Below are 288,358 nucleotides of genomic sequence, written 5' to 3' on the forward strand. Positions count from 1 at the left end.
TTCAGACCCAACATCAATCACCCTAATTGGAAAAAGGAATAATCATTTTCTAATTATCTCTGGAAGAAATATTCATTCTAGGATACAGCACCACTATTTCTTATTACTGAAGATGTGTATGCTAAATTATTAAAGAGCTTCAACAACAGTGTTAAAAATCTCTGAATCTGCTTTGTGTGTCACAGTCTTTCTGAATGGAACAATATCAAAATGTGTTCAATGGTATAAATACAATTCCAAGCTTTCCAACAAACTCACTATGTACACCTTGGAAGAAGTGCTTACATCATCCAGGCATGAAAGTAGTGAATAATACACCTTATCAGCTTTTGACAGTGACACTAACAAATTGTCAGCACTATGTAATCACTAAAGTGACTACGGCATATAATCACATATATATATATATATATAAAAAATCAGAATCTGTGAGAATATACTTGTTGGTTTACAGAGAACAAACGACAATCTTGTTACTAATGTTTTAAAACGGATTAAAAGCAGACAATAGGGAAGAAAATAGAAATCATGAGTAGAAAATGTAAATACAACTACGGAATGCACAAATAAAATTGTCACGACATTTGATGACTTACGCAACTTGGAAAAAAACTATGACCTTCCAATGTTGAATTTGGTCTCTGCTACACATAAGTCTTATCCTTTTTTTTAAAAACTTATTTATTTATTTTTTAAGTGTCAACAGTGGGATCACTGATCAAAGCAGAGCAGCAGTACCACAAGCTTCACTACAGTGTGTTAACTGTAAGTTGATCAATTGCCAGGGTGGGTGGGTGGGGGGGGGTGGGGGGGGGGGTAGCAGAGGAATCAACTCCACAGGATCGGTTCGAGAACATTTTACCTAACAAGTGACTTATCTTTCAGTTCCCTGACCCTCTTTCCCCTCATACACTTTCACCCATTTCAGTTTTCACTACAATCTGTGACGCACAATGTATACATATACTGCACTTTGGGGTCGACCGAAGCGTCCTATCCCACCCGTCGGCTTTGACCCGTGACGACGGCGCGGAATTTAGTTTGTGAGAGTGGCGTGTTTGTAGGTGTCATTTTGATGGGACCGGCAGTGCTCTCTGGTGGTGTGTTAGGTGATGTTTTTGGTTTAGTTTGAGAGTGTGGTGCCATGTGTGAATTTTGGTAAATTGCTTTTTTTATGTCTTTGGTAGGTATGGATATGACTGAGAGGGTCAACAGTTTTCGTTTGTCGGCTATGATAGGGGACAGTGCGTGTGTCTAATAAAATTTCTTCAACTATTCGGATTTTTGGATGAAGACGCTAAGCGTTCAGTATGTCGTGAAGAAATGAGGCTAACTTAAAGTTCCGGCGTCTCAGACCATGGACGGCTGTATGTGGAGATGTCGTAAGGATAACAGGTCACGGGAAACGTTCGATCCCAATGTGTGGCTGTGAATGTTGGTATTGGGAGATGTTTTTGAGCTATGTAGGTCAAGGGAAGTGTCCGATTCCAGATTATGTTGTGTTTAGTGGTATTTGGGGAGTTTTGTGATAGTCTGCTACAGATTGTGAGAGGAACGAGCCTCATTTGCTTGCCTCAATAGTGCAAACACATTAACCCGTGCTTCAGGATTCCTCAAAAGCAGAAATCATGCACGGAGGTAAAATTCCTTAAATGTTGTTTATAGTCTAAAACAAAATCTTCCTACTTAATAACATGTTTAATACAGGTCCTCACTGCAACAATTATGTACACTTATCACAAGGAAGCAGACAAGAATGGCTACCTCACATACTCTTGACAATTGCTACAATTAAAAGCAAATGACCACCTGCCACGCCTTCTGACTTGTACTGATCCAGGTCTAGGGAAATGACGTTCTTTGCAAGCTAGGTATAGTGTCATCTGCTGAAAAAGCAGATAGGACATGTACTGGCAGAAGATGGTACAGCAGCAGAATGAATTCCAACTTGTCTCTAGAGCTACTACTGGGCATTGCTTAAACATTTTTTATTCCTAATATGCTACATTCCACTTTGGATAGTGTGCACTGTAGCACATCAAGGTTAACCGAAACATTTTCTATTGAATGCACTTTCCTGGAGGAGGATATCAGTGTTTAACATGCAGTCAACAATGAGGTCTTTAGCAACAGAGCACTAGCTCAGTTTATGGAAGGATGAAGAAGGAAAATGGCCATGCCCTTCCGCAGGAAATCCTCTCGGCATCTGCCTTAATCAATTTGAGGAAATCACAGAAAACCTAAATCAGCATGGCTCCTCAGGTTTGAACCATCGTCAGCCTGAATGTGAGTCCAGTATGCTAACCACTGTACTAACCTGCCCAGTAATGCACTTTCCTCACTTATCTAGAAATTAAACTAAAATTATCACTTGCTTTGCACTGAAACTTACATGTTATGTTCAATTCATAACTTAAGCTACTATCTTACTATGCATCTGAATATATTATTATAAATGTAGCCCACTTGAAATAATATTAATAACAATTTCTGCTGTACACTCCACTTGCAGTAGGAAGGTTGTGGTTAAAAATGACTACGTACTAGAAACGCAGTAACCTTGTATTCATCAGGAACTATTATTGGATGAAAAACCTATTGCTTTGTTTACCACAGCTAAGATTGAATTTTCCTCCTCATGCTCTGCTTTGTCCCTACAAATGTAATTACCGAGAGGCAAAAACCAATAGTAATTTCAAAAAATATCATAACCCCAGAAGTTACAATAATTCTCCTTTTCAGCCAAATTCACAGTTCACTCCACTTTTGGTAACAGCTCTGCCAGTATTATTTAATTTGGATCATTCAATTCTGACTACTACACATTCCTCCTTGCAGAGACAACACTGGTGATTCACTTGGAAAAACACATGATTATTTACATCCAACATGGAACTATACGTATCCCCAAGCACAAATGACGTTTTGGGAAGATCAGGTTGTTATTAACACGAAATATACATAGGAGATGTCCGTCAACATTCCGTCCATAAAACTGTATGTACCACTTTAACTTCTCGCAGTTCGACAAGTTCTGAGAACGAAAAATCTCAAGGAGTTGAAAAAAATAATGACAGGATAACAAAATCTTCGTTATACAGAACAAATGGTGCACCATAAACCACTGAACAGCACTTTATTTCTACCACAATTATAACTGTCGACTAACCTGTCGCCAACCACTAATCCACACTCCGAACAAATCTGATCTCCAGCTCTGTAATCCTCTATAAGTGGAGCATCTGGATGCGCGTAGCAACAAATCTTGTTTGTGTCGAATCTGGAAGCAAAACACGAACATCATTACGATCTATACTGAATACTGTACATCTTCAACAAAGCCTTCGTTATGATCTGGTAATTACCTAGATGAACTCGCCATTCTGTTCGTCCTACTGTGTTTCAACAATAAAACTCTTACATTACGACACACATAACACTTCCTCTAGCAAACTTTGGCAGCAAAACAGAGATAATACATTAAGGCTATCAGAGACTATTAGTTGATCTGTCAAGTGTCAAGTACGTTTCCCGCTAAAGACGATGCCCTAATTGCACTCATTACTAGCGTCAAACCTATTATCGCCAAATAGAGGTATATTCGCGCAAATGTCTGACAAACAATAAATCGCTGCAAATGTGGTATGTTCACACAAAACAAGTTTCAATTTACTGCTCGCACGCCATCTGACGGTCAAGAAAACAGTTTCAGCGACAAGCGGCTGGGCTGCTACACTGTCAAAGTTGGTTTCATTTATTCCGGAATTCGAAAAAATTCTGTTGCGGAAAACAAGCAAGAAACAGTACGACCGATCAAATTGGTCTCGATAGTGGCAGCTTAAGTGGAGGTAGTTTCCCAGCTAGCACTCAAGCTTATTCCAAGGTGGATATTGAGTTTAGGTTCAGTTGAAAATTCAAGATTGAAAAATCAGCCTGTTACACAGTTTACATCAAGCTGTAAAAATTTAGCTTGAATTAAAATAATTTTCCCAAGCTTGAAATAAACTGTAATTTCTCTGGGAGGCTGTACAGCAGATGCGCGCGCAGCATAGCTTCCATAGACGTCCACGGGAAGCGCCACAAGCGTTTATAAGCCTTGCAGTTGCACTGACTCTGCTAGGTTTACGGCCATTTTATTTTTGTGACGTGCATTAATGATTGTTGACTGTTGTGAAGTTTGTTTTATACTGGAAAATAGTTCGGAAAGTGTGTGGCGTCCCCTGTCTTACTACTACACCGGGTATGAAGAAGATATATAGTGTATTACAGGGACGCTGGTACATTTTTTCTCATATTACAAATGTTAAATATTATTACGTAACGTAAAGAAATATCGGAAATACGGAAGCGTCCGATCCCGCCCGTCTGCTTTGACCCATGACGTCACAAATATGGCGGAAACAAAAACACACACACACACTTTCCACAAGAAGCCTAATGACACTAACGGGACATGGGGTGTTTTGGGTGGGGGCAAACGAAATATAAACAAATTTAGACGCCTTGCGTAGCTACAACGTGTAAGTGAAGACAGCCATGCATGAATACCCACCCACCATCCCAGGGGTCGTAACCCCTGCAACCCATAGAAGATAAAGATGCTTCAGTAGCTGATTAGTGTTTTTTGTCTTTAAAAAAAAAAAAATCTCACGGGATAGAACGAACAGATCAGAAAAGTAAATAAAATAAAACAGAACTGGAGACAGCCACACTCAAACCAAACTCCGCGCCGTCATGACGTCACACACGACAACACCCTTACGTCACGGTTCAAAGCCGACGCGTGGGATCGGACGCTTCTGTCGACCCGAAATATCATATTCTTTTAAGTAGAAAAATTGAACCTGGATGAAAGTGAAATGGATTACCAGCTAAGAAAACATATTACAAATTGTTCAGCAAAAAGAGGTCATTTTAAACTAGCTCTCTAGTACGTGGTACTAATAAATTAAAACTTAATGTTATTTTACCTTTTTAAAATCTCGCCTTTTTATATATATCGCCCTATTACATTTGTTTACTTGTAAATACTCCCGTGTGTCACACCATGAATGAATAATCGTGAAGTGTGAAAAGTTTCTTTGCTATTACAAATAGTAATGACATGATGAACGGGAAAAGTGCATCAAGAACCAGTCACTACATAGGTGTCAGTATTTTTTATTTACGTAGCTTTGACTGGTCTTCAATTGCTCTTAATTTTGTTGTTCCCTAGGTGAAATAATACTGCAAGGCCTACTGGTACTTCTTACTTTTATTGTTATTTGTAATGTGGCTGAAATCTAATAAAAGGCAATATTAAAATATGACAAGGAGAACATTTTTTGTTCTTTTACATTTCAGTTCCACTGAACTGGTAATTTCTTAAATTCATTTCGATTTCATTTTTCATTTCATTTTGATTCAGTTTTACTCACCAAAATATAATTGTGGATAGAATAAACCGTCTACATTTTTCTGAACGGTAGTTTCCTTATAAGCTTACAGTATGAGGTGTATATGATTTCAAGTAATTGTTTCTTTATAATTCAGATTAAATGGCCCTGAAACTGTTAGAAATAGTGATGTGTGGCTTCTTCATGAAGTCATCTTAAAATTACCCAAATGTCATCTTTACTTTCAAAATTTCAAACAAAAAGTTATTTCAAATTACTTTAAAAACCCTTTGGAATGAAGTCACCAGAAGCAGCTGCTTACTCAGTGACGTTTATACTAGTTAATGATTCTTACTACATCAGTGAGTTTGAAGTTATTTTGCTAATCTGGGGCATAAATTATATTTAGGTTGATCAGTTTCAACTTTTTACATTTTTTATGTTTAGGTATGGCTAACATTTTCTTTTACCTGTTACAGGATCATTATACCAGCAGAAGTCAGCGATATTTGATCCTGCTCTGGTCTGTGTGCTGGGGCCGGAGGGGCTTCAGAATAATTAAATTTTAAAATAAAACAATTTTAAACACTTTGAAAATAAAATTTTTTAAACATACATGTCTTGATAATTTTTTTCACACCATTTCCATTCTGATATTTATTTAATTAATTAGGTTCAATAAATTCAGATTAATAATTATATAGCTTAAAACAAGCTGTAAATACCAAGCTGTATTCCACGTGTGTAGATACAGCTGGAGCCAAACTTGATAAGTCAATCTTGAAATATAGCTTGAACTCTGCCAATTTTGATGTTTGTTTCAAGCTTGAATCCAACTAACAGGCTTGAATATTCCAGCTTTGATCAAGCTTATATACTTGAACTTTACATCTGGAAACAAGTTTGAAACCAGCTTACTGTGCTATCTGGGTTACGCACTGAAATATACAGTGTCCTAGAAACGTTGCGACAAATTTCGAGCAGTTATGGGGTGTGTCTTGAGGAACAAATCTAGGATAGAAACCTGTGTCTGGAAATGTCATTCAACGTCGCTACAGAGCCGCGAAGCTATAGTCAGTCGGTGGCTTCTACCACTAGGCCACCCCTTCGGCAGCAAACGTGACTTTGTGTGGTGACGGAACGCAGGCGGAACGTCTCGTAATGCTGTTTGTTATTCAGTGGTCGCGACTGATTCCCGCGATAGCCAATGGAGAAGATAGCGCTAGCTGATCGCATAGAAAGGCTTTGTCTCCTACAGACGAGATGCTCTGTTGCCTCGGTGGATGACGGTTTTGGACACAGGTATCCATCTGCAGTTTATTTTTCTCCTGGAACCATCCAAAATCTCCAATGTTTTCCGGTATACAGGAGAAAAATGAACTGCAAATGGAAACCCGTGTCCAAAGCCCTTATCCACTCATCTAGCAATCATGGCAATCACTCACAACCACTGAAAACAAACAGCAGTGCAAGACGTTCCGTTTAGGTCCGTCAGCGGACAAGTCACAATTAGTTCCAAAGGGATGGTGTAGCAGCAGGGCCGGCCACGGTGGCTGTGCTGTTGTAGGTGTTGCAGTCCGGAACTGCGGGACTGCTACGGTCGCAGGTTCGAGTCCTGCCTCGGGCATGGATGTGTGTGATGTCCTTAGGTTAGTTAGGTTTAAGTAGTTCTAAGTTCTAGGGGACTGATGACCTAAGATGTTAAGTCCCATTGCCGGCCGGAGTGGCCGTGCGGTTCTAGGCGCTACAGTGTGGAGCCGAGTGACCGCTACGGTCGCAGGTTCGAATCCTGCCTCGGGCATGGATGTGTGTGATCTCCTTAGGTTAGTTAGGTTTAATTAGTTCTAAGTTCTAGGCGACTGATGACCTCAGAAGTTAAGTCGCATAGTGCTCACACCCATTTTTAAGTCCCATAGTGCTCAGAGCCATTTTTTTCTAGCAGCAGGCATCGGGACCTATTACTTCGACGTCATGTAGCGTCGTTTTATAGTGTTTCCAGGCAGATGTTCCTATTCTCGATTTGTTCCTCAAGACACCTTCCACAAGTCTTCAAAGTTTGTCACAACATTTCTGAGACACTCTATATTTTGCAATTTACAAGGCAAACCTGATGACTGCCATAATTTTTTGCTGACAGATTTGGAAACATACAATTATCTCTTGACACTCAGAATTCCTCATATAATATGGAAAAATATTTGATGATAAGAGCAGTTATTCCAGATTCCTGGCAAGAGGAGGAAGCTACAAGGGGCTAGAATTCTCCATTGCAATTTCGAAACAAGCATTTAGTGAAATCGCACTCACCGCATGTGAAGCTACTTAGGCTTTCCCGGAGGAAAATTTTATGAAGGCACAGAAAGAACCTCAGTTCTGCAATATATCAATCCCGACAAGTTACAGATAACAGTTTAACAGCTTTAGACCTGTCTGAAATTTAGAATATTCTTAGAAATTGTAGGTTTGGTCAATAAGCTATAGCTTAGTTTATTTTTGCATCAGGATTTTCATTTCGCTACTGAAAGTCTACTGAGAACTTGTTACAGGCTTTTGCACCGGAATATAAAACTCCTTCTGAACTTTAAACAGGAATTCATAGTCTACCTCGAAAGTTTGTCTTCTACTAGTGTGGTAGTGAATTCTACAGTTCGCCTCTAATTCACTCGTGTTAGGAATCACATATTATTTTAGGAAGTAAAACAAGCATAAAAATCCCTACGTCCCAGAAGGCACTGCTGAAAGATCCTCCATTATCTTCTTAACACAATGTTATGATTGCACTTTTGTTTGGAATAAATAGGGCCTACACTTTTTGCTACATTGTCACATAAGATCATGGCATAGGACAGTACTGGGTGAAAGTATGCTAGCAATTCCTTTTGCAGGTGAACATAATGAGAGAGACTTCTAAGTGCAAAACAGTAAGAACTGAAAATGTTGGCTAAGTTATCCATATGCCAGTTCCACCTCAATTTCACGAAATTATTTCTATTGATAGCATCTAAAAAAGGTATTGGGCAAACCTCCTTGTTAATAAGTGCAATTATTTCCCACAGTTGCTACTTGTATGCTTTTTGTCTTGTATGTCAGTGAACAGATCTGCAAAAGACTAGTAATAATTACTGTTATCTACAAGACATATTTCAAACTGTGTTCAAATGACCTGTCTTCATTGGAATGACTTAGAAGGCAGAGGATGTCAAAATATCACAGACTTGTCTTGTATGCACTGACAGAAAAAAAGCAACACTAAAAAATAATTAATGTAGAGTAACGAAATTCTGGCAATACTTTTGTCCAGTTAACATTTTTAACTGATGAACACTGGAAGTTAATGTAAGTGCGAGATAAGCCATTACAAATGTGAAACAGTGGTAAATTAATGGGTGACATGTCTCTGGTCCAGTTCTTCAACCAAGTTAACCTGAGTGGTAAACACTACACCGTTAAGGTGACCTACAACACAGAAATCTATGTGGCTCAGACCAGGGGATCTTGGAGACCACAGTACAGATCCTTTTCACCTAGTACATCTTTGGTCATATTGGAGGGTTAAATGTCGTTACACTATAGCAACGAAATGTGCCCTGCTCCATCATGCACGTACTACATCCTCTGGCATTGTCGTATGGGAACATCGTCAAGCTATCCTGCAAGATCATGCTGCAGAAACCAAAGATAATTCCGTCCATGGAGTTCGTTTGGTAACCTATACAACCCAATAAGATGATCTACTAGTACCCCTAACCACACATTCAATGAGAAATGTCACTGATGTGTAGACACATGCACAGAATGTGGATTGAAGCCTAGATGGCCCCTAATGTGGGCATTGTGATCCTTAAACAAAACATTGCGGTTAAATCCTGTTTCATATGTAAATAAAATGTTATTGCCAAACGTAGGATTGCCTACGGCTTGTTGTTGCATCCTCTGACAGACCATAGTCTAGGACCAAAGTCCATCTCTCTAAGACATTAAACTCGCTAGAAGAGGTATGTGTACATTTCAGTGTGATACATTATTCTCCAAACATTGTGGAAAGGTGTGTTAGGTAATCAGCACTATGTTGTTCTACAGAGAGAAACAACTCATTGATACTAATATGGACCCAGTTTTATAGGTTGTACTCACGAAAACAATGACGTTGCTTTAATTTTTAAAAAAGACATCATTTATCTGGGAAGACATTGGTCCTACTTTGTTTTGAGACCATTTACGAGTAGGAGTCCATATTTACTGGAGATTGCAATATCAATTGGCCAGAGATAAATCTTTTGTTATTATTAGTATTTTACAAACACTTTGCATCACATCTCAATAAAGAAAAAAAAACATAATTTTTTGAGAAAGAAGACGGCATTTATTTTGTTTTTACTTAGACAAAAAAAATTACTTACAATTTCCAAATGTAGTTTTCCTTTCGACAGTTTGGGAAACAAATCCTTTTATAACATCCATAACATTAATTTTTCCAGCCCTGTATTGATGACCATGGAAGAGAGGTAGATGTGTGAGTCTGGACTGAGTAATTGTTGAACTAAAGCAAGTTTTAAGTCGTGTCAAGGCGTTGAATGATGTATCAGCGAATGCCGACGATACTGGAACTGTCGGAATCAGAATGATGAGGCGAATATCTTCCTGAAAGTGTTCTTTAACCCTACCATGTTAAGTAATAAGTTTTCTTCCAGTACAGAATACATGGTGGTATACCAGTCGTAATGCTTCGCAGTATTTCGAGCTGTGCATGAAGCTTTTCATGGTTAAAATCTATTTTATGTACTTCAAGCAATTCTTCAAAATGCCATGTAGATGTGTTTGGGAGGACGTAATAAGTATCTCTTCAAGATGGGATAGTCGCTTTAGATCCTCTTGGTTCAACCTTCGATCAATCTCATTCAGGAGGAGATCAAGAATTTCAAACGAACTTTTCATAAATTCTCGTTCTTCAGACAATTCTTTGGGAACAGACGGAGTTCCTGTGTGTTGCAATTTCGCTGCTATTTTTCTTGGCTGTGAAATATTTTGATCGTTCATATATAGGTTTTTAGAACAATCTTTAGATTTCTCTAACAGCGTATCAAATTCCTCCATAATCTTAAGATTTTAGAACCCCTACAGAATGTTTCATTCCGATTGCATTAAAATTTGTATTCTGTAGGGATCTGGTCTGTTCCTCACACAGTCCAAACACTTCATTTGCTACGGTTATATAAAAAATAGTTTCAAACTTTTTGAGTCACTTCACATAGCCCTGCACTACTGACCTTCTTTCATCTCTAACTGAGCTGAGTACATTCAATATTCCTGTCAGCAACTACTGGAACTGCTCGTAGTTTTCCTTGGAACATGTCAAAGATTTTTCTCTTACGGCTCATTGGGTGGGACACATTGGAATCAGTCGTTGAGCTTTTGGATTTGGATTCGTCCCATGGACACCAGATGGTAGCACAACATCTGCAGACACATTTTTTTTCCTTTTTGGTGATTCTAGAATTATATCTGAGAAGTATTTCACAGTTACCAGTATGTCACACAATGGGTCATGGCTTCTTGAAATTTCCCGTAGTGCCTGATCCAAACAAAGATTGTTGCAGTGGATGTAACAACTCCTTGACAGGACTTGAAGAAGGATTTCTTTCACACCTTTGTTCTGCCCAGACAGTCTTAGAAGGATGTCTTTAATGCTAGTTGTCACCGTTTGCACCTTGGAGCTTAGCGGACTATATAAACCCAGAAAAAGTTCTCTAGCCTTTTTCCAGTTACAGAAAACTTCTTTAAGGAACGCCGTCACTTTTGTGGTCTTCTACTGTTCACTAAGTGAATGGACCGAATGCTGTCATAACAGAAATCACTGCCATTCCTTTCTTCATATTGTAGCCACGGATACACAACAAATCATTCCAATTTATAATTTTGTGAAATTTTGTTTCAGAAACATGTATACTTGAAGTAGAGATCATTGTGTTTTCAAGTGAGAATGAAGTGTCTGTATGCTTTGACTGTCCAATGACACAACTTTTACATCCATCGCCTCTACCTGAAATCGTTAAGGATAAAAACGTGTAACATGACATATCTAACACACATCACACTAACATAAAAATAGCTTTCAACAAGTAACGTATGTTAATGGTGAGGATAAGCATAGAAAGAAACATTCATAGTTGACCATAAAATATTTATCATATCAGCATCAATGCTTCAACTTCCTTGAGAGTATTATTACTATCAGACTATGAGTGGCCACTGTCATAGACAACACTAATACAAATGAACTGAGATTTTTTTTTTTTTTGCTACTACCACCTCCAAAAAATTCATTGATAGATTTTTGTGACTCTGTGCAGTACCACACCCAAAATAACAAAATAATAATAATCGTACATAATTACCAGCTATGACTCATGGATTGATGTACACATAAAAATTGAACAGAAAGTTAGGTACTGAAATCTAGAAATGATGCTGTAACTCACTAACTGTACATGTCGCAAGTAAGAGGAATCACTGTAAACATTATTGAACATCTATATAGCGAGTTACAATAGAGGGTGCAAATCAGACATTAAAGCACTTTGGTGGTTTTCTGTTGGTTAAAATACAACCATGTCTCACTCCCTTCTCAACCACTGCTTCCCTCTCATGCCCTTCCATTCTTATTACTACAGTTGCATATTAGAACTGAAATATTATTGTGATACTACTTCATAAACTGCATCGCAACAAATCGAATGCTGGCCGCGGTGGCCGAGCAGTTCTCGGCGCTTCAGTACAGAACCGCGCAACTGCTACAGTCGTAGGTTCGAATCCTGCCTCTGGCATGGATGTGTGTGACTTCCTTAGGTTAGTTAGGTTTAAGTAGTTCTAAGTTCTAGAGGACTGATGACAAATGGAATGCAGAGTAATGTTACTTATGGTTTCATATGTTGCGAAATTGTCATTAACTAATTTTGAGGAGTAGTATTAGTCGTCTGTGGTGTACAGGCAATAGTAGGTGCTCTAGTTCCAACGCCTGAATATTCTTAAAGAAAATACAGCAACAGCATATCAGCCGGGAGCTCCGGAGGGGCAGTTGCCCAGTCCCCCAGAGCTTTATGTTGGGGAGGGCGTGGAGTGGGGGGGACGAGATACTGTTTCTGCTCCCCCCCCCCCCCTCAAATTTACTTCGAGTTTTATTCGATCTATAGGCAGAGCCAGCGAATAAACTATGCTGCACTCTAGAAATAGGGGATCAGTGTTTTTTTTGGCAGCGATATTTGCTTTTGACTGAAGCATCTTGTAACGCGTACTACATTCTATCCTCTCCCTTTGTCCTATTTTTTCAGTCTGCGACCCATGATGGGGGACAGCCTCTGTATGCATATGTAACAAATTCTGCATTGTGCTTTCGAACATTAGTTGAGACTGACCGGGCCCTCAGGGCCGGGTATGTCGTAAAGGCGAACTGCAGAGTGGCTGGGGAGATGAACTTGTGGAGGAGCACCAGACTTAAGGCAGAGACCCTGACTTTAAAAAATTGGTCTTGCTGCTCCTTTACGTTGTTAACAGTTATCCTTAGCACCTGCGTAATAATATTATACTGTTCAAAACAAGTATTGCCACCACCCTCATTAATTACTGGTTGGTTACCTTGAATTTAAGTCCACATACATTCGCAGATCTGCAGATAGAGTTAAACTTTTTTTGGCCAGTTTAGTTTCGCGGTCATGCAGGCTCAAGCCACGTCGGTCCTATCGAAAATGACAAATACTGGCCAACAATGCCCAAACAGCAGTCGGTACGCCTGCCCTGGGTCGCCGTACGACTCAACGAACAATCAAACATTTCAGAAAATGAAACCAACGTGATATCCTAAATGTGAGGAGAGATAGTATTCTAACACTCCTCCCCTCTTCCATCCCTTCAAAACCATCGTGCCTTCACGCCGTAGCTACATCGCTATGCGTTGTTGCTCTGGTATCGAACCTAAAACGTGTACAGTGTAGCCAGTAATTTTTCACCCCAGTTTTCTATACAGAGATAAAGACACACACATTTGATCTGAAGTTTTGAGATGATATGAGTGAACATTTGTGGTGAAAAGAATGTAATTATTTTACATCATTTACTTGTCATAAACCTCCTAGCTCAATATTGATTGTTCATTCAAGAACGTAAATGTAATTATATTCCCACACTTCTCAGGGAGACTTTTATGGGAAAGGGGAGGTGGGCGCTATGTTGCACCCAAAAGTATTTGCAAAAAGATATCAGTTACTTCCGATACAGTGGAAATGCTTTTGAGTTAAAGGAGGCACCAAATCTCAATGCAAAACCGACAAAACAGTGCCTGTATCCACATTGGAATACTCAGAACTCTCTTGACTATCCGTATCAGTGGCAAACAGGTCAGCCCCAAGGATTCAAACAGGAAAAAGCGAAGAAATTTTCCAGAAATAATTAACAGCGGTTGGTGAATAAGCATTCCCTACCACTACAACAAAGCAAGCAGAGTTTCAATCAACAAAAGTGTCAATAATCACTATGAAACAATATAAGTTAAACTCGTACAGAAACGTGCAAACTATTGAGAACTAAGATGGAATAATTCTTGTAAGTTGCAAGAAAAGTAGTATTCGGACACATGTGTTTGAGCTACATGGAGTATTGCAGGAAAATCCCTCCATAACCCATTAGATTAGATTAGATTAGATTAGTTTTCGTTCCATAGATCCGTGCTGAGGAGATCCTCGTGGATGTGGAACATGTCAATTTTTATTTTTATTTTTTATTATTTTTTTAAGCTGAAATAACAATACTAATAGTATGAATATATACAATACATCATTTGTTTCTATTAAAAAATTCGTCAATGGAGTAGAAGGAGTTGGCCACTAGTAAGTCTTTCAGGCTCCTTTTAAACTGATCTTTATTTGTAACTAAATTTTTTATGTTTACTGGCAAATTATTGAAGATGAGTGTGCCTGAGTAGTGGACCCCTTTTTGAACTAAAGTGCTTTTAAGTTCTTGTGCAGATCATTTTTGTTCCTGGTATTGTATGTATGAACTGAGCTGTTTGTTGGAAAAAGAGATATATTATTTAGGACAAATTTCATTAATGAGTAAATATACTGAGAGGCTGTAGTTAGTATACCCAGTTCTTTGAAGAGGTTTCTACAGGACGTCCATGAATTTACTCCACAAATAATACGTGTTACACGCTTTTGGACTCTGAAAACTTTTGTTTGACTTGAAGAGTTACCCCAAAATATTATACCATATGACATTATGGAATGAAAGTAGGCAAAGTATGCAAGCTTTTTCATTTTTATGTCGCCTTTGTCTGCTAACACTCGAATTGCAAATACAGATTTGTTAAGGCGTTTCTGCAGTTCTGTGGTGTGCTCTTCCCAACTGAATTTATTATCAAGTTGTAATCCCAGGAATTTAAGACTGTCAACCTCTTCTATCTGCTCTTCTTCGTATTTTATGCATATGTTGGGTGGAAACCTCTTACAGGTTCTGAATTGCATGTAGTGAGTCTTTTCAAAGTTTAATGTTAGTGAGTTGGCTTTAAACCATTTATTAATATCCATGAAAATATCATTAGCAGATCTTTCTAGAACTACACTTGACATACTATTTATTGCAATACTTGTGTCATCTGCAAACGAAACGAACTCTGCTTCTGGCAGTGTAACTGATGAGAGATCATTAATGTACACAAGAAAAAGCAATGGCCTTAAGATGGATCCCTGTGGGACACCACATGTAATTTCTTCCCACTCTGATGATGACTGATGACTTAATTCACTAGTCCCTTGCACTGACACCCTTTGTTTCCTGTTAGTGAGGTATGACTTGAACCATTTTGCAGCACTGCCTGTGACACCATAGAATTCTAATTTACTTAAAAGGATGTTGTGGTTCACACAATCAAATGCCTTTGACAAATCACAGAAAATACCTGCTGCTTGTAATTTGTTATTTAATGAATTAAGCACATTTTCACCGTAGGTGTAAATAGCCTTCTCGATATGAGAACCCTTCAGAAATCCAAACTGTGTTCTTGATAATATGTTATTTGTTGTCAGATGGTTGAGCAGCTGCCTGTACATTACTTTTTCTAAAATTTTTGAGAATGCTGGCAAAAGTTAAATCGGTCTGTAGTTTGATGGTATCTCTTTATCCCCTTTCTTGAATAGAGGCTTAACATCTGCATATTTTAGCCAGTCAGGAAATGTCCCAGTTGTAATTGACTGGTTACACAAGTAACTTAGAATTGTACTAAACTCACAAGAACATGCCTTAATTATCTTTGTTGATATTTCATTGTACCCACTAGAATGCTTTGTTTTTAAGGATTTTACTATGGACGTTATTTCTTTTGGTGAAGTGAGTGATATATTCATGTACTTGAAACTATTTGTGAAGGCTAGTTTCAGATATTCAAGGGCATTATTTACTGATTCTGAAAGTCCCATTCTATCAGGAACAGATATAAAGTACTTGTTAAATAGATTTGCCACACTATGCCCATCAGTTACTAATGTGTCATCTACCCTTAGTGCTATTTACTCCTGTTCCTTTCTGATTCCACCAGTCTGCTCTTTCACTATATCCCATATTGTTTTTATTTTGTTCCCTGACATTGCTATCTTCTTCTTGTAGTGCATTTGTTTAGACGTCTGAATTAATTTTTTTAATGTTTTGCAGTATTCCTTGTATTTAGCTAAATCATCAGCATTGGAGCTATTCTTGGTCGACAGATACATTTTCGTTTTTGTCTTACAGGAAATCTTTATTCCTTGTGTAATCCATGGTTTTATTATAGACTTCCGTTTAATTTGAGTAACTTTTAGAGGAAAACAGTTTTCAAACATGGTACTGACATTGTTCATGAATGTGTTATATTTTTCATTCATGTCATGAGCACTATAAACATCTTTCCAGTTCATATCTTTGAGCAGTTTTCTAAAACACTCAATTTTTGGTTGATTGACTACTCGCCTGTACTCAGATTTAGCAGTCTTGATAATCTGCTTAGAATTTACATCTAAAACAAGGAGCTGCATGTCATGATCTGATAGTCCAATTATAACAGGTTTGATGATATGATTTTGTTCCTCTGATTTGTCTATAAAAATGTTATCAATGGCTGTCCTTGAGGATTTAGTGATCCTAGTTGGAAAGTTTACAGTGTGAGTTAGATTGAAAGACAACATTACTAACTGCAGTGAATGTTTACTGGAAGATTGCATTAGAAAATCTATATTAAAGTCACCAGCAATCAAAATTTCTTTGTTTCTTCCTGTTAAATAACCCAAAAGAGCTTCTAGATGATCTAAGAATATATTATAATTTCCTGCTGGTGCTTGGTAAATAGTTATTATTGTATAGGATCTGTTATGGAACTCTACTTCTGTTGCACATGCTTCTAGATGCTGCTCTAAACAGAATTTATTAATGTCAATGTTTTTGAATTTATGACAATTTTTGATAAATGTGGCAACTCCTCCTCCATCCATATCTACTCTGCAGTAGTAGGAAGCTAGCTTAAATCCTGAAATGTCTAACATATCTATATCAGTGGTCACTTGATGTTCCTGAGGCAGATTATGTCAATTTGGTTAGATGAATTCATTTCATCGATACAAATGAGTAGTTCATCAACTTTATTTCTAAGTCCCGGAATGTTCTGGTGTAATAAAGATAACTGATACTGCATACTAATGGGATTGTAACTGCTTTGGCGAGGATGAACTGGCAGTTTCTGATTACTTTCTGTTCAACACTGTTTAAATGGAGGCTGTATGATAAAATCTGACTCCTGTTTATCTGTTTTCTCAAATTGAGTGTGGTTGCCAATCTCTCTTAAAACTCGTTTTCTTTCCCCCTTCCCTATCCTAGAAAAGGCATCCCTCTGACACCTGTGACCACTGGTATTTTACCACTTGTGCCAGTGTCCCCCCTTAAGTTTTCTACAATCAACCCAGACAGTTTTCCCTTCCCTTTCCTATTGATGTGAAGGCCATGCCTAGTGTAGTCCCACCTATCGATAGCATCCACAAGAATCAAACCAATACGGGACCCTATATCCGTCCTAAGCAGCCACTCCAACTTCAAGTTCACCCTCCTTACGGAAGAGTTCAAATGAGGCCGATCATGGCGTCTCAACACAGACACAAATCCCACAGTCGTATGCTTTGTTGCTGATGCTATCTTCACCAGGTCACTCTCTATGGAGTGCCCTGAAATTAGGGACATGAGAGTGTGCTCAGATCGCCTTTTTATTCCACAGCAAGAGAAAGTCCACTGCCATTGCAGAATCAGAAAAGTGAGATGTATGTTTCGAAATATTACTATATAACAAGTTGTTACGAAGTTCATAGTTCATGACATCCACTACATTAACATTTCAGTACGAAAGTTTTAATTAATTTGACTAGTTACAAATATCCCACATTTATGTCTCATATGAATACAATATGCATTCATGATTTGACTCACGCTGCTTTGTTTATGGACCACATTTCGCGTAGTCAACCATGCGATAGTAATTAAACAGCGCACTCAATCAGTTGTGGCAGTTATTGCTTAGATAGCGCGTTTCATGCTAAAATAGTCATCAGTTTACTAATGCATTATAGATAATTTTATCCTGAAGTCTAGTACGCACTGATTTATCATCGAGCTTCACTATCGCAATTAGTTATCCCTGGCTCATAGACGCAGTATTATTGTTGCGGACTGTTTGTGGAAAACTGTTTCTCTACCTGCAACACAAAAGAACCGAAGCAGAAGCGAAAGTTTCAGTCGTATGGATCATTGTTTTCTATAAATGAGGCAAAGCTACAGCCTTCTTTAGTTGTTGGAAAACGTTTTACTGTTTATACAAAAAATTAAGAAAACACTGTTTTTGATTTCACGTGGGGTTTTTCTTTTCGCTAAGCAACATTTCTCATGTGATTTCATAAACAATTCGATATATTACAGCCGAACATTCGTGCTTGGCGATGAAGTGGCTACCTGTTCGTTATTAGTCATAGTTTTTACGATGTTTATAAATGAAGTACCATAACTCATTGACCTTAATTTAAAGAATTTGCAGTGAAGAATGACCTCACTAGGTATTTCACATTTTGTGCACTTTAGGTCATGTACTGCAGAGTACCAACTTAAGCTAACGCACTGAAGCAATTTTTTACTGAGGTAGGAAAGCTGTATCTTTCCAGTGACGATTAAATGGTTTGCCTGTGTTGGTGATATGTCGCACGTGATAAGTTTCTGCACGCCATGCAGAGTGTAGCGTGACATGTCACTAGACATAAACAGTTCAAGATACCGAAATAAGGTTTTCCACACATAATACTATGCAAAGAGATGAGTAGTCCTCTGTACAGTAAATACTGAGATGACTTTACCTATCATAATGTTGAAGAACAGTAATGCCTTTCATTATCTTATGAAAGGAAAAGTAGAGCACTCTCATGCAAGTCAATGTTTACCATAAAACTTGTGGCGAAAAAGCTGCAAGTAAAAATATACAGTTGCTTCTGGCAAGAATTTTTAATATACTGCGCTTGCGGTTCATTCTTGCCTGCCATACAACCACTGCAGAAAGCATTTGTACACAGAAAACGAGATTTGAGTTCTTTGTACTTCATATCAGTTTGAGTATGATCACAAATGTTTCACGTAACAGTCCAAACACTGTTTAATTTAGTTAAATTGATTTAACAACCAACAGTTGGATGTCAAATGAACACAAAAACGCAGCACTTTACATGCCAGTTCATCATTGAACAAATATGGTAGTACACATTACAGCTGAAAATATTTTATTTACCATGTGAGATTTCATCTAATAAATCATCAGACGCAATCGATTTGGTATGAATTGTGCAAGTTTGCTTGGTCTGTCTGATGTTAACGTTCTTCCAAATTTCAGTATCTATATTTTCGTTCCCTTTTTATGTGTACATCAATCCATGTGTCCTAGCTGCTAATTACTTACAATTATTACTATTTTATTATTTTAGGTGTGGTACTGCACAATGTCACAAAAATCTATCAAGGAATTTTTGGAGATGGTAATAGCACTAAAAAAATCTCAGATCATTTGTATTAGCGCAACCCATGATAGTAGCCAGTCTTAGTCTGATAGTAGTAATGCTCGTTTGCAGATATATGTTTAGCGACACGTTTTTGCTTCTAGTATCATATATTTTCAGTTGAGTGTATTTACGCCCTTAATTATGATACATAATGTGCATTCTCCCGAGCATATAAATGTCGATGTTTTGAAATGAATTTTCTCTTTAAAGCACTTTACCACACAAAACTGATCAAGAGCATACGTTATGTGATTTACCTTGTCCATTAATAAACTTTGACTTTCTTAATCTCTCATCTCTGATACTATACTCCATATTTTTGTATCACACATGGTATCTCATATCCACACTCAGTAGGAACTCGCCTTAGTATTTATGACTAGTTCACACTGGCTGTCTCGTCACATCACATCAAAACATTCCATAATGCATTTCAAGTGGTGACATTCACACAGGCCATCAACGGACCATCACCTCATGCAGCATCATGCCGCGTCACGTCAAGGTTTCTCCCAAAGAAAGTGAGTAGGGGACGTGGTCTGCTAACATCAGAAGTTAACCTATTTTCGCTACACTGCGTGCTACAGTAGTTAATTTTATGCTTTTTTGTCTTTTAATCTTTATTTTATTATTCTGCCTTGTTTTCACGGCAAACTGCAAATGTTCCATGACAATTTGGATATTTTTTCCATTCAGTGTTCTTCCATAAACGAGGTTAGACATCTGAAAGCGAAAAATAATTTAGCATTTACAATAACAGAACAAAGATGTATACAGGGTGTATACAAGGTGTGCACTTTAACTGAAGACATTGAAATACCTCGAAAACTATACATCGGATAAAAAAGAGGTATATTCCAATTCTTTATCTTGGAGGGGAACATCAAACGATACCACACTCGATCCGCCACCCCAACCCATGCGTGGGTGGCCTGAGGCAACTTTGAAATCTTCAATGGGAAGCCCCATTTTGTATTGCAGATTACGACTCTACACAATAATCTACATACGTTTTACCTGAAGCGGTTTCTTCATTTCGTCACAGATGGCGCTGTAATCAGAGGAACAGAAATGGGTACACAATCGTAATTTACGACGTGCTACTCAATGGCCCTTGAATATCTAATGGCATGTGAGACCCCACCTCCATGCTGCGAGAGTAGGACAGGCCAGTATCTCATAACTAATAATCGGAAAACCCATTTGTAGCCCTGTATTTATCTCACATTTCGAATAGGGGACTGCTCGACGGACCAGTGTGGCCGAGTAGTGAACGACGACGAATCATAACAGGCAGTACACTGTGACTGGAGTTCATGTATCGTACTGAGAACAGATAGAGGCTTGATAGGTAACAATACTTGCACAGTGTTTATTGCCTGCACAAGTATCTATCATTTAGAGAGCAAACACGTAAGTGGACGATGAAATGTTGCAATCGCAGAAGAAAAAAAATGAAGTGGTCATGATTTACAGAGAATGTAGTCGAAATTTTGAGGTTGATGATGCCTTGTCTGGCGGGCGTTTTCCAGTGAAAGCTCGCTGTCGTTCGTTCTTTTAGTATGCTGTGAACACCTTTAGGACTGATGGCAGCGTACAGACTGGGAAAAGGAAATGTAGTAAACATGTTTCAGGAGAGCTAATGAAATGATGTATTAGCGGTGGTGCACCACAGCTCACGTACAAGCTCCCGGCAATGACATCGCGATTCTGGTATGTCCATGGTATTGTTATAATACTGCATCGTCATAAGTATCATCCATACCACGTGTCACTGCATCAAGAACTTCATGACGCCGTTTTCCATAACCAGCTAGTGTTTTGTGCATGGACGCATCAAAAAATGCAAACGACCCCCATGTTCTTTGCCAAGGTACTATTTTCTGATCAGTCTACATTCACAAACCCTAGTAGCGTCAACCGGCATAACATGCATTACTGGAATGTAGGCAGTCTCCACTGATAATGGCAAGTTGACCATCAACGCCCTTGGTTGGTTAACATATACTGTGGCATCATGGGGAACAAACTCATTGGTCCATGCCTTATCGACAGCACGTTGAATGGACGCAAATATCGAACGCTTTTGGAACAGGAACTACCGGTACTACTGCAGGATGTTGACCTGGACGTTCGACAACTTATGTACAGCATGATGGTTGCCCAGTGTATTAAGCAATTGAAGCACAGAGGTATTAGACTGCGTTTACACTTGCTGGCTGATCGGAAGAGGTGACCCTGTTAATTGGCATGCTAGGTCGCGGGATTTAACGTCGCCGGATTTGACGTTGCCGGATTTCTTTCTGTGGGTATATTTAAAAAAGGTGTACCAGCAAATGCCAACAGGCCATGAAGACATGGTCGAGCACATCAGAAACGCCTGTGTCGACATTTACACATATCTGCTTCTGTCCCGTGTACGATAATTTGAAAAGCAGATCACTAAGTGTATTGAAGTTAGTAGTAATGCGTTTGAACACTTACTGTAATTTGAAAAGTAGCAATAGCCTCGAGCCATGGCAACAATGGCGCATTGAGTAGTCCCCTGTTTGATATGTCACAGGGATACAACGCTGATAATGGGGTTTCCTATTAGAAGTTATGAAATCCTGGCCTGTCTTGTCCTTGCACCATGAGGTGGGATTCTACATGACATTGGATATTCAAGGGCCATTGAGCAGCATGTCATAAATTACGACTGTTTATCCATTTCTATTCCTTTGACTGCAGCGCCATCTGTGGTGAAACAGAGAAAAATATTCAGACAAAATGTATACAGATTTTGCCATGGAATCGTTATCTGCAATAAAAAACTGAGTTCACATCGAAGACTTCAAAGCCGCCCCCCCCCCCTGCCCTCCCCCCCCCCCCCGCCCCCCCTCCCTATGTCACCCACGCACAGTTTGAGATGGGGTTCGAGTGTGGTATCGTTGGATGTACGCCTATGAGACATACAAACCGGAATTATAGCTTTTTTTGATCGGATGTGTAGTTTTCGATATATTTCAATGTCTTTAGTATAAATGAACACCCTGTATAATTAAGAACAAAAGTTGATGAAGCAGTTTTCATCAAATGTACAGGGCTAAGTGGATTGATATGTGAATACACCTTCACATGATGGTGTAGTGATGTGGCGTGTCATGATGGCTATATATATTGCTGACGCATTAATCACAGTCATTTAATGATACCAGTGACGTGTTTGTGAATAAGTTTGCAGTGTACTATTGCCCCGAAACTGCATACCGAAAGCTATAACACAGAACAGCTAAATATACGAAAATGAACTTTGACTCTGGGACATTGAGTCAAGGATAGTATGGGTATGGTGCAATCGCCTCTGGCGCTAAGTGGAAGTGGTATAACTGCCATTAACGTATAGTGTTAAGCAGCCAATAGACTATCAGTAATATTGCGCATCATTCAAGAGTAGTTTGATAAGTGTGGTGAAACAGCAAGAAAAAAAATGTTTCATAAACAATTCACATTACTTCTTGAAATAGTCTCATTTAGGGAATATCCGCTTTGGCCAGTGATCCTCCAACTTTTTCATTTCATCGGAAAAATAGGCTCTGTCAAACTCTTTCATAGTTTTCTTGTTGACCACCTGTCACTTCATCATTTGAAGAAAATTTCTTCCCAGAAAGCCAGTTTGAAGTTAGGGAATAGGAAGAAGTCACTTGGGACTAAACCTGGTGAATAGGGTGGATGAGGAACAAATTCAAAGCCCAGATCATGCACTTTCCCCACTGTTAACGCTCATATGTGGGGTGGAGCATTATCCTGGTGAAAGAGCATTCTTATGCATGTTACCATTGTTCTTTTTTCAGTCAATGCAGGTTCCAAACTATCCAACACTGGAGAAGTTAGAGTTCTGCGCTTTTCCTTGTAATCCTTGATGATTATTCCTTAGAAATCCCCCAGAAAATGATCATCACCTTACCAGCTGACAAAATGGTCCTTGGCTTTTTCAGTGCACTTTCACCAGCCTTCATCCATTGCTTTGACTGACGTTTTGACTCTGGTGTGTAAAGATGGATCCAGGTTTCATGGGAAGTCAGAAATCGGCGCAAAAAGTCGTTTATTGCGATTAAATTGTTCTGAAATGTTTTGCTGGATGAGTTTTCGGTCGACTGTGAGCAATTGTGGCAGCCATCTCACACACAGCTTCTTCATTGCCAATTCTCCAAGCAGGATATTATATACTCGCTTAGTTGAGATGTTTACAGTCTCAGCAACCTCGCGAATTTTTATTCGGCGGTCTTGCATTACCATTTGATGGATCTTGTCAGTTTTTCCTTCGTGGTGACCTCAATTGGGCAGCCAGAGCGCGCTTCGTCTTTGGTGCTTATCCAACCACGTTTAAATTCATCAATCCAAACCTAAATGTTCTTCAGTGATGGTGCAGTGTCTACATGAACTTCATCAGTTCAAACTTTCAAATGAAAACGCTCTATAACAGCGTGAATGGCAGTTTTCTCTATTTCCAACCGCAATCGACACACTGACCAATTCATAGGGCTGCCAACTATGCACTGTACACTGTGCATTGTTGAAATTCTTTTTGCAATCCTTAGACTAATCGAGCTTACCAACCATGAAGGCACAACGAAAATGTTCCATTCTTTCACGGAAATTTACCAGACTTAGGTGAATTGATATTGCACACTATTAGTGCCAAATTTCGACGTGCAAGCATGGCAGATACAGACCCAAGCTATACATTCTTTATAATAAAATTTTTATATTTTATGATTTTTATGTGAAAGAAAGTGAGCCAGAAATGCAAATTGGGATAGTAGGATAAAATTGTAGTTTTGGGATAAATTTTTTAAAAGTATGTTTAGATCTTATAAGAAAGTGAGCATACTTTTAAAAAATTGAATTTGAATCTACAATTTTATTTTCCTGATAGGTTAAGTACACTCATTCTCACATAGATAAGTTTTGTGGACTTCACCACAACTTTCACTGTGTCCACAACAGTAAAGTTCTCATTGAATATTGTGACCTTTTTAAAATTTGGCCAGGTGATACATTTTCTTACTGCCTGACCCCGATACTACACAGTTAGAATCACACTTTCACGATGTACCCTCAAATTGTCCATAACTTTACCAAAAATTGAGATATCCATTAATTAAAAAAAAATCTTTCTCAAAGCCACATGTCGCAGAAGCCCTCATTTCGTATTCAAATCAGTACACTTCTTCAACCATGGTAATTGCTCGAAGGAGGCAGCCCACGTGATTCTAATCAGCCTCATCTCCAATCTGAGACACTGTTGGAGATTATGACAGTGAATAATGTACCTCTGCTTATCCCCCAGCGTTATCATTAGTTTTGAGGTGGAACTTCCTTGCGGAACTATTTGCTCTGTACACAGTGGCAAATCGGCATACTCATCATGCAAACTAATAGGCTATGTAAGTTCTGCCTCCACCACATATCCAACATCAGAATTAGCCGCCATACCCTCGATTTTTTCACCTAATCCTTTGCATTCTTCTTTGGACATCCATCGAAACTTGCCAGTTGGCAGCGATTGTTACACAGGATGCCTATATAGACTATGGACATCCAAATACGTGATTGTACTCGAATCAAGGGAAGTACCTCACCCATACGTGGGTTACTTGCGTTGACGTGCCTATGGACACACTGACAAAGTGCCACATGGATTCTTCACTCAGAGAAAAGAAGCATGTTCAGCATTGGTCAATAGTTCCATGCTGCACTTCCTTTCGTTGAGCATAGCATCCCAGGCCAATCAAGGTGCTGTGTAATAAAACGTGGGTTCTGGAGAATATGTGGTCATGTACAGACTCGGTAATTTCTCGAAAACGTCCCCAGCGAGCACAGGTTTGTGACTGTGTGAAGCTGTGTGTGCTCTCTTAAAGTGGAGATGTTGAATTACCGTCAGACATTCACAGCATGTTCATATACTGCATCTATTATGGCATCGGCTGTAAGGTTGGTGGAGAATGTAGTTGTGTTGGGTGGCCTGGTTTCTTTGAGTTTTGCTGAGCTATCCAGACACTTGTATGGGAAAACGCCCTTCCTAGTCATGAGTTGAAACTTTTGGTCGTCGAGGAATGCAGCTCGAGTGATGTGTATGTCTCTCAGAGGCTGCCGCATATGGTATATTTCTTTCTGCAAGGGCAGTATGTGCGGCTGTAGGGGCATCTTCATAGTAGGCCACAGGGGTGAGAAGGTATTCCTCCCAATCCTTTTAGTGAAGGTCATCAGATTGGTAACACCATACCACAATTAGAATACGTGGTGACTCTAGACGCCTTTGAGGAGCGAATCTCGTTCACTAGGATCGAGTATCCAGCAGGAGGGTACCATGAGCCTGTAGGGTTTCTGAAAGTATGCCTTCCTCTTCTGGAAACGGAGTTCCTCGAGGTTGTTAATGATCCAAAGTATCCCACCATTAAATGCAGCGCTGTGCGTTGTATCGAACTGTTGCACCCCCCAAATAGGCCTCTGGCACTGAGGAGAGGAGCCTGCACTATCTTTTGGAGGAAAATAGCGTGGTAACGCAGAGCACATCAATCGCCTAGTAGTTTCATTAGACCAATTTGAGTGCTGTTCTGGACTGGTTTTCCGAAATGGAAGTTAGACATTTACCTGAAGCACTTGGCTGAATACTACATCCCGACATCCATACGCATGCCTATGATACAGTAAGTGGAGGGTCCACCTATATGAAGTTTCCTATAAAAAGGCATGTATCAGTGTCAAAAATAATACCGACCAGGCTTGTTTTGCACGGTCAGTCCTGACATGCGAAAGAAATTCACAAAAAATCCGCGGTGAACATTTTGATATTGGCGATTGTAAGTGTTATAACTTTGATGTTACGAGTTCCACGTCAAAATCCAGGACATACCTACATCTGGGAGGCTGAGTACTGTAATATTGGTTCAAGTTTATGGCTTGGAGAGACGCAAGTCTGATGATCAGAACAAGCAGGATAAAGATATAGTCGTCAGACCTCTCCATTTCTCAACATTTGCCAGTGAGCGTAGCATGCATGTGAACATGCAGCTATTGTTCAATGAGGAGAATAAGAAGAAAGACAATTATCATTACTGCTGGATCATGGACATACCCCGACTCCATTCATAGCAAACTGAGTATATACAATGGTAAACAGCATATTTGCATAAGGTGTCTCAATGCCTTTTCCTCAGGCAAAGGCAAAGCATCTAGAAGATTGAGCTTCCAGGGGCTCAGTACACGTTATTATGTTTACCAATGAGAAAAAATTCCTAAAGTTTAAAATGCTCACCATCAGGAGCGATGTTTGTGGTGTATGCTGTCGTTGAACGCCTTCTCACTCCTGTGACCCACTATGAAGGTGACCCTACAGCCGCACATACTACCCTTACAGAAAGAATTATACCGGATAATCCTGCGATTTGGCTTCTCGCTGAGCTTGAAAAACTCTCATGGGAAGTAGATAAGCTTGACAGAGACAAAATCGAAGGCTAATCAAGATTTGTACAATGACGTGATTGACTACATACCTGAGGGCTGACACTAGGCAGAAAAGCGGAAACTCCTTGTCATCTTATGGGGATGTCCCATTGTGCAACTCACAATACACGCAATCTGAAGTATCAATTATCGCGACACATACCCATTGTCTTTCATAATTTTAGCGGGTGACACTCACTTTCTTGTTGAGCATTCGGGTAATTTTGGCTGGTAGAAAAATCAGGTTAGTCTCCTGCCTGAGATTTCTGAGAAATACACTTCATTCTACAAACAAATGACGCTAAGAATTGCGCTGTTTCCTTGACTCGCTCCGTTTATGCAGGCAGCAGTCCAGAAACTTGTATGCACTGATGCATGATTACAAAAGCACGTTCCTCCACCACCACAATCCATATCCAGTGAAGAAACCTTCTACTCACATCTTCACACCAAGAACAGGGTATTTATGCTGGCCACCTCACACATTCTGCCGCACACAGGTCAGGAGAGAGGCTCACATACAGGGCTGGGTAATGGCACACAAACTGTAAGTCACACTAATCCCTGAACTAAGTGTCAGGTGACAGCAACCCTTTGTGTGGTTGTGCTGACAGGTAAGAGGTGGTAGGTAGAACCAGCTTCCTGCTGCCACAAACATCAGACGTGATGTCCTGCTCTGATTACAGTGCTGCAGACTGATGGTTGGAATGACATATCACAATATTCAACAAAGATCATGAAAAAACCCAACGTAACATGTGTACCACAAACAGACTCTATAGAACAGCCACCCACTAACAGCTCTGAGCAGATGCATAGCGCTAGAAAAATAACTCCACTACTGCATTTTTCTGGGACCGTCATGACAGCATGTCTGCGTCTGCTTCCCACAGTATCCAGAAGCCTTGTGCTGAGACCCACAGAAAACTAGCAAATGATCCTAGAGCCCCAAGTGACATTTGTGGGAACTACTGACTGGTGATCAGATCACAAAGAGCGTTGTGGTCCATCCCCACATCTGTACCATAGACAGACAAAAGCAAATCAAGTAATTAAATTTCAAAAACGTTCGCCATTATCGAGCTTCTTGTATGCAGAGATGTTGGAGAGCACAAGTACCCCTCTCCTTGCGTTGACCCTAATCTATGCGATTGATATTTGGCACCTGGGAAATTACTTCCGCTCTCTCTCAAGTGGCTGATTCTTTGTGCGTGCGTGAACCGACGTGTCCAAACACGGAGACAGATGTTTTCTCATCCCTCCCTAGGTAGCCAGTAGCCAGTAGCCACAGGATTATTACTACTATTACTATAATTACAGCTAGTTGACGACGATTCTGCTGCTGAAGACTGCTGCATGGTGCAGCGGGGAATTGCAAGTATATTGAATTGGTGGTTCCGGGGAAAACGTGGGGGAGAAGGAGATGGTGCGTTGTCCGGTGTGAGCAGCTGGACTGTGGCTGTGGTTGCAGAGATGGTTGCTGTTGCCACAACTGTGAGCCAGTTGCCACAGGGAAGCATGCACATGGACGCCAGAGTGGAGGGGTTGAGGGGCGGGGGCAGTAGTGGCTGCGGCTGCTGTGGCTTCCATGCAGTGACGAGTAGTGTCTTACATGGTGGAGTGTGCTGCACAGGACCTTATCTAAACTGCTGTTTCTTCACCGCCTCCGTTACCTGCCCCACTGCATACTGCATGGATGGTGGTGCTGTAAGACAAGAATAGCGAGAAAAAAATATAATTCCAGACATCGTCTGCTGCTGCAGTGAGAGAAAGAACGATGGTTATTTGTAAGCAGACTGAGTACGTATTACGTTTCTCGCTCTGGCTCCATGCAAAACCCCTCAGGTCATCTGGCATCTCCTCATGGCGATGCAGCTCACTCTCCATCTCCTCCACTCACCCACGCATCTCCTCACATAAACCACCATGGTTCCATCAATACAGCTCCTCTACGTCGCCTTCGACAGCAACATACTGATTTAATAAAAAAAAGTGTACAAACACAAAACTAAGAAAATTTTTGTTGAGTATACACTTACACAATAACGCCGATGGAATCTCCGTCTCTCCCTGCTCCTACTCCACGAAATCAGCTACAACAACAACGAAGAGTATGAGATTTTCACTCTGCAGCGGAGTGTGCGCTGATGTGAAACTTCCTGGCAGATTAAAACTGTGTGCCGGACCGAGACGGAAGGTAGGAGACGAGGTACTGGCGGAAGTAAAGCTGTGAGGACGGGGCGTGAGTCGTGCTTGGGTAGCTCAGTTGGTGCCTTCACAGTACCTCAGCGTGTTCGGTCAGCGGTCAGGGAGCTGGTTGGCCTCTGTAATAAAAAAAAAAAAAAACTGAGTGGAAGGATCGACAAACGAACTTTAACGGATGTCATGTGACGTCCGCAACGACCAAACCCAACGAAAAAAAAAAAAAAAAAGTTGATAGAGTGGTAGAGCACTTGCCCGCGAAAGGCAAAGGTCCCGAGTTCGAGTCTCAGTCCGGCATACAGTTTTAATCTGCCAGGAAGATTAACGAAGAATATGACCCAGACAACATCATGTTATGTATACAATGAAAAAAAATTTTTTACGAAAATAATATGACTAGCAGCAACATGTTATGTGTACACAGTACTGTGAAGAAGAAAACATACATACTTATGATGTTGATGCTGCTGCTGCTGTTCCCTCTAAATTTCCAACTGATCCAAAATTGGGTGGATGTATGCTGAAACAACAAGAGAAAAAAATAAGCACGAGATCTGAACAAATGCTATGGAATATGAGCAAACACTGCGACACTTTCTTAACTTGGAAATATGAACACACAGTGATTTGACACTTTGAAACTCTTTTACGAGAATATACTTCAAAATCTGAATACCCAATGATTTGATTCTACAAAACTTTTTTACGAAAATATTCTTCGAAATCTGAACACACGGTGATCTCATACTATGAAACTTTTTTTAATCAAAATATACATCAAAATATGAACGCAGTGTGATTTGATACTATGAAACTTTTTTACGAAAACATACACTGCGAAATCCGATCTCATGCTACGAAATATCCGATCTCATGCTACGAAATAAAATATGTGCTTACCTGGTAATTCTCCTTGCCTCCAACGTTTGGCACTGCCACTGGTGCTACTGCTGGTGCTGCTTGAAAGGTGCTTCATCTTGCAAGGAAACTTACATGGATACCGGCAAACTGGCGACGAAAGTAACACAACCATGGACGATACCAGAATCAGGACGAGTGTGGAGAGGGTTAGCTTAATATAAATCCACTGATTCAGCATTAGCCTGTAGGCATGGGGTATCCTAAGGAGGGATGAAAACCTCTGTCTCCGCGTTTGGACACGTCGGTTCACGCACAAACATAGAGCCAGCCACTTGAGAGAGAGTGGAAGTGATTTCCCAGGTACCAAATATCAATCGCATAGATTAGGGTCAACGCATGGAGAAGGGTACTTGTGGTCTCCAACATCTCTGCATACAAGAAGCTCGACATATGGCGAGCGTTTTTTAAATTTAATTACTTGATTTGCTTTCGTCTGTCTATACATGTGGGGATGGACCACAACGCTCTTTGTGATCTGATCACCAGTCAGTAGATCCCACAAATGTCACTTGGGGCTCTAGGATCATTTGCTAGTTTTCTGTGGGTCTCAGCACAAGGCTTCTGGATACTGTGGGAAGCAGACGCAGACATGCTGTCATGACGGTCCCAGCAAAGTGCAGTAGTGGAGTTATTTTTCTAGCGCTATGCATCTGCTCAGAGCTGTTAGTTGGTGGCTGTTCTATAGAGTCTGTTTGTGGTACACATGTTACGTTGGGTTTTTTCATGATCTTTGTTGAATATTGTGACATGTTATTCCCACCATCAGTCTGCAGCACTGTAATCAGAGCAGGACATCACGTCTGATGTTTGTGGCAGCAGGAAGCTGGTTCTACCTACCACCTCTTACCTGTCAGCACAAGCACATAAAGGGTTGCTGTCACCTGACACTTAGTTCAGGGAATTAGTGTGACTTACAGTTTGTGTGCCATTACCCAGCCATGTATGTGGGCCTCTCTCCTGACCTGTGTGGGGCAGAATATATGAGGTGGCCAGCATAAATACTCTGTTCTTGATGTGAAGATGCGATCAGAAGGTTTCTGCACTGGATATGGATTGTGGTGGTGGAGGAAGGTGCTTTTGTAATCAAACATTGGTGCATACAAGACCTCAGTTATAAGATCAGTGTTTTTCTCACAAATTGGAATATCCCACTCAATCACTCAGTTTAATGAGATAGTCAGTCAAAAGTGCCTCAATATTTCCTGGAAATGGATGGGTGGTCGGAATGATGCGGTAAGGATTTTGACCTATCTGCACAGATATCCACCGGTAGGATGAGAGGTGATGTCATAAGAGTGAAGGTACTGCAATTGAGTTATTTCCCACCAGGGAGGAGCCTTGTCTCCAGTAAAGTAATTAAATAAAGAATTGACACTGATTTGAATTTGTTGTTATGAGATCCTTTCTATCCAACACAGACTGGGTCTTTTTCCCACCAATTACAAGGTTTGTGGCAGCGAGGGGGGGAAGTGGGGGAGGGGAGGGGAGAAGAGCGCTGAGGGATTTCTCAGGAGGGGTAAAGGTGATTCAGAACTGAACAAGTTTGCCTTTCCCCAGAGGGATGGGAGAGGAGAGGGAGGTGGGTGGGTGGAGGGTTTCTCAGAAGGACTAATTATCCTCAGGGGTCCTAAATCTACCTTTAGGAGTCGTAAACTACTTAGCAGAGCAGTAGGTTAAGAGGAGGAGGTGGTTTAATTGATCAATTTAATTAATTATCATATCAATTTGATATCAAAAGTGCACCAGAATTCTCTTTGCCCTACTATGTTGTAAGCTTTGTGCATCAATCCTTTTGGAGACGCATGAATTTCTATTAATTTTTGGTTTTTGTCATTTGTGCATTTTGTTTTTAACTAAGAGTCCAACAACCTTTGCCTCCTCAGCATTTTTTGAATTTCATTGTTAAAGCATGGCGGGTCTTTTCCAACCGTAATTCACTTACTCGGCACATATTGCTTCAGAGTACGATTTACAATCCATTTAAACTTTGCCCGTAAATCCTCTACAGCCATCGAACTGGAAGTAAATGGTGTCCATACATTGCCTGAATGTGATGCTAAAAACTGTCTATCTGCGATATCTAGCATACTCTTCTAACCTTCTAGATTGATTTATTAACTTTAGTAACCAAATTATTAATTCCAGAATGAGATTTTCACTCTGCAGTGGAGTGTGCGCTGATATGAAACTTCCTGGCAGATTAAAACTGTGTGCCCGACCGAGACTCGAACTCGGGACCTTCGCCTTTCGCGGGCAAGTGCTCTACCATCTGAGCTACCGAAGCACGACTCACGTCCGGTACTCACAGCTTTACTTCTGCCAGTATGTGGCAGTATCTACCGAAGCACGACTCACGCCCGGTACTCACAGCTTTACTTCTGCCAGTATCTGGCAGTATCTGGCAGAAGTAAAGCTGTGAGTACCGAGCGTGAGTCGTGCTTCGGTAGCTCAGATGGTAGAGCACTTGTGCGCGAAAGGCAAAGGTCCCGAGTTCGAGTCTCGGTCGGGCACCCAGTTTTAATCTGCCAGGAAGTTTCAAATTATTAATTAATTTTTAACTAACTTTTAAATATGGGCGTTCTACAGCCTTGAGACATCGCCCCTAAGAAGGATAGTTTGTTCTGGTTGTGTGGTGAGTATTAGAAACTCAACACCAGTACCATAATGGACAATTATCACATCCCTCACATTCAGAACTCTGCCTAACTGTTTAATAGAGTGTGAGTTTCGGTGCTATTAGCTGCCGTAAGGCATACCATCAGATCCATATGTGCAAAGATGACATTCCTAAAACAGCAATAATTACGAAGCCCGGCTTATTCGAGTGCTGCTTTATGTCTTATGGTCTCAAGAAAGTGGCTTCAACTTCGCAAAGGTTCATGGACTCCTTTCTGTTTCACCAAACCTTATTGCTACGCCTATCTCGATAATATCCTAATCTACTTCCCCTCTGCTGACAAGCATGAAAAATACCTAGCTCAAGATCTGTCTTCTCTTAGCAATAAAGGCGTGGAAGACAACCATGATAAATCACTATTGGGCCGCAAGAGTGTTACCTTTCTGTCACAGTGTCACTGGTGAGGGTATCCGTCCAACGTCTGGTTGTGTCGTGCTTATCCATAACCTCCCATTACCCACGACCTACCGCGAACTGCGCCGTTTTCTGGGAATCTTCTTCTTGTTCCATTGGTATTACATCCCAGGGTGGGACTTGGTAGACCTCCTCAAGTTTTCTGGTAATGGTGAACTTTTTTTGAAGATATTTGTCACATGCCGCCTCTCTCCAGGCCCCTTTGTCAGATGCTTTGGCAGGAAAGAACAAGTCTGGGACACGTAAGATACTGCGGTCGACAAAATGATCCAAGCATTTAACCCAGTAAAGAATGTGCTTTCGAATGCCGTCAGAACTTGTGCACTTGCTGCTTGATGCACTTATCTCCATCACAGCTGACGCGAGTGACACATCAGTCCGCATAAAACTATAGAAACACATCGGCAACACAAGGAATCTCATTGCTCCTCAATGCAAATCGTCAGCATTCGATCATGAACATTTTGCAGTTTACAAAGCCGTGAGATACTTCAGAGTGGACATTAAGGATGTGAGATCACGGTTTTTACTGAACATAAGCATCTCACAGAGGCTGTTCGTAAGTACGTGGAGAATCTGACATATGGACCTTATTACCTACTATACCACTGATACTGGGCACATCCTGGGGGGGGGGGGGGGGGCATAAAATATGGTAGTCTACCTCATTGGATGAATGAACTCGATTACAAGAGGACGATCCTAATATTTAAAACCTGCAACAGGACTGTAATTTGGTGCTGACCTTTGGTGTCATGTCCCATTCGCAATTCTTCTCATGCGATACTGTGTGATATCTGGACTGGTAACATCAGCCCCCTTGTTCCAGCTCCTGTGTGATGATTGTTTTCTCGGCTGTCCATGATCTCGCGCACCCAGGCATTAAGGCTACAACACGCCTTGTCACGGAGTGTTTTGTTTGGTCTGGCATCAGAATGACTGCCGCTCGACATGCACATGCATACCATGCCGACGGAATAATTTCGGATGCCATACTAAACCTCAGCTGTGTCACTTCAACATACCGAATGGACCCTTCCGTCATGTGCACACTAATTCCATGGGCCCGAAACTCCTTCTGAGAGATTCAGATATATCCTTCCGGCCAGATGGGTCGAGGTCACACCTCTTTCAGACACCATGGCTGATTTTGTCGTGCTGTCTTTCGCCTGGATTTCGCGTTTCAGATGCCCCATGCCCATCAGCATAGACCAGGAACGCCAGTTTGAGTCCCTATTGTTTGTTAAATTATGCGTTCTGTGTGTGTTGACAGGTTCCATACGATTGTGTACCACACGCAGAGCAATGGACTGGTCAAACATTGGCTCCATACCGCTAAAGTGGCTCTTATGTGCCGCAGCAATTCACAGTCTGAGGCCCTACATTGTGTCTTACTTGATATTCACTAGACTCACAAAGATGACCTGGACACTGGAGTCTTCCTGTCAATAATTAAGGACATTTGGATGCCTCTCTTGCCTCAGCAGTAAAGAATTACTTTTTCTTTTCATGTATCATATGTTTATGTTGTTGTTGCGGTCTTCAGTCCTGAGACTGGTTTGATGCAGCTCTCCATGCTACTCTAATCCTGTGCAAGCTTCTTCATCTCCCAGTACGTATGGCAGCCTACATCCTTCTGAATCTGCTTAGTGTATTCATCTCTTGGTCTCCCTCTACGATTTTTACCCTCCACGCTGCCCTCCAATGCTAAATTTGTGATCCCTTGATGCCTCAGAACATGTTCTCCCAACCGGTCCCTTCTTCTTGTCAAGTTGTGCCACAAACTCCTGTTCTCCCCAACTCTATTCAATACCTCCTCATTAGTTATGTGATCTACCCATCTAATCTTCAGCATTCTTCTGTAGCACCACATTTCAAAAGCTTATATTCTCTTCTTGTCCAAACTATTTATCGTCCATGTTTCACTTCCATATATGGCTACACTCCATGCAAACACTTTCAGAAACGACTTCCTGACACTTAACTCTATACTCGATGTTAACAAATTTATCTTCTTCAGAAACGATTTCCTTGCCATTGCCAGTTTACATTTTATATCCTCTCTACTTCGACCATCATCAGTTATTTTGCTCCCCAAATAGCAAAACTCCTTTACTACTTTAAGTGTCTCATTTCCTAATCTAATTCCCTCACCATCACCCTACTTAATTCGACTACATTCCATTATTCTCGTTTTGATTTTGCTGTTGTTCATCTTATATCCTTCCTTTCAAGACACTATCCATTCCGTTCAACTGCTCTTCCAAGTCCTTTGCTGTCTCTGACAGAATTACAATGTCATCGGCGAACCTTAAAGTTTTTATTTCTTCTCCATGGATTTTAATTCCTACTCCGAATTTTTCTTTTGTTTCCTTTACTGCTCGCTCAATATACAGATCGAATAACACCGGGGAGAGGCTACAACCCTGTCTCACTCCCTTCCCAACCACTGCTTCCATTTCATGCCTCTCGACTCTTATAACTGCCATCTGGTTTCTGTACAAATTGTAAATAGCCTTTTGCTCCCTGTATTTTACCCCTGCCACCTTCAGAATTTGAAAGAGACTATACAGTCAACATTGTCAAAAGCTTTCTCTAAGTCTACAAATGCTAGAAATGTAGGTTTGCCTTTCCTTAATCTAGCTTCTAAGATAAGTCGTAGGGTCAGTATTGCTTCACGTGTTCCCATATGTTTATATATTTGTTTTAATTAAATCTGGTGTTAATATCATTATTTGTAGCCTAAAACTGTTGTGAAATATTTACGTAGTTTGTTCCATGAGCACATTGCACACATTTAACCTTTTTATATTTAACCTGCTGTATCTTGCACTTTTGCTTAAATGCTCTAGGACTTTGACATTTTATTAATCAAATAACTGAAGAAAAGTGTGAAAATTAAATGTGACATTTGAAATGCAGATACGTAGTAGTTGCAACAATCTGTAGGGAGGAGTACAGTGATATGCAGATTTGACACTCAAAACATCAAACTGTGGTGAACTAGCTGAGACAGAAGAACTGTGAATGTAGTGATAACTCTCTCCCTTCACACTTGGCATTCCATTTTAACTATTTGTGTTAGATAAGATCAATCGTTTGAATACGTTTGTATGGTTTTTTTGCGGTGTTTCTGATACCAGTGGTACTTGCTTTGTGTTTGCTTCCAGACTGATTACTTCTCACAAACTTCTGGTGATATGTCGGAACGTAACCCATGGCACCTTTATGTTCAAGCAGCAGCATAACATTTCTGACTTAATTATAGGTGGATAATAAAAATTATGATACGTCCACAGACGCGCCAGCTGGGTGTCGTTTACACCCTCCAAAAAAGCCTCCCGCCATCACATACTTGTTGATTAATAAAAATGTAATTACAGTTTTAAAAAGCCCTAGAGTCTTTTCGATTTATAGATTTTACCACTTCTAACGTACTCTCCCAGACCTTATGACCCGTCCTTACCACTCGCCACGCACGAAGGTATCTGATAGAACTAAAGTGTCTGTGAACTCAGATCCTGCAATGTAAGGAGATCATGTATGAAGTCACGATTAGACGTCAGAATAACGGCCGTCATACATGCCCTAAAATACTTCAGTGAGGAAGGGGTAGCCACTAGTCTACAACACACAAACAACTGTTACCTGTACTAAATCTTTTTATTACAGAATAACCACACACACTGGATTCAAGTGTGTAGTTGGTGACGTTGGAAAGTCCTTTATAATTAGGGGGATCCTGACTATGAATTCCAAACTAAATGAAATTAGTAGTGATGAACATGAACACATGACAACATTTCAAAAGCGTTCCTACATGAGAAAAGAACCCCTAGTGTAACTTACAATACAATGATCACAAAACGATTTTCCCTCCCAAATATTATACTCAAATCCTGCAATGTGCCCTATTGCTTATGCTATTTTATGTGGACGATAACGTATATTTACCGATAGCTTTCTCGATTTTTAAGCCCCATGAACGCATACGCGATACGTGGCTAGCATGGACACGATGGAATGAGAAGAAAATATGTAACACAACTCCAATCTCCGATAGAAATGAAGTGCACACACAAGCTAGTGACTCCCTGACTGAGCGCCTGAGCAAACGCGATATTTACTGTGCTTTATTGGCGGCTGCTGTCGTCGGCAGTGGCGTATGATGACGTTGTTCGGATCTGTAAACCTCAGAACTATTCTGGCCTTGGCTGTATCGGCAGTCGGAAAGTACCCTGAGTTTTCGTGAGGCGAACAACTACGAGTATGTTTTTCCCTAGCGAGACTATTGGCAATGTCCACTCGCTCTAGCTTAGCGACGTGTACACCTCTGTCCTCTTTAATTGTTTCGCAGAACGTAACTAACTCGGGTAGAAATCCATAATCTCCAGTCCGGAGATGTTGCGAGATTTTTGAACTCTTTGAACGCAAGAGTTCACTGAAAAGCTCTTCTAGGCCGACAGAACAGGAAGTGTTCTGTCTACATACGGCCCTGGTCTGAAGAGACCTGTCTCGCTTCAACCCACGGCCCTGTCTGAAGAGACCTCCACTCTTCTCTCTGACGAGACCGTCCTGTATATCTTTTCGGTTCACAACACCGTACCTTCTGTTCATCCCCTACCACAAGCCGTACCGGCCACATCCAAGTTAGTGTTCGAGTGTGGAACTGCCGCGTACTATACAGGATGGTCCATTGACAGTGACCGGACCAAATATCTCACGAAAAAAGTATCAAACGAAAGAACTACAAAGAACGAAACTCGTCTAGCTTTAAGGGGGAAACTAGATGGCGCTATGGTTCGCCCGTTAGATGGCGCTGCCATAGGTCAAACGGATATCAAGTGAGTTTTTTTAAATAGGAACCCCCATTTTTTTATTACATATTCGTGTAGTACGTAAAGAAATATGAATGTTTTAGTTGGACCACTTTTTTCGCTTTGTGATAGATGGCGCTGTAATAGTCACAGACGTATAAGTACGTGGTATCACGTAACATTCCGCCAGTGCGGACGGTATTTGCTTCGTGATACATTACCCGTGTTAAAATGGACCGTTTACAAATTTCGGAAAAGGTCGATATCGTGTTGATGTATGGCTATTGTGATCAAAATGCCCAACTGGCGTGTGCTATGTATGCTGCTCGGTATCCTGGACGACATCATCCAAGTGTCCGGACCGTTCGCCGGATAGTTACATTATTTAAGGAAACAGTAAGTGTTCAGACACATATGAAACGTCAACCACGACCTGTAACAAATGATGATGCTCAAGTAGGTGTTTTAGCTGCTGTCGCAGCTAATCCGCACATCAGTATCAGACAAATTGCGCGAGAATCGGGAATCTCAAAAACGTCGGTGTTGAGAATGCTACATCAACATCGGTTGCGCCCTTACCATACTTCTATGCACCACGAATTGCATGGCTACGACTTTGAACGTCGTGTGCAGTTCTGCCACTGGACACAAGAGAAATTACGGGACGATGACAGATTTTTTTGCACGCGTTCTATTTAGCGACGAAGCGTCATTCACCAACAGCGGTAACGTAAACCGGCATAATATGCACTATTGGGCAACGGAAAATCCACGATGGCTGCGACAAGTGGAACATCAGCGACCTTGGCGGGTTAATGTATGGTGCGGCATTATGGGAGGAAGGATAATTGGCCCCCATTTTATCGATGGCAAGCTAAATGGTGCAATGTATACTGATTTCCTACATAATGTTCTACCGATGTAAATATAAGATGTTTCACTGCATGACAGAATGGCGATGTACTTCCAACATGATGGATGTCCGGCACATAGCTCGCGTGCGGTTGAAGCGGATTGAATAGCACATTTTATGACAGATGGATTGGTCGTCGAAGCTCCATCCCATGGCCCGCACGTTCACCGGATCTGACGTTCCCGGATTTCTTTCTGTGGGGAAAGTTGAAGGATATTTGCTATCGTCATCCACCGACAACGCCTGACAACATGCGTCAGCGCATTGTCAATGCGAACATTACGGAAGGCGAACTACTCGCACTGAGGTTGACGGACATCATTTTGAGCATTTATTGCAGTAATGTGGTATTTACAGATAATCACGCTGTACCAGCATGCGTTCTCAGAAATGATAAGTTCACAAAGGTACATGTATCACATTGGAACAACCGAAATAAAATGTTCAAACGTACCTACGTTCTGTATTTTAATTTAAAAAACCTACCTGTTAGCAAATGTTCGTCTAAAATTGTGAGCCATATGTTTGTGACTATTACAGCGCCATCTATCACAAAGCGAAAAAAGTGGTCCAACTGAAACATTCATATTTCTTTACGTACTATACGAATATGTAGTAAAAATGGGGGTTCCTATTTTAAAAAACGCCGTTGATATCCGTTTGATCTATGGTAGCGCCATCTAACGGGCCAACCATAGCGCCATCTAGTTTCCCCCTTCAAGCTAGGCAAGTTTCTTTCTTTATAGTTTTTTGGTTTGACGCTTATTTCGTGAGATATTTGGCCCGGTCACCATCAATGGACCACCCTGTATACCCAAACTGATGTTTAGCGGCGGATCCACGACGCGTCATATCTGGGATGAGGCTCGCAGGTTGATCAACCACGCGTTACGTCCGAAGATATATTCTGTGTTCGAAGTTGGGTCCACCAGCAGGAGAACCGGGTCCTGGGAGCCATCCGTGATACATGCATATACACAGATATACAGAAAACATAGCAAACGTACTCCAAATATGGAAGATGTGGGATGGAGGCGACTGGCTGCAATCGAGTACAGTGCTATACTACTACTCCCAATCAGAAAAATAGCGCATTTGCGCAAGGTGTTGGCAGCTATGCTACATTTACAAGCAATTTTAGAACACGGAACGAGAGGTTACGTCAGGATCTCATGGGTAGAACTGACATAAAATCGATAGAATTGCGAAAAATGACGGAAAATACGTATGAATTGAGGAAATATAAACGGAAATGAGTGGGAAATTGAGGAAGTACTTGCATGTGTTGTGATTGACGCAGAACAATTTGTACGTGGGAACAAGTATGCGACAGCACGAGGAATCCAAGAAAACGTCGACATGGAAGCGAAGGGAACCAGGAAAGCAGTCACTCTTTTTTCCGTCGAGGCAGTATTCTACTGTATGTCTATTGAGGGAACAGTGATACACACAAGTTGATTACTGTATTTGACGCTTTACAGGAAAACAGAGAACCATCTGCCTATAAACTCACATGCGTTAAAGGATAACAGAGAGTGGGCGGAGTGACCGATTGAGATGGAGCTGTAACGAGGTACGATTTCATGGCAGACTGATGATGCATTCTAGAGGGGGAAGCAGATGTTGCTGCAGGTCATTTGACCATTTTTTCGCTATTCTGTCAGGATGCACCAGTCGCGTGACATAGCCTACGTTCGACTTGTATACAACCACGTGTCCTGTATGTGACTTAGAGCACTGTCTACTTGCGATCGTTAACAGCAAATATCTCGGTCATCAGAGGACTTCCATCTAACGTGTGATGAAACATGACCATCCTGTTTCGACACATTCCTCAAAACGAAAGAAGATTTGTGCGATGTACTCCAGTCCCTTGTCTCATCTTGGGTATAAAATCGAGACTTCAGCTTCATAACTAAGATGATTCTAAGTTAGCGATAGGTGTCTGTGAGACACTGCAATCCCCATGTATACATCTGCTTGACGGATGTGCTGTTTACAGAGTTAGTGGCGGCATGATGTATAATTTCACATGTCGGATGCCGCTGCTACGAGTTTATCTGTTTCCTTGTAAGAGGTATTCTCCGTTACCAACGATATTTTATATAGGATTGATGCGGGCATAGTATAATCTCTGAACCGTGATCGGATGTGAAAAGTGGACGCTCTACATCTCTGGAAAACTACGTACATTGTGCACGTATCACACACAATCGATATTTTAAGGAAGTAGCTTTTTCAGAATGAAATTTTCACTCTGCAGCGGAGTGTGCGCTGATATGAAACTTCCTGGCAGATTAAAACTGTGTGCCGGACCGAGACTCGAACTCGGGACCTTTGCCTTTCTTGGGCAAGTACTCTACCATCTGAGCTACCCAGGCACGACTCACGCTCCCTCCTCACAGCTTTACTTCCGCCAGTATCTCGCCTCCTACGGTCCAAAATTCACAGAAGCTCTCCAGAGAAACTTGCAGTACTAGCACTCCTGGAAGAAAGGATATTGTGGAGACATGGATTTGCCACAGCCTGGGGGATGTTTCCAAAATGAAATTTTCGCTCTGCAGTGGAGTGTGCGCTGATAAGAAACTTTCGGCAAAGCAAAGGTCCCGAGTTCGAGTCTCGGTCCTGCACACAGTTTTAATCTGCCAGGAAGTTTCAAGTATTTTTTTTTCATTTTACAGTTTGTTACAATAGGTTATCGTAGAGAAACCTGCAAGAAGGATGTATGTCATGCGCTGGAAACATATTTCTTACATTGGAATATTAACAGCGCTGCATTCCACATGAGTGATAGGTTGGAAACTGAAGCGATCCAACTTTATAGTCTGTTTTAAGTGCAGGTCCATGTAACCTTAGGAGTGCGTGTATTTATGTTCTCTCTTACCAATACCCTCGTGGTACTGATCCCAGACACCAGAAAAATACTTTAAAATTGATTGCGCAGTTGATTTACGTAAAATGCGAACTCCATCTGCCTGGAGCTCCATCATGCATAAAAACCACCCATTTCTTGTTCTTCTTAACCGTGTGCTATAACATCACAAGACTTTCGAATCTACTACTACACACCGACAAGGTGAGCTAACCTCCTCGACATGGGCGCATCTGGAGAAATCTTGTGCACTTGGATTTTTATTTTATTTTATTTAGTGTATGGCATCTACAGAGTAAAATTGCACACATATTATTAATTAATATAATAAACGAATTACAAATATATACTTGGATGAGCGAGGACTTGGAAAGCTCCATTCATTCACGAGATGCCGAATGTAGCGGTCTACTCCTGTTAAAAAATGGTTCAAATGGCTCTGAGCACTATGGGACTCAACTGCTGAGGTCATTAGTCCCCTAGAACTTAGAACTAGTTAAACCTAACTAACCTAAGGACATCACAAACATCCATGCCCGAGGCAGGATTCGAACCTGCGACCGTAGCGGTCTTGCGGTTCCAGACTGCAGCGCCTTTAACCGCACGGCCACTTCGGCCGGCACTCCTGTTCAACAGCAGATTACATTGGTAACGGTGTTGCAGGGCGGGTTGGTCAAAGACAGTGCGAGGGGGTCTTTCAGTCTCTAATTTTATCCCAAGATTGCAAGAATTCTCTGTGACTCCTATCCGCATAGAGATAGATCGTAAATTATGCACAATGCTCGAAGTGCTAGAAATATGTAGAGCACTGTCTGGTATACTTTGATGATGTATATGTTCGAGAATTAACAATGAATGGACAGATTGCACAGCCATCTATCTACATTCGCAATGATACTCGCAAAGTAGAGAAGAGGCAATTTAGTGAAGATACAGAAATTGGGAAACATACTGTTGCGTCATTGGTCGATGTTGAAATTACTGTAAAATTGCTGAAATTGTTCGCACTATCAACTGTGATGCTTATTATTACAGTACATCGACAGTGTCTTTTCCATCCCATTCGTACACTGGTATGCTGTTGGTTACCACATAATGATTCACTGACATCGCTTGTTTGAGATGGAAAAAAGAGTTTTGATGGATGGGCAATGCCCTCTGGGGGTGGCTAGCACCGAAACAGTGAACGCGTGCACGACTGCGATATGAGGAATGAGTCGAAACGGAATGCAGAGCTATCAGCTATTCCATCACTGTGACAGATGAGTTTAAATGTAGAGGTCGTCAATCACCTTCGGACATCAGTTTGGAAACGCTCCACAACACCGCCAAACTTTTCCAGTTTCCTTACTTTGTAACTGTCTTTTATTTAAAATCCTTCAGTGTGTGTGGTGTGTTATGGTAGCAAAAGTAACATGATTTGCACTGTACGACATCTAGTTTTCTGCAGGAGGCAATGGATAAGAATATGTTAATGTAAATTTAAAACCTGACACAGACCTCGAAGTCATGGTGGAAAAACAAAATGTATGGTATGTACAAAGCATGTTTCATACAACGACACACGGTCACAGGGAGTGTCTCTTGTGACTTACAGTTTAGTCTGTGGGATATGGTCATCCTCCTACAGTACAGGCGATGCAACTTTACACTGGTCTGTGCAATGGATCATACTTGTATATTTAATAGAATCGTCACATGTGCTCGATGCCGGCATGCATACGGTATTTGATTTCAATATTTGGGAGGAGAGAGATGCAGTAAAAATTTTATCGAGTCCTCTATCGGATGAAGTTAGTGGAGCTTTTATAGTTCGCAATTTTTCTCTGTTGGATGGTACAGAATAACGATGATAGCATGTTGGGGTGATAGACGTGAATGGGCTCTGAGGGACGCGGATTTGCTTCAGACACCAGTACCTGTATGTTGTTTGGGGACGCACCACAATGCAGTAGCAAAACTCTCGTCCTTCTCCCACTTCCTGTCCTGTCTTTTCTACTATCCTGTGCTGCAGAAGCAGGCTTTGTTTGGCTCTGACCTTACACATAGTACACTGTTGGCGGAGCTACGATAAGTTGTCACCGCTTCCATTGAATGGTCAAAACATGGTCCTGTCGCAGTAACTCAGGACACTCTGTTTTTACTTGGGCTGCAGGAGGTGGTAGGTACAGCTCTCTCCAACTTCTGCTCAGTTCCAACTTAAACTGGAATGATCCCACGCGCAAAGCTGCAGAAATGGCAGCAGTTGCAAGAGGCATAGGCGCTATCTGGCATTTTACTGTAGCAGATAGTTTCGAAAAAGGTGACTCGTTTCGAGATTTGAGAGTGCCAGAAATATGATTCACTAGTGGCTGTAATCGTTAAAGGACATCTCCATTGGATACAGTGCAGATATGTGGTTGAATGGAATGACTTTATTCCAAATCATAGACATCATTTCTACCTGAAAGCGTAGTACTAGAGATCTGAAAAGCTAGTGTACATTTCTTACGATCTCAATCAGCACACCATCTACTGTTTGTGATCCTTGTCAGTCAACCATTGCCTATAACCCAGTCGATGTATTACCGAGACAGAATGCGTTAAAATACCGGAGAAATATCTAGCGGAGGCATGAGGGAGTTGCAAATACCGGTTTCATACCACATTCCTTAGCCGAATCACTTTTTAAATTCGGTAAATTTATTATGAGGTTGCACCGTCGGCGACGTGTAACTGCACTGTTGGTCTGATAATACACACTCCAGCGGTCACCATCTACAGGGTGTTACAAAAAGGTACGGCCAAACTTTCAGGAAACATTCCTCACACACAAAGAAAGAAAATATGTTATGTGTACATGTGTCCGGAAACGCTTACTTTCCATGTTAGAGCTCATTTTATTACTTTTCTTCAAATCACATTAATCATGGAATGGAAACACACAGCAACAAAACGTACCAGCGTGACTTCAAACACTTTGTTACAGGAAATGTTCAAAATGTCCTCCGTTAGCGAGGACACATGCATCCACCCTCCGTCGCATGGAATCCCTGATAAGCTGATGCAGCCCTGGAGAATGGCGTATTGTAACACAGCCGTTCACAATACGAGCACGAAGAGTCTCTACATTTGGTACCGGGGTTGCGTAGACAAGAGCTTTCAAATGCCCCCATAAATGAAAGTCAAGAGGGTTGAGGCCAGGAGAGCGTGGAGACCATGGAATTGGTCCGCCTCTACCAATCCATCGGTCACCGAATCTGTTGTTGAGAAGCGTACGAACACTTCGACTGAAATGTGCAGGAGCTCCATCGTGCATGAACCACATGTTGTGTCGTACTTGTAAAGGCACATGTTCTAGCAGCACAGGTAGAGTATCCCATATGAAATCATGATAACGTGCTCCATTGAGTGTAGATGGAAGAACATGGGGCCCAATCAAGACATCACCAACAATGCCTGCCCAAACGTTCACAGAAAATCTGTGTTGATGACGTGATTGCACAATTTCGTGCGGATTCTCGTCAGCCCACACATGCTGACTGTGAAAATTTACAATTTGGTCACGTTGGAATGAAACTATAATGAGCTCTAACATGGAAATTAAGCGTTTCCGGACACAAGTCCACATAACATCTTTTCTTTATTTGTGTGTGAGGAATGTTTCCTGAAAGTTTGGCCGTACCTTTTTGTAACACCCTGTATATTCAGTGTCGCGGTATTTGAAAAAAAAAAACCACTTCATTTGGAGGTAATGCCACACCTCGATTTATAAAGTCAGTATAGCTTTTAATATGGATAATTATGTGCACCTGTAGAACCAAGGCCGCTTGTGACAGTAACGTACAGTAGTTGTTGCGATCGTGTTTTTTAACATCTGGCGGTTTGTAAGGCGATTACACCTCTTTTTCTAAGACACAGTGGTACCACCCGCAAGAAAAACTTATGAGATATGTATTCCCATCGCTGATTTTCGGTCAGTATTATTTCGTATCGCCAGCAGTCATTTATTGGCGAAGTATTATACTTAGTAGCAGGGGATGCGTGATAGATTCGCCTTGAGCATCAGGCTTATAAAGTATGTGTGTGTGTTCTAACATGTACAAAGGAAATGATTATGTCCATTCATAAGGAAGTTACGGATATGACGTGGAATACTGTGATAGCAAAGGGAGGAGTACCGGTATGTCAAGTCGTAAGAATGGTACAGATATTTCTATTTCCAGAGCCACAGCCGTCAGCAGGGTGTATTTCCAATACTTTGCTCGTTGTCGAATGTCGTCCAATTGAGACCGCGATCGTAATATTTAATTGCAAATACAGTGATAGAATATATATGTGGCCGGTTACCTGGGGTGATCCTGTTTAGGATAGCACGGCGAGAATGATTCACGTTTCCCACTAATGGAAGGAGCTGTCCAAATCGAAAAGCCTGTTGAGATGCAGGAATGTAGCTGACATAACCGTATCATCCTCTAGACGCCCGAATAGCGAAATAATACTAGTACGTGTTGGCCTGCTTTCGTGATAGCGTGGAAATTTGAGAGGATCAATATGGATGTGTGTTTGATCTGGACCATTATTTCCTCCCATGTAAATTGACTGGTTGACTGCTTCTGCACATTTCGTGCCTTTATTTAGTTGAGACAACATTGGTTGTGATGTGTGCATCTAGCAGGTGAAAGATGGGTGCGAGACATGATTGCTGTTTGTCTAGACATGAGAAACGCCTTAGTTGACTTTGTATATTATAGGGATGATTTGGAATCTATTACATCACCGACATCGGTACTCACGAGTGGAAATATCAATTTCCACTATTTTTTTCGAGTTTTCACGTAAGGGTCTTCGCAGAGGGTAGTGGTTTACAGCACGCTCCACCTCGCTAAACTTTCGGGTTTCTAGAGAACTAATTTCCAGTCCATATCTTCGGAATTATGCTACGCGAGCGATTGGTATCATACTGCTAAGTGCTTGATATTGAGAAGTATCGCGTAAGTGGTTTAATATTGTGGCAAACCATGTGAAAATACATGTGTACTTGTAATCCCAGAGTCTGGAGATGGGTATAAAAAGCAAGCAAGCAAGCAAATACGCCAGGACCAGAAACAGTGAGGAGGGGAACCGACTCAGCCTATGTATAACAGTCTTCAAAAATATTCAAATGTGTGTGAAATCTTATGGGACTTAACTGCTAAGGTCATCAGTCCCTTAGCTTACACTCTACTTAACCTAAATTATCCTAAGGACAAACACACACACTCATGCCCGAGGGAGGACTCGAACCTCCGCCGGGACCAGCCGCACAGTCCATGACTGCAGCACCTGAGACCGCTCGGCTAATCCCGCCGGCTAACAGTCTTCGCTGTATATGTACGGGTGTCTGGTGGTCGCTACAGCATGTCCTATCGTGAGGAAGGTTTAGATTTAGCAGATCGATAGCTGTAAGAGGAATGAAAGATTTCTTTTTATATGTGGAAAATTATGTACGCTATAAATACTGAAATTTGTTCCAGAACCATGGTTGTAGAGAGGAGACATATCAAGTACATTGTGCGGTGTCAGACTGCGGCAGCAATCCTAATATTTAATTGTACTTACATTGATAAATATGTGCCTGGCTCCCGATGTTATTGTGTCTGGAGATGACCATAGGAAGCACAGCAGCAAAAAAGCTGGTGGGGTCTGGAAACAGCATCTCAGCAGATGCCTTTGTCCTGATCTGGGGCTTCCTCATCCTTTGTACACTGGTTCAGAGAGTCCGAGAAAGCTACTGGCTTTTGGTGATTCGGCTCGCAGCTCCCCAGGACGGGTGAATAGTGAATACCCAGTTTGCATTTACTTACATTTGGGGCCGCATGTGTCACGTGTACACCCTGCAGAAATTTGAGAAGATTCAGTATGACAAGTGTTTGTGCTGGGAGTATTGATAGCATTCGAACTCCTACCAGTCAGGTCCTCCTGGGATGTTGGGTCGCCCATGGCTGGCTGGCCTCTCTCTGGCTGACATGCTCTTCCACAGCTGTGCTCATGGGGTGCAATTTCCTCCATCGGTACTGCACAGGGACACGGTGAGTACTTGGTTTGTATTTGATGATCTGTAGGCCACTTTTGCAGGGTTTAACTGTCAGTGCAATAGGGTGATCTGTGCAAAATAGTTTTGTCGCTGAAAGCCTCGCCTGCAGGAAAAAGGCAGACAGTTTCCACACCAGCAGCGTCAGTAATTTGGTGGGTAAATTCAGTAAGAGCCAATCAGAATACTCCATTCATTCACAAGACATCCTTTGTGCTGGGACATAGGAGCCTCTACAGACTGGTTTGAACAGGATGGTGGGGGGGGGGGGGGGGGGCAAGTCATCTGAGTAAAGTTCTGAGTGTAAGGTGATGTATTCTTTGTTCAGGTGTTCAAAGACAAGTTGAAGCAGACCACCCATCTCTGGTGTGATGCTGTCCCTCATCTGACATTGTGGTATTAGGACATCTGCAGATCAGTAGCTGTAGGACACCGAAAAATTCCAGCCACACTACACACACTTCTCATGGCGATGCATCATCAGCCTTGCTGGGCAGGTAAACACGTGCACATGGTCGACATGTCTCACGTGTCCCGTTAGGATTGCTAGGAACAATGTGGCCTGTGCTATTCTGGGGAGCATTGCAGCAACCTTCTATAGCGCATTCAGAGAGAGAGAGAGACTTGGCTGTTATTAACATAGATATATGACATCAGTACAACATTGAGAATCTTTTAGCGATCTCGCTGAACCACAGGTACAAAGGTATCCGTCATCGTGCAGGCAACGGGGCCTTGGTGAACACATGTTTAAACAGGTATTTCTCAGGTGTCAAGCATGAAAGGGATGCCACCACCTATTACTTGCAGGACCCAAACTGACACCTGCGCCCAGTGTGGCAGCATGTGTGGTGGCATTTCATGCTGTCCAGTGGACAGTGGGTGGCGGGTGGTACGTGCTTCACGATCGAAAGATTTTTAACTGTGTTATTTCCTAGGCATCAGGTGTGGTCTTTCCATGTGTTTTCTCTCCAGTCGTCTCTGACCCACTGTTAAGTTTATTTTGTGCGACTCAACATTTTTCATAAATGCGAATTCCTTATAGTGGTCCTCTAAGAGTGGCTATGTGGACCCGTGCTATGCTATGTTCAAATGGTTCAAATGGCTCTGAGCACTATGGGACTTAACATCTGAGGTCATCAGTCCCCTAGAAGTTAGAACTACTTAAACCTAACTAACCTAAGGACGTCACACACATCCATGCCCAAGGCAAGATTCGAACCTGCTACCATAACAGTCGCGTGGTTCCGGACTGACGTGTCTAGAACTGCTCGGCTACCGCAGCCGCCCTAGTATGCTATGTTTCTTTCCATTCCACGCAGGTGTGAGTCAGAAAAGCTCGCTTAATGGCCTATTGTTATCTATGTGCTGCTATAAACGACCAGCTTCAGACTGTATTATTGGTGCCTACTTCCTCGCTGCAAAGATCGCCTTTTCATGGCCCTTCTCAAATGCATTCCATGTTCCTCTTGTCTCTATGGCTGGGAAATCTCTGTGTGCACTTCAGTTCAAAGTGCCTGTGATACTACATGACTATTAACAAGCAAATTATGGAATGCTTGTTAATATTGAGTTCATGTCAGCCACGTATGAACCATTATTCTCTGTACTATGCAAATTGGTATCACTTTATTTGAAGTAGGGCATGCATGGTATCAAACTCCTCAGCTTGATGAGTAGATTATGTTTCCATATTTAAAATAGTATGTTAAGGGGCAAAATTATACCACCACCTTACATATCCTTCCCCTTCTGAGTTAATTTTGTGTAGGGTGAATCAATGGTTGAGGCATTGATTAACACTGCAAAAAATTATGCAAAATTTTGTTTGTGTAAAGATTCAATCCCCCCAAGGTACATCAACTGTATTGTCCAGATTTTCAAACTATTCTTATGATTAAAGGATATCACTATTAATGGATATACATATGTATGGATACATATTCTGTAAATGCTTCAGTTCTAAAATTTGTTTATAGATGGCACATATTCTATTATTCCATTCTGAAAATTACTATTCATTAATTCAACAGTTATCTATTGACGGCCTTTATGTATCAGTCTGAAAAATTAATGTTGATAAATGCCAAAAATTATGTATAGTTTGAGGTACACCTTATACTTCACCCTGAGTGTAATGATGAAAATGATTAAAGATGAGGAAAGTTTCTTCAAATAATTACTTGAACAACAATTTCTCAATCAGTCTGTTTAATTTAAATTATCATCAATGCTCAAATACTTTAACATTATCATTTGAATGCTATCTGACAGCATGTGAAAATTCTTGTCTCTTAAAAATTATCATCAATGAATATCTTGAATATGGATGCTTTATCTTGAATATAAACACACGAACATGCACTACTCCACTTAACCTGTGGAAAAATAGCTTTGAAACAGTATTCATACTTCTCTAACAATGGAAAAACATTAGTCACACATATATACCTGTAGGAATACTGCTTCAACAAAAACGTAAAATATTAATACACACACATATAAGTAAAACAACATAATCTACACACATCTACATCCATTCAAAATATTCAGTTTGTTCAAAAGAGGGACACCCACCTTTATTCTTATACCCTCATAAATTCACTTGTTTTCATCATATCATTCATTTAAAAATATTTAACTGAAAATATCCCTTAGATATTTTTTGTTAACATAGCATGAAAAATGTTTTGTACAAAGTTTGAATATAACTGTCGATTTTTTTTCTGTTGATATTGGAGTCTTCCTTAGCAGAGGTGCAGTGCCATGTAGATGAAGAAATAGGGAGATGGCACAGACTGAGCCATATGAGAGAGTGTGGCGTTTGAGTTACAGTCTCCTGACTGTTAAGTCCACAAACTAGATAACATTGTTGAGTAGTCATGTACATGATACACGACCTGTCGATGTGTAGTAGAGTCGACCCAAAGTATCCTTGGCTGCTCCATGTAGTGGTATCATGGATCTTCAGATGCTAATAAAGGCAAAGGCAAATAAAGTAGATTTGACTTTCAGCTAATCATTTATAGGTGGTATATTACCTGGTTTGATATTAATGATTATCTAAGAATGGGATGTGGGATGGTATATTCTTCCATCTTCTAGCCCATCTTCTTTCTTCCATGTATTCTATGATGACTCTTCTGTATTTGCTGCTTTTTCTGCTCTTCTTGCTTGTGTCTTGTTTTTTTTTTGGGCTGGTATTATTAGGTAAATAGGAAATTTAGGAATTATGACTTGTTTTCCAGAAATATTTCACGTGAATCATTGAATTATGTAGTTTGTGGTTATTATGTTTGCCTTGCCTTGTACCTTCCAGCAGTCCTTTTTACTTATGCATCAGATATGCATTATAGGCTTGAACTACCTTGGTGTTTCTGGAGATGCTAATTTTGCAGTAGCACTCCCATTGTAAACTATATCTCTTACTGTGGCGATGAATTTCTTAGTACACTGTGCAGCTTTAGGATGCCTTGTTGAACAGGTATTGTGCTGATATGCACTTCTCCATTGCATTTGCCACACCAGCATCTGACTGTTGCCTCGTCCCATCTTCGTTGATGAACATTCCAGGTAAGTTGTTCTGGAGTTTTCTTTACTGCTATCTGGTGTCTAAGCAGTAGGAACTCTGTTGCCTAAGCCTCGCCTCTCAGTCTGACTGCCTTCCCCTCTTGCTGCTAGACTGCAAATTTAAATTCGAATATATCATTGTTTCTTAATTCTACCTAAGTTCCCTGATCTTTTGAGAGAAGTAGCTAGTGTAAAAGAAAATGGTGATGTACTTTGCGTAGCATTTGTATGTACATACAGTTAGTATGTTTTTAATCCTAATCCGTGTTAGTCTCATGCTAATGAAATGAAAAATGTCCTTGTCCGGTGTTCTCTCCCCTGTTTGCCATTCGCACTCCTCTTTAATATCGACTCCTGCAATATAAATTCTCGATCTCTCGATGCTCTCATTTGATTAACTTACATATATGTAAATCTCAAGTATTTCAATCATGTCTACCAAATTATTACAATATCTGTACATTTATTGTACCTTTAATACCTGCATTTATTGGCTCTCCTGTATTTTTCGTTAGATACTTCTTTGCTCTCCATCATCAGCTCTTTGTATCGGACCTCTTGTAATGTTTACATGATCATCTCAAATCCTCTTCATATTAATTCAATGTCCTTCATCGATCAGTACAACTATAATTTAGTCTTTTAGTTGTCCTGTCGATAAAAAGAGTGTTAATCTCATATAAAATAGGAAATTATCAAGATACTTGATCTCGGTCAAACATGTGAACTTTGATTCTTATAATTCTAACCCTCATATGCCTTTAGATGACTTATGTGGTGCATCCCTAAAGACATTCCTGTTAACAGGTTGACTCATTCCACATCATTTGTACGTATAATTCCGCTACCAGACCCCTATATGCAGAGAGGAACTTACAGCATTGCTGTTTTTGTTTGTTTGATAAATAATATATTTTTACTGAAACTTTTTGTCCTACCATAAACACTCGATAGGTGGCAGTTTTGTCGGCCCTGGACTTCCTCTCCAGGGCTGCACAATGGATGTTGTTGAGTGCCATAGCCACAAGATTTTGGTGTTGTGTTCTTGAGATTGGTGGAAATTTTATTACCTCCCTAATTCTATCTGGGGCTGGTTTATTTGTTAAGACAGTAATTGGTGGAAGTAAAGTGGTGCTATGTGGCATTTCATTGATCACTGCCTGAAATTCTGCAAATACACTCCTGGAAATTGAAATAAGAACACCGTGAATTCATTGTCCCAGGAAGGGGAAACCTTATTGACATATTCCTGGGGTCAGATACATCACATGATCACACTGACAGAACCACAGGCACATAGACACAGGCAACAGAGCATGCACAATGTCGGCACTAGTACAGTGTATATCCACCTTTCGCAGCAATGCAGGCTGCTATTCTCCCATGGAGACGATCGTAGAGATGCTGGATGTAGTCCTGTGGAACGGCTTGCCATGCCATTTCCACCTGGCGCCTCAGTTGGACCAGCGTTCGTGCTGGACGTGCAGACCGCGTGAGACGACGCTTCATCCAGTCCCAAACATGCTCAATGGGGGACAGATCCGGAGATCTTGCTGGCCAGGGTAGTTGACTTACACCTTCTAGAGCACGTTGGGTGGCACGGGATACATGCGGACGTGCATTGTCCTGTTGGAACAGCAAGTTCCCTTGCCGGTCTAGGAATGGTAGACCGATGGGTTCGATGACGGTTTGGATGTACCGTGCACTATTCAGTGTCCCCTCGACGATCACCAGTGGTGTACGGCCAGTGTAGGAGATCGCTCCCCACACCATGATGCCGGGTGTTGGCCTTGTGTGCCTCGGTCGTATGCAGTCCTGATTGTGGCGCTCACCTGCACGGCGCCAAACACGCATACGACCATCATTGGCACCAAGGCAGAAGCGACTCTCATCGCTGAAGACGACACGTCTCCATTCGTCCCTCCATTCACGCCTGTCGCGACACCACTGGAGGCGGGCTGCACGATGTTGGGGCGTGAGCGGAAGACGGCCTAACGGTGTGCGGGACCGTAGCCCAGCTTCATGGAGACGGTTGCGAATGGTCTTCGCCGATACCCCAGGAGCAACAGTGTCCCTAATTTGCTGGGAAGTGGCGGTGCGGTCCCCTACAGCACTGCGTAGGATCCTACGGTCTTGGCGTGCATCCGTGCGTCGCTGCGGTCCGGTCCCAGGTCGACGGGCACGTGCACCTTCCGCCGACCACTGGCGACAACATCGATGTACTGTGGGGACCTCACGCCCCACGTGTTGAGCAATTCAGCGGTACGTCCACCCGGCCTCCCGCATGCCCACTATACGCCCTCGCTCAAAGTCCGTCAACTGCACATACGGTTCACGTCCACGCTGTCGCGGCATGCTACCAGTGTTAAAGACTGCGATGGAGCTCCGTATGCCACGGCAAACTGGCTGACACTGACGACGGCGGTGCACAAATGCTGCGCAGCTAGCGCCATTCGACGGCCAACACCGCGGTTCCTGGTGTGTCCGCTGTGCCGTGCGTGTGATCATTGCTTGTACAGCCCTCTCTCAGTGTCCGGAGCAAGTATGGTGGGTCTGACACACCGGTGTCAATGTGTTCTTTTTTCCATTTCCAGGAGTGTACATATCCCAGGTATTATGCATCTTACTGCAATATAATAAACACAATGTTCATAATGCTTTCATTGCCCACTTAGCTGGATTTGTATTTTGTTTGTATTTTGAAATGTATATGGGCTTGATTTGATGCTTCTTGAGTGTAGTCTGCCACTGTTTTGACTTGTATTGTGGTCCATTGTCAGACAATGTTTTGTCAACTCTGCCCATTTACTTTAGGAAATAGTGCACCCAGTTACCTTTTTCAAGGGGGTAAGGGCAACATACTTAGATGTTAATTCTACCACAAAAAAAAATAAATGTATTTCCCTCATTTGTATGTGGGAACAGTCCCATTAAATAGGTTCTGCGATGTGGTTTAATTTTTCAGGTATTATTGGATACACAGTTGGTCTGTTTTGAAATGTTATGTGCTTAGCCCTCTGCCTTTCTAATTCTTTTTTCCGTATTGGAAAAATGACATGACAGTTTTAATTTCAAGCAACATTTTCGTGGGCCATAATTCCCATTGCTAAGATATGTATACTAAATGTATTTATTAGTTAACTCTTCTGGAATACACGCTACCCATGAACTTGCAGATATAGTCCTTCTATATAACAAGATGTCGCCCTTCACGAGATAATGGAGGCGAATGCCGACAGCATTCTTATCTTTCCATTTATGTTTGATTTCCAAAATCTCAGGGTCTTCGGTTTGTTCAGTGGCAATTTGTTTGAATGTGTTAGTTACATAGTTTTCAAATGGTACATTTTTAATATAATAAATTACAAAATGATTTTCCTGATTATCACTTCCTGTGCCATTACCGTAATGTCGAAGAGATCTTGATAATGCGTCTGCTAAAAAGTTGACTGGTCCTGGTACATAAATAACTGATAAATTATGCTCTTGTAGTTTTGCTATCCAGCTAGCAAGTCTACCTCATTATTAATTCATGTGCCACGTCGAGGAGATCTTGATAGTGCGTTTGCTAAAATGTTAATTGGTCCTGGTACATAAGTAATTAAGAAATCATACTCTTGTAATTTTGCTGTCCAACGAGCAAGTCTACCATGAGTCAGCTTTGCTGTTAACAAAAATTCCAACGCCTTATGGTAAGTAAAAACTTTTGTTTTTCATCCAAATAGAAAGTATTGAAAACTTCGGAATCCCCGCACAATTTCTAACATTTGCAATTCTGTAATGGAGTAATTATGTTGACATTTAGTCAACACTCTACTTGCCAAAGCAATAGTTTTATTAAGTTGTCCATCTTGTTCGCATTCCTGAAATAGTACTACTCCCAATTCTTTTTTTGCGCTATCTGTGGCCATGCAAAAATTCAAGATTAGATTGGGATGGGCTAATATGGGTGGTTTTATTAGAGGAATCTTTAATTTCCGAAATTCCTCCTCTGCTTGCTGGCTCCACACCCACAGTGTATCTTTGGCAGTAAGTTTACATAAGATTGGTGCTGCTAATGTGTCAATCCAAATGAATTTTTTGTAAATCCACGTACTTTCTTTCGATTGTAGGGCCTTTTGAACTTCCTAACCGCTTGCAATTTATTTGGATCTGGTTCTATCCATTCTGCTGATATTATATGACCCAAGAATGTGGATTCTGCGACATTTACTGTAGCCCCTCAGTCTTTTAATGTTTGGAGGAGTTTTCCCAGAACTTCACTGTGTTGTTCCCATGATGGTTCTGTAGTTAATACCTCATCTACATAACATGTCAGTTACTCCTGTACTTCTTTATTTAAAATTGTTCCTAATCCCCTTATAAAAGCTACAGATGATAAGTTAAGCGCAAATGGTAATCTTTTGAACTGGTAACACAGCCCAAATGCTGTAAAGGTAGTATACTTCCTACATTCTGGTGCTAACTCAATTTGCCAAAAACTCAATCTTAGAACAAGAGATGAAAAGATCTTTGCCCCATGAAATTTCTGAAGTAATTCCTCTAACTTTTCCCGTCGATCTGTCTCAGTCACTATTATTGTACTGATCTGCCTTGAATCTAGTACAAGACAAATACTACCATCTTTCTTATCTACAATCCTTACAGGACTATTGTAGGTTGATGATGTGGGTTCAATTATCCCATCTTCCATCATTGTGTGTAGTTCAAGAAGCTCTTTATGCCTATAAGTCAACGGTATGGTGTAAGGTGGAACACCAAATGGTTTCTGTTCTTTTACCTCAAATTGGTATTGAAAATGCTTAATTGCACCTGTCTTTGGTAAAAATATCTCTGCATTGCTACACAGTATCCTCTCTAACTCTTTCTTATCACATTGAGAGATATTAGTTACTTCCTGTGATATTGTATCTATTTCCTGATGAATCTCACATAGTAACCCTGGATCTACCATCTTTGATTCATCTCTCTGCTCACACTGTGAATGTTCATCATCTGACACATCTCCTCTAATTTGCATACCTAACTGCATGTTCTCGCTGGGGAAAGAGTAACATCACCTAATGTCACGTTCCCTTTCCCCATGTCCAAAATTGCTCATTATTGATTCAAGAAATCGGCCCCAAGCATCATCTCTATTGATAATTTTGGCACAATTGCAAAATTAGTCTCTATTGTGCGTCCTTGACATGTAAATGCTATCCTAGTGGAATGACCCATAATCGGTCCTTGGACTCTCACTTTTTGTGTTTTGAATACCGGCATTTCATTTTCACTGTTACATTGATTAAACAGCTGTTTTGAAATGGCTGTCATTTCACTTTCACTGTCAATGACTGCATTGATCATTGTATCTCCCACTTGAACCCTAATTATTGGGTGTATCTCGAGTGGCACACTTCGATCACTGTCTTTCATTAGTGCATCCTCAATCGAATCAAATTCGAGCCTATTGATCTGCATACTCTCAGACACCAAACTTCGTGGTGGAAGTATGTCAGTCACTTCCTCTCCTATTTTATGGATGGCTTTCTCAGTCTTTGCTGGTCTAATTTCGCCAACCTCTTCTCCATATGATTGCACAATCGCGTCATAGTTATCCGAACTATAAACATTAACTTTGCTATCCAGCAGTAGCCCAACAGGGATTTCGCTCAATGGCACGTTATCCTCCTTAACTGTCTCCGTTCTACTCTCTGTGTCAAACATTTGATATAAGTAATGTAAGGCTTCATCATCCTTTGTAGGTGTTACTTCGATTTGTGGGACATCTGCCTCATCGTCAGTTGAGTCCTAGTCAGTCATGTCCCAACCTGTAACTTGTATTTCCGATCCTATTTGTTCGGCTCCTATTACTGATTTCTCTTCCTCTGAATCACAAACAAGTCTGTTAGCCTGTTCGTTGTTAATTATTCAATTGTCTGTGGGTCGAGTGTTGTCCTCCTTGTCCCCCTCTTCTACAACTAGCCAATTCTTACATTTCCATAGATTAGGTGGCCTAATCTCAACTTCATCATGTTCGTTTTTCGTCTGATCATCAGATGTGCTCGGATTCTGCTTATCCTTAACTGGTTCTTGAAGGTTGTTCGAATTCGACTGATTCTGATTTTCTTGCTGAAACCAGTTTGGTCTATTTTCACCATTTCGCCAATTCCTATTTCTGTTCTTATTGTTATTTCGGAAAAAGGATCTGTTGTTGCCATTATTATTCCGTCCTGAATTCCCAAGTCCTTGATTACGTCCTGAGTTCTGTCTATACCTATTACCATTGCCATTGCTTCCGTTTCCTGACCTCTGGCTGTCACTGTTGTTGTCCTTCTGATTTCGACGTTTTCATGCGTCATCTTCGCTGAATATAAAGTCTAATTCACGAAGAATTCCTTTAAAGACTTGCACATTATCTCCTGCTCTACCCACTAATGACTGTTGATACCTTAATGGGAGTTTCATCATGTAGAATTGTATTAATTCTCCGTCACTCTGCGGACTGTCTAAGCATTGGTTCTTCTTGACCATGTTCTCAAAGAACTTAACTGGATTCTTCTCTTTCGAATTTTCACACATTGTCTTCTGAAGCAACTCATATTTAATTCTGTTGTGTGATTCAGGCGACCAGTGTCGTAACAGAATGATAACTTGAACTCCTCATACGACTTACCAGTTTGAGCTATTCTCTACATGGTTTCTGCAATTGCTCCGTCCATATGCCAAGAAATAAAATCTAGTCTGTGAGATGCGGTAGTGGCGAATGTTCAGGTAAATTGATCTGAAATTGATTAGTAAATGTTCATGGATGTAAGTAATTGCCATCTTCTTTGTAATGCTGAAACTTCCTTACTGTGTGGAAGTGGTCATTGTAAAATTTTGTATATGCACCATACGGTGTTTGTTCTATGCCACTCCTCCCTCCACTAATACCTCTGTCAAATTCGTTTGTGCTCTGTTCCGCCATGGGGTACGGCACATTTCCGCTGTCATGTAAATGAGTATAAAATCTTCGAAATGGTACGCAATTATTTGTCTCAAGTTGAGCCCTATGACATACATTTTCCGTCATTGTAATAGGTATTCTACTTTGGCACATACTTTCGATTACATGATCTGTGTCCATTCGTGTCATTTCCGTCGGATTTCGGTATGGCCTGTACTGTTCTGCATAAGAAATTGCTGGTACCTGAGTGACATGCTGCGGTATGGCATAGTGTTCTCTTAAATGTTGATCAGTGTACGTCACACTCTGCACCTGACATATTGAATTTTGATGTGCTGCACGTAATTCCTCTGGACATTAGGTATGCTCTGTTTCTGTGCACTTGGTACGTTCATTTGGAATCTATTTGTACGTTTTTTCGGCCTTTTTCTTACGTTGCACATTTGTGCACTCAGATATGCCGCTACATGCGCGTCTTTCTACGTTGTCGCGATCTTTTTGTGTCTCGTTAGCTGCTTCGGATGACCTTCCTGCAACCTTGATAGGGTCCCTATTCGAATTTACCGTGGTCTCTGAACACACGCTGTCGTGACCACGACCTTCGATACTTTGCAATAATTCAGCTTTCAGTCGTTGGAACTGCTCCTTAGCTTCGATACGATCCTTCGACCATAGATACTAATAGACAGGGTAAGCAGTGCAGCGGCTATACATCTGGCGTGGCTGCAACATAGAATCACGTGACTGTTGGCAGAACGTCGGCGGGAGTTCAAGGCAGCATTCTGATTTCTGATTTCACTCCCAGTATTTCTCAGTGGATTTCCTGCTAACTTCACCACATTAAATGTAGCTTATGTAAACACAGCTAGAAGTGATAAATTATTGCGTAACCACTGTACAAATTTAGTTTTACAGCCATTACTTCACAATGAACTTTGTGAACTGCTGAAACACTTTCGATGTTCGGCAATATATTCGCCGCGAATATTTCAGTGTTACCAATTATGAGATGCATTCTCCACTAACAATACACATTATGCACTGCATAAAATGTAAATATTGCATGTGTGTGTTTTAGTGCCTTGGTTGTAGAAAGTGTTATAGACTTCATAAATCGGCATAAACAACGAAACCTGTAACGTAAACACACGTGTTCACATCGAATGTAACGAACTCAATTGTGTCGTTCACCCACAAAACGTAAAGCAGTTTCATTTGAAAGCTCTTTTTTGGTTTAAACAGTTTGTTTCGTAGATGTATCAGATAAGATGTCTACAAAATCAGTACCTACTTACATGAATACTTGTTCCACAGAGTCATTCATAGATTCTTTTAGTTTGATTTTAAATGCTGGTTGGCTAGCTGTCAGGCTTTTAATGCTTTTTGGTAAATGACCAAAGATTTTTGTAGCAGCATATTATTTATCCCATACATTACAGCTTATTATCTGGAAACTAACATAGGCCATACAACTACCTTTTTGCAAATGGTATTCAGTATTTGTTTCTGATATTCGTATGTTTTGTAACTGCGAAATATAAAATAAAACTAAACCCTGATGAGAAATCAAACCCCTAACTTGTTTTTGCAAATTGTTCTTTAAAATAATACCAGCATAATTCACCCCTTTTTACACCAAAGTCAGATTTAATCCAGGATAGTAAAAATCATCCTTTCTTCTTGTGTAGTAGCAATGCACATTGCCATTGCTTTTGGAGTGGGAAGGGTTATTGGTAATAAATATCTCTCTCTCTCTCTCTCTCTCTCTCTCTCACACACACACACACACACACACTATATATATATATATATATATATATATATATATATATATATATATATATATTCTTCAAAGTGCTTCGAACAGATGCGTGTGTGCGCAGTAGGCTTGAAATCTTTTCGTTTCACTGCCTGTATCCACATCTGCCTGCGCCCTTCATCCTTTGGAAACCTATACGAAAGAGAAAAAGCAGCTTTGTAGCTTACCATTTCAAGAAATATATACGATTGCAATGTGCGCCTGGAAACACACAGCACTTCAAACCGACAATTTACGTAACTGTGGCGTTCTGGGTAAGGATATGATACACACAACAGTTTATCAGTATTCAAGAAATGCCGCTAAATTATACTAAGAATACTTACACGTGAAATTTAATGTTACTTCCCTTCACAAAACGCTCGGTACAACCATAAGCACAACAGGATACCACCATTGTTTTGCCAATAGTCACGTGGTATAGCAGTAGAGATGTTGGTGCTACGAAATATACGTCATGACCAGTCTACCAATATCTATGGTCGAAGATTCGATCTCCAAATACGATTATCGAATCTCTTTCATGCTGCTTGGTAACCCTTCTTTGGACTCTTGTCTCTTCAATGACCTGCTGTGCTTTTCGAGATGTATTTGTCGTAAAGAGATCGACCAATTGCTTGACTTCTTTGACACACTGGTGGGTTTCGTCACGTAACTTTGTCAATATCTGTGTGCGTCTGTTTGTGTGGCCTACCAGAGAGTTTCAATCAGTTCTCGTGATGCTTGTGCCTCCTTTCGAATCTGATATTGTACTAACTTTCGTATGCCTTTGTTTGTCTGTTCACCTAGCTTCTGTATGTTGGAACAGGTTTCTGCACTTAGGTTCTGCATATTTGAACGCGTTTCTGCACTTGGATTTTGCATGCAGGCATTTTTTTGTCTACCTTGTTGAATCACATATTGCAACGTTTCGCAAATACTATTAGATACATTTGGATCTTTACCGGTTGCCATTTGATTCAGCTTTTCACTTTCCTGTCTCCCCTGTACCGATTCTTTAATCTGTGAATGAGAAGCAGGTGCACTGACACTCATTCTTTCTGTGCTATCACGTGACAATTGGTCTCTTACGACTACACTCGGTTCGAGATAGTCCAGCCTAGCATCATTTGGAATTGCGTCTCTGCCGTGATCTACCTTTGCACCGTTTTCGTCATCAATTCCTTGATGTCAGGGCCTTGAACTTGTCTCACTTTCGTGAAGTTGATGACGTGACATTGCGACTGTTTCGTCGTACTGTTCATGCAACTGTTCTGCCTGTGACACACGTTCAATCCCTTCCACCTCGTCTACAACCCGGCTTTGATCTGTCCTATGTCCTTCTGTCATTTCCGATCTTTCTAACGCTCTCTTAACTTGGCGCCTGACTTAGCGTTAACATGAGATCGTACGACCTTACACGCCTCCAAAATAACATACATAGTCCCGTACAAATTCTAGGTTACAGTGCACACTTTCTCTCAGTCTAACAAAAGAATTTTTTCAACGATGTTTGGAACAGAACCCAACACACCTACAACGATGTGAAAAAACCTGTGCGACAGCCAAACACAAAATAAAATCATTAGCTGTACCTAACTACTGACTTAAATTGAATTCAAAACTTTTTTGTTCAAATTTAATCCAATAACAAAAGAAGCCACACAATTAACTCTAAATTGCACTTACAGCTCTAACAACATTTAGCATTACTGAGCCTCTATCTTCCAACAAGATAATGCCACGCCTACTAAGTGCTGCTACATTACTTACTCTCTGACACTTATTAACATAAACTTACTATTAGTAACACCAAAATGTGCTAACAAACTTTTACAAGTCTAAACTTCAACAAGATGACACACCCTATGCACAAATAATTAAGTATATCACTTTCAGTCCTCAAATTGACCTCTAACAGCCACATGTCATTGCCACACGTGTATTCTAACAGTGTCCAATACTAAATTAACATGATTCTAAGAATTTCACTCTGCTGAAACATATCTGGGCATTCCGAAAAAGTATACCACCAACCACAAACGTCTGTCAATTTTCCACTGTGTTCAAAAGTATCTGTACAGTCTGATTTTTCAACTGAACGTCTCTATCAAGCACAAATGTACCCTGACAGTCTAATCTCTCAAACAAAAACCCATCCTGGCAGGGATGCCATTATCTAAAGTAGTCTTCCGGTCGTTATGACCCGTTCTTACCACTTGCCATGCATGGAGATATATGACAGAATAAAAGTGTCTGTGAACTCAGGTCCTGCAATGTTAGAAGATCCTGGATGAAGTCACGATTAGGTATCAGAATAACAGCCATCATACATGCCCTAAAATATTTAAGTGAGGAAGGGGCAGCCTCTAGTCTAGAACACACAAGCAACTGTTACCTGTACTAAATCTTTTATTACAGAACCACCATACACATTGGGTTCAAGTGTGTAGTTGATGATGTTGGAAAATCTCTACAATTATGAAGATCCTGATAATGAATTTACAAACTAAATGAAATGAATCGTGATAAACACGAACACATGACAACCTTTCAAAAGCGTTCCTACATGAGAAAAGAATCCCCAATCTAACTTACAACACAATGAACACAACACAATGAACCCTCCAAAATATGACACTCACAACACTGCAATATGCCCTATTGTCTATGCTATTTTAGCTGGAGAATAACGTATATTTACTGATACCTTTCTCGACTTTTAAGCCCTTTGATCACACACATGATACGTGGCTAGCATGGACACGAGGGAATGAGGAGAAAATATGTAACACAACTCCAATCTCCAATAGAACTGAAGTGCCACACAAGCTAGTGACTCCATTATTGAGCGCTTGAGCAAACGCGCCAAAAACATAATATTCTTGTTTATGCATGCAAACTACTGTACAACGTTTTTTTTTTAATTTCGAGTAGTTTTAACTGCGTGAAGCAAATTGTTAAACACCATATTAACGATTTCATTAATATTTCCCATTTCTTCTGAGCACCATTTGTGACATCTTCAAGATTTCGCTCCAGATTTAATAACTCCTGAAGCAGATCGTGAAGTGTACCTCAAGAAAAGTGCACCAGAAGGAAGTGTGGCAGTTTAGAGACCATGGTGGAATGAAATGCCTCATCGTAGTTCCTATTTCATCGACAAAGCAAACTACAGCTTTCTCTCTCTCTCTCTCTCTCTCTCTCTCTCTCTCTGTATGCAACGACCTTTTTTAAAAAGTTTATTTGAAGTCAGCCAGCTACTATTTTTGTGACATCGTCAATTTGTGTGTGTGTGTGTGTGTGTGTGTGACAGCAACCGCGTCCGCCTTATATCCAATACATCACGATCATGTGACCAGAAATTAATTATTTATTAACTTCAGCAGTATTTCAGGATCGATTCACCTTGGAAGTAATTCTCACATGTGACAGTATTCTGCAAGCGTTTACCGGTAAATGCTGTTTTGTTTGCCCTTCAGCCCGACCGCGACAGGCGGTGCGTGCAAGCCCAGCAGGGCATGAGGAGAAACAGAGAAAGAGCACGTGTTTGGACAGAATTTCTCGGTTGCTTTTGTTCGAGGATTAGTGTGACATCCGGTCTGTTAGATGTGGGGGCTGGGCAGACACCTGCATGTGGTGGCCGCTTCTCAGGCTCTCGCCAGTACACCCTGACTCTGAGAGGGCCGCGCGGTGATTTTCTGTGCTGTCCAGTGAATGGTGCATGCTTCGCGATCGAATGATTTTTAACAGCGTGATTACGTGCGACGACTGTTTCATGACGGTATTCCTTGTGCGATCAGAATAACAAGAAGGGATCGGTTTAAGTAATTCTTAAAGGCATGCATCTTCCCAAGCAGCAGAGAATAATGAGAAAGAGAAATCCAACCCTTTAAAACTGAATTTTTTATAAATAGACAATATACCCTCACCTATGTAATTGAATTTCCTGTCACAAGATCCTTCCTCTCCACTACAGAGCCGCCGATTTGCACGCCTTGGAAGGGGAGAGGGTAGGGGAGGGTTGAGAGGGTTTACCAGAGGGGGGTTAATTAATTGACCAGTTTAATTAATTACTCAATTAGATTGATAAGAGTAAGAGGGGGCTACTTGAACAGCTCACACCTGAAAGTGTACCTGTATCACTGAGGGGGGGGGGGGTTGGAGATTTCCTGTAGGGAGAGGGAGGAATGAGGGAACAATAGGTTAAGGACATGTCGAACTAAGGGGAGTATTATCCCCAGGGGGTTATAATACACTTAGCAGAACAATTAGGTAGGGATCTGTATATCAAATAAGAACAATAGATTTTCCCCTGAATGTATACTTGGTCCTGATACAGGTAACCTGCAATGTGGGCTGATGGTGCTGTTGCCCTACTACTTACTTACTTTGCTTAAAATAAAATTATTTTTTATGTTTATTAATTTTTGTTTTCCTTCAACATCTTACCCACCTACTTACATCATCTTACCTAGAAACGAGGGTAGGATGAAGAATTTGACATCATTTTTAAAAAGTTAAAAAATCGACATAAAGTGTAGATTTAGAAAAAGTATAAAATCAGTAGTTGAACAAAAAACTGTAAACGTTGCTTTAAATTATTATTGTAGGCAATCGGTTCAAAAACATGAGGGTAAAAAAATTCGAAATCTTACTATCGTCATCTTACCATCTTTTATTCTAAGTATGTTTTTATAACGTTAGTACATGTGCTCCGATCCTTCTTTGCTGAAGGAACCATCCTGGAGTTGCCTAAAATGATTTAGGAAAACCATGGGAAACTTAAGTCAGGATGCATGGATGGAGCAAAGTCGACCATCCCGTATATAAAGTCTATTTCTTAACAACTACACTTCCTCATTCAGTGGGTCCCTATTGTTTAGTGTCATTTTGAGTATACATAATTTATCCACCACAACTGCCTTCAGGAGTTATTGATAGAGCACAGATCCAGTTTGTTGTGAATTCAAACTGGTGTCTAATATTACCATTGGTACTATATGTATAAAATCCTAATTCTCATGCCGTCTGCATTATCTGCCATACCCATAGATCAGACTACCTTCTCTCTCTGCGGGACTGAACAAGTACACCAACATCTATAAGAATCTTTACAGAAGACTAGAGAAACTGGTAAAAACAGACCTTGGGAAAGACCAGTTTGGATTCCACAGACTGGAGCTTGAATATTAGAGTGTGAAACCGATCTCCAACCTAGCAATATATCACTGTATAGTATCGATATAGTAAACATACATTTCCTATCCTGTGCCATACAAAATCAGCCCTTTTACATCATTCGTACATATACTGCGAAGGCAGACAGCACCATATACACTCCTCGCAGCACTAGATATTTCCATGCGAGGTCGGCGGTCTTCCACGCCATGTAGGTGACCAGAGTGACCTCAGGAGACCGAAGTCACTCTCAGAACCATTCTACAAATTCGAGCTCATTTCCCCTAGGTACAAACACGTTACTGTTTCTGTCCGAACCTGCTTGCTTGCTCGTTTTTCTACACCCACCTCCAGACTCGGGGATTGCAAGAACACATGTATTGTCACATAGTTTGCCATAATGTATTACCATTTTCGTGGTACTTCTCGATATCCAGCAGATGCCAGCATCCTATCGATCGATCGCGCAACATAACTCTGAAGATATAGACTGGAAATTATTTCTCTACAAACCCGAAATTTTAGCGAGGTGGAGCGCGCTCTAGACCACTGAGTAACTAGAAACTTGTTCCGTCTGTGAAGACTGTTACGTGAAAACTCGAAACAAATAGAGGAAAGTGATATTTCCACTCACGAATGCCAATGTTGGTGATATAACAGATTCCAAATCATCCTTTTAATTTACAAAGCCAACTAAGGTGTTTCTCATGTCTAGAGAACCGGCAAACATGTCTTTCACATGTTAGATGCAGACACCACAATCGATGTTCCTCCAACTAAATAAAGGCGCGAAATGTGCAGAAGCAGTCAACTGAACAATCTACATGGGAGGGAATAATGGTCCAGTGCAAACACACGTCCCTATTCAACCTTCTCAAACTTCCACGCTATCACAAAAGCTGCCCAACACATACTAAGTATTAGTTCACTGTTCTTCCATCTAGAGCACAACACAGTTAATTCAGCTACATTCCTGCATTCCAACAGACCTTTGCACTCGGACCTCCTTTCATTAGCTGGAAAATTGAATCAGGCCCACCACAGGCTATGTGTAGACGGAATCATCCTACAAAATCTGCCACGTATATATTTGATTGCTATACTTACAATTAAATATTATGATGGCGGTTTCAGTTGAATGACATTTTCCAATGAGCGAAGTATCGGAAATACATCCAACTGACGGCTGTGGCTCTGGAAATAAAAATTTCGGTGCCATTCTTACGACTTGACATACTCTTCCCTTTGCTATCACAGTACTCCACATCAATTCCACACCTTCCTTACGACTGGGCATAGTCATTTCCTTTGCACATGTTGGAACACGAACACATATTTATAAGCCTGATGCTCAAGGTGAACCTATTACGCCTCCCCTACTACTACTAAGTGTAATACTTCGTCAATAACTGATTGCCTGCGATACAAAATAATACTGAGAGAAAATAAACGATGGATGGACATGTCTAATAAGTTTTTCTTGTGAGTGATACCACAGTGTCTGAGAAAGATAGGCGTAGTCGTCTTACAAACCGCCAGATGTTAAAAAAAAAAAACCGATCTCAACAACTGCTGTATGTTCCTGTCAGAGGTGATCTTGGTTCTTCAGGTGCACACAACTTTCCATGTTAAAAGCTATACTTCCTTTATAAATCAAGGTACGACTTTACCTACGAATCACGTGGTTTTACCAGACGAATACCGAGACGGTGATCGTAAGAGTGTATGTTATCAGACTAGCAGTCTGATTACAAGTAACCCACAATGGAACCTAGTCATAAAACCGCTCCATTTTGAAAGTGATTCGACTAGGGAAAGTGGTATGAAACCGCTATTTGCAACCCCCTCTCGCCGCCCCAGCTAGATATTTCTCCAGTATTTGTAACATATTCTGTCTCGATTTCATCTCAGAGGTTCTGCAATATATCCACCGAGTTATAATCGATGACTGATTGAGAAGGATCACAAACAGTAGTAGTAGATGGTGTGCTGATTGAGGTCCTAAGAAAATGTACAATAGCTTTTCAAATCTCTAGTGTTACACTATCCACTAGAAATGATGTCTATGATTTGGAATCAGTTCTTACCATTCAAGCACATACATGCATTGGATCCTGTTGACAAGTCCTTTAATGATTACAACCGCTACACAATCAAATTTCTGGCACTCTCATATCCCAAAACGAGTCACCTCTCTCGAACCCATCTGCTAGAGTAAAATTGCAATGTGGATTTAGTCAGCCCCTAAGCATCTTGCAACTGCTCCCATTTCTACAGCTTTGCACATGTGATAGTTCCAATTTAAGACAGAACTGAGCAGAAGTCAGAGAAAGCCAACCCACCACCTTCAGCAACCCATGTAGAAACAGAATGACCTGAGTTAGTGCAACAGGACTGTATTCTGACCATTCGGTGGAAATGCGCTCATTGTGATGCGTCTACAAATCAGATACAGTCCAAAGCAGATCTGCATCCATTCACATCTATCAGCCCAACATGCTATCATCGTTATTCTGTACCACCCAACAGAGAAAAATTACGAACTATAAAAGCTCCACTAACTTCATCCGATATAGAACTCTCCTAGGCACCGATGCTGGCATAATGATGCATAGTTGCAGTGGAGGTCTAGTCTGGAGAGAGAGATGTCGCAATGCTTCCCAGAATAACATAGGGTGCATTCCTCCTAGCAATTCTAAAGGGACAGCCCGTCTGTCACTGAATTCACCAGTCAAACTTCTGCTCCTATTAAATATACAGGTTTTGATCCACTGCAGAGCCCAGTTTAAAGTTTCATCACCTGTACTGTAGTAGGATGTCGTATCCCATGGACTATACTGCAAATCGCAACAGACGCTCCCTGTGACCCTGTCTCGACGTTTGAAACATTTTTTTCTGCTGTAGCATGCTTTGTACACTGCTGTACACTTTGTTTTTTTGCCACAACTTCAAGGTTTGTGTCAGGTTCTAAACTGACATTAAGACATTCTGATCCACGGCCTCTCACAGAAAACTAGATGACACACAGTGAAAATCATATTGCTACTGCAGTTACCATAACACGCTACACACAGTGGATAATTAAATAAAAAACAGTTATAACATAAGGAAACGAGAAGAGTTTGGTCACGTTGTGGAGAGTTTCCAAACTACAGTCTGCAGGTGATCCAAGAGCTCTACATTTAAACTCATCTGTCATAGTGACGGAATAGCTGATCACTCTATGTTCCATTTCGACCGATTCATCATATTGCAGTCATGTACATGATCATTGTTTTGGTGTTATCCACCGCAGATGCTGTTATCCCTCTACCAAAACTCTTTCTCCAACTCAAACAAGCGATGTCAGTCAATCATTATCTGCTAACCAACAGTGTGCCAGTGGACGAATGGGATGGAAAAGACATCATTGATGTACTCTAATAATCAGCATCACAGTTGATAGTGTGAACAATTTTACCAATTTTAGAGTAATTTCAACACGGACCAATGATGTGAGAATGTGTTTCCCAGTTTCAGTATCATAGCTAAACCACCCCTTCTCCACTTTGCAGGTATATTTGTGAATGTGGATAGATGACATACAGTACATCCATTCATTGTTAATTCTCGAACACATACACCATAAAAGTATATCAAACAGAGCTCTACAAATTTCTAACACCTCGAGCATGGTTAATTCTCGAACACATACACCATAAAAGTATATCAGACAGAGCTCTACAAATTTCTAACACCTCGAGAATAGTGCTTAATTTATGATCCATCTCTCTGCGTATGGGAGTCACAGAGCATTCTCGCTGTGCTAGGGTAAACTTAGAGAGTGAAAGACACCCTCACACTGTCGTTGACCAACCCGCCCTGCACCTCCATTACCGATTTAATTTACAACCGACCAGACGTAGACCACTACTTTCCATGTCCCGTGAATAAATGGAGCTTGCCGAGTCCTCATCTATCCAAGTGCACAAGATTTCTCGAGATGCGCCCATGTCGAGGAGGTTAGAACTCCTTATCAATGTATAGTAACAGATTTGGAAGTGCCATGATGTAATAGCAGACAGTTAAGAAGAACAAGGAATGAATGATTTTTATGTGTGATGGATCTCTAGACAGATGGAGTTTGAAGCATTTTTACGTAAATCAACCAAGCTATCAATTTTATAGTATTATTCCAGAGTCTAGGATCAGTACCTGGAAGGCATTGGTAAGAGTGAACATAAACACATGCACTCCTAAGTCTACAATGTTCTGCACTTAAAACGGGCTATAATATTAGACCGCTTGCATTTCCAACCTATCAGTCGTATGGAATGTAGCGCTATTAATATTCCAATGTAAGAAATATATTTCAAGTGCATGACATACATCCTTCTTCCCAGTTTCTCTACCATAAACTATGTTATCGAACTTAAAACGAAAAACTACTTCCATAAAACATTTGCTCTGCATGATACGAGCACAATATAGCATTCTGGAGATGTATAGCGTCCACTGTTCACATCTGATCACGGTTCAGAAATTATACCCTGCCTGCATCAGCGCTATATAAAATGATCGTTAGTAATGGGGGATACCTCTTACAAGGAAACAGAGAAACGCATAGCAGCAATGTCAGACATGTGAAAATTACAAGTCATTCCGCCACTAATTCTGTAAACACCACATCTGTCAGGCAAAAGTATACATGAGGATTGCAGTGCCTCACAAGCACCTACCGCTAACTTAGTTATGAAGCTGAAGTCTCGATTTTATATCCAAGATGCGACAGAGGGGTGGAGTGCATCGCATAAATCAAAGTTCGTTTAGAGGAATCTGTCACATTTAATCACAATTGAGAGGGAAGTCCCCTGCTGACCGTCAGGTTTACCATTAACGATCGCAAGTAGACTGTGCTTTTTAAATCACATACAGAACATGTGGCTATACATGAGTCGAACACAGGATATGTTATGTGACTGATGCATCCTGACAGAACAGTGGAGAAATTGACTTGCAACAACTTCTCCCTCTCTACATTGCATCATCAGTCTACCATTAAATCGTACCTCATTACAGCTCCATCTCAATCGATCTCCCCCTGCAATCTCTGTTATCCTTTAATGCAGATGCAAGGAAGTTTAGAGGCAGATGATTCTCTGTCTTCCAAAAAAGCGTCAAATACAGTAGTCGAACTCGCGTGTATCACTGTTAACTCAGTAGACGTGTAGTTGAATGCCACCTCAACAGAAGAAAAATTGACTGCTTCCCTGCTTTAGTTCGCTTCCATGTCGACGTTTTCTCGGATTCCTCCTGCTGCCGCATACTTGTTTGAATGTACAAATTGTTCTGCACGAACCAGAAGATATGCAAGTACTTCCTCAGTTTCTCCACGTTTCGGTGGATATTCGGTCAATTTATACCTATTCCCTGTCATTTTTCGCAATTCTATCGATTTTTTAATGTCAGTTCTATCCATGCGATCATGAGACAACCTCTCGTTCTGTGTTCTAAAACTGCTTGTAAATGTAGCACAGCTGTCAACACCTAGCCCAAATGCAATGATCGGGAGGTGTAGTATAGCACTGTACTCGATTGTATCCAGTCACCTCCACATTTGGAGAGCGGTTGCTCTGTTTTCTGTTTGCCTGTGCACATGCATGTGTTGCAGAAGACTCCCAGGATCCACAGTAGGCCTGAGTTAGCATCCGAGTGTGGATCTGCCACGCGTTGTATCCGGAGTAATGTTGGGATGTGGATCCACAATATGCCGCGCACGGGATAGTTTGAAGGTGAATCTGCCACACACTATGTATAAAGTGATGTTGGGATGCAGATCCACAATATACCAGATCTGAGTTAGCATTCAAGTGTGGATCTGCCGCAGACTATATATCCGGAGCAATGTTCGGAGGCAGATCCAACACACATCACATCTGGGATAGGGTTCGCAGGTGGACCAACCACGCGTTATGTCTGAACACATATTCTGTAATTTAAGTTTGGTCCACCAGTGTGGGGACTGAGTTCTGGGAGCCTTCCACAACACATGCGTGTACACAGACATACAGAAAACCGAGAAGACGCTCTCCAAATGTGGAGGTAAAAATGTAAATGTCGTGTGATTAGGGCCTCCCATCAGGTAGACTGTACACTGGGAGCAGGTCATCCGATTTGTCTCCACTTCGGCGATTTGTGCGTCGATGGAGATGAATTGATGATGATTAGGACAACACAACACCCAATCCCTGAGCGGAGAAAATATCTGACCCAGTCAGGAATCAAACCCGGGCCCTTAGGATTGACTGTTACGTTTGTGAAAATTTGTGAGCAGTGACCAAGAAAGCCAAGTGAGCCACGGAAATGGAAACACCTCAGCACATCACAACGAGTCTGCCGCGCCAGAAGAACAAAGATAACCACAGCATTTATGAAAAACTATGTAACATCGGTATGACCTTATTGTAAAATTGTTTTTGTAATGCCATTTGGCCTGAAGATGAGGCATTCCCTCGAAACATGTCGCTAAATAAATAAATAATACAATAGTCAACAAAGCTTGTGACTGGTAGCGGTAATTTAAAAAATCTTTACTTTGATATTTCATCTTAAATGATTTATCCCAAATAATTTTACACCTGGAGGCTGATGAGTGAAAAATGCCAAAAAGACATCCTGTTGAAAGACTTACATGAGACTATGAACTACAAGGTAAATACTACAAGTAGTTAGCAAACAGTTTCAGCATCTTTAATCTGTTCTGTTAGTCTAACTTACAGACCCTACTGGTAAGTGTTCGGTTGGTATGTAGGACATCCACAGCTGAGGGGCATGATAATTTAGAGAGATCGACTTCAGTTGTACTAATTATTTATTGAGACCATGACTGGTTTGGAGATTTTAAAATCCCATCTTCAGGTGTATGAAATTATTGTATTTGGTAATGCGTAACATGCAGTAGGGCAAGTCAGTGCAAGATTTCCAAATCACTGCATCTTGTTGGGAACTGTCCGCTGTCGGGCAGCCGCAGATTATGAACGCCAACCACGACTGAAATGGTTGGCGTTCATACTGTGCAGATGTCTAATGGCGGGCAGTTTCCTCCAAGATCCAGTGATTCTGAGCTCTTGCACTAACTTGCCTTACTGCATGTTATGCACTACCAAATACAATAAATTCGTACACCTAAAGATGGGATTTTAAAACCGTGAAACCGGTCATGATCTGAATAAATAATTAGTACAACTGAAGTGACTCTCACTAAATTAATTTTTAAGCTGGTGCATAAGTTGATAGTGTTTATGTTTCGCGTTAATTTTTAAGCTGGTGCATAAATTCGTAGCGTTTACGTTTTGCATCTTGGATTTATTTATTGATTGTCATCTTTTCTTTGTAATTCACTGTTGTTATTAGCATTTACATATTGTTATTTTGTCATCTGGTGATAGAAAGTGAAGCTGGGGACGCTGGAAAATGGGGAAGGATCACAGCAGGAGCAATAAGAAACATTTGCGCCATGTATGGGGATGATGCCATTGGACAAAGCACGGCAAAAAAGAAAATGATTTTCTCGTTTTTAGAGGGATCGTTTTGACATTGGTGGTTCTTCATGCTCAGGAAGACCTTTGGGGTTTGATGAACATCGTTTAAACGCAGCAAGTCACAATGATCCCCATCAGTGTACTCAAGAACTGGCAAATGTGATGAACTGTGATCATTTCACCATCATGCACCAATTGCATGCAGTGTGAAAGGTTAAAAAATCTGGTGTATGGGTACCACAAAAGCCAGAACCACAAAAGTCAGCGGGTGGCCATATTTGCATCTCTGCTTACCTGTCATGAATTGGCTGGTGAACAACACCGAACATTCCTATCCTGTATTGTTACTGGTGACGAGAAATGGTGCCTTTGTGCTAACATAAGGTAAAGAAAGGATTAGTTGAGCCCAAACAAAGCAGCAACTCCCCCACGTAAAGACCTGTATGCATCCATAAAAAATAATGTCATACATCTGACGGAACAGCGACGATGTGGGGTACTACAAATTGCTTCCCTGAGGTTAACAATCACTCCCGATATTTATTATTAACAACTGAGGCATCTTCAGACGCAATCTAAGAACAACGACCAGGAAGACAGTGCGAAGTGAAGCTACTCCACGATAACGCCTACCCACATTCTGCTAGACTAGCAAAAAACACTATACAGGAGTTCGGTTGGGAAGTCATTCTGCACCCTCATTATTCACCTGGTTTTTTGGCCTCAGATTGTCGCTCTCTAACGAACAAACTTCAAGGATGAAAATGCGCTCCGAACGTGGCTTGACGAGTTCTTCGCCCCAAAACCACGTAATTTCTACAGTAGTGGACTCCATAAATTAGTACCAGTACCCTAGCCGTGGCAGACTGTTGTAAATACTGGAGGAGAATATATCATTGACGACTAAAGTCTCTGCTATGTGTATCCGTTGTTTTTATTAAGCTTACGGAAAAACGCCAAGAACTTATGCATCAACCAAACAGTTTAAATGAAGTATGTCTATATTGTTATTATGGGCACTTTCTTTGCATTGATGACAAGTTAAGTTTGTGCTATTTACTGAGCGGCGATTAACATGTCTTAGAAGCACTATAGACGATTCAGTTTGGTCAGGCGGTCGAGAGTATTTGGTCGGGTTGGATTCAATGACAGGTGATATGTAGTCTTGTCGCCCTAGAGAACGCCGCGGTATCCGAACGCTCGACCGCTGACCGAGTCTAGCAGTCCAGGCCTGTCATATCGGACGGCTGTGAGCTTTCGAGCGTAAGCATAGTCAGTGATCACTTAAAAATGAGGTAATTGCATAGGGTGACGTGGTTGTGGCGTTCTGGGAATACTCTGATGATCTCCCATATTTGTAGGACCATTCAGGTAAATAGTATTGCTGTAAGGATGCATGGAATCAACTGCTCTACACACTAGGAGGGAACATGAAGGCGATAGAATATGATGCTAATTCAGCTACAGTAAAAATAAATTTGAGAGTACGGGGACTGCATACATGAAATATTGATGCTTATTATCCTAAAAAAAAATGTTTACATGTACCAGGGATTATTGCTGAAAGTAGTTGCAGGGAAACTGCGGTGCTGTATTTCAGATCAGCATGGTCTTTCACCCTTTAGCCCAGGGTGAGTTCGAAAGTCATCGGTCGTGCGACATTGCCTGAAATACTGAGAGTAATCTGTTGAAGGTTTTGAAACGTTTTGAGTTTTGAAATACCGGTATGCATTTGTTGCAAGATCGATTGACGAGTATCCGTTATGTTTTGTCCCGGGCTATCATGGTAAAAAGTTAACTAAGACACCGGTTATGTTCTCACATATTTTGTTGATTGCTTGCAGAGGCTGGATTTATTAATGTACGTAATTCCACATTATTGCCTACGTTCATAGTAAGATGTGTACGTACACATCGTCTAGGTTCATTACGTATGCCTTTGCACTTGGCGTCATTGTTACCACATGTCAATGTTGCCGAGTACTACCGAAGTGTTTACACTGAGATACTTTCTGATGTTATTTTGTAACTGATAATGTTATTTCCCAGTTCCCCTTGTGGAATCAGTGCAGTATAGTTTCAGTAAATTCAGTTCAGTATCTGTATATTTCCAGCAAAGTCGTTACAAAATTTTCTTATCAATTCAGTCGAATTGGCCTGTTGGACAGTGATAATTGTGCGCGCTGTTTCGGCATTTTGTATTCTTGCCCAGATGTTATGGTTGAAGGAAACAGTGTTGAAGTGGTACCATGAAATTTGTGCTTATTTCTGTCTTTATCTGTTTCACCTCTTGGCTTTCACAAGTTGTCCTCTGTTAGTAATTTTATTTGTCGAAAGATGAATGTTGGAGTAATTATACCCATTTCAAAATTAATGACTGTATCTGCATTATATGTGTATTCTGGTAGTAGTATTTGTAAAGACACTTGGCTATTGAACACAAATCGTTTGTTAGTACATCCATCATTAATATTATAACAATGTGACTTCTTTGTAAAATGTGTGAATTGTTTCAAATTAGAAATAACGTGTTTTAGGGACGTCATGATCCATGTTAACGCTACTTAGAAAAAAATAATTCTTGTTAATTCATTTGAGAGGAGTGCAGTCAGAAGTGCACATAGCTTCGCTCGTGAAAGACGCGGTTAATCTGGGCACTGCTCAGTTATACAGGGTGAAAAGTCGCGAAGAATCTTTGTTTGGCATTCCACTGTTCCTAATGTAAAAGAGCTAGACTCTTCCTTCTGGGTATAGTGGTACAACTTTTTGTGCTCTACACACAAATGATGGAAGTAGAGTTCAGAAAGCAATGCATTTGGCATAATTTCAATTCACAATGGGCAACAAATCACGTCGCGAGAAATTTCTCCCATACTTTAACAAAGCATAAGTGGGCGAGAAAGTGCAATACGGACCTGGTCTTTTGCCAAACTACGGGTCAACAGAAACTACAGATACCGAATCATGAAACCCGAAACTACAACCACGTCCACAATCATCACTACCTCAGAAAACACAACAAACCAACAAAATTGGAATCGAACACTTCCCTTGCCCTATATAGGTCAACAGAAAATATCGATACCACACTGTAAATCTCAGAACTTTCACCACCACCACACTTAATCCTTACGATACCACACTATAAATCTCAAAACTTTCACCACCACCACACTTAAACCCTTATGTAAACCCAGTTCTAAGCAAAGAAGGGAAAGCAGAAAGGTGGAAGGAGTATATAGAGGGTCTATACAAGGGCGATGTACCTGAGGACAATATTAAGGAAATGGAAGAGGATGTAGATGAAGATGAAATGGGAGATACGATACTGCGTGAAGAGTTTGACAGAGCACTGAAAGACCTGCGTCGAAACAAGGCCCCGGGAATAGACAACATTCCATTGGAACTACTGACGGCCTTGGGGGAGCCAGTCCTGATAAAACTCTACCATCTGGTGAGCAAGATGTATGAGACAGGTGAAATACCCTCAGACTTCAAGAAGAAAATAATAATTCCAATCCCAAAGAAAGCAGGTGTTGACAGATGTGAAAATTACCGAACTATCAGTTTAATAAGTCACAGCTGCAAAATACTAACGCGAATTTTTTACAGACGAATGGAAAAACTGGTAGAAGCCGACCTTGGGGAAGACCAGTTTGGATTCTGCAGAAATGTTGGAACATGTGAGGCAATACTGACCCTACGACTTATCTTAGAAAATAGATTAAGGAAAGGCAAACCTACATTTCTAGTATTTGTAGACTTAGAGAAAGCTTTTGACAATGTTGACTGGAATACTCGCTTTCAAATTCTAAAGGTGGCAGGGGTAAAATGCAGGGAGCGAAATGCTATTTACAATTTGTACAGAAACCAGATGGCAGTTATAAGAGTCGAGGGACATGAAAGGGAAGCAGTGGTTGGGAAGGGAGTGAGACAGGGTTGTAGCCTATCCCCAATGTTATTCAATCTGTATATTGAGCCGGCAATAAAGGAAACAAAAGAAAAATTCGTAGTAGGTATTAAAATCCATGGAGAAGAAATAAAAACTTTGAGGTTCGCCGATGACATTGTAATTCTGTCAGAGACAGCAAGGGACTTGGAAGAGCAGTTGAACGGAATGGATAGTGTCTTGAAAGGAAGATATAAGATAAACATCAACAAAAACAAAACGAGGGTAATGGAATGTGGTTGAATTAAGCCGGGTGATGCTGAGGGAATTAGATTGGGAAATGAGACACTTAAAGTAGTAAAGGAGTTTTGCTATTTGGGGAGCAAAATAACTGATGATGGTCAAAGTAACTAATGAGGAAGTATTGAATAGAACTGGGGAGAAGAAGACTTTGTGGCACAATTTGACAAGAAGAAGGGACCGGTTGGTAGGACATATTCTGAGGCATCAAGGGATCACGAATTTAGCGTTGGAAGGCAGCGTGGAGGGTAAAAATCGTAGAGGGAGACCAAGAGATGAATACACTAAGCAGATTCAAAAGGATGTAGGTTGCAGTAGGTACTGGGAGATGAAGAAGCTTGCACAGGATAGAGTAGCATGGAGAGCTGCATCAAACCAGTCTCAGGACTGAAGACAACAACAACAACTACTAGAAAATCAAAATTGGAATTGAACACTTCCCTTGACCTATTTATCCTTATGACATCTCCACATATAGCCGTCCCTGGTCCGAGACGCCGGAGCTTTAGTAAGCCTCATTTCTTCATGACACACTGAACACTTTGCGACTTCATCCAAAATCCGATTAGTTGAAGAAATTTTATTAGAGACAACGCACTGTCCCCCATCATCGCCGTCAACTGTAAACTGTTGACCTTGTCAGTCATATCCGTACCTATTAAAGACATAAACAAAGCAATTTACCAAAATTCACACACGACGAACAGAAAAAAACTACAGTAGTGTCGACATAAAAAACTAAAATCGTTAACGCACTGAAAAATATTCCGCTGAAAGCACAGTCACTACCGACACCACACATGTGCCATGCTACAATGCAAATGAACCCCATACACCATGTAACACGCTACTCATAAACACACCACCAGAGAGCACCACAGATTACATGAAAATGACACCTACAAACACACCACTCTCACAAACTAAATTCTGCGCCGTCGTAACATCACACACCACAACAGCCTTACGTCACGGGTCAAAACCGAGGGGTGGAATCGGACGCTTCTGTTGACCCCAAACTACTATCTGTCTAGGTGTTTAGTATATCACAAATTTGGGTCCGGGTTGTGTGTTTAATTACTGTGCTGTCATCCTATAAATGTCCTAAAAGAACATGAATATATCAAAATATACTCGTGTTCAGTCGTGTCTCAAAATGGACACCAACCACATTACATTCATTAACACCATTCAACAGAGCACATTTCATTCTATTAGAAAAATGTATTTCCATTTTGCTGTCTCCTCGGGTAAGGTGCAAAAATTGTGCCTAAAGTATTGAATTTTGTTTGTAATTCGAGAAGAATCCTTGTGTTGGTCCATGGTGGCTATGCCACTACCAATCTCAGTGACTGGTAGACCCATTGCCAAGTGGCCATGCCTGATAGCAATGCAAGACGTCAGCCACGGGCGGGTTTTTTTACTGCAGGTTCCCAAGTCTGCATGTGGGAGTCTGGCAGATTCCCAAGCTGGAATGGGAGTATCTAACAGGTTCCCAAGCCTTGTTTGGGTCTCTTTGTGGTTCCCAAGCAGTAATGCAGAATTCTTCAGTTGTTAAATGCTTTAAATTTGTTACTGGTGTCCAAAACCATTGCTTTGGGCAAACTGTATTGCCGCCTCATCATTGAAGCAGCTGGAATCCTGCATTTGTCTCTTCTAGCTGGCCAGTGCAATGCTTAAGCAGCTCCATGAGGATGCACAAAATTAATCAAGGCATCTTTATCTTCGGGTGAAAGTTCACAGATATTTCCTATCCGCCATTTTCCATCATAAACGAAAGTGACATACTGGCCAGGCTGTAGTTCAGTAATGGCAACATGTTTAGTAGCAACTTTAGCATATTGGTTAACATTTGCTATAAAGGACAATTTATCATTTAATACTTTATGAACCTGAAGTCGCTTTTCATCAATTGGCACAAAATGGTGGTGGTCTCGTGTACCAGACACTGTAGATCCATCCTCAAAACATTTTTCTTGATCAATTTTTGCATCTTCAATCATTTCTTTTTTAATATAAATAAATTCAATGTCATGCACATTTTTTGTCAATATTCAAACAGATCAGTTGGTGTCAAGATTTTGTTGTCAATTGGGTGCTGAAGGCAAGCTGTTGCTGCTAAACGCTTAACTGTGCCCCAATTCCGTCACATGGAAAAGATTTAGGAAACTCTTAAAATTTTTGTACCGTGCAGCAGAACCATAACTAAAATAATCAATATGCTTAATTTCTTTAAAAATGCACTTCAGGGAGTTGATCAAGGACGTTAAAAACACATGCACTGCAACTGTGTCATGTCGGAGGCAGTCACTGATTATGCAGTAGCTGAGGCTTTTTAGGCTTTCATTATCTTTGTAGTAAATGGCAAATGGATGGATTGAAGCTTGACTATTTTCCCAATTGAATCCTTGAGCTGCGTCTTGAACAATAAAGGAGTAATTTTCAGCAAAATCCATCAATATAATCAATTCTCCTGGTTTGAGACCCTCTTTAGTGAACTTCAAATGCTTGCTCTGATGCTTTGCAATGTAATGGTGAGTAGAAAGGGCCAAAAGTTCTGTAACTAATAGTTCAGTGAATTCTTCAACTGTCATTTCTCTAGTTTCAAGTGTATCTCTGTCAGTGTGAGTCCTCTGTTTGAACTGAATTGTATCTCAGGATCAATAGCTGCAAAAGCTCTTTCCAAATATTCCTTTGGAGTTTTTGTTCCTGGGCATACTCCACAGTGATGAAGCTTGCAATCCTTTGTTTCCAAATTACAGACAATTTTGCTCAGTAATATTTTGTAATCTTTTTTTATTGGGCTATGTGCCAACATCAGTATCACATTTTGATGTATTGTGCAGACACAGACTGAATGTGAACCAGCTGTGCCTACAGTCACACACCACTTTGGTCTTAATTCACAAAATTTGGAAAATCCAATTTCCAGTCCATTTTTATTGCGGTACATAAGAAACATTTCCTTTAAGTTGCTCAGTAATAAGTACAAGTATTTTTGTTTTTGAACCTCAATCCGAATAGTAATACAGTCCTTTATTCCTGGACAAATCTGACTAAACTCTTCATCATAAAAATGTTCTATGACTCTTGCCTTCCGAGCCTCAGAAAGATTTTTCCCATATTTACCTTTGGGCTGTGCCAATATTCCCTATTCAGCTTTTAACTTTCTAGCCTTCCTTACCATTCTTTCCGAAACACAAAATTCTTTCATAGTCTTTTTGATAGATCAGATTTGGGGAACTAAGGTCAAAATTGGAATTTTCTCATTCTGATTATTTGCCTTTCAGTTCTTGGATCAGCTGACTGCATTGCTTGCTTGTGGATTGTTCCTCCAGTTCACGGGGATCAAGTTCTTCCATTTCTGCAATTTTCTTAATAATTGCACCTTCAACTTGATGTATTTTGCACTTTGCACATCCTTTTGTATCTGAGATGTAACTTCCATTTGTGAATATTTCAGTGTATCAAATTCTTTTCTACAGTAAGGGCACATTTTTGTGCCTGGTTTAATATCAGACACGGTTATCCTTTTTAGTAGGTCAGCTGTTTCTTTGTTGATTGAGTGAAAACTTCTTCGTGCAGTGTGGTATTTCTTACCAAATGGGTTGCAGCATGATCTTTGCAAAAATTCAAATCTTTGTGGGCATAAAGCTTCATGGTGGAAGCATAGGTGAGCATTTTCAGTGGAGTGTAAACCACTCCATCTAGTAAGTAATTCTTGTTCTTCTAAGGAAAGATCGTTTACAGCTTTTAGTCCTTCTAAGGCACTGTATGTCATTAAATGGCATGCTGAGTCAGTATTTCCAAAACTGCATACATTAATTTGATCTTGCTTTTTCATTTCAGCAACAGCTTGATATGTTTCAGGCACTAAAATCAAATTGTCGAGTCCTAAATAAAGAAAAAATATAAAATTGATAAGCATTCAACTTCACAAAAATTATGTAGCAGTCTCTAGTACAGTTAAATGGTTAAATTTAGCAATGAACCTGTCACAAACAGGTTTAAAATCACCAAATAAACAGCAAAATGAATATTTAAACACTGCAGACATCATCAACAAAATTTCAAATTTAAGGTGCAATTTTTGCACCTTACCCAAAGAGACACCAAAATGAAAGTAAGTTTTTCTAATAGAATGAAATGTGCCCTGTTAAATGGTGTTAATGAATGTAATGTGGTTGGTGTCCATTTTGAGACACATGACTTTGAACAGGGGTATATTTTGATACATTCATGTTTTTAGCAAATTTACAGGATGGTAGTGCAGTAATTAAACACATAAGCCAGGCCCAAATTTGTGATATACTAAATACCCAGACAGACAGTAGTTTGGCCAAAGACCAGATCCATATCACCCTTTCTCCCCTACTTATGCCTTGTTAAAGTATGGGACAAATTTCTCGTGACATGATTTGTTGCCCACTGTGAACTGAGATTATGCCAAATGCATTGCTTTCTGACCTCTACTTCTATCATTTGTTTGTAGGGCACAAAGAGTTGTACCAATACACCGAGAAGTAAGAGTCTAGCTCTTTTACATTAGAAACAGTGGAATGCCGAACTTGAGGATTCTTCATGACATCCTGGTCTCGGTAAAAGTGGTCTTCACAAAAGTGGCAGTAGCACCTCAACCAAGTTACAGGTGAGCATAAGTTTGTGTAGGGCCCTAAGGTACATACTGTACAAACTTCATCAAAATTGAAGATGGTCGAGCTGGGAGCACCTTCTAAACTGGGGCACTTGATATGGAATGACCCTAATACATACCAAACCTGAAATAGAACTGTGCTTAACATAGACACAAAGCTGCAGTCTATGATAGTGATGTGTATACTGGTGCTTAGGGTACTACTTAGTGCATGGATAGTGGGTATCAGTTCAGACTGTTGGAGCATGGGAGAATATATGGTACATGAAATCTCTGTCTGAGATTGGTCGTTATTATAGACAAATGTTCTTTTTTCAGTATATTGATGATGGTCCTGACAAGATCTTCACAAATACAACATTTGAATCGTAATCCTTTGATAGCATTTCATGCACTGCTCGGTATACATTCAGATATTTTCCTGTTACTCCATAAGTGGTTTTCTGGCAATCACTTAACATACACCATTCAGTGATTCTGCCTAAGAGGGGGGAGCAGGAGGAGAAGGCGGCCAAAATCACATCTTGGTAAAGACTGAGAGAACTTACCAGGGTAGAATCCAATGTCCATTTTAGATGTTAACACAGTGCAGCTTCAGTACAGTACCTATAAATCACCCATGTTGATAGTTTGCTTTATAGGGAACATGGACTGCAGGCAGTAGGTTGAGTCAAAGTTTGTAACGTTCTAGACAGACTATAGAGATCCTTTGGTGGCTGAATAAAGTTTTCAGGATGAAGACGCTGATTTGTCTGAAATGGAAGCTTTACAATAACTGTGCAGTACCAGTTTTTATTTATGGCTATACGGCATGGACTAATCATTAACAAACTATGACTAGCTCAGTGAATAATGGAGAGCAGCCTCTTGGGTTCACTTGGACTTAACCTTAGCAGTGCAACTGAGACCCCTGATGCTCTGAAAACAACTTTCATGGGTTCCTAGTCTTGTCTTTTTTATGAAAAGTACTGAAACTAAAACTATGTCCGCAGCAAGCAGTGACTGTATGAGGGCTGGCAGGCCTCCTCTTGACTTGTGTGAGAGTTCTAGTATGATGTTAGTAGCACATGAGTGGTCTTATGCTTTCAGTTGTTGACTCATATTGTGTGCTATGTTTTTCTGCAATAGAAGAGATGGTTTGATTACTCCTTTAGCTGTCTTCCCCTGTGCCACTCTGCCAGTGAGATCTTTCTTGTTTCAATCATCTTGAGTAATCGTACTTCTCAGCTGGAGAATTCCTTCATTTCTTCCACTATAGTGTTATAGTGAATTTTGATATTAAGCCTGTTGTTATTCTCATTTATACTGCTCTTCATCACCTTTGTATTTGCTTTGCTTATCCTTAAGACACAGTATGCTGTCCATTCATTTAAAGAGGTCTTCTGAGCCTTCTGTATTTCCAACCAGAAGGGCTATGTCATCTGCAAACCTTACCATTGGTATCTGTTCTCCCTGAGCTGTTATTCTTCTGTTAAAATTTTCTTTAAGTCCCTTTGCTCTTTGTTTGAGGTAAAAGTTGAAAAACAGGGGTGATAAACAGCAATCTTGCCTCTACATGAACTTGTCTCTTTTGGCCTTCCAGTTTTATTACACACACTTGGGTGGTGTAGATTAGTTATGTGCCTGTGTACTTTAGTGGCAATCTTCTAACAATTGTACACATCTTGTTCCATCTTACATTGTTGAAGACTTTATGTTGGTCTAAGATTGTATCCTGACTCTTGTTGCCAGATTTCCATTATTAAGAACTGAATTAATTATCTAGCACATTTTTCCTAGAAACAAAACTGTACTTGAACGAGTAGATCTTAAATATTTTCATTATATTCATCAGCATAGTGTCCACCAGTTTGCAAGTGTAAATTCACAGAATAATTGTCTCGTAGTTTATAAATTTATTTTTTTTATTTGTACATGTGTTTTTTATTTTTATTTTTTTTATAATGTGAAAATAATGTTTTTGTGGAAATCTGATCGTCCATTTTATAGCTTTTTGATCAATAACGTGGTTCCTCCAGTTCCCATTGTTTTCAGGAACCCTGAAGACATATCATCAACTTCTGCTTACTTGTGATTCAGTTCATCCAGGGCCCTGTCAGACTATGACTGCATTACTGGATAACTCATTCCTTCCTCATCAACCTTCAATCTCTTTGTTATATTTTATTCTTCCACCTGTACATGATGATGATGATGATGATGAAACTGAAGTGTGGATTGACTATTATCAGATTTCATTTAGCATGAAGTTCATGGACACAGGTCTGCAGACTAGAGCTATGCAAGCAGGTAAGTAGGAGCAATGCTGTTTGTTTTGACCATCTCTGCCAGTGTTTGCCACAGTCACTCTATCTAATGTTTTTTTCTTAGTGGAAATTTTTTGTCTTTCTGTTGTGCCTTACTAGTGTTCCTTGGACTCAAAAACGTACCAGACTTGTCACTGGCAGCAGGTGCGATGAGTCTGTGAATGGGCAACTCTAGCAGGTGGGAACATCTTCTTGCAGCTAGTCAGCTCAAAAGCCTATACCCTGGGACTAACCCCAGGCAAGTAACTAAAAAGTAGAATTCCAATTCTTTACCCTTATATAGACCATAGTTTTCATGCTACACTATTCTCCATAAGTTGACAAAAACGTTTGAGAACTGATAAAAGTAAAAATATGAATGGCGGTAAATTGTTATTTGAATGGGTCCAGGAACGCCCTCTCGCATCCATGTGTAGTCATTGTCTGCAATCAACTCATTCCTGCTCTCGATTTGTTACATGTACTCAGTTGTGCTGACCTCAGCCCCAACTGTCTCCAGTAAAATTATACTCAGCTTTCCTACTTTATGTAGGAAACACACCTCAGTGATTGTGTGTGCACATATTCCGAATTTTGTATCAATGGTTGTGTGTATATATGTGTATTTCTGCGGTATTAAATCTAAGATTAAATGTAATTTATTTCAACCATAGGATAAATGTATTGAAGTACAATATGTAGGTTGTCGGCATGTAGATGTGGGAGCACTTCGAAGCTGTATTACACTCATAGATTTTATTACATATTGGGTAGTCCCATGGTATAACAAATTGAGTACCAAGCTAGCAGCTCCAAATAAGATGTTAGCTATCACTGTTATAACTCTTACGAATCTAAAGAGTATGGATTGTTTACACTGTGGCAGTGTGTCAGCCAACAAGCTTTTCTTTCTTTTCTTGTATTTTTTGTCTTTCTTATACATCTCCGCCTGTGTATGTTTCTCTGTTTAACTGCAATGTATTGTATTTTTATGCCTTGGCTGAGGCATTCTAGTTTTCGGACATACTTTCTTTTGGAATTATTTCCTAGAACTCGTTACTTTCTCTGTTCAGTCTTTACGATATGAGATGATGTAACAAAATAATAATCCATAGACCTTTAGCGTTTTGAATCCTCACTATCACTAAAATGAATGATTCAGTTTTGTAAACAAGGTTAAGGAATATTTTGGTAATAATTTCAATATGGAAAGGATAAATTGCTACTCACCCCATAGATGAAATGTTGAGTCTCAGACAGGCATAATGAAAAAGACTGCTAAAATAGCTAAGCTTTTGAACAAAGGCCTTGTGCCAACACACACACACACACACACACACACACACACACACACACACACACACAGAGCAACGGGCCTTGAGGTCCAATTGCGACTGCATCTGATGTGAGCAGCAATCTGCTGGGGTGTGTGGTGAGGGTAAGGATGAAGCATGAGGTAGAGAAGGAGAGGAATAGCTAGGAAGGAGTGGAGAGAAGGGTGTTGTGCTGTCTGTGAGAGTGTGCAGGAATGTGGTGGTGTCAGGATAGGGCTGCTAGGTGCAGCATCAGCTGTGTTGGTGGGGCAGGGCAGAGGGGAGGGGAAAAATGAGAGAGAAATAGAGAAGGGGGAAAGGAGTTCCAGATGCATTGATGAGACGGAAGGTGTGTGAAGTGCTGGAGTGGGAGGAGGGAAGGGAAAGGTAGTTGGACAAGGATGGGTAAAGAGTGAGCTCTGGGGTTTATGAGAATGAGGATATGTTTTAAGGAGAATTCCAACCTGTGCAGTTCAGAAAAGCTGGTGTTATTATGAAGAATCAAGATGGCACAGATTGTGAAGCAGTCATTAACATTGTGTTGGACAAATGGGTGTACAGCTGTCTCTTGGACATAGTTTGGTGGTGGCTGTTTGTGCAGACAGACAGCTTGTTAGTTGTCATGGCTACACAGAAAGTGGCAGAGTGGTTGCAACTTGACTGGTAGATCACCGGGTGCTTTCCGTACCCTTTGATGGGGTAGGAGATGCCTGTGATGGGACTGGAGCAGATGGTAGTGGGTGGATGTGTTGGACAGGCCTTGCATCCGGTCTGTTGCAGACTTTTGAACCTTGAGGCAAGAGGTTGGGAGGCTGGGTGGAGTAGGGACCAAGAAGAATATTGCAGAGGCTTGGTGGGGTGGCGAAATACCACTATGTTAGTATGGAGGGGTGGAGTGAATATTTTTCATTTCAGGGTATAATGAGAGGTAGTTGAAACCCTGGCAGAGAATATAATTCAGTTGCTCTAGTCCTGGGTGGTACTTAGTCACGAGAGGAGTGTTCCTTTGTGGCTGGACAATGAGTATATGAAGGGTGGTAGGTGACTGGAGAGACAAGGCATGGGATATCAGCTTGTGGGACACTCTGTGCCATCTGCATTCCTCTTACCAACACCAGATTTTCTGAATCGTGCAGATGAGAACTCTCTCTACAATATATCTGTCGTACCTGTAACCCTAGCCTCCAGCCACCTATCCCCCTCCCTGTTCCCACTCCAGTACTTAGCACACCTTCTATTGTACCAGCACACCTACAAATCCTTTTCCCTTCTCTCCTCTCTCTTTCTCCCTAACCCTCGTGCCCTGTCTCCCCAAGCACAGCCACCCAATGCTGCACCAAGCAGCCCTGTCCTGTCCGCATGAAGTCCCTGCATGCTCCCACAGGCAGCATAGCATTTCCCCTGTCCCTGCCCTATGCCCTATGTTTCGACCTTACCCTCACCAGTTACCCCAGCAGATTGCTGCTTACAACAGATGCAGTCGCAGATGGATCTCAGTGCCAGCTGACAGTTGCCTTGTGTGTGCGAGTTGTGCTTGTGGGAATGTGTTTTCTTCTTTATAAGAAGGACTTTGCACAAATGCTTAACAACTTTAGCAGTGTTTTCATTGTGCCTGTCTGCAACTGAGTGCCTCCTCCATGTGGGAGCAGCAATCTATCCTTTCCATATTGTTGACAATATATTGGAAAGGATAGATTGCTACTCACCATATAGTGGAGATAGAAGACAGTATTCTGTTCTTTCGAGAACAGTTACTGTCTTCATATATGTAGTTAAAGGCTACCCAGCCATTGACCTTCGTCTGCGAATGCGTACAGGTCTGCGAATGCGTACAGGTTGCCCAAACTCTTACGGGAATCGCCAAAGCGTGCACGAGTAATGAGTGAATGGGCAAATGTCTATAAGGTACATTGCATATGTAGAATTGTGGACAGTTGGGAATGTGAGTCTCACGGGAAGCGTGCAAGGGATAAGTCCCTGCAGTCACGCTATTCATCTGTGTCCTTGGTGGCTCAGATGGATAGAGTGTCTGCCATGTAAGCAGGAGATCCCGGGTTCGAGTCCCGGTCGGGGCACACATTTTCAGCTGTCCACATCGAGGTATATCAACAACACCTGTCAGCAGCTGAGGGTTTCAGTCAGTCATCATTTATATAGTGGAGATGTTGAGTCACAGACAGACGCAACAAAAAGACTGCTAGACAAGTAAGCTTTCAGCTAAAAGGCCTTCTTCTGAATTAGACAACTTATAAGGACACACACTCATGCAAGTACAATTAACACACACATGATCACAGTCTGTGGTTGCCAATGCCAGTCTGTGAGCAACAGCACATGACAGGAGAAGGAATTTGGGTTGTGGGAGTAAAGAGGTAGCTGGAGTAGGAAGGGGGAGGGATAGGAAGGTAGGGGCTGGGGACCATAAAATGCTCCTCATGGGAGCATACAGGGACAAGTTGCGGGGAGGGTAGGGTAGCTAGGTGCAGTCAGAAGGTTAGACGGATTGTAGGGGGTTGGGGGTGCAGGGAAAAGGGAAGTAAAAGGACTGTGGGTGCATTGGTGGAACAGAAGGCTATGTAGTGCTGGAGAGGGAACAGGGAAGGGGTAGTGCTAGAGTGAGAACAGGGAAGGGGAATGGTGGGTGAAGGACAGTGTGCTTTTCTTCTTGAGTTTGCTTATAGGGTTTAGCTTTAATGGCTGTTAACAAAGCAATCATAATTTTTATTCTGCCGCAGACTGTTGACCACTGCTTTCTTGGATATATTATGCATCATGAGGTTGTGGTTAACTTTGGACCTGTGTTTAAATTCAGGGCTGCAAAACACATCTCCTTCTGCAGTTCAGGCGTTGGTCACTTCAAAATCAGTTGTCGACAAAAGTTCTCACATTTCTGACATTTTGCTGTGCCCACTTCCAACATTGCTCTGTGTTACACATTAACAGCATTTGTGAAGTGACTTGATATATTTGTTTGTTACCTATGACTGAGTGATAGCAGGTGACTGATGTGCCAACACCGTAGTGGCAAATGACAGATGTCAGATATCAAGTAATCTTAAATGTAGTGTAGTAGTGTGTAGCAGCTCTTCTCATGCTGTGCCTGTGGCCATATGGTATTACTTGACCCATAACTCTGTGGTGGAGGAGGCAAAGGTGAAGGTGGGAGCTCTCTCGTAGGTGAGACAGAATGGTATAGGAGGTGTAGTTATACAACTGAGACCTTCATACAAACACATACCATGTGGAACTTGTAAGCTATGGCTAGCAAGTGTTCGAACAATCACATTAACAGATTATGCCAGAATGACCAATAGAAGTCAGCCATTTATTATTAAAAACACAATGGGTACAGGATTACACTGAAATTTCAGCACAGACAGTGATTTATTTTCACTTTATTTTCTTTCTCTTGTTGCCATATTAAAACTAAATTCTTTTCCAAAAACATAGTGGTGTGTACACAGTTTCATCTCATCAAGATGCTAATGTAATTGCAACAGAATCCTGAAACAGTATACTATTAATTAAACAATTGAGGGCATGTGAGGTCAGTAGCTTATGAAAAGCTCACACTATATGTATAAAATAAAAGTATGATTCAGTCACTTATGTCATTGCAAACACGTACAACGCATTTCACCAGCTATTGGTCCCTTTTAAAGTAATTGCATTATTTCATTTAAAAAAATCTGTAGTCATTCATATGTTGCAGCAGAAAGTGTCTCAGGTTAGGCATATGTCAAAATATTCTTTGCTATGCATGTATTATGTGTCAAAAATCATTTATGAAATATGAGAGTTGTTATGATTATTTCGCTTCCACTCTCTCATTTGCGCACTCATGATTGACAGTAGATCTAGATTGCATCTCAAGCTTAAAGAAAAGTTCAGTATGTTAACTCGATTTTGTACTCCGCAGTATATGATCTAAAATGTATCAAATGCAAACTCAAAGTGACCACCATTTTTCATTGAAAATTATTTGAATTTCACACACTACCTTACTCAGTATAGAAAATGGCACAATAACCATGACCGTTAATGAAATTACAGGCACTTCATCATGAAGCTGATGAATGAGGCTATGAGATGCATGATAATAATATTTTTTTATTTATTTTATTTACTTTTTTACCGAATAATTTCTTGAAAATAATTTGAGAAGGGTTACAGTGCAGCCAGTGTGTACATGCCTCTGTTCCCACAGTTTAGCTGAGGTGGGCAGAGAATTGTTCATTCATAACAGACAAATTTGTAGCTCACTAGGCAACAGAAAACTCAGGCAGCCCCCTCTCCCTTTGGGAAAGAAGGGTGGATCCGCCCAGTGCAGAGAACGGCAATGCAATACTGCACATGGGCCAATTAATCATGTGTGAACTCTACTCTATGAGATACATAAATTATAAGGAAGCCATCCTGATCCATGTCAACTCAATTGAAGCTCACAACTCCCAGAGAGTGGTTGGAGCTGTAATTAAGGTGCACACTTGTTTCTTCAGGTTACCTAAGGAGCACACAAGCTTCCTCATTTCTAGGCATTGTCAATCAAACCATTCTGACACACGTCAGGAGTGATCGGTTGTGTACTGACTTTGCTGAAAGTACAGTTCAGCTTTGGAATGCTGTAGGCAAACAAACAAATGCTAATTGTCAGGTAGTAGGTTACTGTGTTACATGTAATGACATATCATGATACATGTACCACCTACCCCATTTCAGCTAATGTTAACATCTCTCGGACAAGAATACCCTCTGCTACGTAAGTAAATAGTTGTCCACTTTTGCAATTTCCAATAGTTGACTGTCACCCCTGTCATGTACACATTGATGCGCTAGCAGTTGACTCTGGCAGTATTGCTTTCTTTCCAATCATGGGTGTCTTCAGTAATTTATTCAAGAGGAAGCAAGAGTCTGTTATTGCCATTTTTACGTAACTGATTTGGTAGGTTTCAATACATGTTGTATCTCAAGATCAAAATTTGACAGAAAGTAAACAGAACTTACTGTATCTCAAACAATATATATGTTGCCAGCATTGTGTGAACTCTAGGATTCTTTAGAATGCCTAGGTAATGTATAGAATGCCTACAGTTGAACATCCAAGTATGAGAAGATTGATAGTTTACACATTGCCTAGGTGTTGTAAACTTTGCTAAATTGTCTCCTGCTAAAGAATATAATATGCCTAACCCCGCCATTTTTTCCCCCTCACCAATGTTTATGGTGGTATTCAGGCCTTTAATGGTTGCAAAGACAGTGTATTGTTGTAAGGGATTCAACTATCATGTCACAGATATTGTCATAATACGGTAGTTCTCCTATGTGCAGTGGCCAGCTGAAGTTCCACAGACGCTCTCCCTTCATCCTTTCCAATTGTTCTCGATTCACCATATTGGAAGGGAGTGTAGTGCCAAGACAGGAATCACACCATGCTAACATGCATGTTGTGCGATGAATTATCCCAAAAAAGAGCCACTGCTACTAAAAAATGTGTTTTCCTATCTGAAACCATTTACTAAAAGTTAGTCTTTGATATGAAAACGGCTAAGACGACCATGAAGAAGGAGCCACGGAACTATTGGCTGTTGAAACGCTATGACATAATGATGGTCGAGAATAAGACTAAGGTGTTCTATCCTGTTAAAGAAGGTAAGAGTGCCATTCAGTTTTATGTTCTGGACTCAAAGGTATTTGACATACTCCATAAGATGCATCTGGCTATTGGTTATGGAGGGCATGGCAGGATGTTGAAAGAACTTTCACCCAAGTATAAGAACATTACCATAATGATACTGAGCTGTACATTCACTGTTGTGAGGCTTGCCAGAAGAAGCAAGAAGGTGTTAAAAAACATGTTGTGGTCAAGCCAATGGTTTTTTCGGAATTCAGTTCCCATTGCGAGGTTGATCTCATCGATTTTCAGTCCCACCCTGATAGTTAACACATAGTATAAAGATCACATGATTGAAAACATAGCATGTATTGTTGGGGTATAGCAGTCCATGCTGCTTCCACATATTGCCAAAGTTGATATGGTGTAGCAGCGGGTGGTGTGTCCCGGGGCAGTCATTCTGCAATCATTGATCAGATGTTTTCAATAGGTGCCAGATCAGGAGAACAGGAAGGCCAAGGCAGCAATGCAATCTGATGGGCAATGAAGAAGTCTTGAATATTGTGTGCTGTGTGGGGTCACACTTTATCTCCTGTTGGCAAGTTCAAAGATATGGGAGGACAACAAGCTCCAATACTTCAGAGATGTAACGTTGGCTGATTAGTGTACTGGCAGTGTGTACTGGGAAGGGGGCAGGTGCAAGATGGGATCCAGTACCACCCCAAACCATAATACCAGATGCAGGACCAGTGTGGCAATGCATAAGGCAACAGTTAAACAGTCTCTCACCATGCTCTAAACTGACCATCATGGTGGTGCATGCAGAACCGGGATTCATCAGTAAATACAGTGTTGTTGCATTTGGTTGTCCATGTCCGTCATACATCACACCATTGCCGGCATAAACACTTGAGGTGTTGACTCAATGGTAACTGCAGCAATGGATGCCTTGCTGACAGTCCACTCTGCTGCAAATTATGTCGCATGGCATGCATGGACACTTCTTGTTACACAACACACAGAATTTGTTGTATTATGGCTCACTATGTGGCAGAGCGATCCATCACTGCCATGCATACAGTCATCACGTGTAGTGGTGCAACTAAGTGGGTGCAATCAGTTCCATTGGTCTGTCATTTCCTCCTGCATTGAGCAATTACAGAGCCACATCACCATTGCTTAATTGTATCCAATCACCGATTTCTGTGAAGGATAATCCACAATTCCTTTAAGCAGTTATTCTTCCTCAGTTTAACTCCAAAACATGCTTGAAAGATGTTTGCTGTCTTCTGCGATGCATGCTGAAGCTCCTTACATGAAACAATAGCACGAAACAACAGTTCCAGTATGTCCACAGAGCTGTCTGTGCCCCCTTTATATAGCGCTTGCAGGTGGCGCTACTGGCACTTTGAAGTGCGCCTGCACTGAAATGCTAATCATGTGCATCTCTCACTGGCACAAATGCATGCTGCAAATTTCGTCAGATGTGAATGCTTCCTCCAAGGTGTTGTATTTTGGGGGCCAGCAGTGTGGTGATCCGCCTAGCACTGTCAAGGTAAACATACCTTTGATTTTAAGAGCGCGAATTATGTACCATAGTATATACAAAGTATATCTTTTTTTATTATTAATATGAATATGGATGCCATATTTTTGATTCAATGATGTGAAATCATACTCCCATATGATTGAAAAAACAAGATCTCCAATGATGTGCAAAATGTGGCTAGAAAACATTACTTTAAAAATTTTATTCGTATTCTAAAAATGTTAAAATCAAGCAATGGAAAATCCAGGATGGAATAATGACAAGATTATGAAAAGGATAGATTGCTACTTACCATATAGCAGAGATGTTCAGTTGCAGACAGGCACAACAAAAAGTGTGCTGGCATAAGATGTCACCAGCATGCTGGTCAGCAAAGAGGTTGCAAGAAGATCGATAATGGGCACTGCATTAAGCCCGCCTATCAGGAGAGAGGCCAAAGACAGTCTCGCAAGCAACACGCTTGACCGCTGGTATTTAGAGCACCGCCGCAGACTGGAGTGCCTAGTCAGTCACAGACAGTCACCCAGTAAGGCGGAGTCGGAGTCGCAGTCACTGAGAGTCAGAGTCACAGTCTCTAGCTCAGAGTCAGACAGTACCTAGCGGGACTTGTATTTCTCCAGCAGTGAGGCTGATGTGGACTATTACGGAAGAGCTTGTACCACAACACATGGACTAGCTTAAAGATAAGTAGCTTTCTGTTGTGGTTAATAAAGAAACCTGTTAATACATGCGTGCAGTTTGTGTTGTAGAAAGAGGATACTGGCCACCAAACATCATCCTCTCCTTGCTTCCCATGGTACAAGCCTACAGTGGCAATGAGACGACGCAAAAGTGGCGACGAGGATAATTCAGTGCAGATCAAAGTTAATCAACTTGGCCGATGATTTTGTTTGGTTCTCTTGTGTTTTAGCTTGCAGGGGCAATCATTTTGCTAATTTGTTGTTGTTTGTTCCTTCATGTACTCGGAGGAGGGGAGCCACAGAACTAATCAAATTTCTCTTTTCAGAGGCTTTGCTTGCCTTTTGCTACAACATATTTGTGTAAACCATGGCTACCCCACACCCTCCACCTCTGCCCCTGCTCCTCAGGCACAGATGGCCAATGTGATGGATCTAACACAAATTTTTCAGTTTCAGAACCAACAAATTGCTACCTTGTTAACAATGGTACAACTAACTTCTGGCTGCACAAGCTGGGTTAGCCGCACAACAACAACTGACCAACCGATCAACCAACAAGTGCTGCTGACCAGCATACCACTGTTCTGGCAGTTTAACAACACGGAAGAGGAGTGGCGTGAATACCTGACACAGTTCCAACCACATTGTGAAGTTCATCGAGTTAAAGGTACTGTAAAGCTACAACACTTCCTTTTCATTGCGGGGCCGCATGTTTCAGGTTAATACAAAAACTATTCCCAACTGGGTCTCCTGATGAACTCAGTTATGACCAAGTAATCGCTGCATTAACTCAGTATAATGACCAACAAGTTCAAATAGTTCTTTCGCTTGCAGAAAAAGTGGTAACAGGTGTACCATCAATGGTAGACAGAATTAACAGGCATGACTAGGAAGTGTAAATTGAAATGTAGTTGTGGCAACTTTTACAGTGATTCAATGATTAGGGATGCAATAACATTCAGAACAATATGATTCAGGTGCCATAGCAGCTGATAAGTTTGACCAGGCCCAGATTTGTTGGGTCGAGTCGCCCCTCACTTGCAACTGCCCCAAGCAGCCACAACAGCAAGCGTGTACACAGCCGTGCAGACAGCCACGTAGACAGGTAAACGGACCTGTGAACTTAGTGAAGTCTTGCCCTAGATGTTTTGCTTGCCATAAAAGTCAGGATTGCCCATCATGTAACGCAAAGTGTTATATGTGTGGAAAAAAAAGCCATGTCCAAACAGTTTATTTGCAATGGCACAAAAACTCCAATTTTGCCCGCTTCCAGAAAAAACAGGCTCTTGTACGTACAGTGAATGGTGTGTTTTCGAAACCTAAAATAGGTTCTGACAAAAGTAAGATTAAGGCTGTTCCTCATTCTCGCCCTAGTGCTGTGCAGTGCCTTTCTAACAAACTATTCATCTCATTATGCATTGCTAGTCGTTATGTGAACTTGCAGTTAGACACAGGTGCCTCAGTAACTTTGCTTGATTGTGCCACATATGAACAGTTGGGCTCACCACGCCTTTCTAAATCTAGCAAGCACCTCACTGCTTACAATGGACAGGAAATTCCAGTGCTCGGACTGTGTAGTTTGCCTGCCACTTAACAAATCTCACAGTAGGATATTGAATTTTACCGTGCTGAAATCAAGAGACACTGAGAACATTTTTGATTTAGATGCCTTTTATTTGTTTGGCCTTTCAAGAATGTAGTTTACATATCGGCTTTTGCACTGAAAGATAGTGTTGCTAGCTTGCTTAAAGAATTTCCTGAACTATTTTCAGATGGAATGGGAAAAGCTACTAACTTTTTAGCACATGTTACACTGAAAGACAATGCACAGCCAAAGTTTTTCCAAGCCTGGCCTCTTCCAATTGCTTTAAGAGACAAAGTAGTCAGTGAATTGAAAGAATTGCAAGATAATAATGTAATTTCTCTGATTCAAGCTAGTCAGTGGGCAAGTCCTCTTGTTTTATCGCCTAAGCCTTCTAGTCACATTCACATGTGTGTTGACTTCAAGCCTACAGTCAACCCAGAGGCAGTAATTGACACTTATCCGTTACCTTGCCCTGAGGATCTCATGGACGAGCTTGGTGCAGGACGTTACTTTCCTGAGAGAGTTTTTCGTGATGCCTACTTGCAGATTCCATTGGATGAAGAATCACTGAAAGTGTTTGTTGTAAATACACACTTATTCAGGTATTTGCATTTGCCCTACGGCAGTGCTTCCACACCCAACTTTTTTCAATGTTACTTGGAACAGCTGACTGCAAAAGTGCCATTATGTTCAAACAACCGTGACAATATTATTGTCTTGGGTCATACACTGGAGGAACACATTGCCAATTTGCATACTTTTTTTCGAGTGTTGTCAGATGCAAGACTAAAGTGTCGTCTCGAAAAGTGTGGCTTGTTTCACACTGAACTACAGTACAAAGGTCATGTGATAACCAGTCAGGGTACGCATCCCTTCCAATCTCATTTGCTTGCAATCCTTGCTCTACCTGTTCCTTGCAATGTGTCTGAACTGCAGTCAGTAGTAGGCAAGATGAGATACTACATTCGGTTCATACCGAATGCCGCTCAGATTGCGGTTCCATTGCATTGCAAAAATGTGCCTTTTGTGTGAACCAAAGACTGTCAACACACCTTTCAGAAACTCAAAAATGCCTTGCTCAGTGACAGTAGTCTTGCAGGTCAACACTTCTTCCTCCTACGAAATCGGTGCTGAGCTTTTCCACAGAATTGATGCACAAGACAGACCTACTGCTTTTGCCTCAAAATTGTTCACTCATACTCAGTGCAAATAATCTTAAATAGAAAAAGAGGCTCTCGCTATTGTGTATGGTGTGATGAAACTCCTTTGCTATTTGTATGGTAACAAGTTCTATTTAGTGACAGATCACAAGCCTTTACAGTCCTTGTTTCATCCATCAAAGCCAGTTCCTACACACACTGCTCAAAAATTGCAGTGATGGGCTTTGTTGCTTTCGCAGTATTAGTATGAAAATAAATGAAATGAGCGTGTGGCATTGTTGGCTGGGAGGCTCCATCCAGGGAAATTTGGTCGCTGAGTACAAGTCTTATTTCAGTTGACACCACATTGAGCAAATTGTATGCTGGTGAAGAGGATGAAATGATGATGATGACAACATAACACCCAGTCCACAAGTAGAGAAAAATCTCCAACCCGGCTGGGAATCGAATCTGGGCCCGCTGCATGGGAGGCAAGCACTTTACCCCTCAGGTAAGCAGGCAGACATATCAGTATGAAATTGCGTACAAGCCTATGGCAAAGCTTAGTAATGCAGACACCCTATCTCGTCTTCTGATTGGCCCAGACTGATTTTGATGCATCTGCCACATCTTTTTGCCAAATCAATGCGCAGGACTCTGAATTGCTGGAACCTTTTCCCATGCACTACAGAAAAATTGTACAGGCCATGGAAGCAGACTAAGATCTCAAACTTTTGTTGCATTATGCTCGCATGTCTTGGCCTTGTTCAGTGAACAGTATCCAGAACTCACTTTTGCGCTGATATTTTGCGCGTCAGCATAACCTTTCAGTTCAACAGGGTGCAATTCTAGTTCAGAATGACAGTGGACAATCACATGTGCTTATTCCCAAAGTGTTGCAAAAGGATGTGATACGATTGCTCCATCAAGGACATTGGGGAACTGTTTGCACTAAACAGTTAGCCTGCCAGTACTGTGCTGGGCAGGGCATAGATGCCCACATTGAACAGATGATGCCACAATGTCGTGCATGCATGGAAAACCAATCCGCTCCGCCACAGGCATTCTCAGCTTGGCCTAAGACTCAACTGTCACGGCAACGAGAGCACATTGACTTTGTAGGACCATTATGGAACACTCATTGGCTCATAGTGGTAGACTCTTTTAGCAAGTTTCCATTTGTGGTGCCTATGGCTTCTACCACATCACATAGCACCATTCAAGTGTTGGCCTCCATATTTTGCATTGAAGGATTGCCAGAAGTACTTGAGTCGTACAATGGACCACAGTTCACTTCACATGATTTTGAATAGTTTTGTGTGCAGAATGACATTCATTATCTCAGAAGTGCTCCGTTTCACCTGCAGGCCTATGGAGAAGCAGAATTCTTCATACTCACTTTTAAGCAACATATGGCCAAGCTTCGCACCACCCACACACCGGAACAGGCGCTGCAACTCTTTTTCGCCTCCTATCGCTTCCACACTTGAGATGGACCATCACCGGTGAAACTTTGGCATGGAAACAGCCATTGGATGCTGCTAGCCCCACTGCAACATCTGGTGCCACCAATGGTCCACAAGTATCGCTTTGCACCACGTGATCTTGTTCTTTTCAGGGTTATGGCAACCATGGGCACTGGGAAAGAGGTGTAATCCAGGAATGCACTGGCTCTTACGCATGTTTGATTGCAGGTCCTGATGGTTTGCAGCACCACCACCAGAACCAACTTCGTGCATGTCATTTGTCCCGTGATTCTGCTGCTTTTCTTCCCCCAAATCCATGGCCTCACTGGTCTGCGCGGCCTGTGCAGCTGCCCTCTGATGTCACTAGGGCACCCCAGGAGGAGTGAACGGACGATGCATCTTCGTCCCTGCACTCCCTGCTCACCAACCCCATGGAACTGGACCTGCCATCGCTGTCCATGTCACAGGAAGTGTCCTCAGGCCTAGACATGTGCCCTGGAAGCACTTTTCAGGAAGATGTTCCCGTTGCCTCGCAAGCCAGACAGTGGGGTATGGTCGGGAGAACACCGTCCTCCACAGCTACGGCTCCTGGGCTCATCTCTATGTCCAGAGTCCTGCCTCCCTCCCTGTTGACATTTGCAGCCTCACTATATGACAGCGGTGCAGCATTTCGGGAGGGGTGGAGGGCGGGGGAGTAATGTGCTGGTGTAAACTGTCGCCAGCACACCGGTCGGTGAAGAGCTTGCAAGAAGATCGATAACAGGCACTGAATTAAGTGTGTCTGTCAAGAGAGAGGCCAAAAACAGTCTTGCAAGCAACACGCCGCCAATGCCCTCTTGACTGCCAGTATTTAGATCGCCACTGAGGACTGGAGGGCCAGTCAATCACAGAGTCACCTAGTAAGTTGCAGTCAGAGTTGCAGTCACAGAGAGTCAGAGTCACAGTCTCCAGCTCAGTCAGTCAGTACCTAGCGACCAGAGTGTGTACATAGCGGTACTTGTACCTCTTCAGCAGTGAGGCTAACATGGACTATTACAAAAGAGCTTTTACCACAACACATGGACTAGCTTAAAGATAAGTAGCTTTCTGTTCTGGTTAGTAAGGAACGCTGTTAATACACGTGTGCAGTTTGTGTTGTAGAAAGGAGATACCAGAGAGAAGCAATCTGGGTGGTGGGGGTAATGATGAGGCTGGGAAGGGGACTGATAGCAGATTAAGGGTGGGGGCAGTAAAATGCTGCTTGTGGGAGCACACAGGTATAAGGCTGAGAGAGGGTAGGTCAGCTAGGGTGCAGTTGGGAGGTGAGATAGAGGGCTGGGGGGGGGGGGAGGGTGGAGGGAAGGAGAGAAGTAAAAGGACTCTGGGTACGCTTATGGAATAGAAGGCAGTGTAGTGCTGGAGTGGGAACAGGGAAGGGGATGTGTGGGTGAAGGACAGCGATTGGATGGTTGGGTGAAAGACAATGACTAGGGAAGGTTTTGGTCAGGAGAGTTAGGGGAATGTGGGATATATTGCAGGGAAAATTTCCATCTGCTTAATTCAGAAAAACTGGTGTTGGTGGGAAGGATTCAGATGGCATAGGTTGTGAAGCATTTATTAAAATTAAAAATTTTGTGGTGGTCAGCAACTGGGTGGTGCAGCTGTTTCTTGGCCACAGTTTGTTGGTCACCATTCATGCAGACAAGCAGTTGGTTGTCATGCTCACATAAAATGAAGCACAGTGGTCACATCTTAGCATGAGCATGTAGGTCACATGATTGATTTTACAGGTAATCATGCCTTTGATGGGACAGGTGATGCTTGTGACTGGACTGGAGTAGGTGGTGGTGGGAGGATGTGTGAAACAGGTGTTGCATCTAGGTATATTACAGGAATATGAGCCCTGGGGCTGGGAGTTGGGAGCAGGGACTGTGTAGGGATTGATGAGAGTATTGTGTAGGTTTGGTGGGTGGCAGAGCACTTCTGTATTGGGGGGGGGGGGGGGGGGCGTTGGGAGGCTAGTGGACAGGACAGTCCTCATTTCAATGCATGATGAGAGGTAATCAAAACCCTGATGGATAATATGATTCAGTTTCCTGGGTAATGTGTCATGAGAGGAATGCTCCTCTGTTGCGAGATGACGGGACTTTGGGAGGTGGTGGGTGAGTGGAGAGGTAAGGCATGGGAGGTCTGTTTCTATACAAGAATGAGGCTTCAGTGAAACCCTTGGTGTATTTCAAGACGGACTGCTTGTCACTACAATGTGACAGCCTTGAGCCACTAGGTTGTATGGAAGGGACTTTTTGGTATGGCATTGGTGGCAGATGTTGAAGTGAAAGTATTACTGGTGGTTGGTAGGTTTGATATGGACAGAGGCACTGCCACATTTGGGGTGGGGCTCAACATTTAGGAAGGTGGCTTGTTGGGTTGAGGAGGACCAGCTGAAGCGAATGGGGGAGAAGGTGTTGTGGTTTGGAGGCATGTGGATGGGCTGTCACAAAGATGTCAACATTGAATCTGAACCAGTTGAAGGGTTTGGGATTCTGGATGGTTAGGAAGTGTTGCCCTAGATGGCTTATGAATAGGTTCGCATAGGTTGGTGGCATGCAGGTGCCCATTGCCGTACCATGGATTTGTTTGTAGGTGATGTCTTCAAAGAAGAAGTAATTGTGGTTGAGGATGTAGTTGGTCACGAAGACCAGGAAGCAGGTTGTCAGATTGGAATCCATTGGGTGTTGAGAAAGGAAATGGTCAATAGTGACAAATCCTTGGGATATTAGTAATGTTAGTGTAGAGGGAGGTGGCATCGGTAGCGACAAGTTGAGCAGCGTGCACTAAAGAAACAGGAATTGTGGAAAGTCAGTGGAGGAAATGGGTGGTATCTTCTATATAGGAGGGTAGGTTGTGGGTAATGGTCTGAAGGTGTTTGTCTACAAGGCCAGAGATTCTCTTAGTGGGGGCACAGTAACCGCACACAATGGGACATCCTGAGTGGCTGGATTTTAGGGGAGCGTGTAACAGGTAGGAATGTAGGGGTGAGGACAGAAGTAGACTCTGGGGAGAGGTTCTGGGATGGGCTTAAGGATACGAGGAGTGACTGAAGATACTGCTGCATTTCTCGAATGTGGCAGGGATTGCAGGTGGACAAATTTGACAACAGGCAGAGTCCTTCTGCCAGATAATCATTGCAGTTCAAAACAACAGTGGTGAAGCCTATGTCAGCAGGTAGAATAATAAGGTTGGGATCAGATTTTAATTGATGGATTCCAGATCTTGCTGCAGATGTAAGGTTAGCTTGCATGTTGAGGGATTTGGGGAATGATGGTTAGGTGAGTTTTGGGGTTAAGAAATTCTGGGAAGTTAACAGGAGTGATTTGGTAGCAGTGGGGTTGAATCATGGTTGGGAGGAAGAGTGAACCGATCAGGCATTATTCAGCATTGTTCTTAGGATGAGACTGATTGGTATGGTTGGTGGCAAAAAAGTGTTAACACTGTAGGGTCCAGGAGAAGGAAAGGTTTTTAACAAGCCCAATATGATTGAATATGGGAGTGGGTGAAAAGGTAAGGTTTTTCCAAAAAGCTCCTTTCTGCCATGGATCTCCCCACAAATATATCACTTGCTAGGGAAATTCCACTTGCACTTCATGCTCAAATCAAGAAAGAATTAGCCAGATTGATAAATCTCGGCATGATGGAACAGTCAGTGGGCTACGCCTCTGGTGATTATCAAGAAACCAATGGGCAAGGCCTCTATTGATATAACCGGTTGGTTTTTGGCATTGGAAGTGCATCTGCTGTTTTTTAATGTTACTTGAAACAGCTTAGTCAACAAATTCCTTGTGGTATAAATTATCTCAATGACAATGTTGTTACCAGTGTTGCTACTGAGGATCATCTGCTCAACGTTTGGCGTTTGTTTCATATCTTGTGGGATATGGGTTTTAGCGAAACTTAGAGAAGTCACAGTTCTTCCAGCTTTCTATATGGAAATGAGTGTTTGGCATCATAGAATACTTGGGTCATATTATCTATCCTCGCAGGATCCAGCCAAGTGACAGCCACATAGCGGCTATTGCGACCCTTTTCCAGCTGCCTAATGTAAAGCATTCTTAGGTAAAGATGTGTACTATTACAAGTTTCTTCTGCAGGTGGCTTACATTTCCTGTCCAAAAAAAGATGCAGCACTTGTATGGATTCCTGTCTGTGACCACATGTTAAAGAAGTTGAAAGATGGTTATGTTCCACCTAGTGTGTGGTCACCTATTAACTGGCACTACAACTTGTGGTTGTGGTTATGACTGAAGCATTGAAGTGTCACATGAGGGCCATGTTGTCTCAATGTTGACCTGAAGGTTCAGAACAGACCATCACTTTCTCATCGAGGATGCTTAATGAAGCACGGAAGAATTATTCTCAAATCAAGAAGGAAATCTTCAGTTATTAATGCTATTAAGAAATTTTGTGTGTTTGTAAATGGTGTTAAGTTTCATTTGATAACTGATCACAAACCATTAGTGTCTCCTTTTGGTCCTGCAGTGCACTTGCCACACAAGATAGCATATGGGCTGCCCTGTTTGTGAGTAGATACAGTTTCGACCCATGGCATAACATTCAAATACTGATGCTCCTTCTTGTCTGCCAATGGGGCCTGAGCCTAGATAAAGTGCTTTGTTTTTACCTCAGTGAGGAAGCTCACCATACAGTTCTGATTAACAGTGCTTGTGTTGCTCAAGCCATCACTGACAACCTCATTCTTTGTGAAGTGCTCAGATATATTCAGCAGGTGTAGCCTGTGTGACCTCCAGCATAGGCCTCAGATTCCATCCGAATTTTTTTTTTGTTGCGACAGACTTACCTTCGTTGATGGTGTTCTAGTGTTGTCTACAGAAAACACTGCCCTATGTGAGGTGGTTCCTGTGGCTCTCTGAAGCAACATTCTCCGTCTTCTGCACGAGGACCATTGGGGAATCTCACACCCAAAGATGCTGGCTCGCCATCATGTGTATTGCCTTGGCATAGTCTTGGAGATCAAACTTTTAATTGCTGCATGCTATGAATGTGCAGGTCATCAGGCTGCACTCCAGAAAAGTTATTCTCCATGGCCGGAGCTCCCACAGCTGTGGGAGTGTGTTCATATCAACTTTGCCAGCCCCTTCTGGGACACCTGTTGGTTGGTCTTCATTGCTTACTCCAGGTTTGTGTACATTGTCAACTTTGCTTCACTACAGCTGAGGCAACGATATGGGCTCTCATGAGAACATTCCCGTGGAAGGAAAACCCCACACATGGCAATGGGCAACAGTCCTCTATTCATCTTAGGCTTTTCATGATTTTTGTGCTTACCTTGGTATACAGCATGTGCATGAACTTCCATTCCACCCTCAGTCAAACAGGGAGGTGGAATGCCTCGCCCACATGTCTGAGACATGGATGAAGAAATATATTGGCAATGTTACAGTGAACATTATCAGGAGAAAGAAAACTAGGGTTCTACGGATCGGAGCGTGGAATGTCAGATCCCTTAATCGGGCAGGTAGGTTAGAAAATTTAAAAAGGGAAATGGATAGGTTAAAGATAGATATAGTGGGAATTAGTGAAGTTCGGTGGCAGGAGGAAAAAGACTTTTGGTCAGGTGAATACAGGGTTATAAATACAAAATCAAATAGGGGTAATGCAGGAGAAGGTTTAATAATGAATAAAAAAATAGGAGTGCGGGTAAGCTACTGCAAACAGCATAGTGAACACATTATTGTGGCTAAGATAGACACGAAGCCCACGCCTACTACAGTAGTACAAGTTTATATGCCAACTAGTTCTGAAGATGATGAAGAAATTGAAGAAATGTATGAGGAGATAAAATAAATTATTCAGATAGTGAAAGGAGACGAAAATTTAGCAGTCATGGTTGACTGGAATTCGATAGCATGAAAAGGAAGAGAGGGAAACGTAATAGGTGAATATGGATTGGGGGTAACAAATGAAAGAGGAAGCTGTCTGGTAGAATTTTGCACAGAGCATAACTTAATCATAGCTAACACTTGGTTCAAGAATCATGAAAGAAGGTTGTATACATGGAAGAAGCCTGGAGATACTAGAAGGTATCAGATAGATTATATAAGGGTAAGACAAAGATTTAGGAACCAGATTTTAAATTGTAAGACATTTCCAGGGGCAGATGTGGACTCTGACCACAATCTATTGGTTATGAACTATAAATTAAAACAGAAGAAACTGCAAAAAGATGGGACCTGGATAAACTGACTAAACCAGAGGTTGTATGGAGTTTCAGGGAGAGCATAAGGGAATGATTGACAGGAATGGGGGAAAGAAATACACTAGAAGAAGAAAGTGTAGCTTTGAGGGACGAAGTAGTGAAGGCAGAAGAGGATCAAGTAGGTAAAAAGACGAGGGCTAGTAGAAATCCTTGGGTAACAGAAGAACTATTGAATTTAATTGATGAAAGGAGAAAATATAAAAATGCAGTAAATGAAGCAGACAAAAAGGAATACAAACGTCTCAAAAATGAGATCGACAGGAAGTGCAAAATGGCTAAGCAGGGATGGCTAGAGGACAAATGTAAGGATGTAGAGGCTTATCTCACTAGGGGTAAGATAGATACTGCCTACAGGAAAATTAGAGAGGCCTTTGGAGACAAGAGAACCACTTGTATGAATATCAAGAGCTCAGATGGAAACCCAGTTCTAAGCAAAGAAGGGAAAGCAGAAAGGTGGAAGGAGTATATAGAGGATCTATACAGGGGCGATGTTCTTGAGGACAATATTATGGAAATGGAAGAGGATGTAGATGAAGATGAAATTGGAGATACGATACTGCGTGAAGAGTTTGACAGAGCACTGAAAGACCTTAAAGCGAAAAAAGACCCCAGTAGTAGACAACATTCCATTAGAACTACTGACAGCCTTGGGAAAGCCAGTCCTGACAAAACTCTACCATCTGGTGAGCAAGATGTATGAGACAGGCAATACCCTCAGACTTCAAGAAGAATATAATAATTCCAATCCCAAAGAAAGCAGGTGTTGACAGATGTCAAAATTACCGATCTATCAGTTTAATAAGTCATGGCTGCAAAATAATAACGCAAATTCTTTACAGACGAATGGAAAAACTGGTGGAAGCCGACCTCGGGGAAGATCAGTATGGATTCCGTAGGAATATTGGAACATGTGACGCAATACTGACCCTACGACTTATCTTAGAAGCTAGATTAAGGAAAGGCAAACCTATGTTTCTAGCATTTGCAGACTTAGAGAAAGCTTTTGACAATGTTGACTGGAATACTCTCTTTCAAATTCTGAAGGTGGCAGGGGTAAAATACAGGGACCAAAGACTATTTACAATTTGTACAGAAACAAGATGGCAGTTATAAGAGGCGAGGGACATGAAAGGGAAGCAGTGGTTGGGAAGGGAGTGAGACAGGGTTCTGGCCCCTCCCCGATGTTATTCAATCTGTATATTGAGGAAGCAGTAAAGGAAACAAAAGAAAAATTTGGAGTAGGTATTAAAATCCATGGAGAAGAAATAAAACTTTGAGGTTCGTCGATGACATAGTAATTCTGTCAGAGACAGCAAAGGACTTGGAAGAGCAGTTGAACGGAATGGACAGTGTCTTGAAAGGAGGATATAAGATGAACATCAACAAAAGCAAAATGAGGATAATTGAATGTAGTCAAATTAAGTCGGGTGATGCTGAGGGAATTAGATTAGGAAATGAGACACTTAAAGTAGTGAAGGAGTTTTGCTATTTGGGGAGCAAAATAACTGATGATGGTCGAAGTAGAGAGGATATGAAATGTAGACTGGCAATGGCAAGGAAAGCGTTTCTGAAGAAGAGAAATTTGTTAACATTGAGTATAGATTTAAGTGTCAGGAAGTCATTTCTGAAAGTATGTGTGTAGAGTGTAGCCATGTATGGAAGTGAAACATGCACGATAAATAGTTTGGACAAGAAGAGAATAGAAGCTTTCAAAATGTGGTGCTATAGAAGAATGCTGAAGATTAGATGGATAGATCACATAACTAATGAGGAAGTATTGAATAGAATTGGGGAGAAGAGGAGTTTGTGGCACAACTTGTCTAGAAGAAGGGATCGGTTGGTAGGACATGTTCTGAGGCATCAAGAGATCACCAATTTATGTTGGAGGGCAGTGTGGAGGGTAAAAATCGTAGAGGGAGACTAAGAGATGAATACAGTAAGCAGATTCAGAAGGATGTAGGTTGCAGTAGGTACTTGGAGATGAAGAAGCTTGCACAGGATAGAGTAGCATGGAAAGCTGCATCAAACCAGTCTCAGGACTGAAGACCACAACAACAACAGTGGATGAAGCCCTTACTGTTTCTTCAAGTTCCTACAGTTGTACGTTCATTGGCAAGAAGAGCCCGGCAGAGTACCTGTACGGCCACCAGCTATGAACAGTGCTGAACTTCCCGTCCCCCATATTGAGGCCTTCCAGGGCCCCTCTAGTGGAATGATACATGCCTGGGAACTAGTGTGAACATGAAGCTTTGGTTGACAAAAGCAATGCATTCTAGCAGTAATCTGCAGCCAGCGTGGTTCATGCTTCTACAAGCTGCAGATCGATGACACAATAGTGATGCATAACCACAGCCAAATTTGCACTCATGTGGGATCTACTCCTCCTCATCCCCCTCGTCTCAGCCTCCAGAGTTCATCCACTTTTCCAGTTACCAGAATTCCTTCCTCTCCTCTGCCTCCAAAAGCCCACCCACTGCACCTTATTCACCATTCAGCCGCAACTGGTTCAGCAGCACCTGGACCTGGAAAAACTCATGCAACAACCACAAGATCAACTTGGCGCTGCCTCCACTAGAGCCAGTGCTCCACCCTCATGCCCAGTCCCCAAGTCACTTCAGAGAGTTCGTTTCAGTATCAGTGGCCCTGGCTGGCAGCATCCAGCCCATGGTGGTCATAGTCAGGGCCAGTTGGCCACTATCCTACTGTGCAGCCTGACAGGGAACTGTTCATGGTGCAGCACCCACTGACCACGAACACCTACAAAGAAATGGATGTCACTTTCCTGAACTCCCAGTGCTGTCTCGCATAATGGGGGAAGCATGGTGGAGTGACAACAGCATACAGGCGCCTCAACAAGGGGAGAGAACAGTGGTAACCCACAATTACCACACCAGTTGTGCTTCACCTCACCGTCTGTCAGAAGTCATCAGGACACAAGGTGTCCACAAGTAACTTGTCATTTGATCTGCCCATGCCAGCACACAGCAGCAAAATTCTGTCTCCAGGAGGCAGCACCTTCAGGCACTATGGACAGCTGCACCTCCTAGGTGGCTCACACAGCCACTCCAGTGCCACCATGCAGAGACAAGTGTAATTTGGTTATTTAACTGAGGAGCAAAGTGCATTCTTGCCGATTTTGAAATGTTCTTTGCAACTGAGAACTAAAGTCTGCTCTTGGATCTTGGATTGTTTACTTGGCACCAACCTAGCTATGCACATGGACTCTGTATTGGACATATTTGTGGTTTATGTATTAAAATGATTGTATTATACTGGTGTTCTCAATTTTGTGTTGTAACAAGTATTACACCAACGCTGACAATACTAGTTTAATTTGAACTAAGTGAAAAATTAAAAATTTGAGTTGAAGAAGATGAGAAGGGTCAAGAGAAGAAAGAAATGAGAACGAGTGTAATTGTCTTACATCATCCACTTCATAATCTTATCCCTGTATTCAACCTTATAAATCTCCTTTGGCTTATGAGTAAATGCAACTACCTGTTGTTTTTTGTGTTTGATTCTATCAAAAGAAAAATTCTCTCAAGAAAACTATAACATTTTTAGACAGAATACATATCTTCAGAGGAAATGTCAGTACTGCTGAGATACACATGTACCTGTGAGAGAACATACATTCTCTTACCTCTGAAATTACTAGTTTCTTCTCTGGGGGAAGAGAGAAGGATAGACTGGGGAAGGTTAAAAAGGAAGGGCAAGTCACTCTGACTGCAGGATGAGAGGGGAAGACATGTTGAGAGTACAAGGGGAGTGAAGTTGTACGTTAACTGACAGAAGCAGTCGGTGCAAGCTGCTTCTGTAAAGTACAGGGGTTGGAAATTAAATAGTGTCAACTATTTATTCACAATCAATATTAAAGAGTTACTTTGCACCTGTTACTGTCCGTCAAAGTAGTCACCAGCATTGTGTAGAACCCGTTGCCAGTGATGATGAAGGCGTAGCCTACTGTTAGCAGAGGCTGTTCTGTTGATGGTGAGAATGGAGTGGTCTTGCTGCCTGTCGAATCTCTGGAACAGTTCTGAAGTGAATGCCACGAAGTGGTTCCTTCATCTTCAGAATCAAATCAAAGTCACAAGGATTAAGTCTGGGGAGTATGGTGGATGGTACAGTACTTCCCAGTCCCATCGACTGAACAGAGCAGCCACAGCTTGCGCTGTATGTGCTTGTGCATTGTCATGCAAAATGATGGGTGGGTTGCACAGAAAGTGTCGCCACTTCTTTTGCAAAGTTGGTCGCAGTTGATGCTCCAAAAACGAATGGTAATACTGTGCATTGAGAAACGTAATGGGTTAGGAGAACACCATCACAGTCGTACACGAGGATCACCACAACTTTCACCATACTGGGGCTCTGATGCAGTTTCGACTTTCGCAGCGACCCATGATGATACCATTCATTGGATTGGTGTTTCGAAAGTAGACTGAATAAGTCTTCCAGATAATTGGTTCACCTCTTTACCATTGTTCCAGGTTAGTCATTGAAAGTTATGATAACTGTGATTTTCCTTACTGCACCTGGCAAATTCTTCCTTAAGTGTTCTTGCGTTTGTATTGCATTCATTATCAAATGATTTACTGAGGTTAAATCATTTTCATTAGAAAGAGCATGATTCTGTGTGAGTACCTTTGTAAATATCACTGGAAGCACTTTTTTAATACCGTTACTTAGCAGAAAGGGCAACTAAATTAGGTGAAGAAAGTACTTGTAGCTGTAAAAAAACATAAAAAATATTACTATGCTTATATTAAGCATCTCTATTTTGAACTTATTTGAGTGTTGTGGAAAGGACAATGTTGCAGGGAGACTGCCCGCACAAACACACACACACACACACACACACACACACACACACACAGAGAGAGAGAGAGAGAGAGAGAGAGAGAGAGAGAGTGAGTAAAATGAGTGAGAGACAAATAGAGAACATGTAGACATACTATATAAAAATATTTATTGATCACATAAAAAACTTTTCATAGCCTTATAAATGACAATGCATAACGGTATTACGTATTTACTGCCACCATTGTACCAGCTCAAGTGATTCTGAAACAGGCAGATGCCAGTATGTCATAGATGGCTAGAGAAAGTAACTGTATTCGTGATCTGCTTTTATGTGTATGGTTTTGAAAACAAGGCAAAGGAACATGAAAGAGTTAAAAATACTACTTCATCTGTTGGTATTGGATAAAATATGCTCCTTCCATGCAGCTCGGTTCTCTGGCAGAGCAGGACCCCATTCACTGCTTGCTTTCAGATGTTTCACAAGTCTCTGCAAAAGAAAATAAAAATGTAGACAGGGAAGAACATTGTGATCATGATGTTTCATCATTTTGTGGTCATGATATTTCATATTTTTTTGTTCAGTATTCCTTTTTGTTTATCTTTTTTAAAGCTTTCAGGCAATGAGACTCTAAGGGTATCACAATCATCTCTGAATTTATTTGTGGTTTAATTCACCATTGAAAAATAAGAAAGGATTCTTTTCAGACTAATCCGATTCTTTTCATACTAATCATGTGTACACAATAACTCAGCACTTCTTGTGGATGTGCTGAGAGTGGAGGAATTGGTATTTAAGTTGACCTGTGTGAGCTTGTTCCAGTTACTGCCAATGTTAATTAGCAAACAATACTGTTTGGTATAACAGTGTTTTGTAATTTGTAGCAAGGTGAAGTCAATTTTGATTCTACAGAATATTTAAATCATTTTATCTTTGTATCTCATGTCTGCTGTTACAGAAATGTATAATCCAGTACAAGTAGGAGAAGGTGGGATAAAGTGGCCCAGAATGGTGCTGCTGCCTGCTGAGTGGTAAAAACTAGTTCTAATACACACCATCATTGTTGTTAGTGAGTTTCACAGTGGATGCCTGTCCCATTATTTTTTGAAGAAAATTTCCAGATTTTTCTGTCGCCTGATGTAAGGTAAGTAAATTTTGCTATCTCACTGAAAAGCAGAGTAGTACTTTATTTTACAATATCAGAGCTTAAGCAACATCTTTTGGCTTACGAATGTAGTTCCTGTTTCTTTTGGTTTGATAGTTTTATCTGTGAACCATTAGTGCCGATATGGCATCCAATAATTTTTAATCTGTTTATCCCAGTTAGTTTCATATTTCACGCATAATACTACAGAGTGATTTCTAAATCCTTTTACATAAAAAGTCATAACCTGTCATTCTACCCTTTTGTGATAGTTCAGAATTAATTATCTATTGTTATTTAAAATCATTTCTTTTATGTTATATTTGCCAAAATACAAAAATGCCATTGAAAACTGTCCACTGCAGCCATATTCTCTCAGATACAATGACATCAAGACGTTAGAAAATATATCCAAATGTGGGACACTGTTGCAATGGAAAATGCAACTGAGGTAATAAAGTATGATAAGATGCCTTCTTCTGCAGCAGTAAAGCAATTTCATGTTCCATGTAATACACTAAAGAGTTATAGGAAAAAATAGACTTGTATTAGGTTGTAAAATGATTATGAGAAGCTTATGGAGTATGCTCAATAAAGAACAAGAAATCTTTGATTGTGTTTTATGGATTCACAGTGAATGATCTACGGAGATTAGCATTCCAGTTGGCAGAGTGGAACAAAATATTGCATCATTTCAACATACTATGGGAGACGGCAGGCCGAGACAGCACCCTAATATTAGTCATAGAATCTCCACCTCGGTGGCCAAAGACAAGCTTTTAACAAGGTCAATGTGGTCATGTTTTTTAATATCCGTTTAACAGTACAAGTGGAACAGAGTGGAAGAATATACCACTTTGTTTCAACAAACAGTCAGGGTGGTACTCAAAGAGAGAACCCTAGCATTAGGCATAGGAAGCTTACCTCAATGGTAAGAGAACAAGTTTTTAATAAGGTCAACATAGGGAAGTTTTTTGATATTCTTAAAACAGTGCAAGAAAACAGTCTCATCCTACTCATAATATGTATAATGTGGATGACATCCTTGACAATTGAGTCCAAGAACAGCAAATTGTTTGCACTTAAAGGAAGATTCCAAGCTGGTGGCGTTATTTTAGTCGAGAGAGGGTTGCTGTCTACTTTTGGAGTATGTGTGTGTGCACTGCTCACTTAACCCTGTTAGGTCGGGAAACGTTGGCACTTTGTATGGCTTAAGAAAAACACATATAGATTATATTCATTATATATTTTTTTACTTGTAAATATTCAGTGTGATACTTTATAACATGTAGATTCAAAATATGCAGGCAGAAAGCTTTGCTCAGACGTAATATTGACTTTCATTTAATTTTTGAACTTGAAATATGAATGTGTGAAAATGTATGATTAATACACACTTCAGAAGTCCTAACTTCTACATAGCACTCTTCCCATCTCTTAATTCATTGGTCCCATGTAATTTCAGATGCTGATAGCTTTCATGAAGAATTAATGCTTCTGGAGAAGGTTTATAAAGAGAATGGCTGTACTTCGCATCAAATACAGAAAGCCATGCACAATTATAAAATCATGAAGCAAGACTCTGAGGAGACTAATGACAACTATAATCAACTGCATTCCTTCCATATGCCGGGGACATGTCGTCTAAAATAATTTGTTAAAGATGATTTACGATTGAAGAAGGTAGGTGTTTACAAAATTCCCTGTGAGTGTGGCTCTGTATATATAGGTCAGACAACACGAACGATCCAGAAACGCTGTGTAGAACACGAAAGACACACCCCTCTGCGGCAACCTTTAAAATCAGCAGTGGCAGAACATTGCATTTCCACGGGACATTCAATGGAATACAATAATATCCAAATTTTAGCAACAGGTTCCAGCTTTTGGGACCCTCTAATTAAAGAATCCATGGAAATACATCTTGCTGATAATTTAATGAATCATGATAATGGCTTTCAGCTTGATAAAAATTGGAATCCTATTATTGAAATGATGCGGTCACAACGGAATCGAAATGTTCAACTGATGCTCAGCGATTAGCTTGTTCTTACTTCACCACTGTGGGCAGCACACACAACTTGGCTGCCTCGCACATGTCACCTCCTAATGCATGCGCTGTAAGCTGCCAGTACGATACGCATGTCCGGAATTCACTATAAATATCATGGCTGCATCAGGTCTCTTAAGTACTTTGTCTACTCACCTGAGGATCGCCGGTTATCTCTGGGCTGAAATATCGTGGCAGAATGTTAATGGGATCCGGCTGCAAACCTGAAAATTACTGGATCATTTCATCTGTCCGTCCATTTGTTAAGAACCCTTTTTCTCAGGAATGGGTAGACATAGGACGTTCAAATTTTCATCATGCATTAAGGTCTGTGATCCCTTGGCAGTGTAAAATTTTATTCAGTCAAAAGATATGGCCATTTATGTCACACATTTGGATACTCGGAAACTCAATCATCAAAACCAATACGGTGTTTTTTGTTGGCCTAGAATCATGAAATTTGGCAAAAAGCAAGGTTTCACAGCACTAGTAAATCTGAAACTTGTTACGGTTAGCCAAGAGTACTAATGCACTACTTCCTGGACTCAGGTAGGCACGCCGGCCCTGGATCGAATCTGCCCGGCGGATTATCAATGAGGGCCGGGATGTGGTTTTTTTTGACGGTTTTCCACATCCCACTAGATGAATACTGGCCTGGTCCCCACATCCGGCCTCAGTTACACAGCTCAGACATTTGAAAATGTTTGCACTCTTTCATGGCTTACACTAGACGCAAACAGCTGGAGTACACTAATTCCGTCCCGGGGGGTATGGGGTGGTGACAGAAAGCGCATCCGGCCACCCTCTGCCACTAACATCGCCACATCCATAGTAACAAGCTCGACCCTGCACTGGAGTGGGACAAAGGCCCAAAGGAAATTATGATGGTATCACATAAAAAACATCTTTTTTACCATTTGAACATACAGTGCATTCACCAACCATCAAAAACATAATAGAGGAACATTACTTCATGCAAACATAAAATATAAGTTGTAGTCATTTTTAGTAAGGAAATAAAAAAAAATATTTTATTGAATCTCCTATATCTACATATATAAACTGAAGTACCACGCTCATTTCTTTTTGTACATCCAGGATAGCCTGAGGAACTACTGTAGAGATTTTTATACAGTCTCGGAACTCCTGGGACTGATATCTTGCCAGTATCTGTATCGAAAACAAGCAATAATCATCGAGAGTCTTGATTTCCAGGCTAGATGAACTGTGTGTGTGTGTGTGTGTGTGTGTGTGTGTGTGTGTATGTGTGTGTGTGTAACTCTAGGTGGCCAATTTTTTTATTGATTACATTGTGATTTTGCTTAACTGTCCAATTTCTCTCTTATGTTTTTCTTTTGATATACACTTAACTATCGCAAGTGCAGGCGCGCGTGCGCGCGCGCGCGCCCACACACACCACACACACACACACACACACACACACACACACACACACACACTGCTGCGCATTCAGAAATTCCTCTATGGAGTGAAAGGAGTTATCAAGGAGACATAATTACAGTTTGTGTTTGATGTTAGTTTCACGTTCAGCTACCTGCTACCTGTGGCTGTACTTGAGTATCAGTAGTTTTGTTTGTCATAAAGTGTTTACATGGTTGCTTGTTTGGGTAAGCACAACTTGTGAAGCACCCTCTCTCATTCCGCCACCCTCCCTCCTCCACCAACTGTCCTAACATGCTATGTGGTGGCAGCAGTAGCATCACCCTCTTAGGGGGCTGATTATCTCCATACCAAATTTCACTGCAATTGGTTCAGTTGTTTAGTTATGAAAGCATGACTGACTGAGATACTTTGACATTTCACAATGTTAGTATGGAAGTATGGATTAAACATGTTGAGGGTTGTGTGAGCATTGTATTCTGCCTGTGATCACATGCCAGTAAAATGCGGATATTCCTTTATTGGCCAGGAGATCCTGTATGGCATGTTTGGCCGATTGGTGCAAGTCTTTTTATTTGACGCCAGTTTGGCAGCTTGCTTGTCAATGATTAGGACAGCACAGACACCCAGTCCTGAGTAGAGAAAGACCGGCTGGGCCAGGAATCAAACCTGAGACCTAGTGATGAGGGTCACAAAGCTAACCAAAAGACCATGAGCTGTGGGCGCGTATAAGTAGTTTTGTTATGATGAGTGGTGATGGTATTAAAATAAAATTATTAAATAAACTGACGAAGAAATAAATAAATAGTTTGTAGTTTGGTGCAGTGCAAATTTTATAATATTTGTACATGCAATAACGTCAGCTGCCCTCACATATCTGCCTGTTACCCACAGTTGCAACCACATATCACAATAAGCTGCTGCTGCAATAAGGGCTTCCCACATTCTACGTGTAACGGCACAACATCCTTCTGTTTTTTGTACAATGTTTTAATGACACTGTTGTTGTGAGTTTTTAAGTGACTCAGAGGTTGTAAGAGATGTGTGATGCTCAGAAAATAAAATGTGATGGGCTTGTGACTGATGTTAAGATTAAACACATTGAGGATTGTGTAAACATTGTATTCATTATGTTGAATCATATTATGTAGAGCATATCAAATAATAAAAGCCCTTTCACAAATATGATAAAGCCCAAAAGTCTAAGGATAAATAGCTTTTTCAAAGAGGAATTATTGTTCCATATTTTGTGTTATATGCTTCAAATCAATAAATATCTTCTTCTACACCCTTTCTAAAATAACTTTCTTTCTTCCTGTGTTCAAGCTATCCCCATAACGAATTTGATCAAAATCGGTTCATTGGTTTTGTCATGAAAGTGTAACAGACAGTTACTTTTACATTTATAATATTTTATAATAGTGAGGACTAAGTGTTTGTATCAACATAGATCAACAGATTCCATATTGTTCAGCAGATGCAAATAGTCCAGCATAGGTCAAATGTAGACTGACTTGGTAAAAATATGAGATACTTGCTGTAGGACACACTGTGAAGTTAGCATGCAGTATGTTACAATATTAAGTAATATCAGCTGACTTTTGTGGATATTTTCTTTTAAAGTTCTTGGAAGAATTTCTGTGTGTGAAGCAAACTCTTTAAAACTGTTTTTATTGGGCTCTATTGATTCTGCTGCAAGATGCTTCAGTGCACAGTTGTTTCTGATTTCTCAGAAGCACAAAAAGTTAACATTTCTTTCAGAATTCTGTAGAAATCTCGAGCATCTCAATTGGGAGTACAACCCATCCCAAAATAAAAAAATGAAATTGTAACTGTGTGTAAGAATTGTATGTTATTTCTTTTATTGAATATGAGTTACAGGGTATTTGTTTTATTTTCTTTGCCCCAGAATTTCTTTACAGAAAGAAACAGTTGTCATAAAATGATTTTTGTCGGTCGGAATATGAATACCCTAACCCATCTCTCTCTCCCCCTCCCCCCGTCTCCCATCAGTTTTCATCCCCCTTTTTACTGAAAGCTTTTTGTTAGGGAAATCAGTTAATCATGTAATTATTAAGATGATACAAATTTTGAATGTTTAAATGTGTGTCATGAATGTTGTTTCTACTTACCTGATGCATACTTCCTTTCCCAGTGAGGAAGATTTTATAGACTGCATATCCTGGGATAAAGATCATTGAAGAGACAGCAGACATCCATCCTGTCGCAATGGCCCAGTCTGGATATTCAATATTGTTGTAGGAAATTCGTGTGTTGAAAAGTATCGTTGTGATGAAGATGAACTAGAACAGGGAACCCACATTGTTAGCCTAACTGTTGTTGTTACAAATGTATTATAATTCAGATAATTATTTATTATTACCGTTAGAATGCAGGGAGTGATGTACTTCCAACAGATTTTCCACCATATCTGAACTTTTTCATTCATCATAAATTCTATGTCTTGACAAAAATTTTCACAACCTGTAAATATGGTTGACATTTGTTAAGAGAAAATCAGTAAGATAATCTAAGGGGTAGTGAAAACTTAAAAACTGTTGACTGTGAACTTGTTTAGCCTGTTTATTGAAGTGCAATATGGTGTACAGAGTATGGCAACTAAATTGGCACTAGTTGCTGTTTGAATTTGCCCACTAGCTCACATCTTTGGACGGTGTATGCTATTTCGTGATGAAGTTTGGTATTCTCATCAGTTAAATAGTTATAAACAAGAAATGACCCTACCAACATAAGTTTGGAGATTAACCAATGAATTGCAATTAAAAAAATGTCACATTGTTAGCCAGATACCACTTAAAATTCTAAATTTAATTGTTCATGTAAAATCAACTGTTTTCAGCATCGCTAGGAATTTGTTGAGGAGTCTAGCGCCCAAATGCTGCTGGGAAAACAAAAATTAGTTGTTACTTCTTTGAAGTATGTTGAACTGATTGCCTTCAGGTTCTGTTGTGGTTAGACCAAATTTTTAGCTAGTTTCCAATTGGTTGGCATTGTTTTGAGTGATGGTGATACTGTACCATTTCATTTTTCATACAGATTGAAAATGTCAAAAGACAGTGTTTGATTGTAGTAACACTGAATACTGAAAAGAAAGAGTCTGGTGATATACATGTACAGCATCACTGCACATACAAAACGTTTTGTGCCAAACTGACTTGGGTGTCATCTCGTTTTGTTCAGACGAGTGTTCTCCCATTAAGGTATTTTTTTGTGCTTATAAAATTTGTTTTATTGCTCTGTAGGTTGCTCCGTCCCCTTTCTTGCTGGATTTCAAAAGCCATTCTCATTTCATTCAAGAGTTAAACATTGAAACAAGAAGTGTAACCACAAAAGAGCTATCAACTTCCCAGTGTAGAAGTATTCTTCCACATATGTCCTCAGTGCCATATCCTATGAGCAAAATCTTTCTAGGATCTCTTTTCCTTCAGTCTCTTCAAAGACAGATATCAATACTTTTACATCGCAGTCCACTTGTGTTAAAATTTTTTCTACCTTTTCGAGAATGTTATCACTCTATGGCAGGAAGATGTCTACGGTATGTTTCCAATTCTGAGAAGAGTCTCCAGTACTATGATGCAGAAATAGATTATAGATAGTGAATCCACAAAAGAACCATCCACTATCCATTAATATGGCTAACTTCTTCCCAAATCCTTGTTTCATTTTCATTATAGTCATAACTACATTTTCTACTCAAATCTGTTTCCTGATCTTTTCTTTCCTTTCCTGTCTCTCCTTGTAGATCTCAACATGCTAGCTTGCTGACCAACCTTTTTAATAGTTTTCATGTTAAAAGTCCACATTTTATGAATTTGTGTTTATGTACAAAAAAGACTAAAATGGTCCATTAAAACAATCAATTTTACTGACATAAACTAAAAAATGAAAATAAACACTGACTGTTGTAAACTTTCCACTTCAGAAGCATTGGAAGCTTAGTTTTGAAAACCCAGTTTAGTTTACCAAAAACACTCCAAACCCTTTTTAGTTTTCTGTTTAATTTTTTCCATGTCATATCTTAAGCATCTCTAAATACAAAAACTCATCAACTGAGTCCTTGCCTTCATTGTTAATTTGTAGTGTTTTCTTTTCATTGTGTTTGCTTTATTTTATTCTTGTTATAATAAATTTTTAGATATAGTGTCAAACTTCCTTTATTAAATTCTTCCATTCATTACTGAAGCTCAAAACACTAGAGGATAATGGTATATTGTGCAGTATCCCTGTCAGAAGGATGCTTGCCCATTGACTTCATTAAAATCTAATTCTATTAGGGAAAAGTCTACAGTTTTTTTTAATCCTTGTTTGTCTCTTTTATTGTGAAAAATTGTAATTACTGCATATTTCCAGTATTGGGTAAGTTTATTCCTTCACAGGCAAAATCCAAACTTCATCTAGCAAGATGTGGCTGCAGAAGTAGCTGGGTGTAGCCTGCAGTTGCCAGAGTTTCCTCAGTACTCTGCTTCCGATAGTGTCCCACATGATATAGAATACGGACATCAACAGAAAATTTTAATAGGACCCCAACCACTGCACCCAAGGTATACTAGCCTGATAAACCCCTAGAACTGGGTAACACATATATAATGCTAAACTTCAGCAGAGTTATGCTCACAGCAATCTCAGCTCAGAGTTGAGTGATTCTGAATCTCCGTGTGGAATCAACCAACATGACAACATGAGCCCTCAAGTTTCTAACCAGCCACTGGGCAGTAAGTCAGGTTTTGTGTACCTGTAATCCAAAGGGTAGCAGAGACTCATAATTAAAGCTGGTTCTTTAAACTTTGTTAGTTGACTTTCTTGGGATAGTTTCCATCTATCTTCAAAAGACTGCCAGTTCAGTTCTGTTCTGTCAACATATCAGTGACTCCCTACCACATGCGAGACAGACCTTTAATCGTTTTTGCTGCCCTTCTCTGTAAAAGTTCAATATCACCTGCCAGTCCTATTTTTATGGTTCCGCACACTTGACCAGTATTCTAGAATGGGTCGTGCTAGTGATTTATAAGCAATCTCCTTTGTAGACTGATTGCATTTTGCTAGTATGCTATCAATAAATCAAAGTCTGCTGCGTGCTTTACCCATGAGTGAGCTTATGTGATCATTCCATTTCATATCCCTACTGTTACAACCAAGTATTTGTATGAGTTTACAGATTCCAGCTGTGACCCACTAATATTGTATTCATAGGATACTGTTTTTGTCTTTTGTGAAGCGCACAAGTTTACAGCTTCGAACATTTAAAGCAAGTGTAAGTCATTCAAAGACTTTGAAATCTTATTAAGGTCTGACAGAATATTTGTACAACTTCATTCAGATTGTATTTCACTATAGATAACTGCATCATCTGCAAAAAGTTTGTTACTACTAATATTGTCTGCTGGACCATTAATGTGCAAGATGAAAAGCAAGGGACCCAACATGCTTCCTGGGTACACCTGAAGTTAACTTCTATGTCTGTCATGACTCACCATTGGAGATAACATGCTGCATCCTCCATCCCATGAAATCCTCAACCCAGTCACATATATATATATAATGGAAGGAAACATTCCACGTGGGAAAAATTATATATAAAAACAAAGATGAGGTGACTTACCGAACAAAAGCGCTGGCAGGTCGATAGACACACAAACAAACACAAACATACACACAAAATTCAAGCTTTCGCAACAAACTGTTGCCTCATCAGGAAAGAGGGAAGGAGAGGGGAAGACGAAAGGAAGTGGGTTTTAAGGGAGAGGGTAAGGAGTCATTCCAATCCCGGGAGCGGAAAGACTTACCTTAGGGGGAAAAAAGGACAGGTATACACTCGCACACACGCACATATCCATCCACACATACAGACACAAGCAGACATGATGTCTGCTTGTGTCTGTATGTGTGGATGGATATGTGCGTGTGTGCGAGTGTATACCTGTCCTTTTTTCCCCCTAAGGTAAGTCTTTCCGCTCCCGGGATTGGAATGACTCCTTACCCTCTCCCTTAAAACCCACTTCCTTTCGTCTTCCCCTCTCCTTCCCTCTTTCCTGATGAGGCAACAGTTTGTTGCGAAAGCTTGAATTTTGTGTGTTTGTTTGTGTGTCTATCGACCTGCCAGCGCTATATATATATATATATATATATATATATATATATATACTGTCCACTCGCATGAATGGACACAGGCAGACAGTGTTTGTTGGTAATGAGGATCACCCTGTGGCCAAACATGCCTTGGTGCACAGCCAGCACATCTTGGCACAGTGTTACACCGTCCGGGTTATCTGGATACTTCCCACCAACACCAACCTATCCGAACTCCGGAGATGGGAACTTGCCCTTCAGTATATCCTCTCTTCTCGTCATCCGCCAGGCCTCAATCTCCGCTAATTTCAAGTTGCCGCCACCCATACCTCACCAGTCTTTCAACAACTTCTTTGCCTCTACACTTCTGCCTCGACTGACATCTCTGCCCAAACTCTTTGTCTTTAAATATGTCTGCTTGTGTCTGTATGTGTGGATGGATATGTGCGTGTGTGCGAGTGTATACCTGTCCTTTTTTCCCCCTAAGGTAAGTCTTTCCGCTCCCGGGATTGGAATGACTCCTTACCCTCTCCCTTAAAACCCACTTCCTTTCGTCTTCCCCTCTCCTTCCCTCTTTCCTGATGAGGCAACAGTTTGTTGCGAAAGCTTGAATTTTGTGTGTATGTTTGTGTTTGTTTGTGTGTCTCTATATATATATATATATATATATATATATATATATATATATATATATATATATATATATATATATATATATAATAGAAGGAATCATTCCACGTGGGAAAAATTATATATAAAAACAAAGATGAGATGACTTACCGAACGAAAGCGCTGGCAGGTCGATAGACACACAAACATACACACAAAATTCAAGCTTTCGCAACAAACTATTGCCTCATCAGGAAAGAAGGAAGGAGAGGGGAAGACGAAAGGAAATGGGTTTTAAGGGATAGGGTATGGAGTCATTCCAATCCCGGGAGCGGAAAGACTTACCTTAGGGGGAAAAAAGGACAGGTATACACTCGCACACACGCACATATCCATCCACACATACAGACCCAAGCAGACATATTGTATGTTTGTGTTTGTTTGTGTGTCTATCAAGAATGAAATAATAAGACTACAGACAACAGAGAGACAAGCCACCATTATTTGTATTAGAAGATGCCACGTTTACTTTTCTGTTTCATGATGTATTATTATGCGCATCTGAGAAGCAGTGTAGTACTAGTCATATTTACCATATATCCATGCTATAGAGATCACTTCAACACTGCAGATGAGAATTACTGATATTGAAGCTGAATACCAATCCAAAAGCTGCAGGACATACATTCCACCCTAATAAATGGAAAATTCTTACATTTAGTATAACAGAAAGTGCAAATGAGATATTGTTAGGTATTTGTTCATTTGTTGAGTGCTTCAGTACTCACATTTGTAATACAGGACAGAGATCCAAGAAACATAACGAAACAGGAAGCCAGTGTTACAATTCTTTTATGTTTTCTCAATACAGGGTATTCATCTGTCACACTGGACATTATTGCTTCTATCTGCACAAACTAGTTAAAGGAATTACAATTAATATTGATCTGTAAATTGATGCAAGAATGTTAATACAAACAAAATAATACAGTAGTAATTAAATTGGCAAGTGAAACTTACACAACTGTCCATTCCCAAAAGGTACAACATCACAAAGAAGAGAATTGCCCATAAATGAGGCAGTGGCAGCATAGAAATTGCCTCTGGGTAAGTTACAAATGCCAAGCCTGGACCTAAACTGAAAATTTTGACATGTCATGGAAGTAAACTACAATATTAAAATGGTTCAGTAACAATAAGTACATCAAAATGGAACAATAAATAAAGTTATAACGCCACAAATTATGGAACATAAGAAGCAAAACCAAATGATTTGAATATTTGCCATAATAATATGTAATATATTACATATAGTATTAGTATATCATTACTGTGGCCTTACTGAAGAAACTTACTGAGCAATTTGAAAAAATCTTCCTTAATTTTTTAAGATATGCAATAGTGCTATAATAATTGGTTGAGATTATGAAGAAAGCTTAGGGTAACAAATGGCAGATTATTTTTAGGTCAGACTGCAATGCTTGGAAATTATATGAGAGAGACCAAAGTGAGAAAAAGCTCTGCTTTTGATGGCAGACAAATTCAGGATACAAGTAATAAAACAGTGTGAGAAAACCTCTGGTAGAGAAAATTTCAGTACTATAAGTAGATACATTTAAAAAGAAAAATTCTATTCCTAGCTCTCAGAATAGTTAATAATCTTGGAAGATTGGGAAGGAAGGAGAAAGGTCACTAGGATCCCAGGTTAAAAGGGACTGACCTGTTGTGAGGGCAAAAGGAAACAAAGATGGTGACAAGCACTGTACCACCTTCAGTCCATAAACAGGACAGAGCGAGAAGTAAACATGAATTATAGAAATGAGTAGTTCAATTAAGAACTAAGAGAAAAGCAGAAGAGGCGATAAAAAAGTACCAAGGAGTGTGTGTGTGTGTGTGTGTGTGTGTGTGTGTGTGTGTGTGAGAGAGAGAGAGAGAGAGAGAGAGAGAGAGAGAGAGAAGGAAAAATGAGGCTTAAAAAAAGTAAAACAAGATGAAGAAAGCTAATTGAAAATCGTGAATGAAAAAGTAAAGAATGAAGAAGAGGGAATAGAGTAAAAAGTTTTGTAAATAAGGAAATGGGATGTGAGAATGTCGCATAGCAAGTTCCTATCTCCAAAACTCAGGGTGGTCATTTTTATGCAAAAAGCTATGCAGTGAATAGCTGTCAGTGTGAAAGTGTTGTTTGTTGATTGAACAGCTACATCCACTCTGCATCAAATACTCCCTGTGCTACAGAGCAGGATTTTGTGACAAGCATATATCTTCCAATAGCAAACATCTTATCACCTACCCCAAACCCCCTGCCAGGTTCACCAAGTAAGATGGCACAGTGATTAGCAGACTGGACTTGAATTCTGGAGGATGATGGTTAAAGTCTGCATTCAGGGATCCAAATTTAGGTTTTCTGCGATTTCTGTAAATTGCTCCAGGCAAATGCTTTGATGGTTTGTGTGGAAGGGCATGGTTGATTTCCTTCCTCATCCTGGAACGTTATGAGGTTGCTCCATCTGTAATGGCCTCAGTGTTGACAGTTAAAGCCTAATCTTCCTGCCTATCTTCCTTCAGCCAGGTTCTCCTCTCCTGCAACTACCCCACAGAACTTGTCCACAGACAAATCTGTGAGAAATCTCTTTCTCTCATCCTTTGACAAATACAGTTCCCACCTCCAAAAAACTTGGAGAGAAAGTATAATGTTCTCTACATCCATGGAATTTGGTAAGCCACCTGTTCCACATGGATCATGCCTCCTCAGGGAACTTGGTCAGCTTTGGCTGAGTTTATTTTTGTGAACCCAGATTTCTTGAGCAAGGGGCTGTTGAGGGCCACCAGTTCCTCGTACTTGTAAGTAGTGTGGATGCTTCAGTGCCACTGTGTGGTGTAGTGGTGGAATGTTGTGTGTCACATGGAGCGGCGATCTTTGTTTAGCCACCCGGATCACAGAACGGTAGAAACCTCCATTAAGTAAAAAGACATCCTTTCAGTATGTGCTCATAATTCTTAGAACGAAAAGCCTTGCAGTTGGTTGGGTTGACCACTGGTTGTACCTACCACCCAGCAACCAGAAAGAGCTTTACAGGCTACTCCCCCATTGCAATCAACAACAAACCTTAGAATAGTCTACAGTCACAGGGTACAAATGTACATTCTATGGTGTCTCTTCTTTTTATATTCAGAAAGCACTGGAGTGTGGAACTATGTCGCTGAAGTCAGTCAAACAGCTAAGAAATGGGGCACTATTAATAGAAGAAAACACAGATAAACAAGCTGCAAAGAGTTAGGATAGTTCACTGTTGTGGTTGGAAAATTTGCTTAACTCAAGCAAAAGTGATTACTGCCAACATATTACTAATATTGACACCAGAAAATTTCTGAAACAGTGGTCTTACAAAGGAGTAATAGACATTTGAAATATTTTGGAGCAGGTCAAGGGCAAGCTTGAAAAGAGTAACACAGGAGGGAACTGAAGCTGCAAATTATCCCAGGAAGAAAAGAAGGTGCAAGAGTGCCTGAGAGGAAAAATTATACATGTTGATATAACTGTCCCCATTCATAGCATCCTTTGTTTCAGTGGTTGGCACACTTATTGCCAAAGCAAACATGTCCACTCAGACACAGATCAGCAATGTAAGCATAAAAACATGCTTCTGCAAATATATTTGCAAAGTAGCCACTGTTTGCACTTTGATAATGAGTAGATCAATTGTGTACAAATCTAGTAAATAGCAAACTCCACCAAAGAGAGGAACATCACCAAATATGAGAAGCAGCCTGTCAAGATGCCTATCATCACCAACAACGCCATGAAGGACAAAAATCAAGCTAATAAAATAAAAAACTTGAAATGGCAAGTCAAAAGCCATTGGGCCATCCCAGAATCATTTTGATAGATGAGTCAGAAGAGGTCCTTGATCCATGGAGGTAATTCATTATGAAGTCCGTTGAAGGGAGCCAATGATTCCATCTTATCCTTCAACTGCCATATGCCTGCAACCTTAGAGAAAAAAAAAAAAAAAACCCTCACTGATTAAATATCTCCCAAACTGCAGTGGAACCTGAATGGATTCAGGATTCATATGGAGGAACTGAGACACAATGCAGATCTTTGTGACTGTGTTTAAAGAGTCGTATTTTACAGAGTGTGGCACACCTGCACACCTGTACTAAGAAGTCATCTCCACAGCGAAGACTCTCTCAGGAACCTTACCGAACAGCTCCCATGACTGTTCCCCCTTTGTTAATGCATGCAGCCTGCCCCCAGGGTTGAGCTACTGTGAACCTCATGTATTCTTAAGTGTTCTGAACTTGAGAAAGAGCACATATTTCAATACTGCTACAGGAGTCATTCTCTGCCAACAGTGTCTTGATTTGGTGTCCTGCCCACACCAATATTGCTTGGAGGGAAGTGGTTTGTGATTTGCACTGCAGTGACCACGTCCCTTTCCACATACATATGACAGAACAAGCAGTGTCCAGATGCCAGCAAATGGGTGTATTCAAAAAGAGTTAGTGGATGCATGATAGTCACTGACTTTGTTTGTACATCGAGGCATTGTCTAGATGTGTGTGGATCATGTTATGACAGTGGTCTAGTGAGCCACTGATAAATTCATCCCATTGTCTCCAGACCATCTGCAAAGACGGGATGTGCCTGTGTAAAGTGAAGAATGTTGATTACAATGAGAATCAAACTGCCTGCTCAGATGCTGATCAACTGCAGAGAACCTTGCATCCTTTCCATTTGAGGACCAAATGTTTCTGTATTATTAAGGAGAATAACAAGAGATCATGTCAAGAATACTTGAACTCATTTAAAAGCTTCACTAGCTCAGCTCAAGGATGGAACTCCTTCAGAAGGATTACTGGTGAGTACAGTAGGCCACCTGTAGCTGCTGTACTGAAATACATTTTCTCTTTTATTCTATATCTGTGCCATGTTAACAACATAGGAAAAGATAGATTGTTAATTACTGTAAAGATAACATGTTAAGTTGCAGATATGCACAATTAAAAGACACTTACACATAAGCTTTCAGCCACAGCCTTCATCAGAAAAAGAAGTGTTCATTCACACCTTATGTACACATGACCACATGACCGTGAACTCTAGCAGCTGTGTGGCTGAGGCGTGCTTTCTTGTGTGAGTAAATTGTGTGTGTTTCTTTTTCTGACGAAGGCTGTGGCCGAAAGCTTATGTATAATTATCTTTGAAATGTGCTTGTCTGCAACTTAACATGTCATCTTTACAGTAAATAGCAATCTATCTTTTCTTACGTTGTTGATATTCCGACCTGTAGTTTCCATTCTTTAACATGTTACTCATTCTTGGAACAAAGTTCTTACAATCCCTAGTCTATACATACTCAGAGTACTTGTGGTCTTCTGACAGAATGTCCACATGTATGAAGTATACTGATGTGAAAACAGATACTTACTGGACATTCCTTGAACCCGATTAATAAAGCAAAAATAATTTTTTACATCTTGGCCAGATGTTTTTCAACAACACAAGAATATCGCACAAAAATAAATTTAAAATAGAGATGGAGTCATGGTTGAAAAAAAAAAAAAAAAAAAAAGTTCAGTAACACAATTGACTATGTAGATAATGAAAATAAAGGATGGTCTTTTATTATAAATGTGACTGTGAACAAATCAGTTTGTAATTTACAGCATACAACTTAATTTGCAGTCTCTTTAAGTTGCACAATAAAATTAACTATGATATGAGTATGAGATAAGTAATGTCTATATAATAGTATATATGCGAATCATTTGTACAATTATGCACTAAAGAGGTGTTAATAGAACATAGCAATTGTTTACAGGCAAATGAATCAGTTTGACCTATTAGTTATAGTATCACACTAATATTATGGCTTTTCCAGAAAATTTCTGACCCAAGAAAGAATGTAAATCAGTTTTTCCCTTTTCTTTTTCCTTATTTCCTTTTTAGTATCTGTCCACTGTTTCAATAAATGGTAATGAATTCAGTGAAATATCTAATGTTTTCCCTTAAGTACCATCATTTGCAATTAAGCTGCTGGTAGTTTGTGGTAGTTTTTGTTCTGTCTTCTTGAAAACAAGCCACATAAAATTACTGTCAATTCCGCTAATGTACGGCACAAGGAAACTGAAATCTGAATACTGCTGCAAACCTGAAATTAATCTCGAAATGTGTGACATACATCCAGTGGAGAGTGGAAAAGAGAGATCAAGCGACATGGTTTTTCTTCACCCAGATAACGATTAAGTAAATGCTATAGTTCTAGGTGGTGGCAATGAAATGCAGGACAAAATTTGATGTTGAAACGCGCCAATTAAGAGGAACAACTGACCTCTGTTTCTTTGTGGTATTCGACGTTAAACAATCACAGTTGAAAAATTTTATATTCTCGAGAAAATAAGGGATAATTTTAAACATACTGCAAGAAAAAAAAAATTTTGGTGTACCCCTGGTGGGACTCGAACCCACAATCCCCGGTTTAGGAGACCGATGCCTTATCCATTAGGCCACAGGGGCTGCACGTTAGATGGTGCTCGTTTTAGTGATAAACTAGTTGTCTGATACTTGTTACGTACTTTTAGCATTTAAGACTAGTGAAAATAGACGATAGTTCATGTTTTCGAGAAATTTTAGGTTTTACCAACGACCTTCGCCTGTGATCAACGTCTACACAGTTTGATACCGTTTGCTCTTTGTAGTACTAAGGAACGTATGCATATATATTTTTAGTACTATTGCTAATCTGTACACAACATATAAAAATAATATTTTTACACATGGTTACTACGGTACTTTTTATTTCTTGTTTAATTTGTAGACTTGTTAATGCAGAAGTATAAATAAAAACTCTAGTAATATATTTTCGACTGAAGCGCTCAGAAAGTGTGAAAATCGTGATATCTTATTTTTGCATCAGAACAAATTAACTATTTGCATCTTTTGATTGCTTTCATTAAAAGTTGCAAAAAAAAATCTTTTTATTACTTTGCAGAACCGGTAATCTGTTATCTTGATAATTGTGTATTGGTCCGGAAAATTATTCGTTCCGGGCTTGTATCACAGAAAGTTAATTTGTGCAACAAATTAATATAAAGAACGTTTTGACAAATCCGTCATATTGCTATAGTCTGTAGCTTTCGGCATGAGGCAGAATGCTGCTAGTAAGGCGGAGGTATTCAAGATCAAGTCGTATTTTATCCAGTCGTTAAAAAAACATTCCTACATATTCCTTTTGCTCAATTTCCTTTTGCAGAAATTCAGCAGCCAGCCACTTTTTATATAACATCATGCACGTCATGATTTGTCTCGTGTTTTTACAAACTTCATTGCCATAACAGTTGTCCCTATTAATTTACATTTTACAGTAAAATTTGCCTTGCATTTCATTGCCACCGCTCACAAACATAACATTTTCTTAATCGTTATCTGTGTGAAGATACAAAAGAAAAAGAATAACATCCATCACTCTCCATGGGATGTAGCCCCCAAATTCTTGCCCACAATGTGTGTGTGCGTGTGTGTGTGTGTGTGTGTGTATAAAACCAAACGAATGGCAGGTTGGATATCTCATTCCCAACCAGAAACAAAAAGCAAATGAATAGAATGCCTTCATTCTCAATCTCCAATGAAACTGGAAAAAAAACCAAAAGAAATTTTTAGCACCAGAAAGATTATGGCTACGGTGTTTTTGGATCGTGCTGTCCTGTGCATCGACTACATGCCTAGAGGTGAGACCATAAATGCCGCTCCCACTGTCAGACGCTTCAGTGACTCCGCTGCACCAAAAACGAGCGCAGATTGCCAACCGTCGAGTCGTCGTCCTTCACGATAATGCACTTTCACATCTTCAGCAAGATAGCGACGTGTGTAGACGTAATAGAAAATTGTTCCGTAAATCGCGAGTATTTAGCGTCCGTAAATTGCATATTATGCAGTAAAATCGTACAAAGTGGTGTTAGAATGTGCTTACTGATGCATAAGTGGTACCATACACACTGTTTTTCGAAAGTGAATCAAGAAAACATATCGTATGCGCGTGGAACAATGTTTAACGGCCGTATGAATGCAACTGAAATGTGCCGTTCTAACCGAGGACTTAAAGTGCTAGAAGCATTGCAGAAAGACCTGAAAGACGCAAAAGAACACGCTAAGCTGGTGGAAAATACAGTGAAATACCTATCTGCACCATCAAAAACAGAACTTGAAAACCTATAACGAACCAAAGGAATGTGCAAAACCCAAACTTAATTCAGACAGATTCCTGTTACCCTTAAGAAATTTTTTTCAGTATCTACCCAAAACAGTGATCCTGAAACGAAAGAAGTTGGCAATTCAGATAAATCATTTTGATTTCTAGTGGCAGTAAAGAAACGCACAATGCATTCATTACGTCAAAATACACTTTCAGAAACCAGCTGTCACGAAATGAAGGTAAACAAGCAGTGCAACAGCGTAAACAAAGCGTTACCAAAAAGTGTTAGTATAGTGTTGCTTTCTGACAGCCACGGCAGAGGAATAGCAGAAATCCTTCGTTACCAGCAAGATATCAATGTGACAAGTGTGGTGAAACCTGGAGCAGGATTGCAGGAAATACTGAATGACTATAAAAACAGTAATTGTGTGTCGCAAAACCAGTGTCTCGTGATAGTAGGCGGCGCAAATGATGTATATACAAATGAACTGAAAGTAGCAACAAGAGTTTTAAGAGAGAGAGAGAGAGTTTGTGCCTTTGACGATCAGAAAATAATTGTGCTATGCAAACCAGTACCATACAGGCATGACCTTATTGAATCGCCTTGTGTAAACAAAGAAATCCACAAAGCGAACAGGGCTTACAAAAAGATTTGTCAATCCACTTGAAATGCTGTTTTTCTCACCCTAAATGACCTGGAAAGAAAGCATTTTACGAGACATGGAATGCACCCAAATAAGTGGAGCAAATCATTAATGTGCCAGAGGGTCAAAATGTCCCTGAAAAGGGTTTTTTCTACAAGTGATAAATATGACAATTGCAATACCAACAGCAAAAGAGATCTGCAAAGTATTGTGAACACGCAAGGCTGTCAGTGACATGTAAAGCCCTGCCTGCCTAATGAATCCAGCTGTAGCAGTGCTAGAACATAGAGAAGGATCAGATATAGAAGTAGGCTTAAACAGGAAAGCATTTGTAACAATACCAGCAACAGCAGCAATAAGAGACTTAGAACCAATGTCTATAGAGGCAAAGGAAATGCTCACAACATGTACATCTACACAACCAACAACAACAGCAATAGATGAGTCAGGAGCAACTCCAATGGAAGAAAAGAAAACAACAGCAAGTGAAATGCACAGTATCGCAATCAGGCAGAAAACAGTGCCTCCACACCATCTGAAATATTTTTTAACATCAAACACGAAGAGGAGGATGCCATCACGATAAGTACAACTAAATGTTTAACAGTACTTCACCAGTATATACAACCCATAAAAAACGAAGTTCAGCAACTAGAAGTAAATTTACAAACACTAGGGAGGTCAGTTGTGTGCCCTACGGAACACTGGTGCAACGGGAATGAAATCTCATATTTAGCCTTAACCTCATATAAACTTGCTTGTTTCTACAGTAGACTCTCTATGAAAGGCGGCGGTTCATGTATTTATGTGAAGAGAGATATTTCATTTAAAGACAGAAATGAGTTTATTGGGAAGTGTTGATAAACATTTTGAACTCTCAGCTATTAAAGTAACAGAACACAACATATTAAAAAATTAATGTTAATTTGTGTGTACCGATCACTGAGCGGTGAGGAGGATATTTTTTTCTTAAAACTAAATCAGACACTGGCTAAGGTATCTTGCTCAAAAACAAGCATAATCGTCTGTAGGGACTCCAATATCAATACAATGAAGTCAGCCATGCCTATTTAAATGTTTTGTACTGTTTTGGCATGACTTCACTTGTAAGCTGTCCCACTAGAGTAACCAAAGAATCTTCTACATTGACAGACCATGTAGCAACAGATATAGACTGGAAAAAAATGCTATATGCATGTTCAAGATATAGGCTTGTCAGATATTAAAAGTAAATTTTTGTGTAGAAAAACACCTAAATTAAAAGTATACAAATGGCTCTTCTCAAAGTCAAACTTGCATGAATTTTCGTCCCAGATAAAAAATCAAGGGCAGGAGGAAGTCTATGCAGAAATGAATGTGAACAACATGTTTAACAGTTTCATGTAAATTTTTAAACTAAAATTTGAGGAAGCACTTCCCAAAACTTTGCATACCATTGCAACTTCAGAAAAAAATATACGGATAACCAGAAGGATCAAAAAATCCCCTGAAACTCTGAGGCATCTCGCTTCAATCAGAAATAAATAAACTGACCCAATCTTTTTGCAATTGTATAAAAACTGGAAGAGAATCTACAGAAAGTACTACTAGCTGCTAAAAACTCACAAACCATTCAATACTATTGCAGGCAGAAATCAAAGGCAAAGCAGCCTGGAATATTATCAAACAGGAAACAGCAGACACAGGGCAAAAACTTTTGAATTCACAAATTAAGAACAAAAATAGACAAATGATCCACCCAAAAGAATAGCAAACTTTGTAAATGTGTACTTCAACAGCATTGCTAAGAAATTACAACAGAACTTTCTGGACACATATGTTTTACCCACCAGAACCATCCACCAAACTCAATGGCACTCTATCCGGCAACTCAGAAAGAGGTCGCAGAAGTTATACATCAATAAAAACTAAAAAATCAACTGTTCTAGATGAAATCCCAGCTTATCCTCTTAAAGAATGTGCAAATTCCATTAAAGCTCCATTAACAAAAATAATCAATGAATCATTCAAATCTGGCTGTTTTCCCGAACACCTAAAACAAGCGAAGTTAATACCCATACTTAAGAAGGGTGATGCTGAAAATGTCCACCATTTCCAAAAATTATTGAAAAAGTAATGAAGAGTAGGTTAATGTTGTATCTAAATAAGTTTAACTTTCTTTGCAAAGAACAACATGGTTTCAGACACAAAAGAGGGCCGAAACTAACAGGTTTGCCCAGATTCACACTGGACGACCAGATTAAAGATAAGAATAATATAATGAATGTTGGTAACACAAGAGAGAAATATATCAGTAATGATGATTGCCCTCATAAAAAAAAAATTACTCACCAACTTTGTCTCTCAAGATAGGTTATCTCAATATTGAAACTATAAGTGGAAAACATGTAATTTTAAACGAATTTGCAAATGAGAACTTATTTGATGCATTATGCTTAAGTGAGCACTGGTGTAAAGGAAGTGAAATATCTTTTCATGTACTAGATGGTTTCCACTTAGCAAACAGCTTTAGCAGAGAGCAGCATATTCATGGGGGTGTTTCAATTTACATTAAGAAAGAATTAATAAATTGTAGTAATGAACTAGATCTAGGCTTCCAGTGCAGTGAGATAAATTTTGAAGCCATAGGTGTATATCTGGATCATTTAAAAATTGCTATTGTATCTCATTATAGATCACCAGATGGAAGTCCACTAATATTTTTAGAAAAAGTTGAGACTTTACTAAATTTCTTTCATAGTCCTCAGTGGAAGAAATGTAGTATAGTGATTGATGGTGATATCAATCATTTGATGTAAACGAAGATATGCACACCATAAAAGAATTTAAAAACCTGTTACGACAATTCAACTTCATTTTTACGAACTGCAAACCCACTAGATAGTTCGTTTGTCTCAACAACATACTTACAAATGTCAATAGATAGTTACTGTCTTCAGATGTGGCTGCCTTTGATTTCAGCATTGAGTCATCAAAAAATAAATGCAAAAAAGCATGGACTATAATAAATTCAGTGGCCAAAAGCAAGCAGAAAGCTGAGGTAGAAATTTCAGCAAATGAAATTAATAACTACTGTGCAAAATCTGTTAACCAAATTAGAGAAAGCATTGGGAGTCCGCAAGAAACTGTAGCTGATCTCATTAAATATCATAATGTAGACTACACCCTGAAAGATAAATTCCTTTTAACAGAGGTCACACCAGATGTTGTTTTAACTATTGTAAATAATTTTAGGTCCTCTGATAGTAAAGATATATATGGTATTTCTTGCAATATGTTAAAAATATAATTGGGCGCATGGTATATACTCTTACCAAATATATAAACAAATGTCTAATTGAAGGATTATTCCCAGATGTATTAAAATTATCCAGGGTAGTGCCCATTTACAAGAAAGGAGACAAAAACTGCCCATCTAGCTATTGCCCAATATCTCTGACACCTATTTTATCTAAAGTTTTGGAATCCATCATCAACTCCCAGTTGTGTGATTATCTGATATGTAATAACATTATTACTGCGATACAATTTGGCTGTAGGAAGGGCAAATCCACAGTCCATGCCATTGATACCCTGATTAAAAAGTGCTTAATGCTTATGAAGGAAAAATTTTTGCTCAGGCTACCTTTTGTGATCTTAGCAAAGCTTTCGACTGTGTGGAGCATATTTCACTCCTCAACAAACTAATGTATTACGGAATCACAAACAATGAAGTTGACGACATTTTCGAATCTTTTCTCAACAACTGTAAACAAATTGTTTGTATTGGCAAACAGAGATCATAGCTAGCTGAAGTGCGATGTGCCACAAGGCTCAGTATTAGGACCTCTGCTATTTACCCTAATGACAAACGATCTACCATGTTACATAAATACTCACTCCATTCTCTATATGGATGATACCACTTTTTTCAATGTCAGCTCAGACATGGATATGTTCCAAACTGTGGCAAATGACGTAATATCACAAGCATCAGTCTGGTTTTGAGCTAATGGGTTCCTGCTTAATGAGAGTAAAACTCAAAAGATTGTATTTAGTTTAAGAGATCTGCCAGTAGCTGACTTCATGAATAGTGTTAAGTTCTTAGGTATTGCTATAGATAGTAAATTGAGTTGGGAGCCACATATTAAATACATTAGTACAAGACTGTCTAGAGTGGTGTATTTGTTTAGGAATTTAAAAAACCATGTACCTGCGGCCTATGTAAGATAAGACCTACTTTGCGTTTTTTCAAAGCATTATATCTTATGGGCTTTTAATATGGGACAATTGCTCACACCTTCAGGACATTCTGGTACTTCATAAGAAAGTAATTCGAATTATAACAAATAGTGATAAACTGGCCCACTGCAAACCACTGTTTATCAATTTAAAAATATTAACTGTTATAAACATGTATATTTACACTGCCCTACTGCATATAATGAGCAATTTATCAGAATACCAGCGTAGAAGAGATGTACACTCTCATGGAACCAGAAATAGTAGCCATCATGACATACCTTACTACAGATTATCCAAGTCACTGAACAGTTACGAAGTGGTGGGTATGAAGATGTTTAACAAACTGCCACTAGAATGGATAGAAGCTCCATTTGATTTATTTAAAGACAAATTATTCAGTTGGTTAGCTGCAAATCCTTGCTACTCACTCCAGGAATTTTATGACTGTAAAATATCATAGTGGTACCGGTTTGGAGAGTTCGGTATAATTTCTTTAACTGAGTAATTTATGATGCAGTGCTTTTCATATTATTTGATTTTAAATATTGTATTATATGGAAAACCAATAGTGACATATTGATCTTTAACCCATGTATATTTGCTGTATAACTTGTATTTATGTAACTTGACTTCGTCAATTGCTGTAATAGCTAAACGACAATAAAATTTCATTCAATTCAATTCAATTCAATTTAGAGGTGCAGAATCGGCTATTGCACAGCATACAAACGTCATTCTTGAGGCACTGATCGAAGGTGACCCATGTGAATGGAATTTTATTGGACTTATCAAAGGCTTTTGATACAGTGGACCACATAATTTTATTACATAAATTGGAGTTACTAGGAATAAGAGGTGTGGTTTAAGTCCTACCTAGGAAAGCAGCTGCAGGGTGTTGAGATTTCATATACTTCAGAAAGATTTCTAGTAAAACACTTATCACATCCAAACAGTATTAATATATGCGTCCCACAGAGTAGTATATTAGGTCCAATCCTTTTCCTTATTTATATTAATGCTTTTATGCAGAGTATCAGATTGGGGGGGGGGCAAATACTATTTGCTGTTTACAGCAACATACTGATCACAGCCAAAACTCCAACAATGTTGACAGAAAAGGCTAATGCAGTCCTCAGAGATATTCACAAGTGGTCACTGAAAAATAAAGTAACTTTAAATGTAAAGAAAACTAATTGTATGCAATTCAGGATGATGAGCATAAAGAATGTAATAGAATATGTAATGGATATCAGATTTTTGAAGTTGAAGGTAGATTGTCAGTTAAAATGGACAGAACACGTAAAAGCTTTAACAAAGAGATTATCCACAGCATGTTGTTCCCTATGAATACTTGCACCTGCGTGTGATATTTCATGCCCCAAAATTTTGGATACATAAACTCAATCCTCATATATGGAATCATGTTTTGGGGAATAAGTGATGGGAATATTCAGTCTGTCTTCAAGGACATAAAAGAGCTGTATGAATAACAACAAATAACAGCAATTGGGCACATTGCACAGATTTATTCAAAAAACTAGAAATTCTGACTGTCCCATGTGGATACATTTTCCAGACTGTAATGCATGTAAGGAAAAATATTCATCTGTATGCTACAAATAGCTCAACATATGACCACGAAACTACATCCAGCCACTACTTATATCTAAACAGGAAAAACAAGTCCAAAACACAGAACAGTGCGCTATATAATGGCCTTTAAACTGTACAACAGATTGCTAGAGGAAATAATAGTTGTAATTGAACTTCATATCTCTAGCCAAACGCTAAAAACAACTAAGCAAAAGTTGTTACAAGGTAAATAGTATTTAGAATAATAGTAGACAAAAATACCACATAGACCTATATAAAGTGACAGCATTTGGCATAATTATAAAAATTGTAAGAATTGATGTGTAAAAATTATAAGAATTGAATTATAAACATTGTAAGAATCCATGTATGTTTTAGTTCATAAGACAATTGACAACATCCATACAATTGGTATTGTTATATGGATGACCAAACATATCAATCATCATGCAGCAGGAGTGACACAGGACTTGCTTCAGCGGTTTCAGTGGGAAATTGACAACACTACAGAAGTGATACTTTTTTTTGTCATCAGTCTTCTGACTGGGTTGATGTGACCAACCATGAATTCCTCTCGTGTGCAACCTATGTCCTCAATTATTTGCTGGATGTATTCCAATCTCTGTTTTCCTCTACAGTTTTTGCCGCCCACAGCTCCCTGTAGTGCCATGGAAGTCATTCCCTGAGGTCTTAACAGATGCTCTGTTATCCTGTCCCTCCCCCTTGTCAGTGTTTTTCAAATATTCCTTTCCCATTCTGTGCAGAACTTCCTCATTCATTACCTTATCATTCCACCTAATTTTCAACATTCCCCTGTAGCACCACACCTCAAATGCTTTGATTCTCTTCTTTTTCTGGTTTTCCCACAGTCCATGTTTCACTACCACACAATGCTGTGCCCCAGACGTATATTACGTACATTATTAGAAATTTCTTCCTCAAATTAAGGGCTGTGTTTGATACTAGTAGACTTCTCTTGGACAGGAGCGCCATTTTTGCCAGTGATAGTCTGCATTTGACGTCCTCCTTGCTCCATCCATCATTGATTATTTTGCTGCCTAGGTAGCAGAATTCCTTAACTTCATCTACTTTGTTACCATCAATGCAAATGTTAAAGTTTCTCACTGTTCTCATTTCTGCTACTTCTCATAACTTACATCTGTCTTTGATTTACTCTCAGTCCATATTCTGTATTCATGACACTGTTAAATCCATTCAGCATATGTAACTCTTCTTCACTTTCAGTCAGTTTTCAGCGAATCGCATCCTTTCACCACGAATTTTAATTCCACTCCTGAACCTTTCGTTTATTTCTATCATTACTTCTTCGATGTACAGATTGAACAGAAGGGGGGAAAGACTACATCCCTGTCTTACATCCTTTTTAATCCGAGAACTTCGTTCTTGGTCTTCCACCCTTATTATGCTCTCATGGCTCTCTCCCTATAGCTTCCCCGCATTTTCCTCAGAATTTGGAATATCTTGCACCATTTTACATTGTCGAACGCTTTTACCAGGTCGGCAAATCCTATGAAAGTGTCTCGATTTTTTTTAGTCTTGTTTCCATTATCAACCGCAACGTCAGTATTGCAGCTCGAGTGCCTCTTTTTCTAAAGCCAAACTGATCGTCATCCAGCACATCCTCAATTTTCTTTTCCATTCTTCTGTATATTAGTCTTGTCAGCAACTTGGATGCATGAGCTGTTAAGCTGATTATGCGATAATTCTCGCATTTGTCAGCTCTTGCAGTCTTCGGAAGTGATAACGAATGTAAAGAATTTGTTAATCAGTGGTTCAACAACTTGTTGGCAAATGAGTATGCAGAAGGCATAGAAAAGCTGGCAAAATCGTACAAGTAACTAAATTTGAACGTTGACTACTTGGGTATCAAATAGTATATAAAATACAGTTTAGTTTAATTTTATCAAATAATAATTTTTGAAGAAAGAAACGTTCTTTACTTTGTGTGTTGCCCTCATATGTTCTGCAGTTATGGGCTAAGTGGGCAGCCCACCTCAGGCTCCTCAGGATGCGACAGTTATTAATCAGATCCCTAACAAGGCCAAAATATGTACAGTAAATAAGAGACAGTTTGGAGTTTTGAGACTCTCATATGCACGCAAAATATGTGCAAAATAAATGACGGGAAAGACTGCAGAGGATACATAAAAAAATATTCAACAGTAGCGGGAAAAAGATGGGCTGTATATTTTGTTGTATTGGGCTCAAGGTTACGACAGTGTTGTGTCAGTGTCAAGTGTACATGGAGGAGTACAACGAAAAATTCAAGAAATCAGTCTAAAAGCTCCATTCAATCCCTGTGCTAATTATTCCTTAAATCTTTGTGGAGTTCACACATTTTCATGTGTTCCCTTAAGCGTCTTCTGTTTTGGAACTGTATAGAAGTTACAGTTATTCTTTGTAGTCTTCTACACATAGACAACAATTACTTCTAGTAAAAAAGGATATAGTTTGAAACAATGCCTGATACTCGCTGGAGTACTCATTACAATTCAATTAAAATCATAAAAGAAAACATGAAACAGTTGTGAACAAGAAACTTCTTGGCAGATTAAAACTGTGTGGCATACCAAGACTCGAACTTGGGACCTATGAATTTTACAAGCAAGTGCTCTACCAACTATTTTCCAAATGACTTTGGCTTATATAGGGGATAATAAAGTTTTTTTGCATCGTTAGCAAATGACTGCAGTAACAGTGTACATGAAAAAGAGAAACAAACAATGTTCCAGATGCAAAACCGTCCATGAATAAATCATGTGTAAGAGAAAATGTGTAGAAGATCAAGAGAAAAAAGGAAGGAGAAAGTTAAGGAAACTAGGAAGAATTGTAGTGCCATGGTCCCTGGCGTCTCATCATTAGAACAATGTCCGTTCTATCATTGGAAAGTGGGTGGGAAGGCCCCAGCTGATCTCCATAGCGCATGATTTTGTGACGTTTACAGTGCTTCCTGCCCCACGTTATAACGGGTAATCCACAGCATTGTGGCTTATATCTCGGCCACAGAACATACGACAAGGGGCGAGTACTTCACGTAGCAGCAGAAAACGTGGTCCCAGAGTGGAATACCTGTCAAGCATCATGATATTCCTCAGATGAGTGGTTGCACTGTGAATGCGTAAAGCATGGTCAACAGTGGACAACTCTGTTGTACTGAGCGTGTGATACATATTGAGTCTTGTGTTAATAGAATCCTGGACGTTGCCCTTCGAAGGATGCACATGATCGCTTGTGTGAACATCAGAGGAATCGCCATCCAGTCTATGACTGCATTAAGTAATTCATGATTGATGCAGTCAAACAGTTGATGGAGATTAAAAAGCCTGGCAGTCAGGAGTGTATTGCCGTGGTGAACACATCTCGTATTCACAGAGGGCAGGCTGGATGTTATTATCGGCGCCTAAGGAGGCATTTGTACATGGGGGAGAACTAGCTGTAACATATGTTTAAGTCACTCAGCTAGAAGGCACGTGAAAATCTCGAAATTGGAATTTTATAACTTGATCGGCTAATTACTGTCAATCCGTGTTCCTCGTGTGGCTTTCAGGACTGGCATAAGAAGGCCTTCCATGAACTTTGGTGGCGGGAGCACCACACCAGACAAAAGATCCCAGTACTTGTCTCTCCATCTCAATAACATCAGGTCTTGGAAGGTTCTGTAAAACTCTAGCAGTAAAACCATTGGGGATGTGCGGCTAATTCAGTGATCCCTTGGCCACAGTTGTAAGGACATCATCGATGGTCACTTCTGCAGTGAGGACAGTTGCTACTATGGTATCTAGTGTATCATGGATCTCCTGGAACACCTAGGCAATAACTTCTGCACCAAGTGTCAAGTTCTGTGAAGGCATCAGCGTTGGGAGCTCGCGATATCAACCGTTGTCAATCAGGTAGATCTGAGGCTGACATTAAGATCTGTTGACATTGCCAAAATTTTGAATGGTATGATGCATAGAAAGTTCTTTGCTGCTAATCCTGTGTTGGTTGTGTGCTCGTATAGCATCTACCTCCAGATGGAACTTGGGCAAGGTTAAAATGTTAGCTTTGACGTGTTGGGCTTCATTTTGATGATCTGGGGGTGGGGAAAGATTCAGGAGACTGTGTAGAGTGCTGTAGTAAAAATCTGTTACAGTGGTTGTTCCACCTGTCTTTGGCTTTACCATATTGTGTCAAGGTGTGGTGGATGGTCGGTTGGGTGCACAGTATCCACCTCAGCAGTCTGGTCCCATACCCCATGATACATTTAACACAAGTGCGCCATGTTTCTATGACATGTTGTTGACATTTGGGGTCTCATAATAGTGTGGTATTGAGTTTCCAGAATCCTGTGCTGCGCCATATTGAGTGTCTACGAAGGTTGATGGTACAGGTGTAGATTTCATGATCCAAAAAGCCAGCTGGCCAATGTTCCATGTCTAGAAGATTGGATGTCAAAGCATCAGTGACTACATTCTATCGAGTTGGCTGGTGGAGTGTCTCATGATGTGTATATGCCCTGAGATATCACCCTGTACCACACTCCAAGTGTTGATGAGATGAAGGCAGTAGACCAGGAAGTGAAGTTTCATGTATGCAAGATATATTCAGCGTAGACTGTGACCAATCACTCTGTTTATCCTGGCAACATTGGGAATTGTAATCTCTTCTTGGAGGAGGATTGCCACACTGTTCTGTTATATATACGTTGGTGTGACATACGTACCATATCTATAGGACCCAGACCAAGTCACTGTTCTCAGCTCTTGTAGCAGGATGATGTCAATGTCTGCTTCTTGTAGTGTGGCGTGATATAATTGAAGTTTAGTGTGGGGGCCGATATTATTGGTGTTTATAGTAATTGTTCGGTGTGCCTGGTGGGGGATCCATGGTGCCAGTACGCTTATAGCTGCCGAAGGTTGCCATGGAGGATTGTGGATGGCTGTAGCACTCGCAGGGGTCGTTGTGGGAAGACCCTCCAATTTCGTGTTGGTCTGGTGGGGGAACAGACCTCATTTCTGCGTTGGGTGGAGGCGTCAAATCCCCATCATCTGCCCATGAAAACTTTCCACCAGTTTCAACATTTGTGAGAGGTAGTAGTGCTAGCGGAGTTCGCTCAACTGCTTCAGCGATGTCGGGCGTGCTAATATCCATGGATTCTGGGTTTATTGGTGTTTATAGTAATTGTTCGGTATGCCTGGTGGGGGATCCATGGTGCCAGTACGCTTATAGCTGCCGAAGGTTGCCATGGAGGATTGTGGATGGCTGTAGCACTCGCAGGGGTCGTTGTGGGAAGACCCTCCAATTTCGTGTTGGTCTGGTGGGGGAACAGACCTCATTTCTGCGTTGGGTGGAGGCGTCAAATCCCCATCATCTGCCCATGAAAACTTTCCACCAGTTTCAACATTTGTGAGAGGTAGTAGTGCTAGCGGAGTTCGCTCAACTGCTTCAGCGATGTCGGGCGTGCTAATATCCATGGATTCTGGGCGTGATTCTTGCTCTCAGTTTCTGGTGTATAACTCACAGTCTGGTGCAGAATGTCTCACTTTGGCTGCGGAAAATGATTCATTTGTGTATGCACTCATATTTGTGTGTCACATTGACCTGTGAAGGTGGCTCACTGGCCGATTCTGGTGTCTTGCGGCATTTCTTATAGCGTTAGGGTGACTTTTGCTTTCGGCAATGTGTTTCAGTGCCTGTGGAAGGAAGAGATTTGTGTCATTCTGATACAAAAGCCGTAGCTGGTATAATTTCGTTCATCACTCTCTATGGAGAGACTCTCATAGGTATTCTTGTGAACTCTAAGAAGGGTGTGTCTGGTTGGAAATCAGGTTTGCAGGTGGCACTACCAGTGGCAAGGTACTGTGACACGTCTGGTTGTGTCAATCCTGGGAGGGTATTGTGAACTGTGTTTTGTGAGGGCTTGGTGTGCAGTGCCGTCAAGTAGGTAAGTGGAAATGCAGTTTTGGTTCAGTCACTGTTTGTGACATCATGTCATAGTTGTGTAATGTGACATTACCCGCAAACATTAAGGATGTGGTCCTTGCCACAACCAGAGCATGTTCAATGTTGTTCTTGTATATGACCAATACTCGGTGTATGCCTACAAAAATGATGGAATGTGGCATTTGTGGTCTATTCAGATCTGTCTAACACTACTGAGTACTGTGCACGTCGCAAATTGCGTCCATGTTTTGGCTACTAGACTGATTTTTCCATACAGGCTTAGCACCTGATGACTGTATCTTCTGCACGTACATGTACATCTACATAGAAACTCACCAAGCCACCATATGGTGCGTGGCGGAAGGTACTAATAGTCTTTTAATTTTCTGTTCCATTCGCAATTAGAGCAAGGGAAAAACGACTGTCTATATGCCCCTGCATCAGCCCTAATTTCTCGTATCTTATCTTCCTGGTCCCTATGTACAATGTATGTTGGTGGCAGTAGAATCGTTTGACAGTTAGATTCAAATGCCAGTTTTCTAAATTTTCTCAATAGTGTTTCTCGAAAAGAACGTCGCCTTTCCTCCAGGGATTCCCATTTTAGTTTCCAAAGCATCTCCATAACATTTACATGTTATCAAACCTATGAGTAACATGTCTAATAGCCTGCCTCTGAATTGTTTCGACGTCTTCATTTAATCCGAGCTGGTATGGATCTCAAATGCTCGAGCTGTACTCAAGAACAGGTTGCTCCAGCGTCTCCTTTACAGCTGAACCACTCTTTCTTAAAATTCTCCCAGTACACCAAAGTCAACCATTCGCCTTCGCTACCACAGTTCTCACATGCTAGTTCAATCTCATACCGCCTTGCAGCGTTACGCCCAGATATTTAAACGACTTGACTGTGTCGAGCAGGACACTAGTATCCGAACATTACAGGTTTGACCTTCCTACTCAGCCGCATTAACTTACATTTTTCCACAGCTGGGTCTAGCTGCGTTTCATCACACCAACTGAAAATTTTGTCCAAGTCGTCTGGTATATCCTTAGAATCACACAACTTCGACACCTTACCCTACACCACGGCATCATCAGCAAACAACTGCAGATTGCTGCCCACCCTGGCCGCCAAATCATTTATGTATATAGAGAACAACAGCTGTTCTATCACACTTCCCTGGGACATTCTTGACGATACCCTTGTCTCTGATGAACCCTCGCCACCGAAGACAACATACTAGGTTCTATTATTTAAGAAGTCTTCGAGCTACTCACATATCTGTGAACTCACTCCACATGTTCGTACCTTTTGTTAGCAGCCTGCAATGGGGCACTGTGTCAAATGCTTTCCGGAAATCTAAAAATATGGAATCTGCTTGTTGGCCTTCATCCATAGTTCTCAGTATATTGCGTGAGAAAAGGGCAAGCTGAGTTTCTCACGAGCGATGCTTCGCAAAACCATGCTGATTCGTGGACATAAGCTTCCCAGTCTCAAGAAAGTTTATTATATTCGAACCGAGAATATGTTCAAGAGTTCTGCAACAAACAGAAGTTACGGATATAGCTCTGTGATTTTGCGGTTCCGTTCTTTTACCCTTCTTATATACTGGAGTCACGTGCGCTTTTTTCCAGTCGCTTGGGCTTTGTGCTGGGCAAGAGATTCACGATAAATGCAAGCTAGGTAAGGGGCCAATGCCGTTGAATAATCTTCGTAAATTCGAAATGGGATTCCATCCTGACCTTGTGATTTATTTGCTTTCATATCTTTCGGTTGTTTTTCTACCGCTGGAATGCTTATTACTACGTCGTCCATAGGGAGTCTGTCCGATTGTCAAATGACAGAATGTTCGTACGATTCTTCTGTGTGAACGATTTATTGAACGTGAAATTTAAAACTTTGGCTTTCGTTTTGCTGTGTTGAATTGCCATACTAAACTGGTCAACAAGGGATTGAATGGAACCCCTAGACCCGCAGAGCGATTTTCCGTAAGATCAGAATTTTCTCGGGATATTTGCCAGATCTTTTGTTAAGGCGTGACAGTGGTAGTTGAGACCCGCTTAGCGATTTCACGTAAGATCAGAATTTTCTCGGGATCACTACCAGATCTTTCGATAAAGTGTGACGGTGGTAGCTGTTGCATGCTTCCCCAATACATCTTTTCACAGACACACAAATCTCTACTAACCTCCGCTTGTTGTTATTTGGGTATTCCCTTTTGATCCGAGAGCGCAACAGCCTCTGCTTCCTCAGCATCCTCCGAATTTTGTTGTTAAATCATGGTGGGTCTTTTTCATTCTTTATCCACTTGCTGGGCCCTAACTCACCAGATCACGATTTACAATCTGCTTAAATAATCATCTCGAGGTCGAAGCTTTTTTTTCCATATTTGCTTTAACAATACATATGTTTTTGGATAGGGTCCGCCTTTAGCAAAACACAATTCTGTTTTTTAACCCAAACATGTTTACTGCAGTTGCAGCATCTTCTGCGGGCTTTTATTTTATGGCTGTTAATGATAAAGAATGTTCTTTACTGTTTGTATACATGTAACTAATAGTTTTAAAATCGTAATTAGAGATATTTGAAAAAAAGCACATAAAATTATGAATTCATACCTTCTTACCACATGGTGTGGTTTTTCTGATGCTCTATAAGTTGGTCTTGTCTAATAATTCTTTGAGGGCAGAGAACAGAGTTCCATTGCAGAGAGCTGTGTATTCATTTATCACTTGTTTTCCTTCGACTATGGCTTTTTGTATCTGACAATTTTCTTCAATTATTGGTTTTTGTGGAGGGGGGGGGGGGGGTGGAGGCTGTTGCTGCATTTGAGAATTTTCAGATCAGTATTGATGTTTGTTGGGCTATGTTTCTTGTCCATAAGGTGTGCAGCAAATGTGGAACGACAACTATTACTTTTTAATGCTCTTCTGTGTTCTATGTATCTGGTCTTAAAATTTTCTGCTTGTCTGCCCCATGTAAACTGATTTGTAGTCCTGACATGTTGGTTGGTAAATACCAGGTGCGTTGTGTTTGTCTGTGCTTGTGTTGGTTGTCCTTAGCTTTCTCTGTGTTGAGTTGTCTGTCCTGTGGGCTATTTTTACCACTTGTTTTTTGACTATGTTGCCTATTCTGTTGACTGCTTTCTTGTTGTAGGTGAGAGTGAATCACTTGTTTGTCACTGTGGGTGTTTCTTGTTCATGTGTGCTCATATGTGTGTTCTGTGTGTTTGCAAGTTGATGAGGAGGCGTTTGTTTTAGTGTGTTGGATGTCCTTTTTAATTTTGTGGCTCAGTTTATCTATAGTGTTTGTGTCATATCCATTCTCTACTGCTATTTGTCTGAGCGTCTGTAATTCATTCTTGTAGTTGTTTTCAGTAAGTGGGGTTTTGTTCAGTCTGTGTAGCATATGTTGGAAGCCAGCTACTTTGTGTGTAATCGGATGATTAGGATCTTTGTGAATGGCTGTGCTGGTGGTGGTCACTTTCCTGAATATAGAGAAGTGGTGCTGGTTGTTGTGTCTGTATATTGTGAAGTCAAGGGAGTTTTACCTTTTGCCATGTTCTGTTTCTATGTTTAATTTTATTTTTGGTTGTACTTTGTTTATATCACCTACGGCCTTGCCGCAGTGGTAACACTGGTTCCCATCAGATCACCGAAGTTAAGCGCTGTTGGGCTTGGCTGGCACTTGGATGGGTCTGCCGAGCGCTATTGGCAAGCAGGGTGCACTCGGCCCTTGTGAGGCAAACTGAGGAGCGTCTTGATTCAGAAGTAATGGCTTCGGTCTCGGAAACTAACATATGGCTGGGAGACTGGTGTGCTGACCACATGCCCCTCCATATCTGCATCCAATGATGCCTATGAGCTGAGGATGACACGGTGCCTGGTTAGTACTGTTGGGCCTTCATGGCTTGTTTGGGAGGAGTTTAGTTTAGTTTACTTTGTTTATATCACTGTGGAATTGTTGGATGCGACATGGTGTTTCATCTAGAAGGCATATGATGTCATCTACATAACGGTAACAATGTATTATCCGGTATTGTTTGGGTCTTACTATTGTTTCAAAGATTTTATTTTCAGTGTGATTGAGAAAAATGTTGGCTAGGAGTTCACTGGCTGGTGACCCCATTGGAAGCCATTCTTCTTGTGAGTAGAACTAATTGTTAAATGAGAAATAGTTTTGCTCTGTGATTACTTGTAGAATGCTAGCTATTTCTCTTATGTGAGGTTTGGGAAGTTCGGCTTGTTCTTCTAATTGTTGTTCGATGATGATGATGGTTTCTGTGGTGGGGATATTGGTGTACATGGATGTGATGCCAATGATGGGAGTGTGGCTGTTGTGGGTGTGTTGATGACTTTGATTTGTTGTATCAGCTCTTCAGTGTTGTGTATGCTTCTGTTATTTGTGTGTATGTAATGTTTCTGTAAGTATGTGTGCATTTCTCTGGCTAAGTGGAATGTGGATGCACTTCTGATATTGACAACAGGGCATATCGGAATGCCGTCCTTGTGGAGCTTTAGTAGGCTGTTCAGTGTCGGTGCTTGGGGGTTCTTTTTTTCAGACATTTTGCTTTCTGATTTATCAATATGTGTGACGTATATTTTAGGAGTGTCAGTCTGTTTTTCTAGTATCTTTGTGTTGGTTCACTGGTTAGCTTAGTTATGTTGTTGTCTTCCAGAAATTTTAAGGTTCTTTTAGTTGTATTCATCCTGTTTTATTATTATCATGATGCTGCCCTTGTCTGGTCTCATAATGAGTGCTCCATTGTTTTTAAGTTTGTACTTTATTTTTCTGGAGGTTTTTTCTTCTTCAGTTTTTGTTCCTGTCAATATGTTGTTTTTGTTTTCCTTTATTATGCATCTTATTTCTTCTGCGACTAATTCTCTTGTCAGACCTGCATTGGAGTTTGGGATATTGTTTCTTTCTTGTTGTTTTATGATGAACTCACTTTGCGTCATAAGATTCTCCACTGTCTTGTGTGTGATGTTTGTGTTTACATTGTATTTTGGGCCTTTTTCTAGAAAATTTATTTCTTGGTTAGTTAGTTGTATGTCAGTAAGTTTGACCAGAAGTTTGTAGAATGTGTGGTTTGCTTGCTTTCTATTTTAATGTGCGAAAACTTTATTTTGTTTTAAAAGAGTGTCTAGTTTTTGTTTTTATTTATCCCATTTTGATGTTATTCCATTCTCCACTTAACTATTTTACGACACCAGAGTAGCTACAGTTGACAGTGTCATGGTGTCAGTAGTAGCCTGACCAGAGGCAAATGTGATCTAAATCTTGTTGAAAGCAGATGGTTCCCAATGGCCCCTGATTACACAAAGGGTGCAATATATGCCCAGATTTTGTCCTGGCTGAGTTCAGTTCCCATAATTACTGGAACACTGCGTCGATCTTGATGTGCGTCTGTACTACACGAATGTCCAGAACCTAGTTTGTGGTTGTGGGAATGATCCACTGACCACTGCTGAAAGCAGCATCACAACACCGATACATTGTTCGCAGCATGTGCAGTAATTCATCGATATGTCATTCCTGGAGGCCTGTAATGCAGCCAAGTTGAAATGATTCAAATTAACTCGTTGGTGGACCCGGTTCTACCCTAGAATGAATATTGCAAACGCTGTTTACCTCTAAACTCAGCATAGTTACTACCTTGCGGAGTCAAAACAGAAGGTATACAGACAGGCCACTGCGCGCCATCTGATCGCCGATGAGTGTTAAAATGAATTACTAACACTAAAACCCTCCAGTGTGGACATATATATTCTGGTGCAACTGAACACATTCCTTGAGGGTCCTGAATATTTTTTCTGGCAGTGTACATTTCAATTACTACAGTGTACAAAACACACTTTATAAATACATAGTTGATGTTTTTTGTCAGGCATTACATCTATGTTATTCATGATATACGCACTGTAAATACAATTATATGAATTTGCAAACAGACCAGAGACCTCATGTAGTTGGTCTGGGCCTCCAACAGGTTTAGTCTGCCATTGATCTTCAGAATTATTAAGTTTATGTCTGCTACATTCTGATTGCAGCAGCTCTCTTATTTTGCATCCTTTAACTCCTTGTTTTGGAGTTTTATAGGTAACACACACATTTATAAATATACTGATATACTTCTGCAGTGCAGCATTCGCTAACTGTCCGACGTAAAAATAATTAAAATAATATAGGGTACAAGGCATTTTAACCATTTATCGCAACTAAAGACGGGAGAAAACCCGAAATGCATCATGGCATAAATAAAGTTATATAAGAGTGGCTGGTTGCTGTATTTCTTCAAGTAATTTAGTCTACATATCTTTTACTCAACCCCCAGTGTTATGAATAAATCCACTTTCGTCAGTATATGCTCATAGATATTTAATTTTTTCTACCTGTCTTATAACTGCTCCGTCACTGACTCATATTTCAAATGTATTGCCACGATTCACTACCAGATATTAGGGTTTTGTTAGACTCATCTCTAGGCCTTATTTGTCATATTCCTGATATACATGTACACACGACCATATTCATCTTGTGCTAGAATGAATAGTTCATCACTAAAACTTTAAAGAAAACACCTGTACATCATTGACAATGATTCCCATTCCTCCACAGCTGTTCTTCCATCTTCAGAGAGCTACTTCAATGTATGAACTGAACAAGAATGGTGACATACTGCAACCTTGTTGCAGCGTTTTTGTGACACCGATAGGTTGTAATAATGATTGAATTGGCAGTTTGATCGCTCTCTTCCATGCTCGTCTATATAGTGCACAAAGTATTGTAAATTTAAAAATATTAAATCTGTTTTTTTTTTTTTTCAGGTTTGTACTTACCTCCTGTGGCGACAGTGGACACTGGCACTCCTGTTTGATGGGACATGAAGCCCAGAACAGAAAACACAACGAATCCCGCGAAGATACTGGTGCCACAGTTCATCACCGGTACCAGGACAGAATCCCTGTATGCAAGTGACAATCAAATATTTGTGTTTTAATTCCATGCAGTCAGGGACCGTTTCACTCTAGTAAATGAATAACAGTTAAGTATACTGATCAACTAAAATAACAACAATATATAAGTGACTGCATAATATGTTAACATCAGATTACTTATTATTGGTGAGGTGGAAGTTATGTCTTACTTTTAGGTTCCAGCTCGGAATTTTCTTGGAGTGATTCTGGAAAACCCGAACCTATACGGCTGGCCATTGTAGCTGGCCCAGTCCTCATAAAAACAATATTTCATTTGAGCAAGTTCCAGTTAAACAGCCACAGTTAAGTAATGTGCAGTTGTTAACAAAAACACGTCAAACGTTTTGGAAGAAGGGGGAAGCAGAAAAAGTAAAGCGTATTTCAAAGAATGCGAAAATCATTCGCAGTAACACGCCGATTCTAATCGAATGTAATGCAGATGGTGTGTGACGTGGAATAGTTTTCGATGTGGAATTGAATGTTTTATGTCGGTATGTATCACGCTTTGCCGTTGCAGTGTTATTAGAGACAACTGGAACATGTACAAAACATTGTAAAACAAGAATCAAGGCTCAAATAATTTTTATGTTGTAGCTACCACTATTCAGCATAGGAGCTGTTGAACTATTTATAGTTCGTAAGTCGTTGAATGACAACAGTAATAACCGAGAGAGCTCACATTACTGTTCGCTGTTTTCAGATTTGTGTCTGTGTCGTGGTGTAACGTCCGTTTGCAGCAGCGAACACAGATGTGCCACATGTTATGACACTTGCGTTCCGTTTTGGAAGTTTTGACTTCGGAATTCCTGTGTTGTTACATACGAGTAATTCATACCTACTTATTTGTTGTTTTCATCTTTGTGAAAGGTCGATGCAGCATCCCGCCTGCTCTCACTATTCATCACATTTACGGTAAAATATTCCTACTACATGACATATTCTATGACCAATGTTTTGTGTACCAATATGTCCGCGTCGCCCACTCTCACACCCTCCCTACCCATACCCATCCTGAACACCCCCCCCCCCCCCCCAACCCCGCCTCCCCCGCCCCCCCCCCCCGTAGCTGAACTGGACAATATGTAAAGAGGGAACATCATCACACTTGCCAACAAGCAATAGGGGGTAGTGGTATCCCATCGACGGCGATGATTAGAGTGTGGAGAATGTGGTGCATTTTCAGGTGTGTAGAATAGCAGTCCGGTTTCCTTTAAAGGGTGTACCCTCAACGCATGGAGTGCTCTGACATCTGTATTTTTGTTCCCTCAGAATGGTGGAACATTTCATGACTATTGCATGAAATGTCATAGAATGCTATCACGTTGTGTACACTGACGGATTTTGCGTGAATCGTGGTACAGATGATCATGGCGGTCACAGTAGAATTTGGCGCTTTAGGGAATAGTTGCAACATTTCAGCAATGATGCGTGAATGTCAGGAACCTGGCACACATCAAGGCTGCCACAATCGACTCCAAATCAGTTGTCGTGTTCTTCCTAACTGGGAGAAAACAAGCGAGCATTTTGAGGAATTATGTCTCTACATTATGATAATATATGAGTGCACATATAGTTTCCAAAACTTGAGGGACAGTATGTGGCGCGGCCACCGTTCCTTAGTCTACTAGGTTCCAGACTTGTCACCTACCTGGAACGCGCTGGAATCTACTACTGCAGTTTCTGCTCCGTTGTCTATGACTCAGACACACAGCACGCATTGGAGATACGGTTGCATGAAGAATATTGGACCTCCTATAATCACACACGAAACGCATATGGCGCCGTAGAAGTGAAGCCTGCCCTACTGTTGAACCGGCCCTTAACGTGTTGTAGAGTCGACAATAACCATTCAAATTTCTCTCTTAATTGACTTGATCTCTTTGATAGCGAATGCTTTTTTGTGGATGTTACGATTTCCGCCGTCAGTGCACAAACACAAACGCACACACACACACACACACACACACACACACACATACACGCGCGCGCGCACGCATCTTACATACAGATACACATTGGTCGATTGAAACATGTTGCCAAACTTGCAGCGTGAAAACGAGTGCGCCAAGGTCACATGATGAAGAATGAAAGCCCTATGACAAGTGCTGGTCATAAAAAGAAAACATTCGGCGAAGGGGTATCACAAGATGAATAGTCGAATATTGACACACTATTGGCTAAAGGCTGGGAAATGTTGCTATTAAACTCCAAGACGTTGGACGTTCATTCCTTACTAAAGAATGTTACCGCCAGAGTTTTATCTGCTCTGTAACTTAGAAAAAGAGGCATTCTGTGGTGTAAATGACTGAAGAGAACAATCTTGAGAAAAATAGGAATTTTAGTGCATGTAGCTCTTCACAAATTGTTACAAATGTGGCTCAACAGCTGATGGTCCACACGTTTGATCTTACTCAATAAAAAGGATCAGCTGACTGCAGTGGACACAAGTAAATCGCAATTAACTACATCATATCGATGATCAGGGGAGGGTAAGTTGTCTTCGAGCAGATTACAAGCTCCAGACCTGCACAGCGGTTAGTACAAACGTACCCCCATTCTGTCGAGAATCGGTCTCCTATGTATAAAACATAGTTTTTCACACATCTCATTGTTTATGGGAGGGGGGGGGGGGGCTCCAACGTTCTCATCCAGAGCTGGTAACACGACCGTACTTCACTACCTAGAGGCTTTCTGAAAATTTTAAGAACAATTTTATCCATTTAGGTGACTCATCTACTGCCAGGAATATCTCAGCTTATACTTCGTACGTTGGAAAAATATCTCTGACAGATAACAAAGCTGTTGCCAGCTTTCAAACGCGAAGTGCAAACGGTTGCCGCAATACTGACTGAAAAACATAGCTGCCAAACACCTCAGCAATACCAAGCCGTTGCCATGGAAGAGTAAACAAAAGCACGTTACGTGACTGGTCGTGACAGACGTGCGAAGCAGCCACACCAAACTCATTTTAACTGTCAAGGATTTTCTCTTGACGTAAAGACTATAAGTTATTACGTTAAAGATGATGAATATGTTGATGACGACAGTGTCTGCCATACAGCACAAAGTGGCGCTTACGATGGACCAGGAATTATTTCATCACTTGTTATGAATGAAACCTGACAGTACAGCACAAAACTTAATGACTACCGCAATGGTACACACGTTGTTGTTACTTTTATGTAGACTCTGTTGCAGAGCAATAACCTGTTTCCTCAGTACTAATATTGATCGTTAAAGGTGACTGTGAACAGAAAGAAACACAAGCGCCCCAAAGTCTCCTGACTTCCACCGTCGTAGAACTAAGGAGTCCAGGGATAAAGAAAAGGCTTGCGAATAGTTCCCAACTCTAAATGATTACAAATACATAAAAGACTACATTACCATTTGACATTATTTCTGAACTGGTTGTAACTGGCCATGTTGACAATTCCTCCCCATCCAGGTCCAAGGGAGAAGAATATCTGGATTGCTGCATCAGCCCAAACCTAAAACAAATGAGCAACCAGCATAGTTAGAACGCTCAAATGCTCAAACGGTAATGCACGGACTGTGATTTTTTTAATAGTGACTAATATGATATAAAAATTCCACGAACAGTGTATTTACTGTGTAATAACTACGGAATATACATGTTATTGCGAAAAGGTATTCTATATCGTCTCCTGTTTGATAGGTATTCTACGATTGCCCTGTATGACGTTCATACACATATCTGTTGGCATGGTAGTACAAAGCTTACATTCGTCAACTTTGGATGGGACGCATACACTATCTGTTTAGTTACTAACAACTCTTCCTTGTATCACTGGCGGCATATGCAGATCGCAGTACTTTCGGCACACTGATTTTTTTCGTAGTCATTGGCGATGCCGTCTTCTGTGTTTCACAAAATATTCTCCCACACTAAGAAGCTTCCTTTTCTTTTTAGGGTGCGGCCAGTGTTTAACTATGACATTCGTATGCTAATAGTAAATTAAATTATTTCTTAGAGGGTCTATACCACACCTTGACCTAGATTCGAGCTGAAAATAAATAACACAAGTTTCTTTAAACTCTTTCCAGTATGCAGAATTCTATTGTGTCGTCATTTGTCTCTGAACTATTTTACATCGTCTATCTCATTATGATTTAGGAAGTCATTTATCATGGATACGTCTGAACCATGGTTAGAGAGGTAATTTATTACAGGGTTAGATATCATGCTTACAAACACATTAATGTTCTACACGATTCTGATGCCAAAATGTACGACTCTTGAAGTATTAGTGTTCTGTTAAATTCCAAATTACATCTTATATTTGGGTCATTCAAAAAATGAATTTAAAATCTAGACAAATTATAAGTTGCTTCTTGTCGTCTGATAGTACAGTAAAGTCTCAATTTTTTCCAGGAATATTTGAAAATTACCCAGTAAATAACAACATACTCTGACAGTAACAAATCGCTACAGCAATTCACTGACTGTCGTGACCTACAGAGAAATAAGACGCTAAGTATTTTGTAATCTGATGTTCCTCTGTACTGATGGACACATTTTAAGAGAAACAAGTCCCATTCAACGACTTGTATAACTTGGTATAAAGAAGAACAACTTATTTTAAATATTGATAAGTGCATGGTCGTAAGTATGAGTATGAGAAAAATTTGACAGCTTTTGAGTACAGCATTAGTGGCATTACATTGCACTCCTGGGCTCAGTTATATCAGTTAAATATTTTGGTGCAACGCTTGTGTTAGGAGGTGGGATCAGCACATAACAGTCGTAGGGAGAGCAAATGGACAGCTTACATTTGTTAAAAAATCCTTTAAGAGGATAATGTTACTGTGTAGTAGACTTCATGTAAGAGACTGTTATACGATATATTTTAGAGTACCGTCGCCTACAACATATGAATATTCTCAGATGTGAAGAAGAGGATAGGCTTTTGTCTTACCTTGAGATTGGTGAGCTGCTCCCACTGAGGGTATATGTAGAAGATGATACCATCAATGGCTCCAGGCAGTGTCACGCCTCGCACAAAGAGTACGAATAGTATGACAAAGGGGAAGGTTGCCGTGAAGTAGACTACCTTACCCACGGAACGAACACCGTTCATGATGCACAGGTAGACTGCTACCCAGGAGATGATGTCGCACACCAGCAGTTGCCACACCACATTGCCGGGCTTGTCGATGCCCTCAGAAATGTGGAGGATGCCGTTGCTGTCAAGAGACATGTCATTAGGAACGGTAAGCTTGCGTCTCGCAACAAAGAGAAATAATAGGAAAACCATTTCGTACTTCAAGATAAACACCTTACGGTCCAGAAAATTATCCCATCTAAGTTGAAACGCGATATTTTCTTGTTTTACTTCACTTTTACTTAAGGTTTTGCTTGAATGTTGACAGTTTTAGAACATTGCATTACTCAAAACCACTTAAAAAGTGATTTGCAATAGTATTTTTATGAATAGAATTTTATTACCGGTTTTATAAATGGGTATGCAGTAAAATAATCACAATCGGAAAATCTTTTTGACACTCTGTTTAACGTTTACCAATTTCTAAATAATTTGAAAAGAGCATCTGTTCTAATAACTTACCATTATGCCTCTAGATGGCCTAATGGGATTCCCTTGTGACATTTCGTGGCTACAAAACGTTAATGAAGTGTAAAAAGGTCTTTCTCCTTTCCCTGTAGTTTCAACTTGATATTTTGTATGTACTGTAAAATCAGCGAAAAGGAAATAACGAACACACCATTAGTGAAAATATAGAACAATTTACTTTTCCATATCACGATTCCAGTTGCCACTGATCAAGAGTTGCATAATAATGTCTGAATGATCTGCGTTTCCAAAGACTGTGGTAGCTAACGAACTCACCCGACCCTATTGAGCAGATCTAGACAGCGCCGTACAAAAAAAAAAAAAAAAAAAAAAAAAAAAAAAAAAAAAAAAAAAAAAAAAAAAAAAAAAAAAAACGCATATTGCTGTGAATCTAAAATTGAGCCGACAGAGAAGAGAGCTCGTGTTGGGTAGCGCAAAATCGACTTTTCTGGAAGTATGATTAATTCAATGCCAGCTAGAATCCAGTGTTTCCAGAAAGCCCTGGAAAGTACATTACTACTGTAGTTTTTTGGAAATATTAAATACATAACAATTTTCTGCAGATGCATTTTCATATTCGGGAGCTGCCTGCTTTGGAGCTTCATACACTCACTGAACCGTTGTGGTACACACGAATCTGTTTGGCCTGTGGCTTATTTGGCCTATGAGCAGTTGCACTAAAGCGTGTCAGTCGACCGTCAAAAACTGTGAGCGAATCTTCAATTCAAGCATCAGTACATCATGACTTGTAGCTCACCAGTTACCAGGTAGCTTGTTCGCAATATCACTCACGATACATTTTCACTATAGAAGCCTGAGAGGGGCTGACGACCTTTACTCTTTCAGGAATATTAGCTCCTATACAGGGTGTCCCAGCTATCTTGTCCACCCAAAATATCTCTGGAACAATAACAGCTATTGGAAAACGACTTTCACCGGTATCAATGTAGGGCTGGGGCCCATGAATGTACATATTTGGAAACATTCTGAAACGAAAGCATATGTGTTTTTTAACACAAACTTATGTTTTTCTAATGGACCTCCTATATTTTTTCTTCAGCAATCCATAGCATGACAAAGCACATATACAATGGCGTTGATTGCATCGCAATATTCCCATTACATCCCGAGATATTGAGACGCGAAGTTGACGCTTGAAACACCCGACATGCGCTGCTAGCGCACGTCCTGAGGCTCAGGCGTGAACCCCATCCTGCCCGTAATAGCGATGTGATTGACATGAGTAATCACACCTCCATACTTATCAAGAGATCCGCAACAACGGTAAAACTTTTATTCCACTTGCTCGTTTCACTAAAACCATCAACATGAATTTTACTATTACGAGTGAATGATTAACTGTCACTTGCGCTAGATCTACAGTAAAGTAAAGTTTTAACGTTGAACGGCATTACCTTTTTAGTAACGGATTAACGATAAGCGAAGTTAACTTTGTGACTAACGTTGCGGTACACAGATATGTTACAGAACCGGATCACCCCTAGCCTATGGGATAAATACCTGCTGGAATGTACGACGTTAATGCAGGATGGCAGCAGACCGTATTATTCGTTTCGGACCTCTTGATAAGTATAGAAGTGTGATTACGCATTTCAATCACATCGCGATTACGGGCAGCATGGGGTTCACGCCTGAGCCTCAGGACGTGCGCTAGCAGCGCATGTCGGGTGTTTCAAGCGTCAACTCCGCGTCTTAATTTCTCGGGATGTAATGGGAATATTGCGATGCAATCAACGCCATTGTGTATGTGCTTTGTCATGCTATGGATTGCTGAAGAAAAAACACAGGAGGTCAATTTAAAAAAAACATAAGTTTGTGTTAAAAAACACATATGCTTTCGTTTTAGAATGTTTCCAAATATGTACATTCATGAGCCCCAGCCCTACATTGATACCGGCGAAAGTCGTTTTCCAATAGCTGTTATTGTTCCAGAGATATTTTGGGTGGACAAGATAGCTGGGACACCCTGTATAACCCCTTCAGTAAACAATAAGCTGCCGTACGTCCCTCATTACAACTTGGAAAAATCGCTTGCTTTATTCAAGAGCAGAGAGCAAAACACGTACAGACGTCCTATCAGTACTCGTCCATTTATGCCCTGCTCAAAAGAATTAGGGGAACAAGACTTTGAGCATCTGCCACACTCCGCTCAGTAATAATTGAAGGCTGGATATGTTATCAAATTATACCTTTATCTTTCGCAAACTAAGTACACCACTAAACATTACATCCTCGTTTATTTGCATAACAAGAACTTAAAATGTCGATAGGTGTAAAAAAAAAAAAAAGTTGAAACAAGTGGTCACCCTGTGGTATTCGTTCCCATTCTTCAATGAAAGCACTTGAGAGTTCCTGGAGAGTCTGTAGTGGAACAGGATGACCAGGAACACATCTGTCAAGCATGTCCCACACACTTTCGATGGTGTAAAGGTTGGGACTTACCGCTGGCCGTTCCATTATTTCCATGTCCAGGCTTCGCAAGACATCGCTGGTGTCGTCTACCACATAGGCCTTGGCATTATCGTGGATGAGAAGGAATTCAGGGCCACCATCGTATGCAGCGGCCACCACATGGTCCAACAGGATCTGTTGGATGTACTGCTTGATGGTAAGGCGACCATGGACAACGAAAAATCCGTACAGCTATTAACACTGATGACTCCTCATGCCGTCACAGAAGCTTGGCCGATTTCCTGTACAACATTTAGCAGGTACCGCTCAACACACGAACATGGCCATCACCTTGCGTCAGAGGAAATGTGGACTCGTCTGCGAATAACACGTTCCGCCATTGACGAAGCTGTCAGCTTACATGGGTACGGCAGAACTGAAGGTGAGCTGCGAGATGTTGTCGTGTCGAGCGGGGTATTCAGACAGGACGGCTGTATCGCAAGGTCCTTTCTCGTAACCTATTCCTTACAGTCTGATCAGATGCAGCACTCCAATGATCCTTCTGAGATCGTCTTACAGTGGTCTGGCGGTAGCCATACAACGGTGCAATGCAGAGATGGCCAGGTTACGGTCTTCAGTGTTGTAATGCATCGGCCTTGTGGACTGACCTATCTCCCTACTGCGTGTACACAATCTATGGATAACATATGGAGAGTCATTGGCGTCTGCGGCAACACGATGGGAAGTCAGTTCTTCTTGGATCAAACAGATTGCCCTTGCAATTTGCACTTCAAAGAGTCGCAAAGCATGTTGTTTGTTGAATGCAACCTCAGAAAGGATAACTGCCATCTGTGAGCCTCACTAGGGACCAGTGAGACACCGGAATTCACTTTCTTCTGAGGGATCACCTAATACTGTGACGCATAACACAGCCGACAGATGGCAAATAACTTTGGCTACCGTGAAAGCGAAGACCCCAAGCTATGCAATACGACCAAAGGTACCGCTTGTCTTAAAATAGACTTAGCGTAACGGATGTTGATACAGGTCTTACCCCTATTCTTTTGAGCGGTGTGTTACACCAATTACGCTACATTAGTGTAATGTTCCTACGTAATGTAATGTAATATGATTGTAATATTTCGGCTGCAAGTATCAGCGATGATGCGCTCCAGAATTTGATACGACAACGCTCTTCGCTCTGACGACAACGCTCTTTGCTTAAAAAAAAAAAAATCGCGATTATCAAGAATAAAAACTAAATTTCTGAAAAAGGTGAATATCGTTTACGAACTTTTATTCGATGTTGGATCCATGGATTTTTTTTTTTTTTTTTTTTTTGAAAGAGCTGTTACTGTGTTTTGCAATGCAGTGCATAGTGATTCCTTCTCGAGTTAACAATGGTGGGCGACGCGCAATATTTCGCCGTCAGCTTGTGTGTTCAAGACGTTCCCTAAGCGACCAGTTTGTTAGAAGATACCACAGTGCTATTGGTTGTTCAACCTTCTCATTTTGAATGTGTTTCCCAGAAAATCTTACGGCGACTGAGTACTTTTGTAGCCAAGAGAGAGACGGAGCCTTCTTCACGAGTTGTAGCAGTTTTCTCCAACTCTGCCTGCGTTTATTGGGAAACACAGTTCACAGAAATCACAGTTCACAATAACATCCACTGGCCATGTTTTTCACTGTTGTCTACTTAATTTTGGCAGGCATTCATAACAAAGTACTGGACATCTTAAAGACATATCTCTGTATAAACTCAGAACTGCCTTTAGTATCTAATTAAGGACTGTGAAGTCACAAAACCGAAGTATATACATGTACTTTGTACAAGAATTAGGCTGCCTGATGGCAAGCGCTATTTTAATTCATAATACTATTAACATTAAAGAGATTGTCAATTGCATATTAAATCAGTCAGAATGTATACAAGTGTAGCAGTAACAATAATTGAGTCATTTATTTCTTCCATAACTCGTTCTACCGTCTTAGCAAAATAAAACAAACATACTTTTTACTAACTTTAGAATGATTGTTAAATGATGTATAAAAAGTTTCTTCGTGAAGCAATTGTGTTGATTCCAAAATTGGTCTTATGTTTTGCGAGACATCCGCAATTCTAAAGTTATGGAGAATTTAATATTGTGATTAAGATTTTATTAATATTTATTTACCTGTTGTGTGTGTAAAGCACTGTGTTTTGACTTCCATCATTAATTCAATAAACTTAACTTTTGAAAACATCATTTAATTGAACTTCGATGTTCCACAGCAGATAACTTTTTCAATACGTGATGCAATTTTCTAATTACTAAAAGAAATTTGTTATTCTATCGTGATCTTTAGTTGTTATAGCTCAATAATTCATGGTAGCAAAACATGGGGTCCTGTTCTAAACTTGTCTAGTTTCCACATTCGAAATATAGATTTCTTACAGGAATCTAAAAAGACAGTTTCAGAAGGATTGTATGGTATCTATGGAATCAACAAACAATCACCAGTATTGTATTGTTGTTACAAATATGTCGTGAGTATAAGAAAATAAGACTTTGCGTATTATCAATTTAAGTTAGGATCAAAGAGTCTGTTGCGAGGTGTTGCGATCGACATTGCTTCAATAATCGATAATCGAGTTCTTAAATTATATCTCAAGGTGGATAATCTGGTTTGCAGTGCCATTACAATATTCTTTGTTCTGGACGGTATATCACTAATGATTATTCATCCAAAGCAGGTGAACATTTGTACAACCACTTTGACGCTGTTCTGTCAAGTGGGTGTGGATGTGTATCAGAAAACGAGCAATTTCCGCACGATTCAGAAATGTACAAATATTCTACATCTGCATACTACATCCATACTCTGTAAATCACTGTGAAGTGCACAGCGGAGGGTACCTGCCGTTGTACTGATTACTAGGACTTTTTCCCGTTCCATTTGCGTAAGGAGCGAAGGAAGAATGGTTCCTTAAACGTCTCTGTGCGCCCTGTAATTGATCTTGTTATCGCGATCCGTACGAAAGCGACACTTTGGGAGCTGCAGATATTCCTAGATTAGTTCTTCAAATTTAGTAAGTAGGCTTTTACGGTATAGTTTGCATCTGTTTTGAAACGTTTGCCAGTTCGGTTCTTTCTCCATCTCTATGACGCTCTCCATGGGTCAAACAAACATGTATCCATTCGTGCTGCCCTTCTTGTATGTTTTCATTATCTGGAATACGCTAATTTTTTTTATGTAGTGGCCGCCGTAAGGCGAACATGCAGGTAAAGAGAAACAAAGAAGACATACTAGGGGCCCGTCTCTCGCAAATATTAACTGTATGAGGATACTAAGACAAATCTGCACTATACCAAGCCGACACGAGGGGCACATTTCCTCCAGTGCTCTGCTATGCATTTGTATGGCCCCGCAAGCTTGTGCCAACATTTACTGCAAGACGTGTCCAGGCATCTGTTATAAGCTTCGTAGCCCAGTGGCAACATTCCAGGTCCTGCAAACACCTGTGCTTCGTGACACAGAGACGCACTCGTGTGGGTCAGGAGCTTCCGTATCATGTAACGAGGATGCAGTGGTGGATGGTTCAGCTATCCACATTGAAGTGATCCGTATGAAGAATTTTCAAAAATTATCAATAAAAAGAACAAGCTAGGGAAAGGCTAGGAAATGGAAGCGTACAAAAATGCATGCAGACTTCCAAACTAAAAACGCTGAATGGTTCAACCAACTTAATGACCTAAAACTTTATTAAACAGATGGGAAGACGACAAGAATCTAGTAATCGATTGACACATTGCGTTTCGTCCTAAACTGTTCTCATCCAGATGATCGATAATTCTTTCATGTGGCAAGTGTGTTTACTGATAGTCGTACGCCACAAGCTCCGCACATTGCAGACTCATAATGCTGGAAGATAAATCCATGTATCAGAGAGCAATGCCCAATTCACAGGAATTTTCAAAACTGTCCATGTCGCCTCTTTGAAGGAAAGAAGCTATGTTACAGTCAGTAAGTTGGTGTTTGAGACCGCAGATAGTTGCCCGTCACTCCCTGCCAGTCTTACTCCCAATGACACAGAGCCTATGCTTCAATAGCGAGGTCACTGCATGTAAGCAGACAGTACATTGTGATTCCCAAATGCCTAGGTGCCCAGCAGTATACCACCTACTTCTCTAGATGTTTTAGTGACAGAGAGTGTCCTGGTGTTTTGTTGCTGGGAGAAGCACTGTTTGGGTTGAACTGCACTCACGGAGTCGAAGTAGAAGAATTTCACAGGTCAGACTCATCTCACGTCCTCTAGCGCCCCTAAGATCGCATATAATTCCACACTATACACTGTGAATTCGTTTAGCAGATGTATTTGAGGCCGGCCGCTGTGGCCGAGCGGTTCTAGGCGCTTCAGTCCGGAACCACGCTGCTGCTGCGGTCGCAGGTTCTAATCTTGCCTCGGGCATTGATGTGTGTGATGTCCTTAGGTTAGTTAGGCTTAAGCAGTTCCAAGTCTAGGGGACTGATGACCTCAGATGTTGCCGGCCAGAGTGGCCGTGCGGTTCTAGGCGCTACAGTCTGGAACCGGGCTGCCGCTACGGTCGCAGGTTCGAATCTTGCCTCGGGCATGGATGTTTGTGATGTCCTTAAGTTAGTTAGGTTTAATTAGTTCTAAGTTCTAGGCGACTGATGACCTCAGAAGTTAAGTCGCATAGTGCTCAGAACCATTTGATCCTCAGATGTTAAGTCCTATAGTGCTTAGAGCCATTTGAACCATTTGATGGATTTGAGCCATAACCGGTGTAAAACATTGAGCGAATAAAGTTGTTCCACTGACTGTGCCTTCAGATATTGTGTCTTGTACATTCTGTGGTAATCGCCAATCATAAGATCAGGACGGGGTCATATTCATGTTAGGGATCAGGGATCACCTTTCTCGACACCGTAAAGATTTTTTTTTCAGTAGAACTAAAGTTAATTTTCGAGTGCATTTTGGGAATAAGTTTCGACTGTACGTACTGAAACATCGTACGTTATGTAACAAAGAAAAGAAAACAAAACGAATTTGAATATAAAATTAATGAAAAGGTATTTCAGAAACGAACTGACATTACTTTCATGTTTGTTCCTAGGGTAGTATATGATAGAGAACCGCTGAAATATATTACCAATCGACGGAAGCGCAATACACTGAAGCGCCAAAGAAACTGGTATAGGCATGCGTATTCAAATACAGAGATATGTAAACAGGCAGAACACGACGCTTCGGTCGGCAACGCCTATATAAGACATCAAGTGTCTGGCACAGTTGTTAGATCGGTTACTGCTGCTACAATGGTAGTTACCAAGATTTAAGTGAGTTTCGACATGGTGTTATAGTCGGCGCATGAGCAATGGGACACAGCATCTCCAAGGTAGCGATGAAGTGAGGATTTTCCCGTACGGCCATTCCACGAGTGTACCGTGAATATAAGGAATCCGGTAAAACATTAAATCTCCGACTTCGCTGCGGCAGGAAAAAGATCCCACAAGAACGGGACCAACGACGACTGAAGAGATTCGTTCAACGGGACAGAAGTGCAACCCTTCCATAAATTGCTGCAGATTTCAATGCTGGGCCATCGGCAAGTGTCAGCGTGCGAACTATTCAGCGAAACATAATCGAAATGGGCTTTCGGAGCCGATGGCCCACTCTTGTACCCTTGATGACTGCACGACACAAAGTTTTGCGCCCGCATCTCGTGGTCGTGCGGTAGCGTTCTCGCTTCCCACGCCCGGGTTCCCGGGCTCGATTCCCGGCGGGGTCAGGGATTTTCTCTGCCTCGTGATGGCTGGGTGTTGTGTGATGTCCTTAGGTTAGTTAGGTTTAAGTAGTTCTAAGTTCTAGGGGACTGATGACCATAGATGTTAAGTCCCATAGTGCTCAGAGCCAAAGTTTTGCGCCTCGCCTGGGCCTGTCAACACTGATATTTGACTATTGATGACTGGAAACACGTTGCCTGATCGGACGAGTCTCGTTTCGAATTGTATAAGCGGATGAACGTGTACGGCTATGGAGACAGCCTCATGAATCCATGGACCCTGCATGTCAATAGGGGACTGTTCAAGCCGTTGGAGGCTCTGTAATGGTGTGGGGCGTGTGCAGTTGGAGTGATATGGGACTCCTGAAGGTCTAGGCTTTGTAATGGTGTGGGGCGTGTACGGTTGGAGTGATTTGGGGCTCCTAATACATCTAGATACCACTCTGACAAGTGACGCGTACGTAAGCATCCTGTCTGATCACCTGCATCCATCCATGTCCATTGTGCATTCCGATGGACTTGAGTAATTCCAGCAGGACAATGCCACATCCCACACGTCCACAATTGCTACAGAGTGGCTCCAGGAACACTCTTCTGTGTTTAAACACGTCCGCTGGCCACCAAACTCCCCAGACAAGAACATTATTGAGCATATCTGGGATGCCTGGCAACGTGCTGTTCAGAAGAGATCTCCACCCAGTTGTACTCTTACGCATGTATGGAAAGCCCAGCAGGATTCATGGTTCAGTTCCCTCCAGCATTACTTCAGACATTAGTCGAGTCCATGCCACGTCGTGTTGCGGCACTTCTGCATGCTCGCGGGGACCCTGCACGATATTGGGCAGGTGTACCAGTTTCTTTGGCTCTTCAGTGTATCTTAACATTATAATGAAACCAACGAGGCTAATGAAATATTATCGCGAGGGCTACAGAGAGCGCATCTGCGTTAGCGATGTATTAAGTTTTTTAAGGCGGAATTGTGAAATACAAAGTACAGTTTTCGATCGCAATGATAACGTAATATTTTGTGCGTGGAGGACAGCATAACTGTGATGTGTGGGAGGACTGTTCGCAAATATTGATTTATCATTCAAATTTTAATTTGACTGACTTTTGTTTTACCTTCTGTCGAAGACGGATGAACAAAAACATGTTAAATAGTACATATGGACAAGAGGAGGAATACTGCTCAATGACATTAAAGATTATGTAAGTCGGTAGCTCTAGAGTAGAGGGAATAAGTATTATTTTTCTCGTATGCAATTAAAATTGAATCCGACAAACGGAGAAAGTTGGTTGTTTTGTTAAAAACCAGAAGTACTCGAGTTTCTTTTTTCTAGCAGATCGCTCGCATGAGGTAAATGTTTGCCTGTGTGGAACGAGTTACAATTATTTCCATTACATTGCATATTCGTCATCAGAAGTATGACGATTAGCATAACATTCCCATTTGACTTAGATTTATTTCAATACTGGAGTCTCTATCAAAAGAAAATAGACAATAATTTTCATTGAACATCTTTCTGCATTTAACTGTGACGCTGAGCTATATTAGTAATTTATAAGAACTGCTATGGCCTAAATGCTATAATGAACATCCAACAGCAAATTTATAGAATAACTGGAGAGACTGTTGCATATCGAAAACTGAAGTAAGTTTTCTGTAGTGTCAACATAACTATACATCATATGCAACTTCAAAGAAAGTAATGACTGGTTCTTTAAATAGCGACGAGAAATCACGAGATTCGTAATCTCTGCAGTTGAATCGCATATTCAGTTAAAGCTTCTTCCTTGCGTGCTAGTGTTTGGTTCACTTCGTACGAGCAGCGAGAACCGTTACATTTTTGCCACGATAAAACGTGATATCCCACACCGAACTACTCCAGTCACTGAGTCATCGAGTTGGGAAACACCGAGCGAGGTAGCGCGGTGGTTAGCACACTGGACTCGCATTCGAGAGGACGACGGTTCAAACCCGCGTCTGGCCATCCTGGTTAGGGTTTGTCGTGAGTTCCCTAAATCTTTTCAGGCAAATAACAGGGTGGTTCCTTTGACAGGGCACGGCTGGTTTCCCTCCCTATACTTCCGTAAGCCGAACTTGTGTTCGTTTCTAATGACCTCGTTGTCGACGGGACGTTAAACACTAGTCTCCTGGTCTTGAGTTGACAGTGACGTTATCCTTCGAAGACGGCTGCCAACTTCGATATAACTGTTCATCAGTGTGTGTAGAATTCTGCACTTTGTTCGTGCTACAGTTGGTCAAGCAAAAATCTCTTTTTGTAACACAGACAGTTGCCATTTCACGGGAAGCAGTTATTACTGGTGAATGCTCGGGGCTTGTACTAGGAGAGTATTGTCGCTAATATTTTATACTTATTATTATCAGTGAAATTAGCGGGTAACATCAAAGCCTTACGTAATGCAAATGATGACACATTTAGCCTTTCTTTCTTGCAGTTTTTGTGAACTTGCGGTACTTTTACTTCCTATTATATGTGTGGTGTCCGGAAGAACACACACCACAAACATAGTAGTAATATCTAAGTCTTGACGGCATTTCGTGACATCTTCAGTGTGGATGCACCCTGGGTTCGATCTCTTGCGGGAATCATGCGAGATACTGCTAGCAATGATGAAAACGAACAGGGGGCGCTACGGCAGTAGCGTGCGAGAAGTTGAAAATTTCTTGGTACTTACTGGAAGAATTCGTCTGCTGGCGTTTTCCTTCGCATGCTGGAGTTGAGCACCTGCAGGTTTCTCGTAGCGTTCGCGCCCGTGGCGAGCTGCAAAGGGCAAAACAGTAGCGAATAACAAACAGAGCAAGACCTTTTCCAGATTTGGAATTTATTCTGTTGCTTTTAAGCAGATACATTATTTGACGTCACTCCAAGTTTGAACAACAAAAATTTAAATGCGTCTATTATTCAATATTGCGAGGCTGTTGTTTTCGGGTACTTTATATAGAATATTAGACTATGAGTGACAGGATAGTAGCCGTTGCCAGTTCCGTGCGAGACGTGTTATGTTTGTTGTTAGGAACACTCGGTACATGATGATCGCAGAAATTCATAATTTTTGTTCAGTTTGGGGAGTACAAAGTAAAATTATGCCTTTTCTAGGTAACATTACCGACCTCCAGGACATCATAACCTTTTACAAAGGCAACAAATACAAGTTTGTGACACAGTTGTCATTTTTCATCTTACAGCACATCATATGAACGCAAATGGTAATTACGAGGGTTGCCCAGAAAGTAATTCACCATATTTTTTTATTCAACAATTCTTTATTGAAGATAATGAGAATTACACACACGAAATAATGGTGTTTTATCTACACACCCTATTTTTCCACGTAATCTCCATCCCGTTCTATGGCCTTCCTCCAGCGCGAAACAAGGGCGTGTACGCCCTGTCGGTACCAATCCCTTGTCCTGGTGGCGGAGCCAGTGCTTCACTGTGTGAATCACTCCGCATCGTCCTCAAAATGTCTTCCACGAACGGCATCCTTTAATGGCCCAGACAAGGGAAGTCCGAGGGGGCTAGGTCAGGTCTGTCGAATGTCGACAATCGCGGATGATCTCCCGGACCACTGCAAATCGTGTTTGGCCGAACTGCCTTCTGATGACCTGATCCTCCGTGCCCATCGACTAACTGTATTTCTGTCGACAGCTGGTGCCCCATGAACTTTGCACAAGCGGTTGTGAATATACCCCACAGTTTCTTTCTCACAAGGGAACCTCCCAATCGCATCCCCCTCAGATTTAGTTATAAATTGGCACATTGGATAGGCCTTGAAAAACTGAACACAGATCAATCGAGAAAACAGGAAGAAGTTGTGTGGAACTATGAAAAAAATATGCAAAATATACAAACTGAGTAGTCCATGTGTAAGATATGTAACATCATGGAAAATGGAGCTCAGGACCGCCGTGGTCCCGTGGTTAGCGTGAACAGCTGCGGAACGAAAGGTCCTTGGTTCGAGTCTCCCCTCGAGTGAAAAATTTAATTTTTTATTTTGAGACAATTATCAAAGTTCAGGCACCCACACATAATCAACTTCGCTCTCCAGAATTCCAGGATTTGTTCAGATTTGCTTGGACATATGAAGGATTTGACGGTCTACACACGGAAAAATTTGAAAACGTTAAAAACATATGTTTTGACACAGCACAGGGGAAACTATGCGACTGTGAAACTGTTGCATTAATTTGTTGCAGTTTATGTGGCAACTCTTATGTTTTCATCACTTTTTTGGGAGTGATTATCACATCCACAAGAAAACCTAAATCGGGCAAGGTAGAAGAATCTTTTTACCCATTCGCCAAGTGTACAAGTTAGTTGGGTCGATAACATATTCCTGTCATGTGACGCACATGCCGTCACCAGTGTTGTATAGAATATATCGGACGTGTCTTCCTGTGGAGGAATCGGTTGACCTATGACCTTGCGATCAAATGTTTTCGGTTCCCATTGGAGACGCACGTCCTTTCGTCTACTAATCGCACGGTTTTGCGGTGCGGTCGCAAAACACAGACACTAAACTTATTACATTGAACAGAGACGTCAATGAACGAACGGACAGATCATAACTTTGCGAAAATAAAGAAAGTAAACTTTTCACTCGAGGAAAGACTTTAACCGAGGACCTCTCGTTCCGCGGCTGCTCACACTAACCTAGGCGCTCCTGAGCTCACATTGTCCTTGATGTTGCCTATCTTGCGCATGGACTACTCAGTTTGTATATTTTGCTTATTTTTTTCATAGTTCCACACAACTTTTTCCTGTTTTCTCGATTGATCTGTGTTCAGTTTTTCAAGGCCTATCCACTGTGCCAACTTGTAACTAAATCTGAGGGGGGTGCGATGGGGAGGTTCCCTTGTCAACAGTGAGAAATTCAATGACGGCACGTTGCTTGTAACGCACATTACCTTCAGACGCCGTCTTGAAACTGACCTCCGGCTACGCTATCTGTCGGAAGTGACGGGAACTTTGCGAGCTCACTCGGGAAACTTCAAATAGTACGTACGTAACGTTTCGTATTCGTAGCATTGTTTTCGGTTGAGAAAAAAAATGCGGTACATTACTCTCCGGAACATCCGTCGTAGAATATATGTTGCTGTAAGATTTATGTTGCTCATAGTAAAACTTTTATCGAATATGGAGAAATAGCGAATCCTCGGTCTTTTACGGAATGAATTTTACGTAAATCCATCCTGATTTGCCAAAAATATAGTCTTCTGCATTTCCTAAACTTGGTGCTGTTGTAAATAACGATGCTACAGTTTCAGTATGTTAGAGGCAGTAATATGACTAGTAAATCCTCTCATGAATTGCGATCTCTAGTTACGCACATACTTCCTGAAGGTGGGTTTTGTAGCTCGAAATGCATAGCTGAGCATAGCGTAAATTTCATAAATTGGTAGCTAAGTAAATGGAAGTGGTGTTCCGTAGTGATTATGAGGTTTAATATAAATTTGTAATTAAGTAACAAGTGGTGGCTCAGTGCTCTTATTAGCTCTCTTTGTGAAGCACATCTCGAACCTTATGGGTCTTAAGGAATGGAGGTCGGGGGAGGGGATGTACGTCGTACCGCCGTCATAAGAGCTGCAAGTAATCTGTTCCCTACTGTTGCACGGAAATTAACGGCAATGCGACATATTTCGGTTGTCTTTGAAACTAATTGTTTGTAGTGACATGTACACCAACGGCTAATGGAGTTGTTGAACTGGTTCGAGATATTAAGACGGGAGACACTGAAAGGTGGCTACACTGAGTCACAGCGCCAGAGATTGCGCCAAAGAGTTTTATTCCGCCGCCTCCACTGGCAGTGCTTGTTCAGAAGTGGTGGTGGTGCTTAGTGCTTTGCTGAGAGGATGTTGATAGCTGTATTATTTGAGGCCATGTCGTGTGCAGTTGTTTTGATGGGCTAGACAGCAGATGTTGTTCGAATGGAGATGCTGTAATGATCAGAGTGTATTTTTAGTCAATATATATGAAGGTAAAAAACATTTTTTTAATTTTTTTTAAAATTTCCTAACTAACAATGCCTCTTGGTCACAGGTTCAGTCAACAAAGCATCTGGCTTGTGTTCATGTATTAGACTGTAATTCGGGTTTCTACGTGCAATTATAGTATTTCAGTTTTATTTAATTAATTCAGTGTAAATGGTATTTAAAATATCTTGTCTTATTGAGGAAGAACCGTGCCAGATGTGTACATTGAATCACACTTCCGCACACAGAACAGTTACACTTGTGCTTTGTTGTTCCGTAGTTTTTGTTTCGTAGCTTTTATAGTTGCTGGGGACTTAATTAATTAATTGTGTTAACGCAAATTTCCTTCCATTCTTTGTTGTTATTCTATGCAGTCAGATTGCGGAGTAATACTAGTCAGGGCCAACCGGTTACGAGACTTCGTAATCGTACATACAGCTACTAAAATTAAAAATATTTGCATTCTAAATGATTAAGCCCCCATGCAACACCACAGACGAAAGGAAATGTGAGATGCTATGAAGAGAGATAGGAGACCGAATAGGAAACGGGGCAGTCAGAGATGTCGAAGCAGTGGCTGCAAAGACTGGACTAGGTGTACGAGGGACAGTCAATTATTATCCGCAAAGTAGTTAAAAATTTTTATTGTATTCGAATAGGAAACTTACAAGAGCACCTTTTTTCGACATTGTCTCTTTACGTTTCAACGCACGTGGTCCATCGTTGTACAAGCTTCCTGGTGCCCTCATAAAAGAAGGTTTCCGGTTGAGCTGCGAAACAGGAATGCACCGATTCTTTCATTGCTTCGTCCGAGGCAAATCGACGACCTCTTAATGCCTGTTTGAGTGGACCAAACAAGTGAAAGTCAGAAAGGGCAAGATTGGGACTATATGGAGGATGATCCAGTACTTCAAATTTGAGTTTCTGCAGCGTTTCAGCAGTGTGGGCAGCAGTATGTGGATGGGCATTGTCGTGCAACACAACACCTTTTGACAGCAATCCTCGGCGTTTGCTTCGAATTGCAGGCTTTAGCCTGGCAGTAAGCATCTCACTGTAGCGTACACTGTTTGTTGTGCCCCTTTCCCCATAACGTTCCAGTACTGGACCTTGTGCGTCCCAAAAAACCGTAAGCATCAGTTTTCCTACGAAACTTTTTCTTGCACGGCGAATTTGGATGTTTCCATTCCATACTCTGCCGTTTACTCTCCGGCTCGTAATGAATGGAGTCATGTTTCGTCACCAGTAACGATCCTGTCTAAGAAGTTGTCCCCTCCGTTTCTACAGCGATCCAAATGTTTTTTGCAGCTGTCCGAGCGCGTTTGTTTATGCAACTGTGTGAGTTGTTTTGGGACCCATCTTGCACAAACTTTATGAAACCCAGGTCTGTTGTGGATGATTTCGTAGCCAGAACCGTGGCTAATTTGCAGACGATGTGCCACTTCGTCCATAGTTAATCATCTGTCTAAAATAATCATTTCACGTGAGTGCTCAATGGTTTCTTCATTTGTGGCTGTAAATGGTCGTCCAGCTCCTTCATCGTGCGTAACACTTGTGCGACCGTTTCGGAATTTTTCAATCCATTCGTAGGCATTCCGTTCTGGCAAAACACTGCTCCCGTACTGTACCGGAAGTCTTCGATGAACTTCGGCCCCTGATACGCCTTCCGACCACAAGAAACAGATCAGTGAACGTTGCTCTTCTTTGGCGCAAATAGACAGCGGAGCAGCCATGATTAACAGCACGTCAGCGATAACGAAACTATCTTGAAAACTGTAAAGATATAATAACAAATAAACAAAGCATGCGTCATCAACGTAAAACGACAGTACTACCAAAATAAACAAAAATATAACTAAACAGCGGATAATAATTGACTCACCCTCGTACATTGCGGGGGAGAGCACGAACTGTAGAAGACTCACAAGATCATAGTAAAAGGAGACATATATGATCACTCACAAGGTATTGAAGAGGTCTGTAATTAGATATGTATGGCGAAGAAAAATGTGTTCTAACGTATTTAGTTGCTTACGACTCCTGCACGAAGGAATGTGTGATTTACCGGTAGGCAGGCCTCTGTGTTCCAAGAATGTCCACAGTCTTGCCAGGGAAGGCGTTCTCGCAGAGACATGGCGAGAAAGTACAGCGGGTAAGCGATGATGACGTTGTAGTACGTCGTGCATAGCACATTGACCACCACGATGGCCAAACCGGCGCCTGTTAGCAGAAAGAGATAAACTGTGAGTGCTACAAAAAGTGTGTCCTGAGCTGTGATGTATAGAGTTTAGAATTTTATATAATATCAACACATGATATACGTACATATATATGTAATGAAAATGGGTAAAATGTGTACAAATATATGTAGAGTGGATAGAGGTATGATGGCAATCAGGAGATGCATCTTTACTCAGATTGCTTCACTCTGCCAAGAGAGTGCAGCACTCGTCAGTACTTAGGTTCCTTGCGTCATTGTCTTGAGTGGGAAGCGTTGGAAGCAGTCTTAATGGGTATTTTCACATTTGTGAGCTTGAAATCTGTGGTAAGTGCTCCGATTTACACTAAAATAATTGTAAGTGTGTTTCAAAACAATAATAGTGCTCTGTATCCACCTGCCTTAGTTATAACTGTGCGTTTACCATTTAGTATGTATCTTAACCTATGATTTGCATGTAGTTACACGCACCTTGTTGCCATATTTGTAAGTATATTTCAAGTGGCATCTCATCTTGAACGCATTGGAAGAAGCCATATTTTCTTTGGGGTATGATAGTCATTCACATTAACTTTTATATGTATTAATTTCTTTAAAGATAATGCCTACATGTATGGTTTGTGAAAACTAGTGGCATGAGCTGTTTTCGAGCTTCTGAGGCATATGAAACTCCATATCAGACTTTGAAAAGACTATTAGGGAAGAATGATATCAAAAAATAGGAATGGGACATGAAAGGGAGTAACTTAGCAAAAACCATTTATTTTTCTTTTGTCATGCAACTAGCACAAAATTTAATTAATTATTGATCTATTGAAACAATAACAAATTAAAGGTTCATGTTAAAATAGCTATTGTAATAATACATTGTAATTAATAGCATTGAATATTGATGTAAATGATAATACCAATTTTAATTAAGAATATTGCATTGTATTTTTAGGTTGTCTTAGAACAGAAAACGAGGAACAACTTGTGTTTTACATTAAGACGCTGCAGGCTTCCATATGTCCAGCTACTGGAGAAGGAGTGCGAAAACTGGCATTTCAGTTTGCTGAAACCGATGGTATTGCTCATAATTTCAACAAGGATGCCGGCATGGCAGGGTGGGATTTGCTACACTCATTCTTGAGACATTTTCCTAGTCTCGTGAAGAGGAAACCTCAGGGACTTCCCATCGACAGGGCAATGGCACTCAACAGAGAAGACATTGGAAATTATTTCAAATTGCCAGAGAATGTTCTCTTACAGAATATTTTAATTGACAAATCAGACCATAGATTTAATATGGACGAATACAGTTTTCAGATGAACCCCAGAGATGAATCAGTTATTACAAAAAAGGTTCCCCAATGATCAATCAAATGACCTGTGGAGAAAAGGGGGAAACAATTACCATAATAGCATGTTGTAATGCTAAATGGCATTTTTTGCTCCAGCTTGTATTTTAAAGGGGAAAAATAAGAAATTTGATTGAGGGGATTCTCTTCCAAATGGTTCAAGAATTCTCATGAATGAAACCTCAGCGTATATCAATTCAGCGACATTCATGTTGAAGTTAAAGGAGCATTTCATCCCAATGAAAGCACAAGGAAAGTTTTTGTTAGCCCTTGGTGGTCATATGTCTCACAGGTCTGATACTGAGATGTTGGAACTAGCAGACAGATATCATGTTATCTTGGTATGCTTGCCTCCTCATTCAGCACATTTCCTATAGCTAATATACTGATGCCTCCTCAAGCTGCTGAAGCAATTCTTCTACAAGGTAATGCATACTTGGACGATCTCTTGGGCAGGAAAGTCTCACAAGCCTAGTTTGGACCAACGCTGAAGGAAGTGTTGCAAAAAAGTGCAACGCCATCAAACGCCAGTAGTACATATGAAACTGGTGGTGTCTTTCAACTGAATGCCCAGAAAATACCAGAGGAAGCATTTGCCATATCTGACGTTGTGTTGGCGAAGATGAAGCCTAACGAAACCAACAACGTTGCTGTTGGACTAGAAGCTGCAAATGAAGAAGATGCTCTTGAAACTGTTCTTTCTGTAACTGCAGGACCTTCCAGATGAAAAATGTAGCAAAAGAACCAACTAATTTGGGAGTTAGCAACGATTGAGGACGTATGTCTAATCTACATGTTAACGCTAAAGCAGGGCTAGCGTTTCGAGATATTGACCTGAAGCATCTGAAAAAAAGGAAGAAATCAGCATTGGTGTTGACAAGCAAGGAAAACCTCAACATCATGAAGTCCACGCAACAGGAAAGCAATAGCACGAAAAAAATCTCAATCAGTCAGCCAAAAATGCAGGGAAGGAAAATCGACAGATGATGATAATGACTGTGTTCAGGTCAAAATAAACTACTACAATCCCAGTGGACCCCAAGCGGATTGAATCTGTAGAACTGATTGTCAAAAATTGCTTCATGAAACCTGCATAGAAGAAGCAGGTATGTGTAAGAACTGTGCTGAAAAACGGAAAATATCAACCTCAGCAGAAGTGGAAATCACAGCAAAACTGTTTACATTGTATTATTGTACAATACATCATATATGATCATTGGAAAATGGATTTATCTTTGTCAAATTTTTATTTTGCCATGTTACCCCAATCTTTGGGGTGAGATCCCTAGTACTCCAGCATTTAAACAAAATATGCTATGGGACAGAAATATAGTACTTTTTCATGTACATGTAGTTTCAGTTTGAAAATATATTGTTAAATTTGTGGGTTTAGTCTCGTTTTGAATGTTTCCATATTTACCTTCTAAATTTCATATTCAACCAAAAAGTGTGGCATCCTCCCCCAGTGGTACTCTAATATCAAAAACATTTTTTTAAGGATCTATATTACTAAACGTTATCTGAAACCCAGAACCCAGTCCCACTTCCAGCAGCAAAACGTCGGCTTTCAATATTTTGCGAAATTATTAACCGAATTTAAAAATTTAAAATGCTCTCATAGGCTACTCATTAAGAGATATAATCTTATATTAAAAGTTTAACACAATAAGACAAGTATTACAGCTGTTAGAAACTGTGCGTTTGCATTAAGACAGTGTAACTGACTGCGTGAAAATACTCGGACTTCATTCATCGAGCATTTGAGAATGAGATCACTTGGCGACTTCCACAAACTTTCACATAATTTCAAACTGTTACATAACTTTTTCTCACTTACAGCACCCAACAAAATGAGGAGAGGAAAAAAGTGTGTTCACTGTTCATGCAGTCAATCTTCAGCATCAGGCATGAGCTTTTGATTTATTACTTACTTACTACTAACTCTGTTCGCTACAGCATTTGCAGAGAGTATACACATATATCATTGAATGCGCCTGCGAACTTATATCATTGTACGGCACGTAGTTCAGGAGATACGAGATCATGAATACTGAGTTGAGTGAAAAACTTGCTTTTGCTTGAAATGGAGCGGAAATTATCCTGTTTATATACATCTGGTGTTACATAATGACAGCACTTTGCGCCTTCTAACAAACGTTAAGCATAATTTCAAATCTTTCGTAAACTTTTTTTCCTTACACGATTATAGGCAAACACGAGTATTTAACACTCATTTTGTAAAGTAATCAAATGTTCGAAGCAGTTTAATACTTGTTATTTGAAAGTTTATATTACATTAAAAAATAAATTATTTTTGGTTACATCTGTTTAGTAAATTATCCATCACCACTGATATTATTAAGATTTCCTATCTTCCCTTACATTCTGAGGTGCAAGAAACAACCAGGAACTTTTCCAAATTCTCTGAAGTCAGCGAATGTCGCTGATCAGAAAAAAAAAATTTGCAGGAGGAAACTGATCTCTCGACGTAGCAGAATGTTAATGGTGCAAATTATAGGAGATGATTGATGTCCACAGCGGATATTGCAGACATAGTGGGAACGAAAATTAGGAGAAAAGTTCGTCTTGTTGTCGAGGAATGTATTACAGAAGGTAACTGTTCTAGAGCTGAACATGACGACTTCCATTCCATCAACCACATCCATAACCACATTGGAAGAAATATTGTGAAAGTGTAGCAAGCGGCCGCACTCAGTGCAACCCACTCTACAGGTGTCACAGTTATTGAGTGGAAGAGCTTGCACTCTACCAGTTACAAAGTTTACGAAGAGAGAGAAGTACAGTAACATTCAGGTCATTCATTTATTCACCATGAAGTGACTACAACATGGCTACATGGCTTTAAAATACGCTGTCACCGACGGACAGCTGCAAGATACCATGTTTACCAATCCAATGCCTTTCCCACCAACACCACATCACACAAATTAAGTCCTTCTCAGCCATTGTTTATATGAATGTAACGCTCTCTCAGCAACTGCAAATAAGTATTACACTATATAAACACTAAAGGAGTGGACTTATTTTATCGTCTTGCATAACAGAACTGGACAGGAAATTCTGGGCAGCTATAGTCTGTCTGTACGCTGAGAAGCGAGCAGCGCTTATGATGGGGGAAGTTCCTTCCCCAGACGGTACCGTACAGGATGACCCATAAGCAGTTCCCCATCTAGGACCATAGAACAATGTGCAGATATTTACGTAGAATCTGTCCATATGCCGATCTTGTTTTAGTTTTATGACTCCACTTAGCAACTCATATCGGTATTTAATGCGGTGCTAACACACTTTGTGAGAAATAAGCAAGCCCTGGAAGTGTCTGGAAACTGCGTCGCCATTGTTTCATAAGCTGAGCTGCAGTAGGGTCGGTTTAAATTTGTGAAATACCCTGTAGTTGTTTTTTGTGATGCAGTGGGGTAGAGTGTGAGGAATCACCTAATCGCTCTTCGTTTCGCAGCTCTACGAAGGAGTGAAGCTCATGACCACAATGTGGCGACCCACCTTCCTTCACGCATCTAATCTGTACCCCCCCCCCCCCCTCCCCGCCCCCCAGCCCCTTGCACTCCCAGAACACATTTCATTCCTTAATACGGTTCTACTGCATTTAGTTGTGGTACTCACATTTAATATTTGTTCATAACTTCATTTACCAATAAATATCAATTTTGTACCATTAAAACAGTATTTTTAATAATCTACGTGTTTTGCAGCCCCTTGGACGCGGAAAGTATTAGTCCCACAGAAAAAAATGAATAGAAACTTTCTGTGGGAAATTTAATGCAGTTTAATTTTATACTGGTAAACATTTTCGATAGAAGCGGCGGCTTTCGAGATATTCAAGAAAGACATAGAAAATTGACCTTTAAATTCCCCCCTCCAGCTTTCCACGCGCACACCTCACCGTCACTATTTTTAGCATGTTGTTCATGAACTCCCACCTATCACAATGCAAAAATTTGCGACTACACGAATCGCTTCCCCAGTCGACGTTTTTTGATCTATGTCGACTGGGCTAATGGTAGCAAACACTTAGCAGGAAATCAGTAATGGCGATGAGGGTTCTTCTCCGTCGAGTTTGCTAGCAATGAGATTGACATTGAAACTTCTACATTCATCCCTTGTTTCCTAGTCATTTATCTAGAGAGAATGGATAAAATTATGGAAACACTGAAAACACAATACAGTACTATCGTTGCCATGCATTATCCAGAGTAGGGAACTCGTCGTTCATAACAGCTTCCAGTCTCTCGGAATGGATAAATGCAGTGTTTCAGGCGAATCTTACGCCATTCTTCCTGCAAAATAGTGTCAAGTTCAGGTAACGATGGTGGAGGTGGATATTGATTACGGGCCCTTCTCTGCTAACTAGACCCCAAAGGCTCGTTAATGTGTTCTGGTGCCTGTAGTGGCTAGGTGAGATGCGACAATTCATTCTCGTGCCACAACGCCAGTTCTGGATGACGCGAGTTGACGTTTTGGAACACAGCTTCACCGTTGGGGAACAAAGTACTACGAGATGTACTTGAGCAACCAAACTGGTCATACAATTCTTGGCAGTAACGCGACAGTGCAGAGTAGCCATGGGGCCCGTGGAATACTACAATATGGTTGCCTGAGTCATCACCGAACCCCTGTCCGCAGCTCGTGGTCTAGGGGCTAGCGTTGCTGCCTGTGGGTCCCAGGATCCCGGGTTCTATTCCGGGTCGGACTGGGGTTTTCTCTGCCTGGTGACTGGGTGTTTGTGCTGTCCTCCTCCTCCTCATCATCATTTGAGAGCGTGACTAGATTGGATTGTGAAAAGAAAATGGACTGTGTAAGAATTGGAACTTTGTACGGGCACTGATGACCGCGCAGTTGAGCGCCACACAAATCAACATCATCAACATCACCGAACCCTCAGTGTTTCAATCTTGGGACGTAAACTCGGCCAGAACTTGGAAATCTATCCCTGCTTCTTGAGCTCCATTCTTGTTTTGGTGCTGACAGGGTTCGCGAGTGTGACATTCTGTTCTGCAGTGACTTTTGCAGCTCTACTCCTCTTGAATTATGTCGCATTCCTCTTCACGGTGTGTAACAAGACTCATCCGACCAAATGACATTCTTCCATTGTTCTATATCCCAGGTTTTCTGGCTTTGGCACCAAGTTTTTCCTGTTACGGCCGTTTTCTTTCGTTGATGGATGCTGTGGACTGCAGCTCGCCCTGCAATTCTTGCTCCTGGAGCTCCCTTCTTGTTGTTTTGGTGCTGACGGGGTTCACGAATGTGACATTCTGTTCTGCAGTCCTTTTGTTTTATGTCGCAATCCTCTTCAGTGACCGTGTGTCACGATCACTCAGCACACACTTTCAGCCGTGTTTGGAGTTAGCAGATGATGTTTTTCCGCTTTCCCTGTATGTGGTGTAAGTCTTCGATACGATGCCTCTCGAAGCACCAAACACTTTGGCTGCCTTGGTTACGGAAGCATCAACTATACGAACAACAACGATTTGTCCACGTTGGAATGCACTGAGTTCCGACAGAACACTGTTCTGACCACGACAGACACTTGCAACACATTAAGAACTTGGCACAGGTGCCGTTTGTGGTCAAATACAATAGCGCACCCTGCAGGCTTGGCTAGCATCAGCATTTATGTTCAAGCCTGCATTGTACGCAGTGTTTCCAAATTTTTGTCTCACCTATGCGCATGTGTGCGCATGTGACGGTTACTTATGAAGCGCCGTTTAGGTTTCACAGCTTTCTTGCAACAAAAATAGAAATAGTTTTTCCTTAATGTCGGTTCATCAAGAATCTACTCACCACAATACTTTTGTAAGGAGCACGCGATACTCTGGCACTGGAAGCTTGCACCATGGAACGTTCGCAGCAGCCATAGAAGAGCACATATCAAGCAAAAATTCACTTGTGGCGTTTAGAGTCCTTTACATTCGTGTTCAACAAAATTAGCTTCTTAGACGATTGCCTGCTTTGTTCTTTCTGTGCTTATGACTTACATACAGTGTATGTTGCTGAAGCACCCGACGTCCTTATTGCACGCTGTACATAGAACAGTATTTCCATCAGTAGCGAAAGCGTCGTTCATCGTAACTCAGAATCTTAATTAAGACGATAATTTTAATGCAACAACGATGCCCCGTGCCCAGGAAATGCTCCGCTGCTGCCTGACAAATCTGCGGTAGTGGAGCATTGCCTGGACACAGGACATCGTATGTTTTACGAAGAGACTGAAATTTTATCCCTAGCGTCATCTTTCTGGGGCTGTGTTATTAAGGTCATACATATCCGTATGGCGAACAATCTTTTCAACAGGGATGCAGGTTTCTAACTAAGCGCCACCTGGAATCCAGCACTAAATCAAAACGGAATAAAAGGTCTTCCGATTCATCACGCAACGCAGAGCACTACTGAGGTTTAATTCGGCCTTTAACCACAGTAGTGTGCGGCAGCACAGTCGTTGCCCATAGCGCACGCGCGGATGGTCTTTCCGCACCAGGAGCGCCGCTTTCCTCCAACGACGAGCGTCTTCCCGCGAACGCCGCAGTGGCCGACGGCCTTCGCTTATCGACCGAGGGTCGCGACGTTTGCGTAGCGATGTCAGTGGTAACAGACAAGCAACACTGTCTGAAACAACCGCAGAAATCAACGTGGGACGTACGACAAATGTATCCTTTAGGACAGTGCGGCCAAGTTTAGCGTTAATGGGCTATGGCAGCAGACGACCGAAGCGAGTACCTTTGCTAACAGCGTGACATCGCCTCGTTACCATATCGGTTGGCCCCTAGACAACTGGAAAACCGTGGCCTGGTCAGATGAGTCCCGATTTCAGTTGGTAATAGCAGATGATATGGTTCGAGCGTGGCGTATACCCCACGAAGCTTGGACCCAAGTTGCCAACAAGACGCTGTGGAAGCTAGTGGTGACTTCATGGTGGTGTGGGCTGTGTTTACACGAAATGGACTGGATCCTTTGGTCCAAATTAACCGATCGTTGACTAGAAATGGTAGTGTTCGGCTACTTGGAGACCATATACAGCCATTCAGGGACTTCATGTTCCCAAACAATGATGGAATTTTTATGGGTGACAGTACGCCATGTCATTGGGCCACAATTGTTGGCGACTGTTTTGAAGAACATTCTTGACAATTCTTGACAACTGGAGCGCATGATTTGGTCACCCAGATCGCCGGACATGAATCCAACAAACATTTATGCGACGTGATCGAGAGATCAATTCCTATCTAGACTACAGAACTAAAATTTCGTTCAGCTTATTTTACTATGACGTGAGATAACTGTGAGTAGCGTATATTACAGTAGGCATTAAGTACATTAACGTTGTGTTAATAATATTAAATGTACCAATATACATTCAGCTTATGATTAGTGCGTATACTACCAGAAGTATTATTAGAACACTGCAAAATATTCTGTGTACATATTGTGTTAATCGTTAGAAACAAAACGAGCAACTAAAAATTTACCTTTGAAGAGAGGGCATATCCTGAACATGGTAATACATCCAGTGCTGGCGAATTGCCCAATCGACGTTTCCATGAAGAACAATGGTATTCCACACAGCAGCAGCATAAGCAGGTACGGCACTAGGAAAGCGCCTGTAACGAGCAATATGAGGTGGCACTTTATGTTGTTGAAGTGAGCGTTTTCAGATAAATGACACTTGTTAAGGGACTTTTCCGGAGACGTAAACAAAAGTTGACCTGTTCTGCAAGTTTTACACGAAGTGGTGGGATGAGGTCTGCTTGCAAAGAACTGGACACGATTCAGTAACAGTTGTACGCAAGTGTGAAGCTTATTAGTTATATCAGTCTCGCCATTCTTTCTATTTTTATTTCTTTACTAGGTGATTACCTAACTTTGTACAGTTGATTATTTTTGCCATCCTCTTCTCTAGGCTCTACAAACTGCTGTTATATAAGGTGATTCAAAATTGTGTTAACACACAAACAGTAGACATGTTCTGCTTATGAAATGTGTGTCTAATCGAAATTGAATGAAAGTAGTCATGGTATGTAATTTACGTAATGGTCTCAAGTTGTTTGGCATCATATATAGCACATAGAAACGATGCTATGTTAAAGCTGAATATCGTTCTCGTTTGATGCATGGTTAATAGTTACATATTCATCCCATTTTAGTGGTAACATTATTTTGAATCCCCCCTCGCTGTGGATGATTGGTTTATCAGAATAGAAGGGCATGAGAAATTAACTTCTTGCACATTCAAATTCCTTTTAGCAGATTCTATGAAACTGTAGTCGTCCTGTTCGACTAAATGTAGGCTTTTGGGACTGTTTACATTCATCCTAGCGACACAAAAGACAACGCAGTTGCGAGAATCCTGCCATCCACGGATTATGAATCCTTGCTTAGAGTACGAAAACCTCATCGGGTGTGTTTCCAGTGTCTATAGTACAATGTACATAAAACAGCTACAGGTGGGCAAATAACGTAGGCAAACACAAAGATTACAACTTACAACAGTAGTTTATTTTACACTTCAAATCAGTTCTAAATTGTTAACGATTGAAACATAGACGTAAGTGCTAAGACACTGAGCAGCCGTTGTGCAATAATAAAGGTACTGGCAAACCGTGCAATTACGTTTATACTGTCAGCTGGAAGACCGGCGGATGGAATCTGCGATAGGTCGGGGCTGGACTGTGAAGTTCGACTGATCCAGCGGCCCGAGTACGGACGAAAAGTCGTTCGTCCATTTGGTCCAGCTGAAGAACGTGCAGGCACACCGTAGCGTGTTGTGGGGTGAGACGACTGGCCGACCTGCAGGGAACTCGCGATTTAGATGCCAATCAACAACTGTTTTCGGAGAAATACATCCAAAGATGTGTTGTTTGTAGTTGACGGTGTCGTTTTAGATGGAAACTAAGCATTTGTTCGTCGCTTTTCTCCTCACAAGCAGACATTATATCAAATTTCTCCAGTTCTGTCACAGCTTTACAGCAACGACTATTAATTGTTCTACGAGCTCGAGCGGTTCACAGTCATCATACCAGAGAAACTCAGTACATTCAAAAACTTCTCACCATAACCGAAACCAGGAATGTAATATTAACGAACGGCAGCAAAGAAACAGTAATGTGCTTTCCCCGACTATGTCTGCTTACAATGATTTTCCCTAGTTCGTATTTTTTTGGTAATTTTGTTAAAAAGTAATGCAATTTGACCATACGTTTAGCTTCCAAGTGATCCCTGTCGTGTCACCGCAAGGCACAACACTTGCTAGGCTGCGGTCCGTCAGTACACATCGGACCCGCGAGTCGCCACTGTCGACGCTAGCAGACCGAGCGCCGCTACTCGGCTGGTCTTACGAGACAAGCCAGCGCGCTGGCCAGTTCTACAGCCGACTGTAATAGGAATGGTTCACTTGTTATAGCTTCAGAGATCTCATTTGCAGAGACGCTAGTTAGCACAGCCTTCAGCTAAGTCAGTATCTACGACCTAGCCAGGCGCCACGTACAGTTTATACATTGCCAATTGATCTATATGTGTGAAGCGATCAGAATTGTAAAGAAGTATTCGCAGTTCATTCTAAAACTGCACTTGTAAATATTATTGTACAAAATCAAGATCGACGTTCAGCGCTGATGCTGAATTAAAGCAAAGTATTTAATTGTATTCCTGTCAACTAACTTTTTAATCACCTAAGATGTTCCAAATACATCCCGTCAAGTATAGTTCATTGATCCTCACGTCAGCCTACGTGATCAACGCGTGCAATTAATGGCCACACCGCCGGCCGGCCGGCGGTTCTAGGCGCTGCAGTCTGGAATCGCGCGACCGCTACGGTCGCAGGTTCGAATCCTGCCTCGGGCATGGATGTGTGTGATGTCCTTAGGTTAGTTAGGTTAAGTAGTTCTACTCGTAAGTTCTAGGTGAGCGATGACCTCAGCAGTTAAGTCCCATTGTGCTCAGAGCCGTTTGAACCATTTTTGAATGGCAACACCTCGTGGTCAGACCAAATTTCATGACTCAGCCGGGTCACCCTTTTTCCATGAGGCCCATAGTTCCGCCTCACACATACATAACAATCCCTTTGTAGGACTTTGTAGAAGGCTTCACATGTTTCAGGTATAATTGTCCCACGTGACTAAGGTGATAGATGGCAGAAGTCTTCAGGCCTTCCAAATGTCTCACCACATCCAGGGGCCACATAACTGCTGAGTTGTTCATGAGGAGTGATCGCATTCCACATGACCGTATTTGTCCTGTCAATGGTGCCAACAATGACAACAGTTGTAGGTACGTACTTTCATCCATTGTACGGTAATCGTGCCAGTCTTTTGGAGCCAGCTTCAGTTACATGAACAAATTCGCGTCTGAATATGTTTGTCTCATCAGTAACCACTGTTTATACCATGCCTTACGTGTTTTCTTCCGTTTTTCTTAATCTTTAATAACATAATTAAGGCAAGAATTGCGAGTACATCAGCATAGCTGGGGGACATGATGACAGTCGATCTTGCCGGCCCAGGTTCAACTGAACCTATATGGGACATTCAGCAGACGTGACCGCTGGTCTTACGGCTGACAGTTGGGGTGTAAATGACGGGCCTGCCGGACTATGTGTGTGGCCATTAACTCTGCTTACAGGTAAAGTAAAGTCCGTGACGCACAGCCCAAGGCCGCGCTGTTGGCCTGACTGTATAGCCTTTCATTACCGTAGGAGGGACAGCGTAGCAGCCTCATCGCCCCTGCCGTCTTTTACTGATGGGAAAGATTCCAGGTACACGTTTGATAGCATGCTGAGTGGAACTGGAGCCGCTCTGGAGGGTCTGGAACTGTGAAAATCCCCACCTGTGTCCGGGACCTCGTCAGTTCCTGTCAGAAAGATCTAGGTTCATAGTAACTGACGGAAAGTCATCGAGTAAAACGAAAGTAATATCTGGCGTTTCCCAAGGAAGTGCTATAGGCCCTGTCGCTGATATACATAAATGACATAGGAGACAATGTGAGCAGTCCTCCTAGATTGTTTGCAGATGATGTTGCCATCATGACCAAAACCAATTGCAAGTGCTTTAGACAAGCTATTTCTATGGTACGAAAAGTGACAGTTGATTTAAATAATGAAAAATCTGAAGTAATTCACACGAGTACTAAACGAAATCCTCTAAATTTCGGTTAAAAGATAAATCACTCGAATATAAAGGCTGTAAATTCAACTAAATACCATACATTTACAATCACGAATAACTTAAACTGAACTGTCACATGGATAATGTTGTGGGGAAAGATAATCAGAGATTACGATTTGTTAGCAGGACACTTAAAACGAGCAACAGGTCGACTGAAGAGACTGCTTACACCACGCTCGTCCGCCCTCTTCTGGAGTATTGCTGTGCGGCGTGGATCCGCATCGGATGGGACTGACGGAGGACATCGAAAAAGTCCCAAGTGGGGCAGCCAGTTTTGTGTTATCGAGAAACAGGGGAGAGAATGTCACGGACATGATACATGAACTGTAGCAAATATCCTTCAACTTTCCCCACAGAAAGAAATCCAGGGACATCAGATCCGGTGAACGTGCGGGCCTTGTTATGGTGCTTCGACGACCGATCCACCTGTCATGAAATATGCTATTCAATACTACTTCAACCGCACGCGAGCTATGTGCCGGAAATCCATCATGTTGCAAGTACATCGCCATTCTGTCATGCAGTGAAACACCTTGTAGTAACATCGGTAGAACATTACGTAGGAAATCAGCATACATTGCACCATTTAGATTGCCATCGATAAAGTGGGGCCAATTATCCTTCCTCCCATACTGCCGCACCATACATTAACCCGCCATGGTCGCTGATGTTCCACTTGTCGCAGCCATCGTGTATTTTCCGTTGCTCAATAGTGCATATTATGTCGGTTTACGTTACCGCTGTTGGTGAATGACGCTTCGTCGCTAAATAGAACGCGTGGAAAAAATCTGTCATCGTCCCGTAATTTCTCTTGTGCCCAGTGGCAGAACTGTACACGACGTTCAAAGTCGTCGCCATGCAATTCCTGGTGCATAGAAATATGGTACGGGTGCAATCGATGTTGATGTAGCATTCTCAACACCGACGTTTGTGAGATTCCCGATTCTCGCGCAGTTGGTCTGCTATTGATGTGCGGATTAGCCGCGACAGCAGCTAAAACACCTACTCGGGCATCATCATTTGTTGCAGGTCGTGGTTGACGTTTCACATGTGACTGAACACTTCCTGTTTCCTTAAATTACGTAACTATCCGGCGAATGGTCCGGACAATTGACTGACGTCGTCCAGGATACCGAGCAGCATACATAGCACACGCCTGTTGGGCATTTTGATCACAATAGCCATACATCAACACGATTACGACCTTTTCCGCAATTGGTAAACGGTCCATTTTAACACGGGTAATGTACCACGAAGGAAATACCGTCCGCACTGGCGGAATGTTACGTGATACCACGTACTTATACATTTGTGGCTATCACAGCGCCATCTATTACAATGCGAAAAAGGTGGTCCAATTAAACATTCATATTTCTTTACGTACTACACGAATATGTAATAAAAATTGGGGTTCCTGTTAAAAAAAACGCAGTTGATAATCCGTTTGATGTATCGCAGCGCCATCTAGCGAGTCAACCATAGCGCCATCTTGTTTTCCCCATCAAGCTAGACGAGTTTCGTTTTTTGTAGTTTTTTCGTTTGATGCTTATTTCGTGAGATATTTGGCCCGGTCACTATCAATGGACCACCCTGTATAACACACGTTTTTTAATGCTACGTACCTTCTTATATTATAGTTACAATAGCTGATGCGTATTATCAGAAGCTTAGCACATAGCAGGCAATACTTGAGATTAATGTCTTCTTGATGGTGCCTGCTCGTAATTAACTACATCAACATATATGTTCTCTGATTGAGAAAACACTTAGCACATTTACAGAATGTTTTCCTCAAATTATAAAACGCAGATTGCGGAACGCAGCAAGTCCGCGTCCGCCGTTCTTGGAATAGAAGCAGTAAAAGGTGAAGCACTCAAGGCCTCATTTGTCTTGAAACAACAGAATTCTTTTTATGTCATTAATCGATACGTGTACATAGAGGTTTATAGCCGCCACAGTCTAACATAACAGTCGCGACACTTCGCCTCGATTTTGTTGCCTACAGCGCCAGCAGCGCCCCAAGCGGCTGGTAGGTTGAACTGTGAGTTCGGCGCGATCGTGAAAGCGAATAGTGATTGATTATTTTGATTTATACAATGGTTTATACCATCGGGAGCGTTTGTAGCGCAATAAATTGCAGCAACAACAGGAAGAAGACACCACAGCTGTCTCTTTTTAGGTTTCCTAAGGGTCCTGAGAGGTATATACCATCATGTTACTAAACTGTATCGTCAGAATTCACTTGCAAACTATATGTGTATAAATGATGAATGTATCGTTTTAGGAGCAGAAAATGGCTAGTTAATAGCAGACGAGAAGACCTTATGAAGGAAGACCCAGTTTACCTGTATAATAATTTCGAACAAAACCAGTTCATGAACGCAGACAATAACGAACTCGTGTGGAATGCAGTGCCCACAGAGTTTGACATTCCAAATAAGCCACCTCAGCTGACGATGAAGAGGAAACTGCCACAAAGATTCTACAGTCAATCTAAAGCTGTAAAACTGTCCTATGACACAGAAGCAGCCAGTTCAACTCTCCATGTATCAGTGCCAGATTCGTGTGAATCATCAACACAGACCTGCTTTGACGATGAAGTGGTTAGATTAAGTGCAGCTGTTCGTGTCTTACAAAAGCGTGTGAAGTGTCAGAATGTGCAGATCGCTAGACTTCGAGCGAAACTATTATGGGACAAGGAAAATGGCTACAGACAGATTGTTTGAAAATTATTAAAATATTTGGTTTTTCGTGAGATGTAATGTAATCAGCTCATTATAATGTTTTCAGTACATTTCTCCCACTATTTGGCAGTTGCTTGTCCCACTTAGAATAATATAAAGATGAAGGTCGTACTTGTGGCAACAGGCGACAATGACAAACACAGTAGGCCTACAGAACGATAAACGAGCTGTCGATCGCTTTTGCATGTAGAGCTACATGTCTGTGCTTCTTACATGTGAATCTGTGTGTTTATATTCTTTTGATATCAACGTGGTAAGCTGCAATTCTGTCCAATGTCACAAGTGTTTCTTCACGAATGTGTTGTAGCTTACCACTCTACTAATGGTTTTTGTCCATACTTGCGCTTATTTTAGAATCATTAATAGAAACATATATGCCTTCCGATACTAAACAAACTCTTGGAGGCAAGAAAATAACTCGAATAATTCGGAAATTACGTAGGAAATGGATGATAAACAAACATTATGCTTACAACGCGTCTGACGTTCACCTTACCTGCCGCTTGGAGCGCTAGTGTCGCTCCATCTGTCAAACGGCAACAACTTTTACAGCAGTGAGTGTCGCGACTGTTATGTTAGACTGTGATAGCCGCCGCGCAGGAGCGGCAAGGATAAAGAATACATTACATTACAATTGTTTGATAACTTCAGGGCCGGCCGCGGTGGTCTCGCGGTTCTAGGCGCGCAGTCCGGAACCGTGCAACTGCTACGGTCGCAGGTTCGAATCCTGCCTCGGGCATGGATGTGTGTGATGTCCTTAGGTTAGTTAGGTTTAAGTAGTTCTAAGTTCTAGGGGACTAATGACCACAGCAGTTGAGTCCCATAGTGCTCAGAGCCATTAACTTCAGGCCATCCGGCCTTTACTATTGAGCGTATTCTAATGTTTGTGAGGCGAAAATTAGCAATATTACACTGGCCCTCCCGAGGCCATCAGTAGTTCTAAAGGAATGTTGTTTACTCCCGGGGCCTTGTTTCGACTTGCGGAAGCGTTCTCGCTTCCCGCGCCCGGGTTCCCGGGTTCGATTCCCGGCGGAGTCAGGGATTTTCTCTGCCTCGTGATGACTGGGTGTTGTGTGATGTCCTTAGGTTAGTTAGGTTTAAGTAGTTCTAAGTTCTAGGGGACTGATGACCATAGATGTTAAGTCCCATAGTGCTCAGAGCCATTTGAACCATTTGAACCTTGTTTCGACTTAGTTCTTTCAGTGCTCTGTCAAATTCTTCTCACAGTATCATATCTCCCATTTCATCTTCATCTACGTCCTCTTCAATTTTCATAATATTGCCCTCACGTACATCGTCCTTGTATAGACCGTCAACATACTCCTTCCATCTTTCTGCTTTTCTTCTTTGCTTAGGAGTGGTTTTCCCTCTGAGCTCTTGATATTCATACAGGTGGTTCTCTTTTCTCCAAAGGTCTCTTTAATTTTCATGTGGGCATTATATGCCTCTACATCCTCGCATTTGTCCTCTAGCCATGCCTGCTTAGCAATTTTGCGCTTCCTGTCGATCTCATTTTTGCGACGTTTGTATTCCTTTTCGCTTGCTTCATTTACTGCATTTTTATGTTTTCTCCTTTCACCAGTTAAATTCAATATACCTTCTCTTACCCAAGGATTTCTTCTAGCCCTCGCCTTTTTACGTATTTTATCCTCTGCTGCCTGCGCTATTTCATCTCAAAGCTACCCATTCTTCTTCTACCGTATTTCGTTTCCCTGTTCTTGCCAATCGTTCCGTAACGCTCTCTCTGAAACTCTTTACAACCTCTGGTTCTTTCAGTTTATCCAGGTCCCATCTCCTTAAACCCCTACATTTTTGCAGTTCATTCAGTTTTTAAACTACAGTTCATAATCAATAAATTGTGGCCAGAGTTCACATCCGCCCCTGGAAGTGTCTTACAATTTAAAACGTCTTACCATTATATAATCTATCTGAAACCTTCCAGTGTCTCCAGGCCTCTTCCACATATACAACCTTCTTTCATCGTTCTTAAACCAAGTGTTAGCAATGGTCAGGTGATGCTCTGTGCGAAATTCTACCAGGCAGCTTCCTCTTTCATTCCTTACCCTCAGTCCATATTCACCTACTACTTTCCCTTCTCTTCCTACTGTCGAATTCCAGTCCCCCATGACTATTAAATTTTCGTCTCCCTTAACTATCTGAATCATTTCTTTTATCGCATCACCCATTTCTTCAGTCTCTTCATCATCTGCGGAGATAGTTGACATATAAACTTGTACTACTGTGGTAAGGCCGGCCGCGGTGGCGGTGCGGTTCTAGGCGCTTCAGTCCGGAACCCCGCGACTGCTACGGTCGCAGGTTCGAATCCTGCCTCGGACATGGATGTGTGTGGTGTCCTTAGGTTAGTTAGGTTTAAGTAGTTCTAAGTTCTAGGGGACTGATGACCATAGTGCTCAGAGCCATTTGAACCATTTGTATTTCATTGCTGACGAACGAATGGAAATTGATCAACGCAAATATAAGTGAAACGAGACGGGAAATCATTGAAGAACTGCAGATGATTATACATAACAACTATATACTGGTTCACGTATTCAAAACAACACTACATCAAACGGTATCCAATGAGTATAAAGTTTTGATTTGGTCCTACAAAAAACCCGTTTTAGAACACGAACGCCGATTCAGTGCACAAGTCAATGAAATTGGCGCTGTAATTGTGGACAGCGATTACAAAAGTCGTAATCACTTATCATAGAGGAGAAGAGTGACAACTAATCGCAGAAACGCGACACAAGGCATATGTAGCCAGAAAAATACAAACACAAGTGTTGCTATGTTGTGGTGTGTTTCACATCAAGAAACGAGAACTTAGGCAAAGTAGTATATCCTTAGATCAGAATCAATATTGTCAAACGAAGGAATAACACGAAAAGGTGGAAACAGACAGCGCATTCTGATATGAGCGAAGAAAAAAATGGCTCTGAGCACTATGGGACTCAACATTTGAAGTCATCAGTCCCCTAGACTTAGAACTACTTAAGCCTAACTAACCTAAGGACATCACACACATCCATGCCTGAGGCAGGATTCGAACCTGCGACAGTAGCAGCAGCTCGGTTCCGGACTGAAGCGCCTAGAACCGCTCGGTTACAGTGGCCGGCAAGAGCGAAGACCTGGCGTAAGATGCCACCACTCATGATGTTTGATTTCAGTGAAACGCAACACATTTTGTGACAAAAACATGAATTACGTTATAGTTGTAAAGACGAAAGTAAAATACATTCAATGAGCACCTAGTTATTACTTTTTTGAATGTTCATTTTTACAAAGTTCTAGCGTTTTATCGAGTGATCTGGAATGCTTCTGAAAATAAAGACCAAGAGAAGCTGGTGTTTTTCAGCTAGTATTTGATAAACATCAAAATTAACTTTAAAGTAGTCTCAAAATACTTCTTTTTGATAAGCCATTCTATTTTATACATGAAATTGTAATCCAAGATAATGACACACTAACTGTTGTTATTAAAACAGTACGTTTTCAAACTGGTCGATATTTTCTTGTGAAGGGGCAAGTGATACAAACGTGTCAGAATCAGTTGTAAATTGTATGTAAATTGTCTCTTTTTAAGTCACTAGGTCATGCACTGCACATAATATATGGGACTTGTGATCAACAACTTAGATGTAGTGTTTGTAAAAGATAGATCTGTTGGGCATTGCTTACCTCCACCGCTGCGGTAGCACAGGTAGGGGAATCGCCAGACGTTGCCGATGCCAATGGCGTATCCCAGGCATGAGAGGAGGAACTCTGTCTTACTAGCCCAGTTACCACGGTCCTTCTCGTCATTAGCCTGAAACAGGGAATAAATGCTGTATCAACGTCACTAAAGAGGGTTTTCCAGTCCGCCTGCAATTACACACCAATGTTAATCAAACACATGTTGTGAAATGTGTTGTGGCTTGGCAAGACAGCCAAGCCACTATGAGGAAGCCGAAAGGCACGCGTTTAAGCTCACGCAGAGGTCTGGAACAGGACAAGGTAATTAATATAGCCAACGTACGTAGCTGCTGGAATACTTAACTTTAATCCACAATTGGTGACGGTACATGTTTTACAGCATCAATAGTAACTGGTAATGGCGCCTTGCTAGGTCGTAGCAAATGACGTAGTTGAAGGCTATGCTAACTATCGTCTCGGCAAATGAGAGCGTAATTTGTCAGTGAACCATCGCTAGCAAAGTCGGCTGTACAACTGGGGCGAGTGCTAGGAAGTCTCTCTACACCTGCCGTATGGCGGCGCTCGGTCTGCAATCACTGATAGTGGCGACACGCGGGTCCAACGTATACTAACGGACCGCGGCCGATTTAAAGGCTACCACCTAGCAAGTGTGGTGTCTGGCGGTGACACCACAAAATGTACAATGCATTCGTCACCAGAATATGAGAAATACACCACTAGTCAAAGGTCACTTACGTGCACAAATTTTTAGTATTGATAGCTGCTAACGTTGAGATTTCTCTTTGATTTCCATTGATCATCAGAGATGTTTTTGTGGGGAAAACACCCACAATAGGATCCACTCATCCTTGTACAGTCAAATGACACGTGAGCCACCGAAGTGGCGTCAAATCGGAAGGGATGCAGCAAGATAGAAGCTACACGACATTTGTAAACCTCCTCCTTCACCGAGGTCGAAAAAATGTCAAGGTCCTGGGTTTAACTTCAAACATGAATGCAGTTTATCATGGAGTGATGAGATGTGACGCTGTTGATGGTGATTAGCCCTCCCTCCCGCTGCTACCTCCTCCTCACACCTCGGTGCTATTCGAGAGGAATAGACTAGACCCTATGCAAAGGCATCGCCTTTCACCCTCTCCTTTCTTTCTTCAGTAACAGCACAAACACAACATTGCATTATACGCACACTCGTTACTGTCACCTAGCGAGACAGTTAGACATATACGTGTAAGATGACCAAATGGTGTCAGTGAGAAAGATGCGCACCAGATGACGAACCACGAGAGTTTATTGATCTCATTACTCTTCGTAACATATAAGACAATCGGAATGATTCAAAACAGGTGTGTAATCTAATATCCTGCTATTCCAGAGATATGGTGTCTGACTTGGAGAAAGGAGGCGATATTATACTGCCTGACTAAAAAAGTCAAACAACCAAAAGGGGAGAAGGATCAAAAGGGTCAAGAAAGTATGTGATGTCGTTTAAGCGATTACAAATCAAATGGCTCTGAGCACTATGGGACTTAACATCATAGGTCATCAGTCCCCTAGAACTTAGAACTACTTAAACCTAACTAACCTAAGGACATCACACACATCCATGCCCGAGGCAGGATTCGAACCTGCGACCGTAGCATTCCCGCGGTTCCGGACTGCAACGCCTAGAACCGCACGGCCACCGCGGCCGGCTAAGCGATTACAAAATCGAGTCAGATTTACAAAGAACTTGGCAGTATGAGCCCTCTTATTAGTATGACGCTGCACCCTCTCTGGCCTGGTTGCACGCACCGCTTCGGTTGGGAAGGATGTTATAAAGCCGTTGAATCTTCTCCGTGGTATGCTGACCCACAACTGTTGTAACTGGACCTTGATATACTGGACACTGGTACTGGGACGGAGCTGACATCCGAACTGGTCCCACACATGTTCTATTGGGGCAGAACTAGGGATCTTGCTGGCCACAGGATTACTTCAACAACGGGCAGACAGCTTATAGACACACGTGCCATATGTGGACGAGCAATGCCCTGCTGAGAAGTGGCACCACAATGGCACCACCATATTGTCGTATCAGAGGTGGCACATGAGGATGTAGGACGTACGTGGCGTACTGTTGTGCCGTCAGAGTTCCCTTAAGCACTGCCAGACGTGACCTGAAGTCATACCCGACAGCTGCAGACAGCATGACGCAATGAGTAACGCTGGTGTGCTTCTCCAAAACATTGGAAGATGTTCTCCTGGTCGCCGCCATTCTAGCCGACGATGGTGATCCGAGGTAGTGCAACACAGCAATTCATAGCTGAACGTAAAGCGACGCCATTGGTCAACAGTCCATGCTTTTATGTCGCTGCACCACTCCAAGCGCAGCCGCTGGTGTTGTGTTGCCGGCGACTACGCATGGGACAGCAGTTCACTTGTCTTATTGCTGCTAGTCTGCGATCAATAGTGCGGAATGTCCGCCCCTGGTAGCTGAGTGGTCAGCGCTACGGAATATCATACCTAACGGCGCGGGTTCGATTCCTGGTTGGGTCGGAGATTTTCCCCGCTCAGGGACTGGGTGTTGTGTTGTCCTTATAATCATCATTTCATCCCCATCGACACGCAAGTCACCGAAGTGGCGTCAACTGGAAAGACTTGCACCAGACGAACGGTCTACCCGACGGGACGCCCTAGCTACACGGCATTTCCATTTCCAATAGTGCGGAATGACACAGAGTGTTGCAGGGGTCTTTTACCTGTTATCTGATGGCAGGAGCGTCGTCACAGTGATCACTCAACACCTGACGGTTCACGCGCCTTATATACCCTACCAGGCATGGTAGAAACACTAAACACGAACAACACTAATGCGCTTTGGTGGTCATTCTACCTGCCACACATAATGCTACTCTAATAATTTTCATACCTGCTGATGGCATACGTGTGTACAAAATTATACAGACATCCAAACACGTCTTTTGGGCGCTTCACTGTTTCTGCAGGCAACGTATTTACGTGGCGCTCATGCTAGCATGACTGATGGTCTTGGTGTCGTTGCATTTCGTAGCAGGATCCGTTTGGTCCTCACCCGCGAGACCCTTACAGTACAGCTATACGTCGATGATATTCTACGCGCTTTTTATTGGCCTTCGTGACAAGCCATCCTGAGAATACGTTTAAGCAAGATAATGTTGAGCCGCATACGGCGAGAGTTTGTACTGCTTGCCTTCGTGCTTGCCGAACCTTATTACCTTGGCCAGCAAGGTCGCCGGATCTCTCCCTGATTGAGAAGGTCTGAAGCATTATGGGCAAGGCCCTCCAACCAGTTCGGGATTTTGACGATCTAAAGCGACAATTGGACAGAATTTGTCACGATATCCCTCGGGAGGGCATCCAACAGCTCTCAATCAATGCTAAGCCGAATGACTGTTTGCATAAGGACCGAAGGTGGACCGACGCGTTACTGACTCGCTCAATTTATGAAGCTCTATCTCTCGAGTAAATCATGAAGTTTTTTCTGGAATTGTAATCATTTGTTTGTCTCTACATGTACATCACATCTAACGATTTCCGTCCCGTTGAGATAATTCCTCCGTGGTGCGTCGATTTTTTTAAGACTTAGAGTGTATTTCTTTCGATATGTAATATTTTAACCTTCTGTAACTGAAGAAGATTTATTTTTCTTGAGGAATAAAACATCATGTTTAATTTGCGTGCACCAAAGGGCAAAAAATTCTGATGTAACCTTTTGACTTTTACGTACTTAATCGAGGACACGAAAACAGCAGGGGGGTGAGGCACCCAGGGCAATACTACTACTACCGCTAATAATACGAGGTATCTCCACAAAGTAAGTTCCGTTTGGTTATATAAAACAAACCTGTACAGAGACAGAAAAAAATATTTATTGCACAAAATTCTACAACTGTTAAACTACTTTTCTATACAGCTTCCGCAATTTTGTAGGCACTTGTCATAGCGTGGCGCAAGTTTTTGTATGCCTTCTTCATAGAAGGTTGCCGCCTGTGTATTGAACCATGTGGTAACATGTTCTTTCAGGTCGTGTTGACCACCGAGGACTTATTTTAGGTGTTAGAAGATATGAAAGTCGCTAAGCGAGGTCCGGGCTGTACGGAGGATGACCAAACGCGTCCCATCAGTAACCACAGACGGGCGTCCACTTCGTTCTTCATCATGCACTTCATCAAGTCCTTCATTGAACAGTCTGACCCACCTTCTAACCATTGAATCACTCATAGCATTTTGTCCGCAAATCTCGCAGATTTGACGATGAATTTCCTTTGGTTTAACTTTCTTTGCATTTAGAAAACGAATGACAGATATGATTTCACACGCGGCGGCATTTTCAGTTACGGCCGACGTTATAAAGAAGCACTACAAAGCACACGTCGGCAGCAGCGATCTGAAAATGGCGTACATGTCTTCTGCTTGAGTCAGAGTAACTGCCGCGCATGCTCGGAACTGCGATAGTAGCGCTGCCGTGGATAGAAGTAGAAACTGAACTTACTTTGTGGACCACTATCGTAATAGTATGATAATGAAGGCGGCGTTCAAATTGCTGGTAGTGCTCACAAAAAAAATGCTAATTGCTGTGACTAAAAAACCTGACACAATGTGCCGAAAACAAAAGACATCTTTGTGTGACACTTCATATGAATACGTCTGTATTATGTTGAAATATTATAGTTTTACGAGGTGCATTCAAGTTCTAAGGCCTCCGATTTTTTTTCTAATTAACTACTCACCCGAAATCGATGAAACTGGCGTTACTTCTCGACGTAATCGCCCTGCAGACGTACACTTTTTTCACAACGCTGACGCCGTGATTCCATGGCAGCGGCAAAGGCTTCTTTAGGAGTCTGTTTTGACCACTGGAAAATCGCTGAGGCAATAGCAGCACGGCTGGTGAATGTGCGGCCACGGAGAGTGTCTTTCATTGTTGGAAAAAGCCAAAAGTCACTAGGAGCCAGGTCAGGTGAGTAGGGAGCATGAGGAATCACTTCAAAGTTGTTATCACGAAGAAACTGTTGCGCAACTTTAGCTCGATGTGCGGGTGCGTTGTCTTGGTGAAACAGCACACGCGCAACCCTTCCCGGACGTTTTTGTTGCAGTGCAGGAAGGAATTTGTTCTTCAAAACATTTTCGTAGGATGCACCTGTTACCGTAGTGCCCTTTGGAACGCAATGGGTAAGGATTACGCCCTCGCTGTCCCAGAACATGGACACCATCATTTTTTCAGCACTGGCGGTTACCCGAAATTTTTTTGGTGGCTGTGAATCTGTGTGCTTCCATTGACCCGACTGGCGCTTTGTTTCTGGATTGAAAAATGGCATCCACATCTCATCCATTGTCACAACCGACGAGAAGAAAGTCCCATTCATGCTGTCGTTGTGCGTCAACATTGCCTGGCAACATGCCACACGGGCAGCCATGTGGTCGTCCGTCAGCATTCATGGCACCCACCTGGATGACACTTTTCGCATTTTCAGGTCGTCATGCACAGAACCCACAGAAATGCCAACTCTGGAGGCGATCTGTTCAACAGTCATTCGGCGATCCCCCAAAACAATTCTCTCCACTTTCTCGATCATGTCGTCAGACCGGCTTGTGCGAGCCCGAGGTTGTTTCGGTTTGTTGTCACGCGATGTGCTGCCTTCATTAAACTGTCGCACCCACGAACGCACTTTCGACACATCCATAACTCCATCACCACATGTCTCCTTCAACTGTCGATGAATTTCAATTGGTTTCACACCATGCAAATTCAGAAAACGAATAATTGCACCCTGTTCAAGTAAGGAAAACGTCGCCATTTTAAGTATTTAAAATAGTTCTCATTCTCGCCGCTGGCGGTAAAATTCCATCTGCCGTACGGTGCTGCCATCTCTGGGACGTATTGACAATGAACGCAGCCTCATTTTAAAACAATGCGCATGTTTCTATCTCTTTCCAGTCCGGAGAAAAAAAATTGGAGGCCTTAGAACTTGAATGCACCTCGTACTATCAATAAATGGTATTTGAAAAACATTCATGTGACGCAATTAGAATGGAGGCGGATGTATTTGAAAGAGAGCATGATTCACAGTGAAGACAGACTTAGGATTGTGTCAGGATGCGTGGTAACCAGATGTAGCGCTGCCTTTAATATATGCTTCTACGTAACAGACAGATGGAAATGATAGGACAGTCTGCCCATATCTCAAGAATTGTTGGGTTATTGGACATATCATTTACGAACTTTTCTTCCAATTATGACCAGTGCTATCTCTTGTAGGAATATGTGACACTTTTTTAAAAACCGTGTATTTTTCACATTCGTCCCACCATCTAGCTCCCAACTAGCTTACCAGTCTGTTTACGAACGTTGTAGAACACATCCTTTTATACACTGAGGTGACAAAAAATTAGGGGACAGCGATACACACATACGCAAGATATAAAAGAGCGGCGCTTTGGCGCAGCTGTCATTTGTACTCAGGTGATTCGTGCCAAACGGTCTCCGACGTGATTACGGCCGCATGACAGGAATTAACAGACTTTGAACGCGGATTGGTAGTTGGAGCTAGACGCGTGGGACATTCCACTTCGGAAATCGTTAGGTAATTCAATATTCCGAGATCCACAGTGTCGAGAGTGTGCCGATAATACCAAATTTCAGGCATTACTTCTCACCCCGGACAAAGCAGCGACCGACAGCCTTCGCTTAACAACCAAGAGCAGCGGCGTTTGCGTCGAGTTGCCAGTGTTAGCGGACAAGGAACACCGCGTGAAATAACTGCAAAAACAAATGTGGGACGTACGACGAACGTAGGCAGTGCGGCGATATTTGGCGTTAATGGGCTGTGGCAGCAGAAAATCGACTCGAGTTCCTTTGCTAACAGGACGACAAACCGCGCAGCGGCTCTCCTGGGCTCGTTATCGAATCATTTGGAACCTAGGCGACTGGAAAACTGTAGCTTGATCAAATGAGTCCGATTTCAGTTGTTAAGAGCTAATGGTAGTGCTCGAGCTTGTCGCAGACCCCACGAAGCCATGGACCTGAGTTGCCAGCAAGGCACTGTGCAAGCTGATGGTGTCTCCGTAATGGTGTGGGCTGTGCTTACATGGAATGGACTGGATCCTCTGGTGCAACTGAATAATTTGTCAACTGGAAATAGATTATGTTCTGCTACTTGGAGACCATTTGCAGCTATTCACGAAATTCAAGTTCCCAAGCAACGGTTGAAATGTCGCCGGGCTACAATTGCTTGGTTTGAAGAGCATTCTGGATATGGCCCCCAGATCGTCCGACATGAATCCCTTCGAATATTTATGAGACATAATCGAGAGATCAGTTGGTGCACAAAATCCTGCACCGGCAACACTTTCTCAATTATGGAGGACTATAAAGGTAGCATGGCTCAGTATTTCAGCAGGGTACTATCAAGAACGTGTTGAGTCTTTGCCACGCCTAGTTGCTGCACTACGCCGGGCAAAAGGAGATCCGACACAATATTAGGAGGTATATCATGATTTGTGTCAATTCAGTGTATGCTTGTTGTCATTGTGGTAGTAAAATCGCTCAAAAGGAGTAATGTTCGCAGGAGATGATTCAAAAATTGATCAGTTACATCCTTTGGGGAGGGGTCGTGTCATAAGGATGCAGATAGTTACGTGTTCATGTCTTGGGAGTTCGGCGGCCAGCAACATGTTTCCAGTCATCAACAGTCCAATGTCGGTGTTGATGGGCCCAGGCGAGGCGTAAAGCTTTGCGTCGTGCAGTCATCAATAGTATACGAGTGAGCCTTCGGCTTCAAAAGGCCAAGTCGATGATGCTTCGCTGAATGGTTCGCACGCTGACACTTGTTGATGGTGCAGCACTGAAATCTGCAGCAATTTGCGGAAGGATTGCACTTCTGTCACGCTGAACGATTCTCTTCTGTTGTCGTTGCTCTCGTTCTTGCAGGATCTTTTTTCCGGCCGTAGCGCTGTCGGAGATTTGATCTTTTGCCGAATTCCTGATATTCACGGTACACTCGTGAAATGGCGTACAGGAAAATCTTCACTTCATCGCTACCCCGGAGATGCTGTGTCCCATCCCTCTTGCGCCGAGTATAACATCACGTTAAAACTCACTTGTATCTTGATAACCTGCAATTGTAGCAGCAAGACGCAGTCTAACAACTGCACCAGACACTTGTTGTCTTATATAGGCGTTGCCGACCGCAGCGCCATATTATATACAGGGTGAGTCACCTAACATTACCGCTGGATATATTTCGTAAACCACATCAAATACTGACGAACCGATTCCACAGACCGAACGTGAGGAGAGGGGCTAGTGTAATTGTTTAATACAAACCATACAAAAATACACGGAAGTATGTTTTTTAACACAAACCAACGTTTTTTAAATGGAACCACGTTAGTTTTGTTAGCACATCTGAACATATAAACAAATACGTAATCAGTGCCGTTTGTTGCATTGTAAAATGTTAATTACATCCAGAGATATTGTAACCTAAAGTAGACGCTCCGATGTTCAGTTGCGTGTTGTAACAAACACGGGCCACGGTCGGCGAGCAGCATCTGCAGGGACATGTTTACGATGACGACCGTGTTTACGAGAGTGGCTGTAGTGCACTGTTGTGGTTTGGTCTAGCTTCAAATGGTTCAAATGGCTCTGAGCACTATGGGACTTAACAACTGTGGCCATCAGTCCCCTAGAACTTAGAACTACTTAAACCTAACTAACCTAAGGACATCACACACATTCATGCCCGAGGCAGGATTCGAACCTGTGACCGTAGCAGTAGCGCGGTTCCGGACTGCGCGTCTAGAACCGCGAGACCACCGCGGCCGGCTTTGGTCTAGCTGTCGCAGTGTCCGCATGTAGCGCTTGCTGCTATTGTTATTCTGCATTCGTCTCCGCACGCAGACCAACTGTAGTATACCGTGTTACCAGACGTCTGTGATAGTGTAGTGTTGTAGGAACTGTGGCCGTGGTGTATTCGAACTCTGAAAAGGCGGAGATGATACTCATCTATGGCGAGTGTCGACGAAATGCAGCTGAAGCCTGCAGGGTGTATGCAGAACGGTACCTGGACAGAGAGCATCCAACGTGCCGCACATTGCAAAACATCTACCGCCAACTGTATGCAACAGGTATGGTCGTAGCACGCAAACGGGTCCGTAACAGGCCCGTCACAGGAGAAGCGGGTGCAGTTGGTGTGTTAGCTGCTGTTGCCATGAACCCACACGTGAGTACACGGGACATTGCGAGAGCCGGTGGATTGAGTCAAAGTAGTGTCATGCGCATACTGCATCGTCACCGCTTTCACCCGTTTCATGTGTCGCTACATCAGCGATTACATGGTGATGACTTTAATCAGCGAGTGCAATTCTGTCAATGGGCATTAACAGAGAATGCGTTGCAGTTCTACCTGTTTACCGATGAAGCGGATTTCACAAACCACGAGGCAGTGAATCTATGGAACATGCATTACTGGTCCGTGGACAATCCTCGCTGGCTCAGACAGGTAGAGCGACAGCGACCGTGGACTGTAAATGTATGGTGCGGAATCATTGGCGACCACCTCATTGGACCTCACTTCATTGCAGGAGCCCAAACAGCTGCAACATACATCGCATTTCTGCAGAATGATCTGCCGACGTTGCTCGAAAATGTCCCACTGGAAACGCGTCGACGTATGTGGTATCAGCATGATGGTGCACCTGCACATTCCGCAATTAACACTAGGCTGACCCTTGACAGGATGTTCGACGGGCGTTTCATAGGACGTGGAGGACGCATAAATTGGCCAGCCCGTTCGCCTGATCTTACACCTCTGGACTTCTTTCTGTGGGATACGTTAAAGGAGAATGTGTACTGTGATGTGCCTACAACCCCAGAGGATATGAAACACCGTATTGTGGCAGCCTGCGGCGACATTACACCAGATGTACTGCGGCGTGTACGACATTCATTACGCCAGAGATTGCAATTGTGTGCAGCAAATGATGGCCACCACATTGAACATCTATTGGCCTGACATGTCCGGACACACTCTATTCCACTTCGTAATTGAAAACGGAAACCACGTGTGTACGTGAACCTCACCCATCATGGTAATGTACATGTGCGTCAGGTGTTAGCATGTGGACGTAATGTGCTGTTCCAGTCTCTTCTGTATCTAAGGTCCATCACCGTTCCCTTTGGATCCCTACGTAATTCGGTGCTCTCCGATACAAACGATCGAACAGCGGAGGAGTGGTACTCAAGCGTCAACTTTAGGTTACAATATCTCCGGATGTAATTAACATTTTACAATGCAAACGGCACTGATTACGTATTTGTTTATATGTTCAGATGTGCTAACAAAACTAACGGGGTTCCATTTAAAAAAACGTAGGTTTGTGTTAAAAAACATACTTCTGTGCATTTTTTTATGGTTTGTATTAACCAATTACACTAGCCCCTCTCCTCACGTTCTGTCTGTGGAATAGGTTCGTCAGTATTTGATGTGGTTTACGAAATATGTCCAGCGGTAATGTTAGGTGACTCACCCTGTATATATATGCTGTCATTCAAAATTGACCTTCAACGATTAATTAATTAAAGAATTAATTTAATGTGACAAGTGATTGGCGGATTTATCTGACCAATTATGAAAGCACAGGCAGGCCGGAAAGAGTTAGGACAGCCGAGGAGGAGTCTATGACAAAACGGGTAAAATATGTCTATTGTGTGTCGTTATTTCTAATACATCGATGTTTCCTGATGTCGACTGAGACAGGCAAAGATATTGGCACATTGCTCCAGCCTAGAGGGCACGAGCCGCGGAAGCCAGTCTAACGTTGGAAGTGAGGTTTCATGGACGGTGACTGGCTGCTGGAGTGAACCGAGGGCACGCTGCGAACGTGCGAGCTTTGGGGATCGGTGTTGTGTACACGCCCGCAGCGGAGGACAGCGCGAGGAGCGACGGGTGGCCGCTGTCAAACGGAAGCGCTTGCGGCACGCCGAGTAGGTCTGTTGGCGCAGCGCTTGTTGCTGTGGCACCAGGTTTGGTGCCAAGGTTGTGAAAAAGGCTCGGGGTGCGCCTTGCCTGTGCAGCTGCGGTTAGCATTCCCGAACGTTATAAAGGGTTCCTTGACTTTCGTTCAGCTCAGCGTAACCTTGCTCTCTTGCTCTGTGTTTAAGAGTTAATTCTACTGTGGGCTGTGAAGGGGAGGGAAGCGCGAAGGCAAATGTGTGCTCTGGTTTTCCATGTTTAGGCTAAAATTGAAATTTTGAAAGCACTGATGAGACTGAGTTTCTGTGTAAAATGCAATTGTGTGCAGAGTGTCTTTCGTCAAGGTGGCCTTGTGACAAACCGGCAATTGAATTATGCTGAATCTAACTGCATCATTTTTCTGCCTGATATAGAGATTTCTGTGATTTACTCAGGTTCTGAAATTACCTTGTACAGTGTGGGGCATCAATGGCAATTGAAAAAGGCGACGTAGAGCTGCCCGTTTCACTGTTTGTAAGCTGTATGAAAGTATGGCTTGCACTGTATGAATACCACTTGGTTAATGCTGTGTTATATTTCTTGTGAATGTTGGATTTAATTGTTTCTTGCACTGGCCAGTTACGCCAGTCTGTGTTCAACAAACATCTGCTTATTAATAGACATACTACTAGTCGTTCTTGGGCGTTCTCTCAGGAAACCACGCCTTGTATTGTAAGTAAGTTAACTGCTGGGCAGTAGGGGTCATTTGTTTAATGTTTTGTTATTTTGTTTTTAAATACTTAATCTGATTGTTTCTTTTACTGCTCGGTTACAGCTTATTAGCTGGTAGTTAGTAACGGCCGCTTGCTTAAGGCTGTGTTATTTGCTTTAAATTTTTAATCTGAATGCTTAATTGGAGAGTCACGGCTGCTTACTTGATGTTATGAGGTTTTCTATCAATGATTAATTACTTCTCAACTGATCGTAAATGACCGTTTGGATACAGAAGTCTAACAAAATAATTTGCAAGGTTACGTTGCGTTGAAGTTGAGTCAGATCTTCGGAATTAGTGGACTTCAATTCTTTGAAAAAGAGCAACTGGCTCGAACTTCTTGGAGTTAAGAAAATTAATACAAATCATTTTAGTAACATGTTTTTTTTAACGCACCAGCTCTAATTGTACTGTTCTTTGGAATTAACTATCGTGACGTATTGTTTTATCGAAAGAAATGTTTCAATAATGTATGTCTTTTCCTGTATTGCTCCAGTACTGATGTATGTACTGTGTGCTCTGGTGTTAAAATAAATTTTGAAAAAAGGTCAGTGGGAGCACTGCGTCCAAGCAAATCAGCTCCAAGGTTAAGTATCACCCAGCCCCCCCCCCCCCCCCCTTCCTTCCTCTCCTCTCCCTGTTCATTCTTACTGGGAGAGTTCCAGTTTTTTTTAAATTAAAAGTGAGTTAATGTTTAACTTTGCCTGGAGAAACGTTTATCCGCAGTCTAGTACTGCTATCAAGGTTGTGAAAATATGTGAATCGTAATTCTCATTTAAGAAACTAATTTGAAGTTTTATGCTGACAAGTGCAACAATTACCGCTGAAGACACCTAGAAACAGATATTGTATATTGATTTGTGAATGCCACTGTGCTCGAAAAGTTATAATCAGGCTCCGAGATCGTTACTGAAGTTAATGCTTTCAAACTGGCTCTCAGGTAGGGTTCATTGTGAATATGTATTTTCTTCGTTTTAGTTTGAATTAAAAAATGACGTGACAATCATATTTGGGGACTGTATCGTAGTATTCCCAACCACTGCTCCGAAATTCACAATCTATTGATTAAACATTAGGAGTCGCGACCGATGGAGAAGAAATCGAATGGGGTAAACGAGACAGCTTGAGAAGAGACGAGGTAAGTAATACTTCTCCTGATGCTCTAGGGATGAGTCAGGTGAAAACTGCTGGGACTCTGGGGTTAGGCCCACATAGCACCGTACACGCAACCTTTCGCAAACTACAACTTGTACGGTTAGTATTTCCGACGCAACAATGCATCAAGAGAAACATTTCTTCTCCTTTCAATTTTACAATTGATCAGTTAAAAAGTATGTCACCAAATGTTGTTTACGTAGCCTGTACAACATATTTTGAACCTCAGATAACGTTTTGTATCGTACTTTCTTTTTTCTAATTATTTCAAATTTTTCCATTTTTCAGTGCTACTCTGTGCATACATTATTGTGTTCTTCGTTTCTCCGCAAAGCAAGGATCTTCATAAAGCCGATGACGAAGTCGAACTGTGTTTTCATTTCTTTCCTGTTTCACAGACACTGTCGTGGAGATGTTGCGAGTTAATCATTCCCATTTGGATATCTTGACACACATGCTCTTTGCTTAAGTAGCTGGTACTTGCTTTTCATCGTCAGCCATTTACATATTCTGTTAGATAAAGGCTTCTTCAACATTTTCACATCATCATATGCATGATGATCTGCTATAAATGTTCGTGTTACACCTGCGTGTTTACCAGTAGCAAGTACACACTTTCCATTAGACCGTTGTTCTGTCTTTTCTTATCACTCAGAATCCAGTGGAGATGTTCCTCTGTCCATCGATCATCCATTCGTCTGGCTACATGTTAGACCCATCATTGCACTACCATTAAAGACATCATAACGCCCTTCACTCCAGCTTGTTCCCTGATCCTTTTGTTTGACTGCCCATCTATCGTAGTAGTTTCCAATATAAATATAAAAATTCTTCTGTTTATATCTTTTGCATTTCATCCAGTCATTTTCTTCCACTACCCTAAATTACTGTACTAGTTCAACGACTGCATTGTTAATGTGTACAATTTTCGTTTTGAGGTGTTGCTTATATTTCAATAAAACCCTTCTGGGTATGTAACCACTTAATACACGATAAAACAAGGAGAGTTTCAGCTGTTACTGCAGGCTGCCTTCTTCAGGGTGACTGCTGTCTACTGGATCAGAAATAACTTTGGTAGTTTATCATGTTTGCAGTCAGGAGGATTTTACTGAAATGGATTCCTGACACGAAAATAACTTATGTTACTTGTATGTTGTTTTACTGTCACTGTAATTAATTTTGAGACCTATTATCAAAGTAGCTCCTTTAGGTTTTTCCCTTAGTCGTAAAAGTTTATATAGAATGTTGTTGTTGTTCTTGTGGTCTTCAGTCCATAGACTGGTTTGATGCAGCTGTCCATGCTACTCTATCCTGTGCAAGCTTCTTCTTCTCCTAGTACCTACTGCAACCTACATCCTTCTGAATCTGTTTAGTGTATTCATCTCTTGGTCTCCCTCTACGATTTTTACCCTCCCCGCTGCCCTACCATACTAAATTGGTGATCCCTTGATGCCTCAGAATGTGCCCTACCAACCAATCCCTTCTTCTAGTCAAGTTGCGCCACAAATTTCTCTTCTCTCCGATTCTATTCAATACCTCCTCATTAGTTATGTGATCTACCCATCTATTCTTCAGCATTCTTCTGTATGTAGAATAGAGGAAAAAATACATGGTCATCAGCAAAACAAATGTGGTTCAGGCGTGTTACATTCCCCTCTTTGTTTTCTATGGATCTGAAAAAGTCGTGTAGAACTGTTGAGAAACTGATTGATACTATGCCAAATGTGATAGAAAGAGTTAATCAAGCGAAAACATGCGTGTTCAGTGTTGTTACCTGGCGTATTAATGTATATAACGAGCATGAACAGCGTCAGATGTTGAGTGATCTCTGTGAAGGACACGCAGATGCTGCGAACTCTTTGTAAGTAGGCTGTTTAGGTTTTCTTACTGGTAACGCCACCTCTGTATAAAAATCACTGGCTGTGCTGTGTGCAGTCTGTGTCTAGTTTGCATTGTTGTCTGCCATTGTAGTGTTGGGCAGCGGAAGCTGGAAGTTAACAGCGCGTAGCGTCGCGCAGTTGGAGGTGAGCTGCCAGCAGTGGTGGATGTGGGGAGAGAGATGGCGGAGTTTTGTCATTTGTCATTAACTGATATATATATATTATGACTATTAAGGTAAATACATTGTTTGTTCTCTATTAAAATCTTTCATTTGCTAACTATGCCTATCAGTAGTTAGTGCCTTCCGTAGTTTGAATCTTTTATTTAGCTGGCAGTAGTGGCGCTCGCTGTATTGCAGTAGTTCCAGTAACGAAGATTTTTGTGAGGTAAGTGATTTGTGAAACGTATAGGTTAATGTTAGTCAGGTCCATTCTTTTGTAGGGATTTTTTGAAAGTCAGATTGCGTTGCGCTAAAAAATATTGTGTGTCAGTTAAAGGACAGTCGTGTATAATTGTTCTAAAGGGACGTTTCATATGTCGACCCTTAGCCGAGGATACCTCACTGGAATCTTCTGATTTTTTCTTGTAGTTTGCGTAATTAGTGTAACTTTTGTTTATTGCTAGCGCGTAATTATAGAGAGAATTTCCTTTGTAGTTGTAGTTTTTCATTGTTGTACACAGTTGTGGCATGCATTTAGATTTGTACCAAGTATTTCGCAGCTGCGCTTGCAATTAACTAGATATTATTTTCAGTGTTATGTTAATGTATTCTCCTATTTTTGCTCTTCAAATTGTGCTTTTCTGTGTTATCGTGTGAATATTGTGACAATAATGGCGTGTGAAAAACGTAACACTAGGCTACAAAGTAAACTGAGAAATAATAGTGACGACGAGCGTAGCTTATCAGCACCACTGTGTAATGAATTAACAGACATTCAAAGTGGTAATTTGGTAACTGTGCGTAGGGAAATGGAGCGGGCGTCAAATAATGGTGTAGACAATGAAACAGGCAGTGAACAGGGAAGCATTATCGATCGATCGGTCGGCAACAGCTCGCCTCAGGAATCGGGAATGACAGAACACAATATTGCAAATACTGTAGACTCAGGTTTTGGGTTCTCACCGTTTTCTCAAATGAGTCAAGACACATTTTCTGCTTGTCAAAATGTGAATGTTGCCGGTGCAAATTCACTGCCGAAAAGCACTGAGGAACATGTTTCAGACACCAGTGCATTGTTATTACAATTAATGCAACAAATGGGACAAAAGCTTCAAAAGTTAGACACAATGGAACAACACCAGAGACAAACACAGCAACAGTTAGACACAGTGGAACAAAATCTTAAAAAGTTAGACACAATGGAACAAACTCTTAAAAAGTTAGACACAATGGAACAAAATCTTCAAAAGTTAGACTCATTGGAACAAACTCTTGAACAAACACGTGAAGATTTAACTACTGAGTTACATAACATTGAATCGAAATGTCAAAAAGTCTGTAATGACGTAAAAACTCAAATTTGTGAGCATTTTCAACCTATTTTTTCGCGGCATGAAAATGCATTACAGAATCACGAAGCAGCCATAAAAGAACTGCAAACTATTGTTCATGAAAATCATGAGACCTTGCAAGCTAAAATTGACTCAGTTGCATCTACCGATTTGGTTATGCAACTTGCAAAAACTCAGGAAAACTTAAAGGACACAGTAGATACTCTGAAAATTGGTTCAGAAAGACACATGGAGGAAATTAGTTCATTATCAGAGAAAGTAGTTGAACTTTCGGATCAGCTACATAATTTATCTATGAAGGTAGATGATAATCTGAATGACACAAAACCGGTAGTCTTTAATGACACAGAAGAGTGCGAACAAATTAGAAAATTCAAACAAAATCAAAATCAAATCAATACACAGTACAAAAGAGAAATCCGGGAAGAACAAGATCAGCTGACACAGGTAATACAAGAATTACGTATTTCAGAGGACACTCGCGCCCCAATACGGGAAGAGGGACATAGAAATACGGAACAGCCACAAAATAATAACACAGGGCATTTCGGAAGTTATGAAAGAAATTGGCAATGTGCACCGAATTTTGAGATTGAACCGCCGACACGACGTAACAATGACCGACATGCGACTCGCCGACATGATGATTTTGACTATAAGCTGTTCATTACTACACGTAAATTCAAAACGTTTAAGAATTCTGGCAACGACATTCATCCACAAGCGTGTCTCCATCAATTCTCTCATTGTTTTCCTCCCAACTGGTCATTGGAGCACAGGTTAGAATTTATGTGTGGCTATTTAGAGAATGAACCAGCTGTAAGAATGCGATCGGTCATTCACGATTGCCACAGTGAAGGAGAATTTTATCATGCCTTCCTCTCAGCATATTGGTCTCAAGCTACACAAGACCGAGTAAAACATAGCATCATGATGATGAAACACTTTGAACAATCTGAATTTTCCAGTCTTGTCAAATATTTTGAAGACATGTTGCATAAGAATCAGTATCTTTCAAACCCATACAGCCCCTCAGAACTCATCCGCATTTGCTTAATCAAATTACCTGAACATTTACGACATATTATTTTAGCAGGACGTTGCAAAGAAGACATTGAGGCTTTTCAGGGACTGTTACAAGAACTGGAAATTGACACTGACAATCGGGGAACGCGGAAACAGGAGCACAACAATTACAGATCACATCCGTCACAATTCCGCGATGACAGAAATAATATACGACAAGGCTATTCTTTCAACGTAAATCGTGACCGAAACAGACACCACCCGTATGACAACCGTTGGCAGAGTAGTAACAATTACAGGGAAAGATCACCTCTCTGCGGTAATGACTATCACAGAGACAATCAGAGAAACAGACAATATGGGAGCCAAAATAATTATTATCAAGGGAGACAGAATAAATTTAGACGCAACGGTCCACCGTGCAGTGATAATTCAGGGAGAAATTCTCCACCACTTAACCGACAAGAAAGAAACTACAGGAACTACCGACATGACGACAGACGATATAATCATAACGACAGGCCTGAATTTCATCAGAACTGGCGGGATTTAAACAGGGCTGGGCCCTCTGGGCAAGGTGAATTTGTAGAAGTTAGACCTCCAAATCCCAATAACGACGTGCGCCAACAAAGGAACAGAGAATGACTCGCACCGCAGGCAGCCGCGTGCGCCGGCTGGCTCAGAGAAAAATGACATAGACGCTAACCTTGAGAAAAATTCCAGTATTGTTTAACGACGTATACCGCATGATAATTGCATTGAAGTTGAAGCTCTGCGTACTAGGAAGAGTAAAGGTTTACACCACATTTCACATGTAAAACCGTTTATTGAAAGATAATCTGCTTTTTAACTTTGTCTTTGCCATATAACTTTTCGCTTCACATTTCTAGTATGCTTTGTCAGACTTAAGAAACTGTTAACATGCAACAATGTTTGAAGTTAAACATCCAGTCTAGAACCTAGGGAACATTTTTAAACAGAAATTACGAATGTATTGTTATAGTGAACAGACGACACAGTGTTGTATTTGTATATTCTTGCTTGTTAGTTGCACGATTACGTAACGACTATCAGGCTTACATACTTAGGACACATACTGGTACTGCTAATGAGATTTTAATGCAACATTTTGGTTTACTTGAAAATACATTCTGGATTTAAGGTACTTTCTGTGAGATACCAGATGAGACAGTGGTTAGTTTATGTGACAGCTACACGACTATATCACGACACTACTAATGAGTGACAATTTACAATGTTGCTTTTACGGTGTTTCTGTATTATATCTGCACAGTTTTTCTGAATTATTCTGGAAAGTAAAACATATTTTAGTAGTAACTTTTGTGGTATAGCTACAATGAGACAGCCTTTTCGTAGCACAACAATACGTTACAGCACAGTACATTCTTCATCACGGCAATAAACATAATAACTACGATATCTATTCGCAAAGCATTTCACTTTCGTTTATGATGAGGTAAGTACATTGACTTCAGCAGAACTTTGCTTACAGAGGACGATAACTACGACACTTCCACAGAATTATCTTACAGCAAGACGCACATTTAGCGCTACAGGAGACGCATTTGAGAGATTAATTTTGTACTTAAGCCATTTATTTTTCAAGATTTTTGAATTACAAAGAAAGTTTTCCATGATACATTTCATTCGATTGCTGTAATCTGTAACACCTGAGGGTACAATTACATTAATCCTCAGGGGAGTACATGCTTACTTTGTGTACCATATGTTTGGCAAGCACAAGGAGCCCTAGCTAATATGGTATTTGCTTACGCAACTTTACACATCGGTACCATATTTCCCTAACACATAATTACGCAGCTATCTGATCATTTAACAGAGAAAGAAACTTTTTTTTACTACATCAGTGACAGATGTTTACGTAATTACACTGTCGGATAACTTCACACTTATGAAATTGTATTTTGTCTGTATTTTGTGAACTGTTCATATTTTTTCGGAACCATTGTGATACTATGAGAGCTTTGAATGATGTATTTGGTATGGGATTATGATTTTTAAAGTGCGTTTGAGGCAGATGACACTTTTGACATGAGCAGAGAATTTTTTTAGGTTTTGAAATTATTGGAGGAAGCTACGACGATTTTGAGATTTGACTGAGGTGTTATGATGTTATTTTTACGAAGACGATGTGTATTATGCTGTTGAGGTATGTTTATGATCAATAAGCTGATGCTATATGAGGAATTTGATTATGTTATGTATTTATTACGATGAAATATTGAAGTGTCGTCGCAAGATTGACGTGTCGACGAATATGTATATGTGTAATAAGGTAAGGAATAATGAGTAGTGGTTAGGGACTCTGATTTGTGGAGAAGGATGTTGGAAACCAAGAATCGTACTTTAAGAGTTATGAAATGTGTGTATATGCGTGAATGTATCACAATGCTGGCGAAAATTTTTTGGACGCTGTTATATTTATAGGATTTTGTTTCTACAGATGTGTAACCCAAATTCTTGACCTGTGAAATATTTTTATATGAGACTGTCACTGTAGCGGAAACTGCTATCGTAAATATTTCCGTAAGAAAGTTAAGTGACCACCTGCACGTAATGCATCGTGAGTGGCCAGGTGTGCCAGCCGCCTTGAGAAAAAGCCCTTAGGTGGTAAAAAAAAAAAAAAAGGGTAGGCCATTATCCTCGCTATCGACATTCCTTTGTAGAAAGCATCGTAAATACGTCACCCTCAAACTTGAAAACATGATTACACTGTAGAGTTCTTAATTTATGATATTTACTGAAATGAAATGATGAGAAACATTTTATGTCTATTGTCTTGTTAGTTGAAAGATTGTTTACTGCATTATGAAATGCCATATGGCTAGTGAATGACGTTTGACGCCTTGCTTTGCCTATTTTTTTAATATCTAGTTTCTAGCTGCACTGCAGCATTGGTTAAAATAGAATTTTATACACTCCTGGAAATGGAAAAAAGAACACATTGACACCGGTGTGTCAGACCCACCATACTTGCTCCGGACACTGCGAGAGGGCTGTACAAGCAATGATCACACGCACGGCACAGCGGACACACCAGGAACCGCGGTGTTGGCCGTCGAATGGCGCTAGCTGCGCAGCATTTGTGCACCGCCGCCGTCAGTGTCAGCCAGTTTGCCGTGGCATACGGAGCTCCATCGCAGTCTTTAACACTGGTAGCATGCCGCGACAGCGTGGACGTGAACCGTATGTGCAGTTGACGGACTTTGAGCGAGGGCGTATAGTGGGCATGCGGGAGGCCGGGTGGACGTACCGCCGAATTGCTCAACACGTGGGGCGTGAGGTCTCCACAGTACATCGATGTTGTCGCCAGTGGTCGGCGGAAGGTGCACGTGCCCGTCGACCTGGGACCGGACCGCAGTGACGCACGGATGCACGCCAAGACCGTAGGATCCTACGCAGTGCCGTAGGGGACCACACCGCCACTTCCCAGCAAATTAGGGACACTGTTGCTCCTGGGGTATCGGCGAGGACCATTCGCAACCGTCTCCATGATGCTGGGCTACGGTCCCACACACTGTTAGGCCGTCTCCCGCTCACGCCCCAACATCGTGCAGCCCGCCTCCAGTGGTGTCGCGACAGGCGTGAATGGAGGGACGAATGGAGACGTGTCGTCTTCAGCGATGAGAGTCGCTTCTGCCTTGGTGCCAATGATGGTCGTATGCGTGTTTGGCGCCGTGCAGGTGAGCACCACAATCAGGACTGCATACGACCAAGGCACACAGGTCAACACCCGGCATCATGGTGTGGGGAGCGATCTCCTACACTGGCCGTACACCACTGGTGATCGTCGAGGGGACACTGAACAGTGCACGGTACATCCAAACCGTCATCGAACCCATCGTTCTACCATTCCTAGACTGGCAAGGGAACTTGCTGTTCCAACAGGACAATGCACGTCCGCATGTATCCCGTGCCACCCAACGTGCTCTAGAAGGTGTAAGTCAACTACCCTGGCCAGCAAGATCTCCGGATCTGTCCCCCATTGCCCATTGAGCATGTTTGGGACTGGATGAAGCGTCGTCTCACGCGGTCTGCACGTCCAGCACGAACGCTGGTCCAACTGAGGCGCCAGGTGGAAATGGCATGGCAAGTCGTTCCACAGGACTACATCCAGCATCTCTACGATCGTCTCCATGGGAGAATAGCAGCCTGCATTGCTGCGAAAGGTGGATATACACTGTACTAGTGCCGACATTGCGCATGCTCTGTTGCCTGTGTCTATGTGCCTGTGGTTCTGTCAGTGTGAGCATTTGATGTATCTGACCCCAGGAATGTGTCAATAAAGTTTCCCCTTCCTGGGACAATGAATTCACGGTGTTCTTATTTCAATTTCCAGGAGTGTAGATGTACTAATATAAATACTTTCTGTCTACAGATCCAGTAAATACTAATTTTGTAATAGATTTCCCAAAAATGGGGGAGCACAAAGACATTTCCCTTCACAGGAATTGCATACGGAATTTTCTTTTCAAGTACTTGGTAATTTCGTTTGTAGATTAAATTGTGATGCATCACTCTAGTATTAAGATGTGACATAGGTATTAGACATGGCCATGTTTAGTGTACTATTTTTTCTGCTTGAGCTTTGTCATGTTTAGGTATAAGTTATTTCATTTTCTGTTGTTGGTTGCCAGGCATAGTGCTACTGAATTTCAATTTTTGTTACTCTGCTAAGCCAGATTTATTTTTCTTGTTTGCTGCGCATTGCCTCATATTAGTTGTAATGTTGAATTGCTTGGAAATTTAGATTTACTGTAGCTTGCTTTGCAAATTTCCATTTTTTCATTGCTGTTTGCGTTAATTGTTTTGTGCTGCTGCATTGCCTCATCCCTTAGTTTAGCATCTTAGCTCAGTAGATTTAAGTTAGCTAAAGAGGGGTAGACTATATAAGAAACTGACTATGGAGAATAGGTAAAGAATGCATTGCGAAGTTATATGAAAAAGATTTGGGCCAAAATGAGTATTGTACACTGAGAAATAATTATATTGAAAGAAATATGAATAGAATACAGAAAGCAGGTATAGATAGGACTTCTTGGGAATAATGATGAATGAAGGGAGATCTCCAAGAAGTAAAGGAAGTTTTGTTTGCAAAATACTGCAGTAAAACAAACCCTGTCCTTTCCTTTTGTATTATTCCGCTATATGTGTGTGTACTCTTGTGTATTTGTGTTTTTCCTGTCTTTATGTGTTTAGCTAATACGATTTATGTTGTAGAATTTTTCTGGTGCTAAGCTATATTCACTATGAGGAGGAATACTGTGATCTTCAAATATAAGTTGCATTAATAATATGTTATTTTCTTTGTAAAGTTGTTTACAATTCTGTTCTGTTTCAATGTTCATGTGTGAAAGTAATGTTTCGAAAACTATTCTCATTATTTTATATATTTACTTATGTCATAATTCCTGTAACTCTGATGGATATGTTATTTTCGATTCTTTTGTAAAGCCTGTACTACAAATGTTATCTGTATTGTTATGTTCTTTAATGATGTATTTTGTACCTTTGTAATTTTATTTTCATGTTGTAAATTTATAATTGTATAGACACCACTTCTTCAAATTAAGTTACATTTCACTGCACACGTTTCTGTTGGTCATAGTATATGGACAATATGTGAGAAGTAGGGACTGATAGTGTTTGCACGTATGTTAATAATTCAGCAAGGGACTGGTTAACAGCATTGCTGGTTCTAAGGACAATTCCAGAAACTTTGTGAGTGCACAAGTGGTGGTTTATGGACTTGCTATATTGTCCGCAAGACTCTTCGATGGTGATTGTGCATCTGCACATTTGCAACAGATGGCTGCTGGCCGTCTCTACAAGGACTACAGTGGGTCTGCGTCTTTGCTGACTCACCAGTATCATTATTTCTACAAGGACTGCAGTGGGTCTTCACCTCTGGTGGCCCACCAATACCACAACCTCTACCAGGACTACAGTGGGTCTGCACCTCTGGTGGCCCACCAATACCGTAATCTCTACCAGGACTACAGTGGGTCTACTCTGTGATGACCTACTTACCAATATTCTTCAAAACTTCGAATGACTCTGCTGTGGGTTTGCTCTGTTGTGACCCATTACTTGTCTGCATGTCGAGAGTCATCACTGTCTTTCCGTTGGAAGGACAACACTACTTCTTCAAGACTGCATGGAAATCCACTACTTCCGTGTGCATTTTCTTTTACTGCTCAGACTTTGAGAAAAACACTGCAATGTTACTGTGATGAATGATCAGGACTGTCTTTATGGACTGTGAGAAAATTTTAGCTTTTGACCAACAATGTATCAATAAGTGTGTGCATTTGATATCTTTGTAATTGTAATTATGAAAAATTTAATCAAATCATTATTGGCCACTGCCCAAAATAATTTGTAAAATTTTTTTTTGGGGAGCATGGGGGCTATGTAAGTAGGCTGTTTAGGTTTTCTTATTGGTAACGCCACCTCTGTATAAAAATCACTGGCTGTGCTGTGTGCAGTCTGTGTCTAGTTTGCTTTGTTGTCTGCCATTGTAGTGTTGGGCAGCGGCAGCTGGAAGTTAACAGCGCGTAGCGTCGTGCAGTTGGAGGTGAGCCGCCAGCAGTGGTGGACGTGGGGAGAGAGATGGCGGAGTTTTGTAATTTGTCATGAACTGATATATATATTATGACTATTAAGGTAAATACATTGTTTGTTCTCTATTAAAATCTTTCATTTGCTAACTATGCCTATCAGTAGTTAGTGCCTTCCGTAGTTTGAATCTTTTATTTAGCTGGCAGTAGTGGCGCTCGCTGTATTGCAGTAGTTCCAGTAACGAAGATTTTTGTGAGGTAAGTGGTTAGTGAAACGTATAGGTTAATGTTAGTCAGGGCCATTCTTTTGTAGGGATTTTTTGAAAGTCAGATTGCGTTGCGCTAAAAAATATTGTGTGTCAGTTAAAGGACAGTCGTGTATAATTGTTCTAATGGGACGTTTCATCTTATGAGTCAGCGTGATCAGCAAATGACAGATTTTGAAAGGGGCCACATTGTGGGTATCCATTGGACGGGCTTGTCGGATCTTCCAATATGCAGATTTGTGGGGCATTCGGAGGTTATACTGATCCAATGTTGGACTGCATGCGAACGTGAGGGGAGGCATGCTCATCTTCAAGGTTCTGGTCGACCACGTCTGACCAACATAATGGAGAATCGTCATATTTTGCATCAAGTACGTTGTAGCCCCTTCAGATATGTGCTGCCATCCGAGAACAAGTATTGGACTCTCTGGGACATTTTGCCATGTCACCACTCACCATTGGTCGAAGGCGAGCAGCAGCAGGACTAGGGGATTACTGTCCCATGGATAGGCTGCCATTAACAGCTCACGGGGATTGGTGCCGTGATTGAGCAACATGGACTGCTGATGAATAGCGATGGACTGTGTTCCGCGAGGTATCGCGGTTTTGCACTACCCTGGATAACCACTGTTGGCGAGTATGTTAACGACCTGAGGAGTGGTCAATTTTTCCAATGTTTTATAGAGGCACAGCGCCGTTACTTTTGGCATCATGGTGCCGAGAGCAGTTGAGAATGACTTCGGGACACGGCTGGTAAAGATTGAGGAAACTCTAATGGTACAGCGGCGCCTCACTAACATCTGCTCCCTCATGTGTCATGCCTCATGTGGTAATATCATGGTGCCATTCAATAGGACAGTGCTTGTCCATACATGGCACTTGTCTGTAAGAACTTGAAACTTCTTTATTTAAATGAGTGTGTCTGTACTTAAATTGCAGAATGACTGAGAAGATGAAACTTCCACGTTATTTGATTCTGAAACAGCTGAGTAAAACTGAGCGTACTGGGCCTACTTTCTCTTTACTTTTTCTTATCATGTCAACAGTGACCCACAATATTCTAACGCAATGCAATCTGACTGCTCAAAAAATTACAACCTGACTTCAAATAATTAATTCAAAAGAATAGCCCTGATTAAAAAGAAATCTTAACAATAACCTATACATTTCATTAAGCACTTACCTCACACAAATCTTCATTACGCCAACTACTGCAATACAGCGAGCGTCAATACTGCCAGCTAAATAAAAGATTCTAACCACGAAAGTCACTAACTACTAATAGGCATGTGGTTAGCAAAGCAAAGATTTTGTTGCACACCAAATAATGTATTTTTTATCTTAATAATGTGACATCCAGTTCAAACACAAATATAAATCGTCATTGACATCTAGTACAAAGGCATACAGGGTGTTACAAATAGGTACGGCCAAACTTTCAGGAAACATTCCTCACACACAAATAAAGAAATGATGTTATGTGGACATGTGTCCGGGAACGCTTAATTTCCATGTTAGAGCTCATTTTAGTTTCGTCAGTATGTACTGTACTTCCTCGATTCACCGCCAGTTGGCCCAATTGAAGGAAGGTAATGTTGACTTCGGTGCTTGTGTTGATATGCGACTCATTGCTCTACAGTACTAGCATCAAGCACATCAGTACCTAGCATCAGCAGGTTAGTGTTCATCACGAACGTGGTTTTGCAGTCAGTGCAGTGTTTACAAATGCGGAGTTGGTAGATGCCCATTTGCTGTATGGAGTAGCACGGGGCAATAGCCGTGGCGCGGTACGTTTGTATCGAGACAGATTTCCAGAACGAAGGTGTCCCGACAGGAAGACGTTCAAAGCAATTGATCGGCGTCTTAGGGAGCACGGAACATTCCAGCCTATGACTCGCGACTGGGGAAGACCGAGAACGACGAGGACACCTGCAATGGACGAGGCAATTCTTCGTGCAGTTGACGATAACCCTAATGTCAGCGTCAGAGAAGTTGCTGCCGTACAAGGTAACGTTGACCACGTCACTGTATGGAGAGTGCTACGGGAGAACCAGTTGTTTCCGTACCATGTACAGCGTGTGCAGGCACTATCAGCAGCTGATTGGCCTCCACGGGTACACTTCTGCGAATGGTTCATCCAACATTGTGTCAATCCTCATTTCAGCGCAAATGTTCTCTTTACGGATGGGGCTTCATTCCAAGGTGATCAAATTGTAAATTTTCACAATCAACATGTGTGGGCTGACGAGAATCCACACGCAATTGTGCAATCACGTCATCAACACAGATTTTCTGTGAACGTTTGGGCAGGCATTGTTGGTGATGTCTTGATTGGACCCCGAGTTCTTCCACCTACACTCAATGGAGCACGTTATGATTTCATACGGGATACTCTACCTGTGATGCTAGAACACGCACCTTTACAAGTACGACACATGTGGTTCATGCACGATGGAGCTCCTGCACATTTCAGTCGAAGTGTCCGTACGCTTCTCAACAACAGATTTGGTGACCGATGGATTGGTAGAGGCGGACCAATTCCATGGCCTCCACACTCTCCTGACCTCAACCCTCTTGACTTTCATTTATGGGGGCATTTGAAAGTTCTTGTCTACGCAACTCCGGTACCAAATGTAGAGACTCTTCGTGCTCGTATGGTGGACGGCTGTGATACAATACGCCATTCTCCAGGGCTGCATCAGCGCATCAGGGATTCCATGCGACGGAGGGTGGATGCATGTATCCTCGGTAACGGAGGACATTTTGAACATTTCCTGTAACAAAGTGTTTGAAGTCACGCTGGTACGTTCTGTTGCTGTGTGTTTCCATTCCATGATTAATGTGATTTGAAGAGAAGTAATAAAATGAGCTCTAACATGGAATGTAAGCGTTTCCGGACACATGTCCACATAACATATTTTCTTTCTTTGTGTGTGAGGAATGTTTCCTGGAAGTTTGGCCGTACCTTTTTGTAACACCCTGTATAATCATGAATAATATTCAATCTCCAAGTCGAACATTTACAGATCGTTAGCCTACGCTAACACTTCAGGCCTCTACCCTCCATCAATGCTAACTTCTCACATCTCACATCCATCACTGCTGGCTGTTCACCTCCAACTGCCCAACAGTACTGCCATCACTGCTGGCGACTAACTTCCAACTGCCCAACACTACTGGCGGTTAACTTCCAACAACGAGTCCAACCAGCCACAGAGTCTTTTACAAAGAAAGAGCAGTCTCAGAGATCCAGTGCAAAGCGCTACATAGCGCTGCCAATCACAGAAGCAGCCTACTTACATAGCCCCCCCCCCCCCCCCCCCCCATCCTGCTCCCCACAAAAAATTATTAATTATATTGGGCAGTGACCTGGATTAATTTGTTAAAATTTGTATGTTAACAATATCACATAAATCAAATGCATGCAATTATTAATGCACTGTTGGCCAAAAGCAAATATTTTCTTCAGTCCCTAAAGACAGTCCTAATCATATATCAGAGTAGTAGTCTATGACAGTTTTATGCACAAAATCCGAACAGTCTTTAGGGGCTGTGAAGACAATATTTTCTTTTGACCAACAGTGCATGAATAATTGTGTGCATCTGATCTATTTGATATTGTTAATATAAAAAAAATTAACAAATTGGTTCTGGCCACTGCCCAATATAATTAGTAAAATTTTTTTGTAGGGAGCAGGGGGGCTATGTAAGTGGACTGTTTCTGTGATTGGCAGCGCTGTGTAGCGCTTTTCATTGGATCTCTGACTGCTCTTTCTTTGTAAGAGACTCTGTGGCTGATTGGACTCGTTGTTGGAAGATAATCGCCAGTAGTGTTGGGCAGTTGGATGTTAGTCGCCAGCAGTGGTGGAAGTAGTGTTGGGCAGTTGGAGGAGAACAGCCAGCAGTGATGGATGTTAGATGTGAGAAGTTAGCATTGATGGAGGGTTGAGGTCTGAAGTGTTAGCATAGGCTAACGATCGGTATATGTTCGACTTGGAGATTGAATATTATTCATGATTACCTTTGTACTAGATGTCAATGACGATTTAAATTTGTATTTGAACGGGATGTCATATTATTAACGTAAAAAATACAGTATTTGGTTTGTAACAAAATCTTTCCTTTGCTAACCACATCCCTGTTCGTAGTTAGTGGACTTAGTAGTTAGAATCTTTTATTTAGCTGGCGGTATTGACGCTCGCTGTGTTGCAGTAGTTGGCGTAATGAAGATTTGTGTGAGATAAGTGCTTAATGAAATGTGTAGGTTACTGTTAAGATTTCTTTTTAGTCAGGGCTAATCTTTTGAATTAATTATTTGAAGTCAGGTTGTAATTTTTTGAGCAGTCAGATTGCATTGCGTTAGAATATCGTGGGTCACTGTTGACATGATAAGAAAAAGTAAAGAGAAATTAGGCTCAGTATGTTCAGTTTTACTCAGCTGTTTCAGAATCAAATAACGTGGAAGTTTCATCTTCCCAATCATTCTGCAATTTAAGTACAGACACACTCACATAAATAAAGAAGTTTCACACTGTCTGTGTGATGCTTAGGTATTCCTGTGTCCAGCAAGATCCCAGGTCTGTTCCCGATAAAATATGTGCGGGACCGGCTCGGACGTCAACTCCACCCCTCTGCCAATATCCAGGATACCGAGGGCCAATTACTACGGTTGTGGATTAGCACGCCTCAGGAGAAGAAACAATAGGTTTATGACGCGCTTCCCAACCGAGGCTGTGCATGAGTTGGGACCAGGGGAGGTGCAATGTCGTACTGAATGGGGTAATACTGCTAAGTTCTTTGTAAATTCGACTCGATTCTGTAATTCCTGAAATACCACGTAACCCTCTACCCTTCCGCGTGCTTCGCATTTTTGTCAGGCAATGTATTATTGGTTTGTTTCTTCTTGTATTTTTCATGGACATATTTGATACTTTTTGTATTATTCATTTATGCCGTTGGGCATTACTTGTGGATAATAAACTGTGGACATGATATAACAAGTGTGAAGAGAGATGCAAATTCAGAGAGTCAGCTAAAGTGCTGAGCAGTGCAAAAGAAAGCATGTCTTTCAAGCTACATGTATTTACATAAGACACAAAAAAGACTAACATAATATACGATATTAAGAGGAAATATGCGATCCAGTGTTGCAGAAAGTTGGAGTTGTGACGCTTATACTGAGTGAGGCATAATAAGGGAAGAATGTCGAAGTGTTATCTTATCGGTTGAGGATGGTTAACGATGTGTTTTTTTTCCTACACCCTTTTGGTTCTGTTTTTGTTTTCTTTGTCAATTGCTTGATTTCAAAGTAGTACTTACACCCATTGCTTAGCTGATTTTTTTTCGATTTATTCCAATTGTCCTCTTTCGATACAAGTAGAATTCTTTTCGTTGCCTGTGCTATATCTGCTTCTTATGTCCTGTTTGCTTCGTCCGTCACGCGTTATTTTGCTTCTAAGATAGCAGAATTCCTTCAGTTTGTCTAACAACTTGGCCCTAATTTTAATGCTAAGTTTGTCGCTAATCTCACTTTCGTTGTTCCTTAACACTTTTTGTGTTTCTTTTAGTTACTCTCAATCTATATACTGTGTTCAGTAGGCTGTTCATTCCATTCCATTGGCTGGGGTGGCCGAGCGGTTCTAGGCGCTACAGTCTGGAACTGCGCGACCGCTACGGTCGCAGGTTCGAATCCTGCCTCGGGCATGGATGTGTGTGATGTCCATAGGTTAGTTATGTTTAAGTAGTTCTAAGTTCTAGGGGACTGATGACCTCAGAAGTTAAGTCCTATAGTGCTCAGAGCCATTTGAGCCATTCCATTCAACAAGTCGTAATTCTTCCTCACGTTCACAGAGCATTGCCTTGTAATGATCGAAGTTTGTCGTTGACCTTTTTCCACTATGGATTTCAATCTCACTTCTGAAACGTTCTTTTATTTCTTCCGTTGGATCTTCAATGCACATTGCGAATAGGAGAGTAGAAAGGTTGCGTCCGTGCTTTACGCTCTTTTCAATCCTAGCACATATCTCTTGATCTTGCGTTCTTATTCCCCCTTTAGGTCCTTGTGCGTTTTGTACATTACGTATCTTCCATACACTGTATATATTGTTGAACGCTTTTTGTAGGTCGACAGAGCATATCACGAGGGAGCAGTAACTGCTGCGCAGAAGCAAACCCATTTCTGACGTTCTGAGCATGACGTCACTGAGGAACAGCTCTTGGCCCGCGCGAAGTGTGCGTCTGAGCTTTGTGTTGTCGTGGTTCGTCCGTGTTGTGTTTCGTGCGTGTTGTCGTTGCCGTTTGGTTATCTTTGTAGACGTTTTTATGATCATCCATCGCCATTCGAGGTAAAGATTGTTGTTGTTGGGAGCAAACGCATCGTCTGTTGAGTCAGATGAAGAAGGAAGATTCGTGACTGCAATTGTTTTTGGCAATATCCTGCCTGATATGTCTGAGGCGTTGGCAATGGTTGAAGGAGAGAAGGAGATAGAAGATTTAGATTTTGGAGTAGGAGAATCCGATGTGCCTCCAATGTCACTGGCTTCCGATTGTAGCACTGAAGGATTTAAATATCTTGCTGGATATGTAGCTTATCGATGCAGACAGTATGACAGATCACTGGCCACACCCACTAGGGAGTTACTGACACTGCCTGAGGAGACATCGAGAGGATGGCTGGGCATGGTTTCTCGTGGCGGTTTGCTTGTGCCTTCAGAAACGTGGCTCGAAACAATTAGCTAATTTGAATTAATTTTTGCCCAGATCCATGGACACGACAGTTTGTCCAGGGAAAGTGGTGTCATCAAGAACCTGTGCGCTATACTTACCGAGCGATTCCCCACTATTCACCCAGAAATCATTAAGATTTACGCTAGGACGAGAACATTTATCCGACTGCGTTGGCTGTCTGCAAAGGACAAGTCAAAGAAAACAGTTGCCGCTCAGCAACGGAAAGCAAGGAAGTGGTATTTGTCATCGCTTTAGAATGTAAATAAACAATATTTGCGAAAGTTAAATAATATATAAACTTAGTGATAGAAGTGAAGGTCCTCTGACTGTATTTGTTTCACAACTAGCAAGACTCTATACTGACAGTGCCAAGGATTGGCTTATTGTTTCCCACACTACACACCAACTTTGCTGAACGGCGGACTCGGTAAGTTAATTTACCACTATTTCCTGTAAATCGTATTTTGCAGCACTTTCTTGATTCAATGCCCTTTTATATAAGTGAATTTTAACAACTAGGGCAAACATTATACATCCACCTTGATAAAAATATAAGCCAAAGGTTTGAGGTGTGAGAAAATTAAGAATGTGTGTGTGTGTGTGTGTGTGTGTGTGTGTGTGTGTGTGTGTCAGTTCAGGTAGGTAATTCAAATGCTTCCTACAAATGAGGCAATTGCATAATTTCTTGAGTGAAAACGACAGTGTTTTTGTAGACATGATGTAAACAGAATATAAATGAGCGTTACATAGAGCTTGTCTACAAGTTAACACTTTTCCCAGAGCCAAATTTAGATAATTGAATGCTCATTTCGAACGTTTACTTCGTAGAGTACTGCAAAACAGATTGTACTTTGCACTTATTTTTGTATAGTTTGATCTATAGACGCTTGATTTTATTAAAGTCAGCATTCAGCAGTGTCTGTTTAAAGCTGGACAAGCTACAGAATATAGCAGTAACTTTCTAGAAATAGCAGAATAACAATTTACCTTTTACTATTTCTGTAGAAACTGAAACATTTCACAAATACATCGCTTAAATGCGCGGGCTGCGTCTTGTAGCACTGTTGCAGAGGCAGCGGCGGTTCCTTCGTGACGTCACAGCCTCAGCCAATGGCAGGACAGAACGCTTACTGCTCAACCTTATTTTTTTTACGGACCTTGAGAGCATATGAAATTACCTCTCTGGTGCCTTTACCGCATCTAAAGCCAAACTAATCGTAGTCTAACAGATCCTCAATTTTCTTTTCCATTCTTTTGTTTATTATTACTTTTGCCTGCAACTTGGATGCATGAGTTTTTAAGTTTATTACACGGCAATTCGCACTATTGTTATCTTCGGCGTTGTGTTGATGATATTCTTCAGAAAGTCTGATGAGATGCCCCGCCTCTGCACGTTAACTTCAATAATCGTTTTTGTTGGTACTTTCTCCAACGGTTTTAGAAATTCCACAGGAGTGTTATCTGCTTCCCCTGTTTTGTTTGACTGCTCGTCCTCCAAAACTCTGTCAGACTCTGACTCCCTCCTTTGTCTTCCCGGTCGAGAGACATTTTATATTTAATTTATTCAAAAGTAGTTTTTCTGTATGCTGAATCTGTTCCTCCGATCGCAATTTCCTTTCCGGTTTCTTCCGATTCTCGCAGTCATTTCGCTTTAGCTTGTGTGTGTTTCCTATTGATTTTATCTGCTACCCAAAATTTCTTCGCAGTTCCTTTCTTATAGCTATATTGGTCTATATAACTACTGTGATTGCTCCTGGGCGGTTAATTTGTTCTCAGCCGAACTATGTGCTGTAGTATTTACTGTCGTAGTATTTATAACCTAAGAGAACTTAAAGTACACATCAAGTGTTGGACTGACGAGGAGGACAGTGTTGTCCCACTTTCGAAGGCAGACATGCGAAGTTGTTCCAATACTCTGGAGAAATAAAAAAAATGGAACAATAAGAACCTCCTTTAACAGTCCATATGATTCTCTTCCCTGTAGAAGGAATACACTGTGGGCGTAGTATACTTCAAATCGCCCCGAAACACACCACGGTCCACTGCAAGAACATACATCGCTTAGCCAGGCTGTAGACTACCTTCGTCAAGAGTATGCCTGATAAAGTTTACAGTTTGTTAATACTATGGCCCTACACGTAATCGTGGCACATCGAGCTTCCTTGAGTACTGTAACCAGGCTGTTCGCGATTTGTAGCCGTCATTTCCGTTTAAATTATTGTGGCGTTTCATTAACTTTGCAGTGAGCTATATCATTTATCAGAAAGATCAATGTAATGAAGGATTCTTTAACGCCACCACGTATCCTGTGAGATACAATCCTTCACTGCTGTATATGGCCACATTTCTGTTTTCGACATGTCAGTTATAATAATATGTCTTTTGCTTTGTGTCATTGTTTGCGGTCTCTGAGCAATAGATCTTGACATATCGATCTAGTTGTCCAACTACCATTTAACAGTCCTCTAAACGGATATGTTTAATTGTGAGACGGTATACCAAACATTGCACAACAGTAATTGCCTTAGAGTGTGATCTTTTTGCACCAAATTCTGGTCATATCTGAAGTACACGTTCCGCCTTGTGAGTGAGTATCTTATGAGATGCTACAACCTACCAATAAGTATATATCATCTCGTTGATTGTCTCTGGGTTTGTTCAACCTTCCTAACACAGGAACATAATGACCTCACTGAATTCGTTACCACATCTAAATTCTCCTTATCGACTGGATGAAAGGTTAAGACGTCAGAGTGGCAAGTCATGAAGTGTCACCGTATTATTCATCAGTTTGCTACAATAACTGGTAATTGGATCGAAATCACTATTGAACAACTTGCGTATTTTTTTTTACATCGAATAACCATTTAAATGTTTTTAGTTTTAAAGAAATCTGTTGCCGAATTAGAAATATAAACTCCATGAACTGCAATGAGTTTCGGGGAAGCAATACTGACTGATATCCTTTTTCTTCTTATTATTATTTATGTATGGATAGTATATAACACATTGTATGAAGTATCTGAGCACTTCCTATACATAATTTTTTTGTCATGCACGTTTCTTTATTCTCTACTTCCATGTTTGATTGTCTGATTCTCTTTCATTTTGTCTTGACTGCTTTTCTCTCTTACGTTTCAAAGGTTATATTTTATAAATAAGTGACTCACAAAATTCCTTTGTTATTAATAGTCTTAACTCTAATTGGAACCTGTCGCCTGAAGTTTCTATTATTAGCGAAATAAACTAACCAGACGACGATAATGAGAATACGAGAATAGACAGGATAGCGAAACAGTTGGATTCCATTACTTGGACCGGACATAGTTCAGACGGAAGAAAGGAAGGAAGATTAAAATTTAACGTTGCGTCGACGACGAGATCGTTAGAAACGGAGCACAGGTTCGGTTAGGGTGGGGGCTGAGAAGGCATTTGGCAGTGTCCCTTTCGAATGGACCCTCCTGGTTTGCACTAGTCGATTAAGGCAGGCAGCTAGAAATTTAAACCAAGCTGGTCGAAGGGTGGTTTGAACCTCTCTCCTCCCGAATGCGAGGCCAGTGTGCTAACCACTGCACCACTTAGTACGTACTAATTAATGGAGTCCATCAGTGCAGCTTTCATGTTCGTGTAATATCGTCACTCCAACCGTGCAAAATACACTAGGTTAAGAGCTATTCACTGCAAATTAACGATTTTTTGTTGACGATTAAGCAGTAATCGACGAACCCAACAACGTTTCCTAAGTATTTGTAAAAAGGTTTGTTCATAGATATTTGTAACATGAGGTTCTGTTCCGAGCACTTACCTTCGTCTTGTCTGCATCAACTGCGGCAACTTTACCACTGAGGGGAAGCTCCTGTAACAAAACGAAACAAATTAACTGGTGTTGTATGACGTATTAAATTACAGAGATATACAGAATTTATCACGACTAATAGCAAAAACTAGTACGAATGAAAAAGTGTAGTAATAGAAGGAAACATGTTCCACTACACATGGATCCGCAGATTAGCCGATTGTGAGTTGATTTCCAATGCGTGCTTACGAACCGCCGCTGACTTCAGTATGAAATTGTTTCTTGGCTAGGTTCAAATGGTTCAAATGGCTCTGAGCACAATGGGACTTAACTACTGTGGTCATCAGTCCCCTAGAACTTAGAACTACTTAAACCTAACTAACCTAAGGACATCACACACATCCATGCCCGAGGCAGGATTCGAACCTGCGACCGTAGCAGTCACGCGGTTCCAGACTGCGCGCCTAGAACCGCTAGACCACCGCGGCCGGTAATCTTGGCTAGGTGAAAAGTATTTGAAATGTGTGCGCGTGTGCGATTTCCTAAGGGACCAAACTGCTGACGTCATTGGCCCATAGACTTACACACTACTTAAACTAACTTAATCTAACTTATGCTAGGAAAAACACACACACCGATGCCCGAGGGAGGACTCGAACGTCCGGCGGGAGGGGCCATTTGATATGTCGTGGTTAGATTAAATGTAGCTGAAATGTGAACTTTTCGATTGCGTACCTATCTGTCCGGGTTCAAATTTCAACTGGCCGAAGTCAGAGCCGGATGCAGCCCTCAAAAGCTGCGAATGTAGAACGAGTACAGTGTCATAATAACGTTGACAGGTGAGTGTTTCATGTTCAATGATTTGGAGGTCAGTACGCCCATGCAGTATTATGCCTCCCCACGCTGTAACACCTGGGCCAGCAAAATGATCATATTCGAGAACGCTGGACGTTCCCCCATATCGCGAGAGGTAAGAGCGTGAACGCACACATAAGGCGGCCAAGCCGTGCTGACCATGGCTTATGTACGAGGTGCATTCAAATTCTAAGGCCTCCGATTTTTTTTCTCCGGACTGGAAAGAGATAGAAACATGCGCATTGTTTTAAAATGAGGCCGCGTTCATTGTCAATACGTCCCAGAGATGGCAGCACCGTACAGCAGATGGAATTTTACCGCCAGCGGCGAGAATGAGAACTGTTTTAAATACTTAAAATGGCGACGTTTTCCTTACTTGAACAGCGTGCAATTATTCGTTTTCTGAATTTGCGTGGTGTGAAACAAATTGAAATTCATCGACAGTTGAAGGAGGCATGTGGTGATGGAGTTATGGACGTGTCGAAAGTGCGTTCGTGGGTGCGACAGTTAAATGAAGGCAGAACATTGTGTGACAACAAACCGAAACAACCTCGGGCTTGCACATGCCGGTCTGACGACATGATCGAGAAAGTGAAGAGAATTGTTTTGGGGGATCGCCGAATGACCGTTGAACAGATCGCCTCCAGAGTTGGTATTTCTGTGGGTTCTGTGCAAACAATCCTGCATGACGACCTGAAAATGCGAAAAGTGTCATCCAGGTGGGTGCCACAAATGCTGACAGACGACCACATGGCTGCCCGTGTTGTATGTTGCCAAGCAATATTGACGCGCAACGACAGCATGAATGGGACTTTCTTTTCGTCGGTTGTGACAATGGATGAGACGTGGATGCCATTTTTCAATCCAGAAACAAAGCGCCAGTCAGATCAATGGAAGCACACAGATTCACCGCCACCAAAAAAATTTCGGGTAACCGCCAGTGCTGAAAAAATGATGGTGTCCATGTTCTGGGACAGCGAGGGCGTAATCCTTACCCATTGCGTTCCAAAGGGCACTACGGTAACAGGTGCATCCTACGAAAATGTTTTGAAGAACAAATTCCTTCCTGCACTGCAACAAAAACGTCCGGGAAGGGCTGTGTGTGTGCTGTTTCACCAAGACAACGCACCCGCACATCGAGCTAACGTTACGCAACAGTTTCTTCGTGATAACAACTTTGAAGTGATACCTCATGCTCCCTACTCACCTGACCTGGCTCCTAGTGACTTTTGGCTTTTTCCAACAATGAAAGACACTCTCCGTGGCCGCACATTCACCAGCCGTGCTGCTATTGCCTCAGCGATTTTCCAGTGGTCAAAACAGACTCCTAAAGAAGCCTTCGCCGCTGCTATGGAATCACGGCGTCAGCGTTGTGAAAAATGTGTACGTCTGCAGGGCGATTACGTCGAGAAGTAACGCCAGTTTCATCGATTTCGGGTGAGTAGTTAATTAGAAAAAAAATCGGAGGCCTTAGAACTTGAATGCACCTCGTATTGCTTTAAAACTTGGCTGTTACTCTGCGTTTGGTTTCCCTATGTTATTGTGGTACCTCCTCTTCCTAAGTATAGCAGTAGCGGTGTGTATTGATATTTGCAGCGTGTACCATCTTTGGTCTGGTGCTTATAGTTCTGGCTTGGTGGTGTGGAGCCAGTCGGTCGGTTGGAGAGGATCAGCAAGCAAGTCTCCGCGCGGCGCAGTCGGGTGGGCCCGCTGGCGGTCTCTATGCAGTGTTGGAGCGTGTGGGGGCTGTTCTGAGTTCTATGAGGTTCGTGGCTCACCGACCCAGGACATGAAAGTTGAGTGGTGATCTTTGTACCGAACCACGTCTGTTGGTTCGCTGTGTCTCAGTGGCCGCTCGTTTGAAGTGGGAAATCTGGGTTCTTGGGCCAGGATCCAGGTCCAGCACAAATTTTCATAGTCACTAATAAATTGTAGAGCTGATGTCTAATCGTATTCGCCAGTTGCAAATACATCGCTCCTGTTTCACTGGATGTAGATCGTCAGCAGCGTCTGCATCTTCAAGCACGGGTGCATGTCTGAAGGACATTGCATGGTACTATATAGGCACTCTAAAAATGCAGACATTACAAAATTGTGCTGAACAGTAGTTGATATGCCCGATTACGTACGCACGACACGTTATATTTACACTGATGATCCAGAACGTTATGATCACCGACCTATTATCGATCGCCCCATCCAGGCGATAGCAGCGTCACTAGGCAAGGAATGACTGCTAGTCAATAGTCAAATACACGTTCGGTGCATGTGGTATCAGAGTATCAGTGAGCTTGCTGTCCGTGTGTAGAAAGGGGAAGGCGCGCAATCTATCTGAGTTCGACTGAGTGCAGACTGTGTTGGCCCGAAGCCTCAGCAGTAGCATTTCGGAAACTGCACGACTTGTCGGGTGTTCGAAGATTGCTGTGGTGAGTGTCCTCAACACGTGACGAGACCGAGGTGAAACCACGTCCAGGCGTCGTGGGGTTGGGCGGCCACCCCTCATTACAGATGTCTGACGTCGTAGGCCGGGCAGATTAATAAAACAGGACAGACGGCGAACTGTGGCGGAACTAACTGTGGTGTCACCGCAAGGCACCACACTGGCTAGGTTGTAGGCTTCAAATCGGTCGCGGTCCGTCAGTACACATCGGACCCGCGAGTCGACACTGTCGACGCTAGCAGACCGAGCGCCGCCACTCGGCTGGTCATACGAGACAAGCTAGCGCACTGGCCAGTTCTACAGCCGACTTTAATGGGAATGGTTCACTTGTTATGGATTCAGAGATCTCATTTGCACAGACGCTAGTTAGCATAGCTTTCAGCTAAGTCAGTAGCTACTACCTAGCCAGGCGCCACATACAGTTTATGCATTGACAATTGATCTATATGTGTGAAACAATCAGAATTGTAAAGAAGTATTCACAGTTCAGTCTATAACGGCACTTGTAAATATTATTGTACAAAGTCAAGATCGACGTTCAGCGCTGATGCTGAATTAAAGCTAAGTATTTAATTGTATTCCTGTCTACTAACTTTCTAATCACCTAAGATGTTCCAGATACATCCCGTCAAGTATAGTTCATTGATCCTCTCGTCAGCCTACGTGACCAACGCGTGCAATTAATGGCCACACCTCGTGATCAGACTAAGAGTCCAATTACGTGACTCAGCTGGGTCACCCTTTTCCATGAGGCCGTAGTTCTGCCTCATACATAACACTAACATCAGACTTAAATACTGGGCAGAGTACAAGTGTGACGCAGCTGACGACACATGCATGTGCCAATGTGAAAACCACATCACTTACGACTACGACTAAAATGGGCACGTGACCATTGGCACTGGACGTTGGCACAGTGGCAGAGCGTTGCACAGTCTGATGAATCTCGATACTTTCTTCACCATGCTGATGGGAGGGCGCGAATTCGTCGTCTTTCGGGTGAACACATCCTTGACACTTGTACGGCGGGACGGAGATAAGCTGGCGGTCGCACAGAGTAGCCGCGCTGTCTGGGGCGTTTTGTCACGGCCCATGCGGCTCCCCCCGTCGGAGGTTCGAGCCTTCGAGCCCTTCCCCCGGGAATGGGTGTGTGTGTTGGCCATAGCGTAAGTTAGTTTAAGTTAGATTAAGTAGCATGTAGGCTTAGGGACCGATGACCTAAGTTGTTTGGTCCCATAAGACCTTACCACAAATGTCCAATTTTTAGAAGCTGGCGGCGGCGGCTCTATTATTGTCTGGAGAACATTCTCGTGAGCATCCATGTGTCCAGTGGAGATCGTGTAAGGCACCACGACGGCCAAGGAATATCGCATACTGGTTGCGGACCGCGCACACCGCTTTATGACGATCATGTTTCCCGACGCCAGCGGCATTTTTCAACAAAATAAAGCGTCATGTCGAAGACCAGGAGTGTGATGGAGTGGTTCGAGGAATACAGTGACGAGTTCCGGTTGATGTACTGGTCCTCCCAACTCGCCAGATCTGAACCCGGTCGAACACATCATGGATGTGATTTTACATGGCGTCAGAGCTCATCGCCCCACTCCCCAGCATTTACGGGAATTAGGTGACTTGTGCGTACCGATGTGGTGCCAACTCGCTTCAGCGACATACGAAGGCCTCATTGCTTCCATGCCACGATGCGTCGCCGCCGTTATCCGCGCCAAACGTGAACATACCGGCTATTAGGCAGGTGGTCATAATGTTCTGGCCCATCAGTGAACATGTGTTCAGGATCAGCTTCAGTTACTGTAACAGTCGCCGACCGTACGCAGGTCTTCCTGCACTGTCTTGCAGTCTTCAAGCGTTGCAATGGTCGTATAAACAATGGCATCGTGTGTAAAAAGCCTCACGGAGATTTTGAAATTATCCACTATACCATTTATACACATTGTAAACAAAAGAGGTCCTGTAACACTCTTTTGTGGTACTCCAGAAATTACGTTTACATCTGTCGATTTCGTCAAGTTAAGAATAACATATTGTGTTCATTGGCATCCTCAAAAGGGAAGGAGGGGCAGGGGCAAGAGGGACACTTGAGCCCTCCTGGAATCTGTGCTAGATTCAAAATTCTCTAGAAATGATACTGTCTAATTCTACATTGGCAAGGGGCAATGCAGTGGTTTTAATAAATACTGTGTTGTTTGGTTGTCAGATTGTTTACTAGAAATTTGATCGTTTTCTTATCATGCTGGGAGCTTCCGCGTCATTTTGCAAACTTGAGTTTGTACAGTCCATAATGAAATACTGAATGATATAGTTCCGACGCCTAGCACAGCGTAAACTTGGCTGGATTATGCCTGCCGGATACCCGTCTCCAATTTCCACAAGAACAGCCCCTTCGGTTGCACGCAGCTTAATCTCAAAAGTGAGTCTATGTATGACCAGTCAGCAATTACTGAGACTTCATTTAGCTTTACACGGCAGAGTATGAAGAGCACGGTGGTGCTATACTTCATTTATGGACCCAAATACAGAAAAAAATTAAAAATTCCTGCGATGAATGAAAGGAAAAATATAGTGAAATATGAGGGTCCAAAAGGTGTTTGGACCTTCTTAAACTAAATGGTTTTTTATTTATGTATTTTTAACCCAATCTGATTAGGATCATCAGGCCCTCTTTTACATCAGACCAGTATTTCACAAATACAGTGCCTTCTTTTACATCTCATAATTACCTAAGAAATAACAATTTTAATATGACAGATAGTATTAAAATGATTGACTGATGAGCCAGTGTGATTAAATTATATTGGCAATGAACTAATAAAGTTAGTACTGGCGGTACTTTTCCTGCTGCAGCTGCTGCCACTAGTGATAATAGTAACAACAACAACAATAATAATAGATAATGATGATGGTAATAACAATAATGCCAGTGGCAGATGTAAGAAGAATTTATAGGCGTAGGAAATGGATGTTTTTTGATACAGCGAGTTCAGGGGAAAGGAATTTTAATGAGGCTACATCAGCTACGAATACTGGGAAATGAGGAAGAGAAGGTTGGAAAGAGGGATGTACAGGGTAACGAGTGCCTACAGGAACAATGATAATTATTGTTGTTGCTTTAGCCGGCCGGTGTAGCCGAGCGGTTCTAGGCGCTTCAGTCTGGAACCGCGCGACCACTACTGTCGCAGGTTCGAATCCTGCCTCGGGCATGGATGTGTGTGATGTCCTTAGGTTAGTTAGGTTTAAGTAGTTCTACGTTCTAGGGGACTGATGACCTCAGATGTTAAGTCCCATAGTGCTCAGAGCCATTTGAACCATTTTGTTGTTGCTTTAGTAGATATGTCATTAACTGCATTCTGAACCTGGAGGTGTTATTCTGTTCTCTAATACGACGCGAGAGGTTATTCCAGAGTTGGATTTCTGCTAATGAGAGCTTCGAGAAAGCGGCTTAACGATGGAGTAAGACCCACAGGATTTTGCTCTGATGGGAGCGGGTGTTTCTGCGATGTTGTTCAGACAAGACTGTTAAAGTCGAGGAGAGATAGGGGGGGGCAGTGTTCGTTGATAAGATAGTATAGAAGGCACAGGGAATGGAAGTCTCCGCACTTGTCTGCACGCAGCCAGGGTAGCAATGCATATGATGGTGAAATGTGATCAAAGAGTCGAACATCACAGGTACAACGAGCACAGGCATTCATAACCAGTTCCAGGTGCCGCCAGCTTTCATGAGAAAGGCCTTGCAAAATTACATAGCTATAATCAATAATTGGGAATGTAATTGGGAATGTAAGTGTTTGTATAAGTTTCTTTTTCAGGTCAAGAGGAAAGAGGTTTTTATATTTTTGTAGGGGATGGAGAGATGCTGATGACTTCTTGCACAGCCCAATTCAGAGTTTCATCTTACTCCTATACTCTTTGCTGAAGTAGAGAAGTTGATATTTGTTCCATTTAGGGTTAAAGATGGTATGGATTCCCGCTATTTCGGGCCAATGACCTTAGAATGACTAGCCAGTACCGCTTGGGTTTTGGATGGGTTGACCTTTAACCGTATATCCTGCGCACATTTTGATGGTGCACACATGTCGGTATTAAGGTTCTCGATAGCTGTCTTCAGGTTTATTGGTCTTGCACTTAGATACAACTAGAGGTTATTAGCGCACATGCAATGGTTGTAATGATGTGTAACAACAGTAATACGACAAAAAATGTATAAAAATGGAAGTAAGACGGTACATTAATTGCTTGAATCAGAGCCCTGTGAGACTAGGCAAATAATAGTGAAATAACGCACCTCATCAGTAATGGATGTATGAGTATGGAAGAAAAAAGTTTTAGTTAGTACTAAAAGTAAGCCGGCCGTTGTGGCCGAGCGGTTCTAGGCGCTTCAGTTCGACACTGCGCTGCTGCTACGATCGCAGGTTCGAATCCTGCCTCGGGCATGGTTATGTGTGATGTCCTTAGGTTAGTTAGGTTTAAGTAGTTCTAAGTGTAGGGTACTAATGACCTCAGATGTTAAGTCCCATAGTGCTCAGAGCCATTTGAACCATTTGAACTAAAAGTAAACATAAACAAACAAATAACAATTTAAGGAAAGTATTAAAAAAATAAATTGTGTCTTTACAGAATAATGATAGAAAAGTAAACACACACAACTATATGGGGTACAACCCTGCGCGAAATCCAGCAACAGTTGCGAGTTACGTAGACCAGTTGCCATTTTTAGGCGTGCACAAGAACGTGCCAGAGCAGGGAGATGAAGGCCATTACTATTGTTGAATCTGAGGATGTTAAGAGTTGGCCCTACTGACGAATTTGCTTACTATTTTTGAAAGGTTCTTGCATCCGTATTCATATTAATAATGTAGAAAGATGTACTTCGAATATACTAATGAAATACGCTTACTTTTAAAGTATAGCAAGAATCTACCTTCAAACAGTATTGACTGCATAGCTCAAAACTTTAAGAGTGAATAACCTTTGTATACTTCCTGTCAATTTTATTTCATAGGGCACGACTTAACTAATCAACGGTATCGAAACCAGAACTTTTGGAATTTTTTCCCTTTTCCGATAAATTTTTGCGGATGTCCATCATTCAGTTCTATCCCGAATCCGGTCACAAATTATGGACCCTACTTTTTTGAGGAAGAAACTGTAACAGGACAATCATATCTTGCATTGCTGTGGAACTGGTTATTCCCACAACTTGACACTGACAATTTCGTCTATCAGAAATATGTAGCACCACTGCACTGGCACAACAACGTGCACAGTTGCTTGGAAACCATTTCTTCCTTTAAATTTTAAAGAACACATCACATAGCTGGGAAGACATTTGTTCTCCTTTTTTCTGAGACCACTTACGAACAGAAGTTCAGATTTACTCCAGACCGCTGTAAAAGTCGCCAATTGACAATCCTCTTATTATTATTATGATTGGTTCTAATGATTCAAATGGCTCTGAGCACTATGGGACATAACATCTGTGGTCATCAGTCCCCTAGAACTTAGAACTACTTAAACGTAACTAACCTAAGGACATCACACACATCCATGCCCGAGGCAGGATTCGAACCTGCGACCGTAGCGGTCACGCGGTTCCAGACTGAAGCGCCCAGAACCACACGGCCACACCGGCCGGCCTATTATTATTATTATTATTATTATTATTATTATTATTACATTTTAAAAACGCTGTGCATCGGATCTTAACGAAAAAAGGAAATCGTAATTTCTTTGAAAAAGAAGGCATTTGTTTTGTTTCTCTTTAGACTCCAAAAATTTTACTTACAGTTTCGAAACGTAGCTTTCCTTTCCACAGTCTGGGAAACAAATTTTTTCGTGGCATCCGTAAGATTAATTTTCGTATTGGTGAACATGGAGGAGGAGTTACTGGGTGGGTCTCGTCTGTGTAACTGTTGATCTGAGTCAAATTTTAAGTCGACGAAAGGAGCTGATTGATCGGTACGAGGATATTGTCTATACTGAAACTGTCTAAATCAGAATTATCAGGCAAATAATTTCCTGAAACACTCATTTAACCATTCCACGTGTGTGTAACTGGGATAGGTTAGGGACATGCAAGTCGCCGAAGTGGCGTCCCCAATTGACAGACTTTCACCAGGCCATAAGCAACACGAAATTATTATTACCGTACTATGTTCAAAATTAAGTTTTCTTACAATGAAGGATGCACTGTACGTTTGAACAGCAACCGTAATGGTCGCATAACCGTAATGGTCGAGCTGTGGATGAGCGTGTACAAGTTGAAGTGTGCTGTGTGTGTACTCCAAGCAACTCTTTCAAACGTCATGCAGATGGAAGATCTGTTTGGGAGGACGTAACAAATCTTTCATCAGGATGTGATAGTCGCTTTAGATGCCCTCGATTGTACCTTCGATCAATCTTATCCAGAAAGAAATAGAGTTTCAAAGCTGTCACAATTCCGCAAAATGGAGATTCTTTATTTGTTGCACAATGAAGCATTAAAGGAAAACAGACAGGTCCTCTTTCTGCACCGGGGTTGAAATACATGTTTCTGAAGTTCGAATTAACTGGCTATTTGGAAAATACTTCTGGGAGAGGCTGACAGCCAATTGCACCATAAATTGTGGAAGTAGTTATTCTTGCCATGGGTGAGACTGTTGGACGCCATGTGCCACCTTCAAGCCGTGAACGAGCTGTGTCACGACAGCTGAACACTCCGTGGTCCACCGCTCGAAAATAACTGCGAACAAATTGGGAAAAGGTATATCTGATGCGGTTCCAGGCTGACGTGGATGCAGATGGTCGTCACATTGGGCAACGTTTGTAATCTGGAAAGTAAACATAGCGTACGGTTAACAAATGTTACCCTCTCATATGGAAATTAAACTGTTTCTTTCAATGGTTTACTTGTTATTTCTCTTCCGAATGTCCTTACAAATGTTTCCACAAAGTTTCGTTATCCCACCATCACTCGTTTTTATGGGGGACCTCTCAACTAGCGATAGTTTAATCACAACGACCCTGTATATCGACCTTAGAGAAGTCATTTACTACTTGACAATGACTAGACTGGTTCGTTCAAACCACAGATAGGCTCTCCACTGAATTTTACCACGGTTCAATTTGAGGAGATGATGTTGAATCGTGCTGGAAAAGAGCCACCAATTAGCACACGCCAATTTGCCTGTGAAATGCACAGTTCGAATTCAGTGTAAGAGGAGAAGTTGTAACCATGCCATAAAAATGTATGGAAGTAATGGGGTTAAATGTTTTTGACGTCAGAGTTCAGTTTTGTCAATGGATCGTGTAGTAAAGCAAACACTGCGACTGGTCCTCATCTGTTTGAACCGTTGACATGAATTTTAGTTACTGCTATGTAGTGTTAGATGCTTATGTCAATGTAAAACTAAATATTCAATTCAGAACTTTAGTGCCTTATTTGAAAATGCTCACTTTACGATCTTCTGTACAATATTGACAGTACAGGTTTGGAGTTTTATGTCGGTTTTGACACTGGAAGCAAGGTTTGTGAACATTCATAGTGATAACTTAAGCATAAAATTTAAAAAAAACCAGGAATCGCAGATAACTCTAAAACTAAAACATCTGTACTGTATGTCTGTAGCTCCTTCGGAACTTTAAGCTTCTGCATACTAGTTCCCAGTTCATTAATTTAATACAGTAGCTCATGTCTAGGACCACAGAGAAATGAGTGTATAAAATATCTGTACACCACAAAATTCACATACGAAACACTGGCAACACTGTAGGGTGAATTAGTGAGCATGTTTTCTCTATTTCAAGAAATATTGATATCGAACAGCATGCCTACTACGGAAGGGTTTTCGGTTTTGTTGCATATTTTTCTTTCGGTGCCGTACGAACTGAAATCATATTATGACGCAAGACCTGCTTTCATTTTCTTAACCATCAAGGCCTGTCAATGTAATCTGCATTTTTTATATTATGCGAACTGTGTATATTTTCTTCTCTTTTGCGGCTAGTTTTTGTTCGTTCCCTATAACAGAATTTTTAAGGTTGACAACGATTTCTGCCCTACTTTCGTCTAAATCCTTTTTCCTCTAAGTCATTCTGTAGTATGTAATATTATAATGACCATCATATGTTGACCTATGTATTTTTTCATTTCATTGTCACAAGTATCTAAAATATAATCGGACTCTTCACATCCAAAGCTGAAAACTGAAACACAGTGTTCTGTCACCAAATGCTCAAATGCAGACGGTCACACAACGAACATACATTGATACAAGCAGCGAAAACATACAGTTAACCATAAATCTGTTGCTTTTGTACAATTGAGGTATTGCAATAAATCAGTGCTTGATTTTTGACGGTACCTAAGACGAAAAAAATCAGAACTGCAGATTTTAAGAAGTGATACTTATGATGCCGTTGAAGTAACTTAAAACAAATTCGTATTGACACCTTTAAAATGCCCACAAAAATTTTAAAATAACGTTTTCAAACGTCTGAATTTCGAAAACAACCCCTAGAAGGTCACAGTACCGGAACCACTCTTTTTAGAAATCAAGTGCTGCGGTAACCGCAAAAAATAACTTAATTCCGGCTCTGATTTCACGTAAGATAATCTGTTACCACAACTGCAAAAATTTAGTTTGATCAGTAGCACAGTAGCCTTCCGTTTAAGTGGGCTGGCCGAAGTGGCCGTGCGGTTAAAGGCGCTGCAGTCTGGAACCGTAAGACCGCTACGGTCGCGGGTTCGAATCCTGCCTCGGGCATGGATGTTTGTGATGTCCTTAGGTTAGTTAGGTTTAACTAGTTCTAAGTTCTCGGGGACTAATGACCTCAGCAGTTGAGTCCCATAGTGCTCAGAGCCATTTGCACCATTTGAACCGTTTAAGTGGTGTCCTGCTTCTGAAAGTGTTATCTGCTGACTACTTGAAGGGCGTTTGTTTACCGTGAACGCCGTCTGTAGAGCACGGTCGTAGCTACGTGAAACGTAAACACTGTAACGAAAGGAACTTCCTGGTGCGTTACCTTAACAGCTACAAACAACTTACTAGTACTGTGTGAAATGGATTTTTAAAGCTTTTAAACATAGATTCTTGTATTACTTGCTATACTTGTATTGCGAGGTTTTCCGCAGCCGGGAAAAGTCTCTCACAACACGAAACGTAAATATGCACGTAACAAATAAAACTCTCCCGCCGGAGGTTCGAGTCCTCCCTCGGGTATGGGTTGACCTCAGCAGTTTGGTCTCTTAGGGATTCACACACATTTGAACATTTTAATAAATAAACTAACATCAAAACCGCAGTGCTATCAAGACCTGTTTACACCTTGACTATCGCTTTCCTGTGGCTTCCTTAAGCAAGAAAGAGAGAAGTCTTGACATTTTCCTGAACATTGGTAGCGACTGTTTCCTCACATAACCTTGTCCATTGGGAGCGTATGTTCTTTTTCAAATGAATTCTAGACTGTAAACTTTACTCCTCTCAGTGAAGACTGATTTCCGTCCATTTTGTTCATCTTCCGTGGACGTCCCAATCGCTTTGGACGCTGTCGCTGTAGGGACACTTACCTCGGTGGTAGACTTATGCTGATAGCAGACAGTGAAAAATATACTCGCTTCAGTATATTTTATGCGGAGCACAGTCCACAGTAAAAAGTGGAACCTGATTCCGTTAGCATCCGATCATTGCTCAAATAAGTCGGTACATTTTACTGTTGGCTGTATAATATGCATTGTCTGGGCAAAAGCATCCGGATACCTATCAATGGACATTAATAAGGGGTGTCTCCACATTAATACGGGGGTGTGCACCTTGCGCCTTTATGACGGTCTCTGCACGGAGACTTTCAGTGAGGTGTCTTAATGTCCGTCGGTGAATAGCAGTTAATTCTTCAAGCGCCGAAACCAGAGAACGTAGTGAAGTTGGCCGCTGGGGTCTGGAGCGAAGCTGACGTTCTAGCTCATCCCAAAGGTATTTTATACGCTTCAGGTCAGGCCTCTGGGCAGGCTACTCAACTTCAGGAATGTTGTTTTCGCAAACCACTGGCTCGCATATGCTGCTTTGTGAGAGGGTGCCCTGTCACGCTGATGTCTCTATTGTACACAGTACTCAGTGCTATAAAATGTGTTCTTATCCTTCTGCATTTAGCGTTTTCTTAAACGCGTTAAGAGGACTACTCCTCCATAATGCAACACCACGTCCTCCACACTTCACTGATGGCACTAGGCATGATGTCAGGTAACGTTCTCCAAGCACTCGCCAGACCCAAGCCCTTCCGTCGGATTGCCACAGGGTACAGCGTGATTCACAAATCACTCGTTTTCAGTCATCCGCCGTTCAGAGGTCTCGCTCCTTACAGTGCCTCAAACATCACTTAGCACTGACTACAAAGTTTGTGGCTTACGACGAGACGATCGATCATTGTATCCCTTTCTTTTTAATTCCTTACTCGCAGTCATTGTTCTTGTTGGATTGCAGGTAGATTCCTTCCGCTGATTTCATGTGATATTTTTACAGCCACCCTTTGCAATGCTCCACAGACCCTGTCCGTTGGTACATAATGTCTACACGGTCTTCGTTTAGATGCGGTTGTTCCTTCACGTTTCCTTTTCACAATCACATTACCACCAGTCGACGTGGACAGATTTAGAAGGTTTGACACGTCCCTGATGGATTTGTTATTCTGATGATACACAAAGATTAGTGTATGTTCGAAATAAGAGTTCTCCAGACCCACTGTTACGGCTGCTCTAGTGACAGCACACTACTCCCCGCCTCCTTTTATAGTGGCGAAAGGCGAGACATGTCGAGACATAGGGACACACTACAGCCTGGTGTGCGGGGAGCAAGAGGGGAAAGAAATATTAACCGAAAGGCGCGCGGCACAAATATTCATACGCAAAGATAATGACCGGCTGCGGTGGCCGAGAATCGAACCCGGATCAAGTGCTTGGATGGCAACTATACTCACCATCACACCCGCCTCTCGTGTCGTCTAATAGTTACGCATTAAGGGATGTCCGTATTCTTTTGGTAAGATAGTATATTATACTACTACCAGCAATAACGCAGGATGGCTTTAATTATCACGCCACAGTAACAGTGTTAGCATGTAGGCTACTGTAAATGGTTTTATGATATCTGAAGATAATTCGATGATCGAAACCGGTTGTAAATAAAGAATTTTTTTATCAGCACCTCTTGGAAATGTGGAAATATGACTTTTCACGAACAAATACAACTATCTGGGATCCAGTAAATTTACCGTCACTGAAGGCCAGAGAACTGTTCCAATTTCGTTAAGCTACCACCGACCGCAACATGAACACACCGCCTAACGTAATGGTGCTGCAGACATTATTGTTTCATTTCTAACAGAAACCACAGGTGCAGCGAAGGAGTAGTTGTTATTATCACTTCGCAACAGTGCTGTATGACCAGCTAGTACCTGTTTTTGTTCCTGCGATAACAACCTGCTGTTGTAAGTCGGGGTTACTGACTGATACGTGGAGGGCCAGGCTTCAGTTGAGGTCCTCTCGAAACTGCTGCCCAGGCTCAGACTTTCGTCACGTCACGAGCAGGAGCTTAGCGCACAGCCGAAAGTAAAACACAACTCAATTTTCTCTAAGCAAAAGCTTCGAAGTCTTTAACCAACTGCGTCATCTGAATGTAACGTAAACTCCTTTAATCTTTCATTTTCTACAATACCTCCCTCTTTTCACAGTCTGTTAACTTCCATTGCTATGTTACAACGGAGTAGTGCTGACTTGCCAAATTCATATACAGGATGATCCGGCTGTCCCTACTGATTAATTTTATGCAAACCGCACTACGTCTGTATCAGGAACGGTATCCAGACGGGCGAGAGCCACATGATCGATGTTAATTCCCTCTGACAGCTTTGGGGGATTGTTAGCAAACGGAATCATAATGTAAAAAATACAAGTATGGATTGGCCATAAGTTACATGGTATTTTTTGATCAAGTTACACTGTACTTCTGCCATTCTTATCCAAGTGTCTCAAGTTTTTCTTTCTGTAATTAGCGGTGTAGTCACACACGTTTTGGATGTCTTTACAAGTTTATTCCGTTTATTGTACTTAATCTTTCGTAAATGGTTCGGAAACGCTGCCTTGTACACTGCGTTTCACCACTGGAAAAAACGAAATTAACAGGAGATGTCAGAATGGAAAGCGTGGAAGTAACAACTTCCCGTTATACAGGGTGAGTCACTAACTATTGCTTCCTAGAATAACGCTGGAAGTATGATAGTAGCTGAAAAGCTTGTAGGACAAATGTTGCATGGTACAACGGGGGCCATAATATGATGTTCGTTTTTTGTTACTAGGTGGGGTCGCGTCGGAGATATGTCAGTCAACTTCGTTTTCTTAAATGGGATGCTATAGTTTAGTACTTATTTTCTGACAGCGGCTATCGAGACGAATCCAGTGATGTGTAACAGTAAGGTCTTTGAAGGTCAACGAAGATCACAAAGGTGGCATGAACGTCCATTTACAGAAGGTGTTCCAAGTGACGACCACTGGTATCAATGCAGTGCTGCAATCTTCTTTTCAAGGGCTGAGTGGTATTCCTTATCACATGGTACTTATCGAAGCACATGCTCTGACAATTCTCTCTCGCATATCTTCAAGTGTAGTTGGAACGTCTTAATAAACAATGTTTTTTACGAATCCCCACAAGAAAAAATTCAGAGGCGTCAAGGCTGGCGAACGAGCCGGCCATGACACATCACCTCCGCGTCCAATCCACTATGATTTCGTTAACTAACGTTCGCCCAAAGCTCTGAGAGGGAACATATATCGATTACACAGCTGTCGCCTGTCTGCATTCCGTTCCTGATACATAGTTTGCGTTGCATGAAATGAGTCGGTTGGGGCAGCTGAATCATCTTGTAAAAGACTGTTTCTCAATGATGTAAGCAATAAGCTGGCCTGTGCTGTGTTTGTGCTAACTGAGCTCTTTATTCTTGATTTTACTCCAAATCTGCTTACAGGAAGCGAGGTGCATCTTACTTACATAACTGTGATGATTTAACAGCTTCATGCGTGTAATTAGCATTAAAATTCATCACTCAGTATACAGTGTGTCCAGGAGAAATGGTCAGATTCAATGATATGACAGGAACGGTCATTTGAAGCAAAAACATCTAGTAAATACGATTTCTAAAATACATACCTTAAGAGCTATGAGCATTTGTTCAGTAGAAGAAATGAGTTTTTCAGTAGCACAGATGAACAACTGCTCATAGCATTTTAGAGCCCATATTTACTAGATTTTTTTGATTCGAACGATCGCTCCTATGTTATCTTTGAGTACTGACAATTCCTCCTTGGGACATTCTGTGTAGCTGTGTTACGACAGTTATTCTCATGTGCCACATGTATATAAAATTTTGTCCGATGCATGCTTACACGCTAAGCGAATCAAAAATAAATCTCTAATTTCCTAATAAAGTCCGTGCTACTAGCAATGCTACTCTGATAGGAGGATGAACAATAAAGTTATATCACTGTCACAAATTCATATGCTTCCATATATTTAGTCTTCTCGGCGCACTTGCAAATAAACAAGCATACTCAATACAAACAGCATTTTATTCTGGTAAATTAGGAATTGCAGATCCAATGTGATAAACTCCCAAGCAGTAACAGATTTTCAGTTTGAAACTTGCAGCTACTGTTGCTATTATTGAAAATGTAAAGAATACTTGAAAAATGGAACATAGATCAACACATTTAAGACATCGACGTAGCGTACAATTTATTTTGCACGTTTTCGTATGACATTTTATTATACATAACTTATAATTGATAAAGTTTTCAGTTAATCAGAACTTGATATACTTATTAGAGGGTGTTATCCGCAATGTTTATTTATAAAAAATAGACTTATTTTCTGTCTGTCAATCGCTATATTTTTTTCTTATTTCATGAGACATTTTGGACAATTCCACCGATCTTCAGATCATTTCTCGCAGATAAAGAGCCTTAATTGAACTTTCTGGTTTACTGTCGTAAGACGCGACTAAAACCAATGGACAGATGTGACGTTAGGTCGCTCTTGTCGACATTCCTTATGGAAAGTGACTGTATAAAAAAAAGGATAAAGGAAAATCAACAGTCAGTTTTTGAACTGTGATGTTACTGCAGTTCTCCTTTGCGCGGATTTTGCTCTAGCTTGGACAAGTGTACTTTTACCGTTCATGTACTTGCAGCTGACCGCTTGAAAATGCAGTAATGGAGTTTAGATAGGCTATATTCAATAGTAAAATTGTTGTCGTTAAAGAAGTATCATTTCTCAGTTTGCTTTTAGTAAAGAACGCTGGCATTTGGAGGTCGAAAGACGAAACAGGAGCTATTTTGTTACATCCAGAATGATACTTCCATTCTGCAGCGGAGGATGCTGTTACAAAATTTCCTGGTAGATTAAAACTGTATCTCGCGTTGGGACTCGAATTCGGAAGCGTGTCTTTTGCGAGCAAGGTGAGCTATCCATGCACGAGGCACGGTGTGCCGTCACAGTCCTATTTCTGCCAGTAGCCAGGACACTGCCCGCGAAGGGCAAGGTGCTGGGTTCGAGTCCCGACTCGGAACACATTTTCAAATTGCCAGACAGTTTCATTGTTGTTATTGTTGAGATCAACTAGTTACAATCCGAAACTCTAGACTCTACAATCCGAAATTCTAAATTTCCATGGAGGTAAAATGAACCTTGAAACCGGCGCTCGCAAATCCAGTGTGAGGATTTGCTTATCCCGGCTTGACACGTACTGTGTAAAGTTATGTAAGTACGTTTGGCAGTGCGCCGCCATCAGGTGAGCGAGTGAGTGCTGGAAAAGTGACGGTGCGAAGGCGTGAGGCCGTCGGCATTGTACGCAAGTGGACGTACCTCGGGCAGGCGCTCGGTGCAGTCCATCTGGTGCGGGCTCGTGGGCGTCACAGTCTGCACTGATGGGAGTGCGGGCCACTAGCCGTCCCCAGCTCCCCACACGCGGCCCCTGCTGGCCGACTGTTGGCTGCTTGTCCGAGGTCAGCCGGCGCCCATATGTCGTCGCTGTCTGGATTGGCAGAATTTGCAGGAGTCCAGCTAACGTCCCTGACGCGTAGTGAATCGTTAAGAAATCGCTACCATTGTAATGGCGATAGTCTGCTGCTCTCGTACGGTGACTTGCAGGTCAGGGTAGCGCTTAATGTTCTGAAACTCGGACGAAGATAGGTGGACTCGGCAGGCAATGAAGGCAATTTTCGCGAAGCAGCATTACCGTACTCGTCTGTAGTAACAGGGAGAAACTGCGGAAAAGCCTCAGTGTTAGGTACAACGAAATTTTCGCACGTGTCCTGCAGTGTAACCGTCTTGCTGGGGATAAATGATGTCAACAGAAAATAATTCAAAATAAACGTCTTTACGAAACATTTTATCAACAGTATCTGAGATAAATGTTCGAAAACTTTGGTGGTTGTAACTGTTTGTTCAAAATAACAAACGTTGATCAGAACGTGTCTTCACTTCATTTCTTCACTGCAGATGACTCACCTGCAGGTTTCTTAGGTGAAAACGGGCCACAGAACACCACGGTTCTCCCAAGACGTAAAAGTTAGTGGTTCAGGTGTACGATTAATTACGTTACACACTGCTGCACAAGATCTTACGTCGTACTGGCCTTTCCACACGATTTATTGCGGGTCTTATATACTCTTCCTAACAACTGATATTTGTTGCGTATAGTAAATTCGCTAATTACAATTACAGAAGTTCGATGAAGATAGAAGCTGAAGTTGATACAACAAATGTTATCATTCGGTGCTTACAATTGAAATGCTCAGCATAAGATACAAAGACAATTACAGTTCTCTTGTTTTCATAGAAAAAACAGAAATGATAGAGATAATTAGACTGAAACTACATTATCCTAAATATTCCTACCATATTTCCTGTTTCAAATATGAGTACATAAATTTTCAGTGTGAGCAGAATTTCAGTACATAATACAGGATCCCATATAAACACTTTGTTTACATTGTTAATCTGATTTCGTGTTATGAATTACAATATATACGAGATAATTAGGTGTTGTTATGTTAGTAAATAGCATTGCGAGCTGACAAAAGGCAAACAGAGTTGTTACAGGTTTCAAACATTGTAACTACAGTGTATTTGCTATCTCTTTTTGTTACTCTGTGGTTCGTATAATTACAACGAAACGAATTAACAATACACGTTCCTACAAACGAATGAACGTAATATCAGTGAGTAGTTGAAAATTAGGTTACAGAGCTCAAATGACGAAATTACTTACACGGATCATACGTAATTCAAACCAAATTACCTTAGAAATCGTATAAAAATTGAGTTGTTACATTTCAATCTCCATGTAGTCACTTGTGGCGGAAGCTGACGGTGTGTCCGTCTCAGCGCTACGAGCCCAGTAATAGGACAAGATATCCTGCCGTCGGTCTGCAGGTCATGATTTGAGCATGATTTCATAAACTGGCGGAAACTGCCGTTGGCTGTACTGCATATCGCTGCGCTGAGTGAATAATCACATTGAAGTGTGGTTACAAAACGCTACCGATCCGCTTGGCTAAGGGATGCTGCAGTTAGCGTCAGTAGCCCCTCAGCAACTACAGGGCCCCACGCTGTGGTATGTAGTACGGTCACGTCACGAGATGTTGGCCAGTTTGGCAGTTGAGGCTGTAGCGCAAAGGTTCCCAATCTTCCTGAGACCATTACCCGTGAGTGTAATCAGATATTAGATAGCTCCCCTCACTCCCTCACCATCTTCATTATTAGCACCTAACTAAACTGCAGAATAAGAAAAAAATTTCGTTGGTCACTTTTACTTTGAAAACGACGATAGATAAGAAATATTTGATTTTAGCAGGTATTTTATTACACCACGAACTAATGCATTGATAAAGCAATCGGTACTGCTTATTTATAACAACTCAACATGCACTTCTCAGTGCATGGTGAGCACTACGTAGAAATATTCCTACTCCATAAAGAAAGCGAACTATCCACACTGAATGTAGCCATTAGTTACGGAACGAGCTTCTTCTGCGCCACTCTTCTTAGTGACACTTCCTTTACTCACACCATGCACACCCATGTGTGCGCTATACTTAGTGTTTGTAAATCACTTAATTGATGCACTCCTTATTTCAGTACTGGCCAAAACTGGGAGACTTCAGCCTGTTAGTGCTTTGTGTTTTGACATCACCACTAGTAATGTCCCCCTCCGTTGCGTAGCGGTAGTTTCCACTTATCACGCAGGGCGCCCGGGTTCGATTCCCAGTAGAGGACTGGGTGTTGTGCGTCCTTCATTATCATTTTCATCATCATTGACCCGAAAGTCACCTAAGTGGCGTCAACTAGAAAGGACTTCCAATACAACTGCCGAAGTCCTCCACATGCGGCCTCCCGGCCAACAATGCCGTACGCTCATATCATTTTTACCACTAGTGTCCGCCCCGGTAGCTGAGTGGTCAGCGTGACAGACTGTCAATCCTAAGGGCCCGGGTTCGATTCCCGGAAATTTTATCCGCTCAGGGACTAGGTGTTGTGTTGTCCTAATCATCATCATTTCATCCCCATCGACACGCAGGTCGCCGAAGTGGCGTCAAATCGAAAGACCTGCACGAGGCGAACGGTCTACCCGACGGGAGGCCCTAGCCACACGACATTTCCATTCATTTTACCACTAGTAATAATAATAAGAATAACAATACTGTGTAGGCCGTACAACACTGTAGTAGTCGGTTGCATTGTGTTCGTTCATTGTTGTGAAGTGAATAATGAAGCAATTTCTGTTCTATGGGGTGAATTACTTGCAACTTGGAGAAAGCATTTTCCTGGGATATTTAAGTATACAGGGTGTTCGGAAATTCCCGTTACAAACCTCTAGGATTTGTATTCTAAATAGGAACCCATGTCCAAAAACTTACCGCTTCCGTTCTGCGACGGTTTCCGTTCAGATGTTTACCTCATCCACTCCTGCTTGAGGAACTGAATTAGGCCTGACGCAATACAGTTATTTGGTAACAATTCGAAAGGAAACATAAAGAAACTTCCATTTATCAATACTTAAACATTACATGCTTACATTATCCTAAAACAAAACAGAACTCTGCATACTGCACAACATAACAGTACTGATCCGTTACAACAGTGGCTCGATGTGGTGACACCGACGTTATTACGGACACGGTGCACATAATCCTCTTTACCCTACTACATACCAGGACAAGTAAATCTGATACTTCCCTGCTGAAGGACAGCAGGCATGGACGCGTTACAAACCGTAGTAGAACGAAAACGGTACATTTCTGGACATGGGTTCAGATTCAAAATATTTGTAGTCATTCCTCTACAAAACTCCTAGAAATTTGTAATGGAAGTTTCCCAGCACCCTGTATGTGATGTATATGCTTCAGTTTTATTCGCATAGATGAATGGTACAAAGTACAGTCTGTGTGTGCAATGGGTGGACTATGTGAGGAAGATGTTCATACATTCTTTTCACCTCCACACAGAGTGTCACACGCTAATGCTATTGTCTGGAAAAAATGTACTGTTAACGTATGTTGTAAGTATTGCAGTCTTCGGTAGCAGTAACGATCTTCTAAAAAGAATTTAGTTTCGTGAACGAAACACAATTGAAGCCTTTTGTTTTACGCCCAGAAAACTTAGTTTTACCTCACAGGGGATACTTACTCCAGGTTGGTAACCACATCTGCATCAGCCTACAAGCTACTGTGACTTATTCTGATTCGGGTCTAGCACCACTAGCCAGTGGCCAGCACCTGTAAATGCGCCTTCTGGTTCTTCCTTCGGATGATTTGAAATTTCTGTGATAAAATTGGGTGATTCCTGATAATTACTGAATGTCCCAGATTCCTCGAATTTTTTTTCCTTTGTTGTCGTTTCCATTCCCCATCAGGGGCGGGCTGGTAGCAGCATAAGCGCTGCTCTTCAGCCGAGAGACATAGACAGTAAGACATTAAATACAATATAAAGAAGATAAAATGGCGGAATATAGAAACAAAAAAAGGCGGAACAGAAGAAAAGCAAGTATACAAAGCGGTGACTGTAAATCGGAGAGAAAAATCTAAAAGAAGTATGTTACTCAATAAAAAAAAACACACACACTAGATTAAAAGGCACCAGGCAAAGTATGGCCGGAGCATAAAAGTCGTAGAACGATGAAAACAGCCACCTGATGGACGGCGTAGCATGGAACAGTCATGGACGGTAAACAGGTCGCGCACACAATTAAAACCACATCACTAGATGACACTGTATAACGGCACCGAAACACAACACTAACGCAGCACACTGATGACGAATAAAAACCTGGGAGTATCTGCCGGGGGGCGGGGGAGGGGGGGGTGGGAGAGACAAGGCAAAAGGGGAAAAGGGGGAAAGGAGGCGAGGGGGAGGGGAGAGAAAGGGGGAGGAGGTGGGGATCCCTCGAAGAACTTGATGCCACTTCATTGCAATTAAGATGTACGACTTACGGCAACTAATACTGGAACTCCCTTATCTCAAGTGAATCTTTGATCTCTCATTCGCTTCCATATATACAAGTACGAGGGACGTTCAATAAGTATTTCAACGCATGTTTCGTCTCAGCCAATTTCGTTTGAAAAATGCGGAATTTGTTGTGGGATCGTGAAATATTCCCACTTCAGTCCTTAGAGTTTCATAAAATTCCGACAGGTGGCGGCGCTCCAAATGACGTTTGTAAGGGAGGTGATTTCCAAGCACAGAACTGTCAATCAGTTTTTCTTGGCGGAAAATCAGAACATATCAGATTCATAGGCGCCTGCGTAGTCCCTACGGAGACCTGGAAGTGAACAAAAGCACGGCGAGTCGTTGGGTGAGGCCTCTTTTGTCAACATCGCAACCTGGTCGTGCAAGCCTGTCCTATCTCCCGAGTGGAGCCGACCGCACACAGCTGTGACTCCCACAATCTTGGAACGTACGTGTACTCAAGTTCAAAGCCAGACCCTCAGCCGGTAACGTCATGGCGACGGTCTTCTGCGATTGTAAAGGCTTTATTCTCTTTGATGTCCCCCCCTCACGGCGCAACGATCAACTCTGAAGTAGTGCTTCCCTCAGGAAACTGATGGAACGACTTCATTGTGGTCGTCGCCACAAAAATGCAAATGAACTTCTTCTTTCCCATGGCAACACAAGGCCTAAGGCTTCACAGAAGTGTGTGCACCCGAGAGGAGCTCACAAAATTTTATTGGACTGTTCTTCCTCATCCACTCTGCAGCCCAGATCTTGCACCTTCCGACTTCTGTCTCTTTGATCCAATGACTCCGCCGGAAACAGTACGTGGTGGTGGGAAGGTTATTGATGCAGCAAGACGTTTTCTGCGATGTCGACCAGCAGAGTGGTACTATGTGGGCATATAGGCCCTCCTTGTAAGGTGGCGTAATGCTGTCGCACTGAATGGAGATTTTTTAGCCGAAAGATTTGGGTTTAATATGGTGTATTGGAACCCTGAATGAAACCAACCTGCTCGCAGAAAAAGATTTGTTGCTTTACTTATTGAGCGCCCTCCGTACACAGGCTATATACGTAATTGTATATCATCTGTATTAGTCTGTTTCTCTTTTGATCTTCAGTTTATAATCAATTATAATCACTATGTGCAAACAGGTTAGACGGCCGATGTGGCCGAATGGTTCTAGGCGCTCCAGTCTGGAACCGCGCGACCGCTACGGTCACAGGTTCGAATCCTGCCTTGGGCATGGATGTTTGTGATGTCCTTAGGTTAGTTAAGTTTAAGTAGTTCTAAGTTTTAAGGGACTGATGACCACAGATGTTAAGTCCCATAATGCTCAGAGCCATTTGAACCATTTATGAAAACAGGTTATGACTGGTCTGTTTCCAGCAGTGGTTTTTAGGTACGTTGAACTATCTCTCTTCCTTCCTTTCTTTGTAAACATTGAGAGTCAGCTTCTTTTTTTAATGTTTACTGTCATATATTTCTTATAAGATGTATGTAAGTGAAGCTGGAGCCTGCTGGAGGTTTGCTCGCAGCTGAGCCACCATAGCTTGTACGGGAGCAGCATCTCATGCTGAAAGTGCTCTAAAGATAAAATATAGTGACTGAAGCAACTGGCTATTACAAAATGGTTTAGAGTGGTTCAAATGGCTCTAAGCACTATGGGACTTAACATATGAGGTCATCAGTCCCCTAGACTTAGAGCTACTTAAACGTAACTAACCTAAGGACATCACACACATCCATGCCCGAGGTAGGATTCGAACCTGCGACCGTAGAACCAGCACGGTTACGGACTGAAGCGCCTAGAACCGCTCGGCCACATCGGCCGGCTTTACTGAGATTACCCGAGGTACAACGTATGTTCGTTTCTCGAAAATTACTAAATGCGATGAACCTAGGCGGACGAAAAATCTACAGTTAAATTTAAAATTAATTTTTTATGTGTCATTCTGTCAATTTGTCGTTAATTGGCAAGCGTCCCACATGGATACAGTTCTTACCAAACACAGCTAGCTCTTTATTCCCATGAAGTAACGAGTGCTGTCGAGAAAGGATCTCAGATCGATTCCATATTCCTAGATTTCCAGACGGCTTTTGATACCGTTCCTCACAAGCGACTATTAATCAAATTGCGTGCATATGGAGTGTCGTCTCAGTCGTGTGACTGGATTCGTGATTTCCTCTCAGAAAGGTCACAGTTCGTAGTGATAGACGGTAAATCGTCGAATAGAACAGAAGTGATATCTGGCTTTCCGCAAGGTAGTGTCACAGGCCCTCTGCTGTTCCTGATTTACATAAATGATCTAGGTGATAATCTGAGCAGCTCTCCCTTAGATTCTTTGCAGATGACGTTGTAATTTACCGTCTAGTAAAATCAGACAATCAATTCCAATTACAAAATGATCTAGAGAGAATTTCTGTATGGTGCGAAAAGTGGCAATTGGCACTAAACAAAGAAAAGTGCGAGGTCATCCACATGGGTACTAAAAGAAATCCGATAAATTTTGGGTATACGATAAATCGCACAAATCTAGGGGCTGCCAATTCAACTAAATACCTAGGAATTACAATGAAGACCAACTTAAATTGGAAAGACCACATAGATAATATTATGCGGAAGGTGAAACAAAGACTGCGCTTTGTTGGCAGTACAGTTAGAAGATACGACAAACCCACTAAAGAGACAGCCTACATTACACTTGTCCGTCCTCTGCTGGAATATTGCTGCGCGGTATGGAATTCTTACCAGGTAGGATTGACGGAAGACATCGAAAAAGTGCAAAGAAGGGCAGATAGTTTCGTGTTATCCCGCAATAGGGGTGAGAGTGTCACTGATACGATACACGAGTTGGGGTGGGTCACTGAAACAAAGGTGGTTTTCTTTGCGGCGAGATCTATTTACGAAATTTCAATCACCAGCTTTCTGTTGCGAATGCGAAAATATTTTGTTGACACCCACCTAGGTAGGGAGAAATGATCATCATAATACAATAAGAGAAATCAGAGCTTGAACGGAAAGATTTAGGTGTTGCTTTTTCCCACGCGCCATTCGAGAGTGGAATGGTAGAGAAATAGTATGAAAATGGTTCGATGAACCCTCTGCCAGGCACTAAAGTGTGAACTGCAGAGTAGCCATGTAGATGTAGATGAAGATTACAATTATGTACAATTCCGTTTTAGACATTCATTAAAATATTTTAAAATTTGTCACGATAATATGAATTTTGTAAATAAATTTCCTTGTCCTAGTTTAATCCACTCAACGGTGCGTAGTTCCAGATCAGTTATTATGCTAGATTTTGTAGAAGAATTATTTGTATTGAGGTACTCTTGAAGGGATCAACATTTTTTGATGTTGTTGTTGTGGTCTTCAGTCCGAAGACTAGTTTGATGCAGCTCTCCATTGTACTTTATTCTGTGCAAGCCTCTTCATCTCCGAATAGCTACTGCAGCCTACATCCTTCTGAATTTGCTTACTATATTCATCTCTAGGTCTCCATCAACAATTTTTACCCGTACACTTCCCTCCAGTACAAAACTGGTGATCCCTTGGTGTCTCGGAAAGTCCTATCAACCGATCCCTTGTTCTAGTCAGGTTGTGCCAAAAATTTATTTTCTCCACAATTCTATTAAGCATTTCGCCATTAGTTACGTGTTATACTCATCTGATCTTCAGCATTTTTATGTAGCACCACGTTTTATTGATCTTTGTGAATATCTTTTGATGTTTTTTTTCCTGTCTGATGAGTATTTAGGGTTTATGTATTTCATTATTTAATGTTGACTTGTGACTGATGTACAGGACTGAATTCTATTTCCCACAGGGACAGCTGTCTATCCAATTGGAATCATTGGAGGCAGACTTTCATGAGATGTGTATAGCATGTGAAGAAGCCTCAGCAGTTGTCCAGACCAGTCCCAGATAGTTTAATTAAATTAAAATCGTGTTCCCAATCATGGATTTGTACTGCTAAAGTAATCATGATTTCAACACAGCAGCCACTGGCCTATAAAACAATCAATTAAAACGTTGATAATATTAATTAGTTAACTTGCGCATTAAAATAAGATTTCCCCGGCCAGCTAAAATCACCAATGGCTCGACTGTGTAGAGTTCTATGGCATGGTAGCGGTGGAGAAGTTTTACCGACTAAGTAGTTCAGAAAATTCACAAGATGTCGAAAATCTGTAGGAGCTGAGGGCCGCTACTTTCAAATTAAAGCTGCAGCCATACCATTGCATAGGGGCACAAGTTCCAACCTTACGCTGAGAACCTCCTCCAGGACAACTCCACAGCCTCAACGCCAGAAGGCCATGCGGCCGCAGCGGCCAGAAACAGCAGGAACCATTTTGACTGCCATCCCCATACAAGTTGGCTACAGAAGCTTTCATCTATTGGTATCGGAGGACGCACGTGGGTGTGTTGCGTCCGAGCTTACAAAAGTGCAGAGAGACGCTTTCCGGGCCCCATTCGAGTGAAATTCTTTGTGGGCTTCACAGCGTTATTAACAGTAGTGTAGACGTTGTCGCTGTTTTATGCTACATGCGTTGGTTCCCATCTTTTTGGAAGATTCAGTCAGTTTTTGTAGATTCAGTCAGTTATAGTTAAGATGTTCCATAGGATAATGCTTGGTGCATCTTCATTCGTAGTTAATACGGAATTATGCTGTTTGCACTGCTACCAACGGGCCTCACGATTTGATCAGTGTTAACACAGTAAGCTTTGTCCTGCTGCTCCTGTCTACGTTTTCATATTACGTGTGACTCGTCATGGCTGACAACTTTTTTTCGTTATTTTCATTTCCCAGGATACACCTCAGTTTTCCGATTATTACTCTCGCCAGGGACTGGACGAGTTATCATTTGTTTCTCATTTGTGTCTCAAAATTTTCCATGTATTTGTCTTGTCCTAAAGCAAAATGGCAGCTTGCCCAATAATGCAGAATTGTCGGGCAATTAAATTGCAATTTATATGACTAAACCATCTCTTATTTATCATGTTTTTATCGTCAGTCTGCTGGATGATTGCAATTAAATTGACGGTGATCCGAATGCTGCAGTGCGGGCTGTATTCTTAAGAGGACACCGAAGCGTTGTAAGCATGTTGATTAATCGGTGCGCTCTGGGAGTATGCTGAAAAAATAATACTTCCACTCTCTGCCACCAGGTTAAAATATGCGTTGTAAGCAGTCAGAATGTGGTGTGGTTGCTTGAAAAGGGGAGCAATGATCAAACACGTGATAACGTTGGTCTTTTGGCTGATTAGTTGCTTTGGGGGGAGGGGACCAAACAGCGAGGTCATCAGTCCCATCGGATTAAGGAAGAAGGATAAGGAACGAAGTCGGCCATGCGCTTTAATAGATCCATTCTGGCATTTGACTGAAGCGATTTAGGGAAACCACGGAAAACCTAAATCAGGATGATCGGACGCTGGTTTGAACCGTCGTCCTCCCGAATGCGAGTCCAGTGTGCTAATAACTGCGCCACATCAATCGGTAAAAGTGGTTCTGACACGTTCTTTAGCGTATGGGCACAAGTTACAACATGTAAATGCTGCATCCGTAATGCGACACGGTTGCTCGTAGCATATCTGATGTCATTAGAGCGATGTGTCGTCATATGTTATCCTTCAGACCAACACATCCCTGATAAACACGATCTTTCAGATATGCCCACAACGAGAAGTCAGATGGATTTGGGTCGGTGGATCTGGGAAGGCCACACATTTTGAAATTGTCTAGATATTATGCGCTCATTACCGAAGGTTTCTCGAAGCAAATCTTTCTCGTATGGTGTCGCCCAATCTTGCATCAAAATAGTGGCGTGGACACAGTTGCCGTCTTGCAAAGCTGGAATTGCGTGTTGCACAACGTGGTCCCTATAACAAGCAAACGTCACAGTACACCTAACAGGTTCACGAGGTGTTACTTTCTCGAAGAAAAACGGACCGAGAGTGAAAGAGCCTGTGAAACCATACCTCAGAGTACAGTTGTTGTTTGTCCACAACACTTGGCGGAGTGTAACCCCATATGTGATAGTTTTGTGCATTCACGGCACCATACAGAGTAAAATGTGCTGTGCAGCTGGTCCCAGCGGAGGTTCGAGTCCTCCCTCGGGCATGGGTGCGTGTGTTTGTCCGTAGGATAATTTAGGTTAAGAAGTGTGTAAGCTTAGGGACTGATGACCTTAGCAGTTAAGTCCCATAAGATTTCACACATATTTGAACATTGTCTGAGTAAAATGTGCCTCGTTCGTCCAAAGAATTCTTCCTGGGTGTTATACTGGAGCCAAGGTAGCTCCTGAGGCTGGCAACCCATATTACACCACAGAGGACGAGCTTGTCTATGCCCAAGGCGTACCAAAAGCACCATGATAAACACCGGTTATTTACATACAAGGTAATGGAAACAGACATTCCGAGCACTACTTCCTGCAAGGGGGGCTATAGCCACGGCCTGCAGGAAGTATCACTACACCAAAACCAGAATGGCTGGAGACAACTATTTAGGGGCTAGAACAAGCCCCGAAGTTCATTTCGCGCTGGATGCCGACCTCGTGTACTGCGATCGTTGAAGATTACGTCTTCGTCTCGGAAATGGACTGTTACTAGTGTGTGAGTATGTTACCACGAAATTTTGTGAAAAATTATAAGTGAACTTTTGTTTGCTTCAATTAGGAGACTTTTACTGGCATCGTTATTGTAACCTTTCGTTTGTATGTTCAGTCGTCAACCTTGTGAATGTACATCAATAAAAGTTGTGTTTGTGAAAAATTGCGAATTGTCAGTCACAACACTGGGCATATGTCGTCCATTTTCATGGGTGCCAAATATGAAGGTCAAAGTTACGACGTTGCAACCTACGTCGTGTTTCATTTGGTGCACATTCTGAATCTTATAGGGATACAAGCGTAAAATGCGCGGCAAAATGTTTTGAACTGTTGACTGGGGGAGAGCGGATACACTGGCTGCAGTATTTGAGGCATGTGCCGCACGGCCGGTTGTAGCTGCAGGAACTTCAACAACTGTTATGGGAAAGAGCCGCCACCCTCTCCCGGTTGCACAATCTAATCACCTGTTTCTTCAAATTGCTTGATCAAATTATTTGCCCATTTATTGTGCTCACACGGGGCCTTTCGCTACTGTTTTTGTCGGTGACATTCCTGCAATGCAGCGCTACTACTGCTGCCGCTACAAAATAACTTTATCAGCAATGCACAGTCTTTCTTCTTAATACCCATTGCGTTTCTACGGAAAACGTCAACCTTCTTAACCCTTTACACCAACAGTCACCCGGTGACAGGAAGTGAAACTAATATTTTTTCAGCATACTCCTCCAGCGCACAGATTAATGAACATACCTACGATGTTTCAGAGTCCTGTGATGTCTACAGCCCGCAGTACAGCACTGAGAACACCATTAATCTAATTAGAAACAACTCGTGTTTGATTTATTTCCTTGCCGGCCGCTGTGGCCGAGTGGTTCTAGGCGCTTCAGTCCGGAACCGCGCTTCTGCTACGGTCGCAGGTTTGAATCCAGCCTTGGGCATGGATGTGTGTGATGTCCTTAGGTTAGTTAGGTTTAAGTAGTTCTAAGTCTAGGGGACTGATGACCTCAGATGTTAAATCCCATAGTGCTTAGAGCGATTTGAACCATGTGAACCATTTATTTCCAGTTCATTATCTGTTAACAGTCTGTAGTTTTCCCCCTGTCCCCTTCATTAATTAAGTTATTAATCCACGCTATAGAAACGTCTGCTTTAGGAGAAGAGGGCAGATGTCTCTACAGTCAGAGAACAGAAGACTGACAGGTCAAACACGTAGCTTGTAGGAGTTTATGGATCTGACACTTGCATATCTAACCCTCATAAAACCTTCTGTAATGTCTGTAAAGTCTTGCAGAATTTGAAATATAAACTATTATGGTGTTCGCTGACGTCGTCAATTTCCCGCAATTTATATGGTGTTTGGTTCTTTGTGTTACGTTTGTAAGGTCTGTAACGCATTTTCCCTGAACGTCCAATACCCATCTTATATTTTGTTCACTGTACTTGCTATTGCATCTTCTTCGACAGCCTCAGCCGTGCCTGCGAGGACCGGCAGGTGAAAATCACGCATCCAGTAGTCACTGCCTACCTCAACACGCTGTTGGTAAACGGAAGATCCACTTCTAAATGATGATGCAGCATAAAAATGAAATGTGTCTATCTAGGTTGTTGGGCAGCCTGGTGCAAGTATTTTCACTTGACGCCAGTTCGTCGACTTACGGGTCGACGATGTTAACAAAAAGCCTTTCAGACCATGATGCACAAATTTTAACACTAAAAGATTTGCGTGCTCAGTCACATGTTAAATATAATTAAAAATTATTTAGAAAAGCTAATCCATTTGCAATAGAAACCTTCTTAAGACCCATTAAGGAACAGGAGAGGTAGGACATTTTAGTGCTGATAACCTAGACGGTAAATACGAGTGTTGGAACTCCAATAGAGGCAACTATTTATTCACAACCGATACAAAAGAGTTACATGTTTGCACCTGTTACTGTCCTTCAAAGTAGTCACCAGCGTTGTGTAGAACCCGTTCTGCTGATGGTGCGAATGGAGCGGTCTAAAGTTATGGTGATTCTAGTGTGGGACTGTGATGGTGTTATCCCAATGCATTACGTTCCTCGACGGCAGACCGTCAATGCATAGTATTACTGTTCGTTTCTGGAGAATCACCTGCGACCAGCTCTGCGAAAGAAGCGGTGACACTTTCTGCGCAACCCACCCATCATTTTGCACGACAATGCGCGGGCGCATACAGCGCAAGCTGTGGCTGCTCTGTTCGGTCGATGGGACTGGGAAGTACTCTACCATCCACCATACTCCCCGGACTTAAGTTCTTGTGACTTTGATTTGATTCCGAAGATGAATGAATTCACTTCAGAACTGTTCCATAGATTCGACAGGCAGTAGACCGCTCCATTCGCACCATCAACAGAAGAGGCTCTGCTAACGGTGTACTACGCCTTCCACATCGCTGGCAACGGGTTCTTCACAACGCTGGTGACTGCTTTGAAGGACAGTAACCGGTGCAAACATGTAACCGTTTCGTATCGGTTGTGAATAAACATTTGCCACTATTCAGGTACCAACCCTCGTATAATGGTTTCCTCAACATATTTCTCATGCTCTTTGAAAGATGCTTTCCATCAGAACATTCGAAACAAGGTAGTGGCACTAATAGGCAGCCTGGGTAGCGTATAAGGGGCATAAGAATATCATGTAGTATAAAATGGGAATTATTTCAGAATGTTATAAGCAGTCACAATCGAGCTGCAGCAGCCCATTACAAACAGTATTGTAACATACTTAAAATGTTATTAGGGAGACAAAAAGTAAGTGGTACGCAAATTTAATAGCTAATTATCAGGAGGAAATTGAAACCATGTGGTCAGTCTTTAAGGAAGTGCCTAGTCAGCAGCTTTGGTTTGAGGATATAAAGCCACTGTGTAGTAGAAATGTTTCAGTTACTGATAAGTCGGGTATATGGACAGTACTTAGTAGTCACTCTCTTAATGTAGCAGGTGGACTAATTAGAAGTTTAGTTCCTACGGCGAATCACATAATTCTTAGAAAATAGAGTTCCGAGCCTTATCTGAAATACTCCTCCATGATACCGACAAGGGGGAGATTGAGTCACTAATTAAATCACCAAAGACTGCGAACTCTCATGGATATGACGGGGAATCTAGCAGAATACTAAAGTACTCTTTTGCATATCTTCGTCCAGTACTTAGTCATATTTGTAACTTTTCCTTTCGAAATGGTCAGTTTCCTGGCCGATTAAAGTAGTCAGTAGTGAAGCCAGCGTTGCGCTCAGAGAGAGGGTCAACTGTTAGTATTAGACATACGTAGCTCTGGGGGCTAGTTTTTTCAGAAAAGAAGAAAAAGAAGGGAGAACTTAGACTGTATTACATGTAATGGTACACGTTTTATTATCATTATATGTGTTACATTTTTTACAAAACCTGTACTCTGTGTTATCAAAGTAATCCTTAACAGTTTTTAAGTGCCTTTTTAAATAAGCTCATTTTGGGAATCCTTGAGTCTCCTTGGGCAATTTATTGTACGGTTTTACTCTTTGGTAGCAAACGTAATTTGAGTATTGTGTTTATTCTTTCTGGACAAATGTAAGTTGAACCTAGCTCCTATTCCATGGTCATGGACAGAACTGTTTGTGCAGTAATAATTATCAGTGTTATTTTCGATGTGTGCATTGATTGGTTAATGTACTCACATAGTGTGATTAAAATCGCCAGTGTTTTGACAGATCTTGATAGTGGGTTCGACTAATATTTTTGGTTCTTATTCTACTGTAGTCTGGAAACTGTGTTCATATTTTGTGCATCTGTTACCCAGAAAAGAACTTCATAGCTATGATATGAATAAACATATGAGTAGTATGTAACTAAAAGACACTGGCTGTCACACACTAATGACAGGACTATAAGGGCTATGCTAATGATATAGTGTTTGCAAGTATCTTTCTGTGTTCTCATTCCTAGAAACTGTATGTTTGTTATACAGTCTATAGAGGTGCCATATACATTTCATTTAACATTGTAATTTTCTGTTTTCAATCTTAAATTCCCGGTATTTTTTTTCTTTATGTTCAGTGTCACTTCACTGTATATGACCATTTACAAACTTCCTTTCTGGTTTCATTTGCTATTTTAGACTTAGTTCAGGTATGTGATATACACCGAAGCGCCAAAGGAACTGCTATAGGCATGCGTATTCAAATACAGAGATATTTAAACAGGCAGAATACTGCGCTGCGGTCACCAACGCCTATATGCAATAACAAGTGTCTGACGCAATTGTTAGATCGATTACTGCTACTAAAATGGCAGGTTTTCAGGGTTTAAGTGAGTTTGAATGTGGTGTTATAGTCGGCGCATGAGGGATGGGACACAGCGTCTCTGAGGTAGCGATGAAGTGAGGATTTTCCTGTACGACCATTTCACGAGTGTACCGTGAATATCATGAAGCCGGTAAAACATCGCATCTCCCTTTGCAGATTTCAATGCTGGGCCATCAGAAAGCGTAAGAGCGCGAACCATTCATAGAAACATCATCGATGTGGACTTTCGGAGCCGAAGGCCCACTCGTGTACCCTTGATGACTGCACGACACAAAGCTTTACACCTCGCCTGGACCCGTCAACACCGACATTGGACTGTTGATGACTGGAAACTAGATGTCTGGTCGGATGAGTCTCGTTCAAATTGTTTCGAGCGTATGGACGTGTACAGGTACGGAGACAACCTCATGAATCCATGAACCCTGCATGTCAGCAGGGGACTGTTCAAGCAGGTGGAGAGTCTGTAATGGTGTGGGTCGTGTGCAGTTGGAGTGATATGGGACCCCTGAAAGATCTAGATAAGACTCTGAAAGGTGATGCGTGTGTACATCCTGTCTGATCACCTGCATCTGTTCATGTGTATTGTGCATTTTGATGAACCTGGGCAGTTCCATGTCTATTGTGCATTTTGACGAACCTGGGCAGTTCCAGCAATACAATGCGACACCCCTCACGTCCAGAACTGCTACAGAGTGGCTCCAGGAACATTCTTCTGGGTTCAAACACTTGCAATGGCCACCAAACTCCCCAGACATGAACGTTACTGAGGATATCTGGGATGCTTTGCAACGTGCTGTTCAGAAGAGATCTCCACCCCCTCGTGCTATTACGGATTTATGGACAGTCCTGCAAGATTCATTGTGTCACTTCTCTCCAGCACTACTTCAGATATGAGTCGAATCCATGCCACATCGTGTTGCGGCACTTCTGTGTGTTCGCGGGGCCCTATACGATGTTAGACAGCTGTACCAGTTTCTTTGGCTCTTCAGCGTATCTTCTCTTTGTATTCTATCTGCAAGGTATGAAACCTCTTATTATATTCAAGCCTTTATCTCCCTTTAAAATCCATCTTCAGGGAAAGACACCCTGGCACTTAAATTTAATTCTATGTTCGCAAATTTCTCTTTTTCAGAAAATTAGTTCTTACTATTTCCAGACTGCATTTTATGTCCTCTCTACTTCGAGCATAGTTATTTTGCTGCGTAAAAAGTAAAATTAATCTATTACTTGTAGTGTCTTATTTCCTAATCAAACTCATCTCCCGCTGAATCGCCTGACTGAATTCGACTACATTCCATTATTCTTGTCTTACTTTTGTTGATATTCATCTTATAACCTGTTTACGAGAGTATACTTTCAGTTCAGCTGTCTTTCAGTTCATTTACCTTCTGTGACACAACTGCAGTGTTATTGACAAACTTCATCGTTCACATTTATTCTATATCAATTTTAATTCCCTTTTCAAATGTCTCCTTTGTTTACTTTGCTAGTTGCTCTAAACAAAGACTGAACAATATCAGGGATAGCCTGCACCTCTGTCTCACTCCCTTCTCAATTATTGCGTCTCTTTCATGTCTTTTGAATTTTATAATTGCTGTCTGGTTTCTTTAGAAGTCAGTCTTTCACTCCAGGGTTTTCATCCCTGCTGCCTCAGAATATCAAAGGGTGTATTGCAGTCAACATCGTCAAAATCTTTCTCTAAATTTGTAAATGCTGTAGAAGTAGATTATTCTTCCTTCGGTCTGTCTTCTAAGATGATGATAATAATAATCATAATTTCGTATGGCTCAATTACCAGGTGCTAGTCTTTGTGCCGTACCCCATTTCGGCGGCTTGCGTGTCCCTAACCTTCCTTAGTCATCCAACTGCGGAAAGAGGACCAACTGGTTAAAGTGGAATTCGAACTACCTATCGTTTCTGACGGCTCCTCACATCGCTGAGAGGTGAAGGCTGAGTTACAACGCAAACTGAACAATCCGTGGTCTGACCGGGATTTGTTTCTGAAACTCTCGGCTCCCAGACACATGCTTAAAGTACTATTATTAGGTTAAAATGCAGGATGAAAAATCTGTGATCCGACCGGAATTCGGTTCTGCAATCTCTCGGTTTCCATACAAACGCTTCGTCTATGCTTCTGAAAATGTTATGCACAGCGAAAGTGGTGAATCGGAGGAAAGCTTTTACACCTGTGTAAAGTGCGCCAGACCATGGTAGTGCTGATTGCTCCCCAGAACCATTTCGTGAAAATAGCAAAATGTCGGACAGTCGTGTGGAGCGCTCCACTGACTTTGGCAGATATCTTATCGGACTGGAGTGGTGTATTTCACATCGTTATTGTCTTCAATGGTCTTGTTTCAGAGCGATTTCTCAGATGAATATCAGTTCCGTCCAACAAGCTATTTTGAACGCCTGCTCGATGCAGAGGAAACTAGAAACGTGTTGACACGCCGAGGTCGCATTGGAACGTAGCCATTTCGGTGGACGAGCACGTGGGTTCACGCAAAAAGCATAGTTCTCAACTTCACAGTAGAGACTGTTAGAGGGTCAAGGATAACACAAGATATACTGTGTCAGTTCAGAGAACTGTTCGACTCTAGTGTAGTCCAGCGAGCGAAGAAAATTTCATTCACGAAAATGACTTTTTATAGGTCCGACTGCAATGATGCGATGTTCGAGAATGATATGGCACAAAAGAAGTGACGTGCATTCCTGTAAGGCTCTCCTGAATGGTGCACGGCACAAGATCGTAACACTATATCGCACCAGTCACGAACTGCACTGAGTGACGATTTGGACAGCATACCAACATATCTTCTCACCAGACTCTTGGAGAGTGTGCTGAATAGTGTGTGCATCGCTGTCTTCAACAAAAATTACTACTTTACTGGCAAGCAAAGGGCAATGACAATTTTTATCTGTAGAATTGCTTGAAGTTGGAGGAAAAGCTTAATGAAAGAAATTTTTTTAGAGAAGCATTCTCTCAAAACTGGAGCAATACGGCAACAGCCCTACTTCGCAACAAAGGAACAAGCAAGACACGAAAACTGTAGAAGATATGAGCCTGCAAGTTACATACAAGGTGGTTATAACTAAAATTTCGCTTCTGAGACGACCCCCACAACAAACATGTGGTCGTAGGAGAATGAATCTTTATGGAAACATTTGCAAGGACATGCGTAAGAGAAATAACGAGTAAACCATTGAAAGAAACTCATTTTAATTTCCAAATGAGACGGTAAATGGTTCAAATGGCTCTGAGCACTATGGGACTTTACTTCTGAGGTCATTAGTCCCCTAGAACTTAGAACTACTTAAACCTAACTAACCTAAGGACATCACACACATCCATGCCCGAGGCAGGATTCGAACCTGCGACCGTAGCGGTCGCGCGGTTACGGACTGAGACGGTAACGTTTATTAATTGCGTACCGTATTTACTTTCCAGGTTATAAACGTTGCTCAATGTGGCGACCACCTTCATGAACGACAGCCTGGAAACTCACTGGAGATTGCCATACTGCTGCCCGAAAGAACAGTGGACCACGGAATGTTAAACTGGTGTGACGCAACCAGTGTAGTGGTCGAATGTTAAACTTCCTGACAGATTAAAACTGATGTGATTCTTCAATTTCTCCAGGCGTATTTTATGACGAAATAAATCTCGGGTGAACAGCCTGGTATGAGTGTGCGTAGGACACAATATTTCGGCAATCGGCCACGTTGCCATCATCAGGTGTAATTTCTCCAGGCGTATTCATGATGGCAACGTGGTCGATTACCGAAATAATGTGTCCTATACACAGTCATACCAGGCTGTTCACCCGAGATTTATTTCATCAGATTAAAACTGTGTGCCGGACCGAGACTCGAACTCGGGACCTATGCCTTTCGCAGGCAAGTGCTCTACCAACTGACCTACCCAAGCACGACTCCCGACCCGTGCTCACAGCTTCAATTCTGTCAGTACCCCGTACCGAGTTCGAGTCACGGTCCGGCACACAGTTTTAATCTGTCAGGAAGTTTCATATCAGCACACACTCCGCTGCAGAGTGAAAATCTCATTCTGGTCGAATGTTGCACGCTGTGTCCAGAATTCTCAGCCGTGGCAACAGTAATTTTAACAACAATTTGTGGTGCAACCAGCCTTACGCCTCTTTCAGTAGCAATTCTCAATTCGCCAGTTAATTCGAACTTCCGGATCATATTCTTCAACGCCGTGCGGGAAGAGGACCTCTCCGTATTAGTTCAATGCGTTGATATTAGCGAAAAGCAGCAGTATTGTTGCCGTTATTTTTATAAAACAGCTTTACGAGGAAAATCCTGATCACCTTGTCCAGAACCACATAGACAGTTTGCAAGTGCAATGCACACCGATGCTTGTGTTTCAGACCTGTGTTGCCGTACCAGTACCAGCACGTAAAGGCAGGTTATGACACTAACACGACTAACAACGCAAATCTTACAGAGCACAATTTGAACATCGTTCCTGTAATGTTCGGCACCCATACGGTAAATACAGGGTGGAGCCCCAAACATTCTGAAGCCATTTGTAGCAGAATTAACGGTGGAGCAAAGGACCTACAGTTATTTCCACCAGGATGGAGCAGCTGCCCATAGAGCTGGCCGAACCCTGGAGCACATTTACGCAATCTTCACGCCTGACAGAGTTGTTAGCAGAGGTCAGTCTGGTCGCGGCCCTAGCTGGCCACTCAGATTACGTGATATGTCAGCAGTATGCGTTTACTTAGTTTGGGGAGCCCTTAAGTCTAAAGTGTATCTCAATAACCATCATAGTCTTCAAGAAGTGCAGCAGAATATTTCGGATGAGATTGCAGCAACCGTCTTCGGCAACTTGCTGACCAGGGCCCAGAAGTGCCAAGAGATGAATAGTGGTCACTTTCAACGTCTGCTATATAACTGTATTAGCCTTCCTTTGCTGTTTTCCTGTGAACCCTGGAATTCTGTTCTCCAGGACACTTTAATTTGTTCCACCCTGTAGGTTTTCGCTTCACTGCGTCAAGTAGCGAAAGTTTAATTACACGGTCCAGTCACGTTAACGTGACCACGGCCAATGTTCGACGTCAGTGTGCAATTACCAGGCAGAGACGGCAAGTGCCACCACTAGCAGTGGAGGGCATATAAAGCGTGTCAGGGGGACGCTGAACACTGCAGTTGTTGTAGTGCGGAAACACAACCTTTTGTTCAAAATGGTTCAAATGGCTCCGAGCACTATGGGACTTATCATCTGAGGTCATCAGTCCCCTAGAACTTAGAACTACTTAAACCTAACTAACCTAAGGACATCACGAACGTCCATGGCCGAGGCAGAATTCGAACCTGCGACCGTAGCAGCAGCGCGGTTCCGGACTGAAGTGCCTAGAACCGCTCGGCCACGGCGGCCGGTGCGCAACCTTTCGCCCAAAAGGGCATGATCATTAGTTTTCTGGCCACGGGTGGAAGCATTTCCGAAATGGTGAGGTTTGTAAATTTCGCGTGCCACCGTAGTTAAGGCATACAGTGCATGTAAAATGGTACTATGCGAAAGTGGCGCAGAGGTAACTGTGATGCACCACGAGCCATAGATGACAGGGGTGAAAGGCAGCTGTCGGCCGTTGTGGCCGAGCAGTTCTAGGCACTTCAGTCCGGAACCACGCTGCTGCTATGGTCGCAGGTTCGAATCCTGCCTCGGGCATGGATGTGTGTGATGTCCTTAGGTTAGTTAGGTTTCAGTAGTTCTATGGGACTGATGACCTCAGATGTTAAGTCCCATAGCGCTCAGAGCTATTTGAACCATTTGAAAGACAGCTGCAGAGATGTGTACAGGCGAGTATGTCGCAGCTGGTGGAATGGAAGTGCAACTCTTGAGCAACTGAACGTCTAGATGAGCCAAGGGGCTACCGACAGTGTCTCCTCAACGATCATTGAGCGAAAGTTGCTGTGTGTGACCTTCCGCAGCAGGCGCCTGATTTATGCACCCATGCTGGCTGACTGCTGTTCATCGGGGACGAGGGCTAAAATTTGCAGACCAACGCTACAAATTGAGTTCACTGAGTGGCAACAAACAGACTTTCCAGATGAATCACGCTTTATGCTCCATCGGATAGATGGCCGTCGGCATAAACGGCGTGAACTGTCTGCACGAGTCGTCGAAAGTGTCAAGGCCGGAAGAGATACCGTTATGATGGGAGGAATATTTTCGTGGCATTCTCTGGATGATCTCCTCATTCTGGAAGGCATAATGGATCAACACAAGTGTCGTTGGTATCCAGATCCATCCCTAAACGCACTTTGTGTTTCCTCGGCACGGCAGCATCTACCAGCAGGACAATGTAATGAGCAACACAGCTCGCAGTGTACGTGCGTGGTAGGGACTGATTACCTCAGATGTTAAGTCCCATAGTGCTCAGAGCCATTTGTACGTTTGTGGTACGCCCCTGGCCACCAACCTCCCAGAATTTAAACCCAATCGAAAATCTGTGGGACCACCTCGAGCAGGCTGAACGCGCTGTGGATTCTCAAGCGAGAAGCCTGGGGTTAGCTGCCAATACCTTCCAGAATCTGACGGACTCTCTTCTTGAAAGGTCTGCGCTGCAAAAGTTTGTTATTCATGCTTTTGACAAGTGGTCACATCAATATGACAACAGAAGTGGTCACATCAATATGACAACAGTGTATAATCATCCTGTATATTAAGAGGTGCACGTGTTTAAGATTGGAGACTGGGATAAAAAAAATCTTGTGATGCTATGCTAAACGTATTTGCGGAAATTATTTTTAGCGGTTGGTGGTACAGCTCACCAGTAAAGGATCTGCAAAAAAAAAATTCTTCGATTCAGTGAACGTAGAGGTAACATTCGGTGACCACAATGTTACTGTTGCACCATAAATCACTAGTATTGATCGAAAAGCTAAGAAAGGTCGGAAGATATTTCCGTTTAAGAAGTGAGATAAGAAAATCATTAGAATTTTTCTGAGAAGATTCAGGTCTGGGGAAGAGGAAGTGGAGGATCTCTGGCAGTATTGTAGGACATGTGCTAGGTAATTTAGTGACGTGGAAAACAGTGAAGGCTGGGGAGGACTTACCATGTTCACCACGTTCCTTCATTTCCACCTCAAATGAGTATGAATTTTCATGAAAACGAATTTCATGGTGGGATGAGAAATCCGTATTGGCTTCACTCACCACACTGATTTGCACCAGTGGAAGTATAATTCGACATTCAGAGTTTTGAGTACTTTTGGTTTACCTATTTTTCTGTGAATGCGATACTTCACAGTAATACTAAGTTAATTTCCTTTTCATTCTTTCTGCAGCAGTCAACATTGGAGATAAGATACAAATAACGGAAAAACTGAAATAGGAATAACGTTCCCAGTTTACTTGGCAACGCTAATATTGTTTCATTCGTTAATCTGAGTGATTTTTGTTTGATCTCTGAAGGCTTAGTGAGTGGTTCGTCAAGTTGTATGAACTTGGTGTGAAATGTTCAGAACGTCTTATCTTTCATAAAATCAGTTAAGTCGGATCAGGTAAAAAAACCCATCTTTTACGACAGCTCTTTCAAAATGCAACAACTGAATTTTACCCCTGTATAGAAATATATGCAGGGGATTAACGGGTGATGGAGAAGGGTAAATGAATAAATTTGACATAAGGGACACTGGTCACGAAACGACCGAATCCTGATTCATATCTAAAGAGCGGCAAGCTAAGTGGTTATCTTTTCCTGCGTTTTCCTCATAGTATGTGTATTAAATTTCATGCCTGTTTTTCTGTTTAAGAGATTTAATCTCGCGCTTTTGTAAGTGTGAATTCATTCAGTCTGTTTCTCAGTAGTTGCTCATTTGTTTTGTTTTGAAGATAAGCTTCCATTTGTGTAGTAAGCCAGTCAGTCAGACTCCAACTCTCGGTTGATACACATCTGCGCGGCTGAAAATTGAGTGTTTATCTTTTTCTGCCTTTTCCTCGTAGTATATTTCTAAAATTTCGTGTGTGTTTCCGTTTAACAGATGTAAGCTCGCATTTTGTATGCGTAAATTCGGGCAGTCTGTAGCACAGTTTTTATTTCCTCTGAACAGCCAGCTAGATAGCAACAGCGTCCATTGGTGACACAACAGGAGGGTAGCAAGTTGCATATCTAGCATTTTATCTACTTTTGTAGTTTACTTTTCCAGTTCGTTTTGCGTGGAGAGTTAGGATGTGTGCGGACGCAGGAGGAGCTGTCCGCAATTCGTGAACATCTGAATGTGCTTTTGGTTACGGTCATGAAACGTTCCTCTACTAGGAATAGGGAAACAAATAGGAAGGATTGGACCCTTTTTGTTATCACTCGTTTTATTTAACAGTCATATAAACAAATTTCCTTAAAACAACAATATCTTAATCCTCTACCAACCCGACAGAGTAGCCGCGAGCGCTAACGCGCTGCTTCCTAGACTCGGGTAGGCGCGCTGGCCCCGGATCGAATCCGCCCGGCGCATTGACGACGTGAGTCGGTATGTCGGCCAGCCTGCATGTGGTTTTTAGGAGGTTTTCCACATCCCGCTAGGTGAATACTGGGCTGGTCCCCACGTTCCGCCTCAGTTACACAGCTCGCAGACATTTGAACACATTCATACTATTTCATGGATTCCACTAGACACAGTTGGGGTACACTAATTCCATCCTGGGGGGTACGGGGTGGCGGCAGGAAGGGCATCCGGCCACCCCTTACCATTAACATGCCAAATCCGATTAACCATGGCCGACCCTGCATAACCGTGGGACAAGGCGCAAGTGATAGAATCTTAATCTGCTACCAATGTCTTTTATGAAACAAAGTCTATCTCATATATATATATATATATATATATATATATATATATATATATATATATATATATATTAAAAACAATTATTAAATATATATTAAAAACAATTATTCGCTTGATGGCTTAAAATTAATTCACAATTGTTATTTGCTCTTCAGACAAAATTTAATAAGTATAATAAATACTTGAGTAAACATATTTAGCATCAGAATTAAATAGTGAGGAGTGACGCCAGGTCGCTCGAAGGCGGAACGGAAACTTCACTTGGAGAAGCCAAGGCGGAAGCCAGCAGTTCGTACAAGACCCACTTCTCGAGCTTCGACCCGGAGTCACCTCCTGCTACCCAGGATTTCACAGCCCCGGTACCCATAGGTGGAAAGGTAGCGCTTACTCCAAAACACCAGCCAGCCAGCTGTAACATTTAACAAGCGCACAGAATGGGTCCGCAGGGACAATGTAAACAAACACCAAAAGACATTAAATAACAGGTTAAATTATTCACTAATTAAACGACACACTGCCTGTAACACTACGCTACTGCGTACGATACTTATTAAAGCCTGTACTATGGTAAGTTGACGGGCTTCACCTTATAAGAAAGGATATTGTATAGATTTTGACCGCGTGTACCTGAATGGAGGCAAATCAGACTTACACCCACTCAGTAATAACAATGATACGTCAAGCAATTCCGGAGTGCAACCACACGTTAGGATGGATAAGAAACAACACAGCAGATTCTACCAAATTGTTAATAATACGGTCGCCAGCCTAATTAGGCATTAACTGAGTTTCTTCCCAGTACAAGTTGATGTACGTTCATACAAAACAACACGTAATAACACTGCATAATATGGTAAATTTTAGAACCAGAAAATCTACTGAACTAATATTTTCCCTTTCTGTACTAATTTGGACAAGCTATAAATACACAACATTACACTATAATGATTACTACAAACTGCGTTTTGTCTATTGATCCGACTGAAATTGGGCATAGGTTACCCTAGAAATACCACTTTTGAAACACACATACACTCCTGGAAATTGAAATAAGGACACCGTGAATTCATTGTCCCAGGAAGGGGAAACTTTATTGACACATTCCTGGGGTCAGATACATCACATGATCACACTGACAGAACCACAGGCACATAGACACAGGCAACAGAGCATGCACAATGTCGGCACTAGTACAGTGTATATCCACCTTTCGCAGCAATGCAGGCTGCTATTCTCCCATGGAGACGATCGTAGAGATGCTGGATGTAGTCCTGTGGAACGGCTTGCCATGCCATTTCCACCTGGCGCCTCAGTTGGACCAGCGTTCGTGCTGGACGTGCAGACCGCGTGAGACGACGCTTCATCCAGTCCCAAACATGCTCAATGGGGGACAGATCCGGAGATCTTGCTGGCCAGGGTAGTTGACTTACACCTTCTAGAGCACATTGGGTGGCACGGGATACATGCGGATGTGCATTGTACTGTTGGAACAGCAAGTTCCCTTGCCGGTCTAGGAATGGTAGAACGATGGGTTCGATGACGGTTTGGATGTACCGTGCACTATTCAGTGTCCCCTCGACGATCACCAGTGGTGTACGGCCAGTGTAGGGGATCGCTCCCCACACCATGATGCCGGGTGTTGGCCCTGTGTTCCTCGGTCGTATGCAGTCCTGATTGTGGCGCTCACCTGCACGGCGCCAAACACGCATACGACCATCATTGGCACCAAGGCAGAAGCGACTCTCATCGCTGAAGACGACACGTCTCCACTCGTCCCTCCATTCACGCCTGTCGCGACACCACTGGAGGCGGGCTGCACGATGTTGGGGCGTGAGCGGAAGACGGCCTAACGGTGTGCGGGACCGTAGCCCAGCTTTATGGAGACGGTTGCGAATGGTCCTCGCCGATACCCCAGGAGCAACAGTGTCCCTAATTTGCTGGGAAGTGGCGGTGCGGTCCCCTACGGCACTGCGTAGGATCCTACGGTCTTGGCGTGCATCCGTGCGTCGCTGCGGTCCGGTCCCAGGTCGACGGGCACGTGCACCTTCCGCCGACCACTGGCGACAACATCGATGTACTGTGGAGACCTCACGCCCCACGTGTTGAGCAATTCGGCGGTACGTCCACCCGGCCTCCCGCATGCCCACTATACGCCCTCGCTCAAAGTCCGTCAACTGCACATACGGTTCACGTCCACGCTGTCGCGGCATGCTACCAGTGTTAAAGACTGCGATGGAGCTCCGTATGCCACGGCAAACTGGCTGACACTGACGGCGGCGGTGCACAAATGCTGCGCAGCTAGCGCCATTCGACGGCCAACACCGCGGTTCCTGGTGTGTCCGCTGTGCCGTGCGTGTGATCATTGCTTGTACAGCACTCTCGCAGTGTCCGGAGCAAGTATGGTGGGTCTGACACACCGGTGTCAATGTGTTCTTTTTTTCATTTTCAGGAGTGTACAATGTCAATTTTAAGAAGGGTAAAACACTGATAAATTTAGTTTTAAATTGACTTTAACTTTGCTGGTCAAAACAGTTCAGTACACTTCAGAATTTAAATGAATAGAGAAGAAAAGGGGGGTTGGGGGGGGGGGACCCTGAAACTATAATTGTCACTGTATTGAAATTCTTTGACTATTGAATTCATTAAACACTCAAGGTTTCCAATATATGAATTACTACTCTTTTTGTCTTATTTCTTGCTTATTTAACTACCATTATTTTTGTCTCAAATTAATTATACTTCATTACTAAACCAATTTCAACATTATCTTCCAACTTTGTCAGACCTACGTTCTTTACTTGTATATTCATTAACAATAAAGTTCCTTAAACATCATTCTAGTATAGATAGGTCTGCAGGTAATTCTTATTAACATAAACTTTAAATCTTCATTTCGGGACACTCGGATTGCACAACATGTGGAAAGGATCCTGTCTAGGTTAGTGATGAGGATAATTAAATGATAGGACAAGTCTGGTAAAAGTTAAGTTGTTATTGAACAGTCAGGAACAAAATTAACACTGGTCCACACGAATACAGTACTAAATGATTCAACTTGTTTGTGTCGATGCGGCGGTTGGCGGGCGGCGAGATGGCGAGGCGCAGAGCACACATACAATTACAGCTATGGCTCTTGATGTATCGGCACTTTGCTTCTTCTTAGCTTCGCAATCCTTTTCCATTTAATGCCTATGGAATATAGCCATGCTGTATAGTCGTCGGAAACGGCACATCCGAGGCTCAATGAACTCACGTTTTCCAGGAGAGCCTCCTCGATCCAGAGCGTGTTTCTCAGACCGATGCCCAACTCCGACTACTACTGCTGAGCCCGTTATGCCGTGCAGTGCCCGTGTGCATTTTCCCGCGCTCGCCTGCCATCCACCTTTTACCGCTCCCCTACAGACAGGGTATTCACTAGAGGTTTTGCATTCTACATATCCTAATACATTGCCTATGTATGGACCATACGCACAATTACAATTTTAACATCTTACGATAGATTCAACGTTTGTTACACTTCAATTCTGTTATAATATTGCTTGAAATTTGACATAAACATTAATATTCATATCGAAATTTGTTTACAGTTTTCTTAACACAATGGCAAGAAACAAAAAAAAAAAAAAAAAAAGAAATGAAATCAGAACATCACTTACACTAATTTATCGAAGAATCAGAAGAGAAAAAAAACCATAATATTTATATGTACATTAGTACAGCGTTGTTGTTGTTACATGCCTTCTTTAAGATCAATTACTATATGTTTCGATTATCATTTATAAACATTTCTCCTCCGGAATGACGACCATGCAGACACAGCTAAGCAACTTCCAAATATAAATACACTGTACAACATGTCTTATCACGTAGCTGACAGATGAAGGCACAAAATCAGTTTTAACAAATATGTGCATCTATTTTCAATGAAAAATACTGAATCTTGGCTAAATTGTGGCAATACAATGAAGCATACACATTTGATGGTAAAAGAAGAATTACACACCTCACTAAATAAATGATTCCTACACACAACGCTTATTGCATAGCATATCACTCTAAACATCTTCAGGACTTAAACACCCAAGGTTTCAGCAATACACCCAATAGTGGATCCACAGACTGCATTCACACCACAGTAAGCTTATTAAGGCATAAGCCAAATGAAAAATGTTCGATATATTTTAAAGCACTACAGCAATGCTGACAAATCTGCAGTCACATATCAGGGACAAATTCACTTAACTTTTCGCTGGACGACCGATATGGCTTGCGTAGGGTACAGTAGGCCGTAATAAGGCAGCAGACGACCGGAACTAGCAGCACGCAACGCAAGGCAGGAACAAGTCTCCTCTCAGGCGACAGGAAAGACTCCCCACCAAGCTGCCCCATAGACCTGGTCGGTTCCCGCTCCACCACAAGCGCACTCCGGCCTCAGGTAACATCGAACGCCCACTCTTGTCCTTGGCGAGAGCCTCCAGTTAACCCCTTCGGCAAAGATAAGGCAGCCAAGACTGAGTAAGCACCACAAGCAAAGATAAGAGCGCGAAGGCGAGGTACTTGCAAATACGCTAGGGCGCCAGTAAAACGGCACGGCTCAGGTCAGCCACCTCTAGGCTGCCTCGGGATGCAGCGGTGGCGGGGAATCTGGCGCGTCCCGTAGGACATCTCAGGCGTCGCTTGTTTCGCCCACGTGCACTGCTACCGGGAAACCTCCTAGTGTGCCCGACGAGTGGATCCGCCCTCACACCAGAGTGACTGGTGGTAATGAGTTCGCGCCGCTCGAAGTGGGGGGCCAACGTGGAGACTGGTCATCTGGCCTCGACCTGTGAGTGGACAGGTGGCCGCTCCTTCAGCAAGTTCCGAGCAGGCACAGGGTGGGTTTCAAGTGATCGGAATCTCGAACGTTAGGCACGTTATCGAGTGACTCAGGCAGATAGCTTTCAGGGCTGGAAAGAAAGCCAATGTGCACTCGGTACGTCTGCAGGGGGGGCTCACCTGAGATGTGGAGTTGGCCTTGCCTGTGGCTATCGAGAGTGTAGGGTGCAGTCGTCTACAAGTTGTGATTCATGTCGGCACCAACGACGCCTGTCGCATGGGTTCTGAGGGCATTCTCGGTACATACAGGCGGTTGACAGAACTGGTAAGGCTGCTGGCGTCACCTGTAGGGTGCGAGCAGAGCTTGCAATTTGCAGCATTGTTCCCAGAGTTGATCACGGTTGTGTGGCTTGGAGCCCAGTGGAGGGTCTCAACCAAAGGACTCGTCGACTCTGTGACAGTCTTGGCTGCAGATTTCTATACCTTCATTTGGGGATTTGTAGGACTCTCATTGATAGGACCAGGGTGCACCGCACAAAAGAAGCAGTTACTCAGCGCAGGACCTTTGGAGTGCACATGAAGGTTATTTAGGCTAAGCGGAGTTTGAGGTACTCTAATGAACATTCGCCAGTCGATATGCAGCAGGCGTAGTCATACCACGTTTAGAGTAAAGTCATTTAGAACGTCAAAATTTTATCATTAAATTGTCGAAGCATTCGTAACAATGTTCCCGAATTTACTATCCTACAGGAAAGTTCTCGCACTCAAATTATTCTCTCGAAGGAGAGCTGGAAGAAATCCGAAGTGGAGAGCTCTGAGGTATGGGAATATATATCAGAAAGACAGATTATAGACCACTGGGGAGGGAGTGTTCATTGAAGTTCACAAAAATATTGTCTCTATTGAGGTAGGAGTTGAATGTGACAGTGAAGTTATCTTGTTGCGTATAACAGGTGTAGATTAAAGAAAGTTAATTGTTGGATGTTTTTACCAGCCACCCGATTCTGCTGTGACAGTTCTAGAGTCGTTCAAAGAATGTCTGTGGTCTATAGCGCATAAATACCCAATCGTGCATTACTAGTTGGAGGCGACTTTAACCTACCGAGTGCAGACTGGAATGTCTGTGGATTCATTGCAGGGGTACAGACAGACAGTTATGAGCAGTACTTCTGAACACTTTCTCTGAAAACTGACTTTAGCAGCTAGTTCTGCTGCCCGACCTCGTAGCTGCAAATAGGCAGGACATTATCGTCAACATCGGTATGGAAAAGGGGATTAGCGAGTGTGATGTCATTATAGCAACTATGGTTACGAAAGCTAATAAATCAGTTAAGACGGCAAGAAGAGTGTTTGTGGTGTCACCGCCAGACACCACACTTGCTAGGTGGTAGCCTTTAAATCGGCCGCGGTCCGCTAGTATACGTCGGACCCGCGTGTCGCCACTATCAGTGATTGCAGACCGAGCGCCGCCACACGGCAGGTCTAGAGAGACGTCCTAGCACTAGCCCCAGTTGTACAACCGACCTTGCTAGCGATGGTTCACTGACAAATTACGCTCTCATTTGCCGAGACGATAGTTAGCATAGCCTTCAGCTATGTCATTTGCTACGACCTAGCAAGGCGCCATTATCAATTGCTATTTATCTTGTGATGCATGTACCGTCAGACCGATGTTCACCAATTATGGATTAAAGTTAAGTATTCCAGAAGCTACGTACTATTTTCGCTACTATAAGACCTTAACCTGTTCCAGACCTCACGCCAGCCTGCGTGAGCTTAACGCGTGCCCTTCGGCCTCCCGTCCTTGTGGATTGGCTGTCTTACCAGTCCACAAAAGTGTTTCTGCTACAAAGAGCAGATAAGTAGTTGTTAGCAACTCACTTGGACAGTGAATTGACATCACCCAATTCCAGTAAGATGAACGCTGAGGAATTATGGGCAAAGTTTAAGCAGATTGTGGTCTGCATATCTATGTACCTAATAAATGAAATAAGGACGGAAAAGACTCACCTTGTTTTAAGAACGAGACTCGGAAAATGTTGAGGAAGCAGAGGCTGTTGCACTCTCGGATCAAAAGAGAACGCGCTAACGATGACAAAGATTATTAGGGACTCGTGCGTCTGTGAAAACATCTATGCGCGAAGCATACAGTTACTACCAACATCATACCTTAGCAAATGATCTGGAAGAGAACCAGAGAAAATCCTGGTTCCATATAAAATCGAAAAATGGGTCTAAGGCTTCCATCCAGCCACTTTCACGTTCAAGAAATCGTTCTCGCAGGAGAGTCGCACAAACATCCATTGAAATTGGGAAATTTGTCGTAAGATTTTATGGGACCAAACTGCTGAGGTCATCAGTCCCTAAGCTTACACACCACTTAATATAACATAAATTAACTCGTGCTAAGGACAACGTGCACACCCATTCCCGAGGGAGGACTCGAACCTCCGAAGGAGAGAGCCGCGCGGACCGTGACAAGGCGCCTTAGATCGCGCGGCCACCCCGCGCGGCTGACCTTTGATCAGACTCCCGTATGCACGACATAGTAATAAGCACCCTTGGTGTAAAGAAAGAACTGAAGGAGTTGAAAAAGAATAAATCACCAGGTCCAGGTGGAATCCCAGTTCGGCTTCTCAAAGAATATTCTACGGCATTGGTCCTTTACCTAGCTTGCATTTATCGCGAATCTCTCGCCCGGTGCAAATTCCCAAGCGAATGGAAAAAAGTGCGGGTCACTCCTGTATATAAGAAGTTGAAAGGAACGGACCCACAAAATTACAGACCAATATTCCTAACATCGGTTTGCTGAAGAATCCTTGAACATATTCTCAGTTCGAATACAATAAATTTCATTGAGGCCGTGAAGCTTATGTCCATGAATCAACATGGTTTTTTAAAGCGTAGCTCGTGCGAAACTCAGCTTATCCGTTTCTCGCGTTATATCTGGATAAAGGGCAGCAGGCTGATTCCATATTTTATTTCTGAAAAGCATTTGATCCGGTGCCCCACTACAGGCTGTTAACAAAGATAGGAGGATATGGAATAGGTTCATAGGTAGGTGAGTGGCTCGAAGACTTCTTAAGTTATAGAAGCCAGTATGTTGTCCTCGCCGGTGGGTGTTCATCACAGACAAGAATATCGTCAGTAGTGCCTCAAGGAAGTGTGATAGGAGCGCTGTTGTTCTCTGTATACAGAAATGATTGAAATGATTTGGCGGAGATGGAGGGCAGCAATCCGTGGTTGGTTGCTTATGATGACGTAGTGTACGGCAAGGTGTCGAAGTTGAGTGGTTGTAGGAGGATACACGATGACTTAGACAAAATTTTTAGTTGTTTTTAATGAACGGCAGCTGGCTCTAAATGTAGAAATGGTCGACTTTGGTTTATTGCGATAATTCTAGGAAAATGTGGTTCATCTGTAAAGGAGACCGCATGTAGGACGCCAGTGCTACCTATTCTTGAGTACTGCTCGCATGTTTGGGATGCATACCAGGTCAGATTAAAGGAAGATATCGAACCAATTAAGATTTGCTAGATTTGTTACTGGTAAGTTCTAACAACACGTAAGTGTTACGGAGATGCTTCGGGAAACCCTGGATGAAGGCGACATTCTTTTCAAGGAAAACTTTTGAGAACATTTAGAGAACGGGCTTTCAAAGCTGACTGTGTGTAAGGATCACGAAGATATGATACGAGAAACTGGGACTCATACGGAGGCATACAGACAGTCGTTTTCCTCTTGTTCTGTTTGCGAAACGGGAAAGGAAATGACTAGTGTGGTATGGGATACCCTGCACCACGCTCCGTACGGTGGGCTGCGCAGCATTGATGTAAGTGTAGATGTAGAAAGTTATAAGCAAAAACCGTTCTGGTACCTCTGACAGTGGATCTCTTCGACTGCATACTCCTTGCTTTTCATGTTTTGGAAGGAGGTAGAATAGGCCAAAACAAGATAAAAATTGCCTGTAATCCGACTCACGAAGAATGGCGGCTTGCGTAGGGCGAGGCATGGACTAGAACTGTATTTTCCGGTTGATAGCGACAGTTGCGGTACGCATGTGCTTTATGCTTGAAGAAAGCGTATATGCTGCAAATTACGTCTCGCTTGCTCATGTAGCATTTGTAGCCTACCGCCACCATCAACAACTCACAACAAGTAGAATTTATTTATATATTCGTATGGCTAGGGCCGCCCGTCGGGCAGACCGTTCGCCGGGTGCCGGTCTTTCAATTTGACGCCACTTTGGCGACCTGCAGTCGATGAGGATGAAAGGATGATGATGAGGACAGCACAACACCCAGTCCCTGGGTGGAAAAAATTCCCCCGATCCAGCCGGGAATCGAACCCGGGCACAGAGGACTGACAATCTGTCACGTTGACCATTTTTTTTTTTTTTAAATCTAATGAACCGCTGCAGGAGCAGGACGACGGGTAGGGCAGGGGTCGACACCCGAAGCCTGGCCATCCCGCCGCCACGCCCAAGCAACGTGTTCGAGTTCGAGGATCGAAGGATCAGGAAGAGGATGTAGTGGGTTTGTCGATGTTGTTCTTTTATTTTATTTATTTATTTAATTTTTATAATATTTTTTTTGTGTTATAGATTTATTTTTGTTTCATTACAAAGAAAGATCCTACAACTGCCGTAGCCGAGCGTCCGAGTCGTCTTCTCGTCTGTTGGGAGGGGTTCCCCCCCTATTCCGTCCGTAGAGGATCAATATGCTCCAGGATTCTTCTTCATTTTCAGCGTCTCATACCCGGAACGCCCCAGTGAGCAGGAGGATCCGCAAATAATGAACCTAAATAATTTGCGAAACGAGTTCTGTACTTCGGGTGGCGGCTGAAAGCTGCATGTGTCGTCATCAATAGGGACCAAAAGTCGAGTGTGCCTTTGGGAGCATAGTAAAATATGTAGTAAACGGCCATGCCCTTCAGCCAGTTAACGGCGTTCGTTCTGGTTGATGGAAAGTATACGCCGTCGGGGCGCAATACGTCATCAGGGGAGATAGACTCCGGCAGCCGCCGCAAGGGTAATGCCAGCATGCGCTGCGTCAGTAGCCAGCACTCGCTGGTCGCGGCACACGTCAGACGGTGTGCATCCGAGTCAGCGACTGAGCATGTCGGACACAAGGGGTCGTCCGTCAGATGTGTGGAATGTAACCTCTGACGAGTAGCGAACTTCCCATTCACAACCACGTACTACAATGAACGCACCGTCGTAGGTAGAAAAGGCGTGTGTACCGCTCGCCACACCGTGTTCCAGGCAACTTCAGGATGTCTGTGGGTGACCGTATTTACAGGTTGCCGCTGTTGATAGAGGCGATAATAGTCTTTTGTGCTGGGCTTCCGTGTCATCGGAAGTTCTGACCGTAAGTAGCTGAAGCCAATAAAGAACTCTCTGATGTGGGTGAGTGCCTGTGAAATGTGTCCTACAGAAACCGGGGGATGCAGAGAGTGTGGTGCCACTTCCGCTATCAGGGTGCCCGTCAGAGTGGCGTGGGCAGAGGTCCACGTGCGACGCACAGTGTTGAGATAAAGCGATCGCGCACGGTTATATACATGAATTAAACCGATACCGCCCGCCCGCTGCGGCAGTGTCAGGGTGGCGTATCGGACTTTAAAACCAGACCGGTGCTTACGAAATGTCCATATGCTGCTTGAAATCTGTCGGCCATAGTAGCTGTCAAGGGAAGGATATGCGCAAAATAGTTCAGTTTTGAGACAAGATAGGTGTTGACATAACGTGTTCTGAGGAGCATATCCAAGCGACGCAGTTTGTTGTCCTGCAGCAGAGCACGTGTCTGGTGTAGGAGCCGGCGGTACGTAGCCGCCGCCGTGCGGCGGATATTGCTATAGAATTGCACTCCTAAACACTTGAGTACGGGCACCTTGTCAAAGGGCACCGCCGTTGTGTGGGAAATCCCCCCTCCGACATCCATGTATTTTGTCTTCTTCACGTTGATGACGCTCCCAGCGACCGCCCCGTACTGGCGTAGCCACTGTAGCGCCTTATGCATTTCATCCTCTGATCTGGCCAGGAACACCACGTCATCAGCGAAAGCACCACAACAAAAGGTCACGTCCCGCGAGGAGACACCAGTTAATCGCTGCCGTAGACCATGTAAAGCTGGTTCAAGCGCTGCAGCAAATAATATCCCGACAGGGGGCACCCTTGTCGCACTGACCGTCCAACAACAATGTGACCAGACTGATAACCGTTGACCATCATGCGGGAGCGGGCTCCGTGGACCAGTCGAAGGACCACCTGTGCAGACTCCGGAGAGAGGGCCATGTGTTGCAAAACTGCGCGTAAGAAGCCGTGATCGACGCGGTCGAATGCGTGGTCAAAATCTACGGCGACAAGGGCGCTTAGTATTTTGCAGGCCGCCGTCAAAGCAATTACGTCGCGGTATGCTCCTAACGCCGTATGAATGTTGCTGACACCACCTAAACATGTCTGATCGGTGTGGATGGCTTTCCCGATAGCGGTGTGGAGACGCGCGCGGAGGATACGGGCGAAGATATTGTAGTCGTTGTTGAGGAGTCTGAGTGGGCGAAAATCCTGGCACCTACAACCACCATTCGGTTTCGGAACTGGGATCAAGATGCCTTCTGTGAATTCTGTGGGGACAGTGAAATCAGGGCGGATCAGGTCTTGAAACATTTGGAGCCACTTGTCACCCAGATTCACTAAATAACTCACCACGATCACTTTTAATACTTGCATTGGCTACGACATTCACAACCGAGCGCTCATAACACTACTGAACGCTAATTGGCTGTTGGAAAATGATTGACGTAGCTGTGCGAAACAAGCCTAAACTCGACCGCCGTCGTCATGACTTCCAGTTACAGTAAATATTGGCTCTAATAGACATACCTTAAGCGCTATGAGAACTTATTCAGTGGAAGATACGTTTACTCTTTCCCATCATAAAAAAAAGAAAGAAAGAAAGAAATGGTTCAAATGGCTCTGAGCACTATGGGACTTAACTTCTAAAGTCATCCGTCCCCTACAACTTAGAACTACTTAAACCTAACTAACCTAAGGACTGTGTGAGAGACTGAAAGCAAAAAATATGCTCGTACCTCGCTACCAGTCCGATATAGAAAAATAATGTTAAGTTGTACAGCCGTAGTGGATGTTTGTGGATTATAATGAATTTCAATGAAATACGTGTTAGCCCTTAATTGAGGTGTAAGAAGGGAAATGCCAAATAACTGATAACCAGTCATGTCTGTCGACATTTAGTTATGTCCACTAAGAGTTCCACCTTCTCATAGCTGGCCGAAGTGGCCGTGCGGTTAAAGGCGCTGCAGTCTGGAACCGCAAGACCGCTACGGTCGCAGGTTCGAATCCTGCCTCGGGCATGGATGTTTGTGATGTCCTTAGGTTAGTTAGGTTTAACTAGTTCTAAGTTCTAGGGGACTAATGACCTCAGCAGTTGAGTCCCATAGTGCTCGGAGCCATTTGAACCTTCTCATACACAGCTGCAAATTAAATGGAGTTCCTGAAGAATTTAGCATCAACACTGAAAAGACGTTTTCGCAGTTTCTCGACTGTGTTCTACGTGTGGAATACTGCATGTGGAGTCAGACAGTAACTGCCGAATCGGCTGGATTATTTATTAAGTTTAGTTAAATTTGAAAAAACGGACATGGCAGTTAAAGTTAAGGAAACTTTCCAAAGCAGATTACTACAAACATAGCATTACAAAAAAACACTGAAATAATAAGAAGCCTAAATTATAAATTATAAATGTACAAGGTGTAGTTCCTTCCGAAAGCTGACAACAGAAATTTTGTTGTAATGATTTAAAATAATGAATACATCCAAAAAATTGGAAAATTGTTGCTGATAATAACATAGTTTAAATCAAGAAAAATCCTGTAATTAAGTTTCAATCAGAAATAAGTAAAGTAATGAAAACTATTTTTTGTCTATTGGTGAAAAATAGAAAAGTGAATTAAAAATGATGAATCCGTCGAGTCCAGTGTTTCAGCCACAAAATAAATTGTAGAAGACAGAGAACCAATTAGACGAATTATTAACAAGAAGCCATATCCCAATCACAAAGTTAACCGAGAATGCTATCAGACTGAGTGCAGTGCATACTTATTACAACATATAATGCCAAAATTAGTTATGAATTTGTGGCGTTATTAAAGACGACCTTGGCATCATTAGACATTGTTAATGTCCAAGTAAATGAAACATTGAAGATTATAACATGAAACATGTTATCACATAAGATTAGTCAAGGGGATGTAGCAGAAATCATGGAAATTTTAGAACTTGTGCTGTCGTTTAATTAGTTTAAATTTAACGAAAAGATTTTTTTTGCCAAAAGGACAGGCTCTCAATAGGCAGGCATTTAGCCGAGAGTTTCATAACTGAAACAGAAAATATGTTTTTCGGATATAATCCTGACATAATCATAAATTACCTGTAGACACCATTATACTGCTATATAAAGGTGACGAAAAAGAAACATTTGAGGAAATAGTTTACAGTGGATTTGGGGGAAGAAGGATCTCAGAATAACTAAAAAAGATGGAACACAACAGCTGCTGATACGATCATAAATGCGAAATCCTGTCACCGTAAAAACTATAAAAGTGCATGTTTTACAACCGTGATCAACATGATGTTGTAACCACTACTTAACCGTAACGATGAAGCAGAAGAATTGAACGTCATGAAACTTAGCAAGGGTGAAGGACGGACTTAAGGACGGTAATGTAACAGACATACAACAAGCTAAGGTCAAGAAGACATTAGGTCTAGACGACAAGAGGTTTGTTACTGTATTATACAATGGTGCATTTTCTGATAGAATTGCGCAAGCTTTCAGAAAATCTAAAGTTGAAATTGGATTTCAGACAAAAGGTACAGCTACTTCTAAGGCTATGCCACAAATTTGCAACAACAATAATGAATATTACACCATCAGGTGCGAGGACTGTAAAAGATTATATATTGGTCAGTCGGGGACAAATTTTAAGATCCGTTTCAAAGAACACAGGTGTAGTCAAAATAAGTGCGCATTTAGTACACATTTGAAAAACGAAAAACGTCTGTCAGGTAACATGCAGGATAATTTTGAGATGTTCCATAGGGCATCAAAAGGACAATTGCTGAAGCTACTTGAGGAAATGTGGATGTGTGGACTTCGAAAACAGCAACCGGAATTATTGTTTATCGAACGGAGTTAGTCTTACTTCAGTGATATTGTGATGTATTCAGCAAGTTTCTAGTCTGAACGGCATGTCGCAGCGCAGTGGCACTGTGTACGGTCATGTACGCTCGCCAACGAGTGTGGACTTTCTTCCGCAAGCCCAACATTCCACAGAGAGCCCTAAAGGCGGTGTCAGCTGGATTGTCCTCTGAATGCGCTGTCAACCATTCAGACCTTCGATTAAATAATTATTCTTTCATTAACCATCTTTCACACAGGGTTGTGTTTCATTTACTTTGCAATGCTGCAAGATTTTCTATTAAGACTGTTTATTTCCTTCTACACGTTTTATTCAGACTTAAAGTACGGATTTTATTTCTGCGTATTGTATTGCGCTGGTGCATTAGTTCGTAGCGTTTTTCCATAACTTTAATAAACCCAACAGATACACATAACAGACACCTTTGTCATCAATAATATATTTTCCTTCACTATTTACAGCAGTCTGGACAAAGCTGGTGTAACTTTTCTATACCGCGACTATATAAATCACGCGACTTTGAGGCGAAGAAGTCTTCGAAACATATCTGGAGCGCATTTTCATCCCGAAAGGAAGTTACTTGAAGGATGTTCGATAGAGAGCGGAAAAGGTGAAAATCTGAGGGCGCAAGATCAGGTGAATAAGGTGCATATGGAATGACTTCCCAACCCAACAACTGTGTAATGTTTTTGTCAGTTTAGCAGAATGCGCTATCGTGGAGAAGCATCACTTAACGCAGTGTTCCTGGTCGTTGTTCTTTGACCGCGTTTGCAAGACGTCTCAGTTGTCAGCATTGATGATTACACCTCGAGGAAGCAATTCGCAGTACACCACACCGACGCTGTGCCACCAATGCGTAATATTATGTTTTGTGCTTGAGCGCGGGTTTTTTCACGGGGAGCTGCTGCTTAGTTTGAGCTCATCCATTCCTTTCTCTTCCTTATGTCATCATAAAGACACCATTTCTCGTCACCAGTAACGATACAGGATAGGAATGGTCGGTGATGTTCACGAACTAATTGATGACGAGTAAACAGCGATGGACATGTGACCACTTGTTGATTTTTGTGATGACTTAGAGCATGCGGTCACCATACACCCGATTTTTGAACCTTCCTCATTGCATGCAAATGTTGCACGAAGGTGGAATGATCAGAGTTCACCAGTTTCCCAGTTCTCGAGTACACTGACATGAATCATTGTGGATTAATGCGTTTAAACGACCTTAATCAAATCCCGAGGGTCTTCCTAGACGTGGGGAGTCACTAACATCAAAACGATCCTCCTTAAAACGAGAAAACCATTTTCTTGCCGTGCTCTGTCCAGTGACATTATCCCCATAGATTGCGAAAATGTTTGTTGCTGCCTCCGCTGCTGTCACCTCCTCTACTGAACTCAAACAGGAGAGTATTTCGGAAATGTACCGATTTCTCAACTTGGCACTCTATTGTCTAGCATCCACAGTTCCATTCATTATCTCCAAATGATAGAACGACAATACGTAAACTCAAATAGCAGCAGTGAACTACAAATAAAAAATGATAATCGATAAATAAACCAATAGCAACCGGAACACCAACATGCAAAAACAAAAACGCTACGAACTTACGCACCAATCTATTTAATTTTATCTTTTATTGTTAGACAACAACTTTGCCATGTGAAATCATTTTAATGAATGAATGCGCAGATTCTGTTTTAGGCTATTGAATATGTGATGCTGAGCACTTACGTAGCCCAGCACTAGTGCTGGACACCCCCTGGTCCTCACCAGCACTTGTTATATACCTACATGTAAGGGCTGTTTGACGTTGATAGTTGTATCATACATGGTATGTATGGCTGTCAGACATATTATCGATGTATTTCTATATTTTCTGGATATTGAGTCCTAAGCCAATTGAACTTATTTTTGTCACATTAGTGTTGTTTTCTATTTTGTAAAACATCTAGAGATGGCAATAAGCCAAAACCGGTCATTGTGAATTGCATATTACATATTATCTTTAGTAGAATTAATTTACGAAAGCAATTGGGCTTTGGTATAATTACAGTAAACCACCAGCCCGCTCCTTTGAAGAATCGAACTCCTACATACAAAAAAGTTGCAAACCTCTGACTGCTTCGCAAATGAGTCAATGTGTTAAATATTTGATGTTAAGCATGTTAGTGAGAAAAGTTTAGAAAAGATGGAACATTAAGTACAAAGTTTGTTGAAAGTCGCTAAGTGTTCTCATTATTATGAGTATAGTCTGCGTAATTACCTCTTAGTTTTAAGCAAAAGCCAGTTTTTCACGCATCTCAGCTGTATGACGTAATATCTCCTGAACTGAGTCGTACAAAGATATAATTTTGCATGCGCAATGACTGCTTGGAGAGGACGAGTTTAATTATGCACCCTAGTTCTGTGCGAACTGCACAGCGTTCAGTGTTATCTATTAGAAGCTTTTCGAACCATTTCTAAACTTCTGTATAAAATTCTTAGAATTTTCACAATAGACAATTTTTACATTTTCTTTGCTTGTACTCATGTATTGATCTCAGTTTCCAAGATACTTAATTTTGAAATTAGGGCTTCTACGCTGGACACCGTAAGTGGAACATATTCTTCACAAATAACTAAAAACCAACATTTGGTAATGCAATGTAATTAACGCATAAATAATACATAGTTGTTGAAGGTGAGTTTAGGTTAAATACTGTTGTGTACAGATTCTGAACACGAAATAAAATCAACTGCTGCTTTATGCTCCGGCTGCTAATCACCACCAACAGATGGCTGCACTTACAAATGTTCATAATTCGATTAATATATCATAGCATTAAAGACACCAGATCCTCTATTATTTTCCACAACTATGGTGCTTGACAATTGTCACAATGTTAAGGAAACGTTTACAATGTGTCTAAAAATACATCAGCAACGCAAAAATTGTGTTGTGCTGTTCAGCTACCACAACATTACTTTCCACATACACACACATCTCTCTGGACTCTTGAATCAAGAGCCCAAATTCAGTATTTTTTCACAATCATCTTTGTCTCGAATGTTATGAAATAAAGGGCGAACCAGAAAGAGATGGACTGAACACTAACTACACTGCCAAAGAAGTAGAAGTAGAGACATCGGCAAACAATTAAAGCCAATCATTCACTGTTGTAGCGTTTTCGTTCTGGTTTTGGGTGGACTAACCGGCAGCTGAGAGAAGAGGACGGTCACAAAACCGTACCCCTCGAGTGTGGCCGGGACGAGTTCATGGCGCGACTAATGGAGACTGACGGCCGCTTCCGCAGAGGGGACCTCCTACCCCTAGCGTATCCCGACCTCGGTCGTGCTGGAACTGATTTGCCAGAGGATGTGTCCCACTGTCCCGATGGAGATACGAGGCTCACTGCTCACGCTAGTTGGCTCTGGAGGAACTATGACATCATCATGACTACAGAGTGTTTTTGGTTGTGTTCTTTATCTGTTACCAGGTGTCGCCCATCAAGACAAACGTGACTTTCTATACTTTAAGAGATTCATTACTAACGCTTTTGTCAGTGACTGAGTTACTTTGCCAAAAAGTCGATATTTTTTAATTTTTTCGATATGTCTCGTAACGCTTAGGTATTTTGTGAGTGGTATTACTGCGGCTATCTTAATGTAGGATACGACAGATAATACAGCAAAACTTACTATTAAAAGCAGTATGGAATGACTCAGTAAAGTTTTAGGAACTGTGTACCCAGAGGTTCAAAGAGAATCACCACCACTACTGGATCGAAACATCATCGAGCTGATCAAAAGTATCTTAATATTCATATGGAATGCGGAATTGGCCACTAGCTGTCACGGTAGGAGGACCCTTTGATATAAAACAAAACAGGGAGAATTGTGTTCTCTGCGGAGAGGCAATACCTGCAGAATGGATAGGTCAAGCGAGCTCAGTGATTTTGAACATGGACTAATCATTTGGAAGTCACCTGAGTAACAGATCCATTATGGACATTGCAACTCTACTAAAGCTGTCCACGTCGACTACTGATGATGTGAATGTGGAGTGGAAACGCAAAGGAACAACCGCAGCTAGACCAAGACAGGTGGAACTCATGTACTGTTGGGCTGGGGCCGTCGAACATAGCGGAGGGTGGTAATAAAAAATCTCAAGAAATGAGCAGAAGAAATCATTCACGAGTTCCAAAGTGCTACCCGCAGTCGTTCTAGCACAAAGACTATGCGTGGGGAATTAAAAATAGTGGGGTACAACGGTAGAGCAGCATAACATTTGTAGAGCAGCATAACATTTTTGTAGTTAAGGCTAAGCGAGGCTTGAGGTGCTCTAAAGGGTGATGCCACTGGACAGTGGATGACTGGAAACGCTTGATTTCGCGTGATGAATCCCGCTATACCCTTTGATAACCCGGTAGGAGTGTTTGGGCTTGGCGAATGCCTAGAGAACTTTACTTAACATCATGTTTAGTGCCAATAATGAAGTACAAAGGAGGTGGTGCTATGCTGTGGGCGTGTTTTTCGTGGTGAGGGTGTGGTACCCTTATTCTGCTTGAAAACCCCCTAATGTGGAAGGATAAGATCACATTTTACAGCATCGCGTACTGCATACAACGACTGTTTCTGTCATCATGTCAATTCTGACTATCATAATGCAACATCTGTGAGGCACTGTTCTGTGGACATAACAGTTATGAAATAGACTGACCTACCTAAAGTTTCAACCTGAACCCAATGAAAGAGCTTTGCGATTAAGCAGTACGTCGATTTCGCCTCAGACCCCAGCGTCCAAATCATTACCTCCTCTAGTTTCGGCTCTCGAAGAAGAATGGACAGCTATTCCTCCAGACATGCAGACATCTCACTGAATGTGTCCCCAGTAGGGATGAGGCAACATAAGGCTAAGGGTGAACAAAATCCACATTAATACCAATAATAAGTCTCCGATTATATTTTATCAGATGGCATACACATTGTAAAAAAGTAGGATTGCCTATGTGGAGACCAGCACGCTTTGTTTATACCGTATATTCTGGACCACTTTGTTTGCATTTGTGACGAAGTCACCGATTTTGTGACGTCATTATCACGTGACAAGCCCTGCCCCTTTCCTCTCTGCTGCCCCTTCCTTCCCTCCTCACCCCACTCCCTAGCCCTTCTCTCCCCTCTTCAGTCAGTCACACCATACTATTAAATAGGACAGCCGATCACAGCTTAGTATTTTAGCGTCCATTAAAATGGAAACGCCAGTCACAATGAATTCAACTTGACTGTGCTCAAACGTAACCACTGTTAAATTTTTACGCCACGTCCAAAAATTATGTACGTTTCACCTGAACTGCGTAAACTGTGACCATCAAAACACACACGCGCGTGCTCACCCCCCCCCCCCCCCACCACACACACACAAAACATTGTGCAAAGCAAGTAACTTGCAGTCTTTCATAGTACTTTAGAGGCTGCTCAGATTTATCCGTTTCTTTTGATTCTCCCTAGTTCAAAAGTGTTTGTCTAGGAATTAATGTAAAGGGTACAATTCGGCTGTCTGAACACTGATTTTCTTTGCACCATATTGAAATAATTTATCACAAGAACTACGTAAAGGATATAACTTACAGTACTTTTAGCTGTGATCAAAATTATCCAAATTTTCTGATTTTTTTGCGTCACGTTCGACCAAACAAATTACATAAAGGGTGAAACTCGCAGTATATTTGGGCCCTGCAACAACTATATGAACGCCCTGAATTTTTGGCTCCGTATTCTAAAGTATTTATCCAGTTACATAAAGCACTACTTGAATACATTCAGAGTTCGAAAAAAGCGTAAAATTAATTATTTTCCAGCCTAAATTGTTGTCAAGTGTCACAAGGCAGGCAGAAAGACAGGCAGGTATGGACAAGACTGAACTTGTGAATGAGCGTTTTCCTTATTCTGACAAGTCTTTTCCTAATGTGACATCCAATCGGCATAACATGACACACGGGTTGAGTAGGCATCAGAAAGAGTGAATTCGCTGACTTGTTCCATCAAGGTTATCTTGCTGTGACATCCGTTCAGAGTATATGACATGCATGACGCACTGTAAAACTAACATGGGCTCTGAAGCTTAAAGTGCACTCTTTGAAAAGTGTAAACAATGTTATTTCTGTGTCAAAAACATTATAGTGACTCTCCCAAATTATTTTTCACATTTATGATGCTTATCAAGTACCACAATATTCTTTGCACATCTAAAATGTCAGCAAAAATAGGTCAGCGACATATACAGACGAATATTTGTCAAATTGGAGTCAAAAAATGATTGTTAACTATAAAGTGACTACTGAAATGTTATTTTCACGCCTAACACATGTGGCTTGCTAAGCAGGGTTATGGAAAATAACAAGTAGTACAGGGCGCCCAGCAAAGGAGTCCCTGACTTCAGAATTAAATATCTCGAAAACTAAGATCGATAGACGAGCGCAACAAATGGTAAGTTCATTGTGAAAGCTGTAAGAATCTTATACAGTAGTTTTGAAAGAGTTCAAGAAGCTGCCAACAGATGTCTCTGTAATCGCAATATGTAATGCCTAGTAAACGACAGTCCAGAGCGATCAGTTCCACCATTGAAACGTGAAAGAAGGTTTAGTATATTGAAGGAAAAGGTTGAAATCATCCATTCCATTCAACAACGTGTTTTTCTGGTACTGCAATACCACAGGTTAGACACAGTACTACGGCAACAACGAGCAGTTTTCAAACACGAATTAATGTTCCAAAAGGACCCAATGCGAAAAGCATTCGCAAGATGTTCACCAAATTCCGACAGGCAGGCAGAGCTGCTGATCTACCGGGGAATGTTGGCCCAGGCGAACTGTAGTTATTCGTCACGGCATCTCAGCAAAATTCATGGATATCCGTCCAAAGAATTCCAGCACAGGCTCGTTTGAAGTATTTCAGCACGTAGGAAACACTGAGATAGAGCCTACACATGTTTCCATTCAAAATTCAAAGCCGACAGGCTATACCTGTACGAGCTGTGTGGCAGAGGGCTGATTTTGCGAACCAGATTCTCACAATGACTGATAATGTAGGATCTGATATTGGTTGCATATGTTTCACAGATGAAGCACGCTTCCATCTGAACAGAGTCGTGAATAAACAAAACTCGCGATCTTGACGTTCCGAATATCCACACTTGTGTGAAGTGAAACCCCGGTACTCTCTTAAAGTCACCGTTTTTGTTGCAGTAGCAGCAGAGGCTTTATTGGCCCTTTTCGTCAACCGAGAAATGACCACTGGTGAACGTTACGTTGAGGGATTGACCGGGCACCGACTGGTTAATATGAGGCCAGACCACATCACTTCGAATAGGTGTTTCACTTGCTCGTGAATAGTTTGGGAATAGTCACTCCGTTAGATTATTGCAAATTTACTGTATTTACTGTAACAGTGACGGATTGGTCTCCATTTTCGCTCTAAATTACTCCCTGTGTCTACTTTTTGTGGGGCACATTGAAAGACACTGCCTACTGGAAACATTCCAGCACTCTGGACGAGCTTGAATCGGCGACGTCCCTGGAATCTCAATCCATATCCGTTGAGACACAATAGGATGTGCTGGGAAATTTCATTGTTTCTTTGCGCCACCTCTGTACTGTAAGTAGTGGAAGTTTCGAAAAGACTGGGGTGTGAATGCGAAGACTGCTTGCAGAGGACGATTTTAATTATACATCCTGATTCTGTACGAGCTGCACAGCGTGCAGTTATCTATTATAAGCTTTTCGAACTATTTGTAAACTTCTGTATAAAATTCTTACAATTTTCACAGTAAACATACATTTCCTTGTACTCATATATTGATCTTAGTTTTCAAGATACTTAATTTTAAAATAAGGGATTCCTTCGCTGGACACCCTGTGTGAAACATATCCTTCATAAATAATTGAAAACATAAAATTTGCTGATTCAATGTAATTAATGCATTTATAATACGTAGTTTTTGAAGGTCAGTTTAGTTTAAATACTACTGTGCAAAGATTCGGAACACGAAATAAAATCAACTGCTGTTTTATGCTCCTAGTTGCTAGTCATCACCAACAAATGGCTGCGCTTACAAATGCTCATAATTCGAATAATATACCATGGCACGAGGCACAAAAGAGCCTCAATTAACTATTTTCCACATCTATGGCGCTTTTCAATTGCCCCACTATTAAACATTTTAAATGTCTATAAAAATATATTAGCGACGCAAAAATTGGGTTGTGCTCTTAAAGTATCATAATGTTACTTTCCACATACACACGCTTATCTGTCAAACTGGTGACAAAAACATCGCTGTGGACTCTTGAAATAAGTGGCTCAATGCTATTTTCTTGCCTAAACAAATGTGGCTAGAAAATAACATGATAAAGAGACAGTTTACAAGTCCTAGAAGTTTGTAACGGGAATTTACGAACACCTTGTATGTAGTTAATAAGGCGCACAAAACTTGTCTATATTAATGCAAATCAGGTAACCTCTCTCGTGTGAGACCTTTTCGGAATTACTTAATTATATTGCTCGCATTACTGCAATGCAGATGTTCAGAAATAAGATTGTAGATAACACTCACATTATTAGATAATGTACACATCAAAGGGTTCTGCAAAGAAATTCATCACTGTAGTAGAAAAACTTGGCCATGAATTATATTTCTTGCGCTGAACTTCATTAGTAGTTAAAATTTTTATGGCTGTTGCCATATAACTGAAAATGTGTTTTCCTGAATAATGGACTCCTTTCCTGACCAAAGTTAGTGGTTTAAAACTTTGCGTGTGTTATTGTTATGGCCGAGCGGTTCTAGGTGCTGTGTGGAACCGCGTGGCCGCTACGGACGCAGGTTCGAATC

At 41.7% G+C, this 288,358-nt stretch overlaps 2 protein-coding genes and 1 non-coding gene across 3 annotated transcripts in view; all 3 read right to left on the reverse strand.

Annotated features, from left to right (window-relative positions):
- LOC124798351 (transcription initiation factor IIB) overlaps positions 1-3,569 on the reverse strand; it is a 12,667-nt gene extending 9,098 nt beyond the window's left edge. The window contains exons 1-3 of the mRNA XM_047261713.1: positions 3,366-3,569; positions 3,170-3,280; positions 1-22 (exon numbers count right to left, since the gene is read on the reverse strand). The exon at positions 1-22 is cut by the window's left edge and continues 165 nt beyond it. Of these exons, the coding sequence (XP_047117669.1) occupies positions 1-22; positions 3,170-3,280; positions 3,366-3,382 (150 nt within the window). The 5' untranslated portion in view covers positions 3,383-3,569. The remainder of the gene's footprint in view (positions 23-3,169; positions 3,281-3,365) is intronic.
- Positions 3,570-108,503: 104,934 nt separating this feature from the next.
- Positions 108,504-241,201, reverse strand: LOC124798505 (sodium- and chloride-dependent glycine transporter 1-like). The gene is made up of 15 exons (XM_047261944.1): positions 241,102-241,201; positions 222,913-222,963; positions 188,180-188,306; positions 178,062-178,193; positions 169,067-169,221; positions 163,707-163,792; positions 152,155-152,422; positions 150,602-150,705; positions 147,080-147,204; positions 120,664-120,776; positions 120,432-120,560; positions 120,237-120,336; positions 115,331-115,431; positions 115,080-115,250; positions 108,504-108,841 (listed from the first exon to the last, which is right to left on the reverse strand). The coding sequence occupies exons 1-15, from the start codon at positions 241,126-241,128 to the stop codon at positions 108,740-108,742; spliced, it is 1,791 nt and encodes a 596-aa protein (XP_047117900.1). The 5' UTR covers positions 241,129-241,201; the 3' UTR covers positions 108,504-108,739.
- On the reverse strand, positions 126,091-126,163 carry Trnar-ccu. The gene has a single exon. It is a non-coding gene; the product is annotated as a tRNA-Arg (tRNA).
- Positions 241,202-288,358: the final 47,157 nt, after the last annotated feature.

Source organism: Schistocerca piceifrons, chromosome 5 (genome assembly GCF_021461385.2).
Source record: "Schistocerca piceifrons isolate TAMUIC-IGC-003096 chromosome 5, iqSchPice1.1, whole genome shotgun sequence".
NCBI classification, from domain to species: Eukaryota; Metazoa; Arthropoda; class Insecta; order Orthoptera; family Acrididae; genus Schistocerca; species Schistocerca piceifrons.

Coding starts and splice junctions, on each gene's coding strand:
- LOC124798505 (XM_047261944.1), bottom strand. CDS start 241,128: ATGGACTGCACCGAGCGCCTGCCCGAG. Junction 163,793..169,066: donor ACACAGAGGCCTGCCTACCG/GTAAATCACACA, acceptor TGCCCTTTGCAG/CTCGCCACGGGCGCGAACGC. Junction 115,432..120,236: donor CTCTATAGCATGGATATATG/GTAAATATGACT, acceptor CCATATTTACAG/GTTGTGAAAATTTTTGTCAA.